General features: G+C 43.8%; 21 protein-coding genes and 1 non-coding gene across 33 annotated transcripts in view; 7 read left to right on the forward strand and 15 right to left on the reverse strand.

The window, feature by feature from the left end:
• Nucleotides 1–9,074: 9,074 nt before the first annotated feature.
• si:dkeyp-72e1.9 (syntaxin-binding protein 4) lies at nucleotides 9,075–59,501 on the forward strand. 2 transcript variants are annotated; one of them, XM_041061830.1, is made up of 21 exons: nucleotides 9,075–9,470; nucleotides 30,062–30,135; nucleotides 35,247–35,342; nucleotides 37,379–37,448; nucleotides 37,560–37,634; nucleotides 39,658–39,737; nucleotides 41,511–41,634; nucleotides 41,818–41,959; nucleotides 46,760–46,866; nucleotides 46,957–47,098; nucleotides 47,633–47,705; nucleotides 50,972–51,060; nucleotides 54,176–54,272; nucleotides 54,908–55,035; nucleotides 55,169–55,261; nucleotides 55,476–55,541; nucleotides 55,648–55,845; nucleotides 56,489–56,605; nucleotides 57,836–57,882; nucleotides 58,000–58,130; nucleotides 58,229–59,501. In XM_041061830.1, the coding sequence occupies exons 1-21, from the start codon at nucleotides 9,406–9,408 to the stop codon at nucleotides 58,279–58,281; spliced, it is 2,067 nt and encodes a 688-aa protein (XP_040917764.1). In that variant the 5' UTR covers nucleotides 9,075–9,405; the 3' UTR covers nucleotides 58,282–59,501. The 2 variants fall into 2 exon arrangements, with proteins under 2 accessions (XP_040917764.1, XP_040917765.1); XM_041061831.1 differs by lacking the exon at nucleotides 9,075–9,470 and adding an exon at nucleotides 24,613–24,744.
• A 664-nt stretch (nucleotides 59,502–60,165) lies between these two features.
• On the reverse strand, nucleotides 60,166–65,366 carry rrn3 (RRN3 homolog, RNA polymerase I transcription factor). Its single transcript, XM_041061832.1, has 17 exons — nucleotides 65,009–65,366; nucleotides 64,749–64,805; nucleotides 64,575–64,664; nucleotides 63,906–64,035; nucleotides 63,699–63,758; nucleotides 63,538–63,601; nucleotides 63,176–63,245; nucleotides 62,885–62,983; nucleotides 62,572–62,667; nucleotides 62,330–62,453; nucleotides 62,046–62,176; nucleotides 61,823–61,953; nucleotides 61,534–61,715; nucleotides 61,315–61,423; nucleotides 60,948–61,100; nucleotides 60,744–60,828; nucleotides 60,166–60,591 (listed from the first exon to the last, which is right to left on the reverse strand). Exons 1-17 carry the CDS (start codon nucleotides 65,102–65,104, stop codon nucleotides 60,442–60,444), a joined length of 1,827 nt encoding a protein of 608 aa, XP_040917766.1. The 5' UTR covers nucleotides 65,105–65,366; the 3' UTR covers nucleotides 60,166–60,441.
• A 9,756-nt stretch (nucleotides 65,367–75,122) lies between these two features.
• Nucleotides 75,123–77,923, reverse strand: si:dkeyp-72e1.6 (transmembrane protein 238-like). 2 transcript variants are annotated; one of them, XM_041061837.1, is made up of 2 exons: nucleotides 77,245–77,923; nucleotides 75,123–75,888 (listed from the first exon to the last, which is right to left on the reverse strand). In XM_041061837.1, exon 1 carries the CDS (start codon nucleotides 77,778–77,780, stop codon nucleotides 77,250–77,252), a length of 531 nt encoding a protein of 176 aa, XP_040917771.1. In that variant the 5' UTR covers nucleotides 77,781–77,923; the 3' UTR covers nucleotides 75,123–75,888; nucleotides 77,245–77,249. The 2 variants fall into 2 exon arrangements, with proteins under 2 accessions (XP_040917771.1, XP_040917770.1); XM_041061836.1 differs by having other exon boundaries at nucleotides 75,123–75,923.
• Nucleotides 77,924–79,763: 1,840 nt separating this feature from the next.
• On the reverse strand, nucleotides 79,764–90,595 carry gspt1l (G1 to S phase transition 1, like). 2 transcript variants are annotated; one of them, XM_041061833.1, is made up of 14 exons: nucleotides 90,175–90,595; nucleotides 88,986–89,030; nucleotides 84,544–84,798; nucleotides 83,650–83,683; nucleotides 83,441–83,518; nucleotides 83,140–83,320; nucleotides 82,480–82,634; nucleotides 82,235–82,375; nucleotides 82,021–82,114; nucleotides 81,585–81,665; nucleotides 80,898–81,071; nucleotides 80,512–80,601; nucleotides 80,212–80,380; nucleotides 79,764–80,036 (listed from the first exon to the last, which is right to left on the reverse strand). In XM_041061833.1, exons 1-14 carry the CDS (start codon nucleotides 90,365–90,367, stop codon nucleotides 79,984–79,986), a joined length of 1,743 nt encoding a protein of 580 aa, XP_040917767.1. In that variant the 5' UTR covers nucleotides 90,368–90,595; the 3' UTR covers nucleotides 79,764–79,983. The 2 variants fall into 2 exon arrangements, with proteins under 2 accessions (XP_040917767.1, XP_040917768.1); XM_041061834.1 differs by lacking the exon at nucleotides 88,986–89,030.
• Nucleotides 90,596–92,449: 1,854 nt separating this feature from the next.
• pdxdc1 (pyridoxal-dependent decarboxylase domain containing 1) lies at nucleotides 92,450–112,460 on the reverse strand. Of its 4 annotated transcripts, none has more exons than XM_041061927.1 (24): nucleotides 112,302–112,460; nucleotides 109,303–109,411; nucleotides 109,041–109,109; nucleotides 108,506–108,589; nucleotides 107,935–108,081; nucleotides 107,375–107,564; nucleotides 107,112–107,180; nucleotides 106,954–107,032; nucleotides 106,752–106,836; nucleotides 106,386–106,434; nucleotides 105,471–105,572; nucleotides 105,021–105,146; nucleotides 104,312–104,362; nucleotides 103,028–103,072; nucleotides 99,557–99,617; nucleotides 99,192–99,262; nucleotides 98,774–98,879; nucleotides 98,484–98,658; nucleotides 98,157–98,275; nucleotides 97,921–98,042; nucleotides 97,727–97,819; nucleotides 97,240–97,336; nucleotides 96,168–96,266; nucleotides 92,450–95,819 (listed from the first exon to the last, which is right to left on the reverse strand). In XM_041061927.1, exons 2-24 carry the CDS (start codon nucleotides 109,374–109,376, stop codon nucleotides 95,533–95,535), a joined length of 2,400 nt encoding a protein of 799 aa, XP_040917861.1. In that variant the 5' UTR covers nucleotides 109,377–109,411; nucleotides 112,302–112,460; the 3' UTR covers nucleotides 92,450–95,532. The 4 variants fall into 4 exon arrangements, with proteins under 4 accessions (XP_040917861.1, XP_040917860.1, XP_040917864.1 ...); XM_041061926.1 differs by having other exon boundaries at nucleotides 107,935–108,084; XM_041061930.1 differs by lacking the exon at nucleotides 103,028–103,072.
• A 6,402-nt stretch (nucleotides 112,461–118,862) lies between these two features.
• Nucleotides 118,863–128,525, reverse strand: slc25a23b (solute carrier family 25 member 23b). 2 transcript variants are annotated; one of them, XM_041061931.1, is made up of 11 exons: nucleotides 128,338–128,525; nucleotides 127,989–128,237; nucleotides 123,312–123,435; nucleotides 123,109–123,196; nucleotides 122,017–122,128; nucleotides 121,515–121,673; nucleotides 120,817–120,969; nucleotides 120,489–120,602; nucleotides 119,825–119,992; nucleotides 119,242–119,392; nucleotides 118,863–119,138 (listed from the first exon to the last, which is right to left on the reverse strand). In XM_041061931.1, exons 2-11 carry the CDS (start codon nucleotides 128,199–128,201, stop codon nucleotides 118,957–118,959), a joined length of 1,464 nt encoding a protein of 487 aa, XP_040917865.1. In that variant the 5' UTR covers nucleotides 128,202–128,237; nucleotides 128,338–128,525; the 3' UTR covers nucleotides 118,863–118,956. The 2 variants fall into 2 exon arrangements, with proteins under 2 accessions (XP_040917865.1, XP_040917866.1); XM_041061932.1 differs by lacking the exon at nucleotides 128,338–128,525 and having other exon boundaries at nucleotides 127,989–128,279.
• A 4,133-nt stretch (nucleotides 128,526–132,658) lies between these two features.
• gps1 (G protein pathway suppressor 1) lies at nucleotides 132,659–137,824 on the forward strand. Its single transcript, XM_041061977.1, has 14 exons — nucleotides 132,659–132,801; nucleotides 134,121–134,213; nucleotides 134,311–134,492; nucleotides 134,605–134,769; nucleotides 135,098–135,233; nucleotides 135,425–135,502; nucleotides 135,637–135,697; nucleotides 135,986–136,071; nucleotides 136,210–136,304; nucleotides 136,412–136,517; nucleotides 136,653–136,733; nucleotides 136,850–136,987; nucleotides 137,083–137,217; nucleotides 137,353–137,824. Exons 1-14 carry the CDS (start codon nucleotides 132,769–132,771, stop codon nucleotides 137,425–137,427), a joined length of 1,464 nt encoding a protein of 487 aa, XP_040917911.1. The 5' UTR covers nucleotides 132,659–132,768; the 3' UTR covers nucleotides 137,428–137,824.
• A 220-nt stretch (nucleotides 137,825–138,044) lies between these two features.
• LOC121198108 (fructose-bisphosphate aldolase A-like) lies at nucleotides 138,045–144,113 on the reverse strand. The gene is made up of 8 exons (XM_041061978.1): nucleotides 143,960–144,113; nucleotides 142,706–142,823; nucleotides 141,618–141,884; nucleotides 140,755–140,915; nucleotides 140,359–140,442; nucleotides 139,965–140,139; nucleotides 139,656–139,855; nucleotides 138,045–138,648 (listed from the first exon to the last, which is right to left on the reverse strand). The coding sequence occupies exons 2-8, from the start codon at nucleotides 142,815–142,817 to the stop codon at nucleotides 138,553–138,555; spliced, it is 1,095 nt and encodes a 364-aa protein (XP_040917912.1). The 5' UTR covers nucleotides 142,818–142,823; nucleotides 143,960–144,113; the 3' UTR covers nucleotides 138,045–138,552.
• A 1,464-nt stretch (nucleotides 144,114–145,577) lies between these two features.
• Nucleotides 145,578–145,776, reverse strand: LOC121199151. The gene has a single exon (XR_005896407.1). It is a non-coding gene; the product is annotated as a U2 spliceosomal RNA (small nuclear RNA).
• Nucleotides 145,777–146,761: 985 nt separating this feature from the next.
• ppp1r35 (protein phosphatase 1, regulatory subunit 35) lies at nucleotides 146,762–150,380 on the reverse strand. Its single transcript, XM_041063026.1, has 6 exons — nucleotides 150,253–150,380; nucleotides 149,376–149,581; nucleotides 149,015–149,135; nucleotides 148,656–148,771; nucleotides 148,484–148,574; nucleotides 146,762–147,248 (listed from the first exon to the last, which is right to left on the reverse strand). The coding sequence occupies exons 1-6, from the start codon at nucleotides 150,368–150,370 to the stop codon at nucleotides 146,944–146,946; spliced, it is 957 nt and encodes a 318-aa protein (XP_040918960.1). The 5' UTR covers nucleotides 150,371–150,380; the 3' UTR covers nucleotides 146,762–146,943.
• A 377-nt stretch (nucleotides 150,381–150,757) lies between these two features.
• Nucleotides 150,758–155,755, reverse strand: lin7b (lin-7 homolog B (C. elegans)). Of its 2 annotated transcripts, none has more exons than XM_041061656.1 (6): nucleotides 155,439–155,755; nucleotides 154,325–154,443; nucleotides 153,814–153,885; nucleotides 152,894–153,103; nucleotides 152,024–152,199; nucleotides 150,758–151,416 (listed from the first exon to the last, which is right to left on the reverse strand). In XM_041061656.1, exons 1-5 carry the CDS (start codon nucleotides 155,512–155,514, stop codon nucleotides 152,032–152,034), a joined length of 645 nt encoding a protein of 214 aa, XP_040917590.1. In that variant the 5' UTR covers nucleotides 155,515–155,755; the 3' UTR covers nucleotides 150,758–151,416; nucleotides 152,024–152,031. The 2 variants fall into 2 exon arrangements, with proteins under 2 accessions (XP_040917590.1, XP_040917589.1); XM_041061655.1 differs by having other exon boundaries at nucleotides 152,036–152,199; nucleotides 155,439–155,750.
• A 389-nt stretch (nucleotides 155,756–156,144) lies between these two features.
• On the reverse strand, nucleotides 156,145–164,687 carry snrnp70 (small nuclear ribonucleoprotein 70 (U1)). Its single transcript, XM_041062013.1, has 10 exons — nucleotides 164,489–164,687; nucleotides 164,006–164,159; nucleotides 163,842–163,904; nucleotides 162,444–162,498; nucleotides 162,287–162,351; nucleotides 162,124–162,186; nucleotides 161,812–161,893; nucleotides 157,974–158,075; nucleotides 157,589–157,688; nucleotides 156,145–157,495 (listed from the first exon to the last, which is right to left on the reverse strand). The coding sequence occupies exons 2-10, from the start codon at nucleotides 164,150–164,152 to the stop codon at nucleotides 156,718–156,720; spliced, it is 1,455 nt and encodes a 484-aa protein (XP_040917947.1). The 5' UTR covers nucleotides 164,153–164,159; nucleotides 164,489–164,687; the 3' UTR covers nucleotides 156,145–156,717.
• A 1,272-nt stretch (nucleotides 164,688–165,959) lies between these two features.
• scaf1 (SR-related CTD-associated factor 1) lies at nucleotides 165,960–174,409 on the reverse strand. Its single transcript, XM_041063448.1, has 6 exons — nucleotides 174,224–174,409; nucleotides 169,712–173,316; nucleotides 168,641–168,723; nucleotides 168,135–168,446; nucleotides 167,037–167,165; nucleotides 165,960–166,932 (listed from the first exon to the last, which is right to left on the reverse strand). Exons 2-6 carry the CDS (start codon nucleotides 173,214–173,216, stop codon nucleotides 166,774–166,776), a joined length of 4,188 nt encoding a protein of 1,395 aa, XP_040919382.1. The 5' UTR covers nucleotides 173,217–173,316; nucleotides 174,224–174,409; the 3' UTR covers nucleotides 165,960–166,773.
• A 986-nt stretch (nucleotides 174,410–175,395) lies between these two features.
• Nucleotides 175,396–191,563, reverse strand: abcc1 (ATP-binding cassette, sub-family C (CFTR/MRP), member 1). Its single transcript, XM_041063447.1, has 31 exons — nucleotides 191,427–191,563; nucleotides 190,410–190,586; nucleotides 189,668–189,796; nucleotides 188,866–189,003; nucleotides 188,628–188,753; nucleotides 188,120–188,181; nucleotides 186,562–186,693; nucleotides 186,106–186,333; nucleotides 185,777–185,954; nucleotides 185,504–185,665; nucleotides 185,317–185,409; nucleotides 184,941–185,144; nucleotides 184,672–184,818; nucleotides 183,835–183,922; nucleotides 183,636–183,705; nucleotides 183,121–183,247; nucleotides 182,858–183,034; nucleotides 182,607–182,774; nucleotides 181,785–181,959; nucleotides 181,513–181,573; nucleotides 181,195–181,321; nucleotides 180,886–181,093; nucleotides 180,448–180,758; nucleotides 180,087–180,286; nucleotides 179,827–179,953; nucleotides 179,467–179,568; nucleotides 178,644–178,790; nucleotides 178,321–178,479; nucleotides 178,050–178,216; nucleotides 177,734–177,928; nucleotides 175,396–177,551 (listed from the first exon to the last, which is right to left on the reverse strand). The coding sequence occupies exons 1-31, from the start codon at nucleotides 191,472–191,474 to the stop codon at nucleotides 177,443–177,445; spliced, it is 4,542 nt and encodes a 1,513-aa protein (XP_040919381.1). The 5' UTR covers nucleotides 191,475–191,563; the 3' UTR covers nucleotides 175,396–177,442.
• A 1,145-nt stretch (nucleotides 191,564–192,708) lies between these two features.
• Nucleotides 192,709–198,553, reverse strand: LOC121199017 (acidic repeat-containing protein). The gene is made up of 6 exons (XM_041063456.1): nucleotides 197,575–198,553; nucleotides 194,937–195,022; nucleotides 194,639–194,707; nucleotides 193,413–193,464; nucleotides 193,094–193,130; nucleotides 192,709–193,008 (listed from the first exon to the last, which is right to left on the reverse strand). The coding sequence occupies exons 1-6, from the start codon at nucleotides 198,101–198,103 to the stop codon at nucleotides 192,966–192,968; spliced, it is 816 nt and encodes a 271-aa protein (XP_040919390.1). The 5' UTR covers nucleotides 198,104–198,553; the 3' UTR covers nucleotides 192,709–192,965.
• A 5,445-nt stretch (nucleotides 198,554–203,998) lies between these two features.
• trpm4a (transient receptor potential cation channel, subfamily M, member 4a) lies at nucleotides 203,999–226,639 on the reverse strand. Its single transcript, XM_041063449.1, has 28 exons — nucleotides 226,519–226,639; nucleotides 218,608–218,669; nucleotides 216,267–216,444; nucleotides 215,659–215,839; nucleotides 215,396–215,565; nucleotides 214,966–215,143; nucleotides 214,407–214,471; nucleotides 213,783–214,010; nucleotides 213,208–213,310; nucleotides 212,285–212,403; nucleotides 211,770–212,072; nucleotides 211,335–211,436; nucleotides 211,048–211,176; nucleotides 210,785–210,914; nucleotides 210,472–210,617; nucleotides 210,160–210,272; nucleotides 209,791–209,898; nucleotides 209,646–209,692; nucleotides 209,219–209,451; nucleotides 208,769–208,884; nucleotides 208,539–208,671; nucleotides 207,441–207,615; nucleotides 207,150–207,315; nucleotides 206,850–207,031; nucleotides 206,613–206,745; nucleotides 205,705–205,777; nucleotides 205,166–205,259; nucleotides 203,999–205,038 (listed from the first exon to the last, which is right to left on the reverse strand). Exons 1-28 carry the CDS (start codon nucleotides 226,585–226,587, stop codon nucleotides 205,013–205,015), a joined length of 3,762 nt encoding a protein of 1,253 aa, XP_040919383.1. The 5' UTR covers nucleotides 226,588–226,639; the 3' UTR covers nucleotides 203,999–205,012.
• A 4,428-nt stretch (nucleotides 226,640–231,067) lies between these two features.
• Nucleotides 231,068–236,640, reverse strand: prmt1 (protein arginine methyltransferase 1). 2 transcript variants are annotated; one of them, XM_041063454.1, is made up of 10 exons: nucleotides 236,553–236,640; nucleotides 234,755–234,850; nucleotides 234,494–234,649; nucleotides 234,311–234,374; nucleotides 234,058–234,200; nucleotides 233,801–233,888; nucleotides 233,494–233,609; nucleotides 233,219–233,369; nucleotides 232,343–232,464; nucleotides 231,068–232,174 (listed from the first exon to the last, which is right to left on the reverse strand). In XM_041063454.1, exons 1-10 carry the CDS (start codon nucleotides 236,577–236,579, stop codon nucleotides 232,091–232,093), a joined length of 1,047 nt encoding a protein of 348 aa, XP_040919388.1. In that variant the 5' UTR covers nucleotides 236,580–236,640; the 3' UTR covers nucleotides 231,068–232,090. The 2 variants fall into 2 exon arrangements, with proteins under 2 accessions (XP_040919388.1, XP_040919389.1); XM_041063455.1 differs by having other exon boundaries at nucleotides 234,755–234,841; nucleotides 236,553–236,609.
• Nucleotides 236,641–238,307: 1,667 nt separating this feature from the next.
• ap2a1 (adaptor related protein complex 2 subunit alpha 1) lies at nucleotides 238,308–261,471 on the forward strand. Of its 2 annotated transcripts, XM_041063450.1 has the most exons (21): nucleotides 238,308–239,095; nucleotides 244,181–244,392; nucleotides 247,302–247,495; nucleotides 247,640–247,769; nucleotides 249,837–249,938; nucleotides 250,150–250,409; nucleotides 250,578–250,746; nucleotides 250,895–251,032; nucleotides 251,213–251,395; nucleotides 251,496–251,593; nucleotides 251,675–251,906; nucleotides 252,007–252,195; nucleotides 252,278–252,432; nucleotides 255,990–256,052; nucleotides 257,200–257,282; nucleotides 257,965–258,054; nucleotides 258,198–258,321; nucleotides 258,585–258,701; nucleotides 258,908–258,977; nucleotides 259,124–259,258; nucleotides 259,429–261,471. In XM_041063450.1, exons 1-21 carry the CDS (start codon nucleotides 239,029–239,031, stop codon nucleotides 259,504–259,506), a joined length of 2,889 nt encoding a protein of 962 aa, XP_040919384.1. In that variant the 5' UTR covers nucleotides 238,308–239,028; the 3' UTR covers nucleotides 259,507–261,471. The 2 variants fall into 2 exon arrangements, with proteins under 2 accessions (XP_040919384.1, XP_040919385.1); XM_041063451.1 differs by lacking the exon at nucleotides 255,990–256,052.
• rras (RAS related) lies at nucleotides 258,555–272,850 on the forward strand. The gene is made up of 7 exons (XM_041063458.1): nucleotides 258,555–258,571; nucleotides 267,475–268,004; nucleotides 269,437–269,524; nucleotides 271,540–271,642; nucleotides 271,956–272,064; nucleotides 272,282–272,400; nucleotides 272,651–272,850. The coding sequence occupies exons 2-7, from the start codon at nucleotides 267,918–267,920 to the stop codon at nucleotides 272,736–272,738; spliced, it is 594 nt and encodes a 197-aa protein (XP_040919392.1). The 5' UTR covers nucleotides 258,555–258,571; nucleotides 267,475–267,917; the 3' UTR covers nucleotides 272,739–272,850.
• On the forward strand, nucleotides 263,494–265,952 carry si:ch211-195b15.8 (dual specificity protein phosphatase 8). The gene is made up of 5 exons (XM_041063453.1): nucleotides 263,494–263,652; nucleotides 263,851–263,945; nucleotides 264,056–264,215; nucleotides 264,326–264,449; nucleotides 264,795–265,952. The coding sequence occupies exons 2-5, from the start codon at nucleotides 263,853–263,855 to the stop codon at nucleotides 265,600–265,602; spliced, it is 1,185 nt and encodes a 394-aa protein (XP_040919387.1). The 5' UTR covers nucleotides 263,494–263,652; nucleotides 263,851–263,852; the 3' UTR covers nucleotides 265,603–265,952.
• Nucleotides 272,851–275,126: 2,276 nt separating the features above from the next.
• On the forward strand, nucleotides 275,127–279,226 carry prrg2 (proline rich Gla (G-carboxyglutamic acid) 2). 2 transcript variants are annotated; one of them, XR_005896397.1, is made up of 8 exons: nucleotides 275,127–275,335; nucleotides 275,435–275,534; nucleotides 276,093–276,265; nucleotides 276,652–276,685; nucleotides 277,198–277,330; nucleotides 277,985–278,128; nucleotides 278,755–278,888; nucleotides 278,927–279,226. XR_005896397.1 is itself a non-coding variant. In XM_041063457.1 (7 exons), the coding sequence occupies exons 2-7, from the start codon at nucleotides 275,447–275,449 to the stop codon at nucleotides 278,795–278,797; spliced, it is 615 nt and encodes a 204-aa protein (XP_040919391.1). In that variant the 5' UTR covers nucleotides 275,127–275,335; nucleotides 275,435–275,446; the 3' UTR covers nucleotides 278,798–279,226. The 2 variants fall into 2 exon arrangements, 1 of the variants encoding a protein (XP_040919391.1); XM_041063457.1 differs by having other exon boundaries at nucleotides 278,755–279,226.
• Nucleotides 279,227–279,932: 706 nt separating this feature from the next.
• The window catches only part of prr12b (proline rich 12b), a 23,086-nt gene continuing 22,967 nt past the window's right edge, over nucleotides 279,933–280,051 (forward strand). Inside the window, exon 1 of the mRNA XM_041063532.1 lies at nucleotides 279,933–280,051. This exon is cut by the window's right edge and continues 31 nt beyond it. Coding sequence (XP_040919466.1) covers nucleotides 280,000–280,051 — 52 coding nt within the window. The 5' untranslated portion in view covers nucleotides 279,933–279,999.

Raw genomic sequence — 280,051 nt, forward strand, 5'->3', positions numbered from 1 at the left:
TAACCAACAGTGGTGGGCCACTGTGGGTCACTGGCCAATCACGACCAAGTTTCAGCCCTCACACTCACGCTGAGCTATAACATTAGCTTCAGTAAATCTGACCTCAGCACGATGTACCTTGGTGGGTTGTTTTCTTCGGTTTTTGTTAGACTGAAGATGTTTTGGCAGAAAGAGGTTTGCTGCAGCACAGTTTTATTTTGAAGAGAAAACAGCATAATGACTCTTGGGAATCAAACCAGCCACCTCCTCTCTGAGGTCAGATCACAAGCACTGCATAAAGTGAGAGAAGTCAAGTCACATTCCTTCACTTCCCATCCCTGTGTCTGTACACCTGAAACCTGACAGTGAGATCAAACCACACCTCATACCAGTATGTCTTATGAGCAGTGTGTGTGTGAACACTTATATCTGCTTGTGTGAACCTGTTTGGCCCGATTTAGACTCTTTTCCAGAGAGGGGCGGACACTTTCTCTGTCAGCCCCTGCCAAATGAGTCTTGTGTTGCTCTTTCCTGAACTTGCAATGTCACCTACAGAGCAGCGCACCATGAAACAGGTTACACCCGAGGGTTAAAAGGCCATTCTTAAAATGAAAAGCAGAGCAGAAGGACGGCAAGAGAAAGATGACGAGAGCTTGTTTTCCTGATGCCAAAATGAACCATATAGATATATACAGAATACAGAAACAGTAATGCAGGCTCAAACCACAATCCGTTGTTCTCCTCACCTTTCCTGCAGCTCCACCATCAGGCAAAACATTTTACCTGCACACAAGACAAATCAAAATCACATGTACAGAACCATAGACTAATGCAGGCCACATAGCCAACCAACTACAGAGGACAGTCATTTAAGAATAATTAAATGTGACAACATTTATTGCATGTATTTTTCCCAAAGGTCAAGAACAAACTTCTGTACTTGAACCCTAATGTTCTTTTCTTTTTCCCTTCTTTCACTCTTCCCTCTCCCTTCAGTTTCTTGATTTCTTGATCCCTGCATGCCGTTAGCATGGCTCAGTTTATTTGAAAATGCAACTTTTCCTTCACAGATCTTCAACAACAACTAAAATGTTGGCTTTCACTAAACACAGATTTCATGCAGGATCCCATTTTCCTACACACCATGAGGCATCTCTCCATTAGACGTGTGCGTTTCGATCTGTTTCTCATTTTATTGACATATAAATGTTGTGTAGAAGTTCCGTTGGTGTGCTGTGTGTTGTGACAGCTGCTGTGGAAGAGCATCAGAGCAATCATGAGACTTCCTGCATAGTTGTGAGATTGTCCAGCGGAGGGCGCTACATTACCAGCTGCCTGTGCTGATTCCAGTCAGACTCAATATCATGCCAATTCACTTGTAAGCCTATTAAGGGTATTTTGCCACTGAGCTACAGTCTTATCTGTAGCTTGGCTTGATAAACTCATACATGATCTCTGATGCGTTGACATTTAGTGAGCATGAAGCTGATAAATGTCCAGGCAGCATTAAAATGTTTTGAATCACAGGATGCCTCAACAGAGACTCCGGAGAGACTCAGGAAGTCAGCGCTCGGATGCTACAGAGTGGACCAACTTCCGATTTTCAAAATAAAAATGTGGGTTATTGAAAGGCAATGAAGAGACGTGTCAGTGTGATCCTGTACTGGTTTTTAATCATTATGTCACATGACCTAGAGGCTACTGAAAAAAATTGATTGTATATATCAAAAATTGATGATCAGGAGTGTTAAAAAGTAATAAACAGAGGTGTATCTCAACCAGCCAGTGTAGTACTATGATCATACACTGATTCCGAGTCATTAGGTCACATGACCTGGAAGCAATTGAACTTGAGAAGTATGCACTGAATGTTCAATAAATGAATGAAGCTGGAATGTATTAAGTGTCAAAATTATTTAAAACAGTTTATAATACTATGAGGCGGAACCCACAGAGAGCAAGAAAGAAACCAACCAACTCAAAGCAATGCTAACTGAAAAGTTCAAAATGGAAGATCTGGGAAGACTGAAGCACTTTCTGGGAATTGACTGAGCAAACAGAAGGTCAAGTTGTTATGTCACAGAAAAGATATGTGAACAAAATACTGGAAAGATTTGAAATGGAAGACTGCAGGTCCAGGGAGACCCCATGTGAGCTGAAACTGGACTATGCAGAACATGCTGGAAAAATGACAAACCCAAGAAAGTATAGCGAGGCAGTGGGAAGTCTAATATATTTATCCACATGCTCTAGGCCAGACATAAGTTTTGTGGTCAGTAAACTCTCTCAGCACTTTGAATACCAACTGAAGAACCCTGGAACACTGTAAAACATGTGTTCAGGTACCTTAAAAGTACAGCAGAACAGGGTTTATGCTTCAATCAATCAATTGATTGATTGATTGATCATAGACATAGAAGGATCCGTGACATCATCATCATCCATGATGTTACTATAGGGACATCATGTTAGGGGACATCAAAGCTCAACACTATATAGTGACAACACTATATGTGATGACATCATATACAATGATGACATCACATATAAATAAGGCTGCAGCTCTTCAGGCAGCTATCTTTTCTTGTGACACAAAACTGTGAAGAAGTGAGCAATTGTGAGCGGATAACACAGGGACACCAGACAAGATCAAGACAGCCTGTTACTTCAAGCAAGAAGACAAGCAAAAAAAAACAACCTGCTACTTCAAGCAAGAAGATAAGCAAAAGGACAACCTGCTACTTCAAGCAAGAAGACAAGCAAAAGGACAACTTGCTACTTCAAGCAAGAAGACGGGCAAAAAGACAATCTGCTACTTAAAGCAAAACGATCTTACCACCTACAAAGATGTCAAGTCCTACCTTCACGTCCAACAACAGGAGGACCCCAAGACAGGGCAGAGTCAGGAATAAAATTTTTGCGCTTCAAGATGAAATTAAGAAGCTTAATGACATGTTGGAAAGGGAAAGGGCCCACCTTCACAGAGAACAAACCTGGAGAATCCAACTCTGGCAAGAGTTGGATGAAACCAGGAAAGAACTGGATAACCAGAAAGCCCTGAAAGAACTCCATATGAACAGGGCAAAAGAAGCAAGAAAAGAACTAAACAAGCAGCAAAAGCGCAGATGGACAAGACCAGCTCAAGCTATGAGCAAGGACAATTTTGCGGCTGAGCTTGCGGCAGAGAAGGAAAAAAACAAGGCTCTCCAAAACGAACTGGAGAGTCTGAGACATTCTTACCAAGAGCTCAGCCAAAGTTATAAAAGTGATATGCTTAGAGCCAGGCAGCAGGCTGACAATCTGCAGCACGAGCTTAAGAAACAAACTGAGTTTCGTGCAAAGAAGGAGTCACAGAGCCTGCACTTGAGACTGAAAGCTGAGAATAACCGCCTTCGCCAAAACATGGACAAAGAGATCAAGAAGGCCAAAAAAGCTGCTGTGGAGCAGGAGAGGATTTTTCAGAGAGAGCTGGAGGACATGACAGCTCAGTTTGCAACCAAGCTCTCCCTCAACGAGATCCGTAAAGACATAAAAACTGAGACAGAGAACAATAGGCTTTCCTGCCAAAGGAATACCAGGCGTGAGGAGAAGCCACAAAAAAAGCCCACAGCCAAGCTCAAGACCTGCCCTAAGACTGTCCCTGATGCCCAACCCATGGCAGTTGACATGCCTGATGAGATCCTCGCCCAGACAGCAAAGAAGACAGTCTGGATGAGAGCCCCAACCTTTGTGTGGGGTTCATCAGCATGGAACTGAAAACTGCCCCCCACAACACCGCACCCTACACCCCCACCCAACCCCACACCCCCCACCCTACCCTACCCCACCCTACCCTACCCTACCCTACCCCACCCTACCCCACCCTACCCTACCCTACCCTACCCTACCCTACCCCACCCCATCCCCCCCACCCCCTAGGTGGTAGTTGACAACAGACAACTTACAACTACCACCCAGCACCCCCCCCCCTACCCCCCCCCAAAAAAAAAAAAAACAAAAAAACAAAAAAAACCTGCCTACGGTGCTTTATTTCATATTAGTTCTCAATGGTGCAATCAGGATGCTGAAAGTTTTGGTAATTAGATAGGAACCTAACTGATGATCAAACCTGTTGTGGAGTACTTGTCTTTTCTTTTTGCGTGTTTTTTTTTTTTTTAACTGAGAGAAACTACACCTCTTTGGGCCCAGGTTCGCGATATGAGGGGATTAGTCATTAATTTACGACCTCTATGCTGTGTCTCATACCAGGGTTCATCAGCTCATTTAGTAAGGGGCTCTCCAGGGCTGGACTGGGACAAAAAAACGGCCCTGGCATTTTTGGCTTAGACCGACCCCTCATAATTAGCGGTGCACAATGGACTGTACTGTAATGAGGCTGTACTGTAAGTATGTAAAAATGGAATAAAAAGAGGTGTATCTCAACCAGCCAGTGTAGTGCTATGATCCTGCACTGATTTTGAGTCATTAGGTCACATGACCTGGAAGCTATTGAGCTAAAGTGCTAATATTTACATTTAAAACTTATTAAAAATATTAGGAATGTTAGGAACCAATCATGGCGAAGTACGAGCAGTGCTCATATTTTTATTTTTTTTATTTTTTTTTACTAGCCTCACTGTTTTAGTCGAGGTGTAGCGGGTAGCCATGGCCGACAACGAAAGTGAAAGGTTGGAGTCTGGAGCTGGTTTGGGTTTTCTCCAAACAACAAAGCGCAAACAACTGTTTACAAACAAACTTGCAAAGTTTGCACAGAGAAGGTTCGTGCAACAATTTGAAACAATTTGCTGAGAGCCAAGCAGCGAGGCCAACCACACATCAGCCAGTGGTAACGGCTAAAGACATTACACAGAAACAACCAACTATAACGCAAGCCTTTGATAAAAGCACGCCATATGAGAGAAGTAGCAAACGGTGGAAAGAGGTGACTGACGCAGTTACTTTTTACCTAGCAAAAGATATGATTCCTATCAAAACAGTGGAAAACTACGGTTTCAAAAGACTGCTCAAAGTAATTGAGCAGCAATTAACTTCACTGTAAAAATGAACTGTGATAAAATCGTGATCGTGATTTTACCATTAAAAAATCATGATATGATAGTTTTGCCATATCGCCCACCCCTAGGTGGAAGTCTACAAACATAAGGGGTAGTTAAATCTGAGGCTGGCAAATGGTCCTAGATTTTATTGACAGACTTGTCCACTTAGGGCTGATTTAAAGCTTTACCTACCAAAGACAAAGCTCTAATTCCTGATCTCAAAAATATATGAGCTGCTACACTAAACTGATTTCTTATTTTATACTTTTCTATCATTTTTAGTAAAAAAAAAAAAAAAAAAATCAGTGCTAGCTCAATGGTCTCAACTTGTTTAGTGCTGCATTTTAAAAAATTAATGGATGGATGAGGGCGGCATGGTGACGCAGTGGTTAGCACTTGCTGTCGCCTCACAGCAAGAAGGTTACAAGTTTGGACCCCGGTCTGGGCTCCTCTGTGCGGAGTTTGCATGTTCTCCCTGTGCCTACGTGGGTTCTCTCTGGGTACTCCAGCTTCCTCCCACAATCACAAAAAACATGCACATCAGGTTAATTGGTTACTATAAATTACCCATAGGTGTGAGTGTGTGCGTGTGTGGGTGTCTGTCTTTGAGTGTCAGCCCTGCGACCAGTCCAGGGTGTACCCTGCCTCTCGCCCAGAGCCAGATGGGATAGGCTCCAGCTCCCCCCGCGACCCTGATGGATTAAGCGGTATAGAAAATGGATTGATGGATGGATGGATGATGACCAGCTGGTCAAGTGTCCCTTGCTTCTATAATAATATTCAATTCACCAGAAGTTCATCACACAGTCTGACATACCTCAGAATGAAATGCATGGTACAGGCTGACACAGACAGCTGTTATTGTACAGTAAGAGAAACTGGGCTGAACAAAAATGAGGTAGAGTTTATTTTCCCTCCTCTCTGGATTCAACCTGATGGAAAAACAATGATCCTCTAACACTGTGCCTCTAACACTGCCGAACACCAGAGAGGTAACTGAAGTCTAAACTAAGGTCGGGATCAGTTCATCACTTCAGCCAAATCAGTGAGTAGAGTTTTTGAAAAGCCCAGAAATAGAAATAGCTGTCTCAAACCTTACTAAATCAGCTGCAAGTCTTACACCCTTCATGCTCAATCTGATTCCATGTAAGCCTGCTGAATATTTATGAGCTCTACATGACACTCATAGATGTGCATATACAGCTCCTGTCACAGGCACAGCAAATGTTTCTTCTCACAGTGAATTTACTGACACTGAGTGAAATGAATATAGCTTGCACCACAGATAAATGTGGAGCAAGCTACAGTCCACAGATAAGTGTCCTAAACACTGACACTGATATATACACAGATAATATTAATTTTGTCATCAATTTATTTTAAATATGCAACATTTAATAGTAAATACAGTTTATAAAAATCTAAAATAAAAGGCAGTTACAACATTCTTTCTGCTACTATACAAAATATATGCAAATCACTTTACTTTAAATACTTTTTTTTGGAAAACACACAACCAGGAGTAGACAAAAAGCTGTACCAATCTAAATCTAAATCTAAACCTAATCAAAATCTGTATCTATATCTATATCTATCGATCTATACATAGATACATACACACATGTATATGTATTTATGCACATGTGTGTGTGTGTTTGGGGGGGCATTACATTATTAATATAACTATTTTGGCCATATATAAAATTAATCACAGCCCATTTAGTTGAAAAATAGTCATAACTTAGACTTAGTGTATAGTGTAATATATGATCACTTTGATATCATGAGTGTTTATATATTTTTTCTTGTCCTTTTGGAAATATGATTATATGAAAGGTTTCCGTGAGGTTAAAGATCACAGCCTCACCTGTGACCACCTGTAGTCCATGCTGTGACTGAGGCTGTGTGTACGGTTTTAGCTTTTATATGGTTGCAGTCATGGTCAGTGGCTGAGGAGTTTGAGGGAGTGACATCTAGGACTTGGCTGGATTAGCTGGTCTCGGGTTCCTTTAATAGCAGGTGTACGATCGCAGCTCCCTGTCCCCAATCCTATCTGCTGCCAGCGCGAGTCAGAGAGTCAGAGCACTGATGCTCGGCCTGCAGGCTCGTTAACCTCAGAGCTCCACTGTGGGATTAAGCTAACAGGAGGATTGGAGTACAGACTCCCTGATGAGAAACATATGGGAGAAGGGTTTTACTAACTCCACCTCAGGCTTTGATCGATGGATGTCACCACACAAAGTTTACAGGATGTGAACATGATGGAAATAGCTGTGGACGAATTATAAAATCTACTGCATTAATCTAACATCAATGAGTCATTCATTCATGTTACTTTTTTTGTAGTCATATACATTCAAATATGACAAGACTTAAGTCTTAAGTGGCAGCAGGGGGCAGAGACAAAATGCTGCAGCCAAGACGAACGGTCTCCACCAGCCTTCACTGTGCAACAGGTTCTCCAACTTCACTGACCATAAAGTTCACCCAGTTATAGAAACAATCCAAATCCTGATTTAAAGCAGCAAACATTTGCTGCATAGCTACATTCACCATATGACACTAAAAGACCAAACTAAAGCTAACAGGTCTCTCAAAGCTGATGGGATGTGTAGAACACATGAAAGCAATTAAGCTAATTAATGGCTCCAATACGCATTGAGGCTTCATGATACAGCTTTGGGTGCTTTCAGTCCCACTGAAGAGATCAGACTTTTTGTGTTTCTATTGGTTCTTTCAGTTCAAAACACACATCTCACTCCTGAGCTTAGTCCGGTACACAAACTGATAGAAACATAACATTAACCACTGAATGACCAGGAACACTCTGCAGTTAAATGAAAGCTCTGGTGGTTGTTCACAGAGATCAGAGACAAAGTGTTTGTTCATAACTTGAAGTAAGGAATCGTAGAATTATCCCCAATGCTGATTTAAATTCCAATAATCACATCGATAACATTAAGCAGACAGCTTTTTATCATTTAGAGAATTTATCCAAAGTTAGACTATTTCCAACCATGGCTGATTCTGAGAATTCATGCATTCATCACCGGGAGATTGGATTACAGTAACTCCCTGTTTGTTGGACTGCCAAAACACTCAATAAACCTGTTACAACTTCTACAGAACAGAAAATCTTAACATGGTACTTCAATGGTAAACTCACTCCACTGGCTTCCAGTACAGTACAGAGTACGGGACAAAGTCCTCCTCCCAGTCCACAAAGCATTAAATAGCCTGGACCCAGAATATTTAACTCTGACCTTCTTCTCCCAGAGTCCCCCAGAGTTCTGTTTAAATTCACTGAAGGTGCTTTTAGTTCCTCAGCCCTCCTTTCTGTGGAACAAACTTCCTGAGGGCTGGAGAACAGAGACTATCTAAACCACTTCAGACATTCCGCTAGTTCGGAGTGCTTTGGCGGGTGTTTGTCTGTCTGTGGACAGATTTTGTCACCGCCATTGCATCACACCCCTGCAAGGTGCAGGCACCAAACTTTAAAGGTGTGCACGATGGGCGTGGTCTGAGCGAGGGCCCCGGGAGTAGAGGGAGGCTGGAGGTAGGGAAGGTTCCACTGCCCATCCCCAGTTTATGCCCTTGGAAGCCAGATGTGTCCCAGCACTTAACTTACGTTAAGTGTGATGTACTGTTACTAGTAGTTTATTTTCTCAGATTTCACCAAGTCCTTGGTGAAGTCCACCAACAAATGAAGGAAGAACTATGTGCAAAGGCATATCAGACATAAATTATTATTCCAAGCGGAGTATTTGACTTTGTCTTAGAACATGTCTGGGGGGAAAGAGCAGCTTTTAATGTGTTTGTCGTTTTAATTGGCATTTATCTATCTAATTATCTAACAGCATTATCAACCGACTTTATAAGATTAAAGTCAGCGGCGTCTGTCGTTTGCCGTGACCTCTTCCGCGGAGCTTTGCCTGTAGATAATGTCCTGACCGTTTTTCCTAATTGGACCTTGAATGCAGCGTCACTGATCCAGGAGTCAGCTGCGCGGTGTGGCTCCTCCGGCCGTACGGACAGATAGGAGACCGTGTGAAGCGCGGAGCCGCCGGAGAGACGTTGAGGTTTTGTCAGATGGTCAGTCAGCAGTAAAAGCCCTCCCACCCCCCCAACGTGTCGGTCAGATCCGTATCGGGGGCCGACAGAGCGTCCCGTTACCGGCGAGCAATTGATTTGAAGGGGAATGAGTGCTGACACATCCACGCAGTCAGCGAGGGCACGCGGCTCAGCCTCTCCGCGCAACGCCAGCTGAAGAGCGCGCGGGGGTGATGCGCGTTTGGGACTCTGGGAGGGGGGGACTTTGTTTCACTCGGAAACAGAAGCAGGGACTGCAGCGGTGAAGGGGGGCTGAACACCTGGACCACATTTGGATAATATGTCTCTGCTTAAACAGCGGGGGAGAGAGCTCGAGCGTTTCGACGGACTGTCGCTCATTTACTGGTACGTGAACAACGAACGAAGTTGCGCGTGGCGTTAGCTCTGGGGAAGAGAGAATGCTACACGAAACTTTGTTAGCATACACATCTGGAACAGTTATTAAATATACATTACATATTAAACACGACTGAAGAGCCGCTGTTTTTTATTTTTAATTTTTGTTCTTTATTGTTTTTAACTCATATTAGGCGCCCCCCCCGCCTACAATGTAGGATAAACACACACCTGCAGCGTCCTAATTAATTGGTGAAGTAATTACCTTCTAAGTTGACATTATTTAAAAGGGTCATGTTTTAAAATATATTTCCTGTCCACCTGATGAAGAATTCGGCTCCAGTTGAACTGAGCTGTGGATATTTGAGAGATCACTCGCAGAAAGTTTGCTGTTTTAGTGCTGTGTCTCTGCCCTAATGTAAAATATCTCTCTTATCTCTCTCTACAAAATAACACGGCACAAGACAATCAGCTAAAAATAGTTTAATAGAATAGGTTAAATTTTAGTTTTAGCCCCCCCCCACCTCTTTTCTTTTTGTTCTTACCTATTTCAATAACCAATCAATGTAAAACCCTGCAGATCAAGCAAATTCACAGTTAACGCTAACAATTCATCATATGTGCAGTTCATTTAAAGTATTGAAAGAGTTGGATGTGATCTTTTTAATGACTGACAAAATAAGGTAACATAATGCAGTGACAATGACTGATTTATTATTATTGTTATTATTGTTATTATTATCCTTTTTGTGGCATGATTGAAATATCAAATGGGATTCCCTATTTGGGACACAATGCCAAATAGGGAATGCATTTAGCATCTGTAAAGCAACAGTTAAGGCAGGTCACTCAAGGAAAACAATACAAGAGTTTTCCAGATAAAAATGGATTAAAAAAAAAAAGGCTGAAATGTGAATGATCCCATGGGAAAGTAGGGCAGTTTGGAGAGGGTAAGTTCATTTTGTGCTTGTGTTATGTCCCGAGGGGAGGAGTCAGTCAGCTAAATGTAGGTGCTGAGTGGACTGTTGAGGCTGGGTCAGCCGGGAATGCTTAAAGGCAGGCTGAAGGGAGGTGATATAACACTGCTGGGTGCCCCCCTCTCTGGATGACACCCGTCTTTTTCCAGCCATCTCTCCCCACAAGCAGAACCACCCTTAAAGTTTCCCTCATGATTCTCTCCTCCCAGAAATTACCCGAGCTCTGGGACTACTTTCTGATTTACGTCTCAGGAGCGCTAGAGTTTAATCCTGACAGCAAAGACATAGACCTGGGACTGTTTCCTCTCAGGATGAATCCCACCATTAAAACCAGGTAGGTGTGGCACAGTGAACACGGGGGACAGACTGGAGCAGTGGTTTTGGAGAGGTGCTGAATAATCTTCTGAGAAACTGCTGCTTTTAAATGCACCCAGGAGAGAGCTCAGTTTGCCGGGGTTGCTTGAAATTCGGCGGTGTGGTCAAAATAATCTCAAATCTAACTTTTAGGTGATTTTGATGAAGTTCAGCTCATAGACAGTTGTGAAAAAAAGAACAAGGAGTCACTTGTGTTGAACGCACATGGATGCTTTTCAGACTGGCAGATAGGATATTCTAAATTCTGTGGTTGTTGTACATGTTTGTACAAAAATAGTCTGTTTTCAAGAATATTAAAGACTAGTTTGATAAATTTATACTTTTGACAGTTTATATTTTAAATCTGCACTCAGTAATATGTCATTAGATGAAAAGATAATAGACTGCATCATTTATCTATATTGAAAGTCTTAAAAAAACAGGACTTGTAAAATTCCTTGATTTAAGTCATGGTGCATTAGTTTCTTCATACTGAAAATGGTGCATGTAGTGAAATGCCTGTGTAAAAGGGTGGTCCGCCCTTTGTCACATATGTAAATGGAACTTAGATAAGTCAGAAGAAAGGACGTGACTGGGTGGATAGAAAATTATTCAGGGTCATCTCAGCTTATTTTAGAATGCCTACTGATGCACAGTGTATAAAATAGCTTAATAAAAGGCATACTGAATAGCTGTTTTGCTGTGATAGTGATTATTGATGGAATGAAACCACAATGACTCAAAGTAAAGCCTCAGATTTGCTAGAAACAACAAAAGAAATGATAATGAAGGTGCTGCACATGAAAAAGGGGAGGTTATAAAAAGAAAGTCATTTATAATGGTGCTTGTCTTAAGAAATGTAAGAGATGAGATATCAGAGTCTGCCCTCTTTGTTTCGTCTGTGTCTCTGGACAGCTTTGTACAAGGGGACGTGCTTGCAGACATTCAGAACATCATACATTTCTTGTTGTTTCCGTTAAGGGAGATGTTTTCATTTAATTCCACTTATCCTCATTTATGGTTCTTATGTTTCATCATGCATTCCTGAAACATTTAAACAGTCATACATGGAACAAGAATCACACACTGCGGCTGCCAGCACGGATCAAACAGGACGTTAAGACAGTGGGACAGATGGTGCACCGCACAGTGCAAATACTGTTCTTTTTCTGTATCTGTCTCTTCCACTTGTATTTCACATTTTGCTGTTGGCACTTGATGCTTGGCTAAACAGAACCATCAGGCCAATATTGGCCTTTTTGTTAAAGTTCAAATATCGAGCTTTCAGTCTTGGTTAGCTCTGGTATGATGGAAGGAGTCACTACAGCATGTTTGTATCAGGTGACTTGTGTGTTGTAGCTCGTGTAATGTGTGTGTTTTATGAGAGATTTTACTCAGCAATAAGCGTTGAGCGTGCACTGAGCCCTGAATGCAGCCATCATTACCAGCCATGACAGCGGGGCTGGTATTGGTTTCTCTCTGTGAGTGTGTGACACTTGTAGTACGAACTACCACACAGACGGCTTTGACTAACTAGTCAGGAGTGTGTGTTGGTTGTCCTGTGTGCTTGTTGGTCATTGTTTGCTTTTTTCTTGTCCTTCTCAGTGATAAAAAACTTGTGTCACAGTGCTCCTCCACCACTCTGTGGTATTCTTCCACTGAAACACATTGTTTGTCCTGAGCAGTAATCTCTGAAAAAAAAAAAAATAATAATAATAATTTTTTTTTAACTTGTTTGAATAAAGTGATGCATCACAGTCCCAGTGTCATGTGACGTAGTTATGGGATGTGTTGTCAGATAGGGTTGGATAGTATGATCACATGTGCTGTGTGATGATCTACATTTATCCATACTGCTCATACTGTGGTGTCTTCCCATTTCCCCGGGTGTATTAGACCATTATGGGCAATTTTACAGACTGATCAGCAGGACTTGGACTTTAAATGATTATTGCATCACTGTGATGAAAGCTGTGGAATTTGTTCACAATTTACTTTTTCTTTTATAGTCCAAACTATTTATTGAATTAGTTTTAAAAAAAATAAATAAATAAAATAAAATAAAAAAAATATATATATATATATACACACACACATATACACATATATATACATATACATATATACACATGTATACATATATACATATACATATATACATATATACATATATATAATAAACATAATTGTCTGTTGCAACTGATTCATTTAAGCTCATTTAAACTCATTTGAGCTGGCAATAAGAGTGACAGAGGACACCTTCACAGTGTGTTGTAATATAGATCAAAATGAATTGGTTACTATTTAGATTATTTGTTGTGTGATCTAAATTGTGGCAGAGAGGTTTTCTATACTTTGCTGGGGTTAATTCTACAGGAACACTGATTACCATTAAAATGTCTCACTGTGATTATGGCGAATATTGTCTCTAAAACGGCGTGGAGCCCTTACAGACAGCATACAGTTACTTGGTGTCCTTGACTTGATGCGTATTGTGAAACTGACCACAGGCTGTGACAGCTGTGGCAGGTGTGACTGGATGCACTTTGACAGGTTATTTACTCAACTCCTGTCCTGTGGAATTCAGGCCTCTGGTGGCAACAAACATCACTTCAGTTCTGCTGTGACGGAGGAAAACAACATGCTCTCATTAAGTCACCTAGCCTTAGCGTCTCTCACCTCTTTATCTGGGACACACTGTTATGATGTACATATAAACAGGCGACAAATTAAAGGGAAAAACCTGAATAAATGAGTGGAGGAACATAAAGGTGCACTGCATGGGACAGTTCAGCAGTTAGCATCCAGTCATGCTCTGTGACATGGGTAAAACTGCTGAATGAGCCCAGTTAATTCTGATTTTGTATCAAGATGGCAAGAGGAAAAGATCTAAGCGACTTTGAAAGAAGGTTCATTGTTGGGTCACAGGTGGCAGGATGCTTCAGTCACTAAGACGGATCAACTGGATAGTGTTTCCTCCATTTGGATCTATGGGAAAGACCCATAGGTGACTGAGAATGTCAATGCAGGACGTGATCGGACTGTGTCAGTAACAAGAGGGGCGGGGGGGCATTTTGCTGGTATGGTTTGGATCCACTTGGCCCCTCAGAGGGAGGAGGTCCTGCAAACCAATACAAAGTTGTTCTGATTGATCACCTTTATCCTACGATGGAACATTTAGTTTTCTGGTCTCTTCCAGGATGATAATGCCCCACACTCTCCCACAATGTCAGTGAGACAGTCCGAAACAGGGCCTGTGAAGAGGCAAAACAAAGGAAATCACTAATGGAGCAGATCAGACAATGCTGAGGGAAATGGTCAGTTACAGGACTTCAGAACAGAAGAAGTGGGGAAAACTATCTGAGAAATCTCTCATGTCAAACCCAATCCAAAACAGACCTGTGGAAATGCTACCCAACCCTGATGTGCACAATTCTTTTTTTATTAAAGACACCTGGTTTGAAATGAACATGGAGATAATTAGACATAAGTAATTAGACAGTACCAGCACTGATAGCAGCATGATACAGTTTGACAAGAATAATTTTTGTGCAAGATACCGAAAAATGGCCCGAAATATTAATGGCCCTTCCAATATAAACCCATACTGACAGAACTGTAGTTAGTAGCAAGTCATTTTTTAACATCTTCACCAGAGCTGTCAAAAAATGGATGATTAACCTACAGTGACAAAGAGAAAATATGTTTGCAACTGATGTTTCAGGAATCTAAAAGAGATATTGGATCATTGAATATGTAAACGATTGCAGCTTCCAGTCCTGGGTATGCCTCTACCAGTTGTATACCAGGAAAAACGCAGTCTCTCCAATTCCGATCCTCTTATCCTCCGTCAGGCTGCATTAGGATCACTGGTGAACTGTTATCTTCAGGTCTCTCCAGATTCTCTGCGGGGTTCAGGTCTGGGCTTTGGCTGGGGCCACTCTGGGACATTCAGAAGCCTGTCCTAAAGCCGCTTGGCTGCTCTGGGTCACCACGCTGAAAGGTGAAACTTTGTTCTACTTTTCAGTGGTGTGCTTAGGAGCACTTTTTTTCTTTAGGGGTGTCTCTGTATTTGGCTTAATTCATTGTTTGGTCAATAAGCCATAATGACAAAGTGAAAACATGTTTTTTAGAATATTTTGCAAGTCTATTAAAAATCAAAATCTGCAATCTCATTTTCAAAAATATTCTGACCCCATATTCTGATATTCAGTACTTTGTAGAAGCTCCTTGACCACCTCGACAAGCTTTGAACATCTGGATTGAGCTGGTTGATCGCACTCTTCCGGGCAGATCCCCTGAAGCTCCGTGAGATTAGATGGGAAACCTCTGGACTCTCTGGTCTTCAGGTCTGGGCTTTGGCTGGTCTCAAGGACCTTTGACTCAAGTCAAGACAGTCAGAGACTTGTCCTGAAGCCACTCCAGTCTTGACCTCGATGTGTGCTTTGGATCGTTGTCAGGCTGGAAGGGTAAACCATTCTCCCAGTCTCAGGTCGTGTGAACTGTGGAGCAGGTTTTCTTTAGGGACCTCTCTGTATTTGGCTGCATTCATCCTCAATTCTGACCAGTCTCCCTTCCTACAAAGCTTGCTTTGTAGGAAGCAACAAAGCTTGCTTTGTAGGAAGCAACAAAGCTATGATGGTTCAGTTTTTTCTCCAAACAGAGGAACAGTCATTGCTGAGCACACCTCACCAGGCCGATATGTCAGTGTCTCCACGACATACTGGAAAAAGTATGCACTTGCGAGGCCACAATTATCCTGTATCCCTGTAAACTCTTGCAATATTATCTCCTCCTGTAGTTCTCTCTTAGATTTAACAGACACTGGGAGAATCAGCTCCATTCCTCCTTGTCAGGTAAAATCAATACTTAGTAATGGGATTTCAATTCACCCGTTATTGACTGCTCTTGTCCCCGTTCCCTCCGGTGATGATCGATTTGCTGGAAATGGCTTCATTGGGTTTGATTTTCTCTCTACAGAAGATGCGGCTCCTGAAGCAGAACGCTGACTGATTTTTTTAGTTTGCTTGTTGCTGTTTTTTTTTTTTGTTTTTTTGTTTTTTTTTCTTAGCTGACTGGTCTGTTGTGTCTGTTTAGGGGTGTCAGAGGTGTCAGAGGTGTTCTGTTTCTTCATTACAAGTGAGAAGATAGAAGTGGGCTGCCGGTGTGTGCCCTAACAGTTGTAATTAGCTGAGACAAGCTCAATGCCTTTCATGCAATTGAAGGCTAATTAAGTGATTAGGGAAGTCCTCGCTCATGCATTTTAGTCCTCATTTTGTGTCTGGGACATGTCTAGAATTCACTTCTTTTATTTATTTCGATGCTACGTCTCGTCAAAAACTTTTTCTTAGAATTACTCAAAATAAAAATCCTGAACCAACACCTCAGTACTCCTAAAAGATGATGAGATGTTTTGAGAGGAAGCCACAAACATTTCAGTGCTCCAGAAAAGTAGACTTGGAGTACAGATACAGACTCTTGGATTCATGAATTACTCTCAAACCAAAATACAGGAGTCCTAAAGTTAGGGTTAGTGGTTTGTGTCCGCCTTGTGCAAACACACCTAAAGCAACTATAAAGTGTGTTTATCTGTGTGTGCTGACCTGAAAAAGTTATCTGGCATTAAATCTCAGTGCACCTCTTCAGAGTGTGGCCTCCCTGTTTATCACGTTGCTTCTCCCTCTGATCGGCTTATGTGACTGTTTAAAAAAAAAAATATTCAGGTACTCACAGGAAATTAAATAGCACAGACCCAATCTCTAATGCATGTTACCTCTCCTCAGTCTGTATCTGTCCAGCTTGCTGTTTTTTGGAGGGGGTTTATTAAACTTCTTTGTTCTTCTAAAGCTTCTTTGGAGTAAAAATACATTTTTACAGTTCTCAGAGCTTAAATATTCGGATACGTCTTAATTCCTTCCATTACTGGATTCAAAACTTTCAGCTTCCAAAGAAGCAGTGTGGGGTTGGTTTATCTTTTTCTTCAGTCAGTCTCTGTTGTCTTCTGAATCAGTGCTGACTGATAGCAAACAGATATATATATGTGATAATCCTTTTAGTATGATACTTGAATAGAAATGGGTCAGTACTTAATAAATGCTAGAAAGGCCTAGAGTACATGAGATTCATGTTAATATAATGTTCTCATCCTTCCTGATTCTCCTACTTTAATCCAGCACGTTCACAACTTAAAATAAATCGACTCAGAAATTGAACACAGGCAGGGAAAACACTGGTAAAGGACTTAATCAGCTGTGCAGCCATTTTAATCCTTGGAATATGCAAAAGATAAAAGAGACTTGTTAGTACTTTTTAAATTAATATTACATAGGAGGGTGAAGCCTTTGATTTTTTTTTTTTTACCTTGTTTTCCCACTTTAATACTTAAGAGTCCACAGGTCCACAGTAAAAGTAATTACACTACTGAAATAATAAATTATAAATAATAAATAACCCTAACCCAATAAGCAAAGAGCTTCAGGAAGAGAGCACAACTGAAGAAAAGGTTGACAGTTTTTGTCTTTAACAGTAGCCACACAGTGAAATGGATGTTATGACCGGTTTCTTCCTGAATGCACCTTCAACATAAGACACAGGGGGACAAAAGCCAATGTCCTCGTTTTGTGCAAAAATATATTTCATGGTTTTTCTGAAGTGAACGTGACGCTTCAGCAGTGTGAAATGGATCTTTTAAAGTTCTGCAGCTAAACAAGGACACGCTGCTCAGAGAAACACAAAGTGGGAGTTTCAAAATAAAAAGACTTTAACTTTGAAAGGTATCTGCTTTACTGGACTAATGCAGGCTGAATACATTTTTGCACAAAATGAGGACTGTGGATTTTGTCCCCACATTACATACATTGACAGTGCAGTATCAGATAAGCCCGTCCAGTGCCTCAGGCTGTTTTAAAGACTGCCATGTCAGTAGTGTCGAAGGCTGCACTTAGGTCAAGCAGAGGAACTGAGCACATGCCTGCATCAGCATTCATTAAAACGTTGTGCTTGACTTTGAGAAGGCCTGTCACAGTAGTGCAATCTTGCTGAAAGCCAGATTGGAACCTTTCAATAGATATCGTTGTTTTCCATGGCTGCAAGAAGCTGCTTTGAATCAATAATTTATTTTTTCCAGAATTTCAGAGATTAAGTGGAGTTTAGACATGGGACAACAATGATCGTGGATGGAGCGATCCATGGCCTGTCTGAACAGTTTGGATTACTCCAAACAAAACCTGTTTCACTGTTCATGTGGGCATCTGACCATTGTTTTTAGAAAGACTTGACAAATTGCAAACCCATTCTTTAATTATTCATTATTATAACCTGAAAGGCAAGACAGTATCGATTTTCTCCAAATGTGATAATCACCTTTTGCTCCAGTCAAGTTGACCTCAGGGCGAGAGCTGGTACCCAGGCACATGAATGTCTTTTCTTTCCCTCCTCCAGGCACCAGCTGCTGCCTATTTTGATCCTTTAAATGATTCAAGAAACACTGTGTGTGTGTGTGTGTGTGTGTGTGTGTGTGTGTGTGTGTGTGTGTGTGTGTGTGTGTGTGTGTGTCTGTGTGTCTGTGTGTCTGTGTGTTGTATGTACATTAGGCAGCTCTGATCTAGAAAGTGTAAATTAAGATTACAATTCAGAAGAGAAATACAGAAGAGACTCATTTGTGTGATTAACGTGATACTTCATCTTAAACGTAAAAACATTTCTTTTGCTCATGGCTGCTGCGGCGCTGCATGCCCTCCATCTGTTGACCAGCCACCACTGATCAGAGCTGTGTTAAGTTTAAACTTATGCAAAATAGTCTCAGTCTGAGTCAGATCTATGCAGCCAAAACATCACACATTGGCCAAACGTAAATACAAATGCGTTACAATGAGAAACACTGAATTCTGACACAGCTGTGTTTGGTAGCCTTATACTGCTGAGGTCTCCCAGGAACCAACTCAGAGTCCTGAACCTCCCTCAGAGATCAGTGCAGCATCCAGGACCTGTTAGTCTGAACCTGTAGCTTATCTTCCTCATCTATAGAGGGCAGCCTCGTAACTGAAAACACTTGCCTGTGCCACCCATCTCTTTAGTTTCTGTCTTGTCTTTGTGTTACAAACACACACACACACACTTATCATATTAGTGTGTGTGTGTGTGAGCATGCGTGCCAACGTCTCTGTGATTGAGTCCGGGCCTGTTTGATTTCTCAGTGAGGATTGGATAATCTCATAATCTGATAACGACCCACTGTGCAGATTTAGTGATTAAAGTTCTGAGGCAAATGGTTGTTGCCATGGCTGCCAAATAGAAAAAGAGAATAAATCTGTGTATGATGAAAAAGTGTGTGTGGTTCGGGGGGAGTGAGTGAATGCATACTGGAAAGCATTTAGCTTAAAGAGGCAACTCTATGTAGAACTACAGAGCTGGCAGTTCATTCTCAGCGTGGTTGGCAGCATTTAGAAGAAGTTTCACACTGATTTTACATTGGGTTTTTTCTGGTGGCAGACCAGTGTGTAAAAATCATTTTAACCCTTTTCAGTGAAGCTGAGGCATAGGAGGTTAATGGATGGATAAATACACAAATATCTAGCTAAACACCTCAGATATGGTCATAAAGTCTTATCAATATATGATTGAGCACTGTTTGACTGTAGGCAGCTGAAATCTTTATGATAACAGATGAAATTTGACAGAGTGGTCTAATTAAATTTGCGACAGCTAAATCTGTTTTAAACCAACAGTGATGCAGCTCGCTAGAGGACGAGTCATCATTGTTTTCTCTCTGCTCACAAGTATCCAACAAGCATAAGGCTCCATAAATGTAATAATAATAAAAGGCGGCAGGCTCAGGTTTAACATTACTGTACATTTTTATACTGTATATTTTTACAGTGCCTAGTTCTGTTTTTACAAGTTTTAGAGGATTTTGCCATTGTTCATGATGCATCTGAGATTGCTGTGGGTATGAAACTAGCATTTTTACATTCCACTCAGCTCTACAGTCCTTTTTTTAGTTTCCTTTAGCTTATTTTCATTTGCAGACACCGTGCTCATCAACCTTATTTCCAGCCGGAAATAAGGGATCATTTAGCAGCTAAATAGCCAGAATTGTTTCTCAGGAATAGGTGGAGACTAAAACAGAGCGAAAAGGAGAGTGACATTCATCAAGTGGAAACAAACACCACCTTAATTGAATAATAATTTAGCTGCGTTTGCTGAATTTGTTAATAGGTAACTTTTCACTTACACATTCCATATCAGCACAACATTCAAGTATGAATGTTGTGTTTTAATCTTGCTCTGCTGTGCCCAAAAATCCAAAGTGGCCAAAAAATCCAATTATGCAGCTTTAAATCTTTACTTGTCTTTGAATTTCATTTGAATCAGTTACTGTGTACATCAACCTCAAAATAGAAAGGGAAGTAAAAAACATTTACAGACCCTGGCAGCCCAAAGCACACAACCAAAAACAGAATGCTCGATCTCCAAAGTGAAGTATATATGGTAACACCCTGCAGCCCTCTGCCTTTTTGGTTCAGGTTTAATGCACCCTTCAGTTCTTCAAAGCATCTTGCAAAGACGCTTTGAAAACGGCTAAGCCTCTCTAGGTATTAGAGTTTTAAAAAAAAAATGCAGGATTTCATATATTATGTAATCCAGTGGCTGATCAAAGTAAACACAAGTCAACCAAATCAAATGCCCACTGAATGAATCTAGGTGGCTTACCCCAAATGTTGGATTGCCATTTGAAAACCACACAAAACACACCAAACTAATGAAACATGGATAGCAGAGGAAGATGAATGCCTTAAGGTCCCCAGAGAGCAAATCGTGCCCCTCTGAATGGCTGTCAGTATGGTGAAAGGAACAACAAACTGCCCTGCAACTGGAGTTCTTTCTTGAATTTCTCGCAAATGATCTTGACATCGAACATGAATGTGTTTGTCTTCCATTGACAGAGAAGCAAGTTCAGGTTTAGACCATGTGTGGCGGAAGCGTGGAGTGGATCACTCCCCTGCCAAAATTACAGGAACTACAGCAGCAACAGATGTAGTGTTGAGCCTTAGACCTGTGTTTAACTGGTTCAACACGTTAGCTAAACTCCTCTGAACCTGGGTTTCAGTCTGAGGTGTACACTAAGTGATGCTGTGAAAACATGGTGACTATCCAACCATAAAAACATGATTCCATAGGTTTTGTTATGACTCATACTTACATTTTATTGTTAAGCGGCCTCTAATGATTGCGTGAGGCCACATCAGTTGTTTTAGCAAATGCCCTAGGATAGCATTGACGTTGACAAAACATTTAACACAGGAGACCACTGTTTGTGTCCCGTTTTCCAGTCAGTAGTTCCATATCCTTGACCGCATGTTTATTATCGTAACCACAGTGACCAAGGTCCTCTAACCTTAGTTAGTACACATTTTAACCTGAACCGCTATCTTTCCCTAAACCTAACCAAGTTGTTTCTGTTCCTAAACCTTAGCCTTGTTACACTGTAAAAGAGTTACTTAGAGTTTATCTCCTGTCAGCTAATTCAGGAAATGTTCCTATCAGGTTTGTATCAGAGGGTATGAGACATATGATGTTTTCTGTAGTTTTTGTTAGGGGACTTGTTGTCGCTACAGATAACAACAACAACACTGGTATCAGCATCAGCTTTCAAAACCCCAGTCAAACTGTAGTGGGAGTGAAGTCGTTCCTCTGGCTGTGCAGTGATTTACAGTAAGACGTCAGGATTCGTGTGTGTGTTGGTGAGCTGCTGTGACAGTTTACTGTCATCAGTCATTCATCCTGTCCTGGTGTTATCGTATCACAGAAGGATTGGCATGTTGGTGTGCAACTGTTACATCACCAAGATGATGAAATTTGGTCGTAAAATCTGATACCGGATACAGACACATGCACGGCTAGGCGATCGTGTTAAATGACTTTGCGTCTTGTGTGCGGGTAGTAATCTGGACGTGTCGGGGTCCTCATAATACGCACTTAAACTGAATGGAAATGATTTTCATTCACCATTCTCTGATTTTAATTCCATATTTCAGGGTTCCGCCAACAGCAGTGACAACAAGTTGGGTACCATAACGGCCGAGCTTACATCTGTGCTCTCAAAGCCTGTCTCTGGAGTCAATACAAGACCTTGGGGTTGGGTAAGAGGCTGGACAGCCTCCAGCTTCTTCTAATCTCCACAGCTGAGTAAACATCAGAAACCTTGGCCTGGCTTTAGATGAATCGCTGCACTGCTGTCACTTTAAATAATGGTTTATTTAATTCCAGTTCTTTCGAGAGTGTAGGGATCCAACAGGATTCTCTTAGTTTCATAAAGTTGAAATCTGAGCCAAGATTCAGCCACGGTTCTTCTGTTAGAGAACCACAACAATGAGCTAAAGGAGGCTAAAAAGTTTCCTGTGGTAGCTACATCCAACACCTTTCACATTACACATGGTCGCCAGTGCAGTTTTAAAATAGTCAGTTCATTTAAAATGGACAATACAAGATCTAGAAACATTTTTTTTCTTTTCAGAGGAGCCTTATTGAGAGGCTTCTGATGTCTCACCCTCTGAAGAGTTGATTCAGTTACAGCATGTACTTTTTCCTCAGCAGGAGCTGCCTCTGCTCTCTCCACATCTCTTAAGTAAAATCCAGTGGGTTGTTCTATCCTAGCCTGGCTGCACTAAGAAATGTTTTGTATTAACAATGGTTCGAATGTAAAAGCTGTCTGCCATAGTGATTCATTTACAGAAAAGCATCACAAAGTCTCCCGTTCCCCTCATTGTTTTGGTTTCCAACCCACAAATGTGTTGTTTCATTGCCAGAAACGTGATGGATGTTAATGTAGCCAAATAGAGCTTTACACATGGGCGGTGAGCTAACAGCTGCTAGTTGTAGAAGCCAAAGCAAATCACCATATCTGCTTCTAAAAATACATAAGTCAAAAATATAGTGTAAAATATTAAATATTATCCCAATAATAGACTATAATGTGTGTGTGTGTAGAGTTTGAAGAAATGTAGCATAATCTGTGCTTAGTGTTCAGAGTAACCGAGTAGCCCTCTTATAAAGGTCTATATTTAGCACGTTGTTGTGCCATATGGATTTGTGTGTATTATCCTTTTACCATAAGCTTATCATCTCTTCATCAATTGGCACCCTTCATATCTGCTTGGCAGCTGCACCGCATCATGAGGGGGAATACGCAGAGCCGGTGTTGACAGCGAGAATCAGACGTCCGAGAAAAACAAAAACAAAAAAACAAAGACATGTTCCAAAGGTTGAAAGTGCCTCTAGGTTTTGCCAGGTACGTTTTCAGCTGTTGCACAGTCGGTTGGGCCAAATTTACTCGAGGATGTCTCCTGTGCCTGTGTGCCAGGGATTATGACGCTACGCTGAGCTGATATAGACTGTATTCTAGGAAATTTTCACATGTATTAAGCTTGGTAGTGAAGCTATTGGTTCCTTGTGTTTGTGCCAAATTAATATTTTCCTGCACGGTGGTGCTGTATTTTGCATTGAAGCTACCAGTTGCGGATTTTTTATGTGTTTTTCAGTGTTTACTCAGATTTACAGCAAACAGTTTGCAGAATCATATTACACTGATGGATACGAGTATGCGTTTGTTTCTCTGAAGCAGCATTTAGACCATCACATGATTCCGAACTCCACTGCAACCTGGGAAAAGGGAAAGAAACACACCTTTCACTGACATACAGTGAATCGGGACCTTACCATTTTTGCTAGGTCTATAATTCAGGTGTGTTTGTCTGTGTTAGTCTGTGATGGGTTGGATATGTGTGTGCTTCCCTGCCTTGGCTTGGAAAAAGCGTGTTCCACCCTGTACAACTAAGTGAAAATAGAAACTGTATGGATGCGATGTTTTATTGTCTCATCATGTCTGATATATGACTTTCAAAGAAAGAACGTTTCTTTCTGTTGTTATACTTCACGAAATAACATTTGTTTATTTATCAAAAACAGAAATAGATGTTGTTCGGCAGTGGAAAATAATTTGCTGGCTGCAGCCTGAACCGGCAGCAACAAAACAGATGCTGACAGGCCTGAACGACAAATGACAATTCTAAGTAATGGACGACAACTGAGGATTAAATTGCTGTCTCTAAATGGGAGAGTGGGGCACTTATGCATTAATGTGTTTAAAGGCATCTAAGCCCCTCTCCTGCTCTGCTGCAGTTCTCTTTGGCGGAACAAGCAGCTGTTAGTGCAGTGTGGTGGCAGAGGAAATATTTCATCCCAAATCTTTTCTGTTGTGTAGAAAAGTCATTTACCACTAAGATTCTGTTATTTTTAAACTAACTTTTAGATGATAATATTTAAAAATAAAGTGAGGTTAGATTTTTTTTTATAATGACTGTATTAGAATCCAATATAACCTGGTTGATATAATATTTGAACAAACTTGAAAAATGTTCCACACACTGGAGCTGTAACTGGAACTGAGAACACCCCGAATAACTATCAGTAAAAAAAAAAAAAAAAAAAAAAAAAAAAAAAAAAAAAGGGACAGAATCAACAACTTCACTTGCTCTGGTTTCAAGCAACAAACGTAGCCCAGCAGGCACAGACATGGTGTCAGGTGCTCTCTGAGGAAACGTGTGATGAGAAACCTCCACAAAAAAAAAAAACAAAAAAACATTTGCTCAGTCTCAGTGCCCTGTTTTTTTTTTTTTGTCATTTTTCGACTTTAGTTATGTAAGAGATTAAATGTGAGTGGGTGAAGGTGGAGATGTTTGGAGCGGGCAGTCTGGTTAACTGGAATTAGAGGCTGCCTGTGTAGACAGACCCATCATGTGGCTGAAAGCTGAAGGCTGAAGGCTCGTGCGGGAGCTCCGACCGACCGACCCGAGCGACCGTCCGTCCGTCCGTCCGTTTCACCGGAGAAGCGGGCTCCATGTCAAAATGCCAACCTTTTCAGTCATGTATAAAGGAGCTGTCATCATTAGCAGGTAAAAAAAAAAAAAATGTTGAGGGTCTTTGAGGATGGAACGCGGGGGTGGACGCCGCGGAGTGCCTATATACTCTTAGTCAGGTGTTGAGTGTATGTTGTAGTGGCGGTGCTGGAGTCACATTTACTGCTTCTGTTTGTGGAAGAACAGGTGAAAAATGGAGATGTTATTGTATGTGTGGGGGGTAAAAACGGTGTTTTCATTGAACTGGGGGCTCGTGCGGCGTTCGCGCGCTAAGCCGTTAACTGTCACTCGATCAACGGTGCTGCGTTTACGGTGTGTGAAAATGCTTTAACGGAGTGTATTTCCTAATGTTTATCAACAGGCAACACAAAGGGTGTGTGTGTGTTATTTCAGTGACCATTAGGCTGAATAGGATAGACCCCTCTCCGTCTGTCGTCTATGGGGCTCGTGCGCCGCGCGCGAGCAGAGCTGATTGCTTTTTAATTTAATTCTGTCCATCCTGTGGCTTATAATGTAACCTGTAATAGTCTTTCCGAAAAAAAAGTTAGTCTCACGATTTTAGCTGACTTCTTCAGATGAAGGGTTATGTAGGAAGTTCAGAGTAAATTCATTCATATCTGAAATCAAGGTAACACCAGGATTTAATCAGTTAATCAGTAGTGATGTCCTGTTGAGCACATGCAGATCATCAACCATTAATACCTACTTCTCACCTCTCCCCTTACTGTTGTCAGTTCAGTTTACTTAAAAGAAACTGTCTTTTTGTCCTTTAAGTAAAGACAGTATGAGCCACTTCCGAGGATTATTTCTGTAAAGACCCTCTTAACAGGAGTATAGCAGGCTCATGAATTTTAATGATGAAGCTTCCCTTTTATTGATTGTAGATCACCGATTGTGTTTTTAAATGTGTTATTTGCATCCCTTCTACCAGCCTAGTCTAACTCTGTAGTCCAGATCAACACTAAATAATTTCATGCTGGATGCTGAAGTGGTTACTAAGAACACCACAACAAGGAAACGTGATTTTAGCCTTTTCCTTTGAATAATATACAAAAGCCTGTTGTGATACTTTCATGTTTAATCAGTGTTTCCTGCAGGTTTTCATCTTAATCTTGGTTTAAATACAGTGTGATGGAGGCATTTGGAGCCCCACGACAATGTAGCAAACATAGTGGTGGGCAAACATTGTGTAATGATACAAGTACAACTTGTGACTCAGACAGAAAGGAACCCAAACATTTAAAAAAAAGAATTAAGGAGGAAAAGCTGGCTCTTCTTGTGTTTACAACTCTGGTGCCAAATCATCCTGATTAAAGTGAGTGAAGTGAATGTAGTGGATCATCTCCTCGGGAAGAACCGGAACAACTGTGTGAGGGGTATAGAGTCTCTTCTTTTGGCAAAAAAAAAATAACGTTTTCTTTCTCACAATAATGCAGTGCTTAGCTTTCGACAAGTTATGAGAATCAAACAGTGAGACTCGTGCTATATTTAATCAGTTTTACTTGTTTACTGGCTCAGTGCGGCTTGCTTTTTGTCACAGGTGCCTACCTGGTTTTTTTTTTAATATAGAAAAGACTGAACGAAAGGAAAATTCGACTGCTGGCACTGTAGAGCAGTGTTTGGATGAGGATTACTATATTGCTTGTACCTCGTGCTGTACCACGCGATGCAGGCGCCAGCACAGGAGTGATGTGTCTAATTTCTGATGAGCGGCAGTTGATGGGCAACATGGTTATGTAAATAATGCGGTTTTTAAAAAGATTTTAAAGCTGTGTTTTATGTAAATAAAATAATCATTTCATTCTTGACCTTGAATACAGTAGTTTGAACAAAAAAAATAAAATATTCACACAGGTACATTCGAATTTTCATTATAATTATCATGATTTTTGATGAAGATAAGAAAATTCAATTTTAATTTTAATTCTTTTTTTCTAGCGCTTTTCAGCCACATCTCAAAGTCTTCACATGTGATTGAAGGATCATATCACTTTATAACAACTGTGCTGCGCTGTCAAGGTTCAATATACACATGAATCGATGACTAGCATGAGAGCATCATCTTAAATCGTGTGTTTCCACGTCATTGCTTCGCACTTCTGTCTGTCTTCCCGTTTTATGAATAGTACATTCTGCTGCTGACTGTGCTTTTATTCATAAGGACATTTTTTTTTTCACTTGAAGTTCAGCATGTCCTCAATTAGCCTCATTGTTTCAGTGACAGGAGGGAAGTGTCAGGTGGCTGCTGGTGAAACCCTCTGCCGCTGAAATATTGAAAACCCTTCTTGTCATTCTGGTGACGAGTGAACAGGGGACTGTGAGTGTCATCGCTGAGAAGACACTGCTCCAGATTCCCAAAATGAACACAATTATCCTCTTCAATTTACTAACAAAGTGTTGCTAATATTATTATGTGCTAGTTGATCTTGTTAATCTCAGGTGTTTTACATTATCTTTTGTAGTGAACAGTCAGAACAAATGGATGTTCTTTAATTGCTACTTGGAGCCAATGTTAGATGGATTAGGAAAACTGGGCTCGGTTCATGTGCAGCGCTGTTACATAAGTCAACGATCATTTCTGCCAACCTCATCTACTGGAGATTACTGTACAGTGTGTGAGCTCTGACCAAGATGCTTTTTATTTTGTCCTGTTGACTGTGGCTCAGCTTTATATGGTCTCCTTTTGCACCTGCATTCGTAAAGCTGAAGCAGAACTCAAATCTAAATAACTTAAAATATCGTTTCTCATTGAAGTTTTTTGGTTACATCTGTGAAAACGTCCTTTTGCACTTTATTACTTAACTATGCAAAAGAAATTTGACAATTTGATTTGATTTGTAGGACGTAAAGAATAATGAATACAAGTACGAGACAGAAAGTGAGGTGTTTGTTCTAATTATTTTAAGCATGTTGATGGTTATACAAAGGCAGCCTGCAGTGTTTTAATCCTTTTGCATGCACTGTGTAACACCCTAAAGGCTAAAGCCCAGACTCTGGATGCAGAGTAGGTCAGGACTTGAAGCCAGGTCTTCACAAGTCCTCTTACCTAAATGAGAAGACTGGTTAATTGCCGTTGTGTTCCAAAACAACCCTATTTTCTGATGGGATTCTCAGAACAGTAGGTTTATCAGCCTCTTTAGCCTCTGTCTGGCTTAAAAGACAGATCTTCCGTTGTACTGTATTTCCTCAAATAAAAACCAGAGTCAATTAAAAGTCAGGTCTCTGATAATGAGACAGACAGTTAAGCAGGCCACACGTGGCAGACCTGCAGCAGGTTCCTTAAACACCGATGCTTGACTGCAAATCTCCAAATTTGAAACATCAAATTTTGCGTCCACACTGACCACACAGGGCTCTTTTTTGATGATTGGCTCAATCCCACAGGACCACACACTCAACCATAATAGTAACATCATACTACGTCCACATTTGCTTCTTAGAGTCAGCAGTCATTATTCACATGAGTACGAGCAGTCACTAACCAGAAAAACAGAAACATAGGTCATTTTCGGCCTTTGATTAAATTTCCGATGATGTAGTTTTTCAGGTGAGTCTGATAAATGTTCTGCTCCTCAACTCTGCTGCAGGCTACAGGCTCTAGGCCATGGTGCTGTCAGGTGCCGCATTGAATGGAGATGGATGCATGGAATGAAAAAGACAACATCTCTGGTTCTGGTTCATCAATTTTGATCCTTTCGAACTGCACTACATCAAAAAAATCTGCTGTGTAGGATAGGAGCGTTGTTCTAAATTTCTGGAGTACTTTGTCTTTGATGAGAGGACAGTGGATAGTTATACAGAATTAGAATATAGCTCTCTTGCTCACTGTTATCAGCTGAATAGCAGCGAGGTGGTTGTTTTGCGTTCTTCTTTACATCTTGAATATTGTGATTTGGTTTTGTGATATTGTTGTGTTATGGTTTTACCTAATTACCTGGAAAGTTAGCTGCTAGTTTTTTCCTATTTTTCTGTTTGGTGTTGCCAAATTTGGGTTTTAACACTAATTGTGATGTTTTTTTAATATATATATGTGTATGATTTATTGTACATTTGTTACAGTATATGTCCATACAAGCTTTGCTTCCATATACAGAATATTAGTCAGTAAGTCTACAGATAAGATGTAGTCAGTCTCAGTTGTTGTATTCTACCATAATCACAGCTAACTCCATATATGCTCTGGTGGCAGTTTATTAGGAACATCTAGCTAGAATTTTAGCCTTTAGCTTGTGGTGCTGTTGAACTATACTTATACTATACTCTTATTTAGCCTCCCCTCACTGGGCTGGGAAAAATAATTGAAACACCTGTTAGTATCATACAATACAATTCAGCAGCCTCAGAGGCTACGTCCTCCAAAACACTCAACACTGAGGAATCAACACAAGTAGTTCACAAAAATAGTTCACACACATTCTGTGTTGATATGAGCTAAAGAAAACCAAGAATAAAAGATTTTTGGTTTTTAAATCCAGCCAAGACGCTGTGTCTCCAGACCTTGTTCAGATCATAAAAGACTTGATGTTGCCCGTGCTGAATGAACAATATGTAGTGATGGGACTGCCGTTACCTTTGCTGTTAACACTGTTTTAAAGATAGATGGTGTATTCTCAGGTGGATTGTTGTCTGAGGCGGCAGCTGCAGACGTGCAGACCAGCACCAAGATTCCCTTTCTACACGGCTGAAAACTGAATATATTTTCCCAAGTCTGAGCTCAGTGCTGGTTTGCTCTTATGTTAAAAATGTACATGGAAAAGCCAAATGCTTTGAATCTTCCTTCTTCAGTCTTGCATCTAGAGGTGTATGAATATGTGTAACTCTCAGCGAGTGATGGCAGACAGTGTCAACACAACAGTTCTCTCCCCAGAGGGACTTAATGTGTTTGTCCAGGGATTACAGGGGCTATTCACCGTCGAGACCAAAAACTGTCAAGAGGATTGGAACCTGTGTCACTCAGCTACAGTTTTTTTTTTTGGTTTCATGTGTTAGACTGGTCTGTTTTGAACCAATCTTAGACAGTTGCACAAAAATAAATGTATGAAGACCAAATATATTCAAGACTGAAATGCCACACACCCAAACTCCAGTGTTTTGACACGCCAGTGAAATTTCAGTGTCAACTGTTTACACAAAAAGAGAGAAACTGTGAGACAGACACGAGACTCGGTGTTCGTCATCAGGTCAGTGGTCATATGAATGTGGAGCTTTACAACCAAAGGGGCCTGCTCTGTGACAGAAAAACAGGAAAAGCACTTTTAGCTCATCGTTAAAATTGTTGCACTTCATTTTTTTGTCTCTTTTGTCTCTCCCTCCCTCTCTTCTCCATCTTCTCCATCCCTCCATCTCTAAACAGGACACTAATGGGTCCATACGGAGTAGACCGAGCTGTTCATTCCATGGAGTTTACAGATTGTGAGAATGGCCTGGGTAAGTCCGGAAATACCTCTCCTGTGGTCTATAACTACCAATACAGTTTACTATAACTACTAATACGGTTGTCAGGGGCTGGGACACATCCCAGCACCCATTAGCTGAGAGACAGGATGCTCCAAAAAACGCTTAACTCGCGTGACAAGCGTGTGTAAATAAAAATAACAAATTTGGCCTGCATCTCATCTAAAGTATTCTGTCGTGGCTTCAGACACTAGGACAAGCTAGTTAGACATCTCTGTGTATCAGAAAATATAACACGACTTTAAAAAATAGAGATTCATTTCTAATGTTCGATCAACTTCTAAGCTGCGCAAGTCAAGACAAGACAGTGTGACAGGATCTGAAGGGACAAGGTCTCAAACACAAGGTAAAAGTTTTTAATAGGGGGCAGCCACCAATGCTAATTTCAATAAAAAGCATGTCTTCATGTCTTCAGAGGAGTAGAAGAAGACATGAAGACACGCTTTTTGTTAAAATGATAATAGAATGGAAGTCCAATCCTCACTCTCCTTTTATCTCCGTGTTTGGTCTCTATCAACTCCTGAGAACGATAGCTGGCATCATGCTCATCAGCCTGGTCTTTATCAGCCAGCAGACTAAATCAGAAAGATCAAGTTTTTGGGGCCTTAAAACCAAAACAGTGAGCTGAAAGACGCTAAACAGCTGAACTTCAGAGCTGGCAATAATTATTTGTGGGTTCATCACTACAAGTGACTCTTTTGACATTACACAGTCACGTGAACCGTTGTTACTGAAGTAACCAGACCACATCAAGTATAGAACCTCAGAAATTCTAAAGTTCTCTACTTTTATTCTGAAGGACAGAGGCACATAACAGAGGTCTGTAGTTGAATCTGTACCAATTCCTAGCAGCTAAATTTGTCATTTTGAAAGTTTGTTATACCACTTGTTGGAGATAAGGGGTGAGGCATCATAAAAATTATTATGGATGAAAGTCTACTGTGTTAAGTCAATCAGCAAAAGAGTTAATTTATGTTATTCAAGTAACATGATGCACAGCCTAATGCCACCATCCTCCACTATCTGGTTTTCATCAGCTGAAATATTGTAAGTCCTACATTTAAAGGGATTTTCTCTGCAGAGTAGGTATCCTTGCTATATATCAGTGGTTTTTTTTGCCTGGGAGGGGAAGTAGGTCATGTGGCAAAGCCCTAACCCACTTAACTCAGCTGGGTTAAGGATGCAGGAGCTGCTGTTGTTTTTATCCTTACTTCACAGCTTGTGTCTACGCGAGGACAAACAGTTCACATGCATGAATGCGTTTACAGTCAAACTGTAATCCATCCTGCTGAGGTAGAGGAGCTGTATGTGAGAGGGGGGACTATTCATAAAAAATCTACCCAGAACATAACTCTAGTTTGTTGTTGAATGTGATGTTTAAAACAGCTATTACACATGAACTGAATTATTTCATGGATGTGCCGTTTTATACCCCAGATTAAACTGGGTATTCTGTCAATGCACAGTATATTTTAACATTAAAGATGGGACTTTTTCCCATCTTTTCCATCCATCCTTTATGACACAAACATGGCATTTAAAAACAACTTTTAAAAAAACTCTCTGCTTTCAGAGACGGACTGATCGTCATGTATGCAAGTGGTAATGATTTGTGATTGATATTTATTTATAGATATATATATTTATGAGTTATAGATACAAGTGATGTAAAATGTCTTCATAGTGAACTTGATTACTGTGCAGTCCTGAGCACACTGAAATTTGAATGGAGCTTATTCTAATTGCAGTGACAGAAATATATTGTATAATATAATGTAGGTCAACTAGGCTCTATAAGATATTAATACATTATGTAACTTATAAACTGTCCTCATAATGAGATTACGGTCAGTTAAATAATGTATAGTATATAGAGTGTTTCGAAGTGAATAGATTGTTTTGTGTGCAGGTCCAGTCACAGGCATTGATTACAAAGGGCCTGAGTGGGTCTGCAAAGACTTTAATGTATTATGAAATTAACAGTAAGTCATAAGTGTCCTCATAATGAGCTTATGTCCAGGTGATCACTGTGCAACACTGAGCGTAATGAAATGGAGTTTGTACCAGTGGCTGTGACATAAATACAGTAGATGTCAGTGGGATTGTTTAACAGTTAAATAATACGTAAAACCCTATAACTCATCTGTCAAGAACTATACATTACACACAGTATCAATTTCCTCTGTAGCATTAAAGCCGGAGGAGGACAGGCATGGCAAATGTGTCTTTAAAAACAAGAATTTGTCAGGAACAGCTTATTAAATATGCATTTAAAAAAAAAAAATAAAAACACGAACTCTACACGAACGCCTGGTGTGTGACAAGAAAGACTCAATATAATGTAAGAGAGACAGTGAGAGGTGCAGCATGTGAGGAGGGAGCTGGAGGAAAGGCTGAAGGTGTGTGTGTGTGTGGACCCACAGTACTAAAAGCAGCACACAGGTGAGAAGCAAATCAGCTTATTGTCATCCAACTTGAGCACGTTTAGGTGTACACACTGCTCTGATACATAAAGCCCAAAGATCCCCCCCACCTCCACCCCCAGCCCACGCCTTCTGTACATCCGAAGCCTCCATAGCATCAGGGTTAGTGTCTGCTGTGTACACTGTAGTGAACACGCCTGCTGCCCCACGCTGAGGACAGCACACGCTAATCTCTTTGTTAATGCAGCTGAAAGCTGCAACCAACTCAGCGTGTGGGCGGTTGAAAATTTTCATAGTGAAAATCATCTGTCACGGTTAAAGGATCAGTGTGTAGGATTTAGTAGCATCTAGCGGCGAGGTTGCAGATTGCAGCCAACTGAGTACCTCTTCCCTCACTGCTCCCTTTACAAGCATGTAGAAGAAACTACGGTGGCCTTCAGATTACATAAGAAAACGTGAAATTGTCTTTGTTGTTTTCGCTCTGGCCTACTGCAGAAACATGGTGGTGCGACGTGGTAGGCTATGAGGAAGAGGACTTGCTTCTTATGTAGATAAGACAGGGCTTCCAAGCTAACGAAAATGCTACAATTGTTAGATTCAGGTGATTATACAGGAGTGAAAACGTTATTATGAACATTGGATTCCGTTTCTGCCAGTAGACCCTCCTAAATGCCACGCACTGCTCCTTTAATTCTGTCAACATGTTGGTAGAATCTGCAGAGTGAACTCTAAAGAAACAGATTTTCAGCCCTCTGATGTCCACAAATGGCTCTGTGCCATTCAGTAAACATCTTGTTCATTATGTTCTTCTGTCATCTGGGGTATTCTAAAACATTTTTAGAAGAAACTGTGCCTTTCTCATCACTTTGAATATTCCGATCTTTACAAGGTCTGTTGGACCCTTTAATCTCTGCGTAGCAAACATGCCCTTGACGCATTAGGAGCGTGAAAATAATTTGGAAAACAAAATGTGAGGCTGAATAAGAGGGAGAGAGGCATGTCTTTTTATACTTGCTCCAGCTTTCTATGCGTTAGAATGATGTTTTTCCTTATCTGATGAGAGGCGGGGGAGGTGGAACGCTTTGAGGCTGAACAAAAGAACAAGAAACCCTTTTCCTCGGAGAGGAGTAAGGGAGGGCGGGGGGGTGGGGTGGGGTGGGGGGGGGGGGGGGGGGGGGTACTGAGATGAGGAACTTTACAACCCCATTCTTCCAACAGGCGATAATTAACATGAGCCCCTTTCGCTCCAGACCCAATTAGTGTTACCATCTCGTCTCTGTGGTTACAGGCCAACTTCAGCCTTAAGCTAAAGAACCACAGATCTCATAGTTAAATAAGGTAGACTAACCAGCTCAAGCTTGCTGCCTGCATCCTCAGACAGCTTCAACAAAACACTGAACATTAGAGCCTTCATAATTGAGAGTGTTGTATTAATACACATATGTACATGCTTTCCCAATTATAAAATGGATCTATTGTTAAATAAGTGAACTGATACCACTTATACCTGCAGTTCAGTAGGTACAGAATGACAGAGGCTATTTGGGGATGTTGAGGATTGAAGGTGAACAGCAACGTGGACAAGTTGAACTAAACCAAAAATATTTAAATTGTATTTCTCTATGTATAAATCAGAGTCTTTGAACTCTTCAACCTGATGCTAATGACCTAAGAGCAGCCATTTAAACCATCTGGATATCAGGTGTGACGAGAACTGATGGAGGAGCACCTACACCCTGTGACCGTGATGGCTACAGGGACTGTTGCATGGTCTATGGTCTGGACCCACAAAGACCTTTGGCCAACAATACAGATTATAGTAAATGTAATCCAGGAGGTCAGGCTGAGAAATGAGTGACTCATCAACACAAAATCCTACAACTTGTTTCATTTGAACCAGTAGTTGTTGCTGACTTTGAACAAAATTCAAAGCCTGGTACTAATAATGTACCACACAGTAAATAAACATTTTGACCATGTTAGTATATTTCCCACAATCCCACAACAGTCTTGTAAATGTCCCCAACAATCCCAGAGGCCCAGAACCTGTTCTAGTGAATGAACATGTTCCTGCCCCTTGGAGTCAAAGAGTGACTGCAGAGCTGACTCATGTGACCCTCCCATTCCTCTTCTGTCAGCAGTACGCCAAGAAGATGGCAGCTGCCGACAAGTGACCTTCCCTCCTCCTCCCTGAGCTCACAATATTCAAAATCCCATCTGCACCAAATTATTATTATTCATTTATGTGAGCTAATTAGCATTTGTTCCACTTGGACTTCAGCAGCTTTTTACTGTGGAAATACTTGTCTGATACAGTGACTTAGAGTTGAAGTAAATGTTACTCAGCTCTTAGTTAATGTTATGATATGTTTAGCCGAACTTGAAGAAAACTTGGCGGTTTCAATGACACATTCCATGCTGTCAGAGACAGGAAAAATTTGTAGTGTGATGTTAGTGAAAAGGTACCTGGGTAATAAGCCGATCATTGTGCATGGGGTTTTGTTGCTGTGTGGTCAAAGAGCAGGGGGAAATAGTTATTAAATGAAATCAGGAAACTTTCCAATGGCATATACAATGGCAAATGTTCTGCCAAGTGAACATTAAGCAAGAAGAAAGTCTTAATTCCTAAAAGTCACAGTTTTTCTTTTCTTCTCCCAACAGGAATTAAAGTGATCGGCGGAGTGAAGGAGCTAACTGGGGAGGAGTTTGGAGTCTACGTCAAACGGATTTTACCAGGTGGCCTTGCTTCAAGTGACGGTAAATACTCTGCTCTCATAGGATACATTCCCCTGTCGCAGTGTCTCGGTGTTACTTACTTTACTTACTTACTATATTGAATTCTAGAACACAAAGTAAAACAATGGAGAAAATCCAGATAAGGTATAGATACTGGATAAAGACAGTTGGACATCATCATCTCAGACATCTCTGTGTCCTGGGAGTCGTCCGCTCCTGACCGCTAATGTCGCCTCAACTTACCGTCATCCTTTAATTAAAATCCCCCCTCCGAGACTTATTTTAACATCAGCCTAAAATTCGATTACATATGTTTACATACTATATGTACTACAAATATTTGTTAAATAACCCGATCTCATCAGCTCAGCTTCACTGACATATAAAAAAATCACTGTGGGAAAATCTTGGTAAAAGTGATGATGATTATTTTCCTGCAAGCAGATAAAAATTGGCAAATTATAACAGCCTGCTTAGTGAGCATCACTCTCGGCGTCAGTCATATCAGGCTGGACCTGCTGCTGCATTTCTGCTCTGTCAGCAGTAATAAATCAGCTATTTGTATCAATTTCCTTTCCCTCCTTCCATATTTTACAGGAATGGTCTTAAACATATCGCATTAAACCAAGGACAAATGCTTGTCTGACTGTTTAGTGCCTGAAGAATGGCCACAGGTCTTTTGTAAATATGCCCCTGCATGCATTTTGTAGTAGAACATCTTGAGAATGACGGAAATGAAATATTATGGAGTAGAAAGTGCAGTGGCCGTGGTTTCAGACTGATGACCTCTGGAACGACAGAACAAGTATTTCTGGAGCTTCTCTCATGTGAGTAGGAAAACATGAATAAAACACAGCACAGTGTTGTCACGGCCTACTTTCTCTGTGCCATCAATGATGGATATAGGGCACCGATTTTTAGGATGAAACAGAGAACTGTTTGTGCTTCAGAAATCATTGTGGCTTGTTGCTGCTGAGGTTCTTTTGACACACTTAGAGGAGAGTTGAAGTGATGCGTTCGGTGTTCGCAGGAGAATGAATTAAAGCCACAGATGCTTGACTTTCATTTCCCCTGATTCCTCCTTTATATTGCTTTCTCCTTTAGCTGCTTGTGTGAAGATCAAATGGCTTCACCCTGACTTTGGTGTGCTGACCTGCTCCTGACTCACCACGGTGACAGAGCAGCTCCAACATATATCTGCTGCAGACTGAAAACTCCCATCACTGCTCCTCACTGACTGGCTCATACTTTCTATTGACTACACATAAAATACCTGTAATATTCAGCTATTAAACTTTCTGGGGCTCAGGCAGCAGAGAGGGTCATCCACTGATCAGAAGGTCAAAGGTTAGATCCAGGCTCCCAGCTGTCACTGACTCTATGGGAAAAGCGCACGGGGGACTTTCATGTCTGGAACTAGGTTATGTCCAGAAGATTAGCTCCTCCTACTTCACATCTCCGTAGACTACACAGTTTGATAATAGTTTGAGCAGAGTTGGAGTTGTGTGCGTTGTCTGACTTGGTTGATTTATGCTACTATTACTGACACTACTGCAAATTGTAGTGGTAGACTCGGTGTGGCCATGGGTTCCAGACACACGGGAGCCCTGACAGCTCTCATATCTGACATATTTATTTTTATTTAAGGGGACGATTAAATAGCAAAGAACCAGTGTCACATACAACAACAGCTAAAGCCGGAGCTAATTAGCAATGCCTTTAAAACACATAGAACCCCACAATAAAATACACACAGGACAGCACTAAACACAAAGCCCAACAACATATACGTACATGAGCTCAAAAAAGCTACAAGAAAATCCACTCGAAATAGCACAAGAAAAACAATTTACTAACCGTAATACAATAACATACCATAAAATTATAAGCAGCAGATCACTCATGGACATGATTCAGCCCCTTTAAAATCTTTTTCAAAGTCTGAGATGATATCTTTTTTCCAAATATAGATTTTAAATATACTGTATATGTGTGTATATAGATAAATATATATATACAGGACTGTGATCTGACCTGACCTCTTTGACCTCTAATAGGAAACCTGATGCCAGGGGACCAGATCTTGGAGGTGAACGGGGACAGTCTAGTCGGAGTCACAAGTGAAAGGTAAATCTGATCAAATCTCGCTGCTCTCGTCTTTGTTTGAACCCCCACGGGCTGACCGAGGCTGTAACAGCATTGTGCGTGTGTTTGTGTGTGTCTCTGATTGTTTCACAGAGCTGTGGATATCCTGAGAGCGGCCTCTGCTACCAATCACATGCGCCTTCTCATAGCCAGAGATGAGGAAGCAAAGTAAGCAGCATGTCTATGGTTCGGCAACACTGGCATTACTAGTGTTTAACCTGCTTTCTAATCGTAGCACAGCTAGTTTGGGTGAAAACGAGGTCAGTGCCACCTATCAGCATCGCAGGGCCTCGTCTTCCCTTCAGATCCACTTCAGACGACGCGATCCTCAGCTGTGAGTTGACAAAGTGGTGCATTTGCATATTTAAACGAGCGGCCTTCCTGTAAATCCTCAGTGACGAGACTGTGACACAGGCAGGATTTACACCTCAGCCGTCGGAGAGAGGATACATGTCAGAAATGAGAAGCCAGCAGTGGTAACTGCGACAAAGACTGGACTGGATTTACTGGGACAATCTCAGTCCGAATATATAGAACTGACATCTTTACATTAATGAAGGTTTAAAACATGAGCATCATGTGTAGTGTCATTTAAAGGTGGTGTCAGTGGTGGGGTAGCCTGAGCAGCCCCCCACCACCACCACCACCCCCTCCTCACCCCTCGATCCCCCGCCCTCCTTGTGTTTGTGTTGCATGCAGTGGAGTAACAGCAGACTCAGGGAGGGCTAGAGAGCTTAACCCAGGGCAGAGCTTCTGACCAGATGAGCCCTGTGTGTGTGTTAATCTGTGCTCTGTGCTTTAACTACCCTGCTGGAGGGGAGAGGAGAGTGGATGGCATAAAGGAAGGAGGGGTGGTGGTGCTGGTGGGGTGGGGGAGGGGGGCGGATTATGCCTGTCTGTCTGTAAAAAACAAGTCAAAACTAGCTTAGCACTCATTACATGCTTACCAGCTGTAAGAGCCTTGGAAAAAAATATATATATAATAAAACACGGCTTCACAGATATCATAACTTCGGCAAGGCTTACTATTTATCAAAGGAGTACACCCACTTACTGTAAAGCACAAAACAAAAAGTGTCAGTAAGGTCTGACAGGAAACTGATCCTCAGTCCTGGAAACTGATCCACCCTAAATGACACAATCACATCTCAGCTGAAAGCTGATAAGATAACTTGCGTTACACTTTTTGAACATAACAAAGTCTGGCAACGAGTTATGACTAAAGACTACAGAGATGTAGAAAACATGAAATGAGGAAAAAAAAATAATGCCGGTGGTGGAGGGAGCACACATCAGGACCAGCAGCGTCAACGTGATCAAAAGAATGAGTGCGACACTTCATCAGATTATAAAGGCCGCCTTCACTGTGATGATGATGATGCACGTCGGTGTGAAATGAATGGACACCTTCAGCGCAGTCATCATCTGTTGCTGCCGGTTATGAAAGAGGCGCAGCCCGAGGTCGTCTTTTTTTTTTTTTTTTTTTTTTTGTGCCGTCCAAGAACAATTCGCGTGTCCTTATTTACCGTGGAGCCAATGCCACACCGCTTATCGTAATCTGCTTAGAAAACGGCAAATTCAAAATCAGCATCCACAGGGGATATCATATTGTTGTGTTGTAGATGATAATGTTCTGGCAAAAACAAGGAGGCAGAGACATCGTTTTCCAGTCCGTTTTATACCGCTGCTCTATGAAAGCGTTTGCTTCTGAGATGAGCAAAGTTATTTGGAATTTTGTTCAATTGAAACCTCAGGGCTTCAGTGTGTTATTGGTGTATGTCAGTAGGATTGTTAACTTATTTAATCTGACTGACACAGGGTAGTGGTGAGTGACCTGGTTTAAACAGTGAACTTACAGAAATATTAGCACTTAGCTGACAGCAGTCACATTAAAGCAGTTATAAAGTTATAAAGACATTATGCTTGACTTTTTTTTTTTAAAGAACAGTTTTATTTAAAAACCTGTTCTATGTAAACACAAGATAATAACAGTACAACCATAAGCAGTTCTGGTCTGTCCATATTGTCTGATGTTTAGTCATTTAAACCAAGTACCGACAGCTAATCAACAGATTCTATCGATTCAAGGTTCAGACTCCTGTCCTGTTCAGAGAAGCTGCTTATGAGTACCCCAACTAAATAATCATAGCATAACTCTTTCATTTCTTTTTTTTTTTTTTCTTTTGAAAAGGAGAGAATTTGCTGAGCTGCTGGAGAAATATGGATCCAACGGCAGCACAGGATCAACGCGCAACTCTCCCATCCAGCAAGGTAGGCAAATCCCTGCTTAGTCCTCTGTGTGGTACATTTCACATTCACAAGCTCTAACTGCACTTTCAGGGCAGGGCACATCTCCCACTCATGTAAACGGATATGTGGAAGTGGAATTTCTCTGTTCACGCTACTCTATAAAACAGTGCATTTCAAATGATCCAAATCATCACAGAACAGCATTTGGCTGCTTTGCATCAATTATGTGACCCCTTGAGTCGGTTTGGGGAAAAAACTCCCTCCAAAAAACCCTTTAACAGGGAAGATGGATGGAAGAAACCTCAGGAAGTGCCAACAGAGGAGGGACTCTTCTGCATGTATGAAGAACATGATCTGGGAGGACATGAAGCAGCAGTGCTGCAAAAAAAAAAAAGACCTTTATATATTTGATAGAGTACTAAGCCTACAGGGTAGATGGAGTAAGTCGGCCTTTAAAAATGGCTTATGACAGTGCACTTGTCCATTACACAATTGCCGACATCTGTTTCAGTGGGGAAGGAAGCAGCCAGCTGGTCCAGATGTGTTAAAGCAGGGATTCAGCACGTGAGCAGTATTCTGTTCTCTGCTCTCTGGACAGTGTTGATGAGACATGGAGGCCGTCCTGCTAATATAAAGAGAAATATGTTATGTTTGCAGCACCATGTGGTTTACCATCTTTGCCTTGTTTCAAAGGTGACAACATGTGGGAAAATAAAGACTGAACCATTACGTTCCTGGAGATGAACTGTTTAATAAATGTACCAGAGGTGTTTCCTCACACAATGACCATTTCGTCCCGATGCACTGCCCCAACTCCAGCGTGAATAACCTCCCCGCTGTGAGACTTACCTTTTGATTCTGAGGACAGAAAAGCAGCAGATGTCTACCCAAGGCAGTGGATAAAAAAAAAAAGAAAAAAAAAAGAAAAAGAAGTCTGGGGGATATATTTGGGCTGCTCGGCAGTTGGTTTGGTCAGCATATTAGGTATTATTCAGTGCTTAGAGTCACTCAGGCTTAAGAAACGTTTGACAGGACGATACGCGGTTGGAGAGACTCAGTGCTGCTGGAGCCCTCTGAAGCAGTTTCTATTTTAGTATATGAAAACACATGTCAGACACCACTGTGTTATCTCACTACCTCCACATTTAAATACCTGCCTTACCTGAGAATATCCAAGGTGATAACAAAGCACATGGCACTGATGACCATGTTCCACTGCCATACACCTATTTCCATTGGCATATGCCAGTTCATAGTGACATATGCCACTGATTATGATATGCCAGTGCTGTGTGCGACGTCTAAACAGCTTGTCACTCCAGTTCACTGGCAGATCCTACTGTGTGCCACTCTTGTCCATCATATGGCATCTGTTACTTTGACCAGTTGTATGTTGCTGATCTTCTGGTTTTCATGGCTCTAGAAAACAGTATGTCACTGCCATTTCACTGCCATATGCCACTCCCTAGTGGCTTATGTCAATCATTTACTGGCAGATACTGTGTAAAACTTGTAGCTGATGCGGTAACATTATAGATAAGCAAAGCACTGATGTGATGGACATTATATTTTATTTGTGGCGTGCCAATCAAGAATTGACCTGAGGCGCTGGGGAGTGGTATATGACAGTGGAACATGAGTGACATGCCATTAAGAACTGACAAATGACACTTCAGGAAGGTCAGACATACACCAAGAGTGGCGTACCATCAGGTTAAATATCTCTGCTTACTGTGTGTGTTTTGTGTTTTCATTTTCTTTTTCTTTTTTTTTTTTTTGTTTGCCAATCCAAAGGCGGTCGCTACCTGGACAGCACATCGTCTGGTTCCTCGTCACGCTCTCAGAGTCCATTGCTGTTGAGTCCAGCAGGCTCTCAGAACATGTATAACAACAGTGGGCCCATGCTGCGCTCCCTCAGGTAAGAGATCACACAGGATTAACATGAGCCGTCACACACACACACACACACACACTTAACAACATGTGCTTACTGTTCCACAGGTGCACATGCATATAATATACTGTAAATATATAATTAATGTATATAACGTTAATGTGCACCAGCGAGTGTGAATGTGGCTGTGTGTCTTTGTGTTTTCAGTCACCCAGGTGAAGGAGTGATTCAGCTTCTTACAGTGGCGCGGTCCAGCAGTTTAGGCATCACCATCGGAGGAGGCTCCAACAGGCCCGATGGCCCTGCGGTCTTCATCCAGGAGGTGCTGTCTGGAGGAGACTGTCACCGGGTAAGAAATAAGAACAGCAGCTTAAAATACACAGGAACCCCAAACCTACAGACAGTGAATGGGAAGGGAAGATTAAGGGTGTAGTGAAGGGAGTGATGATTGTTATGTGGAAGTAAATAATAAGTAAATGCAGGCAAGTCTGAAAATATCAACAGCGATCAGGGATGAAATACTTTTCGGGGCTTGAACAAAATCAGGAGTGGATTTTTAAAGCTGCAGTAACTGACAAAACAATCTCAACTCAAGGTCGACTTACCGAGTTTTTCTGTTGCTTTTGACTTCATAAGGTAGTCTTCATCAGCAGAGTTTGCTCAGTTGGTAGCAAAATCCTGGTCAGGTCTGAATGCAAGACACTGACTTCATCGCACACTGTAGCTGTGCATCAGCTGATGCCAGTAGCACACACACACACACACACACATACACACACACACATACACACACACGTACAAATGAATACAGGAAGTAACCTGGAATTGTAACCGTTACTCAAAAATCTGAAAGTAACAAACAAGAAGTAGGATAGTTTTGTTCCAAGGCATGCGTCTGCATTCAGGTTAAACAGCACGAGGCGGATACAGTCTGCAGCGATGCCTGCAGCTGTTGGACTAAAACTGCACTATCATCATCTAAAACTGTATGCATTCATAATGAATCCTTTCAACAGTAAGCCAGCTCATTAGTGCACTGATCTCACATATATACATACTGCATGTTATTATGCTAATACTGGAATAAGCACCTGGATCTTGAGGAGCTGTGTAGCGATCACCGTCGCCCAAAACGACTCAGCTCAGTGCTGATTTTCTGAAGCTGTGGTTGCAACTCGTGATCTTTGTCGTGTTATTTTGCAGTAAACTGCAAAGTCAGGGAGGAAAATGATGGTCTGATTATTCTGAGCAAAGATGATAATAACCTTCAGAAGATTCGGTGAAGTTTGAGTTGTTGGCTTTTCCTGTAATGAGGGAAACTGTGAGCCAGTTCAGGGAACCTCCAAAGTATCCCAACAAAAGCCTTCCTGGGTTTCCTGTTCCGAATTTCTCTGTTATCTGCAGCGTCACCTTGACTGCCTGAAGGAAATTATCATAAAGTGACAAATACAGTCCTGTCAGTTCATTAAATCCTGTTGAATACGTTGGAATTCACGGAAGATTAAAGAATATTAAACACCGCTCGAATATTTCTTGGCATTTGTATCGCTTTGGTGTCAGCGCTGCTGTAATGGAGAAAGTCCCAGAGCAGACAACACTACACCAAGTGTTGTATTTTCAGCGGTGGATTAATCCACATGTGGTGTTCTAGTGAGTGTTTCTGGCAGCAGGCTGGTGTGTATAGGATTGAGTCAAAATAAACCACAGTGTGTGTGTGTGTATTAAGATATATCGTCAGCAAGATCAGTTTGTTGTTGGTTTGGTTCTTGTTGTGGGATTTACTCACACACACACAAAAAAAAATAGAATAGCCCCATACTTTAATCATTAAGCATCCAGTTCATCCAGCTCAGAGTCTGACACTGAAGAATCCAGCACAGAGGTGCACTGGTGGAAGCATGTGAGGGCTGAGGAGAGAGAGAGAGAAAAACAGTAAAATGTTGCATGTGTCCTGACAGGACGCTGCTGGTAAAGATGATGGATGAGCTCTGCGCTCTGGCCTGAGTGTCAGAGGGAACATTCAGCCATTTGTGCTTGACAGAAACCAGGCAGAAACCAAGCGCTGGATGCTGCAGCCTTATAAACCCCACCAGAGGCCTTAAAGACTGCAAATGGATGCTACTTGCTAAACGTGAACGCTGCATCAGGACATTAAGCTCCCAGTTTGGCGAAGTGAGGGTGGAATGCTGACTGTGCTGTGCATCTCCCGTCAGATCAAACGAGGCTGAAACACAGTTTACTGTCATTCTATTAAAGCATAATTCTAGTTTACTGTAGCTTGGAGTGATGTCTTTCATTTAGGAGCAAAGCTCTCCTAAATGTTTAATATCTATGTTTAACATCTGTTCCAAATAAATTTGGCCACTAGGTGCAGTATTTCCCTGACGCTTTCATTTCAGCAGCAGTGCTGTTGTGTGTAAATAGAAATAGATAAAATAAACTTGAGCCAGTCTTTCAGACTCATCTGGAATTATATAGTTTGACTAACAAGATAGGTTTTGGACAAAATATATAATATATACACCCCTTCTGTTTGCACACATCACTGCCTTTCTTCTTGTCCTCCTGCTTCCCTCTCCACCAATCCCATCCTCCTCGCCTCTCTGTCTGCCCACTCACTGTCAGCTGTGGGCAACATGACAAGGAAGCATAGGAGGGGAATGAAGAGGGCATACGGAGAATAGAGGAATCAGCTTGAAGGAAGCTGTTCCCAATTAGATGTGTGTTGTTGCATATATCCTGCAAGGTTTTACATCATTTGCATTTGAGATACCAGTGAGTGCCAGTGTATCACAGGCACAACTTGAGTCTAGCTCCTTGGGGTTAAGAACATATCCCATGATCCCTGATTTTTTTTTTTTGTGTTGTAGTTGTGGTACATGTTTAGATTTCCTCTCTCTTCACCATGTCCAATGAAATCAGACAGAATCTCATCAGTCACATGAACAGCCATCTCTTCAACAGTCTTATTTCTATAACAAGCTATTTGTAAATTCAAATTTCTTGTCCTTGTCCTGACAGTTCTCAGCTATATTTGCTCGGGGTGATAATCTCCATACCAAAGGTGACATATTCTTTACAGGCAGGGCCCCTAACAGTACAGGAAAAAAACAGGACATGATCCTATGAAAGATGAAGAATCAGGTTAATATGCATGTTGATGTGTTATGGGTTATGTACTCAGATTGATGGGTGGTCTATGCTGATTACACCCATTTCAGTACATTTCAGTTTAGCATGTCAGCCCTCAGGCTTTGACCTCACTATCACGGACGTCTGTTACTCTGTCAACTCTGATCAGATCTCAGGTTAAGGTAGCGAAGGTCATTTTTGATTCAGATTCAAGTCGCAAACATCAAATCAGCACTGTCACCAAAACAGATTGACAGACCCTCTGAAAGAATCAGCAGCTGATTCAGAAACTCTGTGAACTAGAATGTGAACAACAACAAAAATATTTCCTACCAGTATCTTTTAGAATTTAATTTAAAGTTCTCCAAATTATAAATAAAACAGTTAACAGCCAGGAACCATACTACAATATCACCAAATTACAATTATTCTTTACCTGTAGACTTGCTGGTGAATAGCCAGATATGTTTCACAGGAGTTGGTGGAGACCAAAAACAGAGCTAAAAGGAGAATGAATATATGGGACTTATGTGGACACAAGCACAAATGAATGAGGTGGTAATATGTCATAGTTGTGTTTTCAGGTTGTTGCACTCCTGCACTCCTGTGGCAAAAAAGGAAAAAATGTTAAGACAGCTTGTACTGAAATTGTATTGCTACCTTCAGTTACTCATGCTCCTGCCTAAAGAAATTAATTAGTGTAGCTTTCATTCAATAAACAAGGAATAATAATGATGATAAATAACTAAATACACACGAACTCTCATTCAACACAGTGCATGTATAAGGTCTAAAAATAAATCATTATAAATCTCATATCCATGTCTCCACGCACACTGCAGCATTAATCCAGCATCAGTAGTGGAAGATCTGCTCAGGGATGAAGCTGCAGACATGTACATTTCATTTGGCCCATTTGTTTTTCCACTGACTTACAGACTCAACATCCCCTATAACAGATGGTTAATGGTACAGAGCATGTGAGACAACATGCAACTGTGTTACAGACTGGGCATGTTAAAGCAAAGCTGGATCTCCATACTGTCATTAAGTCTCTTTAACTCACTCGACACTGTACACTAATGCCTGACTCTACTACAACAGCTACTGACACTGACCCCCTGTTTCTCAGTCCTCTGCTTATAGAAGCAGTTTGTCCATTCCCCCCCCCAAATCCCAGCTCTTAATCCCTTGTGTCATGTAGGAAGCAAGCTAGCATTTCATGCACTGTGATTTGCTGTATGGGATGAGTCAGCAGGAGGATTAATGCAGCCGTGCATTTATCAGAAGTGTAGTGGCTTTAAGGTGGCAAAACCTCACGTAAAACATGAAAGAGGTATTTGTGTATAAGTTAGCGGGGAGGATGATCTCCAGTGGCTACGTTTGCCAGTTGAGATCATCATTTCACTACAGTCTGGGTCACTTTATGATCCTTTCACACCTCTTCTGGTGAAGAGTAATCAGCCTGTTCTGAACTTCACAAAGCCTGCACTCAGTTTGACCTCTGCACGGCTCTGTGAGTTCATTCCACTGTATCTCTGCTGGGTTCAGGTCTGGACTCTGACTGAACCACTCAAGGTGGAAGTCATTCTGTGGTAGATTTACTTTGATGTCTAAGGTCACTGTCCTGCTGCATCAGCCATCAGCTTCTACTGAGCCTCAGCTGGTGAACAGCTACCCTGACATGATCCTGTAAGAGACCTCGATAATCTTGGGATTTCATTTTCCCCTCGATGATGGTGAGCTGTCCAGGCCCAGAGGCAGCAAAGCACTAAACCACGATGCTTCCTCCACCCTATCTCGCTCAGCCTGATAAAAAAAAAAAAAAGAAAGACATGGGGCCCTGTGATCTTGTGGGCCCATCACCTGCAGGGTCGGGTGCTGATCATATTTTAAGACAGACTTTATACAAAAATGGAGAAAATTCCAAAGGATGCACAAATGTTTTTCTCCTCTGTACTCTGAAAGCTAAAATCAGCCCCTTTGAGACTGAAGGCTCTGTCTCCATGTTGTGCAGGATGGACGACTGAGGCCTGGAGATCAGCTCATTGCCATTAACAAAGAGTCCTTGATAGGTGTGACCCACGAGGAGGCCAAAAGCATGCTGAACAAAGTCAAATTCAGGTGGGTGGTGCTTGTATGTGTACCACAGTCTTCTTTCTCTCTGCGGAGTATGTGCTTATGTTTTTGTATTTGTATGTATTGTGCCTCCAGCCAAGACAGTACGGTGGAGATAGCCTTCATCCCAGGAAAAGGACTTTTTCCAAGCAGCACGTCTCTCCACAATGGAGTCCAGCGAGCTGCGGGAAACAGCTACAACTCTGGACGTTTAAAAGTCCACATCAGATCGCCTGAGGTCAGCTCGCCAACATGTCGCCAGTCCTGGATTTTCTGTCAATGGATTGAACAGAATGAAAAGCAGATTATTAGTATTTCTAAGTGAATGAAAAACAATTAGGCTTGAGTTTCCAAAACATATCGTAGGCTCGGGTGTCAGCTTTCTGACAGAGGGATGGAAGATAAAAGCGGATGAGAGATTACAGAGAAACAGAGCTGAAGCTAAAGACATCTTTTATCTCAGCTCTCCTTAGTTTTATTCATTTTGCCTGTACATGTACATATATGTACATGCACAAATAAAATAATGCCCATTGATCATTCTGTTTCCTTCATCACTGAATTTCAAAAATAAATTGCAAAATATACATAGGGATCAGTCCAAAGTTTGTGATCAGTTCAGATTTTCTTATTCACTTTTCTTGTACCTGTTTGTGGAATCAAATAGTGGCTTTCATCTCCTGATTGTCATCAGTATTAGATGTTTTTGTTTTTTTTATTTTAATTTCTTTTTTCCCTCTACAATAAAATCTATTTGTGTATTTCTGTGCAGATTTGTGCAGAGGAGCCAGCCCCAGTGTCCTCACCTTCTCCTGACATCTGCCCACCAGATATTCATGTTTCAGGTAGAACCCCCTCACTACACACACACACTTTCTCTGTGTTTCTCCTTTTTTTTCTTCTATTTTTTTAATCAATGTCATCCCTCTGCCGCTCAGAGCAAACTGTTGATTCACTGTGGGATTGGTAGTACTAACATCCATGTCACACCACAGGGGCTCATTTGATTAATATGGCTTAATGTAGCTTCAGTGGCTAAGTATATTCAGCTTTTCTTTTCTCACTGTCATTGAATCCTACACCAACACTGAATGCCCAGACCCTACATCATTGGTGGAGGTAAACCACTCCACCTCCGGTCTGCCCAGTCCCCAGAAAGATGCCTAAATTATGTGCTGGTGCACCTAAATGAGAGCTGTGGAGCTCCTGCTACCTGTTCTACCTATGTGAAAATACATAATGATGCATTTATATTATTATATTATCATTATATCATTATGTTATCATCATAATAATATAATGACACATCATCATCTCCATCATCCTGTTTAACAAAGCATCTGTGCCATTAAATAACCTTTAAAGACTATTAAACACCTGACCAGTGACACGGTTGAGATTTTCAGGTGATTTGTCCTAGAAGTCCCTCAAATCAGACTTATATTAGATAAACCCAGCTGATCCCAGAATAAAAAATTTTTTTTTTAAAAAAACAGGGGAACATTTTCTCCCTTGCAGAGATTGGGGATTAGGTGAAGAGGAGTGGATGGGATTTAAAGGAAAACAAAACCACGACGCAGTAGGGGACCTCTGAGCACACAGGAGTGAGAGGGATCATGAAAAAAAAGTCCCATCTTAATAATAGTGGGTATAGTTGACTAATAAGGCAGAAAAGAAGAGAGCCAGTTGAGTTCAGCGTTGTGGTGGTGGTGGATCCTGTGATTCCATCCTTCCATCTTTCCCCTCAGCGTAACTGCACAGCGGGATTTAAATGATTAATGATTCCGTGGTTTGAAAACATGATGGAATTGGTACAAAGATCATTGATCATTAAAAGCAAATTAGAGCAGCTTTTCGGTGTTGAAGCCGGCGATCCCTAAAAATGATGTGTATCACTGGCTTCATCGTTAGCTGGAGGCTGATTTAACAGCAGCATATAAAATAATGAGTGACAGACAGCTGCTCTGCTGCCTCATTGCTCTTCGGTACACACTGCCTCATGTACAGTACAGTATTTATTATTATTTTTTGCTTGTCTCAGGGTAAAATGTTGAAAAAGACTGTAAAGAAGAAGACTGGGGTAAGGCAGAAACCTGAAAGATCTGAGAGAAAGCAGCAGCTCGAATGTAGGCCTCAGCTCAGAGCCACTCGACAGCCTGTCCCAATCCTATTGGCCTGGATTACCCCAGCTAAGGTTATTTCCTAGGTGCTGCGACCACTTAGCTTTCCTCCGGGCTCCTATTGGTTAAGCCAGTTGGTAGCTGTGGCAGATGTCAGCAGTTTGTGGTGAGATGAGCTGGATGTCCTTTTTTTTTTTTTTTTTTTCTCACTGCAACCTTTTTATCAATTTAATATTCAATTTTCAGAGACCAGGAACAGCTGTTTATACTGAAAGATACTTCTCAGAAAAGGTGTTGTTATTTCGGCCGACACGTCCTCACCCCACTGATGACACACACACGTGCATGCTGTCACAACCTTGGCTCAAGAGGAACACGGGTCCCACGTGTTCTCAGTCAGCAGCTGGAACCGGTGATCCCCCGCCCCACCAACCAGGCATCTGAAAGACAGGCTGGAAGGAGGAAGAAACAGAATGGCAGGAAAGGGTTAGGGGTCATCACAATGCTCTTCAACTTTAGTCGGTTGACCTCACTGAAGGGATGGGTGACAGGCCATCAAAGGTGTTCAATCCTGTTAGGCAGATAAACTCACATGTGACGATGCATGTAAATCCCTGTTTGTATGCAACTGTTATCACCTGGGGTCCTTACAGGAATTTCCCCGTGTAGGATCAATAAAGTACATCTATCCATCTATCCATCTATCTATCCATCTATCCATCTATCTATCCATCTATCCATCTATCTATCAAAAGTAGCTCAGTTCAGCAGAGTTTCAAACTTCAGTCTTGAGCTTAGAAACAACAGCTTTATAATAAAAAAAAACAAAAAAAAAAACTCACATCAAGGTTAATTTCCCAGCTGTTCTGGAGCTTTTGAGCACATCACACCCACAACAGCTGCTAAATGAACCATGAGCTGAGCTTGTTTTTGGTCAACTGCTGCTTCCAGTCAAGAATGAACAGCAGTCCTGAAAGGGTCAAAAAGATTTGGACTTTTACAGCTGAAAATAGGACAGGACGTGTAAGTTCTGAGAGGTAACTTCATCACAGCACAGTGATGGCAAATTCATGAAGAGTCTTCCATCAAATTCTGTGTCTGACACTTATTTTTTTTTCTTTACTTCCTACCTAAATATAGAAAAACACCTACTTTATACACTGTTTACACTATAATAACGACAGAGTGTGTGATGTGCAGTGGTATCTGGGTGGAACCAGGGTTTAAAGCACGGCTGTCGTCTCAACAGCAGGTCTGTCATTCATCCCCACCAGTTGCGGGTTGGGGTGGGGGGGGGGGGGGGGGGGGGGGGGGGGGGGCTATGTAAATCCTTTGGGTAGGATGAGGAGGAGGTGGAGGGAAGCAACTCCAATCAGCTCATAGCCCTAGCAACAGGGGGTGTGCAGACACACACACACACTCCGAGGTCGCCTTCGCCACAGCAAGCAGACACACAAATCTGGGACAGACAAACTCATCAAATTAATATTAGGCATTGGCTGTCTGCCCTCCCCTTTCGCACTGATTTCCCTCTCTCTCTCTCTCTCTCTCTCTCTCTCATCTATATAATCATCCACCTTTCCTCTCTTTTTAATCATCTGCTTTTCATCTTCCCCACCCACTCCCTGCCTATCCCACACTCACACATACACACACACACCTCCCCTATCACCACAACCACCCACTTCCACCAAATCCACAGAGAGTATCTGTCCATCCACTCTGATATTACAGATTATCCAATGATATTTCTCCCTCTGTTGTTTACTAGGTGTACTGTGGCCTCATAGAGACTCTCCCCACTCTGTTGAAAGGTCAATAGCTCCTGGTGTGATATCTCATACACATACTGTATCCTCTAGCGTTATGTTTTCTACATGGGAATGTTTTTCATACAACTCCTAACTCCTGTTCAGGCCACTTTGGAAAAAATTAAACTTTGTCTTCATCTTCTTCCTCTTTTCTTGTTTCTTTTTGTCTTTCTCAAAAAGGTTCAACCAGCCAGAGGTCGCCAACAGGGACCAAACCCAAGATAACCCTGGACCCCTACATACGCCTCAAATCAGACAAGTTAGATTTGGTGAGTCCTGTCCTCTGCTCAGACAAGTTGTTTTAGAGCCATGCTCCTGGTGTGCGATGCCATGCATGTTTGTGGGGTGGTTATTCCTTGCTTTAGTTATTTATTTATTTAACCTAGATAAGCATGAATCCTCCTCTGCTCATCCAACTTTCTCTATTTCCTCTTTGCTGCTCCCTCTGTTTCTCTCTGCCTCATCTTTAACCAAGTGATGCACATGCACGAACATTTAGCTTTAGGTCATTTAGCTTTGACCGATGAAGCTTTGACTGCCAAATGACAAACCCGAGTGTCCGTAAAAACTAATATATTACATATTGTTACAAACATTTATTAATAAATGTCACCATTTTCATGTCGCATAAGGTGAAAGCAATAACCATCAAGTTTATGCTTTCACATATTACTGAAAAAATTTTTAACCTCTCTTTGTTGAATTCTTTAAATTCATAATACAAAATCACCACATGATGATGTACAAAATACATCACAGAGGAAGATTTAAAAGAAAAAAGAAAACAAATAGACAGGATGGAATCATATATACAGTACATGTTCTTGGATTCTTACTGTAGAGAGAGCACTGTGAGTCATTCCAATCTGTCATCCCGGTCACAGTAGTGAAATAAGATAGAAATGGAATCCACGTTTTATCCAACTCAGCTTTCTTCCCCCTTAGGGTAAATTTAATCTTCTCTCGTTTTAGATGGAACATGGCACCTGTCATGGGAAAAGGAGGTTTAGAATCTTTTCAGTCCAACAGAATGAGACGAGCTAACAAGCAAGTAAAGGTGACAGTAAAAAAAAAAAAATTCCTGACCAGGTAGCATGTTGTGGTTTTTAGGCTGGGAATGACAAGTCAGAGGATCTGGCTCAATATGGATGTAAGCCCAAAATGTCTGCAGAGCAGGATCAAAAACATGTGAACTAACATGCTTAACATGAGTCCAGATTTTGGATCATTTTTAGCAATGTTGGCTTTTGTGAAGTGGATACGATGCATGACCTTAAACTGTGTGAGCCCACGTCTGCTATAAGGAGAGGATGGCGTGCATTTGTTTGAGAATTGCATCTCAAGTTTCATTTCGAAGCAGAGGGCCAGAGTCCTGTTCCCATTGTGTTCTAAGTATATCTACAGCCTGGGGGCGGGGAGGTGGGGGGGGGGGGGAGGTGGGGGGGGGGGGTTCATCTCACAAATGGTTCCATAAATCCAGAAGATTATACTCTTTTTATCTGCGTCGAGAGACAGCAAATTATCAGCTGGGGGTGGTTGGAGGCTTGTTGGGAAAGGAGTTCGATTCTTTCTGAACAAAAATCCCTCCACTGTAAATATAAAAAAAGAAGTGGGCACATGGTAGATTATACTTCATTACTAGCTGTTCAAAGGATGAACATTTTTCCATCCATACAGAGGTCCATTATAAACTGTATTCCATGTTTTGGAGTGTTTTGGAAGAGATATAGAAAACTAGGGACTCTGTTCACCGATCATCATATTACTTCTCTTTGACCTGGAGACAGGATGCAAAGGACATATGTCATTTGTACTAGTAATAATCAGATATCCCCTGAGAAAACTATTGTAACCATACAGTTGAGCTGCCATAACAGAGCATAAATTATATGTTAAGAAAACAAAATATTTAAAAGAAGATTTCTACAAAGGCGTTACATTTATGGCACACATCACTGTGTTCTATTGAAATGAAATGAAATGTGAAAAAAAAAAAATAGATTCACACTAAGGATTTTTCCCATTTTGATGAACAACTTTTTCACCCCGAGCTCTCTCCATCTAATTATTGATCTCTCTTTCACTCTCTCTTTTTTCCCTATCACACTTGCCATATCCATTTCTACATTATTTTTACCCCGTCAGCACATTCCCTCTCTGCTCCTCCTCCCTCACCCCTGCTGCCCCAACTCCCCTTCTCTCTGCTGTCTCTCTTTCCCTCTGCCTCGTTCTCTGGTTGTCTGTCTCTGTCCTCTGTACAGTTTTGTTACCATTATTCTGATTTTCATTTGGTCCGGATCCTGCTCAGCCGTAGGTTGACCCTAATCTACCAGTTCATTAATAGGATTAGAGAAACAGAGAGAGTTTAAATGTTAAACACAGTTCTCTCTTAATCTGTCGGTTCCTTTGCAAATACAAAACAGAGAGAGGGAGAGGTGGATTATGGGTATTTTCTTTTTTTAGCTGTGAGAGGTACTGTAAAAGGTGAGGAAATGTCACAAAGTAGAAAAAGAAAAAGTTAGCTTGTTTGTTTACATTGGGAAATAAGACATTTATGCCTATTACTGTATATGAGCCTTGTTTAAGGTTCACACATCAGATGGCTATGACAGGGTTGGACTGTGTATAAAGGTCATCCTTTCTACAAGGTTTAAAGACCTGCTCCAACAATTCTTCATCTTGGAGTCTGGATTCAATTCAAAATGTTTGAGTCCCCATACCTCCAGTCTGTTTCATGAACTGGACTCCAGGTTTGCTAAATCCTGACTTCAGTTAGCTTCAGTTGATGTCATTAGCTGAGGGGTTCACATACTTTAACTTAATATACATGATACATAACTTAGATGAAGATCTGAATGTGTTTTAAGACAAATTTATCCATGAATGCAGGTAATTCTAAAGGGTTTGTTTACTGTTTCTGTCTCTGTAGATAGAGCCAGATGTCAGCTGCTGTCAATCAAATGTAGACACACACCAAAAATATTTCCCCCCAAATCTCTTTTCTTCTTTTTAATAAAAAACTCTTTACAGTTAAGTATGAAAAAAGATTTATGTGTAGAGGTTAAAAGTTCATTCTTCAGTTTAGAAATTAGTCTCAGCATGAAGTCTATTTAATATCAGTACTGGATCTTTAGATCTTATCACATGATCTTCCTCAGCAGAGGATTCGGTGCATGGTTCTTATGCAAATACGTTGTAATGTGAAACCACTCTTTGGCCAAGAGTTAAAGATTATTACTGGTAATTTTCACAGTAACAGATTGCAGGAGGTGCAGAGTGCTGCAGTCCTGATGACAGTACGTACTGTAGCCCTTCTTCTCAGGTGATGTTACACCGGCTCTGTGTCTTTATCTCCTTTACCTTTCTCCCCTCCGTCTCCCACAGGCCTTGTCCTTCCTCGGGTTGGATGTCACAGAAGAGAAGAAGAAGAAGTTGAGACAGAATCTGACCACAGACCCACAAGGCACTGTGGCGTATGGAGGTGAAGCACACTTCTACACACACACACACACACACACACACACACACACACAAAAAACAAGTCACACACCGATCCGGTTGTGTCGACAGCAAGGTGACAGATCTGTGTTGAAATCCTGTCAAATCACAGGCTCAGTGTGACGGCTGCATGTCACTTACTGGTTGTGTCACTTGTGTGCGGTGTCACGTTGTGTAACCGTGAGGCAGCTCTGTGTCTGGTTTGTATCCAGGCTGCGGTTCATGGTGCAGCATTTCTCTGACTCCACTCTGAATGTACCTGTAAATATTCATTTACAACAGGTGAATAAAAAAAAAAAAAAAAGAAATGTCAAAATAGAAATCTTCAGTGTTTAATAAACAGTTTATATATTCAGAAACACTGAGGTACAAATCATTTAAATGAATGTATTTTCCATATCTGATGATAGATCTGATCAAGCCAGGGATCGAACCAGTCTGTGGTTCAACCCCCCGGGTTGTGGAAGGCCCTCTGTACCGCCTGGGCCTCCTGGGTGTTGAAACAGATGTCTGACCTTTCCAGCAGTCTCAACAGTGTTTCTCATGGTTGCCATGGTCTCCCCTGTGTAGCAAACATGTTCTGTGTGTGTGTGTATGTGCTTGTCTGTTGACTCTCAGACTTCGTGGAGGCCACCCGGAACATCTTCCAGGAGAACCTGGAGGAGCTGGGTATCGGGACGGGTCCCTTCATGTTCTCCTATCATGAAGCAGCCAGTCTGATGGACACGTCGGCCTTCCACTCCCCTGTAAGCTGCTCTCACTGCACCTCTCATGGACCAGCAACATCCCAGGGCAAATACGTAAAGGGCTCACATTACAACACATAAACACCAGTTCTCTTATGTTTGTGTGTGTGTGTGTGTGTGTGTGCGCACGCAGACATATGAATCGGAATGCAGCTACAGCAGCGAGGAGATGGAGCAGTTTCAGACAGAGGTGAAGCAGCTGCAGACCCAGATGAAGCAGCTCAAGGTGAAAACACACACACACACAAGCACATAACATAAAGTAATGGAGGCTAAATCCTCTCAGCCCACAGGGAGACTCTGGTGAGGTGGCTGGAAGAGAGCTGGAGGAAGTGCTCTCTCTGTTAGGTGGTCTGGTTTCTCCCAGACCCTTTGTGATGCCTGATGTTAGGGCTGCTGTAAAATCCTCCTGGGCTTCATTTGCTGCCTTCTGTTGGCAGGTGATGCTGAAGGACATGGAGCACAGCAAGAAAAACCTGGAGGAGGAGCTGCAGAAGACATCAGAGGTGAGAGGCGAGCCAGGACAACGTGTCCAAAGTGACTTTTACAGAACCTTAGATGGTGAAACCAGTAATTATTATTTACCATGGAGCGTTGTGTCGTCCTTCCCAGAAAGCCTGTTTGACTGTGGAGGAAAACACCCGTCTGAAGAGTCGCCTGCACGCCGCCGAGGCCGAGGCGGTGCAGCGGCAGGCCAGCGGCGCTGAGCAGGACTACGAGGACGTCATCCAGCTTCTGGAGGCCGAGATCAGAGACCTGAAGAACCAGCTGGCCAGCAAAAGGCAAGCTCGCAGCCTGGAGGCCACTAAGGTGAGTTTTACCTTCAGAGTTACCCTGTAGATTGTAATTTTCCATACAAAACAAGTGATCCGCAAATAAAATAGCAGTTTCAATGAACTTTGCTATGACCAGCTGCAACATTAAAATACTGATTTCATGTTAGTGCATCAATAATCATAATACCATCATATAATACTGTATATAACACTGAATAAATGCATTATATGACTGAAGTATATTTAGCTAAAAATGTGTTTTTACTTTTACTTTGGTGACATTAAGCAGGACTTTTACTTTGTAGTATCCCTGCTTTTACCATCTTAGTACTTCTCCCTACCTTTTTCCATCTCAGGTGGTAAAAGCTTTGCCCCCACCCCCCTCCCCCCCCGCTTCCCTCTTCTTTCTTCTTTCTTTTCTCCTTCCTTCATCAGTTGGAAACTATTGCAGGAAAAAATACATTCATTCACATTTTCTTTTGCTAATTATCTAGAAATTCTTTTTGTTTTGGATATCGTGTTTACAGAAACTAAAGCTGGTAAAGCATCTGGTGGCTGTCCCGGGAAAACCACATGTTCCTTTATGGTTTGAGAACCATGTAAACACTGTAAAAAAAAAAAAGTTACAGGATCATTGTGTGTGTGTGTGTGTGTGTGTGTGTGTGTGTGTGTGTCAGGAGGACGTGCTGGAGCTGAACAGGAGGCTGACGAACATCGACTGCCAGCTGAGGAAGTCAGAGCTGAGCAGGAAACACCTGGAGATCTCCAACAAGAAACTGCTGGGCTTTGCTCAGGTGCAACTCTTTAACTGAACATACATCTTTATTTATTTCTTGATTTATTTAGTGAAAAGACCCAAACCAGCAGTGGCACACACACACACACACACACACACACACACACACACACACACACACACACACACACACACACACACACACACACACACACACACACAGCCTGTAGTTTTAGTTTGACTCAGTCCCTTCACACACACACCATCCTGCTGCTGGAAACACTCCAGAGTACCAGAATGTGGATTCATCCGCCACTGAAAACAGTCCCCAACAAATGTGCTGCTTCCTTTTGTTTGTTTGATAAAAACTGTATAATAACACCAGATGCATACTTCTGCAAAAATGACTTTAGTGTCCCATTCTATTAGTATAAAATAACATATCTCAGGTCTCTGTGGTGATTTCTGTGACTCAGCAGCAGCTCAGTGCAAACAGATTGAAGATGGACAGTTTTTCCTGGCCCGTAGAAAAAACATCTGTGTCAGAGGTTTGTTTGGGAGATAAGTGCTGCATTTGTAGTGTTTACTGGTGGAGTTAGATAAAAATGAATTCATTACTAAATAGGCCGGTAAGACTGTCAATAAATGGGAAATAAGTCCCTGACAATCAGCATGAGCTCCCTGCGTCCAGTCTCATAGGGTGGACTCAGCCAGCTGCACTCTGAGCCAATCAGTGATCACATGACAGATCGAAACCATTTCCAATGTGTTATCAGCCTCCTCCCAAACAGTTATGGAGCCAGTCTGCCCCCCAGTGGCTGAAGGGCGCACTGCAGCTCTCTACCCACTTTGATAAACCGTCCCCTACACTGTACATGTCTCTCCTTACTGACCCCGTCTGTGAAAGTCCACTTCTTTCAGTCGTTCAGAGATGTGAGGTTTTTTTAGAGTGAATGGTTTTACCTTCTCCTGCCTGTGAAGGACCCATGGAGGACACTGAGGAAGGTGGCTCGACAGGTCATCAGTGCTTTTGATGGATCAGTGGAACAGTAGACCTGAATGCAAAGAGCAAAAGTTAATTTTTTAATACTTGGAGCCCCCCCCCCGTCCAAAAAGGACCTGAGGTTGTATGGACCCAGTCTGAGAGGACGCACAGATACTGAGACCTGATCCAAACTGTGGTCAAACAGAAGGCCTGACTTAGATGTTACATGAAGACCTGATGTCCTCAGATAGAACAGCTTTGTTATAGAACCTCACTTAACTGTTACGCTCTCTCTGTCTTTAGAACGTCCACAAAGTGCTGACAGCACCCAATCTGTTTGGAGAAGGCGGGTAAGAGACCCTGATCATCCATCATATTATTATTACCCCCCCACCCCAGCTCTGCATTAAGAGTCCTGTGGTAATCCTTCCTCCTGTGTGTGTGTGTGTGTGCTTCATACATATCAGGAGCAACAGGTCGTCTCCAGCCACTGACAGTCCCGACACCCCGTCACCACTTCCTGATCCCGCCTTCCAACTGGCGGTGGAGGCCAAAGAGCTGGTGGAGGGAGTGTGCAGCAGCACCGCTGACGGCAAAGGTACAGACAGAGCACCACACCACAGCCGAACCCAACTGTGGATGAACCTGTTTTTAGTAGCTGTTACGTCCTTAAAGTATTTTTCTGTTGACCTGCAGAAAGTCGGTCGGAGGCGGCGTCAGTCCCGGACCTCAGCCCTCATCACATGTGAGCCACAAAGAGCCAGAGGGGGACAGTTATAGGGGGCACGGGACGGGCCAAAGAGGCCGAACGAGCAGCTGAACCCACGACTGACTACGCCCACGCTCAACAGCCAGACGCGCCGCCGTCCGCTGCAACATCTGGAAATAACGACACATCACTTCAAGAAATCCAAACCCTCCGTTCACACCGACAAGAGTCAACACGCAACGCGGCCAACGTTTTAAAATGCCAAAGCTTGCTCGCACGCATCGAATTAGTGTCTTCCTCTGAGATATATTCCACAGTCTCTCAGGAGGGTTCAGCAGCAGGAAGTGACGAATTCAGCCGTGACCCGACGACGACGACGGCGATTCTCGTCATTCGTGCGATAAATCGTCTGTACAGACGTCTCTGTGAGAAGTGCTCTGCCAAATCCAAAAAAAAAACCAAAACAGAACAGCAGGAGCTGCATGACCGAGTCCACAACACACACACACACACACACACACACTGCTGTAAACCTTGTTGATACTCCTCCCTGACCTCTTTTCTAACCTCAGACGTGGACTGACTCGGGGGACTGCATGTGAAGGACTCATTTGCTTGGAAGAGGACGATCCAGATCTGGTCTGTGTGCAAAAGTCCTTCCTCTGTCATAGTAACTCTCTGCCGTCTGTCTCCCTCACACCGCCTCACCTGTTCGCTCTGCCGCAGACACAATCAACTGTCGAGCAAAAACTATTCATAAACAAACAAAAACAAAAAACAAGTTTCCATCATGCTAACTCTCCCTGCGCCCTCGCTCGTTACTGTAAGGCAGAGAATGAGGTTTTGTGAAGACGGTGGCCTCGAGCAGCGTTTGTGTCCTCTGCAGCTTCATCGTCACTGCATGGTTCATGTTGATGTGTCTCCTGCGTCCAGGAGCAGCTTTACTGTCGCTGTGTAAACCTGTGTATAGTAGTCAAGAGTCTGAGCAGACGTCAGCCATAGGTGGAACGTTGATTTTTATTTATACAAACAGCTGCAGATGCTTTAAAAAAAAAAAACAAACAAAACTGATGTGGACACGTCCCGTAGTTTTCAGCCAGACTCCATCTTTGGTGTGGCCTCATATTCTTTCTGTTACTGTTTTATATTAAAGGAACAACTGATGACCAGACCTGACGGCGTGTTTATTCAGACATGAGTTTCCTAACGAGGTGCGTGTATGTGTGTCACAGCCTCCAGCTGCTGTTCTTGTCCATGCTACAGGATGTATGTTTGTGTATGAGGGTGTGTACGGATGATAGTACCTGTCCGGCGGTGGAGGACAGCTGTGGAGACCGATCATGATGTTTAGACAGACAAGTCACTACATTAAAAGTAACACAGGAGGTATTTACTCAAGGGGAGGACGGTGCTGCAGAAGACGGAGAGGATACACAAAGACAGAAAGTCCAAACACACTCACTGAAAACCAGTTCTTACAAAGACCTGGTTTTTTAGTAACAATAACCCCCAAGTCCTTAAAGGGTGTGTGTTCACATTTATTCAAGTCTGCCTTAAATCAATACTCACCTTGCTCACATCCAGTGAAATCACAGGCTGCAACGTCAAGTCAAACACTGATTCTACAGTCCCCATAGTCTGAAAGCTCCAGCAGGGACACGGGAAAAAAACGTCTCCAGTCTCACTGAACCTATGAGCATGTGAGTCGCTGTTGTAGTTTTAAGGCAGACTTGAACAAAAAAAAAAAAAAAAAAAAAAAAAAAAAAGTATCTTAAGATTCAGTGAGTGTGTTTACCTCCACCCTCCACTGTCACTGTGCTGTGGCGCTGGTACCTGCTGTCCTCCTTCCTCATCCATCCTGTGATGTCATGCTGTCTCCTGATGAGAACATCATCACTGGCTGTACAGTGCGCTGTACAGCCAGGGGGGGGGGGGGGTTCCTGTCTCGGATCACAGACGTGTTTCTTGGGAAAGCTGCGTAGGCTGCGTCAGGCTACAGTAAAATGAGCTTCATAAATAAACAAAAGCAGCTGTTCTGTTTGAGTGCCCCGGTCTTTCTGTGGCAGCTCTGAGTAAAGATAAAGTCTTAAACCTTTCGGAGGGATCCTCCGGAACTTCTGGATCCACAGAGCAGGGAGGTCTAGAGAAAAGCGGAAGTGGTCCTTGACGGTGGAACATGACCGTCCGTCTGACCAGGGAACTAGAATGGTTTCTGGAAGGCGAAGGGGGGCGAACCCACGCTGCTCGGGCTGCGGAGGTTCGACTCGTAGGAGCTGGGCGTCATTCCCACGATGCCCTCGGTCTGGGGTGTCTCCCCACGCAGGAAGTCGTCCTCGTCCTCCTTCGAGCCCTGACACACACACACACACAATGAACAAACCAACACTGAACATGAAGTCCCAATCCACATCAGAGAGTGGTACGCTGAGGGTACACTGAGACCAGATGAGCCAGTCTTTGTATCTCCTCAGGTCTGAGGTCAGATCACGTTGAAGAGCTCACCTGTCGGCCTCGTTTGACAGGAAGCAGCTCCGTGTCTGCCAGTTCCTCCCAGACCTGGTAGAGCGGCTCGATCAGGTGACCAGACCTGCGTGTGTGTGTGTACACGCCGACACAAACAACACAAACAACACACAAATACAAAGTGAGAAGCCTGTTGGTCTGTTAGCCTCTCTCCTCCTCTCTGTGCTCACATAGTCGGCGTACCTCTTCAGCAGGTAGGGGTCGAAGGGGAAGAAGCTGTCCAGGGGGTTGGTGTTGGTGGTGACGCAGTCTCCGCCCGTCGAGCTGCGGACCACTGGCAGCACGTGGCGGTTGTTCCTCTCTATGATGGTGTAGCAGAACACCACCTGATACTTCCTGCAAGGGGAAAAGGGGTTTTACTCCTTCACACTGTGAAATGGTGCAGCGCTGCACTCTGCTGGTCACTGTGAGCACTGATGCCAGAGTGTTCAGAGACATATAGCTGCAGTAAACACCTGGCGGCTGATCAGGACAGGAAGTAAACCTGTAATTACAGACGTGGGCACTGAGGACTGGAGCCAATGACAGAGCAGGGACCGGGTTCACGTACCTGGTGATGGCAGCAAACATGTTGGTGACTGAGGGCAAGCAGACTTTGAGAGGGTTCAGCTGACACATCACCACCCGCTCCAGGTTCAGACTCTGCAGGTACTCCAGACCTGCACACACACACACACACATTAAGACAAGCGTGAAGCTGGGCTCATCCAGCTGTTATGATCTGATGTGGATCTGCTGACAGGACACAGTAACATGCTGTTTCTCATACCTTTCTTCATGTTGCCCTCCAGCATGGCTCTGTGCCTGAAGACCAGAGTGTAGAACACAGCCTGGCAGGCAGAGTAGAAGGGCCCATGCAGGTTGATATCACAGCAGGCCTGTTTGCTGTCCTGGCTGTCAATGTAGCGATGGATCAAGGAGATCAGCAGGTCCAGACAGGCCCGCACAGTACTGCAGGATTTGGGGGGGGGGGGGGGGCAGTGGATTAGAACAACAGCTGGATAATTACAGACAATGTTCTTTGTGCTTTGTCAAGAAGTGGCTACGTGTGAACTCACGGCACAGGGACGAACTTGGCTCGGGCCAGAAAGCTCCCCAGGAACCCAGAGGCAGCCTGACGGAGGACTGCAGGCTGAGAGGGGTTCTGCAGGATCTTCCACAGGTGATCCAGGAAGGCCTCCGCCAGGGCCTGGGGGGAGACGAGAGGAAATACGATACACACAGGACTCTAACCCAGACCGACGGCTTCACGCTACGTAATGCTGTTTCCTGAGTACTGACCAGTCTGAAGCTGCAGAGGTAAAACAGCGTGTACTGGACGTGACAGGAGGCGTGTGTGGGCAGAATGAGCTTGTCAAACACGCTCAACAAATCTTTGTACAGGTCCTTCGTCCTGTCCACATGAAGAGAGCCTAGGAGACAAAACGAAGCACTGAAGACCAGTGATGACTCACTTCACAGCCCAAAAAACTTTATTGTGCAAAGATTCAAATACATCTAACTAAACAAAACAATAAAGCCTAGTCCCTGAGACGGGATAGAGAAAAGCTGTGTTACTCATGTACCGCTGACGTGGCAGATGTCCTTGATGTAAGCCATCATCACAACCATGAGAGTGTCCAGCCTCTCGGCCACTGGATGGGCCATCGCTGTGGTCCTGGAGGGCTGATCTGCTGCCACGTCCTCATCCTGAGAGACACACAGATGGAGAGAGGCTGAGCCTAAATATCATCTGCTGCCGTTTCAAAGACCGCCGCATTAACACTGAACAGAGGGACCCGGTAAAAACCAGTGCCGTTTGTCACACCATGTCAAAGAGTCCCTCCTCGGTCTGCTCCTCGGCCCTCTGGCTCGGCACCGCGTTCTCCTCAGCCTCCTCGATGTCCGACCGGGATGCGCTGACCTGAAATACACCAACGCTGTTACAGACAGCACGGAGGAGACACTCCTCACTGTTTTCCAGAGGGAGACATCGTGTATGTGAGCCCATGTTCCTTCGTGTCCCCGTCACTTTCAAAGTTAAATATTATAAAACTGTGACTCTTTCCTCTTCCTCCCAAATAAAACTCTTTGTATCAGCTGCTTTAAGTGGTGAGATCATTCCGAGGTGAACCACTCACGTCCAGTACGAGCATCTTTCCGACGATCACCTCCAGCACGTCTCGTCGGATGGACGGTATGTACACTGTCACCCTCAGGAGGTTGTGGACATAACACTCCTGGAAAAACACGCTGTCAATCACCAAAGCACCACCATGCTTTTAGCACAAACCCCTAAATATAATGTGTCTGAGTTATTGTTTTAATACGTCTAATCACGGCTGAACGTCTTTGCTGCCTCTCCACATGTGTCACGTTCACGTGTCATGTGGGTCAGCTTTGACGGCCCTGTGTGATCTGAAGCATCTTACCAGGGTCCTGGAGGATTTCTGTACGAAGGGGAAGTTCTCCTGCAGGATGGGCATCAGGAAGCGACTCGTGCTGGAATAAGAAGGGAAACGGTTACAGCACAGTGCATATACAAGAAGGACTTTATATCAGTGTTTGTGAGGATGTGGCAGACATCATGTCTTTACACAGTGATACATGCTTGTGCTGTATTTACACTGTTTTATATATACAACACCTGCAGTTACACACAGCAAAGCACAAGAAAACACATACATTTCTCTCGCTCTGGGTTCTCCCTCAGAAAAGATAAACTCATTGGTTTTATAGAAGAAAAACCTTTTTTGCAGAGTCAGATATTCAGAGTGTCCACATTTGGACTTACGATGGGACGTATCTGGAGATAAGCTGCAACGCCTGGTGAGACCGATCAAAGTTTCTGGGGAGGTCTGAACAAACAAGAGGAACGGAGCAGAGTTCATCCGTTTGTACCACAGTAAAATGTTCCTGACGTACGAAACAACCACGAAGAAAGACGAGACTTACTGTCATCTTCATCATCTGAATCGGAGATATCCACGCCTCCTTCACAGATGGTCACTCTCTCTGAAAACACACACACACACACACACACACATGTTCTTTCTCTGTGAGTCACTGCTGCTGACCCTCTGACTATCAGGGTACATGTCCACAAAACTGAAAACGCGCAGTGATGTACAGTGAGATGAGCCGACAGTCAGAGGAACCTACTGGGAGTGAAATGGGAGACCACCATCTTGAGGCAGGCACACAGGTAGACGGTCTGCGCTGAGACCAGGTTACTGAGGAAGGCCATGTACTCCTCCACGACAGCCTGGCTCCGGCCCACCCATGGAAGCCTCTAGAAAAACACACACACACAGAAGAGTTTCAGCATGTAAACACAATCACACAGTGAACCCTGATTGTGAGTCGCATCAGACCAACTGTTCATACATGGGTTTAGAGGAACTGATGTTTGACTCCCGGTGACCTTCATGGAGATGTGTACCATACACATCAGCTGCACGGCTTTTGGTTTAAGCTGGACAGAGAGATTCCAACTCTCTGTTTCTGATCACACCCTCTGAGTCTGATGAATCATGTTAGTTATTTATTCAGTTTACTGTGATGTGTGGCAAAGGATCAGATCCTCTCACCTGAGACGTTAGAACCAGTAACCATTTGGCATTTTTACTTTAAGAATAACTATGACAAATTAATTTTCAGCTGATCAGTTAATCAACTAATTTCCCCGAGGGCATGAATAAAGTATCTATCTATGTATCTCGTAAAATCTTATTTCAGAGTGTGAGCAACAATTCAAAATAGCTGCTGATTAACCTACTAATTGTTTCAGCTCTAAACACAGCACGTTAGGTATCATGGAGCTTTACTCACCAGGATGGTGTAGATGAGCTGTTCGTGGTCCTTGGTCAGCTGGGTCACACAGCTCCGGAATTCCTGCAGCCAGCTGATGATCTGAGCATCCTGTGAGAGGAGAGAGGTCACTGTCATAACGCTGATCCCAGATCACCTCAGCACACACACACACACACAGACGCTCTGCCCTACCTTTATCTCAGAATCAGCCAGCTGATGCTTCAGCAGCTCGTAGTCACTGGAATCTCCCTGGAAACACGAAGAGCAGATGAGACACGAAAGAAAGAAAGCTGCCCAGCACTTCACCTCTCCCTCTACAGCACCAAAGAGCTGGCTTTCATTCCTGAAATGTCAAGTGTTCAGACGCTCAAAGCTAACGAAGCAAGCGCCTCAAATTCAACTTCATGTCAATCGGTAACAGGTGAAAAAAAAAAACAGACCTTAGCACTCACTTGTTTGTGTTTAGCTAACGTTTCGGCAACAGTGCCCCCGAACCTGACAGTCTTCAAAGGAGGGGTGTTCAGAAAGTCCAGACCGTCTATCTCCATGTTGACTGAGCTCACGCTCACCAAGTGCGGCTTGTTTTATTTTTGTTTTTTTTTGCTAAGCTAACGTTAGCTATGCCTGCGCTAAAAGGCCCAGCTGAACAGGAGAAGACGAGTCGGTTTCATTGTTATGTATCTTCACTCACTGCTGAATGTTTAAGGAGAAGAAAACAAGAGTATTAAAACTGAATTCACGACTATGTTGTAAATAGCCAGGCCCATGTGACAACTCTCTTCACAACAGGAAGAGAACCGTGTATTTACGGAAGCGATTATGGAACACCGGTGTCGCATTCAAAGTGTTCCCGTAGACATGATTCACACGGTTATGGGTTCCGGTTGGTCTTTTAGATAGATGTTAATATGAAAGGGAATTTTATCCAGCAGCTTTTACAGAACTAAAACAAGAACTGAATAGAATACAGAGCAGCACAGCTCAACCAAAAGTAAATAATAACAACTAACATAAAAATAAAGGGGAAATAACAGCTGTGAGATGCACTGATAGAAAAAAGGAAGATGAAACATGATAATCCAGCCACCATAACACTGATAACAAAACAAAATCCATTCGCAGTTGCAGGGCTAACAAAGCTACTAATATAAGACTGCAAAAAATATAAATAAAATAAAATACAGTATAAAATAACCCGTATGACAGTGCAGCAACAGTTGCCTGAGTAGTTAAGACTCATCTACCTTGGTCTCCTTTGGGAGGTGTTCAAGCATGTCCCCAATCTGTCTGTCGAGCAGCTCTGTGATAGTGGGTAGTTGGCATTGACCTAAATATACAGCAGTTTGTTCAATGTCCTTCTCTCTGCAACTGATATCAGAGTGTCCATCTTCATTCCAACCACCAAGCCTGCTTTCCTGGCCCGTTGTTTATTTTCTCCATCGCACTGTCCCACCAACACTCCAACACTGGACTGGACCTAAGACTGGTAAAACATCTGCCACAGTCTCCTCAGGAAGTAGCCCCGGTTCTCCCTTTTTCTGTAGAGAGTGTCTGAGCTCTCTGTCCAGTGCAGTCTGTCTCTTACAATGGCAGTGTGACACGACTCTGAGTTGTACTTGAAGTCAGAGGTGAATAGATGAATGGAGTAAACGTGACAGGAGAGAGTTCAGTCCCCCTGTGATACTCCTGTCTTCTGATCACAGTCTCAGATATACAGCCCCTCAGCCTGGATGGTAATGAAGGTGCTGGCAAAGTCCAGGTGAGCTTAAGGCCAGTGAAGCCTGTAGAGGATGGTGCTTATAGCGGCATCATATTTTCCAAAAAAATAAAAACTAAAAGAAGCCACTTAGGCTGTGTGAGTCAGGCTTGTTTGACGTGTGTCCATATACATATCTGATTGAAAGAATCCCATAGTAAGCGTCGACTTCATTCATTCAGTTTAATCTTTGTTCCTTCTTATACAATGTCCATTTCAAAACTCATTATAATAACAAAAATTTATCAAACTGCACGGTCTGATTCCATTTCTGGCGCTCTTGCAAACTAGGCAGGTACTCCCGCACCCACATTTTCCAGAACAAATCTGAGAGATACTGAGTCTGTTTCCATCTCCTAAGTCCATAACAGTCTTCTTTGTTGAACAACCCAGGCGGCAGTAATGGCTGCTTCTTTAGTAGCAGTAGATGATTTGGGGTTAGCGCTTCAAGGTCGCTTGTGTCATCTGAAGATGTAGTGATTGGCCTATCATTGATTATTGCTTCCACTTCACAAAGCAGAGTTTGCAGACATTCATCATCCATTGTCTGTTCCTGGAGCACTGACCTTAAGACCTTTTTAACCAGCCTTACTTGCCTCTCCCACACACCACCAAAGTGTGATCCGGCAGGTGGATTAAACTCCCACTGAATTCCTCTTTCTGCAAGAGTGTCATGTACCTTTGTTTGATTCATCTTGAGTATGGAAGCACGCAGCTCTCTTTCAGCTCCGACTAGATTTGTACCATTATCAGACCTTATCAAAGACACTTGACCTCTTCTGCACATGAAACGTCGAAGAGCATTTATACATGAATCTGTGTCCAGTGTGTGGGAAACTTCTGTGTGCAGGGCATGAGTTGTCAGACATGTAAACAACACACCATATCTTTTAACAATGCTACGACCTCGCTTGACCTCTATAGGTCAAAAGTAGTCCATGCCTACACTTGTGAGGGGAGGCTTATCAGGCAACAGTCTATCTACAGGGAGGTCAGCCATTTTTTGGCTTTGGGCTCTTGCCTGATCTTTCCTGCATTTCACACACTTGGAGAGGATTTTTCTTACTGCTGAATTTGCTGCAGGTACCCAGTATCTTTGACGGAGGCGGGCCAGCATGTAATTCCTGCCAGAGTGGCCTGTTTTTTCATGTACATCCAACAACAGCAATGTTGTTGCATGGTGATTTTTTGGCAGAGCAGATCTACTTAATCGGCCACCGACTCTCAGTATGCCATCTTGAAGTACTGGGTCCAATTTGCGGATCGTGCTTTGTTTTCGAATCTGTAGTTTACCCTTTTTCAAAGCAACAACCTCATCCTTGAAGCTCTGGTGTTGACAGTGCTGAACAATCTCTGCTTCTGCTGCAGCAAGCTCTTTTACTGTCAGAGGACCTTGGCACAAAGGTTTGACCTTTTGACCCTGATTTTTGATGTTGGTGTCATAATGAGCCATTGTAGAATCAGAACCTCTTCTTCTTTTAGTTATGAACATCAGCTGACCTTTGACCCTGAGGACCCATGCTATGGCTCTTTTTAGGCGCCACCAACTTGAGTAGTGATTTATTAATTTGTTCATTACACATGGACCTTCAGTTATCTTTGCATGATATACAGCAACTGCTTTTCTCACTTCATCATCATCTTCAGATAGTTTGAAATCTTTGCAGCCATTTATTTCCATTCTGCTTGGGTCTTTTAGGAATGATGGTCCTTCTATCCAAGTCTTGTAGGCCAGAAACTTCTTTGCTGAGAGTCCACGTGAGGCACAATCTGCTGGGTTTTCACGGCTTTCAACATGATTCCACTGGTTGACACTCGTAGCTTCTCTGATAACCGCAACTCTGTTAGCAACAAATGTCTTCAGCCTCAGTGCATCATTTGCAATATATTTTAGCACCGCTGTACTATCCGTCCAGAAAGCTGAGGGCTGAAGATCCAGCTGAAGTTCCTTTCTCAGCACTTTATCCATGCTTACAGCTACCACTGCTGCTGCTAGCTCCATTCTGGGAGTAGTAGTTTGCTTTAAGGGGGCTACTCGTGCCTTTCCCATCATCATCATATCATAATGGCGCAGTGCACCTGGTTCTTACTGTTTGTCAGCTTCAGATAGGAAACTGTCCCATACTCGAGTTCACTTGCATCAGAAAAACTGAGCTACTACGGCTTGTCCAAATCCTTCTGGCTTGATGCACCTGTTCATCTTAAAAGAGGACAGCAGAGGGAGCTGATTCTCTCAGGTAGTCCAAGCCTTTACATAACTTTGAGGGATTTCTTCATCCCAAGACAACTTTGCTTTTGAAAGTCTTTGCAGCAAGATTTTGGCAGGAAGAACAACAGGAGCTAGGAAACCAAGTGGATCATAGATGGAGCTTACAATAGACAAGGCACCTCTTTGTGTCAAAGGTTTCTCTTTGTTAATGATTCTGAATTTGAAGGTGTCAGTGTTTTCACACCAAAGCACACCTAAGGCTCGTTCAACTGGAAGGGCATCTTTTGTCAAGTCCAGATCTCTCACTTCTGTAGCCCTGTCATTTTCAGGCACAGCTTTTAACAGTGCACGGCTATTGCTAGTCCACTTTGTGAGATGGAATCCACCTGAAGCACACAGCGCTGTGAGATCTTTCCTCAGAGCAATAGCATCCTCTTCACTGCTGACTGCTTTGAAGCAGTCATCCACACAGAAAACAAAGTTCTTTAGAACAGTATCCACAGCTTCATTCTCTGAGTTGGATCGGTTATCTACAGCTGTAGTCCGCAAAGCAAAATTTGCACAACTTGCAGAAGAAGTGGCACCAAATAAGTGAACCGCCATCTTGTATTCAGCTATCTGCTGCGTCAGATCCCCTTCTGGCCACCAAAGGAAGCGTAGAAGGTCTGTGTCCTCCTCTGGTACTCTGACTTGATGATACATGGCTTCAATGTCAGCCATCATTGCCACTTACTCTTGTCTAAAGCGAGTCAGCACACCTACAAGTGTGTTAGTCAAATCTGGGCCTTGAAGCAGCTCTTTATTCAGAGAAGTTCCTTGAAAACTAGCAGCACAGTCAAACACTACCCGCAGCTTCTTCTTCTGCGGGTGGTACACTCCATGGTGTGGGATGTACCACACTTTGCCGTCCTGTCGACTGAGCTGTGATTCAGGCGCCTTGACTGCATAACCCTTTTTTAGCATGTCTTCAATGCATTCTGTGTACTCTCCATGAAAATCAGAATTTCTGCTCAGCTTCACATAGTGCACATAGGACTGCTGCATCACGATTGTTTGGCATTCTGAGTTCAGCATTTTTTACCGGGAGCTTGATATGATAATGACTATCCTTATAGCTCACAGATTTAGACACAGAGTTCATGAACCTCTGGTCTTCCACTGACATTTCTGTCTCCTCTTTAAAGTGATGTTCAGGAAAGTCAACAATATATTGCTGCTTAAGCAATTTTTCCACAGTACTCACTGAAATACGATTCACAGAGACAAGGTGCTGCTTACCATCCTTCTTTTCTCTCATGGGTCCATTGACAGTCCATCCTAGAATTGTTCTTAAAGCATATGGGCCATTGTTTCTGCTGTGTATCACCTCCCATGGTTCAAAGGCTTCTGGCACATCATTACCAATGAGCAATCCCGCGTTTGCATTTATGTGGGGCAGTTTCACCTGTTTGAGGTATGACCATCTATGTCCTTTTGTTGGGGAATATTTTCCTTTCCCACAGGAATTTTTGCTTGCGTGAAAACCTTTGAAAGACTGATGTATGTTTTCTCTTCCAACCCACAGACTTCTAAATCTTTCATTATGCATCCTTTTATCTGTCTGACCGACCCCATCGTGCTTAAGATGAGCTCTGTCTCCTTGCCTTGCAGGTTTAACTGCCTTGCCAGCGTGTCAGTGCAAAATGTGCCTGTACTTCCAGGGTCCAAAAAGGCACATGTTTCCACAATTTTTGTTCCTTTTTTTGACTTGACACAAACTGGGAGTATGGACAAAATGGAGCCATCACAGGCCCCATTAGAGGCAGTGGCAACTTGATTTAGGCTCACTAGCGCACTTGAGATTGCTTGGTCACTGATACTGTTTTCTGTTTGACAACCTGCATTTGCACGTTTTGAGCTGCTTTCGTTTTTGTGAATATGTAGCAAATCAGGATGCTTCTGCAAACATGTTTCACATGTAGCTCTCCTTTTACACTGCTGGCTTACATGCCTTTTAGCCAAGCAACCAAAACAAAGCCCAGCCTCTCTTAGTATGTCCAGCTTCTCTCTGTGAGTTTTTTCTAAGATGTCATGGCATTCTACCATGGCATGATTTCTTTTGCAGAAAAGGCATGGCTTGCTGAAGGCAGAACTACTAGGCGCACTGGTGGTCTTAGACTTATCATTTACATATTCTTTAGAGAGAGACACATTAGTGGCAAAGCTGCTCCTTTTTGATTGATCTTTCTTTGCCACCTTTTCCAACATGCTTAGTTTTCTCTCTTTCATTTCTCCAGAAGCAGGACAATTCAGGTCTCCAAAGAGTGGATCATTAATCATCTTTGCTTCTCTGTCAACAAATGCAACAAGGTCCACAAACTTTACTCTTGCTCCTTTTCTTTCCTTTAATTCAAAAGCCATAGTTCTCCACTTTTCCCTGATTTTATACGGCAACTTTGAAACAATGACTCTCATGTTAGTTGGGTTATCCAGCTCATCCATATAATCCAAATCCTGTAAGGCATTAGAACAACTCACAAGGAAAAGAGAAAAGCTACTGAGGGCTTTAGCATCTTCTGATTTCATTTGTGGCCATTGAAAAAGCTTCTCTTTCAGGGCTGTTGCAATCTTTAAGGGGTTTCCATAACAGTCTTCCAGCAGCCGCATAGCTTCTCTATAGCCACAACTTGACGGCATGTGCTGACAGCTTTTTACAAGGTCATGAGGCTCGCCTCTTGTAAACTGTTCCAAAAAATAAAGCTTGTCAACATCGTCATCTGTCTTAGAACCCACTGCATGTTCAAAGGCCTTCAGGAAAGATCTGAAATCAAGTGGGTCGCCACAGAAGACAGGAACATCACGTTGGGGCAGGTAAGCTAATCGCTGATGTTTAGCAGTCATTTCTGTGATGTCAGTCTGTTGCCTGAGGATGGCAAAAAGCTCATTTGCATTAGCTGGATTCTGCTGCTGCTCACTCTGTGCTGCCAGATTTGCCTCTTTGCAATTGAGGTTTGCTGTGTGTAGACCTACGAACCTTGGGTTTAGCTCCAAGAGCTGTGCTTGAGGGCTTGCCAAGCATTTGAGCATGCTCTTAGATAAACATGAATGGCCTCTGCTTGAGAACTTAACCCACCTTCATCACCATTTTCATTGTCAGCATATTCATTCATTGCATCACCTATTTGAGGGTCTTCATATCCTTCATAAATCTTAATTTTGGCATTTGACACAGCTAAAGCTGTTTGAATCTCAAGTTGCTCCTTCTCTAGAGAGAGCTGGGCCTCTTTAAGAAGAAGAGCCTGTCTTTGCTTCAGTGCAGCTGCCTCTGCCTCTAGGGCTGCCCGCCTAGCCTCCTCTCTGCAGCGAGCAGAAGAGGCTGATGACCGACTGCAGCATTCACTACCAGACCTTGATCCACTATTCACTGATGCCATTGACACACTGTCCATATGTGTCGGCTCTTGAGCCGTTTCAGTGTTTTCAGCATGGATTTGTTTATCCTGGAGCCACTTTTCAACACCTTGAAAAAATGTTATGAATTTGGCCAACTTAGGTTTAAACCATTCTTCCTGGTCAGAATTGAGATCATCCTTAGACAGATACTGCAGGACATCTTTACTGAATTTTTTGAATACTACCAAGGTTGCATTAAGGTCTTTTAATTTTAACTTAACGTTCTCAAAGTTGCATTCATCCATCATAAGCACTTCAATATCATTAGTCTTACCAGTGAGCTGTCTCAGCTTTACTCTCCGGGCATTGGTGTAGTGATTAAATCTTTCTTCCATACCTTTCTCCGTGAGCTTGGCCGCCCTCTTTTGGACACCGTTCGCAGGTGCAGCTCCATCTGGAACTTCCTCCATCGTTACCAAGCGCTCCACGTTACAGTCCAGGTAGCCCACAGGAACCTCCAAGGTGTACTTTAAGCCGATCGGCCATGCAGACTGCTCCTATGCCTCGGTAAAGAGTCCAATGGCATCCAAATTGTTTGACGATCAGTCTCAGCGGCGAGGTGCATTCATAGCAGGGCGCTCACCTGGCCGACATCCGACACCTCTTTCAATCAGACACCGCTAAAGTTTTTGCCTTAGATTATAGCGGCATCATATTTTCCAAAAAAATAAAAAATAAAAGAAGCCACTTAGGCTGTGTGAGTCAGGCTTGTTTGACGCGTGTCCATATACATATCTGATTGAAAGAATCCCATAGTCAGCGTCGACTTCATTCATTCAGTTTAATCTTTGTTCCTTCTTATACAATGTCCATTTCAAAACTCATTATAATAACAAAAATTTGTCAAACTCCACGGTCAAAACTGCACGGTCAAAAACTTTTTTGGCGAGGCACCACACCGGCCTTCGAGCTAACTACCTGAGCGCACCTGTGCACCTCACCTGACCTAAATAACCTCGGCTCCACCCACCCGCCGACCACCTTGAGACTCCTAATAACATAAATCCACAATTTGCATTTAAGTACATGAAATATAGCCTAACAAAAACAAGAAGAAATACATTAAATAAATCACTCTCATTTTGGCATTTTACAGTGCTGCTTACTCAAACCTTCTCCTGGCCATGGGCAAGCTTAGGTCAAAGCAGATGGAGAAGCAGCTGTAACTGACCTGAAGTCATTCATCTCATCAGGTACTACTCCTTAGGAACTGGGATGAGGCATGATGTCTTCCACAGTATAGGGACAATGGACAGGTCAAACCGGTTGTAGAGAAGGTTGAAGTCATTCATACTCTCCACATCTGCCTGTTGTGCTTCTGTTCTTCTGCTCACAGCCTTTGATGGTCTTCATTGAGAAGGATGAAAATGTTCTCCTGCATCTTCTGCTCCACCTTCCTCCTCTATACCTCCTTCAGCACACTCTAGTCTGCCTTCTCATGTCCCTGAGAGCCTTCTCAGTCTCTGGGCACAGTGTCCTGAAGGAGCGTATGGTTGTGGGTTGTGTTTTGCTTATACTACAGCTGAAGGTAGACCAAGTGGTTGTCAGAGTTAACCAGTGGGAGCAGGTGATGGTCTGTGTGGGAAGTTTTCTTTCTTTAGTGTTTATATACTTTTTAAGTAGGTTTGGAGAAGGGGATATTAATGCAGAGTTTATGCTAAAACATAGTAGCAGAGAGGAAAACTAACAATACACCAGGGTTTCATGGAAACAGAATATTTAATTCATACATATGAAGATGGGTTTTAAACCTTCAAAAAGCACTTGCTCTTTTGTGAATGAGCCTTAAAAAGAAGTAGCTGTAACAAAAAGATTACTGTTACTCTACAGTCCTGACCCTGGTCTCTTCTCAAAGGCTCTGTAGAGTTCACTATCAAAAAGACAATTAGTCTAAGTGATACTGAATTAAATATACAGTTGCATAAATATTGTAGAAATGTAAAAAATTATGGATATTTTTGGGAGTAGCTTTCTATGCATTCATTCCTGTTACACAATAAGAATTTTTTGGCATTGATGTAATCAAAAAATAATTTAAATGGCATAGATTTGGGTATGGACAAAGGGGACATGTGCTCGCCAATGTCAAGGTGTTGCTGAATTGTCCCTACCAATATATTTACCCATCTCAAACTATCTTACCATTTCAACTCCCCGTTGCGTTACTGATCATTGCAGCTACTATGAGCTGCCAGGTTTGTGTGTTTTCTGCAAAACGTTGGTTATAATAATAGAGTGAAAGACAGAGTGAAAAAGGTGAGGAGTGAAGGTTGAGACACATTCAACAGCTGTCCCATTGATACAGGTGTGTGTGTTGCCTCTGGTCTTTCTGAAGATCACAATTGTCTCTTTGGTCTTCTTAGTGCTGAGGGGCTGTTAGTGTTATTGTTATTGTTATTGTTAGTGTTAGTGTTATTTTTATTTTTATTGGCACACTATGCTGCCAGTTTGATGGACTTCTTCCCTGGAGGCTGACTCACTGTTGTCACCACTGCTGCGTCGTCTGAAGTCTTGGTAACAGTACAGGAACCGTGTACAGGTGTGCAGTTATAAGTGAAGAGGGAGCAGAGGAGAGGGCTGTGAAGACAAGAGATAACACAGGCAGAAAGTATGGAAGTAGAGCACAGTTACAGTATCATAAATCCAACTGGTTCCAAAGGTTACACACTAAGACTTGTTATCACCATGGGTGGGAATGAGGAGGCCTGTCGTCAGCTGCACCTGTTTTTCCACAGCAGTATTTTGTTCATCGAAACCAACAGTCACCAGCTTACATTTACTGATTATGGAGTCATATAAACAGAAAACAGTAGTGGACTAAGGATGGATCCTTGGGGCACCCCACAGGACACTGGGTGGACAGAAGAGGAGTAGTTGACAGTTTGACTCAAACTTGACTTTTCTGCACTGTTTCAGGTGTATGCAGATGGGTGGAGCTTGTAAAGGGACATTACTTTAACAAGGTGAATATGAGACATGGCTTCTCACAGCAAACCCATGCCTTATCATTCAACTTGAAGAATGAAACTTAGTCGATGTGTGATACTCCTGGACACTAAAGCAACATAATGTAATAACGGATAGCTTGTGTCATCACATGATCTGGGATTGATCATTAGATTTAAAAAAAAAGGATGTTTTTAACTCATGATGCAGTCGTGCGTCGTTAGTTTACATTTAATCGGGAAATGTCATGGAGATCAAGACCTCTTTTACAAAACACACCTGAGAACAAATTCGATATCCTGTACACAACATCACAAAAAAATAAAAACAAAAACAAAACAACAATTCAGTCACACTACAAAAAAATCATCACACACAAGCATATACACTAATTAAACAGCCACAATTATTATTTTTATTATTAAAAAATATCAGTGACTAAAACTTTACAGTCCCTCTAAATTCAGTTTGTTCTGCAGTTCGTTCCTGTAGGGAGGTGCATAGAAGTGGGAAATCTGTCTCCCCCACGTCAGAGCTGGTATGAGGAGGCGTTGTGATGTCCACACTGTCCATACTGTCTCGCTCCGCCCAGCCCTTCACCTACATCCTCAGCGATCGGTAGCTCTCTGGCCTGTGAGTCAGCCATGGTTACATCTTCCAGCAGCTAATAGAAGCTTGAAACCTCAGTGTGAGAGGCCCAGTAGACCAGAGGCGTGTTCACATATTGATTGACAGCTGTGAGCTTCTATGATGTCTCTAACAATCATATAAAGATGATATTCATATGCATAACTATGAATTTTTGTGAAACCTTATCAGTCCTCTTCAACTCAGCGGCTGCTGGCAACTCTTCCACATATCTTCATCAGATAAATCTTTTCATCATTTTCTCAACAAACACACAAACGGGGAAAAAAAAACATAGCATCAACTGAAGTGAACTGAAGACAGCTAAGGAAGCTGTAGGGCTGGCTCTCCTCTGGTCAGTGCTGCAAGGAAGTAATGAAGAATAAAAAAAAAATCTCTGTGGGGAAGAAAATGAATGAAACACTGTTATTAGAGCTCGTTCTTAAAGCAGATCAAGCTGTGTGTGTGAACAACGAGGCTTTCACGGAAGTTTCAGGTGAGCAGCTATTGTTTAAACTGAGGGCTGGTCTTTTTACTGAGCGCTGAACTGTGGTTAATGATTTTCCAGCGATAAGAGTTTTACTGCTGCGGGCACAGGTAGCCCTTTGAGTTCCACATTTGAACTACATCAGACTGAAGGAAAATAAAGTTAAACTCAGGAAGGAGGAAGCCTTCAGTACACCCAGGTTGTTTTTTAGTTCTAGTATTCAGGAATAAAGTTTTAAATAAAGAGAGATTTGAACACCTTAATGTGAACAGATTTTAAACAGGACTATGATTCCTTGTTGTTTTAACATTCACTTTCACTGGTGTATAAAACAATAATAATAAAAAACTTTCAAATATCAATTTAGCATTATTCCTCTAATATTGTGCTGCCAATGGGAACATATGAGGACCGTACCACTGAGGACATCTCATTGTTCCTGGGACTTGACGCCTGGTTTTATAGGCTGATTATCATATTTTGTCATGTCATCATCTGCTGCTTATCTGGGTCCGGGCCCAGGTCGCCCAGTCCACAATGCACCGAAGTCCTACGGATGGTGGGCCCATGGGAGGAGGTGCCGCCCGGAGTGGGCGGCCTATCATATTTTTAATATAGAATAATTTTTTTTTTGTTTCTCTGTTTGTGAGCAGGATTTCAGGACAAGTACTGAACTGATTTGAGCCAAGCTCGGTGGAGGGACGAGGCCTGGGTCAGGGAAGAACCCAGGATCCAGTTAAAGGGGTATTTATATTATGGTGTTGTTATGTGTTGTTGTTGTGGATCCGGTGGAACAAAACACTGAAGCCTGCATTACACACACACACACACACACACACACACACACACACACACACACAAATCATTTAAATTATCAGACCACTTCCGTATTCCTTTCATTTAAAAAAGCCAGACACAGGTATAGGATTCTTTAGGCCTGTTCTAGTTGCTAAATTCAAGGTTCAAAAACAAAATAAAAATGCATTATGAAATTATGAAATTAGAAAGGATTCACATTTCTCTGCTACTAGAATTAGAATTGCCTGTGACAGTGAGGAAGTCTCTGAAACAGCCTCAGTATCACTTATTTATCCAACAATAACCAAGAGAAAAAATAACATGTTAAAAAGGTGATGATGAAATGTTTGTGGTGTGATTGTGTTGTATTTTAAATGTAGTTTGTTGTGGGTCTGTACAAAGTAAAGCCAGTGTTCTGAGGGTCGGGCCTCACCTGCGTTACACAGGCCTGGGTGAAGTCTCCGCGTGCAGCGTCTCAATGTCACAGCCCGCCACTGAGGACACAGCCGCGTGCGGGGTATTCTCCTGCGGGGCCATCGTTGCCATAGCAACGACCACCTGCCCCTCCTGCGGAGCTCCCGGCGGCCCGGCCGCTGACCTCTGCGCGCGCCCACGGTGACCGGACGGTGCTCCGTTCCTGCGGAACGAGTTCCTGATGCCGCTGGACACGCGGCTGGAGAGGCGCCTCACCGCGCCGCCGATGGCGCTCAGGCCGCCCTTGTCCTTCTTTAGTAACCCGACATCATCCTCCAGCTCCGCCGGGGGCACCTCGATGTTCCCCGAGTACCAGAAGACCCACCAGATGAGGCTGAGGAAGATGACGATGGCGCCCGCGTAGATGAGCAGGTCATAGAAAAACACGTTGACGAAGACGCCGATGAGGAGCACGACCAGTCCCACGATGTCAAAGGCTACGGCGAGCCAGAAGCAGCACACACAGCGACCCAGGCCCCGATAGACCGGCTCCATGTCAACATCCAGACGGTTCCGTGACTCCAAAGAGAGACGCTCGAGTCTCTAACAATAACTCCGCTTATTTCCCGGCACCTTTGTCCCGCGGCATTGAGTTTCAGAGCGGATGTAAGGTGAGACAGGTGAGGAGCTCAGCCCCGCTCAGGTCGCCCGACTGAGGCTCACAGAGGAGGGGCGTGGTGCCCACTGGAGGAGGGGCTGAAGGCACCTGGCCGGCAGGTTGATGTGTGACACAGGCATAAATACGCTCACACACTCAAGTGAAAGTACAAAGAAGTTTTTTTTAGCTGAAAATCCTCTTGTTTAAAATATAAATGATTGTTTTAAACTGAAGATGCAGCCAAGAGGTTTAGCAGCCACACAATCAGGCGTCACACACACGCACGCACGCACGCACACACACACACACACACACACACACACACACACACACAGTGATACTTACATACACTTCTTTTGAATTTCTGAATATGATGCACATTTTAAAACCAGCCAGTAGAAATATTATACTCATATATTGTAAATAAATAGTAATAATAATAATAGTAGACAGAAATAATACGGTATCTTTACTTTTACATTTACATATTTAACATTTTTACTGCCTTTTACAAGTTAAATATTATTAGCTAAATATTATTTGTGCACTGCTACAATTAACCAGATTGAATCACATCAGATTAATCAGATTAATCATTTAAATTTAGTTGTATTGTTTGTTAGTGTGTTCATAGGAAATGTTGGATTTTAGATTTCCAAACATTCCTTTTTTTCAAATAGTGAAATATCCAAGTCAGACATGGTGTTAAAGAGCGTAAAACCACTTTCTAGAAAACAAAAACAAAAACGAACAAACAAAAAACTACAGGCAGAAATTTGGCAGCAGACAGGTGTTTCCAGATGTGCATTCAGCTGCATTCACTTTTATTTTTATGTTTAAACTTTTTTTTTATTTGCTTTTTTTAATCTTTAATCTTCATTCACACAGTGAAGTTGATCTTCTGTAGGTGGAAGGTGTCTCAGCTGATTTCACGGCTGTGAACTTGTGAGTTTCAAAACACGGACGATGAGTCAGCCGTGAATCAGAAAGAGAACCTGATCATAATGATCACAGCCCATCAGGATCAAACCTGTCTCATTACTCACTGTAGAGCCGTGAGCAGGGATTTAGACGCCACCTGCTGGTGGACTGATCCCAAACTTAATTTTGACATTCCTGTAATGATAAGTTGTTGCTTATCAGGTGCCAAATATGCTGACTGAGGTGCCTGTGATAGGTTGCTAGCTGCTCGTAATATAGACCAGGAGAATTTGAATTTTATTTGAAAAGGAAAATCATTTTTATTTTTGTTTTTACAAGCAACTATATGTCAGACGTTTCCTGTAACCTGCTGCTTCATGAACTCCCTTCACCACCAAAGATGTTAGGCAAGTAACGCACTTTAAAGCGAACTGTGAAACACTCTGAGAATGAACAACACTTTGTTTTTCCCCAATTTTAAGTATTTTATTGTCGTAGTTGTTTGCTTTAATAACATTTGATCACGCTCAAGCACACTGCCAGAACGCCACGAGAAACCAAAAAAAAAAAAAACAAAAAAAAAAAAACTGGGTAAAAGCAGAGGGAGACATGTACACCCGAGATAAACATTTTGGTTTCCACTGGTTTAAGTTCTCTCAAACAATTTCTTTTGCAATTTAATTTCTGAAAATCATTTTTTTTATACTCCAAGCAAAAAAAAAATCGTGGTCCACATCTGTTTACAGATATAACTTCTGCCATTTGTCATTGTCATTTATGAAAGCAAAAACAAAAAAATGAAAAAGAACTAGAAGAAAAATATCATGTAATAATGAGTAGACCAGAGCAGGGAGGTGGGGAGAGGTGGAGGGAGGGGCTAACCCAGAAATGGCATAGCTGAGCTCTCAATATGAGAAAGCTGACTCGTGTGGACATCTTCATCTTGGTTTGTCGTTTGCTTAAAAACAGGTTTTCATTTTCACATGAGTTTTTTTTTTTTCTTTCTTTCTTTTATTTTGATTTTATTTGTCTGAAGCTGATCTTCGGCACGCAGAAGGGGGGGCGTGACAGGGAAGTTCCGTCGCCGCTGACAACAGTGTGGGGGGGGGGCCGGGTTGTGACCGAGCTCTGCCCGTTCCTTCTCACCAGGACTCTCGAGACGGCTCCGTCCCCCCTGCTTCAGTCCCGCTCGGCGACCAGCTTCAGCACCTTACCGATGGCGATGGTCTTACCTGAGACGCACAAACAAAAAGCATCATGTTCCTGTCTTGAATTTATTAAATCCAAATCCTTTTGAATCCATTTCAATATTTAGAAGTAAATCAAGAATCTGAACTTCAATTCAGAAATCACATCAACCCCTCCACCCTCATCCCACACACACAGAGACTGTAGGAGCTATGGTACCTTCGTCCCGTAAGGTAAACCGTCCCATCTGAGGAAACTCTTTAAAGGTCTCGAGGCAAATGGTTCCTGCTGTGCGCAGACGGGCGATGCAGACCTGGTCCTGTTTGACAAATCGTGGTCGTGTCTTACTCTTCTCTCCTGTCTTCTTGTCTACCAGACAAATTAAGGCCTGGGGGGGGGGGGGGGGGGGGGGGGGTAAGAGAGATGTATTATTAAACCAACCCCATAAACAATGAACCTCACTGACTAACGAGTGTCACGTGCGGCAGAGTGAGAGTTTTCGCGAGCCTCGGGTCTCACCGTGATTTGAACTTCTTCGATGCAGGTGTGAATGTGAAGGACTGCGTTGTAACCTGGACAGATGATGGATTTGTGTTCGATGATGACGATCTGAGGGGAGGGAAAAAAAAAAAAAAAAAAAAAGAATAAGACACTTCACTCACTGGAGCTCCGCTACTGTCAGGCACACTATTGTTGGGAAGTGAACCGAGGTCTCTACACCGGTGGGACGCCTTAAAGATTCTAGGTGACGACTGACCTGTATTTTTTGGAAATCTTAAAACATGTCTAGACAGCAAAGGTTGCAACTAACAACTATTTTAATTATTCATTGTCGATTATTGAATGGCTGCTGCATCCTAAGCGCAGCGCCGAGTGTCGTCCAGGCTGTGGGCGGGCGGGCTGACCTGGGCGTCGAAGGTGCGCCCTGAGTGGCACAGGTTCTCTGCATTACACAGGATGAAGCCCGGCAGGATCTCCTCCTCCTCGATGCCCTTCAGCCGCAGCTTGAGGTTCTCGCCCGGCCCGGCGTCGTCCGTCTCCACGTCGTCTGACAGCAGACTCAACACCTCCACCACGTGCTGCGTGGTGGAGAGAGACGGCAGGTACAGAAACACGGGGATAAGACAAAGACAGAGGAGACGATTAACGCACGTGTAGCTGAAAAGAGTTTGACTGTGCACAATAGTGTCTTATGTCGGCTGCTGTGTTGTCCAGCCGAAAGCCTGACCTCCTGCTTGATACTGGAGACTCTCTGCTAGTATTTCTTAGCCCACCTCAAGTATCTGGCCTCGTTTCCACTCCTGAGACGTGGTTTAGAAACTGTTCCTCGTCTCTGAGACCACTACAACACAGCCTTCTTTTGATCGTACTTTTGCTGATCGGAGTCTTGCGTTCTTTATTTAGCAAATTCTGTATCTGTGATGAAGTTTCTGTCTCACAAATCTAAGCTGCGCCCTTGGAAACCTTTAGTCCAGCCATGACATGATGCTGAGAGACCCCTGAGACGCCTGGTATTTTGACTCCGTTTCAGTCAAGTCTCTCATCCGCTTTGGTGTCAGCTGATAGAAGGAAAGGCTCGTGTGATATCTTACCCTGTTTGGCATCATGACCAGCTGCTGTGCTTTACTGATGGAGCCCGACTCCAGTTTGCCCAGAATCACCGTGCCCATGTCCTGATGAGGAGACAGATTGACAGTGTGTGACAGTGTGTGTGTGTTAGAGAGTAGGTGTATTTAGAATCAGTCATGTTTCCACTGCAAATAAAATGATTCAGCTTCAAGAAATGACAAAAGGTAAACAAACGAAGCTGTTCGCATCATCCACACCCTCAACTCTGGAGTACAGTTCACTGGTAATCAAAACAGAAACGGTGAACCCAAAGCTCACAGAGTCAATCTTTAACAAACAGGGTAACAGTAAATGGGCTAATTTTAGAAGCTAAACCTGTGTACTGATAACAACCCTCTATCATACACACACATTTAAACACTGAACATAAAGAGGGATTTAAAAAAAACAGAATCCTACCTTGTATTTGTCTACAATGGGCAACCTGACAGGGCCATCACTTGATCTGTTGAAATTTGGCAAACTGTCCAAATGTGGAATGAATGGTAAACCTCTGCAATGACAGTCAAACGTGGACAAGCAGTTAGTGTGGAGATCCCTCCTGTCTCTTCAACAGTTCACCATACTGTCCACAGGGGACACAGCTGCTGAGAGGGAGCGGAGGGGAACTCACGTATACCAGGAGCACATCTCGGTGGGCTCCTTCAGGTTGGCCCCCGTCAGCCCGGAGCACGGCATGAAGTGAATGTCTTTCTTCGGGTTGAAGCCCACCTTCTTCAAAAATGGCACCAGTTTCTCCTTGCACTCTTCATACCTGAGGGTTCAAGACAAAACAGGAGGGACTGTCAGCATCCCGAGAGGAGGAGCTCAACTCACCGCTAACACTGGACTGACACCAGATAACCCTCCCCTACCCACCTCTCGAGGCTCCAGTTGACCGTAGGATCGTCCATTTTATTCACCAGAACGATCAGATGCTTCACGCCGGCCGTTTTGGCCAACATGGCGTGCTCCCGCGTCTGCCCACCCTTCTCAAAGCCCGTTTCAAACTCGCCTTTCCTGGCAGAGATCACCTGAGGAACGGGGACATTCGTTCAGTCAGTTGGTTGAGTCTTTAAGACCGAATGAAACCTAAGCGGTTTACAGAGGTGAGGTCAGAAAACGGCTTGTATCTGAATGAAAGGAAACAATGTTCCTTAACCTGCTGTGACAAAAGTCCTGGAGGAGATGGCAGTGCTGATCACGGCTGATGAATGGTCAGTTATCAGTACACATTAACACGCTGGGTTAGCGTTCCTATGGAAGCCACTGAATATCACACAGTGGCTGCAAGCTCCTGCTGTTGATAGTATCAATATCAGGATATGAAGGAGAATTACTTTCATGCAGTTGATGTTTAAACAGCCGTTATGGAGCTGACTTCCTGCCGATGAAAGTCAAACATCACTGTATTGTTCAAACAATACAATAACAGATTTTAGAGGCTGATACTAATACTGATATTTAGGGGGGGGACTCCTGTAATGATCTATTAATTAATTTAAAAAAAAAACATGCTGGTTATTTTCCTGGACTCACCAGAACAGCCAAGTCTGCTTGTGATGCACCTCCGATCATGTTGGGCACGAAGCTTTTGTGGCCTGGAGCGTCTAGGATGGTAAAGTGCTTTTTATCTGTCTCAAAGTATGCTCGGCCCACCTCCACCGTCTTGCCTTTGTCCCTCTCCTCTTGGTTGGTGTCCAAAGCCCAAGACAGATACCTGAGACGAATCAATCGTTTATTTCAATCGACCATTTATTTCAATCCGCGTAGGGCTTTTTTTTTTTTTTTTTTTTTTTTTTTTTTTTCCATGTTCAGGCAGAGCAGTGTGTCCACTCACCAGGTTTCTCGGTTCTTTTCCTTGGCTTCTCTCTCATACTTTTCTAAGGTTCTCTTGTCTACCATGCCTGTTAGATACCTGTCAGAGAGGAGGAGAACACAGAAAACATGTGTCAACACTTCAAAGGCCTGATATGATGAATATAATCTGACTCATTATGTGGAAAAACAACAGAACTTTAAAAAAAAAAAAAAAAAAAAAAGACTCACATGATTTGTCCGCCAATGGTGGACTTGCCAGCATCTGGAGAAGCACACACACACACACACACACACACACACACACACACACAGCGGCTTAAGATTCAGTCAAAACTGAGACCAAGTTAAAGTTTGGTCTGTGTCACCAGATCAGCAATGCACATTGAGGCTTTATCATAGTCTCTATCCGTCACATCTCAGCTGTCGTACAGAAACAAAGTGACTGTGCAGACTGACTCATTTGTCGTGTTACAGTAGGTGCCATGCAGACACCTGAGCGCAGTCTATGTTAAGCGAGCACAAAGTTAATGAGTGCACTTTGAACTTGTTGGCGCCGATGACGCAGTGTGAAGGTGAAGTGTAATCTGGGAAGTTGGTAACAGACACATGAGTGTCGGCACAATGACACAGCTGAGTAAACAAACAATAACGGACATGGAACATAAACACGGCAGCTGGAGGAGCTGAGTCCACCGCTTTACCCCCCGTCTTTGAGACAACTTTCACGTGTGAGCATTCAGAGGATTTTGGTTAAAGGGACATAAGCGTAACAGTTTCAAAGCAACACTCTCTTTCCGTGTTAATCCAGTTGTTGTCTGATCCCCTGTCAGGAATGTTTGGATCCCAAACACACGTTTTAACACACAGTGAGCAGCATGCTTAGGTTTTCACACGTTACGAGATACATCTGGTGATATTCTATGCTTTCTTTAAAAAAAAAAAAATACAGCACCAATGTGGATTCACCCACCACTGGAAACAGTGCCCAACTTTCTCTTGTCTCAGTTGTCCAGATGTTTTAGAAAATCAGTGAGCCATCTTTAAAAATGAAACTATATGTTTGTGGTTGTTTTTTTCTTTTCCGTTCTAACAGCAGCAGACGGGGTGTGTGTGTGCACTGACCTACGTGTCCGATGAATACAACATTGATATGTTCCTTCTTGGGGGCGTCTGGCTGTGTAAGTGGAACCTTGGGCACTGTCATTTCCTCCTCCTCCTCCATCACCTCTGGAGCCGTCTCCTCCGTCGTCGTCGTCGTCGTCGCCGCCACGGCTGGGCCCCGGTCCCCGCCTCCTGGCTCCTCCTCGTTTGGCTCAGCCTCTTTCTGGTCCCACGGCTCCTCTGTGGTCATCTCTGTGTCGCCGTTCTCCACGGGAGCTGCACATTTCGCAAAAAAAAAACGCGGCGACACATAATTATTCTTTATCCAATCAGGAACAGGGTAGTAAACAGTGACACCCGCCATAGAAGACAATGCATTTAATAAAATCAGTATCAGAGGTATATTACGCTTCAGTAGTGACGGTGTTTGATGAGTTAGGGACCCTACATTCTCTCTATGAAGTGCAGTGCTGCAACAGCACAATGATGAACATTTAGCTCCAAAGCAGCAGATAAAATTGGAAACAATGACAGTGCTCTGACATACAGCCTCCTACACAGTTCAGCAGTACTGCAAGAGAACAGATCCTGGTTCAGAGCGGAACCGGTTTGGGTTCCTTACAAATCTGATCTAATCTGATTTGAGGACGTAAAGTGTTTCCATGCGCAGACACACAACACCAGTAAATCTAGCCGTACACGAAGGGCACCCGTTCGATCAGCACACTCCTGCATTGTGTTTATCTCAGAGAGTTCCCAGAAAAGGTCACCTGTTCAAGTCCTGGGAGACACACACACCACATGGGAAAATGGTACACGTCTACATTCATCCTGTCATTTCTGTCAGAAATGAAATCATCCATAAAACGCCAGCGTGTCGGTTTCATTAGCAGTACAATACGAGCTATAACAGAACCACCACCGTGTTTGACAGATGAGGTGGTAGCTTTGGGTCATGAGCTGTCCCTTTACTTCCTCCTCACTTTCCTCTTTCCATCATTCGGAACGGAAGTTGATCTTTGTTGAAGCATTTGTTCCAGAACTCGACTGGTTTCTTTTAGATGTTTTTACAAACTGCAGTCTGGCCTTCCTGTGTTTGAGTCTTACCAGGGGGTTTTGCACCTTGTGGTGAATCCTCTGAGGTGATGGTCACAGAGTCTTCTTTTGACTGTTGAATGGAAACGTGTCTGCCTTACATCCTGCAGAGCATTGGTAAACTTGCTGCGCAGTCACCATGAAAATGGCCATGCACAAGACTTGTGCTCCCTGGTTTCCCAGGTAGTTTGCCATTTTCTAGTTTTTACATAAACGTTGCTTTTGGCAAACCAACTACTTTTGCTATCTCTCCGAGTTTTGCTTCTTATTTTAGCCTCATTATTGTCTTCTCTACTTGCATGTTCGACACAAATCCACATCAATCTAACCACCTCAGCTCTCGATCGACCCTAAGCCATGTGTGAGCTCTTTGTGCATGAACGACACACAGCCGCCCAAGAAACTTTTCGTGACCAATTACTTTTGAACCATAGAAATTTGGGCTCCATGTGTTAGAAGCTCTGTAATATCACACAGCTCTATCTATACTGAAGTAAACCTACCCCAGGTTAAAGCTGAGACCTGGCACTTTGATGTAGTATCCATTATTTGATTTCAAATTGAATGTGCTGAAGCACAGAGCCCGAAGAACAAAACATGTGTCACTGTCCAAATACTTACGGCCTGAATATACTGTTCAGATTGCAACACACACACAGTGTTCATCAACATCACTTTTGGGGACATTACACAAACTTGCATTCATTTCCTGAAGACTTTCCCTAACCACCGCTTGCCTTCCTAACCCTAACCACTGAGTCCAAAATCAGTCTTTGTCCCCAGTTAACTGGTCTTTAGTTTGAAATGTGTCCCCCAAAAGTAGCCTATGACAGAGACGAACACACAATGGGTTCCAGACGTTTTAGGCTGGCGACCTTTTAAGGATGGATGCAATTCCGACTTGTGATTCCTCACAACAGCTTGCATTCAAGTGTGTCTGTGAAAAGTTAAGTGATGTGCAGATTCCTTCACTCTGTAACCGTACAATGTTTCTTAGAAAAAGGCAGGAAGAAATGAAACAGCAGAAACATTTCTTTTCCTGATTTCCTATTGTGTTAATCATCTCCCATTACAACTCCCTCAGATTTATCTTGTGACCCCCTGGTGGGTCCTAACCCCCAGGTTGGAAACCGCTCCCTTAAAATTACACTATATTAATACAGTGATATAACTTTATTGTCACACCACAATACACAAGCTTTAGAGCATCAACCAGAGGTTTTCTTACCCTACTCAACCAAAAACTTTGAAGTTAAGAGGAATCTAAAAACCTCCATTATCCACTATGGTGGTGGATGGAGTTTAGCACTTTAAACATTTTCTGGACTGAGTACATTTGACAATGAGCACTATGATGTGGTGGGGTGGGGTGGGGTGGGGGGGGTGTGACACTGTACAGGCCGCCACATGAGGCTCAGTGTAAAATCTTTGCCTTATATACAGATTGTGCAGATTTCAACAAGGAAAGAAATCTGTTACTACTCCTAAACAGTAACATGAATATATTTTCTTTTTTCTTCTTCTCTCAATTTACAACGCGTGCTACAGGAAGCAGCCTGATGTGTGCACAGTCAACATGGTTTATGACCCAGTCAAGGTGGCCACGCCTCGGCTGCTGCCGTCGTTTCTCTGTGATGTTATAGTGTTTCCACACAACAAGTGGAAAACAAATACTACAGCTATTTGTCCTGGTGCATTTATTTGAATGACCAAATAACACCACCAGCACAGCTGCTGTATGTACTGTTGGGCTCGATAGTTAAGTTTTTCATGTAATGTTATCTGTTCAATATTTTCCTATTTCTAATTATATATATATAACGCAGCAACACACTACTACAGACAGACATCATACTGTAAGAAGAACAACCATAGTTCATAATAATCACATGTCACCAGTTTACAACTCAACTGATTCTGAATGGTGGGGGTTCATTGCAGGCTCCTGTACGTTTTGTTGTGTTATCTCCCACTGAAGTGAGGCCATGTCTGCTGAAAGTGATAATCAAACAGTCCCAGACTCTGTTCAGACCAGGCATTAACATGCGCCTGCAGTGGTCCAGTCATAAGTGGACAGCTTATGTCGATTCACACCTGCCATTAAAGTGCGTCTCCACATACGTCTCCACTGAGCACTTGACTTGACGTGATCAGATTTCACTTCCCCACTCTATCTGCAAATAAATACAGTACATACATCGGGTCTGTTTACAAAGACCCAACGTGCTGCTGTTTTTAAAGCAGTGGGAGAGACGGCAGTGAACACAAGTAGTGTTTGAATGGTTTCATTAACTTACAGCACAAGCTGTCCGGCAAGCTCTTGCACGTAACTCAAAGCATGAGTTGATGTTATGAATCAATCCATTCAACTTATATATTAATATGACAACTCTGAACATTCTATTTGTTTTTATTGGCTCTATTACTGACGTACGCTTTAGTGATGATTGGATCATCACCTTAAAAAAAAAAAAAAAAAAAAAAAAAAATATATATATATATATATATATATATATATATATATATATATATATATATATATCAATGAGATTATATGAACTGATGAATATTGTATTTCTACACTTGGACAAAAAAAAGTGGTTAAGCACCTGGCAGCACTACAGCTATAACAGACTGAGTCTATTGCTTGGTATATTGCAGAAAACCCAAATGCAAATGTTATTTGACACATTCGTAACACATATGTATATGTATTATGACTTGTACTTCTTTAGGGTTGAGAATGTTCATCAGCTTCCACAGAGGACGTCAGCTGAGTAGATGGTCCTTCAGTGTGGCCCAGGACACATTTGTGTTCACACTCCTAAAAGAATGTGGCCATGTGTGGCTAAGACCAGGCCCTCTGAGTGTGGCCTGAGTGATGGGATCTCAAATGCATCCTCAATGCATTTTGGGTGCCCTCACACTTAGAGCTGTCCACCTGTGATCAGATCACCAGAGATACGTTAATCCCAGGCCTGAACAGGGCTTCAGTGAATGTAACAGACCCACACAACCCTGAGACACAACAGAAGACCAAACTGATGCTAATCTGTAATGAAACTCACTGTTCAGTTAGTTTCTGGTCATACACTGTGGACTCGGGTTTTAATTTGCATAAAGGCTCCCTGTGGCAGATGTAGATGCATTAAGCTAACACTGCTAAAAGTCCACAGAGAGGGGGGGGGGGGGTGCAGCTTTCAGGCAAACTGAACTTCTGTAATTAGGCCTCTGTCCCTTCAGGCTTTGTTAATCCTATGTGGTCAGTGTGGGCCCACACGGGTCAGGACAATAAGGTGAGCAGTAACAGCATGTATGTTACACACAGCACGGAGGGAGCCCAGCTCAAACACACACTCCATACATACCGGTGCTTTCTGACACCTCCATGGTGGATATTTTTTCAACAGCAACTGAAAAAAACAAAAACAAAACAATAATTCAATAAAGGAGTTCATGTTTAAATCCAACTGCATGAACTACGACCCGTAGGCTGATTTCTGTTAAACAAAAAGTACAGGAATTTAAGGAATTCCTAAACTGACTGAGGGGGGGGGGGGGGGGAAGAAAACAAGAGTATCTTCTATATAAACAGATTCGCCTTCAAAGGCCACCTTAAGTCAAGGCCAGAGGAAGACATTAGAGCCTGTTACATATACAGCAGTTTCTCATGTCAAGCATGTCTACACTTCCATTTGGTATCACTGTCCACGGATGGTGTTTGTGGGGACAATAGTGGAAGGTTTTGAAGCCACTGACATGCTCAATGTAAGCAGCACAGTCTGTCAAACAGTTTTATTAAAGTTCAGCAGACACACGACATGCTAATGTAAAATAATAATAATAATGGCTTCCTGAGGTGACTGTTATGACTGCATTCAGCCTCGTCCAGGTCTCTAGTCCGCCTTCACGCGGTTTTCAATGACACATTTCAGCAGTGTGTCAGTACATCCACGTCACACCAGACACTCACGTTCCCACTAATTTCTTGCCAAATAAAAGCTTAACTATAATAATCAGGTGAAGCTGGGGGTGTTAGAAAACAATAGAAATGTTTGAAAAACCCTCGTGATTGGCTCCATTTACTGGTTAAAGAATAGGCAGGTCACCGTTCTTGGTTAGAGCTCATCACCTAAGCGCTGAGCGAAACAGGAGTTCATTTCGGTGCTTAGTTGTGAAACCGCACCACTAACGAACATGCTAGCTGGCTACCGCTGGGTTGGTGTTAACAAGCTAATGCCGGTTGGGTTGATGACTTTTTAGACACTTATGACAGTGCCCAACGAGCAATATAACACTAGTGAACAACCGAATCCCTGATTCTCATTAGCAGGAGGTGTGTGTTTTAGTTAAAGTTACAAAGCGTAGGGCGCAGCGTGTAAATTACTGCTACACTAACCGTCACAGCAGCTAGCTAGTTCGTGGCGCTTCAAGAAACGCGTGCCTGTAGAGTGGCTAGTGAGCTAGCAACTACCCAGCCCAGGCGCCTGTTAACGGTTAGCTAACTGCTAGCTAACTGCTAGCTAACGCAGCTCCCCAACGTGACTGTGAACTTACCAGCGGAATCGAGATTTTCCGAGTGTGCTTTCATGGCAAAAGTCGGAACAAATTCAGCGGCGTTTACATTGGGCACAAACGGTTTAGCGTTCACATTTAGGGTTGTGAATGCTGGTTCAAGTTGCCCGTCGATTGTGGCCTCCACATCGTCCTCTTGTTCCCAGGAATCAGGGGCAGTGTCTCTCGGGTCCATCGTGGGTCTTGGATTTTCACTTCTGTGAGATTTGAGCTACGCAGTTCTTGGTCCACGTAGGTGTCCGCCCAGAACCCGACGTTAAGGTAATCGGGAGTAATCGAGAGCGTCCCAACTCGAAGTGTAATGTTTTGTCTCCGACTCAGGTGAAATGAAACCACCGGCTTCTATCGGCACGGACGACAGAGAGGATATTCGACTCAGCACTCCCAGAGACAGTCCGCGTGAGCTAATGCGCCCCGTCAGTCGACGTGCTACTCGCGGTAACCTCTGGGAGATGAAGTCTTATTCAAAAGCGGAAGGAATTGCTTTGAGAGAGTTTTGAGGGAAAGGAAACTACATTTCCCAAAGAGTAATGGCATTCCGTTTTACGTCAGTAGTTTCTGACCTTTCCAGGAACCGCAGATTCGAGATTTTTGTTGTAGCAAATGGAGAACGACTTTTACTCTTTTAGTAATACAACTTAATACACCCACTGACATACTCGTGGGTTGTTCTCTTTTTTTTTTTCTGGCGAGTTCATTATATTTACTTTAAGTATTATATTGAATCTCCTTCATACTCTGGGATTTGCAGAATTCATTGTTATTTGTGATAAAGTTTGTGATAAAGTTTTTTTCACTAGTTGTAGCAACAATAATAACGTTATTAACATTTGACCTGTTACTCAGACTAATAAGGAAAATGATGATAATACAGCAGCAACTTACTGAGTTCATGATTTAATATAAAATATGTTTGGTTTTGCAACACACCAGTCTCAATCACTGCTAATTCTCTGAAGTCATTCCCTTTTTCATTTTATCCATTGATGAATTTTAGTCTTGCAGCTTTGAGTTAAGACTACACCAAGAGACTGTAAAGGAATCAACAAATCAATCAAATAAAAAGCTCCTCTGTATCTGTTGAATATGCCCTCAGGTATTAAAGTAGACCAACCATTAAATTAACAGTTCAACCAGAGGAAGTGGCCTGTTCATAAAAAGAAGAGCCTGAAGGCATATACTTGACATTCAAAGAACTCAACACAACAAGCCGACAGCGTTTAGATTAACAGGATATGAAGTGTGATATGATTGTTTTTTATTAATTGTTTTTACTGAATCATCGTTAGTTGCTAATCTATTTTAGATAAAAGCAACTCAATAAAAAAAAAATCACTCATTATTTTAGACTCAGTGTAAATGCTGTAAAAACACAGTTAATTATTTCTATTAAAAAAATTAACCATAAAATAAAGTATGTAATCTGCAAATTAATTAAACAGGAAATGATAGTTGTATAAGGGGATTATTTAATTACTTAATTGTCTTGAATGTTAAACTACAGTGAATTCAATGAAAATTTTCAAAATGACAGTAAAAAAAAATAAGTTACTCTGCAGAGATTTTTTAAATACAGATATTTACTGTAGATGTTCTTAAAATGATGTTCCCATAAGCTATTATCACATGAGCTTTTTTTTAGAGTATAAAATATAGAGTGTGAGTGGTTGCTGTCAGGCTGATTCAGGGTATATCTGCTCGCAGGAAAATGAACAGCTAGTTTCTGTAACGCATCATTTTTAATGTTTGTCCAGTGGCCAAGGGTGAAGTCAATTTTCGAGTCAAAGTCATGTCTGTTTTGATTCTGTCAAGTCTTAAGACATGATATGAGATTCAAGACTCTGCTTTGAGTCATGTGACTCAAGTCCACACCTGTGGTAATCATTATTATTATTTTGTCTTTTTTTTTTTTTTACATTGCTTTGACTGCTGCTTTATTTTCTTTTGCTGTAGATGTTAAGGCCTCAGACCGGACATAAATAAATTCTGGGGGCAGGTTGTGAACACACTTTGGTTTGAGTTCAGAATGTCTCATTCATTCCTCAAACCGGCTGCCTTTGAATTTTATGGCAGTTTCAGTTTCTGTTGCTAAAACTCATCTTCATTTATTGCTGTTTGTCAGACATCTGGGGCTCGGGTACAATTACAATCAGATGTATTTAGGATGTATGTATGCTGACTGTATAGGTGAGGAATGAAAATCAGATAGAGAGATACTTTTAGATTTCTAACAACTACAGAAAGCCATGGCCATAGATTAAGACTAGAAAACTTAGAATTTAATCTGTTGAGAGACAGAATTTACACCACACATGTCAACGTCCATCTGTACCATAAACTAACTGTAGAAAACATTCAAGAGGAAGGATTCTGCTAATTCAATACAATCCATCATTCAGACAGAGACAGAGGCAGAGGCAGGACGGTCCAGGACATTTCACATCAAAACCAAAAGTTCTTCATCAAACATGTTCCTGTAAGGTTAGAAAGTTATTGATTCAGCTTTGCATTATAATCACATAACAAAAATAATCGTTAAGAAGATTCTGCTTCATTTACACCATATAAGAATTTAAATAAAGAACAGTAGTAAAGTAATTATCTACAGAACAAGTGCAATAAAGCTGAAATCCACTCTTTTGTAATCTTCATTCCCACTGTGTTCATTCCTTATTAAACCGCTGTATTTAATCCACATTTTATTACTTCTATTGTTATATTGTTATAAATGTTCCACAAGCACCAAAATTTGTGTTTCTGCTTTCATCCGAAGAATTTTTTTCCCCTGTATGATTTTACATTCAGGCCCTTTCAATTCCACATGGCATATACAACAACTATAATCCCAGGCCGATGAGAAGCTATTGATCATGTTGTTAACAAAAGTTTCCAATCAGAGTTTCAAAAATAAGTGCGCACACTTCTACTCCCTGTTTTCCCCATGTTTTCTTTGCCAGAACCTTGGGGGCAGCCGTTAAGAGTGCGGCTTTGGACTTTGGACTGGCCTGAGTTCAGAGGGTCGTGGGTTCGATCCCTCGACCAAGCGCAAAAAAAAAATGGATACGGCGGTGGCCTCCCCTGCCTCTGCGACCATGGGCTGTAGTGCCCCTAAGGAAGGCAGCGATCCACCCCAGCTCCCCGGGCGCCTCACTAGGCAGCTGCCTGCCCCAGCGTCTCTAGAGCATGTGCATGCAGAGACATTAACAGAGACAGTAACAGCAGTAACAGTGATCTTACCGGTCTGATACATGTCTGACTCTGTGAGATGGTCTGCAACAACCTTGGTCCCGTGTGTCAGACTGTACGGTGTAATATGTGTTCTGTGTCATTTCATCCTGTATTCTGATTGGTTGGTTTGTAGACATGGGTCATGGCGAGAGTTTGCTCCTGTATTTCTGATACTGTCAGAAGGAAGCAGGCTGTCTTTGGTGTCGTCTTTGACGTGTCTCACAGTTAAATCTAGGACAACCATTTACTTTGAACACTACGTTTCTCTTGTGACCCACTGACTTTCATATGGTGACAGGACAAAACCACACAGTGTATTTAGGGGTCTTTAACATCTCCCTTTAAAAAAAATGGCTGTGAAATTGTCCTGGTGTGACAGACCTGTGCTGCCGGTGATTATATAGACCAAAGGATTTCAAATGGACGAGAGCGACAGATGGGATGTTAGTGGCAGGTCGTGAATTTCCAAACCTCACAGAATCAAATGAGTCGTTCAAAAAAGTGCAAAAAAGGACAAACAAACAAACAAAAAAAACCCAAAAAAAAACAACTGTTTGGCCCTCTAATATGGCACTTGCAAAATATTTAAAGGCTAATGCAGGACAGGCAGTAGTTTGACCCAGTTCTGGCAGGATGTTTTTGGCAAAGAAATGAAATATTCCACATACAGTAAATAAACGCCAAGCAACGCTCCTCTGCTCAGGTCGCATCACTGACAGAGATCAAAAATACATTTACATACAAATTAAAAAAAACATAATATGACTCTGTCGCCAGCTGTACGTGGAGCGAATACTGTGTGCGACAGAGTATTAGGGCCACTGTCGTAAAAGAGCTCTGAGATTTTGAGAACGGACTTAATATTTTGAAGTCATGACATCAGGAGCCGTAATTTCAGGAGAAAGGGTCGTATTTCAGAATTCAACAAGAAAGACTGATCATGAAAAGTCTAATTCTATTTCTCAAAATATGACTTAAAATACAACTTGCTCTTGTAATGTCTTTACTATCCTCATAAAGTCACAGCTCGATCTCAAATGATCACAATTACAACTTTATCTTATAATCACTTTTTTTTATGGTAAAATAACAGCTTAACTTTTATATGACCAATTACTGTAAAATTACAATTTTATCTTGTAAAACTGTTGTATTAACAGTCTGTTTTTTTTAACGACTCTTTCAATTTCATGTTTTTCCTCATAAAATGACTATTTTATCTCAAATCATCACAACTTTTTCTTGTAAAGTTACCGCTTTCTCTTGTAATACTGTGACTTTTTCTTGAAGAATTGTACCTTTATTTTGTAATATCATGACTTTTCTGTTGAAACACTGTGGCTTTATTCTTGTAATTTTGTGACACTTTTTGTGATCATTGCATTTCATCCACCTTAATTTTTTTTATTTGAGATTTCTTTTTTTGCCATAGCAGTGACTCTAATACCCAGTCATAGCATTGCGGGGCAGTGCACACACGAAGGGAGTGTTGTTATTAGTAGCCATTATTAATGAAATAGAAGATGATATTCTACTCCTCCTATACAGATTTATTTTATTATAAATTATTATAGTGAGTAATTGGACGAGTTAAATATATATCCTGTGTAGACTATTTACATGGGGGAATCTAAACAGTTTAATAGCAGCGACGCTCGTTGCTTTAATGTTGAGCTGCTTCATGTCCAGTTGCGTGTGAATGGAGTGTTAAACAATCATATTTCTCCTTAAATCTAAAAACATTCTGTGTGCAACATGGCTGCTCCGCCCGACGTCATCACCTGACAGAGAAATCAGAGTAACAATCAACACAGTGCCGGGCTGAATCTCACTCTGAACTCTGTTTAAATCCTAAATTTAAAGGAAGAATCCACCCAACCTGCTCTGGGTACAGTGTAAGTGTAACCCAGTGGTGGATTCTTCCATCAACTTTGACATCCTTGCTATCCTGAAATATGAAATGCAGACAAACAGCCAAATCAAGCTCCTTCGGTTTTCTACTCAAAACTGGAATTTGGATTCGTAATGTAATGACGCCTTTTCTTTTAAAACATCTGTTAGGCTGGTACCATTCAGAGGACGGCTGGAGGACACCTAAGCGGGGGAGTTGTCCTATCTCCCGCTCTGCTCCACCTCTGGGCCGTCAGGTTGCCTCTCCTCTGAGGCCTCCACAGTCTCCACCTGTGTGTGCACCTGCTCAGAGGACTCCTGGATTCTCTCCGGTGAGACGTCGCCTGCAGTGTGCAAGTCCTCCTCTGGTGCAGGTGGAGAGGAGGGCGGGTGGACGGGGCTGCTCACAGTGGTGCTCTCTTCTCTGGCTATCTCATCCGCCTGTCCGACGGAGCTGGTCTCACTAAAGGAGTCGGAGCTTGCCCCTGAGCGCCGGAACAACCTCTGACCTGTGAGGGAACATAAAGACAGGAAGTGAATGAGGTGAGTGTGATATCATTTCCCATAAATACCCCAAATTCTGTGTTATCAGATATCACTGAGAATACTCCCTCATGTCTCCAAGCCTATAGAATAAAATATTTTTCATAGGGGTGCAGATGAATTCCATCACTTCCAACAGATGTTTCACATGAAAAGCAATTCTTCAATTAGCTTAAAGAGTTTAATCTCTTCCTTTACTGTTAGGCTTTTAATTTGAAATGTCTGTAGGCGTTCAGTTTCACTGACAATACCAATGGTCAAAAAAAAACAAAAAAAAAAACTTCTGCAACAGCAACAGACATGGTCCATCCTACCTGGAAATCTCTTTAATGAGGAGGTGGAGGTGTCTTGCATGGATGGCCTGCCTGCCTGGGCCTTAGTGGTGTATGTCACCTCTGAGGAGTCCAGGGAACCTATGGACACACACGTGTGTTACATACATACACTAACAAACATTTACATACTTTTCACAAGAGTATATTAGCATAATGCACACAGTGCTATGGTTACAGCCATGTATATAACACTAAAAATGTAAATGACAATGAACATTCATGTACAGTCAGTATGTTTTAAAAGGTGCTATCTTTCACATTATATCTGCTCTGTTTTCACAATTTTCAAAAACATGGCATAGGTGGATATATGGCATGTCACATATGTATCATATATATTTTTAGTATAAGTTTCAACTGAGGGAATCTGAATTTGGGCTAGTCCTAAATGTTGACCTTTGGAGCATCTTCGCTAATTACTGGAGAAATATTAAATTACAGCCATTCAACTGCAGGGCTCTTCTTCTGTTGAGTCCTTCTTTTTTCCAGAAGTGCTGAGCAGATAAAAAATGCCTACATCTATCCAGAAGAATGGTCGTATCATATGTAAACTGATACATGACTACCTCGGGCCAAAAAAAAGTTGCACAGTGTTGTTAAAAAAAAAAAAAGATGAAATGCCTTCCTCCCTCACTCAGCCTACAAGCCCTCCTGTGGCTGTTCAGAGCCAATGCAATTTCAGCAAATGTTACTAAAACAGACCGACACTGATCCAGGATCAGTCACTGGCCTCCTCTCTTCCGTACTTGCTGGATTCTGGAGATCTGTTATTTCAAGGATTTGTGTACTTGAGATATAACAATGTCTATATCTGATACATTTCAGCAGACAAGTCACATGATATTTTTTAAGGAAGTACCGGAGTCTCATCTCTTATCATTTTGGAAACACCTCCAGATAAGACAACGTCTGGGTGGCTTCAGGTTCATCACTGGCTTGAAAAGTTGCACCTGATTTGACATTAAAGTGACTTCAGAGTGTCATGTGTCCGTGTCCCCACAGAATGCAGTGTCATCATGCAGCGACACACACACACACACACACACAGTACCTGCAGCGAGGTTAAAGGTCCTTCCCTTTATGGAGCTTTGAACTGGAGAGAACCAGTTTAAAACGGAGCCAACCAGAGGAAGCTGTCTCAACATCCCCTATAACACAAAGACAAGAGGACAAACATGGCAATGGATTGGATTTGTATATTCACAGCTGTCGGTTGTACTTTACTACAAGTCAAGTTAGCACTAGAGTTAGCTGCCTTCACCAGTTAGTGCAAACATTAGCACAGCTGGCTTTCCAATAGTGGTTATTTTGGTCATGGTTAAATGTATGTGGGATCTTTGGAAGTAAGCCCCTCCTCCTTTTCTAGAAGGAGGACTCCCATTGGCTGTTAGGGCCAAATATTTGCGGATTGCGAAATGCTCCAAAAACAGTCCAGCAGATGTTTTCACAAATAACGCAAAAAAATTTGCTGGTTGTTTGGTCTGAACGCACCTTTACACACATCCCCAAAACTCACAATCAATGAAGCACACACACACCTCCTCCATGAGTTTCTCCTCATTGGCCTTTTGCAGCTGCAGCTCTGCCTCCTGGATGCCTTTCCTCACCACCTCCGTCATGTTCTCCAATAGCTACGCAGGAAAAATAATCTCATTCGATTTTTTTTTTCTCTGCACCTGTACATGATGTCTTGCAGGAAGAGAAGAGACATGTGTTGCCAGATCTCACTTACCCTTCCGCTTTCCTCTATGTCCCTCCCCAGAGCAGCTATGGTATCCACTAGCTCTGGAACATCGACATCCTCAGTCACCATGCCCACAAAGATACAGTCCTCCTCTGTCCCAAACTCAGGACCTGAGGATAAAGGTGGAGACGGAAAAAAGGAGAGAGATAATAGAAAAGTTTAGTGAGATACGTTCAGTGCGTCACACTGTTCAAAGGTTCTCTCAGAGGTGAAGCGGTACTAACCAGTGGAGAAGACGATGTCAGTGTCGAGGTCCTGCAGTTTCTTCAGCAGCTCAGTGTTAATTTTTCCCAGCTCCTGCTTCCTCCTGCTCTCATCCAGCCCTTCATCCTGAGGCTCATACCTGAACAACAACAACAACAACACACCCGTCACAATCCCACGTTTGAATTCTACTGGACACATCGGGGATGGATTTACTTAGGAAATATTCTGCCGCTGAACGCTGAATTGAATGACCACTCGGCTGACTTAATAGATAAGAAGAATGATAAGAATTTTCTGGCCTGAACTACAAAACCCTTCACATCCTTAAGCCTATGCAGCCTTACCGGACAGCGCCCAGGCCAGGCCAGCTGAGCTCCTCTATGTATATGAGTGAGGCAGAGTGTTGGTGGGTCTCCTCTTTGAAGTCCTGTCTGAGGCACATCGTGGAGCTCATCACAGGCACGAGCTCCGTCAGCTTCTCCGCCAGTTCCTCAACATCCTCCTGCTGGGTCCCTAGGACTGGGTGGGAGGGAAGAAGTCACAGACGCAGTGAGGGTTTAACTCTTGCTGACAATATTTAACTATATTAAAAAATACTTCGAGGCAAAAGGTTGTGTTTGTGAGTTCATGTTACCTGCAGCAGTCTGGAGGGGGCTGAAGCGAACACAGGTACCCTCGTCTTCAAGTTCCACCACATCTACTCCACTGGTGGGAACCAACTGGGCTAGCTGTTCACCCAGCTACATACACCCAGGGACATTTACAATGAATACATGAATCGACAACAGCTGCCTGTCTATCTATCAGATGATGGAAATGAGGTTATAAAGTCAAAATAGCTAAAAGAGAAAAAAAAAATTTGCTGGTGCTGAGAGGAACTGCACAGTTGGTTATAATCCTCTGTGGATTTGACATTATGAGCTATTCCCTTTACATTACACATAATCATTTGATCCATTGTTAATATCTAAAATAATGATTAGTGCAGAATTAACTACCATGGGCACAAAAATACTAGTTACATACATGCTTAAGAAGAAAAAAACACTCACCCATCTGTTGAAGGCATCAATGACCTCTTTCTCCCCAGTACAGTAACCCTCCACTGAACCCCCACTGGATCCTAAAAACATAGCACAAAGGAAAATAAAGCAAAAACACAATATACTGTGTTTAGGATTATGCTGTGTATAATGTCGTTATTATCCTGGTATTATCTCAATAATAACTCATCATCATTCAAAACATTTTTTTGAGTATGGAAGCTTTCAAGTGCTTCTTATGGTCTCCTTCATCAAAAGATTCAGCACCTTAAGATCTCAGCTCATCCACCCTTAAGGACAGGACCGACCTCCAACTTTGAATAGAACACAGCAGAAGACTGCAGTGGAGGATGGTATCAAGTGAGAGAGCTTACCAGCACTCATTTCCTGGGAAAACTTGAACAGCACCACAGGAGAGCTGAGTTCATCCTCCACCTGTTGGACACACAAAGACAATCAATCAGGCATCTGAGACGTTCATTAGAATCACACTTACTCAAGTGGTATTCTTTATGACATGCAAAACAGCTGCTGTAAGTTGAAAGGTTGCGATGTAAACATGTATTTAAGAGTCTGCTCTGTGTCCATGCCCACTGAAGCCACTATATGTTATATCCATGGTAGCTGTAACTGTATGTCGCATACAGGTTTAGTTTGAATTGTCAAACCGCTCTGTATGGAAGTGGTGGTGCCCGGTCCTTGCCTCTCAGCGGTATGGAGCAGCCCAAACCAAAGCTACGGCTCCAGATTTGAAGATTTACACAGTGCCTGAGCCGACACTTCGTTCAAATCAAAACTAAATTATGGAAACAGATCAATACGTGGCATTGGGCACTGCAATTTACTCCATTATCACTGTAAAATATTCCAACTTATAATCTTTGAACCATGCAACCAGGCTACTGATGCAGGCAGTACCTGGATATACTTGTGTTTTGGAGTATATCACCCAGGGTTGTTGTCTCCTGTTAAGCATTATCTTAATATCTGAGTCAAATTGAGCTATGCCAATTAACCAGAATCAGATTCAGTTAGAAAAAAAAAACTGATCTCATTGAAGTTACATGCGGTACAGCACAAAAACAGGAAATACAACCCATAGTGAAGCCTATCACTGATGGCATCCAGGTGAGAAGTTAAGGCAAGCATCATGCCTGGGTGGGGCTGAAATGAAGGCTAGGTGTTTCTGGGGGTGTTGATGCGAGGGTCATGAATAATTCACGTGCATCTGTGGTGTTGTCAAGTTAGAGAACCGAAAAAAAGAACTGTAATATGTTTTACACATTATAAGAGACAAATGGTTATTTCATCCAGGCCATGTCGCAAGGCCTCAGTATGCCTCAAACGGTCGCACCCACTTTACGCAGTGACTGGCCAGGTGTGTACAGGTGTGAAAGTACACAGGTCAGAACTTCTCTCTCATCCTGGCCCTCTGTTTTGGCCTCACCTTTGAGTGTGGCCATTTGGAACACACATAAAATACTTTTACCTCTGAACATGATCGCAGTTTGTTTGAAGCATACCAAGACCTTAAGGGTTTCAGTTTATCGACTGTAGTTAGTCTGTTGGTGGGCTGAGGCACAAGGCACCAGGTGAGATGGCCTCTTCTCCAGGGTTTTTGAGGTGGACCCCCACAGACCAGAATCAGAGGCCAGTAAAGAGGGATAATCAAAAGTATTCAACCACAGGATAAACTAGATGAAGCAACGGACAAGACAAGATCCAGGAGTTAACAATAGGCACAGCTAAAACAGACACCTCAAGGTTCAAGAAGAAGCCCATACATCCAACCACTAAGATGTTTTCAACCAAGCAGGAAGACCAAACAATGATGTAAACAAAGAAGAACAAACAACAACAAAAAAAAAATGGAGAAAACAAAATACCACCAGGTAAGATACCTCAAACACAATACCAAACATTTGTTGTTAAAAGTTTACCACACAAGATTCAAGACAGTCCCACACAACTGAGGTTGGTCTAAGACTAGATCCTGGTAAACTTTAAATAATTATCTTAATTAAGAGACAGAGGATGTATGCTATGGGCCTGGTCTCCTGGATACCAAAGATATACACACAACATTCACTGCTAAGGAACAAACACTACAGGCAACCCACAGTGCTACCTAGACAACAGAGAATGAGTGATGGTCATTATAGCTGCATTTAATTTCATTAGAAATCAAGAGGATCCCAGTATGAGTTGCTCTGGACTTAAAAACTTAAAGGGATCCGTTTTAATTAGGAGCATTTGCCCTTCATGCTGAAAGGGGCCACTTGATGTCTTTGGGGGCATCTGATTAGGATGCTTGCCAGTCACCTCCCTGTGGAAGCCTTCCAGGCTCCTCCGAGTGGGAGGAAACCGTAGGCTAGAGACAAAACATGCTGGAGGGACTATGAAGTAAATCCCAACACACATAGGAATGTCTTTTGAGTTGTTGTGTAGGTGGCTAGAAAGATAATGTCCCCATTCTTGACCATGCCTACAAAGATCTGATTGGCTCTGTTGACTTCCCAACCACAGGCACAATAGACCTGCTTGAATCACAGAAAAATATCTGACATACAGTGGTTCAGAATGGCTCCTAAGCTCATGGGCCGGGGACTTAACACCTCCTTCAAGTGCCTGGATACTGCACTTTCTGACTGCCAATACTCAGGGGGTCAGGGCGGGTCATGTTTGCAGTGACAGGCTGGATCACCAACAGTGATGAGAGAACCTGCTTGGTCAGAGGTGAGGGACCTGTCACTGTAGTGCACAACAGCCAACTCTTACTGAACCTCAGCGAAACTGAGGAACCGGTTGAGGACTTTGGGAGGACGCAGCAGAGGGACAACACACCCCTGAGAATCAATGGGACACCATTGTGAAGAGAGTGAGCATACGTTCATGTTGCAGATGCGTCTTGCCAGATGATGCACACTGCAACAAAAGCTGAAACAAGTTAAAGTTTCTGCAGGTCAACCCTGTGTTGTTTTGCTGTGGCATTTTTCAAATGAATCTTTGAGTGGACATTGACTCATATTTGGATTTTAAACTAAAGGACTAAATCAGATGCAAAAGCATGTGACACATTCATTAATTATTCATGACCCTTGTATTTCTTCCAAAGGCAACAAAACATAATGAGTGTGGAGAGGCATTCCCTGAAGTACCTCAAAGAACATGCCTGAGTGGTCCACATCCTAAACAATTAGGAAGAAGTGAACAGTCCATCAGCCAATGGAGACCCACACACCGCTGAGCTGATGTGGGTGAAGGAAAATGGTCAGGAGTGACAGGGAGAAAGAAAAGGAAGAGAAGGGAGGACAAAGGGGAAGGGGGGGGGGGGGGGGGGGGGGGGGGTGAGGGAGACGGGCAAAGGCATAGGCCCACCTACAATAGAGAGCATGAGAGAGCCCAGAACGTCCCGCAGTGAAGCCCCGGAGATGGGCGGGATCGGCGACACCACGCCCTGGAACCAAGGTAACCCACACTGACTATAACTACAGCTACACACACACACACACATACAGAGAAGAACTCACACAGACACCTGCAGACTCAGTGGTACTAAACACTCAAACTTCTGTGAAGGTGACCAGAACAAAACTGAAGCCCATCCTTCTTTCACCTACAGCTACAGTGAGGTTGAGTACCACCGTGTCATGACTCTGATCCCCCAACACTCTGATTGTTCACTGCGTCTTGTTTCCAGTAGTGTTAATGTATCATGCCGTTAGCCTGGTATTACATCTGAGTGACCGTATGGATACAGTGTTTGCCTTTGGTGGATGGCAGTGAACAAGCTTTAAGCTGTGCCCCTGAGACTGTTAAAGAGTATCACGCAGCTCTGATGTTACCATGGTCAAGGCCTCGACGAGAGAGATCTCTGTCTCAAGCACATCCTATAAACACAAATGGTTTTGTTTTTTTTTTCTTTGAACATCTGGAGGTCATTTCTTCATGTAACACGTTCCACATTATTTATTTATATATGAAGAGGTTCTGATGCCTGGTGCTCCTGTAAACCTTCTCACCAAACACAACAACAAACAACACCTAAGCTGCCCATTATGCAGTTAATTAAGCAATGTTTCTGTGTCAACATGTGTGTTTGAACTTCATGAGTGAGTGGAAATTAATAATTATCTATGAGCCAAATGCACCAAAATCATGTTCCTCTACTATATAATGGCTGTAAATATCAGATTTTCACATAAGCTGCTCTTCAGTTTGTGTGTTTAGAAAAAGGTCTAAACATATACACAAAGGCTTCTAGTTTCATGGTGGTGTGGTGGGTCTGATGAGAGAAAAGAAGCCATCTCAGCTACTGATATCATAACCTTCACCGCAGCTTCACAGCAGTTCATCTGCCCAATTCCAGTTCACCACTGAGATCTATCAGCAACTAACTCTCTCTGAAAAGTTCTGTTTTTAGCTAACTGTTCCTAATAAAGTGTATGTTCAGTATCCGTATTGTATTTTGTGACTGTGACCAACTTTACATGAGTTTTCATTTATCACATATATTAATGTTACGTTGTAGCCACTAAACAGTGAGTTGTTTCTTTTATGATATCAGTATAATATTAGAGTGAGTGTCATTGTGCACAGATGCTTCTGAATTAGAAACCATTGCCACCAGTTTACCACCATGAGGCTAGAGGCCAAATTCAGATCTGAGCATACATCTGAGGAGTATTTACATAGATAGAAGGTATTTCATTTATATTTTTCATTAATTTTTTTTTTTTTTTTTTTGCAAATTTATACTTTGATCATGACGTCTACAATGTTCTCCTTTAGGATGAAATATTTCCTAAAGTTTGTCTTTCAGGCATTCATACAGGCTGGGCAGCATGACGTGGGCAGCGATGTGAATAGGTGACTGTAGCACTATGACACTAATACACAGGGCTTTGTTCTTACTGAGGTATAATGTATGGGCACAGTATGAATGTACACAGCATGCTGACAGATTAGAAATATTTTGTGGTGACTTATAAAATAGTAATGATTACTAATCCGTGTGGAGTATCCCTGACCTATTTCCCATTAAAATATCTCAAGACTGAGCATATAGCCTTTTTATCATGGCAGATGTTATGTTATTATTGATGCAGGAACATAAAGAGATCACCTACCGATGTTTTGATGGAGGCCAGAGACTTTAGTTTCTGCAGGAGCTGCTGGCTCTAGAGTGGAAACATTAAAGAAAGTGAAATGCACAAAATGTTATTGCAATACGATGTAACGACATTTCATTTCTGAAAACATTTTTTTTTTTGTTGAAACTGTTTAGACTCGTTCAGCTTGTTCGGCAATGTGCTTGTTTGCTTTCTTTCTGACAGTGGGATGAATACATTGATAACATTTCCTGTGTGTGTGTGTATACTGAAGTCAGGATGCAGTTAGTCTAGCATAAAGACAGGAGGCAGGGCAAGCCTGGCTCTGTTAAAAGTTCAAAAGTGCATCTACCAACACCTCACGTACAGTAACTGGCACACAGTAGCTCTTTTGTTTAAAGACGAGCATTAAAATGATGGTTTATGGTTAGCTGGAACTATTTCCTGATAAACACAGTTTATCCATTCAGTGTTCCTGTGCAGTGTTTCTAAGTACAGCACAGGTTCTGGTTTTGGTCTATGAACAGGCACAATGGTACCAAACCTGGCTGTCCACAGTGACTGTGCCTGTCTGTTGTTTGCCAAGAAACAGTTCCGGCACATAATTCCTTTCAACAAGCATGTTGTGTCTGGTTTGTTTAATCTGTAGGCAAACAGAAATGTAAAAAAAAAAAAAAAAAAATGAAAATGGTGTCATGGTGTTAACGAGAAGTTAGGTGAGGCTCACCAGAGCGGTGGCGTGTTTGATCTTCTGGACGATTCCGTTGTGACCGAGGTACTGCAGGGACAGCCAGAGAGGCAACGCTCGCAGCTTCTCCACGGGCTGGCTGGAAGTCAAACCTGCTGCCAGAGACTGAGAGACAAAACACAGAGACACGGAGCCGTGAGCCAGGTGGAGGAAGACAAAGATGAGATGAAACAGATTGAAAACGAATCTAAATGAAAGAACAAATCTGATGTTCGGCAGATCAAGTAGCGGGTGCTGAGAGCGTCCTCTGTGAGCATTAGGTGTAACTTTTATACTCTTAAAAACTTTAAGACTTAGAGAAAGGTCACAACAGTGATGGTGATACATCTCTTTAACAGGTGACCAAGACGATAACCCCCCCCCCCCCCCCCAAAAAAATGCCATAAAGCTACCAAAACATGCAACTGGTATGAAATGATATGAGCCTACTAGTGCTGGGTCTTCATGTCTGTAGAGGGTGACAGCGGATACAGCAGGCAGTCCCAGCCACTGACCTGGTGTCAGTGTCATACTATCACTCCTGGTGGCTGCCTGGAGGAGGGAGGAACATAAGAAGTCAACATAAGATGGTATTTCCTGAGTGTCCAGTCTGTAGCTGTGCAGAGTGGAGACTCCGATGTCTGGATTATTCTTCTGTTCCAACTCTTCCCTCTTTCTCCTTCAAGTTTTCACACTGTGCACATTGGATTACTGCTGTTTTTCAAGCCCAGAATATCACCTTCTTGGCTTTATCTATCTGTTAAAAAATAATGGGTTTGGGTCCTTTTCTACATAAGTGTCCCATTATGGCTTTGTTAAGAAATGACAGGAGAGTTAAAGGAAGATCCACAATGACTGTGGGATTGTTGGCATCTGATCCACAGAAGGAGCAGAGTCACAGTGATTGGAAAATAATGATACGGAGGAAGAAGGATGTTCTCAGTTCTCTCACGTGCTGCAATAACATTTTTTATTGCAAATAAAAATTTGCAATAAAAACGATAATGTAAATAATGTCATGACAGGACAGGGCAGATGTATTTAATTTCTCTTTATTAAAAGTATTTAAACTTGTGCTGCAGCCTTTTGTTAATCTGATAAAATTTTATTTTGGGTGTGTGAATCAAATCCATCTACACCCTTGTTCTGTTAATCTACCCACAGCCCATTGTATTTATCTAACAACACCCCTTTGTGTGTGTGTGTGTGTGTGTGTGTGTGTGTGTGTGTGTGTGTGTGTGTGTGTGTGTGTGTGTGTGTGTGTGTGTGTGTGTGTGTGTGTGAGAACCTCTGATGCCTTGGGTAATCTAAGCCCTTTCACTAAAAAAAAAATGTGGATGAGGCCATTTTTTACTATCAGCTTACCATGATAGCAGAGGTGACCTGAGCCAATGCCAGGGTTGCCAGGTTGACCCTGCAGAAAGAAAAAAAAAAAACCAACAACAACATTCAGGTAATAATTATCACAGCGCTCATTTGCATTTATAGAATTATAGAATCTGATTGTCTATCATTTACAAAAACGATCCAAAATTGCTGAGTTCATGTCATCACATTGGTATTATTTTCATTAACAGGACTGACTGCATCCTGTTTGTGTACTTGCGTGTAAGCGGTGTATTTTTAAACTGTGTGCTGAACGCACAGAGACGAGGCTGATACTCATCTGAACCCAAAATGAGGAACTATTTCTTTAAGACAGTTTCTTGTAGATGGAGATAACTGACCCACCCCTCCACATGAAGCCACATGTTGTACTGATCACACAGGTCCCTCAGACGACCCAACTTGTCTGTATGGCCTGCTGCGGGGGTGCCTGGGAAAAAAAAAGTTACTGCACTGAGGTCTAAAATTAACATATTTAACTGCAGGAAAAAAAATTCTCATACATGTTGATCTACTGTGCAAAGAGTGGACTCTGATTATCATTCACCTGCATTGGCAATCAACAGCAGAGGAAGCTTCCCAGCTTCTATGTCCTCTCTGATGAGTTTGTCCAACAAGGCGACGTCCTGACAATGACAAAAAGGATGTGAGCCAAAATCATGCTCATCCTTATATGTCTTTATCATCTGTATCTGTATCTCCTACCATTTGGTGTTGGGATCCAAAGATGGTGTTGCATGGGACTGTACACAAACTAGAGAGAGGCAGGCCCAGCTACAGACACAGAGACTGGCATTAAAATCCCTTTCTAATATGTATGGAACAGGATAAAATACATTCAAATGTGTATGACTATGACTACTATGCACACACACACACAAATTCACATTAAAACGTTCACACGTTGGGGCTTTAATCTTCATGGTTTATGTGCTTAAGTGCTGTTTTATGTGTTTAACCCGTCTTACCTGGCTGCACAGGTGCTGTCCCAGACCAGGCCTGCAGGACGCGCTCTGGTAGATGACCGGCTGTTTGGAGATTAGAACGGAATATCCCTCTGAGGCATATTCCTCGTAGCGGGCGTTGATGACCAGCCGACACACTTTGACTAGGCCATCCCTGTTATCCTCATGGAAGTAGGCTGAACCGTTCTCATACCTGAGAGACAGATTAGATTATGTGTGATGTTTGTCCTGCATTTTTTCGTATTATCTTCAGCACTGTTCTATAAACTTTCAGTCCTATTATGGGAACATACTTTTTCTGTCTTGACCCTCATATTTTTAAAACCTAAAATGCTACTTGCTCTCTCTCTTTGCCAAGATGTTTTCAATATCTGATGTGCTTGTGTATATCCTTTGTGCAATGCTGTAATTAACAACATCCCAACCCCGTCCCACCCATTAGCACTGGTGTCAAAGAGATGCAGGCTTCGCTTGCACAGCCAATCACTGTGCAAACAAGCTACAAGGAAGTCAAAGAAGCCGTTAAGTTTCCAGTTGTGTTTGTGCTGCAGTGACAGGCGTACCTGAACAGTCTGCAGAGCCACAGTGTGGTGTCAGACAGGATCCGGGTGGTCAGCTTCCGCAGTCGCTCTTTGTCCGACACTGAGATGTAGGCTGCCAGGCTGTGACCCAGCAGCGCCATGTGGCCCTGTTCACCCACATTCTGCATCCTGCTGGAGACACCGCGGCAGCTCTTCATGCAACTATTCACAACAACAGTCCACTCTCTGTTCCCTGATAAGTTAATGTCATACTAGCAATCTGGTCTTTTAGGACAGTCCACAACCAGACACACACACACACACACCAGGCAAGTACTGAAATGTGTTTTTATAACCAGGAACTCAGGGTAAAAGACATGCCTGACATGACAGCTAACACACCACATCTTAAAGTAGACCACAAACATTAGAGATTGCATTAACTTAACTTACAGAATAGTTACAGGAAGAATTCTTTACTCATTTTAAAGAGTTTTTTCCCTAATGAATTTGGCTTAAACAAGATTTAGAAAAGAAAAAAGTGCCTGAATACGAAATGGTAGACTTGTAACTAAGTACTCTGCCATTTTATTCACTGCTTTGTTCTACTTACTGTTGCCTGGACTTGTCCTCTTTCTCTTCCTCTTCATGAATGAGGTTATGAACTAAATGCAGTATAGTCGTTACATCCTGGCCACTGCACAGGAGACACAAAGAAAACCAGTGATTAGCTTCAGCTCCTCAACCTTTAACCCAAAATAAAAGAAAAAACACAACACACTCGGTGTGTGAATGTGAGTTAGTAGGTAAGTTAGTAAAAAAGGACTGTAAAAATATGTGTGTGAATGTGACTTATACTAATAAGACCAGAAGAACGCTACATAAATACAGTCCCAAATACACTTTCTAAGATCACAAATGCATATTGTCAGGTTAGTTTGAAAATGTAAGCTCCCTGTTGAACGGCTCACTCAGGTCAGGCTTTCCAGCTAAAAAACTGCTTCCTTTGTTAAAAAAGTGTTTTCTCATATTACCACATGGATTAGAATCACTCCATAGATCTACAGAGCTGCTGTGAGTCACCTTATCTGGAAAACAAGAAACTTTACACTCTAACCCGGGACTGACTGTGTGTGTGTGTGTCTTACTCTCCCTGCAGGGGTCCAGGGATGCTGGTTCTGCTGAAACGTCGCCTCTCTGTTCCTGTCTCCAGCTCTCTAAACAAATGGACATCACAAACACACACAAAGATCTGAAGATGCTCCAGTCTGGAATATTATATAACGTCACATTCAAGTGCTCCTTCACTGAACACACACAACCTTTAGGTCAGTTTCCCGCTGTGGGATTTAATGACGTCGACAATGTTTTTTTTTTAATTACAACAATAAGAACAGTCTCTACTCTTACCCTTGTCCATCCTCCAGGATCTTCATGGCTTCGCTCAGATTCTTGCCCACTTGAACCAGCGTGGAGTCCACCATTATCTACGATGTGTGTGTGTGTGTGTGTGTGTGTGCTGGGAGAGAGTTAAAAGAAAACATTATGAGAATCATTTTTAAAATGAATCATAGGCTGCAGCACTTTTCAGTTGTGGGTATAATACAGAATTGACACAGTGAGTATGCACAGACACATTTAAACACTGCGCTCACAGTGCACGCTCACGTGTACAAACGTGTGCGTGTATAATGGGAAAATACACTCCTGATTATTTCCCACAATTGCTGGTAAAGTTTGTATGCAGGTCAATAAACAGGAGATAGAGAGAGAGAACAAAGCAATGAAAAGACCAATGTGTAGCTGTGGTTATGTGATTAGTGCATCAACCCCCCAGGTCTGCTCTGTCTGAGCAGGCAGCAAATATTGACTTAACTTCACTTTATTCTTCTTACTCCGTATTAACGGATGAATAAAAAAAACGACGCCATTATTTTTGAAAGCGTCCTCATTTCACCGTCAGCGTCTAAAAGCCTGCACGGTGCTGTGTATGCAACCCAAAAAAAAAAAAAAAAGTTCTGTTTACATTCAGAGCTGGTCACTGTAACGCACTGTGTGTATACACAACGTAAAATATGTGGATGGCTTGCATATGAGCAGGCACCTCCAGTATATAAAGAAATTACAGGGGAAGTTACACAAACAAAATATTCCCCAGAACTTAAAAAGGAGGCCTCCACCGGTTTTACCCTTCAAAGAGTGCCTTGCAGTGTGCTGGTCTCCAGAGGGAGCTCACCAGAACGGCGTCTCTGCTGCAGACCACAGGCTACATTAGCTGCTCCTAGAATAACACACGTCGGCCCCCTGAGTTACATGGCGGGTAATGTACGCATCAGATTTTGACAAGGAAGAAGAAAGTGTGGAACCAACACTGGTTAAGACTGAAACTGTAATAACTGCTGAGGAAAAGACTTTTCCTAAACAGCTTTCATCCTGAAAAACCCACACAGCAGGAAGAAAACTATAAAAGCTAACTTGGCAACAAGAGTCTTCTTGCAGTAAAATAAATAAATAAATATACAAAATATAGAAAATACAGAAAATACAGGAGCAGCAACAACAATCATACTAGTATATATAATAATAAGGTTTCATTATGTGGTCCAGAGTGGTACTTTAGCCACAGAAAGCAAAGGGGGCAACAACAACATGCATATCCGTCTCTAGAAGTGTTCTTGTTCTCATGCAGTCCTTGCTCTGTGGAACCTACACATCTTAGCTGCTGCTAACTGTTGGACTTAACTGTTCCCTTAGGGAGGGCCAATCACAGCTACGTGCTTCACCTGCCACTCAAGTACTCTGCTGGGAGCTTCACACTATCCTCCCAGGATCCTGCACGCTCCCCACCCCCTCCGCTAACCAGTCACATGGCAAAAACCAGAAGCACCACTGTCTTTTAAATTTGGTGACATTCATGTCACTGTCAGGATGAAATGTAATAACTTTAGTGATCCACACACTCTTTACCTAGCGACATCAAATCAATCAATCAGTCGACATTTCCTCTCCATTACAAACCTCATCTCCTCAATTCCAGTGCCAAATAAAAAGCTGAACTAGTCTCTATGCTATGACGGGCTGTAATTTCAGGCCTTGAGGGTAGAACACAGTGGAGCATTTAAATGGGTGTGAAGATTTAACTAGCAAAAACAGTCACAGTGTGTTTACTTTGGGCAGCCGAGGAACAAAAATCACAGACACATCGATTTCTAAAGTTCTGCCTGCTGTTTCAAACTAGAGCGGTTGAGCTGCTTAGTGATTGTCTTTAAAGGCCTGATATACAGTTTAACTTAAAACCTCAGCACTTATTAAACTACCAACTGTTGTTTTCAGCATTTAGCTCTGAGTTCAGAAAATGTTTGCATTCATATGTAATGAAGGCTCTAAAACGAAGAAAATACTTTGTTTGATATGCAGTATCATAATATTGCAATTCCTTTTTAAAATACAGAACCAACATTTAGGACCTTATCGCATCACACACTGCCTCGCAAAAGTTACTTTCACCGTAAAAAACATCTAGCTGAAAACTTTTTGTTGGACACTTGTCATTAATTTGGACATTGTGCATTTATCCTATCTACCAGCCTATCAACCTGTTTGATTTTGAATGTGTTTTATTTATTTTATTACAGTTTCATATACCTGTATTATTGCAGTTTAATTCATATCTGTTTAAGTCTTTAAAATATAATCATTAAGATATTTAATACAAAAATAGAATCAATTAAAAGCATGAGGGGAACCATGCTTTTAATTGGGGGGAAGAGGTTCTTTATGACTCTGGCTCCCTGTCATACTGCAGAATGAATTCAGGACCAATCAGACTCCTCCCTGATGGGACTGGGTGATGGATGAGAATCTAAACATCTAATGTGCACTTGTATATAAGTATGTATGTTTAATTAGTCACTGTTTTATCTTCAATTTGTATTTTTGCAAACCTGACTTACAAATTAATATTTATTATAATTTTATTATCACTGTTAATGGTACTGCAGGGTCTCTACTCCTTTGTTAAAGCAACTAAAAAGCATCACGTTTTTAGTAAGCCATCAGGAATCCTTTGTACCATTAACACAGACTGAGTTTCATGTTTCCATCTGCTATAGGCTGCATATCTCCACGGACGTGGCTGTGACAGGTGCACTGCTGCTGTCCTGCTAATGTAGGAGGATCTCTGACTGTAAAATGAGCAGCAGGCAATCAGGCTAACATCTCCCCCCACCCGGCCAGACAGAACCGCAGTGTCAGCGGCTGTCTTTCTTTCAGCGGACACATTAGCGATAAAGCGAGAGCAGCTCCAGAGAAATTCACGGAGCCGCAGAGAGGAGCAGGACACGGACGGCTAGCTAGCAACAGACACACAGCTTCATACAGCTGACTGAGCTCGCCCTCGCAGCTCTTACCTTCACTGCACACAGCTGTCAGCCGGGCCGGGGACGCTGAAAGTCTGTGGCGAACCAACGTCCGAGATATTCCTTCGGAAGGTTTCAGGGGAAACGTGTTTAAACGTTGACTTTGACTCGTACTCACTGCACTCTCACTTCTGACTGTCTCCCGAAGAACCGGACAGTTTACTTCCTGGACGGGCGCGCGACGTGCGTTCCACGCTGGCAGCGCCGACGTCACGCTCTGCCACAGAACTGGCCGGTCAGGTGGTAACTGATGACGACAGCGTTTTGGGTTTTTTTTTTTTCTTTAATTAATTATTAATTTATTTTGTTGAACGCGGAACCATAACGTCAAAAATATTTGACTGAAATTATTTTTGCCTATTTATGTTGTGTTTCTGTATTAAGAGATTCAAATAAATAAGAAAAAATTCGGCTTCAAAGTAGTTACATAGTTTTCCATAGAAAAACTGAAGATGTGGCTTAAATGTATTATTTAAAATAACAACATACGTAATGTTAATCAGTAATATTTGAACATTACATCCAAAGGTGGTGTTATATTATGATGATGATGATAAGATAAGATAAGATAAGATAAACCTTTAATAGTCCCACAATGGGGAAATTGCACTGTTACAGCAGCAAAGAAGACACTCAGAATTTACAGATAGTACAATACAAATAGGAATATAAGACTCCAAGAAAGAGGACATAGTAATAGTATAGTATACACAATAATAATAATAATTATAATAAATACTGTAAACAGTAAACAGTATGACCAAAGTGACCATGTGCACTGTTGAGCAGTAAGGAAAATGTGTGCATGTGATTTGCTCAGCACAGCTGGTTGTACAGTCTAACAGCCGCAGGAAGGAAGGACCTGCGATAACGCTCCTTCACTGTCTTGGGGTGAAGCAGTGAAGGAGCGTTATCGCAGGTCCTTCCTTCCTGCGGCTGTTAGACTGTACAACCAGCTGTGCTGAGCATGATGATGATGATGATGATGATGATTATTATTATTATTATTATTAAGAGGTTTTTTTTAGTGTTGAGTCATCAACTCACAGAATTAAGGGTAATAAAGTTATCATTGTAGCCACTGAGATCAACAGTAGCCAACTTTAATTTGCAACATTCATTATGTAAGTTATAATTAAAAATATGATTTATGCAACTTGACAATAATACTCTGTAAAGTCTAAGTCAGGGATGTCCAAGCTAGCACAGGTTCTTTTTCAACCTGGATATAATGTCAAACACAGCCTGTGTCTCTTGCATCCACCTGGCTGGATTCAGTGTCACTCTGGTCCTCCGTCTTTCAGTCTTTAGGCTGTTGATGACACCTATAGAACAACACAGAAACAACCAGTCTCCTGTGTACCATGCCTTCAGACAGGCCCAGCCTCTCCCCTCACACAGCACGCTTCATTCAGCTCAGAGGGTCGTTGACCCTGTGTCACCTTCCGCTCCATTCGTCCCTCTGCATAGACAATTCATGTTTCTTACATGACATGAAATAAAGGGAGATGACAGAGTGATCACACTTCATGTTGTACAGAGGATTAATATCATTATAATACTGACATTATAACAATGATGTCCACTTGGCTGAAGCATCTCCTTCCTGTACCTCTCAGTGCTGACGGTCTGGTTGCTGAAGCTGTTCCTCTGCTCCTTTCAGATCAGCCTCAGCAGCTCTGTTCCCTTTAACACCTCCATCGGACTGTATAGTTTCTACCCCCCAGGACAGAGCCAGTTGTTAGGCCTGATAGGCGTGTTGATCCTGTTGGTGTCAGTGTGATGCGGGAAATTTGAAGCCTCCTCAGATCACTGGTCCCACAACTGACCTTTGCCCTCTTGAGAGTTAATGTGGGTGTGGGTGTCAGTGATAAAGGTACAATGGCAGGTCAGGGTGTGGGCACCTGTTTTGACAGAGCTGGAATTTAACTACATTTACTAAAGTACTGCACAGAAGTACAGCTTTAAGGTACTTGACACACGCACACACACTCACTGTGGCAGTAGTAGCTTGGCAGTGTGTAACTTGGTTTCAAAAAAAAAAGTTTCAAAGGTTTTTGTATCAGCAGAAAGCATTTGAATGCATCACCAGTTTATATTTAAACCTTCCAAACTTCTAAATACAGAAACAGCAGCAGCAGCAGCACAAGTCTCCCTGTAAAAGTATGATGGCTTAGTTCTGGATGACTTGGTCTTTTTAAAACGAGTTTTCACCAGCGCGACTAAACCATATAATTCTGAAGAAAGGCCACTACGCACACATTAGTCTTCCCGTGTGAGAGCTGCTTCTAACCCAAACACACACTCGCAAATGTGTTCATTGTTGAACACGCCAAGAATCCCAGCCCAGCAGGTGACTCTGAATAAACAAGTCAGTCCATGATCCACTGGATTCCTGCTGCTCCCTTTGATAATATGCTGTCAGATGAACAAACACTGTGAGGTTACAGTGCATTAGGTTGTATAATCCTGCAACAACCTCAACTTTAAACATTGTAAACCTGCCAAAAAAAAAAAAAAAAAAGTTAAAGGCTAGAATATGTGTTAATGAATTACATGTGTAACACCTGAAACTGTACAAATAAAACTGGCCGCAGCTGTGTCACAATCATATTACAAAAACCAAACAGTTGCAGGAGGCCGCGTGGTTGGATGCAGTGCACTCGTTCACAGCCAGTTCTCTGCAGAGCTTTTCTTCTTTCCCATTAATGAGTGTCAGCTCAGAAAGAAAAAAAGAAGAAAGGAAAAAAGAAAAGAAAAGAAGTGGCTGCATATTTGTGCTGAATACCCTTCTCCTCATTAGTATTGGAGATGGAGGAGTTGGCAAAAAGCCCCATCTTGCTGCTCCCATGGGTGGTCATGGGTCCATTTCAACAAATGAAACTCTCTGGGAAGACTTTTATTTTTATGGGCCCAATAGTTTCCTGGAAAGAAACTGATGTTGTGGGGCATTTCCTGGAAAACACTGGTATTCAAATACTGTACTCAAATATCATTCTGAGATCTACTTCACTTGAGTATTTTCATTGTATATTACCTTAGATGTTTTCTCCACTAGAGGGAAACATTGTACTTTTTTACTTAATTACATTTACTTAACAGCTCTAATTTCTAGTAAACTAGGAATATAAACATATATATATTCTAGTCAAGGAAGTTGTCAAGCTAATGGTTCAGCATATGAGCACACACTGGTTCAGGACTTCACACCATAGTTTATTATAGTTCACTCCTGAATGGAACTTATTTGGGAATAAACATTAATACAGTTTTATTTTCGTCCATTATTTAAAGAGCCTTGAACTCCTTCTTGACAGACACAGTTCACTTCAGTCCTCAGTCTGTCACAGATCACGTGTGTTGCGGTTTGGATGTGACAGTGTAATAACATAACACAAATATAGATTCCTCTGCACTTCCAATTTCAAGGAAATGAACGATAATACAAATTTCATTTTGCTCGCATCACTTTGCTGTACATGATTTCTGAGTAATCACTTTTTGGACATGGCATCATTTCATTCTTGAACAATTCGAGCCCTCCTCTTTGTACAGTGTCACAGATTTGATTCCATCACAGAGGATGTGTAAAGTGCACATACACATTCAGCAAACACAGATGGTTTATCAAAAACTATAAAGCTCTTTTTGTGGCGTCTGTTGTCAAACTCACATTATAATAGCTCTGTTTTATTTTTATTTTTTTTTGTTTTTTTTTTTTGGTTGGGAGGGGGAGTTTGAAAATAGCTCATACATAAAAGGTAATACAGTCCTGAAGCACACTGAAGCTAGCCAGCTACACTTTCGCAAAAGGCTTGGAAACATGCGCTCATGCTTTAAAAAATATTGTACGTCATGCTTGCAAGGCCCCAGTAGCATCAAGCATTCATCATTTCAAGTACGCTTGCAAGGCAAGAACATTTAAAAAAAAAAAAACTGTCAAGGGAATTAAGCATTCATAAGCATAATAATATAGATGATATATGTGTTTGCCTACTTTACAGATATTGACATTCAGAGTCTATAGGTGTGTGACCACTCCCTTTACATGCAGCTGCTTCAGAACTGCACCAATAAAATACTAAATTTTTTTATGCAGTTCAGATTCAAGTGGTATCTAAATATGATTTTTTTTTAAAAATCATGCGCAGATTCACACTCAATCGCTTGTTTCTCTCTTTCTGCAGCTGATTCTGACACATGCGGCTAAGGTGGAGGTTTTTGGCTCAAGCTCCAGCGCAGGGAACAAAGTATAGAAAATAGTTCAATCTGCTTTAAGTGTAGAAAATATATTCAGTCTGAAGATCAGATGGTTTGGAATATCTGGGATGACTAATCCATCGGCCTCCACCACACATGCATTAATGCACACAGAACACACGGGCCTCTAGTTTCATGATGGACATAGCCAGTAACAGAGAAGCAGCATGTGCTCAATCTGGCTTTCATCTCCCATTTCCACTGGTCCACACTGTCTCTGAGTGTGTTGATCCTGGACCCGAACACACAGACTGACAGCCTCTGTATCTTGACTTTAGAAATACTAGTTTGAACAAACAATCCTAACTCATGGTTTACTCAGTGACTGTAGGAAAATGACTTTGGTAGGCAGGAGGCTGAGTCTTTTGTTTTTATATTTTATCAAAAATCACGTAAGTGGACTTTGAGTTGGGAGTCGTGTTCAAGCTACGATTTCCATGGTCAAGAAGGAACTTTCACTCCTAACTTCGGAGCTCATTTGGACGAAAAGTCCTCCAAAGTACTTAGGATCATTCCAGCTGCAGACCTCGCATGTAAACACAACCATCTCCATGACAACTGAGCAAACTAAATCTGCTAAGACTGTGTGATACAATTGAAAGCTCCAAAGATATTATTGTGCTGAGAGGCTGATGGGAAGCTTCGATTCAACTGTGATCGGCTACGTGATCTCAGTAGCTGCGATGGCTGTTACAGAGACAACCCACGCACATCATTTTTCATTAGCTCCACCTTTCCAGTCTTGTTACCGCCCGCTTTGCACACACCTCCGCACCACGCAACCATGAAACTAGAGGCCGCTCACTTCCACCTCATATCATGAGTAACTATTATCATCCTACACCCCTGAGCCTTTTAAGTATTTGGACAGCAAACATGTCATAAATGGAAGCAATGCCACTTCAGCCTCAAACATTTCTCATCATTTCACAGCCAAATGACTAAAAGCCCAGAGACAAAACACCAGCGTATTGCTGCTCAAATACCTATAACTCTTCCCAGACCACGGATTTTATTTCACAATCCTTGGTTTGATGGAGGTTTTGCACTGAGATGCTGAGGGATAGACACCGGTAGCCATGAGCAGCACTGTCAGACCAAACAAACACTGTAAAATGTCTTCAGCATATCAAAGGTTTGTCTAGAAAAGACAGCTGAGTAGATACAGTAGATACACTTGTATTTAGGAATACCAGCAGGCACCTGTGCCACATTCCACGTCTTTCTATGACTGTGTCAAAGCACTTCCCTGGATTTGAATGTCCTGTCCTCTCTGATTTGGTAGTACTGTGTTTTTACACAGGGTTTCACGCTAGTTGATCTGGAAAACTACTGGAACTGCAGGGAGCACGTGAAACAAACAGGAGATTGTATTTTGCAAGCTGTCTCAGACTTTCCTTGAACCGTCCCCTTGTTATGCTTCTATAGGCCTAGGCTGCTGCTGGGAGACTTCCCATGATGCACCAAGATTCCTCTCCCTCTCCATCTGTTCTCATTCAAATCCCATTAATACATGTTACTAACTCAGCTTCTCCTCTTTCCTGTAGTTTTGCTCTTTCTCTCCTCTCTTCTCCTGTCGTTCTCTGCAGGTTCATCTGCCCCCATTATTAGTCTCATTTATTATTAATTATTAGTCATCTTATTCGTCTTATAATCAGTAGTTTTTCCATTGTTATTGTTAGCCTTATTATTAGTCCTATTATTATTATTATAATAAAGTGGAACCTGCCCTCTCCTATGTTCTCCTTCCTCCTGCTCTCTCCTTGCAGTGTGAAACAATGTCCTCCAGAGACTCACAGAGACAATCAGGTGAACGCACACATTTCTACACATTTCACTACTGTCACAAAAGAATGATGAACCACTGTGCAGCATTGTGGCCTCTGATAAGCCTCTGAACGCACGGTAAACTGGCCTTCTCATATTTCTTTGGAAGCTCTGTGAGATGTTTGGTGGATTTGAACCCTGTGTTTCTCCAGACATCCAAGGTTGTATGTCAGAACGTTATGTCTGAACTGTCTGTGTGATGTGGACCAATTCGAGATGTTAGTTAAAACCCAAATACACTGGGAGTTAATATGTTGCACGTGTGTATGTGTTCTAATAGTCAGAGAGGACGAACATCAACCCCTACTGGCAAACTACCCGCAAGTTGCACAAGCTCAAACCTGAATGTTTCAACAGGAAGTGCAGCATACAGCAGAACCATCCCCATGTGAAACGCTTCCTTCGTCCTCTTTCCTCTTCCTAGTCTTCCTTCCATTTCCTTCAGATGTCTGAGATAATGCGTCACCACGCCTCCTCTGCTTCTTCTCATTGTGAGTCTTTGCTTTCCCGGTCCTTTTTTTTTTTTTTTTTTTTTTTGGTCCCTCTTCTTTGTCTGGGTCTAGTAACCCACCCCGAGGACTTTCTTCATGTGCTCGTACACCACGTAGGATATGCTGACAGCAGGAACGACTTTGAGGAAGTTGGGGGTGATGCCGCGATACAGGCCCGGTACACCTTCATGAGATATGATGTATTTGAACTGGCCCACCATCGTCAGCTTGGGCTTACCCTCAGTGATGGCTGAGCAAAGAGGATTATATAAGAACCAAATCCATCATTGCTGGATCACTGTTTGTGCTTAGTAAGTATGTTGTAATGGGTCAGAATCTACAGTATATCTCACCTTGTGCCTGCATGCGTGTCCGGATGAGAGCGAGGGGATAGGACGCGAGCTGGCCACAGGTGCTGGAGATGGTGCCACAGCCCAGGAGGACCAAAACACCTGGGTCTGCTGAATCGACACAGTACCTCTGGAGCCAGGCGTTCTTCAGAGTCTTATAGCATCCGCAGTGAGAAAGAGTTTGGAAAAGAAAGACGTTGAAAAAAGAAACGAGCAAATAAATAATAATTCTAGTCTTTTACTGTAAGTGTCCACTCCCATTCAAATACTAGTGTAATTACCTAAATTGCTGAACTGCATGTTCAATTGCACGTGTGATCATTTTATAAAGTGGCTGCGATGAACATGTCAGCAAATGCTTGCCTGTTTCCAGCAGACACACAACAACATTATCATTCATTTGGAGTCGTGCTTGTGTCCAACCTATGAATGTAAGTAAGGTCAATATTCACTTTCTTTTTTAGTTCTGGTTTTGGTCTCTACCAACTCCAGAGAAACATAACATAACATTGGCTCCTCACTAAACTACTAAATGAACACACCGAACCCACTGACACACACATTGTAGACACAATCACACACACACCTCATACACAGCCAAGTCGATGCCCGCATAGGGGATGATGCCCAGTGTATTTGGGAGGTAGCCCCTGTAGAAAGCTCGGACTCCCTCTGTCTTCAGGATCTGCCTGGCACAATCAGCCATCCCTGAGTATTGTCCCGTCTTCCTTAATGTAAGACGAGTCTTCAGCACCTACCCAGCAGAAGGGGACGGGAGGAGATGGAAGAAGAATGAATAATGCAATAAGAACATGGTTAAAAGGTAGCCCAGGTGGGCCCCTTTTATTCTGTGTTCTCATTATTTTGGTCACTACCCAGAGTTGATGACTATGAGTGAGGTTTGGTGCATGAATCAACCTCCATTTATATTTGACCCCAATTACTTAAATGTAATAATTTAACTACATTTCCCATGCTGTCTAAGGCTTCCTCTGGTGGAATCTCAGATTGGCTGATATTCACAGAACTCTGCCCCTCTACACCTCCTCAATTGACAACAGGGTCAACAGTAAAGTCTTTATTTATATTCATTTGTGTGTTTCCCGATTAAGACCAGAGCTCGATTGGCATTCATTTAAATATGAAATCTGTGACATTATCGTAGAGAAAAGAACTAGATAAAGGAAACATGACAGAGACTAATCATCAAGAAGGAATGCCTGAGGAATCAACACAACTTTCAAACTGACCTCCATGGGGTAGATGATAGTCTGGGCAGTAGCTCCTGCCAGAGAGCCAGCAATGAACCTCTCTTGTACCCTTAAGCTGCCTCCCTCTTTATTGCCTCGGATCACCCACTTGATCTGGAGCAAGAGAAGAGAAAAGTTACTGATACTGTACAATGGATCATAAGAGGAAGGAAGTGCAAAGGCATACGCAGTATTTCATTATCCTGACGTATAAAAATGGTACAGAGACAGGATTTTTTTTTCTAAATTAACAATTATTTAAGCAAACACTCAGTGGTCTAGTAGTCAGACTTCTGACTTTGTAACTGACTGATTCGAGCGTGCTGACCTGTTCATAGGCCATAAACTTAATGGCAGATTCGGGGGCGATCTTCAGGACATTGATGCCATTTCCCCTCCAGAGTGAGAAAACGCCTCCCTCCTGGATCATCCCCCTCAGCCCGGACCACAGATTCATCCCACGAGACGAAGAGCCGTGTACCTGGACACACAAACAAGGACGGGTCGGTCATCTCAGTACAAACCTGCATGCGAAGTGCTCATGTGAAGACATTTATCTACGTTTAAACCTTTAATTATTAATCACTCAGTTACTTATTTCACTGCCTCATTTCAGAAAAAGGATCATAATAAATGAATGGAGGTTCGCAGGTGCTGATCAATGTCAGTCATTCCTCTGTTACATAAATGCTTTGTGATATTTCAGGCTTTTAACATGGGCAGAGCAAACCTTCCTCTGTGTTTTTTGCAGGGAATGCTCCAACCACCCACCCAAACGACCCACCATGTGCTTTTATTTCATTTCTGTAAGTGAGTGTGAGTGGATATCGGTGCAGAATTTGAAGGACGGAGTGAAAAAAAGATGAGGGTAATCAATTCAGTTCAATTTTTTTGATTTGCTATATAATAAATAGACTGACACACTCCTATATGATGTGTAATATACCATATGGTTTACATTACAATACTTAAAAGCCCCTCCATCCCTGATCTTTAATGGTGGAGTAGCAGTAAAAAATGACCCACCTGCAGGAAGACTTTGAGACGGTCCAGAGGAGCCGTTCCTGTCCGGGACACTGCCCCCGCCATGGCTCCAGCAACCAGCTGCCTCCACACCAGACCTGACCGCCGCTCCTGCTCTGAGAATTCGTCTGGCACCGTCAGATGTTCCCCAATGTCAAACATCTATTACGAAATTAGAAATTAAAGGCCCAATCTGTGTTTTTTTTGGTTCACCTTAGACGGTTTTGCTTTGCTTTACCATCACTTACCAATATATCAAATGACTAAGCAGCACTAAGAGCAACTAGTTGTCACCATACGTTGTTTAACCACTCTTTTGTGTACAGTCTCATCTGTCTTGTCCTTTCCTCCCTCGTTTTACTTTGTTGTGCTTTGTAAAGTAGTGCTACCTCCTGCTTCTGTTCTCAGAAGTGTGAAAAATATAAACAGCATCAGGATGCTACTACTGTCATTATCGTTTTATTATTAACTGGAACAACGCTATCAGTATAACCCGGTGACTCACATGGGAGTGTTTCCAGTGGTGGACGATCTCCTCCATGTTGTGGAAAGGGTTGAACAGGAAGTGATCGCGCCATTCGTTCCAGTCAATGGTCATAGTGCCATCCCTGTCCATGCTGGGAGGAGGAGAGAGGTACACACACACACATACAGTACAGTTGTCCATGACGCTGATGATCCCTGATGAACTCCAGCAGCAGCTCCAGACCAGAGGCCTTAGTCTTATGTTATGTTTTGTATGTCATGTTTTGTTGTGCAATAAAAATCATGGCACCGTGGCTTTCAGAGTAAGGGTATATTTAGCGGAAGACAGCTATATTAAAAACAGCTCCTCAGTAAACCTGCATCAGGGTACTGAGCCTGCAACGCAGACTTAGGTCCGTCCTTGCTACCTTCATGTTCGAGCTCTGTTTATGGTCCGACGTCTGTTGTATGTCTAACACCATGACTAGCCGAGTTTAGTTTTTTCATGCTTCTGTTAAAGACCCAGAACTCCCTCATAGTTATGTATTCTGGTCAATTAGACTCCTGCTCAGGCTGAAGTTAAACCAGGCTATATTCGAGAAGTCACTAAAAACCATAAACCTATAAGACACACCCTAAAAGGTGCAACAAAGCTTATCAGATGATCAGAACAATGGACACACAAACTCAAATCTGACTTCTCTTTTTTATATGATTATAAGGCCTGTTCAAGAATAACAGAATAACTTTTTTCTTTTGTTTGCTAAAAAGTCACTCGGAGACAAAAAAAAATGTGCAGTATGCTATCTCAGATACAGAGACTCTGTTTGGAATGAGTATGACTAAAGCTTCCTGTTCGATCTCTTATGAACACACTGTTAAAAACCAAAATCAGAAATTCTAACAGACTAATTAGGGATCTGTTTGAAAGGAGCACTGCTGTGTAAAAAGTCCTGTCAACCTCAGTCACCGATACAGAGCAGATGGAAAGCTGTTGTATTTCCATAGGATAAGTATGTTTCTGAGCTGTTCTGAGTCAAGTTTTGCCATCAGGAGGGAACTGTAAGACACCTGAAGTAATATTACTCTAATCAATAATAAAGACAGCACACACACACACGCACGCACGCACCTCTGCAGTATTCTGGAGGCCTGCTCCATGGTGACCTCCACTCCAAGCTTATGCAGCGAGTGTTGGATCTCCCCCACATCAATTTGTCCTACAAAACAGAAAGTGTTACAACCTTTGTAAACACAGGTCTGATACTGAAATGGAGTGTGTGTGTGTGTGTGTGTGTGTGTGTGTGTATTTGTGGGAGTTAAGTGTGCCCACACCATCATTGTTGCGGTCAAGGCTGTGAAACATGAGCCGCAGCCTCTTCTCGTGAGCCTGCAGGTACTGAGAGAACTCCTGGAAGTCCAGCAAACCATCATGGTTGACGTCGCTCTCGAGGACTATCTGGGAGTGCAGAGAGAGAGAGAGAGTCATTCAGCAGGGAGTACAAAGGGGTAAAGGGAGCAGGTACAGATGGTGGATGTAGAAATGTGCAGGTGATGGTGTGTTGACGATGAAGATGGCACGGAGGTGTCAGCAGGGTGGTGGGGGTGGGAGGGGGGGTGGGGGCGGTATATAAAGAGTGAGGACAGGACTGAATGAAAGGCACTGTGCTCCCTGTGAAAATCAAGAAGTAAACCACATCCTACCTGGCTGAAAACATAATCTCTCCTTTCTTGATTAGGACAGAGAGAGAAAGAGAGACAGAGAATACAAGACTAGTTCTTGTGCACAGAGAGGTGGAGAAACACACTGATATATTTTTTACTTTTCTGTGTACTTAAGTTGCTTTATCTTAACTTAGGTACAAGAACAGTTACTATTGTGTAAACATTCAAATTACTAAAGACCAAAGAAAAAACTGCATGAGTCACTTTGGCCGTAAAGACAGGTTTTCATCAGCCACAACACATGTAACATGACATCAGTGTAATCTTTTTTCTCTCATTCTAACAGTGTGTTGTACTGTGTTGCACTGAGATACATTGAAATGCAGTAAATGAAAATTGTCACTAGCTTCTCTACGCGATTCTTTTGAGTAAATGTCTTAGAAATTATTAGGAATTTATCTGGAAATGATGGACCTGTAAAATTAGCCAAAATGTTCCACTGGATTATATGAAGATAAGAAAAATGTGATCTCTCTACTTTTAACTGAACTCATACATTTCCAACTAAATATATTAATGTCTGTCATTTCAATCAGAGGTTTTCAGGCTATAGACCTGGGACTAGATTCGGAGACTCAGTAATGTAGCTTGTTAGAGACTTTGCAGAAATCCCATTAAAAGCTGTTGTTTGAGGAACAATTCACTCAGAGGAAAATTGCAGAGCAGCATGAAAGACACAAAACTCCACAAACATAAGGTGTTACATAGGCGTTTTATAATTTTGGAGAGATGTGTGTGTGCAGGTGCTTCTATCATAAACATTCTGATGCTGATGCATGCCATGTTTCACCTTCCTCTTCATTTCCTGTCTGTAGCTCTGGTATAACCAGTAAAGGTGATACTCTCAAACAGGGGAATTACATTTCTGATTTATTCAACTTTTCATTCACATTCACATTCACATCTTCTGCTCTGTGCTGATGCCTAGAGACCGACAACAACTAATTTCAAACTCGCTCACATTTGTTTGTCTCTGTGTTACCAGGATACAAAAAAAAAAAAAAAAAAAGAAAAACTTGGAAGGATGGGCCACGGAGGACGAAACAATGGATCAGGTTTTGGTGCATTTGCTTAATTTTTTTTCAAGAGATTTCTTGGTTACCCCTGATATGACTGCTCAGTAATTTGCAAAATGTAGCACACTGTCTCAAATACCTCAGATTTTTTTTTTATATTCTAGTTGGAACTCAGACGAACCTCTCCAGACAAAGCTGCTTTGATTGGTTTGCCGGGAGCACCGCTTAACCACTGAGTACCTTTGAACATAAGAGTCCCTCAAAACTCAAAGAAGTGCTTTTTGGGCTAATTAGGCCATGCTTCTGTGTATGTAATGTTTCTGTACTTCTCAGTGAGATTTTTTAAACCCTCACAGTGGCATTTCTGTGAAGTGAATTCAGTTTGGCTGCCCCTCATTTGTTCAGGGGTGCGGTGTGTAATTAGCCCTTTATGACTGCAGCATTCATCATTAAGACAGTATTAAATTTTCTGCAAAAACCTTGTTAGTGTCTCCCCGAAGACTAACATGTTGCCCCTGAGGAGCAAAGTAAAACCTGCTTTCTGGAGGCAAATCAGAAAACGCTCATTTTGTTTTGGTTTAGCTCGGAGGACTTGTGAAGACGGCCTGGCTAGACCTCTAATTCACCTCCTACACAGCTCAGGACCTGCAATTATCAAACCTTTAAGGGTGCCCATTAAGATCCATGTTAACCAGCAGTCACTTCAAGACATTTCCAAGCTGCTGCTGCTGCTGCTACAATCCGGATTTTCTAACCATGACATCGTCTGACAGAATCACCACACACACACAAGTTAAAGACAATGGCTGTGCTGTTACTTCAGATATATTTACCTGTAAAATGATCAGTCAGAGAGAAAATTGTGGTCATTTGAATGGGATTCGTAGGGAGGTGAAGCCCAAGGTGCGGCAGGGAAGCCCGACTTTAAGCTCACGGGGGAGCAATGCTGGTGACTCTCTTCTACAGAAAGTAGCAAAGGTTTGACCAAAAAGTTGTTTTTTAAAGTCACTAAATGGGTCTGAAAGAGGCCGACTGACCAGTGATGTAACTTAACTAAACTGTTGCTCAGTCAGCAACAGTTATTCCAGTTTGTAGGTCTGTCGCAGTCCAGCCAAGGAGTTGTTTGCTGAGTGTGAACAACAACACTTATATCAAGCAACATACTCCCACTGATGTGTAGGAGGAACCTTTAAGAGCAGCGCTCAAGTGATCCTAATTGATCCCAAATGATCACACAAGATGAAAACAATACCAGCCACATCTCACAGTTTGTAACACGGGTATATGCTCTATTATGTTCTGTATTACTGTAACAATATACTCCATGTCTGTCCAACAAGAATTAACTTTTCTAGCTTGCCAAACAGCAAATAGTTGCTTTGACTGTCACCTTTGGTGGTTTATATGAAATATCCTGGTCCTGGTAAAAAAAAAAAAAAAAAATCAGTGGAAACACAGGAAGAACCTAATACTGATGGTTAACTCATTTAGGCGGTGGGACCCAGGTTACAGGTTGCGGAGTTTCTGCTCTTTGTGCGTAATAGTTTGTGCTGAAAAGAGTCATCTTCATAACCGTTCAAGCCACTGTCTGCCTTTGGAGTCAAATGCAAAAATAAGTAGACTACAGTGAAGTTATGTAAGATCCAGACTGACAAATCAGTTGTCAGCCACGGTCAGCAGTGTAGCAGGTTTGTGTTACAGATAGACTGTTAAAATATTCATCCACAAAGTGTTAGATTCCTCTGGAAAGTGGGATACGTTGTCTTTATATGGTGTTTTATCCAGGCCACACAAATTAGAAACTGGCCTGTAAGAGGTTGATTAATGACATGAAATGGCAGACTCACCCAAGGGACTTGACTGTACTATGGTTTTTTTTTTTGGTACTACTATTAAAAGGCTGACAAATGGCTCATATCACTGGTAGAAGTCTGTACTAGGAATCGCAGCATTTCAGATACCATAATATACTGATTAATGTCAGTCAAAAATAAAATGAATGATGGCAAAAACTTTCTTAACTTTCCAAAACTATGTCAGAGAGCTGACCTAAAAATGTGATTTCATCAAAATTGAGTTTTACCAGGTCAGAGTTATGAGACAGAAAGTCTAAAATATGAGCTGCTGAGTCAAGTTTTTGCAACTTTTCCTGTAACTTTTTCCATTTTTTTTTTCTTTTTCCATACAGAAGGTCATTGGGCTGAGAACCTGTAGCCCTGTGATGGATGATGGATGGATTTTGATTGACTGAGACAGGAACTGAAAGCCTGGAATGGAACAATTTTGTTTTACTTTGTCTCTGAACAAAAATCCCGTGGCACTGACACCGCAGTGGCTGCCTTGGTTGTAATGGAGAAAAAAAGGAATGTAACTCCACACACTGCCCTCCACCCTCTCATACTTTATTCATACAGCAGTTCATCTCAGGGGGTGTACTGGAATAGTCTTCTTATATAATTAGGAAGGATCCTGAGTGAGTGAAGAGACTTAGAAATGTCTAGTTGGTAACCAAGAGCTGGCTGAATTGTCAAAATGGTAAATGAGCATCTGTGCTTCATCACCCCTGTCATTCAGCACAGAAACACACAGGAGCGTTCTATATGAAGACCGAGCAGAAGCTGCCGCTCCAACACTCCTTCCTCTGGCTTATGCAACTCTCAGTTCCCACAGTCCTGACTGTTCTGTTCAACCAGAGACACTAGTCAAAAAGTTTGGGCTTTGATAATAACGTGCTTTGTAATAATGATACGGAACCAGCTCTTCATTCACAGGTTTGAATTCAAGCATTTCCTCCAAATTCAAAATTATGTACTTCTACAAAGATTCATTAACAATTTTGTTGTTAATGAATGAACTAATGTTTTTTTTTTTTTTCAAATGGGAGGTGGAGTTCACTATATGCTTTGGCATTCAGGTGGTTTAGCTTATGAGAATATTGTTGCCAGGCACCTGACAACAAAGTGGATTTTTAAAAAATGTTTTATTATGTATATTAATCAAGTATATTTGGTTTTATATACCAAATGGTAGAGTGGTTGTTGGACACTTGTTGGCAGAAACAGTAAATAAATAGCATGTTTTGCTAAAGGCTAGCCAAATGTTAAAAATACCATTCAGTTCGTTGCAGGTCAAGAAAGCCGCTTAAGTGTGTGTGTGTGTGTGTGTGTGTGTGTGTGTGTGTGTGTGTGTGTGTGTGTGTGTGTGCACCTATCCTAGCATCAGCCTTGTGTCACTGTGTCCCGGACTAAAAAAATACCGGTCGTTCCCTCACCTCCTCTGCCTCTCCCCGGTGTAAACCACGAGCTGCCAATCCGGTCCTCAGTTCACTGATGTCTACCCTGCCATCTTTATTCAAGTCCAGCTGCGCGAACAGCTCCGCATATCTCCTCTGTCGGTCCGGGTCCAGAGACGTTCCGCTCTCTCCGTTCTCTTCGTTCCCTCCGCAGCGTGTCCGGGCGCAGAACCGCTCCTCGTCTTCGCCCATGTGAAAGAAAGAGAGCCGGTGTTCGGTGCTGGTCGACTGTTAATCACACAGCCGAGCATAACAGTGTCAGAGCCGAAACGATTTATTTATTTATTTTTTTTTTTTTGCCTTGTTTCAACAGAGAACGGACCGCTACCTCACACCATAACCGTGTCAGAGCCAGGCTTAAATGGAGGAGAGCTGAGCGTGGCTGCTAGGGAACGTCCCTCGCGGATGGATGGATGGATGGATGTAGCGCAGACGAGTCGCGTGAGATTAATCCCCGTGTCACTTACATACTCATGTCAGATGAATTAAAGTTTCCGTCACAGGAGCAGCGCGCGAATGAGCAGGCGGTTTTACCGCAGTCTCTCAAACCAGTGCTGACACATCTGTGCGCGCGCTAATACTGTCTAATTATTAATACAGTCCGGTTTCATCTGTTACCCGCATTTTACAATCGGCAATGTCAAGAATCCCTACCCAATAATAAAGGAAAGTGACTAAAATGTTTTTACCTCCACACATGAATCCACCCACTCTCTCTCTCTCTCTGACGCCGCGCGGCTCTACTGCATCACACGATGCGCGCGGCATCTTCTGCGCGCGCGCTCACGGCCTTTTGCCACACTCCAGCACAGGGACGGTGAGAGAAGGAGCACCGACTCCAAACGATTTTCTGCAACTGTGTTGGACTTATTTATTTGTTTTGTTTGTTTATTTGTTTATTCGTTTATTTATTTCCCTCAACTTAATGAATTCAGCGGTTAAAAAAACTGGTCTTTTCAGGAGTGTATAATAAGCAAGAAGCCTGACAACCACAGGTTAATGAGTCGCAAAGATTAATCAAAACATTCAGTTGTTGTAACCCCTCTTTTTGTGAATTTGCTGGTTGTTAAAGTTCCACACGTTTACCTTTGGTATTTGGTGTTAGCAGACTCCTGCATGATTCATTATTATTTTATTAGCTTTACCACTCACATACAATTATTATAGATTCTGTTATAGGAAAATCATACTAGACCCAAAAGCTTCATTAAGCCATTAGACCTTAATTAACTCGTTAGTTCTTGTAAGGTAGTTAGGAACTGACAGCTGGTGGTTGTTACAGAGCTGATAAATTCTCTGACTCTTCAAACCTTGTGGTAACACAACAACCGTGGGTAGTGGTGCACTGTGCCACTGGGCAGAGCTGATACACAAACATGGTCTTAATGGAAGAGTAATCAGAAGGAATCTATAACTGTGACTAAATAATAAAAGTTAACATGTGAAGTCTCTGGGGTTGTGTGGCAACCAGTGGTACAAGAAACGCTGAGCATATAGAGAGGAGACTGGATTCCACCAAATATCAGCACACACAGGTGGCAGGAGCTTCAGTTACTAAGACGACTCAACTGGATAGTGTTTCAATAGGAACAGTGACTTAAGTGGCATCTGCATTTGGATCTATGGGAAAGACCCACAGGTGACTGAGAATGTCAATGCAGGACATGATCAGACTGTGTCAGCAACAACAGTCCATCCACAATTACACAGAGAGGGGTGTTATAGTAGGGTTGCAGTGTGTAAAGCCCTCATTACAAAGACAAATGCACATTTGAGAATTCAGTGATGCAGAAACCATCACTGCAAAGCAGACCAGTGCTCGACCAGTGTGGAAAAAGTGATCTGGTCAGAAGAGTAATCTTTCACCATATTCTCAACAAGTGAGCAGGGCATGTGCAGCATACACTAAGAGACCAGTACACCCTACTGTGAGGAGATCTGGTGACTCTGTTATGCTGTAGGGGGCATTTTGCTTGTACAGTTTGGATCCACTTGGCCCCTCAGAGGGAGGAGGTTACTGCAAACCAATACCTATACAATACAATAGGACTGAATTGTCTGGGAGGAACACTACGCGCTACCTATAGTATAAATAGGGCACTGCATACAACATGAAAACATTATGGCAAAGTGGTGAAGTACAGTGGAGGGTGGATGCCTTATGATTTAGGCCTTTGTTGCCTCTGGGCCTGAACAGCTCAACATCATTAAGGGGAAAATGAATTTCCATATTTGTGAATTCAGAGAGGTGTTTGCAGCCTCCAGAATTTCAACTCAATTTATTTATTTACAAAGCACCAAAATCATAACAGAAGTTATCTAAGGTCACTAATGATCACACCTCTCTTAAACAGTTTGAACAAACACTGAACATTAAAACCTTCATTGTCTGTTTATGTTCAAAATAATAAAAATTACAAGAAAACAATTACCAAAAAAAAACTTCATGAAGGAGGATCTATTGCTGGAATAACAATTATTATTATTATTATTATTATTATTATTATTAATAATAATAATAATAATAATAATAATAATAATAATAATAATAATAATTTCCTTCAAAGATCTGAGTCAAAGATCTGACTACTTCATTCATCTCAGATAGTTGCATCAGTCATTGGCAGTCCTGTAAGTCACTGTGTGATTAAAATGAACCACTGATAGCTTATTGGCTATTAATAGCCTTAATAATGGGGATTGTGTGCTGTGACGTGCAGCAGAGGATAGTGAAGTGCCTGGTCAGCATCCACAGGATAGGAGGGAGGGAGGGAGGGAGGGAGATTAAACCGGTCAGTGTTTCACAGAGATCTCGACTGATTTGATGGATTTTACCCAGATATTTGTTCTCACAACGCAGCCATAAAAAGCAGGGATCAGAGCCACGGTTCTCTTAACTTCTTGGTCCAGTCTGACAAACTCAAACACAAATCTGGACGTGATGAAAGAGCAACTACGCGTCTATCATGTCCACAGTCATCTCTGTTCACGTCTACAAGGGTATATAATTGAGGCAATAAACAAATCTAGTTCTATGAGTGATAACTCACAGTATTCAACAGGTCTCCTGCAGTTCAGTCATTTACTGTCATTCATTTCATTTCCTACCTATAATGTGTGGGCAAAAACATTACAACCAGGCCTCTCAGAACATCCACAATATTTTATCATCAGAAGACAAGATGTGAAATCCTCTTTACATGTGACCTTTTCATGAAGCAGTCTCTGACAATTTGTTGCTAGTCCGATTCATGAACGGGGCGAAGGGGAGCCATGGACAGACACCAACTACAGACACAGCATGGAGTTTTTTTTCCATTATGGTGGCGAAAAGGCTTAGAATACAAAATAGAGGAAAGAATTAGAGAGAAGAGTAATTAATGTCAGGCTGAAAAGTTCTGTTCCACTGATCTCTTGCAGCTGAAAGCCTTAGTATAAAAGATGTCCACTTCAACCACTGGAGGTCAGCAAATATCTGATTTTCAGCTGATGTTCAGTTACTTTTTACACTAGGCTGTGGGCTTCAGTTCCCTTCCAAGTGACTGACATGCAGCTCATTTGGAGTGAGTGTGTTCCTAATTCTGTGTGTATTATATAGAGGTCTAAACGTCCTCCTTAATGTGGCCATCTCTGGTTTAATGGCTGCATGTTTAATGGCTCCTATGTGGATTTACAGCATATGTAGCTGTGAATCTCATGAAGTCAAAGAAGACAAGTCTCGCTGCCCATGATTCAACTCTTCTTGGATGACTGAGAGTGGTCCCAGAGATCTCTGGAACTCTTTGATCACCACCACCAGGAAAAAGGAATAAATGTGGGTGAGAGGTTAGGAATGAAAAAAAAAAAAAAAAAAATCATGGACCCATCTTGTGAAAATGTTTCAGCAACAGAAAAACTGCCTGCAGCTCTGAAAGGCTCATATGTCAGTGCCTTTGTTGCTCCTGCCAAATGCCGTTCATTTGTGTTTGTACAGTCCTCCCCAACTTGTTTCAACAGGTACATACTGATTAGTCACAAACGTACAGAGAAATTTCAAAGACAATAATACAATATTTACGCACAGTACATGTAATAGCTACATAGCCTACTCCAAATATTTTACAATTACTCACCACCAATATCACTCCAAGAGCATTAAGGTGACATCCATGGCTTCTCTCACTCCATTGCCTTATACTGATGAAACATGGAGAGGTTGTTTGAGGTGTGGAGAAATGTAGCCGTGGCCGTGATGCTCCAACCAGGTGCCCCTTATTGCACTAGAACTTAGAGTGCAGTGAATTACACGTCTGGCCAGATCACTTGCCCCAAACTTCAGTTCCACCTGGCTGCATTTTATTTGGAAGTATCCACCACTAAGGCTCAGCTGACATAGCACCTTAAGGTGTTAGAGCCCGTCTTAATGAGCGTACCAGTGCCAAAATGTTTCAAGTATTTTGTTTTGTACTTTAAATATCCCTAAGTTTAGTTTTAGCAAGTTTAAGCAGGTGATAAATACAGTGAATCTAGAAAATTATTCCTTATTCCACAGCAAAGAAAATGGGAAGTTAGGGTGTTTAACAGGCGCCCAGAAACCACGTCACAGTGGGTTTACACCACTGTGTCGCGAGGTGAAACTGCGCCCTCCCGCGAGCCGTAGAGAGGTGCCTTTCCTCAGACCTGGAGTCAGTTCGGCTGCTGGAGTGACCGCTGCACATCAACACCTTCATGCTATACTGTCCCTGTAACGATAACGACACTGACGTCCGAAAAAAATAAAATGCCTTTACCTGTGCAAGTGTTTAACTTTCAGGTAAGTCACTGCTGTTTGTTGTTTCCATCCAGCGAAGACTGCGCAAACTGTACATGTATCTTCAGTAACAGTGCACCAACCTTAAGCTAGCAGTTGGGTAACTAGCTTAAGCTACAGAAACTACGGCTGTCATGACCATAGATCGCAATTAAACAACACAGCGTCATTAGTGCCTTTTGTTGAACTAGGCATACGAATCGTTTACGAAGAATCAACTTAAAATTCAGTTTCAAAACTGGTTGTCATTTTTTGCTAAAGGTTATTCCCCACCCCAGTTATAGTGCATCTTAGGGAGAAAACGAAGCTAGAACAGCTAATGAATGAGATATATTTTGAGTTAATTACTGATCGGAGCATGGGATTATGTCGAATCGAGGAATGCCCTCAACATTTCATTAAACGTTTTGTCTGCTAGTGAGGTAAACCATTTGAGACTGACAGATTTATTGGAGTTTACAACTGAAGGCTAACAACCGGTTGAAGGCCTCCTTTGGCTAACAACATCAACAGTGACGGTAGCGGTGTTGTTATAATGGTTAGGCACACTGGCAAAACAACAAATGACGCTTGTAGTTAACTATAACAGAGGTAGAGACACCGCAAGTTCTCCAGCCAATGCGAAACAAACCATAGGCTGAAGAACAATTTGTGTTTATTATTGTAGCCTGTCGCTAACGGAAGCTAGCATTGCCTAGCTAACTTCCTGCTAGCAGTCATATCAGTTCTAAATAATAGCTAATGTTGCTGTATGTGTAGCCACTGATAGTACTTCTGCAAGACGTTTTTTCTTACCAACGTAGCCTAATATCAACGACAGCGACCAGCGTCTGAGTGTACCACCTTCCACTTCATCAGCCATGTTTAAAAGCTAAAACATGGCTAACTCACGTTAACGTTCCTTCAGGAATCAAGCATGGACATTTTACCTTTCTCGTTACCAACCGTATATCCTGTTTAGAACAAGGCTTGAGGCTGACTGTGACTAATTGTTTGCATTTGCATACATTCTGTAAATCCAGGGGCAGGACGACGTTTCCAGTACAATGAATATTCACATCACTATTCACTAATACATTGACAACTATTATTAGCAATGTGAACGAGCTCGAGAAACTGTTTCCAAAGCTCGTTTACATTTGCATCAGAGCAAAATAAAAAGGATTTGCTTATTGGAAAAGAGACATTAGTCATCCCCTCAATGAATTCATGAAACCTTTTATTACAGCATAATTTGTTGTAATTTTATTTTCATGTTATGTTAACATCAGATCTCGCAGTGTGATGTCTGCTAAACCCTGTGTCTGGTGTGTTTATCCCAGGGCTCTGTGGAGCCCATGCAGATTGATGCAGACCCCCAGGAAGACCAGCAGAACGCTCCTGACACCAACTACATCGTGGAGAACCCAACACTGGTATTGACCTGTCAGACGTGATACTGTCACCTGAACATTTCAGTGCCGCAGCTCTTGACATTGTTGTAATCTCTCACCTGTGCCTGATTTCTTACAGGACCTGGAGCAGTATGCGACCAGCTACAGCGGATTAATGCGCATTGAAAGGCTTCAGTTCATTGCCGAGCATTGCCCTCAGCTCCGAGTGGAAGCCTTGAAGATGGCTCTCACCTTCGTCCAGAGGACCTTCAATGTGGATACTTACGAAGAGATCCACCGCAAACTCACTGAGGCTACACGGTATTACATTTAATGACCTTCTAGGAATTACTCTTGCTAGTAAATTACTCAGCATCTCATATGAGTTGTTGTATCTCTCTCTCTCTCTCTCTCTCTCTCTCTCTCTCTCTAGGGAAGTACAGGGTGTACCAGACACAGTGCCTGAAGGTGGTGTTGCTCCCCCTCCCTTGGACTCAGCGTGGGCAGAGTCCACCAGGAAAAAGGCTCTGCTCAAACTGGAGAAACTGGACACTGATCTGAAGAACTACAAGGGAAACTCCATCAAAGAGAGCATCAGGTATGAATGCAGAAGTCACGGTGCGTTTATTAGCAGCAGTGTTCTCACAGAAAACCTTAAGAACTTTGTTTTCAGAGTCTCCACTTTTCAGGAATTTTCTATTTAGCAAGTTTAAAGAAAAACTCACAAAGTTGAATTTAGTAAATACTAATAGATACAATGCATCTTGGGTGCATTCACACCTGCACTTAGAGCTGTCCATCTGTGATCAGATCACCCAGAGACACATGTTAATACCGGGTCTGAGCAGAGCCTCGCCCCCTTCCCTTACACTTAGCCCCTCTTTATCTCCCTCTCACCTTCCCTCCTTTCTGTCCTTCCACCCCAGGAGAGGCCACGATGACTTAGGAGACCATTACCTGGACTGTGGTGACCTCAGTAACGCCCTCAAGTGCTACTCCCGAGCCAGAGACTACTGCACCAGTGCAAAGCATGTCATCAACATGTGTCTGAATGTCATCAAGGTAAAGCAGGATGGAACCACAGCTAATATTCATTGCAAATACATCAACAATTTTGTTATACTACACCTTCATGATTTAATAATTGTTTGAACTTTTAACTGTGGGTGTGATTCCACCGGGAAAGGTTTCAAGAGTTCACCTTCAGCAAACTGATCGTGCAAACGTATAAATCCTCTCCTCTGTGCCCTCAGGTTAGTGTTTACCTCCAGAACTGGTCCCATGTACTGAGCTACGTCAACAAGGCAGAATCCACGCCAGAGATAGCAGAGGTCAGTTCTCACGCTCATCTTACACTGCAGTGTCCGGACTGTGTTTAACACACTGTGTGTTTCCAGCTTTAGCTTTTGTTTCTTGAAGCTTGTTACTGTGATGACAAATGTCGTTTCTCTTTCTTTTTGTTTAGCAAAGAGGAGAGCGAGATAGCCAAAACCAAGCAGTCCTCACCAAATTAAAGTGTGCTGCAGGTAAGGCAGCAGCCAGGCTCTGTGACGCTAAGGTCGCCCACTACAACCGGAAGTTTAGGTTTAGTCCATGGTTACTGTGTTTGGAAGATCAGCTGAGCGGTTGCTGCCTGGTAACCACGACTGCTCTCATCTTCTCAAAGTACAGATAAATATGAACAGATTTCTCATACTGTCATATTTCAGAAACAGCCAGTAGCAGCTGCTCTCTCTAGAGCAATTATTTCTCATGTTTTGGAGGATATAGTGGTTGGTATATTTTAAGTCTTATCCCGTTTGTTGGTGTTCCAGGCCTGGCAGAGTTGGCCTCCCGGAAATACAAACCAGCTGCCAAGTGCTTCCTGCAGGCGTCCTTTGACCACTGTGACTGTCCAGAGGTGAGTACTGCAACTTCATCTAACAAAGGCATTAAAAGAAGTAAAACTCTTGTTTTCAAAACCAGGATAATGTTCAGTTCAAAAAGTTGTCCCGATTAAAAAAAAATGTGTGTTTGTGGGGCGTGTTGTTCCCTGCAGCTTCTGTCACCCAGTAACGTAGCCGTGTACGGGGGCTTGTGTGCTTTGGCCACGTTCGACAGGCAGGAGCTCCAACGTAACGTCATCTCCAGCAGGTAGGAGGTCGTAGTTCATGGTGACTGAAGACTGTCTCGGTACGTTTATTGAATATAGATCCGTATCGTAATCTTTTCTTTCTTTTTTTTTTGTCTTTCATTCTCAGCTCCTTTAAGTTATTTCTAGAGTTGGAGCCTCAGATCCGTGACATCATCTTCAAGTTCTACGAGTCCAAGTACGCGTCCTGTCTCAAGCTGCTGGATGAAATGAAGGTCAGAGCGGAAACCTTTGCGTTAAGACTCACACACAGTTATGGTTATGATGGAATAATTACATGACATGGCTAATAAATGATGTTAGACTTTTAGATTGTGTATGGAGATGAGCGACTGTGGTGTTTCCTCCAGGATAACCTGCTGTTGGACATGTATCTGGCCCCGCATGTCAAGACACTGTACAGCCAGATCAGGAACAGAGCCCTCATTCAGGTGAGATGGAACCTTATGGTGATCACTTATGAGAAAAGGCATCAGTTGGGAATGCATTATGTCAAGCAGTGTCCTCACAAAGATATAAGTACAAGTGTGTGTGTGTGTGTTTTCAGTATTTCAGCCCTTACGTGTCAGCGGACATGACTAAGATGGCTCAGGCCTTCAACACCACAGTAGCGGCTCTGGAAGACGAGCTGACCCAGCTCATACTAGAGGGGCTCATCAACGCCCGGATCGACTCCCATAGCAAGGTGGAAAAACCCACACGCAATGAAAACAGTTAAAGCAAGTCATTTCTCATTTGAATCCGTTCTCATTTGAACCGCTCACTCTGATGTGCCGCTAGATCCTCTACGCGAGGGACGTGGACCAGAGGAGCACCACGTTTGAGAAGTCGCTCCACATGGGCAAAGAGTTCCAGAGACGAGCCAAAGCCATGATCCTCCGAGCTGCTGTGCTGCGCAACCAGATCCATGTCAAGGTAACTAAAAAAAAAAAAACAGACTTGATGAATATAATTGTAAGAATTTTTTAACTAAGTGAAAACCGTATCAGTGTAAACAGCAAACACACGTGAGAGAGAAAACCTCACCCGTATTTTGCCTCCCCTCCCCAGTCTCCACCCAGAGAAGGCAGCCAGGGTGAGCTGACACCAGCCAACAGCCAGACCAGGATGAGCACCAACATGTGAGGAGGAAGTCCTCTTCTCAGTCTGCACCTTGACCCTGCTCCTGCTGACAACCAACCGACCAGAGGGGGACGAATCACCTGTGCATCAACACCAACCACAACCACCTACTGTTTCTCACTGAAGACAGAAAACAACACAATGTAAAGACTCTTATGTTCTCAAAGGATCTCTGTTATCCCTGATGATACAGGGAATACAACCTTTTGTTAGTCTGAAGATGTTGGAGATTTGGACAAGATGGAAATGTTTTTGTTTGTTTTGGTTTTTTTTTGGATGACAATTCAGCACTTCAGCTGTAAGTTACTGGTAGGAGATGCACTTTGTTCTGCTCACATGATGGAAGCCTCATTAACAGAAACAAGGTTTTAAAAAAATAAAAACGCCTACCCGAAACATACACTGGGTGGTCCTCTTTCTCCGTTAGCCGTTTCCAGCGCCACGCTGTCGGTGGAATATTCAACCAGTAGCTGGAGCTTCCTGAGGCTGAGAGTCACAGTGAACATAACCACCGATGTGAAGCTGAGAATGTATCATAATACATTGGACTCATCATTAATATGAAATTATTGGAATCAATAAAAAAAAATACACAAACCAATCAAAACAACAGGACATAATCAGTCGTGGGATCTTTTAATTTTGTACTTCTTTCCAGTGTTTACACTCTAATACTGTAGATACATCACAACATCCTCTACAATGTCTCCCCTCAGCTGTTGGTTCAGTGGACAATTGAAGGCACATGTACTTTTTAAAGACAATGTCAGGAACAACAAATGAAGACAAGGGGAAGACAACACTGTAGAGGAACTCTCTGCTCTCTCTGTATGCAGGGTTTAAGTGCACAAACGCAAAATAAAGTGACAACACACTGGGGCAACATTTTACAAGTCCGAAGTCAAACTCAATGGGAGGACAGACCTGGAGTATAGTAGTCATCTTTTCCCAAATCACAATGTTTTTCTATCATTTGGTTCTCATTGCTAATGAAATAAGGTTTGAATGGTTGGCTGGTGAGTGTGACTGGGGAGATTACTGGCTCTGGGGGGGGTTGTGATAGGAAAGAGTGGAGTGACAGGGTGGAATGGGGGTGACGTGCGTTGAGGGGATGCGGCTCGGCAGACTTCAGTAGGCGTGGTTAGCCACAAACAGGGACTCCTGAGCCGCTGCTCCCTTGTCTCCAGAGGACACGTACTTCCCCAGAGCGGCCTGGCTGTTATTCTGTGGAGAAACATGCGTATTTGTTTAAAAAAAAAAAAAAAACAACATTGACTGGAAAACATTAGTGTGAGTATGAACTGCTGTTATCCAGTGTGACCAAACAAACCAGACCCACTACATTTACATCTGCCTGTGCTTATGTATTTCAGTTTTCTACTTTATACATCTGACTACTACAAATAAACTAAAATAATGTGGTTGCATAAATATGCACACACTTAAACAAATACTTTGTTGAAGCACCTTTTGATTTGATTACAGCACTCCATCTTTTTGGGTAGGAGTCTATCAGCATGGCACATTTTGACTTGGCAATATTTGCCCACTCTTCTTTGCAAAAACCCTTCAAATCTGTCACAGTGCTTCTCCTGTGCAGGAGATTGTTGTCACACGTACTACACAGCCAGTACTGGCCAGAAATTCCTGCAGCTCCTTTAATGTTGCTGTAGGCCTCTTGGCAGCCTCCCTGACCTGTTTTCTTCTCGTCTTTTCATCAATTTTGGATGGACGTCCAGTTCTTTGTAATGCCACTGTTGCGCCATATTTTCTCCACTTAATGATGACTGTCTTCACTGTGTTCCATGGTATATCTAATGCCTTGGAAATTCTTGTGTACCCTTCTCCTGACCGATACCTTTTAACAATGAGATCCACTCCTCTGATGCTTTGGAAGCTCTCTGCAGACCATGGCTTTTGCTGTGAGATGTGACTAAGAGAACATCAGGAAACGCCTACTAGAATAGCTGAGCTTCATTTGGGGTTAATCAGAGGCACTAAATAATGTCAGGTGTGTACCGACTCCTATTTAACATGAGATTTCAGTTTGTTTTTCCAATTGAGTTGTACATGCTAAAGGTCACGTTGACCTCACTATGTCAAATAATGTCAAAATAATAAAGTAGTTCCGACAGCAGCCACCTTAAGGCCTTATCATTTCAGTCAGTGCTTTAGTGGTTCACTAATTTTTTTCTTTCTTTCTCCTCCTCCTCCTGCTCCTCCCTCCTTACCAGGGCTCTCTTGATGTACTCCTCCTGACAGGCCTTGCCGTTCTCCTTCTTGCCCCCCCAGGCCTTCAGTGCTGAGGCCTGCAGCGCCCGGCCATAGGAGAAGGTGAGGGCCCAGGGCCTGTGAAGGGGACACTGGTTGATCGCGTTCAGGTTGATGCTGGCCTCCTCCTCACTCTGGCCGCCGGACAGAAAGGTCACGCCTGGGGGGGAGAAGAATGCACAGAAGGACGGTCAGGTGGACATGAGGTGTACATACATACACGTGTATCTATATATATTCAATTGCATATCCTTCTATATCCATCTCACCTGGCACAGCTGGGGGTACGGTGCGACGCAGGGCGGTGACGGTGGCCATGGCAATCTCTTGAGGGCTGTACTTTTTGGAGCAGGAGTGTCCGGCGGTCACCATGTTGGGTTTGAGCAGAGTGCCCTCCAGGTAGACATGGTGGTCAGACAGGGCCTTGTAGACAGCTGCCAACACCTGAGACAGAGAGGAACACATCTCCATTCCCTCAGTTTCACTGATAGTGATGAAGGATGATGCTGCTGCTGCTCTGTCGCTGTGTGTAAGAACTGAAATGCATTTCAGCATGACACTATTGTGTCTGTTATATGTCTGTTATATGTTATATGTGGACTGTTATGTCAGCTGTCCTCCTCCTCCTCCTCCTCTGCTGGACCTGTCCCCGCCATCACTCACCTTCTCAGTCACATACTGGCACCGCTGCAGGTCATGGTCACCGTCTGGGAGAATCTCAGGCTCCACGATGGGCACGATGCCATGCTGAGAGGGAGACAGCCGGGGGAGAAAGTTGGATGGTGGATGGAAGAGCACACGGCAACCGGTGTCACAACAACAGACAACAGAACTTCCTCTCTTGGGGTTGTGACTTGTGTACTAACGGTTACACAGTTAGTTAGAAGAGAACCAGATGGGGCCAACAGCGTGCTGAGTTGTGTAACAGCTGTTTGTGTTACATCACTGCATTGAGAAAGTGGGTTCTTTGACTGAGCTCTGACAGAGCTTGGAATGTAAATGTGCATAGTGTGAGTGTGTGTATGTGTGTGAGTATGTGTGTGTGAGAGTGTGTCTAACCATCTGGCAGATGCTGGCGTAGCGGGCCAACACGTTGGCGTTCTCCATGATGGCCAGCTGGGACGGGGTGGTGGGGGTGATCTTTAACACACAGCGCCACTTGGCAAAGTCAGCACCGTCCTTCTTGTACTGAGCACAGCGCTCATAGAGCCCATCCAGACCTGTCAGAGACAGAGGACAGACGGGGAGGTGTCATTCACAAGTGTAGTTTTCTATGTATTTTCTGATAGGCTGGCTGTAGGTGCATGTAAACCAGAGGAGAGGTTTGATGTCTAATTTCTTAGTTATATTATAAAGAGTTATATTATAAATATAATATGATCTGTGGTCCAGATCAGCTGACGGGCAGACGTGGACAAAGAACAGGTCTGAAGTAATGTCAGCCAGGGTGGGAGTGAAAGACAGACAGCAACAGAGAGCTAACACGTCTGCTAACACATCTGCAAATGAAAACACAGGCAGACAGTAATTGCACTAAGCTAGGCTAATATTCCCTTTCAGAAATTTCTTAGCCATCCTCACCCTTCTGACCAATCAGAGAAGGCTGAAGTCATGGGTGTTAGCTCACAGCTGTCAATCAATACACGAACACACACTTCTGTGGCCTGTACTACGAAGCAGGATCTAACCCTGACCCCCCCCCCCCAACAGCTGAGCTGGTACATTCAAACTAAACCCTCTGATGTCTTTTTCATGTTTATAATAAATTGTTTTTAATTTTGATTTTTAAATTTTGGTCAGGTTTTTGTTTTTGTAGAAAGACATGAACTTGTTCAGATTCATATAACCTTTGCTCGTTTCGATCTGTCTTTTGATACCAGTGTTTCTGCCTGCGTTCACTGTGGTAAAGAGCACTTCTATACCTTGAGTGGTGGTCTCTCCATTGGTGCCGGCGAGGGGAACCACACCCTTGTCCACCTTGATGCCCACCACCATGCCCTTCTCTTTGACCAGCTGGGAGAAGAGTTTGCCGTCGTCTGTCTTTTGGTAGAGCGTCTCGTGGAAGAAGATGACGCCGCCGATGCAGGGATTGACCCGGTCGTCAGCGGTGAAGAGGAGCTGGCGGTAAAGCCGCCTGTTCTCCTCTGTGTTCTCTGTGTTGATGCTCTGGAAGCGCTTGGCCATGCTTCCTGGAGAGGACGGGAAAGAGGGAGAAGACTGTCACTGGAGAAGCTACTTTACAAACTGGCAAGCTGTCAAAGGCCAGGTTGGACATAACAACACCAATAACAATAACAATAATAATAATAAACTTTTAAAATCACCACTAAGACAAGTTAGTAATTAGTTAAGACTAAAACTTTTTATAGCACTACCATCTAGTGGTCATTCGAAGAAATGCAGGTTAAGCCACTCGTGACTTAAAACTCATCTTTGCAAGGGTGAAACTGTAAAAACGAGTGCACAAATTCTCATTAACACACACATATTAAAGTGGTGGTGTCTTTTTAAAAGCTCGCTGTCATCGTTTGTGTTGCGCAGCCGGAAAGTATATGTCAATCAAATATGACACAACTGCATTCCAACACTGAAGGAGACAGAAAATGTTGTAATGATCACATAGATGTTTTCACACATGTTGTGAAACATGTTTCCTCTGTCTCATCTTTAAACCGAATGCAGTGAGATACTCACTTTTTGACTCCAATGATAATATAGATATTTGAGAGTTTAAAAAAAAGTACACCAATACTGATGCCTACAGTGACACTGATTCATCTTTGTATGTGCTTTTATATTTCTATATTGTAAAAAGTCAATATAGTTCCAAACATGCTGCCAATAGATCATTTCCACTGTGATTACGGGGGTTACTGAATTGGACTGTGATCATCAGGGTTATAACAGAATGAGTGTGATCCTGTTCCAGGCCATTCATTCCTGCCTCTTCCTCCTGTACAGGGCACACACACACACACACACAGTCTGCCTGTGCCTGCTGCAGTCATACCTGTGGATTCATCAGCTGCCAGGATGCCCTTCCCAGCGGCTACGATCCTCTGAGCGATATCGCTGAGCTCCTTCTTTTGCTCAGTACTCAGGAAGGGATACGCGTGAGTCATGTTTGACTGTGATAGAGACAAGAAAAGAAGGAGAAAAATCAATACTGACTTATTTTGAAGTAACTCCAAACATTAGTTTAATAGACACAGATAGAGAAAATTAAAGCACAAGGAAGAAAATCAAATCAAATCAGGAGAGACCCCCACAGCTGTGTTTTCCCTGCATGGTCTTAAAGCTAACCACTGAGAGCTTTCCACACTCTAATGAGGAAAATAGTCCACATGGTATACATTCCTACCCCCTCACCTCTACATACATACATCCATATACAAATAAAACAGAATTCAATAAAGAAAAACGAAGTAAATATCACTTTAGAGGCACTTTGCCTTGAAGTATATGGACATATTCATACCTGTGTGTATTTACAGTCACAAAACTACTACTATGATACTTTATGTAACACTTGTATACTTTTACTTGAGTGTGATTTTGTGATTTTACACACATTTAACCTTTTTAAATCCCCTCAACATAATTTAACCCCTCCTTAAAGAAGTCCTAAAATGTCTTCAGTGACCTAAAACCTTCACCATCGCCCCCTTGAAGGACTCCAGGCGCCCCTTTAATTACAAGCAGGTACCGGTCACAGCGACCATTTCTACCCGTGAAAACTGCGTCATGTTTGGTGAGAACCAACTGTCACAGTCTCACCGAAACTTTACCTCTGACTACTTTACGGTCCAAAACACTTGTCCCAACAGTTTCAACCGACGGACTCTTCAGAAAAAAAAAGCTAATCATTTTAAAAACGACATTGCCTCGCATGTACTTCAAATACAGTAAACTGCTGTACATTAGTAACAGAACGTAGCAGTCTCTCGTGGCGGTACTTCCGCGTCCTTGTCAAGCCATCTGAATGACTTTGAATCATACTGGGAGTTCCCAATGATCAGTGGGCCTTAAGAAAAAAACTCAGGAAAGACGAGTTGACTTTTAAGCTACACTAATTCGCATTATAATAGCATCAGTCAAAACAGCAAAGCTACAAAGCTCCTTGAAAATTCAACAATAAAGGCACGACAAGCTAACTCTTATAAACTCCATAAGAAATGGAAATGACTAACACTGTTATCTTCTTAGCTAATATTTTAAATTCTTGGATATATTAGTATTGGATGGAGAATAATAGAAAACTCACCTGGTTGTTACTCCGGGCCAGAGACAAGAGAGAAGCGGACAGATGCAGGAAGCTGCAGTTTCAACAGGAGGGCGATGGTTACCGAGAGAAGGACGAAGAGGGCAACATCACAAGGGGGGGGGGCGAGGACACGGCGGGCGTCCTCCAATCAGAGCTCAGCATTCGTCAAGATTGACGCGCTGCTTCATCCAGTAGGAGGATGCTGTGGATGTGTCGTCGAGCTCTGACGGAGCTGTACGGAGATGCTGAAATACGATAAAACACCTAAACCCTTTTCCTTGTCTTACAGGTAACAGTTTATGAACTGAGCAAAAATCCTGCCAGACAGGTCGGAAGATGTTTCCTAGTTGCTTCACATGTATTCAAGAGATCTCAAATTTAACTCTAATTTCAGATTTTTACGTGTGAATCTTCTTCTCCTGAAGAAAGATGACTGTGAGCAAAGTGTAAACCAAGTCCAGGTCTGGGGCAGGTTACAGAGACTATGACTGAAGACAATTGAAGGCTTTTTCTGAGTAAGACGACTGAGCCCTCTCTACAGCTAACAGCCTATATGTAGCTACAGGGCCCAGCATGAGTCAATTGACCAGCACATGCACCATTAAGCTTGTATTTTGAACCAGATTGCTCTCAGCACCTTTCTGGAGATATACTTATCCAAACGTGACGGTGCATTAAATGCATTTATTTTACCAGCTAAGGTGAAAAGACTGATTGCTGTTGGTCTGCTCATCATCTGTTACCAGTAACACCTGCAGTGTGAGAAGTGCTTGTTGCCTGTGAGGCAAATGTGAGGGCAACACGGTCCCAGGCCACGCAGCTCTGGGCCTACGTGAGGATCCTCACATGCAGGATGCATGGGTGATACGTGACTAAAGCATCATCACATTAAGGAAACCCCACAGCTGCAGAGCCAGACAACCAGAGTAGTAACATGTGGACATTGACGTACATTTCAGATACGTTTAGTGTAGCACAGGTAGAGCGATCACATGCCTCAAAGTCATGATTACAAAATAAATAGGTGAACGTGACTGTCACGTGTTCAACTGCCTCAGAATAATCTGACAAAATCACGTTCATCACATGATGAAGAATCATTGGCTGAATAAGAAATCCGTTACAGTCTGTTCAGGCCACTCAGACAGTGTTATGCAACATAACCTCAGTGCTACTCTGAATCACTGATGCTTTTACCGTTGGGGTTGTAGAGACCAGGTTTAGAGCTCACTATGCAGCACACTTGACACACTGTGCTCTAACTCTTTCATTAAAACAGGCAAAGGTTTTACACATTACACACACATTTTTCAAACTCCACTCTTCCACATTTCCTTCTCACTCAGCGACTCACTGACTGACTCACTGACTCACCTTTTCCTCCCCTGCAGGAGTCAATTTGAGTTATCTGGCCTCACATTTGTTTGGGCGGCCTCACAGTGTGGCATCTAGGACATGTACCTAAAAGTAGGTAGACCCCATCTGCAGTACTGCAGTTCATACCATTCACCAGGCTGCACTAACTGTATTCATTTGAGTTTTTATACAACCATAGTACTAAGTCCTTCCAAATTACTCCATAAAAGTTGTGAAAGTTCCACAAATTAGTAAGTAAGTAAGAGTAGTGTCCTAAAGGACAGGTGATGAGAAAAGGAGGAAAACTGCTGAAGACAGAGGGAACGCCAGGTTCGAGAACAGCTTGAGATCCTCTAAAAAAAACGATATAACATGTTATCCTCTTATAGGGGACATATCAGATATTAAACTGATAAGAACAGATACTACACTTGATCTTGGCCAAAAGGCTGTGAAGCGATGAGGCCCAAGTGTTTGATGTCCAAATCAAGCTCTTGGTACAACTGCCACTTGTCGTGGTGTCAAGCCAGCCAAAAACAGCTTCAACTCATTGGTGTTGCTTGAGCGAGAGGATGAGGCGATGGCGAAAGAAGGAAGAGGAGAGGAATTGGAAGCGAGAGGAGGAGAGCTCTATGCAGTGGCGAGAGCATTTAAGAGTACAGAAATGTTTCTCAAAAAGGTAAACAAGTGTTTGTACCCTTTTAGGTACAAATTGGTACTTCTATTTCTGAGTGTGCAACATATCTTGTTATGCACACACTGTGTCCGTGTCTGTTATGCTGAGACTAGGAATCAGGCCAGGACTCAAAAGCAAAACCCCAAAGACAAGCAAAAGGAGTGAACGAAAATAAACCAAAATCACTGGAAGTGTCCAGGGCCAGGGAACAAAACAACCAAAAATCATCCACGCAGGAGAAAAATACTCAGAAACCAAACCAAACGAAAATACAAAACATCCTTACATGCAAACAGAGGAAATCAAGGTAAGTCCATGAGATGGGGGAAAAAATGCAAGGCACAGGTACAGGAACGAACATGGACACAGATGAACTGACAAGAACACAGGGCAACGACGAGACTTAAATACACAAGGCAATGGGCAACAGGTGAAACCAATTAGGGCGGGGCAGACAATCACAAATGGAGTGAAACAAGACAAAGACAGGAAGTAGAAAAAGACAAGATACACAAGGTTTCCTGAAGTTGATTTATCTGTCATTCTGTCTCTGTCAGTGATGTTTCTCTGATGGCACCCCCCCACACTTCCCACAATTCTAACATAAACTACATATATTTGAATATTCATACTCATTGCTTTGTCCTTCTTCTTTGTGTGTTTTAGCTCCTGTACATTTACTTGTACTCATGTTTTGCTCGGTATCTAGAATAAATCCCTCTGATTGGACGGCCTGGAGCACAGCATTCAGTCATGACATCATCAGAGAGTGAAGGTTTTTGAAAAGACTTTATTAGACAAAATAAAACTTTACTCTCTCTTTACAGGAATAAAAACAGATCTCTATCATTTAAAAACTGATCAGATAATTATTATTCTTCAGTCACATCTCACAGTCTGTTTGATAAGAACCTCAGGACCTCCAACCAATCAGAGGTCTCCCTAGTTTCCGTCAGTGCATGGCCTCCCACCGTCTCTGTCGTCTGTGGAGGTCAAAGGCACAGTGGGCGGGACGTGGTGAGGGGCGGGGCTTGTAGCTGAAAGGCTCCTCCTCTGGTGCGAGAGGGTTCTGTCTCAGCAGATCAGACGACTTGAAGGGGAGCACGGAGGGTCCATCTGCGGCCTTGTTGTCGAGGCAGCGGGGGCGCGTGGGCGGCACCAGCCTATCCTGCACCATCTGGTTGATCAGCTGATCCTTCTGGACGTTGACACTGACCAGCGAGGTGAAGAGAAGCTGAGAGCGAGAGACATTCACAACTACAGAGAGAGAGTGAGAAAATTCTGATCAATATATTAGAAAAGAAAGTGAATTCTTCACAGCGCTGCATTTTATTTATAAATGAACCTGCTGTTCATTTGGATCAGTGTGTGGCCCCTGGCCTCTTTCTCTGAGACACAGAGGTGTTTCTGTTTTATGCTGACGACATTTTTCTGTTCTCTCCTGCTGAACAAGGAAGACAGCGACAGGTGGACACGGTAGAAACATCCGGTCAGAACTGGGCTCAGTTCACCATCAATAATAAAATCACTGAACACAGTATGAGCTCTACCTAAATTACCTTAATTGCACTAAATGCAATTCAGAGAAATTCTGTATAACTTCCAATAATATGTGGTAGTGTTCTCTCCCATTGAGCTATAAGTCATCTCAGCTATACCCCGTTGGGATAAACATCCTACAGAACCTCTATATGCAGAGTTCTGCAGATACATTTTACACATGCACAGAAAAACACCAACAAATGCCTGTGGAGCAGAATGAGGCAGATACACTCTGATAATTAACATTGAAAGGAGAGCACTCACATTTTTGAAGCACCTTAAACTTAGGCTGTCGACACATGAAGCAACAAAACAAGATTAATCAGAGTTTATGCACAGTTCGAAAAGTTAAACTTAAGATGTTTTAATACCACCTACATACCAGCTAAAATATGAAACCAGTAAAGACGATATGGCCTTGAATTATTTATTGTTTCATGTTTTCAGTGCTTGTCAGCTGTTTATAACAATAACTTCTTGCAAGTTAAGAGGTTTTCTCTTAGAGTCTGGCTCCACTGTGATCTGATGATCCTGTAGCAGCGGTACATGTAGTGGCAGTGTTCACTGCAGGTCTGATGGTGCTGACTGAAACTCCACAAAAGAAACCTACTGAACAGCCTCCTGCAGCAATTTTTATGACTTTTCTTAACACTGTGAGATTCCTCAGGAAATAATGTTGGAATCCTGATGTAAAAAAAAAAAAAAAATCTGCCATATTCATGGTGTTGCGAGTCACCAGTCCTCTGTGACAAACATCATCCGATTTAGGTGAAACAGCAACATGATATGGACACAGGAAGTGACAGTGAACTCTTTCATGCAGTTTCCTGAACACATGAAAACATGAACCACATCCCTGACACCCAAGGTGGAATGAAGAGGAAGTGAGAGACATGAAATAAGGCAAATGAGAAGCTGCGTGTGTGTGTGTGTGTGTGTGTGTTAATTACCTTCAGTAGCTCTGGTGTTGATCAGGTTCTTGGTCCTCTCTGACCTCCGCAGAGTCTCCTGAATGGCCTTCTGGGAGTTAAACTCTGCACCCTGCAGGATGACAGACAGGTTACCATGGTAACCAACTGTCAATGATGACTTACTGATAGCCTAATGATAAACCGTGTGAACCTGCAGTGACTGAAGCTCCGCCTTCACAGCCAGAGTGGTGTTTAGCTCCGCCCTCTCCAGACATCCTGCAATGTGATTGGACGCTGCAGCAGGAGGCTCCACCGACTGTCTGGGGGCTCCACAGAGCAGAGGACAGGAAGAAGAATTTACTTCCCCCTCTTTAAAATTTTCAATAGTTCATTTCCAAGTTCTGCTCTTTCAGACACTTTATATCAATATATACATTTTTAATATAGATACAATTTTTTGAAGCAATTTATCAAATAAAGGGCTGCTACATTCTGAAGTTGAGGTCATTTTACCAAGTATGACACGTGATTCATTCAGACACTAAGCGTAAAATGTCAGACTCTGGTTACCATGGTGACATTCTCTGCTCCTCGTCTGACCTCTGATTGGCTGCTGAGGAGGGGAATCTCGGCTAAGCGTGACGTAAGGCTCCGGTGTTACTGTGACGACTGCCGGCTTTTCAAAACACACCTTCAGGAGACAAAGAATGGCGTCATCATATACGCACATCAGAAGCCTGTACTACGAAGCAAGTTGAACATATCCAGGATATCTTTTGGTTATCTTACTTCACTGAGCCTAACTTATTAAGTTTGTTAGTGAGTTTTAAGTTTAAAGTTAAGTAAGTTTGTGCAAATTAAAATGAAGCTATAATATTTATCATAAGTTATTATATTGTTTTTATTCATCATTTATTTAGTCATTCATCACCTGTTTGTCCCTCTTTTTTCTTGTCTGTCCTTGAGGGTTGGGTTTCAGCTGTGAGTGACCAGTCTTGGGGGCAGGGCTGAGTGTGATGGACAGGTCGAGTTCAGGACAACCAGTCAGAGAGGAGGAGGAGGAGGATGCAAGGGGGAGGGGGGCAGGGTGAGGAGAGGGCGGGGGAGAGAGGAGGGACGAAGAACTCCTCATTCTGACTGGAAACAACAGAGAGGTTCATGGAAAAGAGGGCTGAGTGTTAACTACAAGCAACATCAACAGAACCATGAATAAAGAACTTAATATGGTAAATTACAACAAGGTGAGATGTAAACAACATGATCACATGACTAACATAGAAAAGAAACACCAGATAAAGTCAGGTGAGGGATATAATCTAAATAAGCTTTTAAATAAGTTAAGATTTTACTCATTTATTAAAATATCTGTTGCTCTTTTTTCTTTGTCGCTTTATTGTAAACTCCTTTTGTCCCTGCCAGGATCATGTAGGAATGATGACTCAGTTTTCCAGCCGATCTGATTGGCCAGTAAGTCAGGGTGTTGACAGGTTTTGACCTGACCCTCTGAAGCTAGGTGTGCAGCACGAGTTACCATGGTGAACCAGCGGCGTAACCCTGAGAACCCAGAGTTAAACCGAGTGTTCTTTCCCCCTTCCTATTACCCACAATGCCTGTACTTTCAACATCCATATATGTAACCTCACAAAATCCACCACGACAATTGGTCAACCTGATCCAATCACAATCCAGATTCAGTCAGTCGTGTCTCACCAGCTGAGAGCGGTTACGGCTCTTAGCTCTGTTCTTTGTCTCTGTTCCACACTAAAACCGCAGTTAGCGCCTCATAATCGTCGTTGTCTGTGTGTCACCTGAAGCAGTCCGGTGAGAAACGCTCCTCTGCAGCGGCAGGTCCTCTCTGTGTGTCTCTGAGGGTGACAGAAACGTTTCTCTTATCCCAGTGTTTCTCTTTTGAATTCGCCTCCTCATCCAGACTCACTTCCTCCTCATTCTTCTTCTTTTGTTTAGTGGGCGGGTGGTTGCTGGCCCCTTACCGCCCCCTGCTGTGCTGGAGTGTAGACCGCCTCTTCGCGCTGCTGGTTAATAATAATAATGTTGCTTCTTCAGATTAAATGAAATAATTGAATGCTCCGCAATAACTTGTGAGGCTGAAGTTGGGTTGACGTTTTGTTTCCACAAATAGATAAAAGTATTTCATACATCTGAAACATGGTTTTGTCATGAAGTCTTTAACAGAGTCAGCCAAAAAGTGCTTTCCCCACAAATGTCCCCTCATTTCTGAGACAGCAGACTTCAGCTGTGTGTTCAGGAGTGGGGGAGGGTTTAGGAGGTGACGCAGCAGGAAACAAGACAATATGCAGTTTACACAGTTGGACTTTATTTCATGAATAATTCTGCAACTAAATGAATCGAATGCAACAAATGAATGAATACAAAACAATTCCTGACACTTGATACTTGCCAGCCATTGATTTCAGCGTAGTTCTTCGTAATGCTAATGGTTAGCCCTCTAAGCTGGGACATCTGAAGGAGAAATGGCGGTGAAAGCTGGAGGTGTCCGTTTCCATGTTTCCTCTGCTACTTGAGGTCTAACTGCAGACAGTGGACACTGCTGAGGAGTGCAGTGCACTACATGAGAACGCAAAAGTTAAAAACCATTTAAGAACAGAAACACCGGTCTGTAGCTAAGCCACACACTAAAGGGATCAATGTGTTGCCCTTATGTGATCGGATGCTGAGGATGGTTTCACACTGGGGACATGAAATTACAGGCATGGGCTCACAACAAGCTTACTCAGCGTTTTTTTCTAAGAAACAGGGAAAGAGGGAGGGACAGAATCCTAAACTGCAGCGCCGGCTTCATGAAGAAGTTCAGGTAACAGGTGTTGGTAGGCTACTTTGGTTTTTTGCTTCTCATCTACAGTCTTGCCTCCCAAAGGAACAGAGGAGTCAGGAGTATTGGACAATGAGGTGGATGGAGGCATTGGATTAGCTAGCCCCTGGACTCCAGAGATCTGCAGGAAGAGAGACAGAGGTTTATGAGACATTTGGCCACAACAACATACACTGTTCATCACACTAACATTCTTTTTTCTTTGCTATGTTTACGTCAAGTGACAAATGTAATGAAGGATGTTGTATTTCCTGCTTTAGAATGTGTCTCTTGGTGACCCTTGTTCACTCACTAAACACGAGCTAAAGTGGTCATATCAGGTGTGTGACCAAAACACACCTACCTCATGTAACTGCAATCACATGATCAACACTCAGCCAGTCATATCCTTGCAGATCAAGGTTTCAACTCTCTAATTAATCTGCCTTAAGCACAAACGCAGGCTAACTTCATCCAGGATTAACTAATCAATCCTAAAAATGCTTTCAAAGAACCACATTATGTGGATGAGAATTAGGTTATATTAACCTGATAACAGCGCGTTAGCCTGAATTAATTAAGCCATAGTTGACAAACACGCCCAGGCATGTCACTGGATGGTAAGGGGAAAGAGACGCAGTCTGCTTCAGTTTCATTGGCAGTGACATTAGCACACAGTATGGATTTGGGACCTGCTGACACTGTGCACCCGTACATGTATTAACAGAGGTGACTGGGTGCAAACTAACAAGCAGTCTCACGAGTAGCTGGTGTGCTGCTGTCGTCTCCGGGCGCTCCTCATCTTCTCAAAGCGAGCCTCCATTTCCTCCAGGACCTTTGGGGTGTAACGGACCACCAGTTTGACTGAACCCTGGGCGGCCTTCAGCAGCTCCACGGCCTTCTCATGGTGCTCCCCCTCGACACTCTGCACGGACAACAACGCACATTAATTAACACACAGAAATGAATGAAGGAAACCTGAACACACCCTTCTTTGGTGCGACAAGCTGCGTTTTAATATGAAGGAGTGTGACGACTAATGTCAGAGTCACTTCAATTTAACTGTAGCCGCTGCTGTGATAGACCACAGACTGGGTGGAGGCTGTTTCCATCTTGGAAAGATGGGTGCATTCACACATTTCAACATCTGGACAGATGTCATGAGTCTCAAACCTCCCTCCCGAGGTGGTTTGGACAATCTGATGTCCTTCCATTTTGAATGGTTACGCTCAGGACTAGAGTCAGTCAGTTTCACAGAGGTAAATGCACCGATACGGCACCAACCCTGTGATTAGTGGGTAACCAGCTCTGAGCCACAGCCGCCGCTGAGGTCCACGTCTCACACTCCTGATCCAGTTTTCCCTTATTTCTGTCAGTAATTCAACCAAACGTAGACCACAAGACATCACGCTAAAATATTTCAACCACAGCCACTGCAGATGAGTTGCAGCAAAAATCTGCAATTGCTTTGTCACAGTAAGACAATAGACAATACTGAATAATAATTATTAACAGGCCGTAATGTTAATCACCTGAAGCCTTGAGTGTTGAGCTGACAGGATGTGTATTTTCCTATCTTGTGCTTTTGTGCCATAAGTATTGTGCCCTGAGCTTCTTACCACGCCGTTGACAGACAGCAGCTGGTCTCCTCTCTTCAGCCCCCCTTGGCGGTCAGCCACCCCTCCAGGGATGACTCTGGAGATGTAGATGGGGGAGTTCTGCTCTTTGCCCCCCATGATGTTAAAGCCCAGACCCTCGTCCGTCTTGGGCAGCTCCACCACCCTTGGGTGGGCGTGGCCCTCGCTGGCTGCAAAGGCTGCCACTGTAGCCTGGTCAGAAAAGAAACCAAAGATCAGCAGATATCTAACAACACGTTTCTAACACACACACACACACAGATGGCTATGAAATTCACATGTTTTTTGTCTGTGTTGTGTTTTGGTGTCCAGCTGGGAGGAAGGAAACAACACTGAGAATAGACTTGTCAGGTGAATGCTTTTAGTCCCGTTTAGACTGGGGTAGTGGTGATATTCAGCCTCTAGTGGCTGAAATGAATATTACAACAACAAACACCTGACTGACAAAAATAAAGAAATAAATTCACGTGCCTCTCAGAGAAGGCAGGAGAGAAAAATTATCCTAGGGAACAAATTAACATTTTTTTTTTTTACAATTTTTTACAAATTTACAATTTTAGTTTTTTTCTATTATTTATTTCTGTGTAATGGACAGTAAAGAACACCTCACCGTCTGATTTGTTTAGCTGTGTGTTTACAATGTACAGCTCTGGCTCAGCTGTTTCAGAGACCAGTGATGTGAATGGCTGAGAGGGGATTTATTAATCACCATGCTGTCAGATCTACATACCACTGCAGTCAGACCTTTATCACTTCAGGACACCCCCACAGTCCATGCACCCACGACCTACCACTTTGCACTGGTGCTGTGCAGTTACTGTAAAACCGGGACCAGTGTCTCTTAAAGAATTCCTCCTGTGCAGTACTGAAGTACCCTTTAGATATTAGCCTGTATGTAATACCTTGGCTGTTGCCTGCGCTCGCACTTCTGGTCCTCCAACAATGTCCAGAGTGTCATAGAGCTGCTCATAGACCTGAGGGACAACAGCACAGAGCACAGATGAGTTTTTAGACAACAACATGTCTGTGGAGGACAGCGATCTGTAATGGACACACAAGGGATGGACAACATGACAAACATCCAAGACAAAGAAGTTCAACCTTTAGGTAACTGAATCATGATTCCAAACACGTCTGTGATGATGAAGAAGCCAAAGAGACTCAAAGCTTCAGGTCTTCAAACAAAGGAAAGTACAGCGACATCTGCTGGTTTGTAAAACTCACAGCAGCCCTTCAAGACTGGAGCCAAAGAAACCACAACACCTCACTGATTTTAACAGTTCTGGTCTCATGTGTGGCAGGAAAAGTCCAGAAAGTCTGTGTGTTATTACTAAATCTGTGACTGACTGAGAAGAGGTCAAAGGTCATGTGGCCCCTAGACTCCCACCATCCCTCTTGCTGTGCTGTCCCTACCTCTCTGATGGCAGCGCAGAATTTACTCTGCAGGACTCTCTGCAGGGCCTGCAGTTTGGGTGGAGGCAGCTCACCGCTCCGCTGTAGACGGTCCAGCAGCTCGATCACCCTGCAAACATCTAAGAGACACAAAACACACACACAGCTGGATTACCCCCACCCACCCACCAGAGGTCACACATCCTTAGAGGGGGGGGGGGGGGGGGGGGGGGGGTGATTTCAATGTTAGAGAAATTACTTTGAATTCATTTGATTAACTGCACATATATTTAGTTATAGCCATCAAATGCCATGTTACATTTCGCAGATCTTGTATGTTCAGCACATGATCTGCTGTGACTGGCTTTATGGAACAGACTGACCCAGAGCCAGTTTGTTAATGGGAGGCAGGTCCTTCACAGAAAGCTTTATGAGCTACCTTATAAAAGCAGCATGGACCACACCTTGTATAGTGTTACAGGATTTACATCTATGGGCAAAGCATGAGCCGTATAAACAGGTCCATGTCTCATAGCACGGTATGAATGCACTTCGCTTTTTCTTCGCTCAAATGAACGTGGAACTGGATCTTCTTTTTCCGCCACGGCCTTACCGCGCCTTTATCACACGCGCCTACCGCGTCCCCCGTCACGGCTTCAAATGACATTTGCTCGCGCTGCGCGGTGATGGCAGTTAAATGATGGATGCGTACATTGTGGACGGCATATATGATCACACCTAGCCCACAGTTGGCACATGCAACCAGAAAGCAGCAGCAGCGTTGCGCGTGTGTTTGTTTCTGACCGGCCTTCAATTCTGCCGCTTACTACGAGACGACGGAGGCGTGCTGGGGCACGAGCAACGGTCGCGCGAGCGACAGGCCGAACCCTTTCAAGCATCTGTGGCAGAGATAACTGCGACACACACTAAAGAGACTTTATCATACAATGACACATTAATGTGACTTTATCACGCAATGACACGCTACCGTGAATTTATCAAAGCGACAGTGTCAGTTACAGCCAAACAGCGTCACCTTCACCATCACCCGGTGATTTAAGACGAAGCTAACTCTTTCAGTACCAGCCTCCGTCAGTCAGCAGATGATGGAGAGGCGCTCAGGCTGGTTCCTTACCTCTTTCCAGGCAGAGCGGCTCTGTCATGGCCGCCATGTCTGCTTCCTTGGCGGGGTGGTAGTAAGAGGACATCATCGTGAGTTCCTCCGCTAATGAACGCCGCGTATCTGAGAACAACGTCTGGTTCACAGCGATGCTCGGTCCATCTTTTTTTTTTTAGGACGACATGTCAGCGGGCTGAAGGCGGCCGGAGAGTCTGGGATGAGCGGGGATCGATGTGCCGGACCGAGAACCAGGAGGGCACAACCTGACGCAGCAGCTTTCACTACGGCTCCGACTCCAGTGCGTAACTTTGCAATGAGCTGTTACAGCATCTTCTGCGTGTGCACACTGACGGCGCAGGTTCACGTTTACTACAACAGCGGTACTTTAATACACATTCCCTTATCAGGGAAGTCTTTAGAGGGGAATCATTTTCACATTACTTCGACATTTCATTCATGATGTTGCATTTTTAAAGGGCCATACCACTGTTTTCACGTTTTGAATCCCGTCACTACACATCATGGACTTCACGTTACTGATCCTTTCCCTTATGAACTGCTGTATTTTAGTCAGACTTTGGACTTCATATATTAGGTTTTTCAGCACGGTGTGCATCATATGTCAAAGCTACAGTCCTCAGGATTAAATCAATTTGTACTTTCAACTGAATGATCATGTAAAAAATATTTAAAACAAAAAACAAAACCGTTATGGCTGAGCTCAGACCTTTTGTCACAACTTTATTAAAATGACCCTGCAAATCTAACATACAAACAGCAGACATAAAAAAAAAAAAAAAAAAATTCCAGAATGAATAAAGAGAACAGCCCTCAACTGTCACACAATACTACATTTCCTTCAACTTCACATACATTGAGCAGGAGTCGGTAACTGGGCTCAAATAAGTTTACAATTTAACTACTTTATGAAAATGGAAAAGAACACAATCCACCCATCTTGAAATGAACAGAGCTTGTGTCATCCCAAACCAAAGTGGGGGGGGGGGGCGCCATACCTAGCTTAAATCACTAATGTGATCTGGTAACATTGAGTGGCACAGATTAGTTGGGCAACGCAGGAAAGCTGCAACTTTTAGTGAGATCAAATCAATTAGATGCATAAACGGTGTGTGTGCAACAATATCAAGTGGAATATTTCAACAGATCATAGATAGATAGAGAGAAAGAAAGCTAGCTAGATGCTGGACACAGAGGGAGCCCTGATGGGGCCAAGTTAAAGTACAGTATGAAACAACTGATTGGTGAGTGAAGTCTGCTGGGGAGAGGGGCCATTTCAGTACTCATCTCCTGGTGGCTCCATCTTGAAGCCATTCTCACTGGAGCCATAGCCATCAGCCGATGGCACTGACTGCTGGTCCATCATCATCCCGTCCTGACTGTACTCCTCCATGTGTGACGGCACTCCTCCTTCGTCCTCATTGCCCATGTCATCCTGGGGGCCCATGTCGTCTCGTAGGGATCCGTGGCGCTCTTCTCTGCGGTCCCCTCTGTCTCTCTCCCCCCGCTCCCTTTTGTGTTCCCTGTCTCTTTCTCGGTCTCCTCTGCGCCTGTCTCTGTCCCTGTGGCTGCGCCTTCGGTCTCTGTCCCTTTCTCTGTCCCTGTCTCTGCGCTCCTCCATGCCCTCACCCACTTCTCCTTCATGTTCCTCCAGCACCCGCTCCCCACCTTCAGGGGCCCCATCTCCCTGGCCGACATCCTCCCCATCCAGACCCTTGCCTCTCTCCCTGTCCCTTTTGCGATCCCGGCTTCTGCTCCTTCTCTTTCGGTCGCGACTCCTCTCCCTACTCCTGCTGTCTCCTCCCGCTGCCCCCCCACGCTCCCTCTCTCGCTCTCGACGCCGGCTACTACCGCTGCCATCCTCTCCTCCTCCTCCTCCTCCTCCTGCTGCTGCTGCTCCTCCTCCTCCTCCACCCTGTCTGTCTCTCTCCCTCTCTCGCTCCCGGGAACGGGTACGTCGACGGCGTTCGCGGGATCGGGACCTCCGCCGTTCTCTGTCCTTGTCCCGGTCGCGCTCCCGGCTGCGTTCTCTTCGGTCCCCGCGGTCCCGATCACTATGAGCAGTCAAGACAAAGTGAAGACTGTTATACACAGCAGTACTGACTACATCCCAAACAACAGTGCTAACAAAGTAACAAAGCACTCACCCCCCGAGGGGGCGATCATCGTAACGTGATGCATCATCTCGGCCAGAGTGCTTGATGTTGACATCGGCTCCACCTCTCCTAGTGCCACCCAATCCACCACCTAGTTAAGGAAACAATCAAAACAGAAAAGTTACGTGTGTTGAGGACCCTGAGACCAAAACTGAGGACTTATCAGAGACAAAGAACACAATCTACTGCTTTAAGAAAGTTTACAACTATGGAAAACAATCATGAGCTCAGATCATTTTTCTTTTCATCCCCTTTAAATGAAATCTACATCATAAAATGTACAAAAAGTGAAGGGCTGTGAAAAGGTTCTTTGTATTTAAACAAAGAAAATGAATAGATGAGACAAGGCAGGAATAATCTAAACACGGCAGCTCACCTAGCCTGCGAGGATGCCATCCTTTGACAGTGCGCCCTCGTTCCACGTCCACCAGCACCCTCCTGCCGTCAATCTTCTTCCCATCTGCGTGTTTGTAGGCGGCTGGAGAAGAGGAATGGGGAGAGGGAAGACAGAGGTGAGATCGGTGTACGAATGCATCAACGTGGCCAAGGAAACAAACAGTGCATTATTATACTGACCAGGAGCAGGCGGGGCCGAGATGGCTGCTCTCTGGGTAAAAGCCGAAGGATAATGGGAGTAGACTTCCTTCCACCCGATGAGTGATTGATATGTTTACAACTTACAACCGCATCGTTTAAAGACCCAGCTTTTCACTTCTTTCACTGTCTACATCATTATACTGCTGCTAAGTCTAATGGATAACTGTGTGGACTTGGCTCCACTCAATTAAAAGGTACTTACTACAACTGAGCAGGCAGAGTGACAGGTTATCTGTTCAAGTCTTTCACACAGGTGACTGTGACAAATAAGGACAAACTGCTGATGGTGTGACGCACTGTCTTAAATCACCTCTTTGCTGTGTATTTGTAATGCCGGGACAGTTGACCCTGCAGTTATCATACCTGTATGTTGTGTATTCATTACCTATGACAAATAGCTGATCACCCAGTTTGCTTACTGCCAAAATATCACATCGCAGAAAATGACAATCACACTGTGCCCAAAGTGCTGACTCTTGATTTTAACCATCAATATCCAATTTTTGGAATGAATCAGTGATTGTTCACACACACACAGCAGCTTGTCAATGGTCAGGATAGTTACATTTATCTTGCATGATCAACAATATATAATTATCAATCTAATTCTATGATATGGTGGTAGACGACGTGATGGAAGCCAGCAGTAAGGAGTACTTATCAACAGGGAATCTTTGGCACGTTTCAGACTTTGTTCCACACCTCACCCCCATTATATACCACACAACAGTCTCTTTCAATCCATCTTGCATGATCGAAGGATCAAAGGTGAAATCCAGGTGGCTCATCCTGGCAGCTACACTGGTCTGATGTGATGTGATGGTCCCTGACGGGGCGGGGGGGGGGGGGGACTTTTCCATCCAAGAAGAGGGCCTTACCAAAACCCGTCAGTTAAAGCATAAAAATCTGAGGGCCTTACCGAACTCCCTCGCTCATCCTATACAGTTAATGGTCTTACCATGATCCCTCATTGATGATCTCTGCCCCGTTTTAGGGCCTTACCAAAAATCCCTCAGCACCAGAATACACATACTGTCACAACACCTCTATCAGGGGCCTTACCAGAACCCCCTCCACTTCCTGTGTTCACTAAAGGATGACAACATCCCATCCAATGATAGGGCCTTACCAAACCCCCACCAGTCCTACCAAAACGGACCAACGGAAACAAACTTACAAAGAAACAAACAGAAACAAACAAAAAAAACGGGGCTACCTTCCTTACAGGAGTTATCACAACCCCAACCAGGTAATGAGAAAGAAACGTTTGTGTTGTTTGTTTTTAAGCTAAGAATTCAATGAAGTCATGTAACTAACGCTGACATGTCTTGAGCTTAAATTGGCCTGAAGTGTCAAAACTGATTTAGGGTGTCCAGTGTGTCTGAACTTATCTAAAAGGACATGTCTTTCCGTGAAACTGTTACTCTGACTGTGAATTTGTCTGTAAGGCTACATTTACCTAACATCTACCTTTTAGTTAAATAGTGAATAAATAATGTATGAAGAGCCCATTTAGCAGAATTACCAAGAAAATTCCCCTCATCTGCCTTTTCTATTAAAGCCAGCACAGACTGATTCGTTTGGACAGTTCTATGTATCGACCTTTCAGGAGAGTCTGAACAGCTTCCACATTAAATGCGGTTGTGAAGTGTATTAAGCTAATTAGGCTCTGCAACCTGCCCACCGCCTGTAATTCTGCTGAGAAAATCATCAGCTTGGGGAAAAATTACAGAAAAATGAGTATGAATGGTATTAACAAAACAGGCTGACAGGTTTAACAGTTGACTTAATGCTCAGCTTCCATCATTTTTTATTTTTGATCGGCACTGATATTTAGCAGAAGACTGGAGCCAAACAGATATAACAAAGTGACGCAATCATTTTTTTTTCTTCAACTTTACAAGTTCACGGTGACAGAGTGAATGCATGTTAACTAGCAGCACAGACAGAGAATAATAACGAACCTACCAGATTTGTTTCTGATTTTCTGACAGAGATTAAACTCTGCACTAAAATTCATGATCATCATTTTTTATTCCTATTCAAAGGAAATATTTATTATAATTGTGGAATTCTTTCCACAAATACCATCCCTTCAGATCTAGGTTACCGCAATAAACTGTTGCAGAACAAGAGAGCACTGCATTGTTGTGTTTCTGAAAAGCTGCTATACGTCAAGTTAATCTGCTCAACATTAAACACAAACTCCACATGAAGCTGATGGGCCTGGCAGCTGTGTAACAACACATTTTGGATTTTTCTTCATGGCTCACTGACCTGATGTCCCTCCAAACAGCTATGCCATTGCTATTGCAAAGAATAAGCCCTCGGTAACCCATGGTGGCTTCAACATAAAGGGCAGAATCATTGGGCAACATTTAATACACTAGTGGTCAGGGGTGCGTTCAATGGTCAAAGCCTAAGATCCAACTAGCAATGATTGCTCTGAAAGCTCTTTAGGGCTTGCCAAGAAAGACGCTTTACCCATTGAACGTAGCTCCTCTTCCCTATGTAGGAGATGGAGGGTGGAAAGAAATCTTACCCATCATACAAACCCATTATACCAACCATATACTGAGCTGTGGTAGTAGGGTGTAGATGTATCATAACCATCATCATCTGCCAGCCAGCTCTGGCCAATAGCCATCACAGATTGGCGGCTGCAGTGGCAATGAGAACAACACACAGTTAATATACTGTTTAGCCCCACATTCCCCCGCAGTTCACCCCCCCTGCTGTGACTACATAGCTGTGATTCAGCAACTCTGGTCTTGAAGAGCTGATGGCACTAATAACCCAGAATGGTGTCACTGTGTTAGATGCACCATTCAACGTGTCTAATGAGACAGTACTGTGGCAGTATTCACTGTGGCATCACCACCAGCTTAAAATATCCCCACTAGTGTGGTGAAGCGGAACTAATCTCACCATGACCAGGGTTGAAGACCACCTATAAAAAAAAAAAGCTTTGACAAACACGCCCAATATCTAGTCATACAAAAGATGGGTTTCCTACAGTCCTTAACACATTTCAGGTTAAAAAAAAACAAAAAAAACAAAAAACCCATTCAATGCTTGGTGACCAGTCTGACCTTGTGCTTACCATTACAGTCCAACCAGGAGAGCTGCTCTTCCACAGAGCTACCACGCCTGACAGTTAAAAGACAATGTGCCCTTTGACAGGCAAAGATGGTCAGGGTCACAGAGGAAACACACACTTCTACCACTTGGTTCTCCCACTTTTCCCATGCTGTCCCCCACTGACAGAAGCGATCCCCTCCTCGGCCAAACTTTTTTTTTGTCAACTGACGACACGCATCAAACACAGACACACACATCACACGACCACCAAACGTTGATTTCAACATTCACATTGTTGCACATGAGTCTGTAAGAAGTACTCGGATTCCTTTTGCTGCCATAACCATCAAATGCGCTCATTAGGTTGTAGCTGCCTTCCCAAGGTGTTAGAGAGAGCTGCCACCCCCGTATTATTACTATAAAAGGAAACGGGGTTCACCTGAAGAACCACCCTGCACATCACAGAGATCAGTCCTCATCAACATGTGCTCATATACACAATGGTTTTTGGCTCAGAGCTCTGCATTGGTACTCACAGTGCATGTCTCGTTCATGCTCATACTCAATGAACGCATAGCCACGAGGCTTCCCCGTCCTCTTGTTGTAGACTATGTAAATCTGTAACAAACAGGCAAGGAGACATTGGTTAGCCCTATACATTTCCATACCACATCAGCAGAGGCACTTACTGCAGGTTACTTGTGTTGCACTTTACCAACAGTTCTATTTTTTCAAGCGACTGAGAATATTTCTTTCATTATTGCGATTTCAAAAGAAACCAATTACAATTTATATTACACTGACCAAGCACAACAAAATTCTATTTAAGGTGGTAAAATTGAACGTACCCGTTTGATGGGGCCATAAACCTCAAACTCGCGCCGAAGCTTGGACTCTGTGGTATCATAGTTCTACAGAAAAGACAGAACACAGTTAGACGATTATTATAAAAAAAAAAAATCCTATTTGATGAGATTTAAAAAAATTAATGTGTTATTTTAACACACTCACCACTCGTGCAACAAACAAAGTTTTGAAGGCATCCCCTTGCGCATTAGGGTCATTATGGGGGTCCCCTGAAAATAACGCAAACAGGAAAGCAGGATTCGTTTAAACCAAGAGACCATACACAAAGCAAGGGGTACCTTATGTCACTGTGAAAACTTACAGAGCTTGAGTTCTGTTTCCACCACTGTTTGTCTCCTCTCAATCTTCTCGCGTCTCTGCAAAAGCAAAAGGTTTTCAGGAAACTGTTAATCCTCAACTGTTCCTCAGGGAGCGCTCTCTGTGAATGATAATGCTTAGAAAGATGCTAGAGCTATCTGGAGATGCTTGTACTCGTCTGTGTGCAGCCCTTTGTGCTATGAGCAAAGTAGAGACTCTGCAGCAAATTCATCTCACACTTTACTCTTTTTTCCCCCCCTTTCATTGCTAGTAAAGGTGGAAGGGTTTGAAGTTCTGCAGACCCGTAGGTATATTTGAAAGCATTAAATTAACTGATCATGAAAGTGGAAACACACATTGGCCAGTCTCACTGTCACAGGGCGCACAGTGACCTGTGGCAGTTGGGTCCATGGGCAGAGTTGGGTTCAGTTTAAATCACACAATGAATGAATTCATCTGTGGGGCCTCAGGAAGCCCTACAACTGTGAATGGGCCTGCTGATTTGAGCCTCTGGGGAAGTTGTGCAACCTCTTGTTTCTAAATCAGCTTTGGCAAAATTTGTCATGTGACCACACATTTTTGAAGAGTCATCAATTTTACTGAGCCTGTGATGGGATAAGTGATAAGCACATTTATGTTTAAAAAAAAAAAAGTTTTTCTGCAGTTCAAGTATAGCAAGTGGCTCAACTTGCCCCCACTTGGTATTATTTTTATTGTAATTCTACTGCATTCTTACATTTTGTGACACTTCGTACCTCAGACCAAAAACTTTCATGCCACGTTTCTTTTAACAAATAATTATAGTAATGATAACTGCTCCAAGCAATGAGAAAACTGCACAGTTTTCAGTCAAATAACGTCAAATTTGCTGGGAGACAGAGCCCCTAACCCTCTGTCAAAGGACAAGAGCAGCATGACTTTGTGTCATGGAGCATTATCCTGCTGGAAGTAGCCACTGGAAGATGGTGAACTGTGGCCATAAAGGGATGAACATGGTCAGCAACAATACTCAAGACAGACTGTGACATTCAGACCATGATTGAAACCATGAATTTTCAGGGTGTAGCCCTACAAATTATATGTGAAGACTAAACCTAACTGTGTTTAAGTTACACACGCAGCACCTCAACATCTGTCTTGTGAATGTTGGTTGTATCTATTTAAAAAGTGATGGCATATCCCATTTAGACCAGTGCTGTACAGCTGGGTGCATGCCACTGCTGTGATCATGCTGCCTGCGGTAACAGCTGCATTAGTATGGAGCACAACACAAAGCAAAAAAAACCTGTCTGAATCATTCTAGACAGCCCATCTATAGGGTCTTATAAACAAAGACACACCTGTAATACCCAAAGCCAGAACCAGTATCTTCACATGCTATAATGAGGAACTAATATCTCACCTTTCTCTCCAGCCGCTCCTCACGGGTCTCTGCCCTTGTTGGTGGAGGGGCGTCTCTAGGATCCTAATCACACGGGGAAGATAAACAGAAGAGAGATGTGGCATTGAGGATGAGGGTTACATAAACAGGAGCATTCGGAACATTACAGGGGGTTAAATGTTCACCTCGAAGTGCCTGATGAACGGAGCGATGCCACTGTACGGCTGGTTATGATGTTTCTCATGGGGCAGCTTCTCCAGCTGAGGCAGGAAAGGTATGGGGTCCCGCGGGGCAAAGAGGGCCAGCAGGTTCGGGGGGAGAAACTGCGTCATCTTTCACCTGAATAAGCAGCAATGTGTGTGAATAATATGCGACAGGCTTCAGGACGCTGCCTGTACACGGTGGGCCGACACTAGCAGCGGAAGGACAGTTAGCTTCGTGTGCTAATGTTTGTCCTCCCAAACGGGGCTGCCATGTGGCCGCTTTGGACACCTTTTGTACGGCAGAGCAATTTTGTTTGTGCACACACGGCGTCAGCGTTAGAAACGGGTATTGGTCTATAATCGTTTACACTCCGGATATCGTCTCTTAAACGTAACTTAGTTAAGTTCTCTGCATTAGCCACCAAGCTAACTACGCTAACAAGGAGCCTCCAGTCTGACTCTTACCTTCTCTCCTCCAACGCTTGAGAAATGTCACACCATGGACCGAAGGAAAAGCGTACGATGTATGCAGGTCTCCCACACCAATTCACGGTTAATAAGACGATATAAAACAAACGAAACCTGTCCACTGTGTGTACACACTCCGTGTTACCGTACGTTAGCTTGCCGTGTGCCAGCTTCCTCTGTTCTCTTGTATTAAAATGGCGGGCTGCCGTAAACCTGCACCACACACGCTTGGGCCATAGGCTCGGCCCGGCGCTATTGAATAAAAGAGTTGCGACACTGCCGTCGACTTTTGTTGAAGTCGGAGAATGCGGAAGTGACGCGTTCGTGGTGCACAGTGTGTGTTCATACTCGCCAGTGAGTTTTTAATGACCTGCTTGCTTGCTTGCTTGCTTTTTATTTCGCTGCCTTTTCTCTGTTTCCAATCTTACTTATCATCTTAAATAAATTACTTAGGAGCACATTATCCTCTCGACACTCTCTTTTCTACTTTTTCAGGTTACATCCTGTACAACAGACTATTAGTGGTGATTCTTCTTCTTCGTTATAACGTGGTGGATAATACACCATGTTGGATCTAAACCCACATGTCCAAGAAATGAACTGTGTCAGAGGCATAATCAGATGAATGTTGTCTCCTTCACTCCCCAGGAACAAACATAACCATAAAACAACATTGTGGAAAGCAGTCACAAATAACAAAATCTATGAATATCCCTTATGTATTTAAGGAGGAAGAGGACAACTGAGCTTCAGTGATGATAATGGTGAAAAAAAAAAAAAAGTCCAGGCCTATGTATAAAAACCAGCCATGTCTGCGCAAACATGCATCTGGGATGAAAAATTATATCATTCATCAATATAAATATAAATGAAAAATCTCAACCTCAGACTTGGGGGTGTGTTGCTGAGGACCAATGGAAGTTCTGTGTGCACTGTGAAGGTTTTTAGATGAGTAGGTCTCAAGAAAATCAGCACATATTCCTCCATTGCTTTTCAACTGAACTTGCTGTTACCATGGTAACCATTGTTTTCTTTGCAATTCTGTCTCTACACTGACACTGGCATCCTCCAAGCAGTCATGTGATTTTTGTTGTCCCGCCCTTCACCTGTTAGATCATCAGCATTATAGAATTACACATTCACTGGATTTCCACTGTGACCACATACAACACACATGGCCTTCACGCTCTCCTTTAATGGCTTTCCATACAATCTTTAGTTCCTGACCAGAGTAATCCTTTGTCAAGGTAACAGGCCTGTATGGAAGTGGAAGTGGAGTGTGCCTCTTTACATTACACCCATCATCCAGATGCTGGGAGTACAGTCTAAATATCCAGGTGTTTTTTTTATTAGCTTTATGCCTGTAAACACATTCCTCTGAGCTTATGTTCTGTTTCTGTATATAATGAATCCTGTTCAGACATAACTACAGATCATTAGTCTGTACCAGAACTGGTTATTTATCATCACTGGATGCACTGAAGAACGCGTGATGCAAACACAGAAGACAATAGAAACAAACAGGGCCACTCCATTTTTGCACTATTTTTCAAGCAACATTTATATTTTGTTGATCAAGTCATTTTTATAAAGAGATTTAGCAACTTTCTCAACCTCAGTAACACATGCACACAAACACACGGACAGCAGAATCAAAGAACTGAGAGGTCAAGTGTCCAAGTGTGTTCCAACCATCATCGTGCTGTCCCACTCACTAACAGGTCCAGCTTGCATACTGTCCGCAATGACTCAGAGATGGGGGGGGGGGGGGGGGGGTTGTTAGTGTCCTTCAGCATTGTACAATATACTTTAATGTGTGCAACTGGGTATTACATCTCCCCTCAGCTTGAATTCTGATATACATGGGGATGGGGAGGACAAACTAACATGAACACCTAATCCAATGCTGCTGAAGAAACTCAGTACCACCACTGTGAAGCTCCTAATGGACACAGTCAGAAAAAAAAACAACAAAAAAACTAAAATCTATGCGCTTCACAAAGGTGGTATTTATTGCAGGGTTGGTGTATTAGATCACACAGGTGAGCATGATAGCATCCACTTCCTCAACATTGTATACGTGATACATTTTCTACGTGAGACATATTTACAGTGAGATCACAGAGATAAGGGGAGAGACTTCCATAAGATCACATAAAAGCATAGACAAGGTGGGCTATGAAAGCGATAAAAATATCAGACAAAAAAACAATCAGTGGATGGCCCAGGTGCTGAGCAGAAGGCGGCGGGCGTGGAGGAACAATGTTTTAAAAAGTCTCCTATCAGGCAGAGGAATGCAGCGCTCCAGGCTCCCGGTCATCCCTCTCTTCCTCGTCCATTTTGCGTCCATGTTTCCGGAAGTATTTGTAGCGCTGGACGTACAGTTTCACCAGGTTGCTGACTTTGACAGGGTTGATTTCTCCAGTGCGGCTGTGGCAGATCTGAGACAGTGACACAGTGCGATTAAACAGCTGAACTACCGCAGATTTAACGAATCAGTTAAACATGGTTTTGTGTGTCACCGGTTGTGTGAGCTGACGCTGACCTTATGCACAGCTTTCCTGAGGATGTCTTTGTACTCGTCCTTGTTGATGTCTTTGCGCTGATAGTAAGGTTTGATGGCGAGCTTCACCTCCTCCACTGCCCGCTCCTGGGTGTGCAGCTTCTTTAGGTACTGAGCAATTTAGGTAACGGACAAAGAAACACATCCATCAGTACTGTGAACAAATTTATCTTACTGCAGAGACAGTCAGGCCTTTATTTTAAAGGTGTATACAGAAACAGGCCTTTATTTCCTATTTCACCTTTAATGCAAACTCACAGTCCATTTCAATAAACAGACATTTGAAATAAAATAAGACACTACATTAAAGTGCCCAGCCTCAGCTTTAATCTGAGTACGATTATGTCAATACAGAAAGAGCTGTGTGGAAGATACTGTCCTCAGATAATAATCAGGCTAAAAAAAAAAAAAGCAAGGATCTTGTGGATGAGCCGAAACTCATTTGCATGGTGAAGGAAACAACCTTTATGACTGCAGAATAAAGACTGAGACCCCCGCAACAAGCAAGAGCTGAAGGAGGCTGCAGGGAAACTCTGGGAGAGCATCTCCAGGAAGGATACACAGCATCTGCTGATGTCTGTGGGTCCAAGACTTCAGGCAGTCATTGACTGCAAAGGACTTTACACAAAATATTAAATATACAGATTCATGTGTATCTGTCCAATTACTTCTAAACCCCAAACCTTTGGGCACCATGTGTTCAAAGGGTTATATCTCCATAGAAGACAAAGCTCTTTCTATGTTGATGTGAATTCTCAAATAAAAGCTATGACTTGGCTCTTTAATATAGTATCTATTATTTTATTTCAAATTAAATGTACTGAAGCACAGAGCCTGAGGAACAAGAAAAAAAAAAGTGTAACTGTCCAAATACTTGTGGCCTGGAATCTATGCATAATGTAATAATATACTCTAATACTAATACTCTCATCTCATTCAAGTAATTAAATGATTTTGAGGTTAGAGTTAGACAACAGTAACACTACTGTCCCCTCAGGAAGATGCTGATAAGCAGCCATGCAGCAGCAGTGGGACATACCACACAACTGACCCTGGTCTGTTCGTGAGGATCAACTTTACCTTATCAGGGTCTTTGCTCTCATTGTCCCATCCAGTCTCACCAGAGCTCCCAGTAACCCCCGACAGCCCCACAGGCATGATGGAGGGTGGGGTCTGTGCACATCCGCCACCTATGGAGGTGTGCAGGTGAGAGGGTGGGGTTTTGGAGCAGCCAACCAACGGGAGGGAGCTGTGGAGGATGAACTGGGCTGGGCTCAGGCCAGGAGGCGGGGGGAGAGAGGGAGGGGGTGGGATCTGTGAGGAGGACGAAGAGGAGGCCGAAGAAGGAGGCGCATGTTGCTGGGCCTGGCTCTGATTGGCCTGTGAGAGGATCTACATGAGAGACAAGAGAAAAAGTCACAGTGAGATCAGGTTTGACTCCCCATTCATTTCTTTATGACACATGGAATCTCCAGCTGGTTTAACAGACGGCAGGGGTTTTTATTCCATGTAGTTCCTCCTAATAACATATAAAAAACCCATTCATCTGACAGTAAGGACAGAGGGACAGTCATTTCCACTCTCACCTGACTGGTCGCCTGGATGAACTCTTGTGCTTTGGCTCTGCTGGCGATATTGGCCTCCTCCATTTTGAAGAGCAGAGCAGTCACTGAGTGGAAGAACAGCAGAGACCATTACTCCAGGGAAAGTATGTGAACATATAACACGAATGACAATGACACACGTATTAAAGCTGTAAGCAGGTTTGAGTGGCGCAGTCACACTTCGAGCCCATGGGGACTGTGGCAGCCACAGTGCTAATGCAGGTGGTATCACATGGTTGGGAGACACATACACAAACTGCAAAGGGAGCCTGAGTCCCTGTCCTGTTAGACCTAATGTGAAATGGACCTGCCAGGAGGAGTACATCAAGGTATAACACGCGATTTCACCTGTTGCCAGTAGATGGTGCTATGACTATCACTGAATATTGGCCTAGATGTCAGGTTTATCAAATATGTAAAGTCTGGGGCAGACTGGATGATGTATGTTTGAGTTCCAACAACTTCCTGTTTCATGGGGACACTTCAAAATTGACCATGCCACCATGAGTTAATTCCAGTGTTTGATGCCAGTGACCCCATCCGGCCCAGGCACCCTCAGTACTCAGACCCTAAATATTTGACAAAGACTGCTTTAAAATGAGTTCACGACAAGCATATTTAGTGTTTCATGAGTTAACAGAGTTATGTATCTAACTACAGCTCCATGAATTATGAGAGACCACCAGAGATACTTGGGTTTCCACCATCTGTGGTGGTCAGGAAGGATTCTCTTTGCTCCCCTGAAGATTTCTGTTTTTATGTGTTTTAATCGAGGGGCGTGGCCAAAACTGAACAAAACAGAAAGTGACTGTATGAATGATTTACTAACTCAGAAAAATAGATTTAGTGTTGAATCACTTTTTAACCTGCCAGAAGCTTGAAAAACCCAGCATTACAAAATAACAAGGATGAACTGCAGCCTGGCCTGACGGAGCTACGTTCTGCTGTGTACATGCAGGTACAGGTATAGCTCAGTCCCTGTGTATGACCCTGAAAGGTGTCAATGTTTCATAATAACTTGCAAATGTGCAAACACCTATTGAGCAAACTCACATGCTAGGACTCCTCCTGTTGTGCAGTCCACCCCAGTCTGCAGACTCCACGGGAGGGAAGGCGCTGCTGGAGGGGGAGGAGGAGGGGGCTTACCAGCAGATGAGGAGGAAACAGAGGAGGAGGAGGAGGGGTCTGATGAAGACAGAGGCAGAGGAAGGGACGTGAGACCACAGGCTGCAGAAGAGGACGAGCAAGGAGGTGAGGCCAGAGATTTGGGTGCATCGTCCGGTGGAGGAGGTTTGGCTGTGGGTGTAGACAAAGAAGTGTTGAGGCCACCTCCCTGGGGGGTGGACAGGCTGGATGGACTGGACGTCGGTAGTGTGGGGCTGGTCTGCGTTGGACAGTCCTCGGCTAGAAAAGAAGGGTCGGGAGTCTTACAGCTGCTGTCCACAGTCTGAGAGTCTGGCGAAGAATCCCTGGTGTCCCGCAAAGGAGCCATAGAGGGTGGAGGCGTGTGTGGTGGTGAGGAGGAGGGGGGGAGCACACTGGTGGAGGAGGAGGAGGAAGAGGAGGAGGAAGAGGAGGAAGAACAGGGTGCAGGGCCAGCTTGGCCAGTATGTGGACTGACTGACTTGCTCCCATCTCCAACGGCTGACTGAACATCTAGTGTGGCTCCACCCCAGCCCTCTGACGTGGTTTTTGCTTGGCTGCTGTCTCCAGCTGTTAACCCTGCAGCTCCACCTTTTTCTCTCGTCTTCTTGGCCAGGCGACGGCGGCGCTTTGTTGCCAGAGACGATGACGGGGAGGAGGCAGAGGAGGAGGTGGACGTGATGGAGCTGGGTTTTGTTTTTTTGGAGTTCAGTCCTGCAGGACTGGTTAAGGAGGATGGTGGTGCAGCCAGGTTGCTTCGCTTTCCCATACTGGCCAGATCTTTACTACGGCTGCCCAGTGACAGTGGCTCCGAGCAAGGCTTGAGAAATGGAGACCTGCTCTCATTGTCCCTGCAAAAGACTACTGCAATGGAGCCGCCCACCACAGAGCCGCCAGAACCCCCACCTGTACCTCCTGGCCCCAGGAGGTCCATGCCCAGCTTTCCAGAGCCAACTGAAGCCCCCGTGGTGCTGCTCACACCCTCACGCACCAGCACAGACACTTTGGACTGAAGTTTGCCTTTGCGACTGCCACCGCTCTCTTTCTTGGACTTCCCAGAGCGACCCAAATCCTTTCTACTACTTTTGTCCCGCTCCTTGTCCTTTCCCACTTTCTTGGCTCGCTTCGCTGAGGGAAGGCCAGATGAGACAGGGGCAGAGCCTGAGGTGACCGTCAAAGAGGAAAGGCATTTGCTTTTGGTTCTGATGGAAGACGAGGAGGAGGATTCAGATTGGCCAACTTTCTTTAATGTGCGGGATTTCTTTTTAGGGTGATGTCGTCCAGCCTTGGGAGCTGTCTTAGTTTTGGGGCTGGGGACAGGCGGTTCTGGAGGCAGGGCAGGAGGAGGAGTATCCTCCAAAGAAGGGTAGTCTGAGTCCAGAGCCTCGCCATCCAAAGACAACACGTCAATCTCCAATTTGTCTGAATAGCGGTCTGACTCGTAGCTGTGATACCTAGGAGGTGAGAGCGACTGTGATCGGCTGCGACAGCTTCCCTGGTCCTCCACCTCTCCAGCTGAGTGCCATTTTCTCTTCTTCTTTCTCTTGTGGGGCTTCTCAGAGTCCTGCGTGGGCCGACAAGGGGAGGTCGGGGCGCGTCTTGGGGAGCCCGGTACGGTTGTGGTGGTTGTGGTGGTGGTGACTGTGATGGTTCTCTTGATGGCAAAGAGGTCAGACCCATTGAGGTCTTGGATAGATGGCGGGACAACAGGACGACCGTCCCGTCGCCGATCCCTCTCGCACTGCCTGTCTCTGTCACCCTCCCTCTTTTCCCTGCTTCTTTTGGACCTCTTTGAAACGCAACGTTCTCTGCTGCTTGAGTGCTGTCCCTTCCTTTCCCCTTCCTTCTTTCTAGAACTAGAGCCTCTATCTCTTTCATCTCCTCTATGGCTACTGGTGCGATTTTGTTCTCTCTCTCTATCCCTGTCTCTCTCTCTTCCTCTCTCTCTATCCCTCTCTCTATCTCTATCTCTATCTCTGTCTCTGACTCTGTCCCTGTCTTTGTCTTTATCTCTTTCCCTCTCTCTGTGTCTTTCTTCAGATAGGCTTGAAAAGGAGCGTCTTGTGTGGCCCCCTCTTCCTGAAGAATTGCAGGATCGTGAGGCCTCTGGGCTGCTGTGCCGTCTTTTCTTCCTCTTTCGGCTGCTGCTCCTGCTGCTCCGCCTTCCTTTAACCTCCTTCCTGGTCTTGTGCCCTCGCTCCTTTTCTTTGCTCCTCTCCTGACCTTCCTCTTTGTCCTTTCTCCTCTTCTTTCTTCTCTCCTCCTTCTCCCCACCCTTCCTATCCTTGCTTTTCTGTCCATCTCGGTCCTTGGAACTTTTAGAGGACTTGTGGTTCTTGCTGCCTTGCTCTATAAGAGGTGTAAGTGGGGAAGAGGGCGCAGAAGCTGGAGGATGGGAGGCAGGAGGTGGCGGCTGAGGTGAGAGGGGTGAGGAAGCAGGAAAGGAGAGGTATCTTTCCTTCCGCCTGCTGACCAGCTTCCTTCTCAGATCCTCCACTCCCACCACAGGCTCATCCTCGGGCTCCCTGTCCACCTCCCAGCTGCCCTCAGCACGCACAGACACAAAGCCGTCCCCATCCAGCACCCGGAGGATGCGCTCTGGCTTTGAACCATAGAAGGAGACGTTGGGGGAATTCCGCGGGAGGATTTCTCCAGCTGCTCTCTTACTGATGCCATCTCTGTCAGTAGCCCCAACTATCTCCCCCTCCTCTATCTCAGAGTGATCAGAGTCAGCACTCTCCCTCTTCTCTCCAGCCTTGATGGTGCTACAGTCCACTCTCCTCCTCAGAGGGAACTGGGTGACCAGACAGGGGCTTGGCAGATTAGTCAAAGTTTCAGTGGAATCTGGAGGTTCTTCCTCTTTCTCCTCCTCCTCCCCTCTCTCAGCCTTTCTCTTTACCCCCCTCGCTTTGCTGCTTCCATCATCAGTGTCTGATGCTGGGGAGCCAGTGGGGTCAAAGGGGTCATATTTCTCCCCTTCCCCATCCTCCTCCTCCTCCTTCATTCTTCCCTCCTTGTCTCCCTCAGTTGGATGGAAAGGATCGTACATCTCCTTTTTCCTGCCCTCTTCCTCACAAACCTGACTTGTCCGCACCAAACGGTGAGGGCAGAAATCCGAGGAGGTGGCGTTGGTTGTAGATGTGGAGAGAGACTGCGTTGCTGGCGAGGCAGAAGTGGAGGACACCCGGGCCACCTCTGTCCCCTGGGTCTGACCTTTTACATGGTTCTGATAAACTGACGAGTTGACACAGACAGAGGAGGATGTAGACAAGGGTGACGACGGATCGGACGAGGGCGACGACAGAGACAAGGAGGGCGAGCGAGGAGGAGGGCTCCTGACAATCTCGCTAACTCCACTAGGAGAAGAGGAGGCAGCAGGCCTCCTTTTGAAGCCCGGTGCTGGAGTCAAGTCCATGAGCCAGGAAAACTGGTGGTGCAGAAATCAGACAGTGGGCACCGGAGGTTGGAAGCAACGAGCAAGGCCCCCACCAGAAAAACAGAATCCAGGAATAAACCTAATAAGAAAAAAAGGACACATTTATCTCACAATGAAAATCTACCTGTTACAGACTCTACATATATTCCTCTGCTCTTTGTGAACCCAGCTACCTATGAAATAAGCTGATCACATTCAGCACAGTCGGTCTTAAGGATGTCCACCAGCCTGTTGGTCTGCCATCGTGAGTGTAGCCAATTTCACTGCTATCTGACCTCTACAACCTACTCACTGAGGTTTCTATGAGTCTGAAGGGGAAATAATGTGCAGGACAGAGCCTGGTGGAGGATCTGCTCTTCTTTTTTTAGATGATGAGTGACATCCTGTTTGTCCATATTACAGCATATTCACTTAACTAAACTGAGTAATGAATTGTATATAATGAGAGAAAACAGGTTATAGTTTTTTTCTTTGTTAATGACTTTCTCTTCCACTTGCCCTACAAGAAATCCACTCGTCTCGTACAAGCCTTAATGATGAGCTCTGTGTTGTCCCGGGGCTAGTCCATGACTGGCTGCTGTGCAAAGCATTAACCCATTGTTCTGCCGTCCTTCTGCCACTGACCGACTGACTGTGTGTGTTTTTGTGCTGATTCCTGACCCGGAGCCTGTGCATCCTTTTACTTTTGTTGATAAAAGGAATGGATAAAAGTTTGTAGCTGTAGCTGTTACGTGAGCTCACTCTCAGCCGGTGTTCACCGCTGGCTCTCTGGCTGAGCATCGTCTTATAACCAGCGCTGTGTGCCATATCCTACTGTGGTGCAGTTTGTCTTTAAAATATAACTGACACTCCACTTCTGAAGAAAAACAATAGCGTGTGTTAGGATGTGTCGACAGCAGGCATTCAGCTAGCTAGCTAGTTGAGATTTAGCTCACAAAAGCTAGGTTGCTAAAGGCAGCAGGAGGAGCCGTGTGCTAACGAGTTACCTTCAGTGCTGTCCAGCAGTCCGCAGTCTCAGGTCAAAGCCTCCGACTTGTATTCGCTGCCGTCTCTTTGTGAGACATCAAACCGACAGGAAAAACACAGCAGCAACTGCTTTTTGTGCCATTTTAAAAGCGCAACAGCGGCCCCAGTCCACCAACCGCCGCCATATTCCTTCCCCTCAGACCGGACTACAAAGAATGATGGGAAACGTAGTCCTCGCCGTTCCTTTGGTTCATGAAAGACCTTTAACATTAGTGGTCCTACATTGAAATAATCAATAAACAACTCAAACTCAAAGTGGAAACATAAATGATAATAATTTAATCTGCCAGTTTTCTGTCTTCCATCTTTTGACGATGGTGTATTTTAATTTTTAAAATGGAATTGCAAATCCATTTTAAGCTTTCAAATGTAACCTCGTTCTGCCATTTGCTTCAGGACTGATTTATTTTCTGTTTCAGCCTCAAGTTTCCATTTTGTGGCAGTGCTGCTTTAAAGAAGAATCTCCTTCACATTTAGAATTAGAATTAAATACTATTTAGTTATATTTAGTTCAGCAAACTGAAGATCCACTTGAAGTCATCTGTCCAGGTGTGAAAACATTTTCAGGTTTTTAAATGGAATCTGTTGTAGTAGAAAAGTTAAAAAGCGGAGCAGCAAATGAACAAAACACAGCCCACCATCAGTCTTTAGACATAAATTGATTTTTATTTCAAAACTGATTACACAAATCAAGTAGCGCATATATATAAAACATAAAATATTCACTTTGTAATCATAAATATGTAACACAAATATGCCTTAATCAGTCTCTAGATGCATCACATCTTGTGCTGAGACACAACCAAAGCTTTTGCCACTAATGTCTACCTAAATCTTTTACAGCAAAGACGTTAGATGTCCAACAGCTGCATATACACGGCTATACAGATGTTAACATGTGGAGCCACAAAGATGACATGGTTATAGAGGTCCTACCATCCAGTACCCCTCATACTAATCAACCAGTCTGACTGTTCTGTACCCAGAGGGGAAAAAAAAGACTATTTATGGCAATGAGCTCACAGACAACATGCCACTATCTGTGCACGCTACATCCAACATTCTACAGGAGGATAAGGGCCACGTCCAAAGAAACACTTTGATGTTGTCCTCCACAGTCAACTGCATGTTGAAACTTCAACTGGAAAATTTGGACTTTTTTTTTTTTCTAACCTTAATCTCAAAATTCTGTTTTTTTTTTTCCTACAAATTAACAATTCTCTTTTTCCATTTGGCCCTAATCTTCAGTAAAACATCTCCTCCAGTTCCACAACAACAAAACAAAACAAAACAAAAAAAAAAAACACACACACACACCCCATGCAACCTCAGCATGTTAATGTCCTGAACTTTAAAACTACTAACACCTTGCATGGCAGGTGTTACCAATAGGTACTGCTTGGAAAACTAATTTCTGTATCGTTTTTCACTATAAATAAACCTTAAGAGCCCCTGAAGTTACATGCACAAAAAATACCCACAGAGTTTCTCGTACTAAGGCTTTTCTTTCATGTACATGTTCTCTATCCCACAGGGGAGCATTACTTAGAAACATAATGACACTTATGTATTCACACAAGCGTCATTATCAGCTACTCAAGTGTCAGTAATTAAGTGTCAGTGTGATGACGCCAAAGCAGTCAGTGTCTTTATACCGAGGTTCATGACACTCGATGCACTTCTATCTTGTCTCCTCTGTGCAGAACAAACACAGACAGAAAATCACTTGCCACTTGTAAGCGAGACAACTCAGCTGTATGTGGGATGGGCTTTTGCCTAGACAGTCACTGGAAACTACAACTGTAACCAGGTTAGAATATATCCGGCACATTTCATTTCTTCTGTGTCTGTGAAGACATCTGACCCCCCCCCCCCTGCACACTGCAGACTTCCTGCATGTCATTCCAGGAGCATCAGCTGAACAGATCTTTATTCAATACCGACAAAACAAGCAACTTGCTAACGCAAAGAAAAGCACGGAGTGTCGAAATCTACTCAAATCAAATGCAAACTGCTGTCAGAGCTAAAGTGAGACTTCGAACATCGGCACCATGCAACCTTATTAGACGTGTTCTTCTGCATCCATTCATCCAAGGCTACACACAGACATGAAAAGAAAGTCTAATAGTTTCATTGTAACACACTAAATGATTTGGTTAAAACTGGAAACATGTTGTTTGGGTTTGTATGAACACAACAATTTAAAGCTGATGCTGAAAAAACACAATAAATAAACAATCAGTGCTGCATGTAAAATAACAGTCAAGCAGAATCTATCTGACAGATTCCTACAGTTTGTGCGTTTGTATTATTATTTTTTTTTTTGTGATTTATATGTGACATCACCAGCATGGCTGATGTTTCTGACCAGTCAGCGGGTCCAACACCTCCACCCCCCCCTCCCTCCCTCCCTCCCTCCCTCCCTCCTCCTGGTGGCGATGCTCTGAGAGTAAAACTGAAAGTGCGAGACAACAAAACACTCGTGTCTCAGAAGAATCTCTCCTGGTGATCTTACATTCAGCTTAACAAACCGACTGCACTGCCCTGCAACAGCTAACTTAGCTTAGCTACAGGGTCAAAAATGAGCCGTGTCCCAGTTCCAGGCTGCTTTCTGATTCAAAGCAGACTCTGAGTCAGCCATTTTGGCTTAACAGATGAGTCTGGGGAGACTTTAGAATAAGCAGTAACACCAGTCCTGTCAGGCCAAAGGCTGAATTATTCCCTGTAAAGAATACAGATGTCTTTACACACTAATGCTAACAAACAGCACATTATTAACTGTCTGTGGAGCACTGTCCCACATTCTCTTTGAGAACAGCTGCTATATCTCAGGGAAGTTTTTGGCACTAATGATTTCACACTTACAGGACAACAGTTTTCTTGTCCTTGTGCACTGTCAAAATAAAAGCCAAGTTCTCAGGCCCCTTCCATTGCAGAAACTGGCGTACACAGAAATGATGTGGTCTAAGAAAGAAATCTGTAGTTCAGGGAAGATGGACGTATAAAGGTGGAGCAGCTCAAACCAAACTCCTCGTTCTCATCAGCACTATCGCTTAAATAGTAAACAAGCTCCTACTTTCTCTCCCTCTCACTCTTTAGCTGAGAACCTCCGCTTCAGGAGCCAGAAAAGCTGGGAGGGACTCAGAGGAACAGCTGGACAAAGTCAGGTGTCTCCGGCCTCAGACCAGCCCGGCATCCTTGGCCATCTTGTAAAAGGCTCCTCTCTGAGCGATGAGGTTAGAGGGGGAATCAAACTCTGCCATCTCTCCCTTGTCCAACACCAGGACCCTGGAGGAGACAAAAAAAATGGATTCAAATCTTTCTGTTCAAGATAATGACATGCTAATGTTTGATATCTGCAAATCACTTCAGAATCCATTTGTTATGAGTGACCACTGTTAGCTGTGTGAACTGGAACACACACTCAGAAATCTATTTTATTAATGTGTGTGTGTGTGTATGTACAGAACCTGGTGTAGTCCATGATGGTGTTAAGGCGATGAGCTATTGTCAGGACGGTGCAGTCCTCAAACTGAGAGCGGATGGTGGACTGGATCAGGTTGTCTGTCTCCATGTCCACAGCTGCCGTGGCCTCATCCAGCACCAGGATCTTGGTCTTCCTCAGCAGAGCTCTGGCCAGGCACAGCAGCTGCCGCTGACCCACACTGGACGGTAAAAGAGAAAAGGACAAAGAAGTCTTTAAACAAAACTAGAAGAACGACAATAGATAACAACTCTTATCTCCTAAGGTCTCTAGTCTTGGTAGTTATAGGAAAGCTGTGATACCTGAGGTTCTCTCCTCCTTCACTACACTCGTGGTTGAGTTTGTCAGGCAGGCCGGACACAAAGTTCTTGAGATGGGAGAACTCCAGAGCCCGCCATATTTCCTCATCAGAGTAGCTGTCAAAGGGATCCAGGTTCATCCTCAGGGAGCCTGAAAACAACACTGGGTCCTGAGCAAAGGGGGAGAGAGAGTGTCACATGTCAGCGAATGTCATGGGCACAGGCTTGAAGGAGTAGCAAGGACATTTTCCTAAATGTTCCTTTCTGCACTGACCTGTGGGATGATGGTGATCCTGGAGCGGAGTTCATGGAGGCCCAGCTGAGCGATGTCTACCCCATCAATGAGGATGTGGCCCTCAGCTGCCTCGATGATCCGGAACAGCCCCAGCGTCAGGGACGACTTCCCCGCTCCCGTGCGACCCACAATTCCCACCTTACGGAAAGGAGATGTAAGCAGCAAATGTTACATGGCCATAGACACGAGGTACACGCGCATACGCCAATACAGGTGTAACACACAGAGAACAAACAATCCCACATCAAGTTCAGCCACAAGCAAATAGCCGACCACCGCCTCCAAGTGATGTAAAGCCAGACCTTCTCTCCTCCGTTAATTTTGATGGTGATGCTGCGGACGGCCAGGTCCAGATCATCACGGTAGCGCAGGCCAAAGCCTCTGATGTCTACGCAGCCGTGAGTGGGCCAACCCGGGGGGAGGCTGGAGGGTTCATGTTTCCACTCCGCCTGGTGGAACACAAACAACAACACAACATAAGAAGCCTTCGCATGTTTCATCATCCTACAGGGCTGGAAGAAATGAAGAAAATGAAAAATTTACTTAAGATTCCACCAGCAGTTCAACCAAGTACTCAGCCCACAGTCCAGTCCAGAACCTCTATGCGGTCAAACATAAATGAACCATGAATTCACTTTACACTTGGTTTATTTGTCAGGCTGAAGATGCCCCAATGTCCACTGATTGTGATGAACTCAGATATTTAAAAGATCGCCGCTGTTGTCGCTGATAATGGACCAGCAGCTAGATTTTCGTGTGCATTCACCAGACAACTCCTCCTACCTCCTACTGTGTGTGTGTGTGTGCCATGTTTGTGTGTTGCCATAGTAACCCACAGCACACGGATGCGTGCGTTGGTTGGTGTGAGTCTTTGAAATCATTTTAATTAAAATAAAAAGGCTAAACTTTCCAGCTGATATTTGATGTTTTGTGTAACTCAGCACATCATGTGTGTGCCTACATATAAATATGGAAAATCTACATCAGGTTTTTTTCGCCTGTAATCCTAAACCCCGGTCCCAATCCAGAACCCACGAAGAAGTAAAGTAAATCCTCCGTCCAAAAACAGAAAAGTGATAGTGGTTGTTAAAGGGGTGTGATGGCTGAGGGTTTGTTTCTGTGTACCTCTTTCTGTGTGTCACTGTACTCTTTCACTCTCTCCACAGCCACGATGTTGGTCTCCAGATCAGAGGACATCCTCACCAGCCAGGTGAGAGAGGCAGTCAGCTGCACATGGGACAGAGGACAGCAAACCTTGAACTGAATTGGATTAAGATGGAGGCAGATTTCTGCCTCCTGACTAATAGAGCGACGTTGTGATGTAATCATTTACGGTCCATTCTTACAAGACATGGACAAAGCATCCTATAGGACAGAGAGGTTTCTAATCCATAACTTTCCCCCCTGCCCCTGAAGAAGACATGAATAGGAAGAAGACAGAAGACGTGAAGAGGTAACACAGGTGTTTTAGTATGAGTGTTTTACCTGGAGGGCGTAGGAGATAGAGAGGCCCATGATGCCTGGACTGAGGCTCTCTCGAGCTATGACGGCAAACAAAGCAGCAAATGACACGATGCAGTTTCCTACAAACTCCAGGCGGATTGCCAGCCACCTACACAAACACAGAGATCAGAGATCAGATGGACTCACAAAAAAAAAAAAAGTGCTTATTTTTGTCTTTTCTTCACTGAAGACAAAAGCCATATTCTGTTGCGACAGGTACTAGATGTAACACGGTCCCACACCTGTTTGCTACTATGCTGGGGTAATAAGCTTTCTGGTTGTGGTCCACCCGCTGGTCACTCTCGCAGATGAAGCGCTCCTGTTCGCCGAAGGCTCGGATGACGGAGGTGCCCAGCAGCGTCTCGTTGAAATGGGTGTAGATGGGTGACCGGCTGACGGACTCCAGACGCTTCAGCTGTCGAGATGTCGCCACGTAAAACCTCTGGACAGAAGGAGGACAGACACATGTCAGGTTTACATGCATACATCAGATGAACGGTGTGGGAACTGTAGAGCTGTTTCCAGTGCCCCCCCCCGCCGTGTTTGGAGGGGGAAAAATAGTGGTGTGGCCTTCAGAAAAAAAAAAAAAAAAATCATCTTTACCTGCACGAAAAAGTAGAGTAGGCCGAGAACAGGAATGATGATGGCTACCAGCGGGGTGGCGATAAGGATGACAACACAAGAGCCCAACACGTTGAACATGGAGCCCATGAACATCTTAATAATGCTGGGGATCATTGAGTCAATGGTGTCCATCTCCTTGGCGAAGCGGTTGACCAGGTTGCCGCTGGGGGTTCGCTCAAAGAAAGACATGGGTGAGCGCAGGATGTCATACAGCATGGACTGGTGGAGGTAGCGGGACGCCAGGATGCCCCCAATGGACATGGAGAGAGAGTAAAGAAAGACAGCCACCCCTGCAAAGCAGCAGCGGGGGTTCAGAGGGATAAAGATGATGGATCTGAAGCTGCTGTATGTGTCAGAATGGATTCTTTTAAAAAAAAAAAAACTCTTTGCTTCTCCCTCCCCCTCACCCCTCCTCACCCTGGGACAGGCCAAGACCACCATACACCCCCAGTCTCATCAGTCTGTTAGGCTGAGTGCCGTTAACCACGGGGTCGTCGGTCCACAGGCTCAGCCAGTAGTTGGAGAAGACGGAGAGCAGGTGATGGGTGAAGAAGAGCAGCAGACTGATGAAGGACAGAAGCACCCCGATGGCTTTCATGTAGGCCCAGAACACAGACAGCTTGACCTGGGGAGGGACAGGAGGCCAGCTGGGATCAGGTGACGACCCGGGACTGTTACATACTGCACATGGATCATGAACTCATTGCTCTGAGAGTCTCTACCTACCTGACCCGTGCTGGCCTTGTCAGCCTCTGTCAGCTTGCCCACCTCAGGGTTCTTGGCCTTCTTGCTCAGCTCCTTGTCCTCTTTGCCCGCCGGGGACAGCTTGGACACATTGCTGACACCTTGAGTGCTGTTTACACATGGAACAATAAAAAAAAAAGATGAAAACTGTTCTTGCATGAGGCCCATTGTGTATTATTCTTATTATCAGCACATGCGATGTGCAGACTCAAACAATGACAATGAAGTGCTTCTTCTAACAGACACTGATGCGTCCTGTTCCTCAGTGTTAGAGCTTCATCGTTGTCCAGTTTCACTCACCCAACAAGAGCGGTCGCACTGCCGTTCTCCACTGCTTTGGTTCCGCTCTTTGGCACAGGTTCTAAATGCAAGAAAAGACGGATCAGGAAACCTGTGTTCTGTGCGACCACTGCAGCATACAACTACAGTTCAAAGCACAGTTGATGTTCATGGAGAGGATTAAGGAACACTTAATGCTGTTTAATTCAACTTTCAACCTGACAGCGAGCATGTAAAAATCAGTGTGGCTGTGTGTGTGTGTGTGTGTGTGTGTGTGTGTGTGTGTGTCTCACCGTTGTTGTCAGCGTGTTCGACGGCGGCGTACGTTCGCAGGAACTCGGCGAAGGCTCCCTCGGTGGCCATGAGCTGCTGGTAGGAGCCCATCTCTGTGACCTCTCCCTCCACCATCACCAGGATCAGGTTGACCTGGGGCAGGTAGCTCAGCCCGTGGGTCACCAGCACACGAGTCTGCACATGGCAGACACACACACACACACAGTGAACACACTTTGGAGTAAAAGGTGATTCCTGTACCAGTTATTCAAAAAACCATTTGGTGTTGGGCAACCAGTTGAACGCTTAGGCTGCATCCCATATGGGTGTGTAACAGGCATGCATTAAAGAGGTAAGTCAAAGCAGTCAAAAACGTAGGGACTAAAAAAAACTCTTGCAGAATTTTTCCTGACTTCCCACAATTAAATCATCACATGAGCAGGAAACAGGACACAGAAGGATCTTTCTCCGAAAAACAGATCAGCCTTTAAACACGGCAGAGGAATGTACGAGGAGTTGGTGAGTCAAATGGACAGAGCAAATGGGAAGAAACAGGCAAAGAACCTCAGCAGAGTGAAAGTGAGGGTTACTCCCATTAAAAACAGACTCTCCAGCACCCCATCTCACACTGGATTCCAGTCTGCACTGAAAACATTTTCTCCTTTTCAGCTCATGCATGAAATTATGTGAAATAACTGTAGTATTCTCTTCCAATTGTTGATGCAGCTCTCAGATTTCATGGGGAAGCTGAGATGTGTATTTCAAGGTCTGAGCCAAATATTTCTATATTTTGTTGTCATTTTGTTAAGCTGGAGATCACACACACACACACACACACACACCTTGTCCTTCAGCAGTCCCTGTGGACCAATGACTTGGTCAAAGATGTGTTTTCCTACGTGAGCGTCGACGGCAGACAGCGGGTCGTCCAGCAGGTAGACGGCTCGGTCACAGTAGACAGCCCTGGCCAGGCTGACCCTCTGCTTCTGACCTCCAGACAGATTCACTCCCTGTAACAGAGAAGAGACATATATGGGTGAAGACAGAGACAGAGGTTGCTTTAAAGACTCCTGAGCCTTTGCCTCTTCGCTACCTTCTCTCCGATCTCGGTCTCGTCTCCAGCAGGAAGGATCTCTAGATCAGGCTGAAGGGCGCAGGCCTCCACCACACGCTGATACCAGGCCTCTCTCCTCTCCTGACCGAACACTATGTTGTCTCTCAGGGTGGAATTCTGGATCCAGGCCTGCTGGGGAACGTAGGCCACCGAACCCTGCGGGGGTTGGGGAGGGACACGGTAAATTTCATGGCGTTCTGTAGTTGACGATCAGACAGAGCACAGTCCTGCTAGCCATTTACCTTGACAAGCACAGAGCCCTCTAGCTTGTCCATCTCCCCGAGCAGGGCCGACAGCAGAGAGGACTTTCCCGAACCCACGTGTCCCACCACGGCTACCAGAGAGCCTTCTGGGATACACACATTCAGCCTGCACACACACACACAGAGAGAGACTCAGCTCACTTCACTTCCATTAAAGGAACGATCCTGTTCCTTTCTTAATAACAAACCCATGACACACTTCTGAATGAGTATGCGTTTTGACACAGTTACGTAAGAAGATCTGTGTGATTTTGCGGGAGAAAATACGAGCAGAAAAAAACACAAGTGACATGTTTGTGTGCTCTTATAGTCAGCGGAGGAGGATTGTAAACAGGACGAGGACAGTGCATTCTGTCCCCCGATCACATGCACTGACAGTTGTTTGGGTAGGGATCTCAGTGTGGACACAAGGAACAATGAACACATTGGGCATATGACTATTGCTTTAAAACAGACTTAAAAAATCAATTTAAACATTTGAAACAACCACACACCTCTTGAGTGTCGGCGATTCGGCTCTGGACCAACTGAAAACTCCATCCACTATGGAGATACTGTGTGGGGCTGGGAGGAAGAAAGAGGAGATGTATTAATACACTGCATGTGAAATACCCCCAGCAGCTGACAGAAGACAGAGGCTCAACAAGCAGAGACAAAAAGAAAGAAAAGCAGAAGAGAAAAATAAAGACTCACAGCCTGCTACCACTTTGTGATCCACACTGTCTTCCTGCAGCTCCTCGTGGGATAGAAAGACTCTCAGCCGCTTCAGGGACACACTGGCCTGAAGACAGACACAGAGACACAGAGGGAGGATAAACCCACCAAGACCATGATCAGTAATTAGTTTTGTGGACTACTTGAAGACAAATGTAAGCTTCTATAGCTGGCAATAAAAGACTGCAGTTCAGACAGTTCATTCTGTGGAGCACCCTGTCACGTCCTCTGTAGTGGACACTGACTGAGTGTCCTCTGTAGTGGAACGTGACTGAGTGGAAACAGATGTTGCTGCTGCTTTTTAATGCTGTGAGCGCCACAAACTTTCCTTCCACTCGCCTCATTTGTATTGTAAACCACTATACAGCTGTATGCAAGTGAGTGATGCTTCAGAGCCAGAGTAATCTGATTACTGTCGTGCTACATGTGCATGTTAACACACTGTCAATTCATGTGTCAGTGTTTTGAAGAGCACAAACTTACTTCCATTCACCTCTGCTGTACTGGGCTCGAGGCAGAAAATTTGGACAAGTCAAACCAAAACTATCTTCAGAGTGAGACACAACTGGAGGAGAATAATCTGCTTTTTGTGAACTGGTCCTTTAAGACATTCTGACGTTCCTCTGTGTGTTATTTCACCTGAAGAGCCAGGAACTGTTTGTTTTTTTTTATCATGCTGGGAATGTGACTTGTAGAGATCCAGATAATATTATCTCTCTCTCCTGTTACTATTTGAAAATCAAACATGGAAGACAGTGGAACAACGGAGACAACTGTGTGACTGAGGGCTGATCACGAGGACGGAGACACACCGACCTGCACCATACTACTGATGACCATTGGCAGCATGTTGAGAGGGAAACGCAGGATGTTGAAGAGCGCCAACGACACAAAGGCCTTCTGGGCATCCAGCACGTTGTGGTCGTTGATCAGCACGTACACGCTGAAAGTGGACAGGGCGACCTGCACAGGGAGGCAGCGGGAGGGAGGGAGGGAGGGGGAGAGAGAGACCACGTCTGAATGTGATCAGAGCCCAGGGTGACGAGGTCTTGCGGAATTTGTGGTACATGCTTCACCAGACTCACCAGGAAAGGTGCGCAGACCCAGGTGAAGGTGGACACCGCACCCAGGTAGGCGGCCTTCTTCAACACCTGCAGCTCGCTCTCGCGGATTTCTGACACCTTGTCCTTGAAGGCCAGTTCCCAGGCGTACAGCTTCAGCACCTTGATACCATTCAGCATCTCGTTCATCAGCTTTATGCGATTGTCCTTACTCTTCATCTGAGCCACCTGCTCAACACACACACGTGAACACAACAATTAACGCAACAGGTATACGCCACACAGTGCTGTGTTGTGCATACGAATGGAAAATCTAGTGATTAAAGGGCTGGAAAATACTAGTAAGAGGACCTGAAGGAAGGCTGGTGTGTGACAATGTGTGTCTGTGGAGAAATCCCACCTGGTAGGTTTTGGTTTTCATGGCGATGACAGCATTGACAGGAACCATCAGAACCATCACAGCCACTCCAGCCAGCACAGACGCACCCAGGTTCTGATGAAAACGGCATTAAACACATTAAAGGACGACCTCGGTCCAGAGCTGCTGTCGACCTGTGTGACAGTCTGCAGATGCGCTGTACTCCTACCTGCCACAGAAAGTAGAGGGCCAGCACCACCTGCAGGGGGGCAGACCAGATCATGTTGATGTAGGTGATGAGGTCCATGAAGCGCTGAGCGTCCACTGACATAAGGTTGACGATCTCTCCCACTGTGGAGGTACGGCGTGCCGCGCTGCTTATAACCAAGGCCTGGAAGAGCAGATCCAGAGAGGGACAAGGTCTTGCAAAGGTTAGAGACCAACTCCGTCTTTAGCATAAGCAGGGAAATTCTAAAAATCAGCGTTTAAATGTGCCTGGTACCTTCCTGTAGACAGCTCCGATGATGGCGGTGCGCAGACGCATGCCTGAGACGAAGCAGACGTGAAAGTACCTCTGAAGGATGAGCGACTGCACACAGGTACATATGAAGAGCAGAGCGGTGTAGAAGTAGCCCTGCCAGGAGGGGGCGCTGGAGTTGTTCACGAAGTCGATCAGCAACCTGGATTGAGATCAAGCGAAAGAAGTTGTGGACAGGTTTAAAATAAACCATAACTCAATCACCAGCAGACCGTTATTATTCTGCTCTTCAGAGGAAAAAGAATGAACCGATGAAAGGGCCTATATGTTTGTGAAAAGCTGAGGTTTCCCACCGGAGGATCTCAGGCCCGACGAACATGAGGATGTCCTGGATTAATTTGTAGAGGCAGGAGATGAGGAAGTAGGGCCCGAAGGTCAGGCACAGTGCCCAGAACAGGGAGGGCTCCTTTGTTTTCTGGGGGGGTTTAACAATCAAGATTTCAGACTCTTCCACAATTCTCCCATCTTTGTGTTCACTGTGCGGAACCTGTCTGGGGGAATACAGCGTTTTCGGCTCCGTCCTGGGAGGACATAAAAAAAAAGGAAAAGCAGATTGTTTCAGTGAAACATTCTAAATGAAAGAGAGACAACTATACTCTGTCCTGAACCTGCTGCATATGGCTTCTTCTTCTCTTCTTTATACCAAAGGAAAGCTGAATCTTCCTCTTCCTGTGTTCATCTAATTGGTACGTATCTAGCTGCAGTTGCAGTTTTAAGCAGGGTAACAATGTTGAACAATGTTTCTTGACCTTTTGACCTTCTGGCACTCTGCATTCCAGCGACGCACCAGCTGGGGAACCACTCTCTGGGAGCGGTCCTCAGTGTTCAGAGACCACAGGTCCCTCTCCTCCAGGGGGCGCTTGTAACCCGTCACCATCATCCTGTTAGAGACGAGATTGGGGGGGACAGAAGGATTTAAGGCTAATGAAACAACACAAAGGAGTGAGAAGTGAAATCTGAGACACAACTGAAACAGGCAGTGAAAGGAAAAGAATATCAAAAGGCCAGAGGTCAGAGATGCTGGTGGAGGCTGGGCATTGAAAGAAACAGACAGTACAACAGTGTCCTGAATTCCTGACGTCTGTAGGGAACATTACTGAGCCTTGTGCAAACACTGCACCTCGGTCAAGCTGGCACCTCATGAGATCAAGATTTGAATAAAACGATTTCATTGTGTTTGTGCACACTAAATCACAGTTAGCGTTCCAACCATCTTTGTGAAATTAGAGAGAGTCCAAACATTTAAACTCATCCGTATCCCACCCAGTGGGTGGTACCCCTGGGAGCAATTTAAACCACTTGGTGGAACCATTCGCACCTTGGGTGGCACCTGCCGGGCTGCCTCAAGTGGACTCGGTGGCACCTGAGGGTACCTGGGCTGATCGTAGAAACTAAGCATCACGTTACAGTCACACCATCCACGAGTGGATGGGTTAGTTGTTTGGGGAGGGATCTCCAAACTGCGTTATAGGTGGGTGACACCTGGTGTCTTAGAACAACCTCCTCTGTTCACTGATGGATGTTCTCTTTTGACATAAATGTCCTCCTGAACTCCTCTTTCAAACCAATCTATGTTCTCGGTCCAAAACGTGGACATCACTGTCTTCAAAGGACTGTCCCTTCTCCTTGAGATGCAGGTGAAAGGCTGAGTTTTGACAGGAGGAGTTAGCTCGTCTATGCTGGGCCATGCGTTTGTGGAGCAGCTGTTTAGTTTCCCCTATGCATAGGTCGGAACACTCCTCGCTGCATTTGACTGCATAGACGACATCACTTAGCTTGTTGACACTCCAGCCACATACGGTCCCACTATGATTCTGCGTTGGTTTGTGGTGTCCTCCCTGTGGGCGGTTGTGGTTTTTCCTCTAGGGTCTTTTGTGGATTTGGTGAAGGCCCATCTGGGGAAACCACAGTTATGTAGTACTTTCTTTATATGTGTGTTTTCTCCGTGGTGGGGATGTTTTCTGCCCGGTGGTGTAGGGAACACTTCATTGTGTACTCATTATCCTTTCTCCATCTCACAGACACACAACATTTTCTCCATGCAGGTGCATGTGTGTGTGTGTGTGTGTCACCTGACCTTTTCTATTCTTCCTCACTGAAGAGTAAGACATGGGACGGCTTCAGTTTCACTCTAATCTCTCTTTGTAAAAACATGAATAAAACCAAAACAAAGCCATATTCAGGGGATTAGGTGGAAGTAAAGGACCTGCTCAACAACATCCCAGAGTCTTCTAACAACATCAGACTGCACTGTCTGTCAGAACACACAAAAATATCCATACTACTGAGGCATTACTGTCTGCTCACCTGGTGATCCACCAGAAGGTTATTCTGGAGAGGAAGGACGCTCCGGGCTCAGGGCAGGGGTTCTGAAGACAGAAACCTTACAGTTAGATCCAACGGGTTTCTCTGCTGCTGAGATACTGATCAAGAGAATAACAAGTAAAACAAACTATTCAAACGCTGAGTGCCAGAGAGCAGGGAATTCCGGCAGTGCAAACCACAGGTTATGAAGGTGTGAATAACATTTTGCAGACGTTTTGAGGAGAGAAATGGTCCAAAGCTTGAAATGTCACGAGATGATCAAAACAGGACTGAACCATTGAGTTTACAGGTTTATCTAAGGTGACGTTATAGTCAAAGATAGCACCAAGATTTCTGCAAAGGTGAGTTACGGAGTGAGACGTTGGACCAAGACTGTTTGAAAGTTGGTTACTTGCACTTATCTTGACCTATAATGTTTATAACAATATACTGGAGGGAGCAGTTGTCTCGATTTTTTTTCTGGGGGTTGTACAGTGTGAGGTGGTCTCACCGAGTCTTTAACAGCCTGGGAGAAGAGGGGTGGCTGGTCCGTCAGGGAGGACAGGAACAGAGCAACCAGCAGCAGAGCATAGTAGCTATAAAAGGTGGTGTACCGCCACACACACACTGACGATAGCTTAAAAAAACAAAAAAAAACAGATAATATTATAAAATATTGCCTCTTCTGAAGATTTCTCATTAACTTTATTGAACCACATTTAGTTCGGCCCTGCTCGTTCAAGACTCACCTGGTCCAGGGCCTGGAGGACTTTGGACCTAAAGGTGACCGTGGCACAAAGCAGCGCCAGCAGCCAGTAGATCAGCATTACTCCAGACGACTGAACCCCTTTCATCCGTTCGTACTGGATTACTAGCGTGGCCAGCAACTGCAGCGCACACACACACACACACACACACACATTTTAACACATGTATACATCACATGTGACAAAACTTTCAAATATTACACACAATACAGCACAAAAACACCTATGTTACACTAAGCTTTCTTCTTCACGTGGTCTCATCAAGAGAAAGGCAGTACATATTGCTATGGCTATGGTCCAGTGGGTCCTGGTTCAGGCTGCAGCTCTTCCACCTTCTTCACAAAGCTTAAATGTTTAATGTTTGTCTTTATTTTGTTGACTGCAGCACACTGGATGGATTATATATCCCATCAGGCCTAGGGACTCTAGTTGGAGGAAGCAGAGTAAACAGCTAGGAAGGAGGATGTCCAGAGTACTTTGTTTAAGCTGCTGCTTTCACAGCCTGGATTTAAATAAGTATCCAAAAAGAACAGAGGAAGGGACTGAAACCTCTTTAATAGTCCCACTGATCATTATTGTGTGTCCTTTCACCTTCATGACAGTGCAAATAAAACTTAACTGAAACTGAAACTAAATAAAGTCTAAACTGGTCATTTCCAGAAGATAAAAACTATAACCATCACAAATCAGTTTACTATTTTTAATACTAGCTTAAAGTGAGGGAATAGGTTTTTCCATTGAGAAATAGGTCTAAACAAATGACAAAAAAAAAAAAAACTCTCACCATGGTGAGGCCCAGTAAGGTTGGACTGACTAGGAGGACAGGTGCGGGGACACTGCTACCATGACTTCTTTCCCAGAAAGAATAGAAAACATCTGACCAGCAGATAATCCACAGCAGAAGGCCAACAGCCTGTGGGGAGAAGACAGCTCACAGCCTTCAGACATGTGGTAGAGCCGGTTTGATGTAAACCTGATGTAAACCTGGAACTATGTACTTTCTGTATCACTGTCAGAGGGAGTGCTTTTCCCACTTTGCAAAGACAAGAAAAAGACATGGTATGACTGTTGAGTTCATTCATCAGAGCTGCAAACCCCCCCCCTCCCCCCATCCATCCATCCATCCATCCATCCATCCATTCCTTTCCAACCTCAGACTTGGGGGAGAATGTGTTCACACCCAGGTGACTCAGTGATTGGTCAGCTGTGTGGAGGTGAGAAAGGAGCCCGGGACTGAACTCAACTGTTTCTGCCTTTTTTCATGCATATAACCAAGGTTAACACTATGAACGTCTTCCTGTCTGAAAATGTTAATTAGTTATCTCCATATTTAAATATCACACACACACACACACACACACACACACACACACACACACGTCTCCTAGCGTCTGAGTTTTTGCTCTGCTCCAGCAACATAAGATCTGTCTGAGATGGCAGATTAACATGAAGAGAATACAAATAATAAAATAAATCATGTATTACAAAAACCTTACTTAAAATGATCAAGGGGTCACATGACTCACAGTTTTAGCTTTGTTGAGGTGACTCATACATATGTAGCCACGGCCATGGCTGCGGAGGTAGATGAGGTAGATGGGGGCACATATCCAGAGGTAGAGACATGGCAGCCACACCAGGACAGTGTTCTGGAAACACTGGGTGAGGTCTGGGTTTGTGGCGTACCATGTGCGGTTCCAGTCCTGACAGATGCAAAGAAAAAGGAAGAAAACAATAAAGAAAAAAAAAAAAGAGATGTCATTCAAAGAAAAGTCCAGATTTAGTCTTATTTTCCTCACCTACGTGCTATGGCTAGTTCCCTGAACCAGTCTCTGTCCCTGATAGCTCTACTGCTGACCTGAGGAAAGTGTCAGAAGCTGCCTATTTCACCTGCCAGAAAAACAAATCACTTGCTACAGTCCATCAACTCCAAACCACGAACTTGACCGAGCGCTCTTATTTAATCCCACACCTAACTGGAACACACCTGAGCCTTGATACCAGCTGGATCATGTTTAAGCCTTAATACCAGGTAAGAACGGTGTGTGGAACTGCAGAGGTTCGGCTCATCTGAATGGAGAAAAAACCAGATCTGAAACCTGGTCTTTAGACCCATCAACATCCTGACAAAGAATAAGTCTAATCTTTATTTTGTACGTTTTTTAATGAAACTACCTGATGCCACCCTCGGCAGCCAGCGGTATACTGTAGTGTGGATAGGTTTGTTATGATACAGCCATAACAGTGTTATGTATGTATGTTACGTAGCCTACCGTAAACCGGGGAACGGAGATGACAGAACATGACAAGGTCTGAACTACTCTAGGTTTTTCTGAAACACTCGGTCAAACAGTGCAGTCCGAGCCATGGACGCGGTGGTGAAGCCGGTTCTTCAGTGAAGCCAGGCTAACGTTACGCAGAGTTGACCGGAAGTCTAACTTACCGGTCTGTTAGTCAGGTCTATTAGCATGTGCCGGTAAGCTAAAACAACAACAGGACAGACTTTAAGGGAAAATACACGAAGGTCGTGAAAGGAAACGTACCCAGAATGGATCGGAACTGTCCAAACTGCAGAACTTGTCAAACCCCATTCGCCGCGACGCAATGGAAGTTAAAGTCCTCAGCTCAGCTTTGGTTTTGTAACCTGTTTACGGAGGAAGAGCGGAAGGTTGCTTCTTCTTGCTCTTCGGTACTTTCGAAGGGACTGTGAACGGTGTGTATGCTGCCACCTGCTGTACATGTATGTACACTGCACCTCGTTCCTTCTCGTCAACTCCCCCAGAACGAGACACTCGCACCCTCCTTTAAGTTACAGTAAACTGGTGAATGTCCAAGTCTGAGTCTTAAAAACAACATGAAGGTCCTACCTCCAACATACTGTACTAGTATTTTATAATATTCTGTGCATTTACTCTCTTGATCCTTTAAATCTTATGCCAAACTTCTTTTATGTCATGATAAATAAACTATTTGGTTTCATTTCTTCCAAAAACCGTTGAAAGAAGTCAAGCCTACTCCATTTGCCAGTTTATCTGCAAGGAATGTTGACCTGGCAAAGTGTCAGCAACCCCCACAGGGATAGTTCACTGCACAAGGTTTTGGTATGCAGAAATTTATAGCATTAAAGAACAGTATCCCTGAGGTGTGATCTGCAGAATTACATTGTTTTCAGTCTGTAACTATACATTGCAGTAGCAGAATCTGAACAAACCACAGTTCAGTCCTGTTGATATTATTTCGGCTGTGCAGATTGACTGTGGAATCTACTGGAAATTCTTAAATGATAGCTTTATTGAATTCTGGCATACACAGCACAGCACACACCTGCTTCTGATGGTTCATCAACTGGGCTTTAATATCAATATAGATATGTAAATATTTGAACCCTTTCCATCAATGTGCGGTATAGCATGAGCCTCATTCTGTCCCCTGTTTGCTTATAGTGCTCAACATGTGACAGGATTTTTGTCCTTGTCCTTGACATTTTAAATCCTCAGGTCTTACAATGGTCTGTTGCTTTCTAAATATTTCATTGCATGTGAAGCATATGATCAGAATATTTGAAGTATTTCTGTTGTCTGGAAAATGAAGATTGACTCCAAGTGAAGTCACAAGTCTTTTAACTGTTGTTAATGTCAACATCTGTTTGAAAGTCTGCTTTAAGTCCACAGTCATCAGAGTCCTCACCTGTGTTAGGCTCAAAACGGCCTGTTTTCTGACTTGAGGCAACAGGTTGGTTCAAAGAATCCATTCGGCAGGAAATGTTTCTTTTATTTCTCTTTCATTTCTCTCAGTACTTCATACACTCAAGAAATCAATCAATAAAAATGTACCCTCCTTTTTTATTTAACACATCCCAAATATGACTTCGAATATATCATTTTCCTCCAAAGTACGACTTAGCCTTGTCAGTTAACAACAGTACACAAATATATTAAGTTATTTCTTTAACACCTTTTCTTCAGTCATTGCTGAGCTAACATGAAATGTGCTCAAGGAAAAAGACAAAAATAACATCATAAAATTAGAGGTGAAAGCGAAACATATTAGTTTGGCCACATGGTGGCGACATATGGTTGGGTTCAGTTGTCATCATCATCGTCGTCGAACACGTCAGCCACAGTCCTGTGGATGGAAAGACGAACAGAAGTTACAGACTCTAGGTTCTAAATGTTTGAACAGGTTTCAGTCCAGTGTAAATGTGACTTACTTGTAGATCGATCCAGTCACTTCATCCAGGAAACCTCCTGAAGAAAGAAGACAAAGAAAGTGTGAACTGGAACTCAGACTGCAAGGCCATCTACATTTAACTGCTGCCTCACACTGACGTTGTGTAACACTCTACTGTCCAATCAAGGCTCCCTGTGTCTTGTTAGCTGTTAGTGTAGTTCAGGAAGGTCCTAAGCCCCAAGCTTCTTCTTACGTAACAAGACTGACCAGCTCAATGAGCAACTAAAAAACTTCCCTTTTCTAAAGTGATACTGTAGAGATGTGTTTCTTCTCATTGTGGCAACTCTGCATCTACTCACCAGGCTGGCAAAGAGTATTGCAAGCAGGACAGACGTGGCAGAAATTGCACATCTGTGAACAAGAATGCAACAAAGTCATGAATGCAGAGATGTAAACAGCTTGGTCATCTCACAAGAAGAACAAGTCCTCCAACTAAAAGGACTACAGATCGTTTGACCCTACAGGACTCTAACATGGTGATGGTGAAAAGATGGTGGTTTGGGTTAAAATAAGTACTTCTTTAAGGTTAGAGGACCTTCGTCGTCATGGTAACAATAATAAACACATGGTTAAATTTGTGGACATGACACGAACGATTTCACCCCAGCCTCCTCCTCCATATTTTGCTGCTTTTTATATGTCACCTGACTTCCTTCCTTGGTCTTGTCATAGTTACTACAACCAGTAGAGGTCACCAAACAGCTGCTGTAAGGACAACCTATGGGCTAAATTTGTCTGTCCCCCAGCCTCCTTCCTGCACAAGGTCCAACTACACTACCATAGGTTCATACCAATGCCTGTACATAAAGATGGACGACATGACAGCTCCCCAAATGTGAAGGCAAAACCCCTTGGTCGCCGCCCTGGTGGCTGGCTCCAGTATAGGTCACAAACTCCGCCCCTTCCAAATTAGCAGATAGAACACAGGCCAAACTAAAAAAATCCTGTCAAATAAATTTTCACCAAAGATGGTTTCTGATGTTGTAGTTAGCAGTTATCACCCTAACATGTGAGAACAGGTGATATGTTTTGTTCCAGGTGATTTTGAATTTCTCCACGCACCCTAAAACAAAGGTGTATAAGCTGTGTCAGCAAGTTACACAACATTACTGCCAGGTCTTTCTTTTGGCTAGAAATGAATGTATTTTAATGGGCAGTCTCTCTTCCGGAGAGGCTGTAGGAAGTCAGGTGAGACAGAATAAAGAACAACAGAGCTTAGATAATGAACAGGATGAGATGAGCCTTTTACCCAGGAGGCCGGGGCTCAAATCCTGTTCATCCACCACCTGCTTGAGGTGGTTTGGGTCCGAATCTTTGGGCTTTAGAAACCAAAGAGCCTCAAGCTATTTGGTTTACAACAAGACTGAGAGTATACAGAGTGCAGTTTTGTGTGTTAGCATGTTTTCTAATCAGCAGTTAACACAGAATTCAGCGGAGTCTGTTGGGAATGTCATCAGTTTTGCAGGAGTTTGGTTTATAAAGTATTGGACAAAGTGTAATTTTGGAATACTGTGTGTTTTCTCACCTTGCAGTCATCGCAGTGTTCAGACTTGTCTCCTTCTTTACAAGGACATTTGTCACAGCTGTCACAGTGCTGCAAGAAGGCCAGAACAGATCACCAGAGAGGGGGCAGCGTTAGGCAGGATTACACAAAACAGAGTGGGTACACATAGAGTGCAGGATTGTATCTATGTACTGTTTCCACTTCAACACACAATGAAACAAATCCCACATATTGAATCACATTGTGATGTTTGATCTCTGGGTTTCTGACTGAGTTTTGATGGCTACGTTTAATTTCACTACTTTCACTTCAGACATACCTCACAGAATTCACAGTATGAGCACAGAGAGCCTTTGTGATAATCACCATCTTCGTCATCGTCGTCGTCGTCATCATCGTCGTCATCTGAATATGATAATGATAATAAATATATGACTTTTAGACCAAAACACATGAACAGCTCTAACAGTCAACAATACCACATCAAAATACATGTTAGACCATTGACACAGTGGGCATAAAATGATGGTGGTTTGCCTGCCAATTATAGTTCAAACCTCAGAGACAGAAATGTAAAATATATAGACGAGTCTCTTCTGAGGGGCCCCACAGTACCAGGATCATGGAGACTGATCAATTCAGTCAACTTTTTGTGTTGTTTATGATTTTTCTTTTAGCAGATTGCATGTTTGTCGCCATTAAATTGTAGTGAGTCAACACACAAAGACACAGTCCATATTACTACACCTGTCCGTTTATTCATTAGCCTTTAATCAGGACTTTAATGTTGTGGGATGTGAGATAACTTTACAGAAGCTGATGATGTGGTTTGGATGTAAAATATGAATTTGTAAACTAACTTTTAAATACAGCTGTTAGATGAATGTAGTGGAGCATTAAGCTGCAAAAGAGGTAAATACTCATACAAGTACTTCATATTCATCAAGTAAGTGTTTGAATGAATCCTTTTAATTAAGACTGTTGCAGGCTTATTACATTTGTGCCCCCCCCCCACACACACACAGACTATTGTAACCTCCCGGCCAAGCATTCATTAGAACACAATTCACATAGAACATGCCAGGTCAGGACTGATACTCACAGGTTTGAAATGTCTGCAGCTCTGGTCCTCATACAGGTAACATGACCAAACACATTTGTACAGATCTCTGATAAAAGTAACGACGCTCTTCCATGTACTTTCAGAGCTCTAACACAAATCCTCTGCTTTTGGTAACAGATTTGCATTCGGGCAGTTTATGATCCATTGATTTATTTAATGAATGAAAGTAGGGTTAAAGACACATGGACAGTGGTGATTGTCATGTTTTTCCACAACATGAATGTTTATAGTCATCACAAAATCACAGTTTAGCGAAACAATAAGAGAAAAAAGCCAATACCCATTTCATCTCTTGGCAATATGATAGTTACTTCCTCTATACAAAGAGACGTTTCTCTCTTTTCCCAAACACTCTCTCCCTGAAGGTCTGAAAATCTTCAGCAAATACAGTGTTGTATCATTTCTGTGAGGTATACAGTGGGGGTCCAAAAGTCTGAGACCACTTCATTTTCTAAGTGGTCTCAGACTTTCGGACCCACCTTATGTTCAGCTTGGTTTCACAAATGATTCAGATATTCAATTTTATATCAGTGCCAAATGAGCATTGAATAGTAAGGGGATAACTGCATTAAATTCTAAACAAATGTTCATTGTTAATGTAAGCTACTGAAATGTGCATCAAAAATTCTAATTTTATCTAATGGTTCAAAACATCAGCGTTTTAGAAAATAAAAAGAGGTATGGTTCTTACACTGTTCACAGGTACATTGAAAGTTACTCTAATATCTTATTTGTATTTAGCAATTTTACAAGTGCACACACCAGACTTTAAAACTAAATTCTCTTATTACACACCTCTTCAACAGACAGCGGCATTGATGCTCCACAGAGAAAGAAAGAGATTGAGAGATATGGAGAAAGAGAGAAACTGTACACCTTGTTGGTGCTCTAAGCTTTGAAATGAATGAATTTAGGTAGTGGCCCTCCTGCACCTCCCCTCGCGCTTTATTCTCCCTCTGTCTGCTTCCCCAGCACCCCGACCCACCCCCAATATCACTGTCTCTCTTTCTTTCTCTGTAGATTCACATAAAGACACAAATGCAGGTCAATCTGATCCAAAAAAAATGAGAAAGGAAGATCCTAGTGGAGGAACCATTCTGGAGGAACCATTCTTTCAAACGAAACACAAATCAAAAGATCTCAAACCCCAATAGTGACCCCAATGACTGATTCCCAAGTCAGGCTTGGTTTGTGTGAAATTGGTTTTTCGTTCTTTCTCTCTCTCAAATCAATGCTTCTGTAGTCCCCAAGTTCATATCTAGCGTACTGTACGAAGGACTTCGGACAGTTGGACTTCAGATGGGCCAGTTCAATTTCCCCAGAGTGCTCATAACTCTAGTTAAGCAGGGAAAAGAACACAGTGTCAGAGACAGCAAGGGAAATGGACAGCTGGAAAGGGGTGGAGGAGGGACTTTGATTACCTATGAGCTCTGAAACATTAAAATAAGAACTGACAAAGAGATGATGAGGCTGTAAGAATGTTAACGAGAGGGGAGTGGCTAACATTTGGCTTAGCTCCTCCCCTTCGCACACTGTCCTATAATGTACATGCATATGTGCTTACCTGAAACTCATCTCCAACTACATGTCAAAGCATCAGCCATCACCCACACCGGAAGTTTAAATATCACATGGGTGGGTGTAACCTCAAGACTGTTGCAGGTGTTTGTACGCCTGCAACAGTCATGCAACATGCATGTTGTCGTTTAAATTTTAAATTCTGTGATAGTTGATGCTTTAACAGTTTGCAGTTAAAAATGTGCTTCAGGTGTAGATGTTTGCATATTCTAACACAGAAAGACATACACACTGCTGCATATTTAAAGTGACTGACCTTCATGATCGTCATCGTCATCATCATCATCGTCATCGTCATCATCGTCGTCATCATCATCATCATCGTCATCATCGTCATCATCGTCATCATCATCGTCGTCATCATCATCATCGTCGTCATCGTCATCGTCGTCATCATCATCATCGTCGTCATCGTCGTCATCGTCATCATCATCGTCGTCATCATCATCGTCATCATCATCGTCGTCGTCATCATCGTCATCATCATCGTCGTCATCATCATCATCATCGTCGTCGTCATCATCATCATCATCATCATCATCGTCGTCGTCATCGTCGTCGTCGTCATCATCGTCATCATCATCATCATCGTCATCATCATCATCGTCATCATCGTCATCATCATCATCATCATCGTCATCGTCGTCGTCGTCGTCATCAGCCATCAGACCCTCCTCAAAGCGGAATGGCAGATCTTGTGCCTTGGCAGTGGGAGCCAGTGGGGTGTGGAAGGAACAGAGCAGCGCCAGAAGCACCGCAAGAATCAAACTTCTCAATGATGCCATGTTCACAGCCGAGACCGGGCCAACTAATGAGGAATTAACCTGGAATCACTGCAGGAGTCCAGCACCGCAGCTCTTTGCCTATTTGTCCCACACACACAACCTCACAAATTCAAACTCACTCAGAGGTGCACACACTCAAACAGACTGCTACAGTAGGGAATGGACACCAATTAAAATGACATCCAACAGACAAGTTCCAGTGCAGAGAAGATACTCCAAGCTGAGATCCAGACGCTTGTTCCCAAGTCCTGGCAAAAATGATCCTAAGAAAAGGGGGTCCTTCCGTTCAATCTGGGACAGCAGCAAGACAGGGTGTCTTTTAGTCCAGTGCAGCACTTGTGTGATCAGTTAAGACTGCAATAAGAAGCTGAGAGGAGAGCAGGAACACAGACAGGACTAATGTGAGAGTGACAGAAAAAGAGTGAGAGCAACCTATGGGTAAGCTGAGAAGAAGGGGGGTAGTCAGACTGACTGACAGGGGCAAATGCTGGTGGGCAGGCCTGCACGATCCATAAGTTAAGTTACTTGGAGAAGAGGGGAGTGATTGGAGGGGGGTACAAGTGGTGCATAGTTGCTTTTCCATCATCATCAAATGTTCAAGTTTAACTTTAGAACAAATGTTCAAGCTTAACACTAGAGAGGACCACAGCAACGAGCAACGATGACCATATGCTGTGCAAGAAAGGGGAAGGATGAGTTGATCTAGAGCTGGGACGACATTTGACATGTAGTTCTTCACAGCACAAACTAATGATTTAGATACTTAGAACTAGGTATCTAAATAAATACTGGCTAGACCTCCATGACATTTATGGTCTCAGAGGATGATTAGTAATGAATTTAGTGACTCCCTGACTTTTCCTCTTGAGTGCTATGAGTCCATCATTTCCCTTAGACCAAACATCCAATCCCAGGATGATGTACCTTGAAAACGAACATTCTTGGATGTTCATGGTGATGTTCAGGAAGAATCCTATTAACTTGGTAACCCCATGAATTCTTGCACCAACACATTGACGATTCCCGGGGGATGAACTCTTTTTTTTTTCTATCCAGGCATGTCAAATACAATAATGGCCAATAGGCCAATATGTTACACTCATCTGTTATGCGATGCTAACTCTTCAGCATGAAAGCTGGGGATGCAATGTGCCCATCAAGCACCCTGATCTTAATGCTGGGATATGCTTGAAACAAATTACTTTGTGTCATGCCTTACCAAAGGCAAGGTGAGAAGCTTGCTGTCAGAGTGAAGGGCAAAGCATCTGGATCATTCAAAGGAGAACAACATTTCAATTTCAGATGGTCTCCTCAAAGACATACATGGTGTTACACTAGTGTATACACATGTAAAGTGACAGAGGACATTAGAGAGCTTTAAAGAAATCATCTATTCCTCACCCCTCCTCTGTCATGGTCCTCTCCAATGTCCTTTGCACATTCTCGAACCATATGAAAAGGACGTTGCTTACAGAGAACTGACCCCATTACTGTCCACCTTGCTTCCTGCTTCCTGCACTGGCACTCAACATTGGCATTGAACATTAATGGTGCCCTGCACAATTGTCCAAATGGGACTTAATTCCTAGAGACACTGGCCTGAGATAACCCCTCTAATATCCCATCTAGTGGGCAGATTGCCATTAAATTTGCTGAGCACATTCATGCTCCTAAGGGGATAAATCCTTTAGATTTTAATGACTCTAGGACCTTTCGCTGCCCTCAGGATAAACATTCTTAGTTCTAAGAATAGCTAACTCGTCACTTAGTTGAGTGTTCTGTCCAACAGTATCATACTGTGAGGTGTAATGAACATTGCAGAATGTAGGGATAGCCAGTGAGGCCTCAGATCATCGGTCAGAACTTCTGGATAATTTTCTAAACAAATTTTCAATACAAATCCTCTCATACCTCCAGTACCATCATGCTGATGCAGCCACAGAATATGCACTACCGAGCATATAGGCCAAGCCCAGACACTGATCTCTAGCCCATCTACTTCTCTGTCCCTCCCCCTACACACTGCCCCCCAAAATAGATAGACTTGTGCAGGGAGGAGTTGACAACCACTCTATTTAAAACCACACACTGTCAGAGTCAGTGTAATGTGATCCTCCCTGGCTCTATCTGTGTGGGACGAACACAGTATCCCACCACCCTTCCCCGTCAATTCTCACCTGCACACACATGAAGAAAGAGGTCAGTGACGGAACCTATGAAGTTACGAAGCACCTCCTAAACCAAACTTAACTAAAGTCAATAAAAATACGTACTTGTTCTTGCGCATCGCCATGACGCGGTGTACACGTTCTGAGGAAAATATACAATTCTGCTTCAAACTTTTTCCTTTTTTGTGGCAGAATTAAAACGAAAATGCTGCCATACCTGTTCATTTAAACTTTGGCTCTGTTCTTGGTTTCTATGGGTTTAAGTTTACATTAGATTTATTTTTGGTCAGTTAGGTTCCAGCTTTGGTGAGGGTCTCACTGAAACTATTGTAAAACCAGACTTGGTTGAATAATTGAATAATCTGCATTGTAATGAAAAAACTTTGAAGTAGAAGACTCTCTTACTGTAGCTCTCCTCTGTAACCTGTGGAGAAACGTAGAGCTGCAGCAGGCCAGTGTTGAAGTTTAATAGCACAATGTATTGTGTAACACTGTTAGAGATAAATGTGAACACCTGAGCAAAGAGAACAGTTTTAAAGCAAGTAGTCAAGTCACATCATTAGTGCTGGACCTTTCATTTCACGCAGACCGGGGAGAACGTGAAGGTTTGGGACGTGTTCTAGATTCTCATGTAGTCCCCAAGTTAAATAAAAGAGGTGCACTGGATGACTGCACAGCCAACAAATCCCATTGCAGTGCATTTAACCTATAGGAAGCTTTGCCTTGTATTGACCAATTAGATTTTTACATCTTTGCTCGTATCAGTCACTGTTTAAAGCTTTAGGTGGGTAAATAATCCAGGACAGAACAGCATAGGCTGGAGAACACGTTTGTAATGGAGTTTCTAATGGTGATAGACTAGTGGCAGCGAGAAACAGCTGAGTTGGAAAGAGCAAAGGACAGAATGAGAGAGGAGATCAGATCGAGATGAAGACTGCAAAGTGGCTGAAAGTGGAGATGAGCTCAGACATGCCAAAGACATTTCTTCCCTCTTAGTTTGGACCACTGACTCTGCCTGCATTGACCCACTTGACCTATTTAGTTAACTGCCACTACTGTTTAATTCTTCCTGCTCATACAATCTTAAAGAAGAACATGTCGGTTATCATCAGTTTGGAAAAATAGCTGACTCATATTTGACAGTTTGTGTGTTTTAGCTTGCAGCAGATGTTGACACTTGAGCAAAGTCCCTTACACAAGAACCTCATTTAACTCCAACATGTCCGGGTAAAAAGAAAAATCTTGAAGAATGGGCGTTATTTAAGGTGTCAGATGGGTGTTGTGAGGTGAAGAGATGACAGCTAGTGCACTGCATCTGTCCATTCATCAACCAGATCTGGCATTCCCCAGCAAGATTCATTTGCCTCCCTGAATCTGATCCAGTTCCACATCCAGCCCAAGCTCTTTCCATGTAAGGACTGTCTAAAGTGGGAAATCACTTTCCACGATACAGTTACCGAAGGGGACTGTGTGTGTGTGTGTGTGTGTGTGTGTGTGTGTGTGTGTGTGGTGGGTGGGGTGGAGTGGGGTTGGGGAGTTAGAGGATTAATTTAAAGCTCTAATGAAGTCCTGGCTGGAAATGAACAAATAAATCTTTTTTTTATGGTACTTCTGGAGTTGGATCAGTACTGGATCTGCAGTGCTGTGTGCTGCCTGCAACAGCCCTCACCTTCTCCCTCCTACTCATCTTTTATATGCCACCAAACTAACCACCAGCTGTATCACTGAAGGCATTACAGCTCTAACCAGTGTTACAAACTGAGTCCTGTGTGACACAGTGTAGCTCTGAGCAGTGCAGCTGGTGATTGACTGAATCATGACTTCTCCTCTAGGCTGTAGCTGTTTGAGCTCACTGCTCTGTAGTCTGTAGTCAGTACTACAGACCTGTACAAACGTGTATACTCCACTGCACTCTACTGGACTCTACTGGACTGTATTCGACTCGACTTGACTCGCCTACTGAGACTGGTCAGTGCCACTGACCTGTACAAACATGTATACTCTCTGCACTCTGCTGGACTCTACTTGATTCAACTCCATTGTACTCGACTCTACTGGACTTGACTCAACTTGACTAGACTCATCTCAAATTGACTCAACTCTTCTGGACATGACTCAACTCCACTCGACTCTACTGGACTAGACTCCATTCGACTCTACTGGACTAGACTCAACTCGATTTGACTCCACTCGTCTCTGCTGGACTAGACTCAACTCCACTCTACTTGACTCGAAAGCATTTCAGATGTTTTTTTTTTTTAACTTTTGCAAAAAACAGAAAAGGTCATCTTTGTACAATTACATTATATTTTGACAAGTATGTAGAGAAACTATTAACTCAGAAAGACTGAGGTGTCAGGTGGGTCCCCTCAGTGTTGTGATATAGTCAAAACAAGGGAACATGTCTTTGATCCAGACTTTACGAATATTCCTCTTTGCAATGACCACTCCATACTGAATTGATAAAGTTTTCCTATGACTAGTTTGAGTTTCTACTTGTTGTTACCGACCTAGACTGAGGTCATGTCCATAGACATCAAAATTTGAAAGGTGTGGTGCAGAACCAAAAACATACAAACCAGCTTTCTGTCAGACTTTTTTGCATTTAATATAAAGTGGTGATAGAGATGGGCAAAATGAATATAATTTAACACATGAATAATGGAGTCTATGTATGACCTTATATTGAATTAATGGATGTCTTGGATTAACTGAGCAGGAGTGTTTATGCTGTGAAGACATTTAGCCCATGGGTCTTCTGAAATTTCTACTCTTGTTTCACTCTCAGCCGTCTGACCCATATATACATTTACAAACTGAGACACCACCTTCTTGGTATCAGGTTCAGCTGTCCATAGGGACTGAATTTCATTCTAAGTAGTTCATTCTCTAAGGAGAACTTTAAGTTTCAAAATCTGCAATGTTTCCTGACATAGTTCCTGATGTGTAAGTACCGGAAGAAATGGAATGACTGCAGTGTAAATTTGATGATGAGAGAACATTATGAGTGCGCAGGTCATTAACAGAGTTGAGGCCTTTCCTTTTCCAGGTTAAAAACCTGACCTAGTTGTGAAGGAAGGAAATACATGATTATACCAAATGGGGCTAAAATCAAAGTGTCTGCTAACTTGAACATTTTTTAATTTGATACCACACTTTTAATGAGTTTTTCCACAATAAAGGCTTCTAAGTAACCCAGTTTTTTAAATTTGCGTATTTATTTATTTTGCACCACTCATGATGAGGTTGTCCAAAGTGTATTTTTACACGCTTCCATTCTTCTTCCCACACACACACTCTGTGTGTGGGGCTCTGAGTAATGACAAAGCACGTATGACCTACACTCACTACGGTACCTGAACACATCCTGTGTGTTAGCTACAATTGTATAGCCTATCGCTTTTTCCTCTCATTCACACACACACTCAGTGCCAGCGAGCTACCAGGCACAGTGCTTGCCTTACCACGGGGAGTAATTTGGGGGTTCTGTGTCTGGCCCAAGAACACTTGTACATGCGGACAGAGGAGCTGTGGACTGAACCTCTAACTCTGCGATTAGTGGATAACCTGCTGTACCTGTACAGAGATGTTGGCCTCGCTGGACACTCTAGTGAGGCTACTGCCAGTCTTGCTTTCTCTTCCTATCCAGACCACCACATAGCATTTGTCCACTAAAGCAGGTGGTTCTGGAAGTATGTTGTTGCAAAACAGAATGATCTCCTCACTGTCACAATGTAGACAAACTCTGTTTATTAAAGACTTTGGTGCAGAATGAATCAAACCTGATTTACATACATACAGCGTACATACAGTATTTGTCTGAAGTAACTGTTTAACAAAAACAAAGGCACTTACTGGTTTACAATGCACACACACACAAACACACACACACACACACACACACACACACACACACACACACACACACACACACACACACACACACCAATACCGCCCTACCACCACCACTAAGAGGTTTTATCCCATGTGAAAGCATAGATAGCAGATGCTGAGTGTTTTGTCTGGATACCTCAGTGACTGCTGCAGATTTTGTGTAAAGTGACACGTTGTGCGTTCCTCCTGAGCTGTTGAAGCCCTGTGCAGTCTTTGATGGGTCCCTTGCACCCCAGCTACCATTGTACTACATAAGCTACAACTAATGTCAGATTTTCTGCTGGTGCTTGACATTATGACAAACCACTTTTTATCGGGAATTGCATCTAAAATAATATCACCCTATAAAGCTGTTATGGTGAATGTCTCATTTCCACATCCAGCAGTTACAGATCAACATGATCCTTCATCTGGAGTGGTGTTTAAGTCCACCTTATGAATCCAAATCCAGTATCCCCTCTTTTTTGCTCTGTTTTTGGTCTCCACCAGCTCCCGAGGGGAGATATCTGGCTCATTGGTTGCTAAGTGCTCCACTATGTTCACCAGCTGCTCTCTGACTGTGTGTGTCTGCTGTTTGCTGCTCAGCAGGTAGAAGGCAAATGGATTTTAAAGGCTTTTTCTCTGAGAACAGCTGCTGCTTCTGGAAATGAGATTAATGACAAAGCAGGTTGTGGAGCAGAAACCAAGGAGAATGGAAAAGGCACTGCAGCAGACAGCAGTAAATGCACAACTGGCACAACTGTAATAAACTCTTAACACAACGAATTAATACACCTCATACAAAATAAAACAAAATGAAATGACACAATGGCCCTGAGCAAAGTGTGTGACCCTGGAGTTCACAAAGTCAGTGCGGAGACAGCGGAGACAGATCTACAACAAAAAGGGAAAAAAATTTAAATAATAATAAATCCAAAACAGATGAAAGATCAATTCTTTATGACAGCAGAGAACACAAAACAATTCAGACACTACACAGAATTTTGTGTGGTGACTTTACCTCTGAGGAGCGGAGGGGGGCGGTCGGCCTTTATCACATTACTCTGAGACAGAGCATCTGTCATCCAGGTGAGGGCGCTGCAGCAGTACTCCAGCTGGGCGAGGGACAAACAGACATGACACACAGACAAACAGAGATGGATGAGTGCTGAGCAGTGGGTGCAGGGAAACCAGACCCACCATGCACACACAGACATATACCCACACCAACACTAAGCAACACCTGTGGTATTTTGTCAAAGTAGGCCAAGATAAACTGCAATGACGTGGATGGACTGATGGACTACCTGCTCAGTATTCAGTTGTGCTGAATCTTGAGAAGCCTCTTAGTGGGACTGATGTTTCCCACTAAGAAGCCTCTGGTTCTTGAGATATCTCTCAATTAAATTCAGAGGCTATGAATAATTCATTCATTGGTAAAATAATACCAGATTTTAAAGCCTTGAAAAGAGCCTGGATTGTGGCTCTGGGCTGCAAATTAAGTGATGGTGACCGGTACAAATCAGGCTCACTAGGTTGTGTATGCAAGGTATTACTGACCTCTGTCTCCAACAGCCGCAACCTTCGGTCATGGTCACGGATCTCTGCCATCTGCTTCAGCACAGTGTCCACCCTGCAGAAACACACACACGTATAAACCAGTTTCTGTTTTTTAGCCTACCATCATTAATATGAATGGGGTAGACAAAATAATAGAAACACCTGAACGTCATGGCAGGTGAATATAGACTTTGTTTAGCAATAGAAAGCTATATAATTCAAACAGCCTGATGCTTCTTAAATAATTAACAGCAGGACAAATGCAGACAGAGGTGAACTTAGAAGCCACAGCTGGGGGATCCACTGTCAGTATTTTAGCATTTAGCATTTAGCCAGACCCAGTGTGCACCTGTTGGTCAAGCAACATGGCAGAGGAGTTTGATGTGGGACCTCTGCCATGGTCGCCGGGTGGTGCATTAAGTCAGTGATTAATTAAGGTAGATGGTAAACACCATCCTTAACGTTATTGCATAGTTAGACCAGGTGCAGACGCATACCCTGCACCCCCTGCACCCCCTGCACCCCATGCACTCTGCGCACCCCCTGACCCTCAGTCTGTGGATATAAACATGTAAACATGTATGTAGACCATACAGCTCTGCCCTCCAGTGGCCACAGTCCATGAAGCTACAGACTCGCCAGCAGCTTCCTCTGCTGCTGCTGCAGCTGCTGATTGGCCCTTTCATTTCTTAATCACAAATTCATCAGATGACTTTTGTTTTTACACTGTAAATAATTTTTAATACAAACAAAAAGAAAAAGTACACAAAGAACAACAACTTAGTAACAGTAATTTAATGCTGATGTATTGGCTGGGTTCAGATAGATAGTTTAGATTGTGTATTAAATGAATGTCAGATGTCAGTCTTGGAACTTTATACCTTGGAACTATACCAGAGGCAACTTACTTGACAGATGTGCGTTTAAGTCGCGCTGAGTCAGTCTCCCTCTGCCGCTTATTCTGAGCTGAGAGGTGGTTTTCTTTCTGGATGGCCTCCCATGTGTTGAGGCGGCTGGCCTTTCTGCCCCGCAACTCCAGAACTGAGGGGCAGAGAAGATACGTAAAGGGAACAGGAACGAGGGCAAGAGCAACAGGGCGAGCTGTGGAGGTACCACAGGCTCATGCTCTACTTGCTACTTCTCACCAAAGTGTTTGCTCTTGACTGAGGAGATGTGGCGGATGTGTCTCTTGATGAACAGGTGGAGGTGTGACATGATGATGAAGGGCGGTGCCAGGCAGGGCCTCGAGTGGTACTCCACGATCAGGTTGTAACGCTGAAACTTCCAGTAGGTATCACTGTGCTCCTGAACTTTGGAGAAGGTGTAGCTGTGGACGGTAAAATGAAATCTCACTATGCGTCTACAGAGAGCTAAAATCACTCCACTGGGTCTCCATGCTTTATAACTCATAGTACAGTTTCTCCTGGCACTAGATGCCAGCGCACCTGAACATAGCAATGAGAAGGTTGACCAGCACTATGTTGGTAAACAGCAGGTAGATGACGAGGAGGATGACGACCAGCCAGTTGGCGTAGGTGCTCACGCAGGGCTCCTCTCCTGCTTCGATTCGTGTGGCGTTGTTTGTACAGTCTACTTCCCCAAGTTTGTCAGCTGGATGGAAGACCAACGAAGAGGCCCGAAAACAACATGTGAGGATCATCTCATTCAAACATGGTGGACACTGAGGGAACCAATGCTTCTTGTGTGCGGCAGAGACAGAGATGGGTAAAACTCACCGTCCATTTCATTGATGGGTATCTGTCCAAAAATGTGCAGGTACGGCCTGTAGAACACTCGGCGGAATATCCAGTTAGGCCGGGGATCGTATGAGTAGAGGAGCGCCTGATTTGCCACTCCATAGGCCACGAGCCACACGGCCAGGAAAAAAAGGAAGAAGAAAACATCCTTCATCTGAAGGACAGAGATGCAAAGAGAGATCAGAGGTGGTTGATTTTGTAGCATCAACATTGGTGTGAGGTCATTTCAATTACATCTGCTGTTTCTAGTCCAGATGCTCGGTTTTCTTTTGTCCCTGATCCTGATCCAAGTCTTTTAACACTGGGTATTTGCCGAATCTAAACTTCTTCCACCTAAATGTTGATCTAACATGTATCTGATAATAACAGCTGTAGATATTAAATCTGACACACCTTTTTTATAAGATAAGGTAAGATACATCATAAATTACATCCGTTAGCAGCAAAGAGGAAGATATAGTAAGATATAGGCACTCAGAATATACAAAAGATCAAAAATATAAAGACTCCAGATTTATAAACTACTTAATCCAAATACTCAAAGTCCCGATTCAAACATATTAATCTGATCAGTTTAAATCATAGATACAATATGAATGAAAGTCTGACTACGGAGGATTCCTAAAACTGATGCTCTTTATTTTGGCCTGTTATCAACATGACAGTGAACGTGGCAGTGAGTGGCAGATAAAATGAGAAGCTGCTACCTCAGTCAACTCCTTGTCTTACATTGGCATGTTTTGCGCACTGCCCTTTGGCATTTATTATTAGTATAGTAGCTTAGCAAATCCATGCATTTGCATCATAGAGGCTGGGCTGTGCTAAAGGAGTGCAGAGCTGCAACACTGACACGCTATGGTGGACAAAACAGTAAAGACAGAAAAATATCAAATACTAAAATAGTTCCTCAAATGTTCATGCAATGTACTATAACTACTGGACACTGGGTGAGCCCTTTTTATTTCTACAAATTATATTTATCTTAAAGGCACCCTAACCTTCTGTTAAAGACTGAAGTGTCTGCTTCACATTGCATTTTCGTTCATTTGTGTGTTGCCCATGGGGATGTGCACTCACCATTTTGCCAACAATGATGATCTTGGGCCCGAGCTGTTTGTGGATGGCAAAGATATGGATCAGACGTAGCGTGAAGACCATAAAATCTATGGCCATCACAGCTCGGCCGAACTCATACGACCAGGGAAACATTCTGGGAACCAAAACAGTGCAGACAATCAGTGGCTGCATGTCACAAGGGGGTGCTCATAGTCACCTACATTATGAATTTCATAATCTGATATGTTCACCTGCAGCACAGAGCCAGAGTGAAGAGAGTGATGGCTGTGAGATCACACTTGTTCCACACATCCTGGATGTAGTTCCTCATTCTCTGGAGCAAGAAGGTACTGCCCACAAAGAAGGTCTGTAAACCAGAAAGAGAGGAGTCAAGCTACTGGATGTGGACGCATGTTGTTATCTGTGCAGTAAAAACTGTGTGAGTCTGTGGCAGAGATAGAGACGTGTAGTTTAGTTGCACGTTGCACTTGCACGTATTTGATTGACCAGCGATGACAGATGACATCACACCGCGTTGTGACAAAAGTTGAACCCTGGTTCAACTTACTTGCTGGATGACCCTGCACTTTTTGCTAGAGCCTAATGTTGAGATGCCCCTGTACCAACACCACGGCCTGCTAACGTCAGTCAGAACATGACAACATTACGGTACGGTAACATGAACCTTCCATTCAACCAACCTGCCGAATCTCTTCACATACTAAGGTGAAAACCCAAAAGTAAAGCACAAACTCCAGAGTTGAGGGGCCGTCAGGGGGCGGGGGCTTGAAGTCCACCAACAGGACATAGGCAAACAGGCAGAGGAAGAGGAAGTACATCAGCACATTGCCGAGGAATGAGGTGACGGGGGCGAACCAGAACTGTCTCCACCGTGACACAATAAATGGCCTCTTGGAGCTGGATGGCAAGGAGCCTGAAAGTATGAAAACAGGAATGATTCTAAGTTGATAAGAACCAGTGAGACCTGCAGGTAATTTCACTTACAGTTACATACCAAAGCTAAAATGGCTGAACAGTTCATTAAAAATCATATGAAATATTTAACAGTGTGTGAGAGTAAGAGTGCAGCCACTGAGCGTAAGCACCCACAGCAGAACAGTGACTCACCTTTCAGGTTTTCTTTTAGAGCTTTGAGCTCTTCAGCCTCCTCCTCACTGCAACACCAACCAAAAGAATCCGGTTTTACTCAAACTGAGAAGGAAAACCAACCACCCAACCCTAATCTGACTGATGTTTGTATATTTGTATTTACCTTTGTATAATGTCAGCAAGGGAGAAGACAGTGGCATCGTTCCCATCCAGGCTGTCAGTGTCCCTGCCGTGGTAGACCTCCAACGACTTAACCTCCTCCTCTTGTTCCCTGTAACACAAACACAAACAAAAAGGCATGTTTCCCTTTTCTACCGCTAGGAAAAATATGAGTTCTTAACTTTATTAACATGGTTGCTTTGTGTTACTGTGTTACTGTGGTAGCTCCTGTCAAATCTATTGATCCAGTTCCAACACAGAACAGGTTCAAACAATGGCTCCAAAATCCTTCTATAGTTTCCTAACACACCATCCACAAGCAACAACGCACGATAAGCACACAATAATCCCACAGCAATAACACGACACTAACCTGAAGCTGATAAGGTCGGTGTAGATGAGGGGGGGCAGGAAGAAGGTGAGAACCAGTTTCCAAACCTCAGTGTTCCTCTCCATGTCACCCCACCAGATCTGAGAGAGCAGAGACTGTACGGCAGAGAGCGGCACTGTCACCACATCAGCTCCCAGAGAGCGTTACACTCACTGCTGAGTAAACTATGGTCAACAGTAAACTATGAGTTGATACATGCATATGTATGCAGTGTGCATGCATGATTACTTCTCAGCCAGGAATGGCATGTGCCTAATAAACATGCAAACCGTAAACATAATTGACGTGTTGCACCTGAACTCCATCATGGCTGAAGAAAAGGCGGGCGTCGGCCGCCGTGGCCATCTGTAGGCACGTCGCCCCACCCCACACCGGAGACTGCCTAATGAGGAGAGTGAAGGCGCGATTCTCGCTGTTCTGGTAACACTCGCCGAATACGTCTGAACACACAAAGCAACGCTCAGTTAAAGGCGGCTTGCCTGGGTTGCTAGGAAACAGGGTTTCAAGTAATTTCACATAGAGACATGACGGGAAGTGAGGGGGGACATGATGAGGGGTCCAGATCTGATTTGACCTGGTCTACCGAGCGGCCTGTGGAATGACTCACCAAGTGCCAGTTTCTCAAACTTCTGAGCCAGTTCCTTCATGGACAGCTTGTTCTCAGTCTCACTCTCGAGCTTGGAAAGCTCCCTCAGCATCTTACAGCCTCCTAGAGCACTCAGCACGGACTCCCCGGCCTGACAAGTAAACACGGAGAGACTCAGGCTGCCAGTTCAAATGAAACCAAATCTAACAAATCAGCCTGTTTCTCACAGCGCCTTAAAAAGGTCAATATGAGTAGAGTTGTAGAGTGTAACAGCTGAGTCTCACCATTTCCCAGAAGTAAAGAGCCATTTCCCTGCGGTTCTGCAGGACAGCCCAGATGAAGAGGGCTGCCCAGGGTGAGAGGCAGCGCTGGTCCTGGTAGAAACGGTCCCCCACCAGGATCTTATTGACTTGCTGAAGAAACAAGGGTCACCCAGTGAGGGAGTCAGATCATATCTCTCACTGCTCCACGGTCACATCATCTACTAAACAGTGATTTTGTACAGGAAAAAAAAACAAACACATGACTTCATCTGAGGGGGTAAAATTGGTGGAGCTGCCTACTCACTGACCTTGTGAGTCCTCCTGGTGCTGGCGCTGGGGTCCAGACCCAGAGGTCCGTAGTAGAAAGGCTGACAGACATCACCCAACAAGTCCCACAGCAGGCGGGATACCTGCAGCATCACCACACCACACCACACACTTCACTATAACAACAAGTGGAAAATCACCCAGCTGCAGTTTCACAGCTGCAGATACAGTTTGATGATTAAACACAAAGCGGAATAAATTAGCGCAGAATAATGTTTCCGTGCAGATCAGTTGTCATTCTGCATATTTGCCATGAAGTGGGTGCTTGTTGCGTGCACTCATGCAAAAACCACTTTCGCTATATTGTAATATTATTATTGTAATAATGTAATAATTACAGTAATGTAAATATTGTAATAATATTCATAGGCTCCTTCTTGCTACCTCTCATTCCATCCTCCCCTCCTCTTCCTCACCTCATACAGGCTCAGCTCCATGGCTGAGGCAGGTCCAGTTAGTGCACTCTCTGGACTCTTCAGAGGGATGGTCACCGATCTGTCCAGGCTGGGCAGGGATCCAGCCAGGGCCTGCCTCTCGCTCAGACGCCTCTGCAGCAGCGTGTAGGCCAGCGAGCTGTCCGACAGCGAGCGGTACAAGCTTTCCAGGCGCCGGTACGTCAGGTAGTCCAGGATGTTCAGACCGTTCTCGCAAAAGAGACGCACAAACTGGGGCTTGTCGTTGACCAGCGCATCTGTCATGGAGTCTTCCAGGTCCTCATACTGAAAATATAACCACCATCATCATCAGAAAAGCAGGACTACCTTTCTAACCACTTTCTGTTGTATGTAAACTGAATACTTTAGCAATTCCTCATCACGGTCGGTCACGAGAACTTGAGAAGCTGGAGAGCTGTACTCCGACTCTTTACTGATCCCAGGTGTATAGATGCTACTTTGACAGTAGACTGCGTCTCTCTCTCTTTGACTCTGACCTTCCACTGTATGTCTCCATTGAAGAGCTCAGCTTTGGCGATGTCCACTCTGTTCCAGGCCACAGCCAGTTTCAGCTCTTCAGTGCACTCACTGGCTTCACTACTGACACGTTTACTAGCTTAACGCACACACACACACACACACACACACACACACACACACACACACACACACACACACACACACACACACACACACACACAGTGAGAGAGAGAGAGAGAGAGAGAGAGAGAGAGAGAGAGAGAGAGAGAGAGAGAGAGAGAAAGCGACATTTATTAAGTACTGTTCTTGGATATATAAAACTGGACAGTGATGTGACTTCTGGGATCTGTCACTGTCTTACTGTGGGGGGGGATATGTGGGTTAGGAGGGCAGGGTCACACACTGGGGAGGGCAAAGGTCATGCCATGACATGGCTGATGGGGGAATAAGCGGAGGATATGAAATAAAAAGGGAACACAAACAGATAACATTCATGTCAGGGCTGCAGAACTTTGTGTTGCCAGTGACCGTGTCAATGAGCCCAGACACAGTTCAAGTGATTTTGAATGAACTGCTGCTTGAATTAAAGTCCTGATGTTGGTCTGTTCTTAAAACAAGAGCACTGCTGTTAACAGATGATCCAAAGTGTCTAACAGATGAAGCAGGTCCCCCGCTTCCCCCTCCAGTGATCTTATGATGAGGCCTGTATGAGCAGCAGGTCTCCACACTTCCGTGGTCAGGTTTGGTAGTTGTTCCTCACTCCAGGCTCTAATCTAAAAGACACTGTGCTTTTGAAGTCATGGATCCTAAATGTGGGAACATCTATTTAGATTTTCCATTGTGTAACGATTTGTATTTATTTATTTATTTATTTATTTTTCTCTTTACTTTGTAACATCCTGTTCGTTAAAGGTGCTTTAAATAAACTTTATTGACTCACCTCGGACAAGTGCTTTGAGGAGAACTGTGTCGAAATCATCAGAACCCTCCTGTTCCCCTTGGAAAACAGTGATGAGCTCTCTGTTCTGATAGATACTCAGAACCTGGACACACAGAGGTGGAGACAGGAAAAATCAGTGTTTCATATCATTCACCACAAACATTCACACGGCCACACAGAGGGTCTGAGCAGATCACACAGAATGTGTCAATAGCACTAAGAGTTATTAGGGGGTTTCAGACATGAAACTCTTCTGGTAGGGGGTTCTCGCCCACCCTGCAGAGACCCTGGTATCACTACCTCCTGCTCATCACAGTAACGTTAGCTGTGGTGTGAAAGAAACTCAGGATTTCAATGTGGTGTCAAAAAGACCCAAAATAAGAAGAATTTTCAAAAATAGGTGGGTCAATTCATACCCTAAAACCCTAAAACCAAGACTTAGACCTGAGACAGTCCTTTTGATGGTGTGATAGTCAGACAAAATGGCCCCATAGTGATGGTTTTGAAAAAGTATTTAACCACACAACCACAGAAAGACACACACACACACACACACAAGCCCACGTTTGACTCACGCTGTCCACCAGTTTCTCCAGCTCAGCCTCAGCTGGGAAGTGTTTCCGGATCTTGTCGCGGATCCTGTCGCGGTGCTCTGTGCTGAGACCCTGAGCAGCCTCCCCCTCTGCTGAAGGAGAAACAGGGGGGGAGAGATTGCCCAGCAGCTCACTGATAAGGTCTGCAGCTGGACCAGAACCAGCAAGAACCAGCCAGGGCGTAGCTTTCCTCAGAGAGGCGTCTAATCTCTGAGCACACACACACACAGAGTTAATGACAGGACATTTTCATTCAGCTGGCGTTTAATCAGGGCGTCTCAGTGAGAAGAAGGACGTCTCTCTTTTAAAAGAGCCGTGGAGTGTAGTATTAAGCATTAATGTAACTGTAACTTCACTTTAAAACAATTACAAATATCATATGCAATGAAGTGGGTCAGGGGCAGTAAGGCAGAAACAAAGTAACACAACTGCCTTCATAAATGCAAAGGAGAGCGTCAGACAGGGCCGGACCAGCCGGTTCTCACCTGATCCCCCGGTTCACCGGGGGTTCAGGTGAGGATCCAGCACACTTTGTGGGTTCTGTTAGTAGTTGATGCATCTGTGAGAGTGTGTGTAGAGTGAGAATGTATTTAACAGTTTCCTCACCTCCAGCATGTTGGCGTCTCCTGAGATGAGCATGCAAAGCACTGGGATTTCAATGCTGCCACTACCTGTTGTTGGTCCAAGATAAGAAGTTAGAAGAAAAAAAAGAGAAGAAGAAAAAAAAGAAGTATATCCCCCAGTAAATACCCCACACCCTCTCCAAAAAGGGTGAACCATATTTCTGATCACCAGCTGAACTGAGCGGTAGGCGTATGAAACCTCTGAGCTTCCATCCAGATCGTCTCCAACCTCCCAGCCTTCCTTTTGTTTTGGCTGACTCCACTCTCACACAGCTACACTCATCTGTTATACACACCATTTAAACCTTGGTTTGCCAGACGATAACTGTGACTTTCACCACTAGAGGGCAGGCCAGTACTTGAACACACTCAGCACACACACACGCACTCACAGTGAAGCAAAAATATGACTAACATTTTCACATCTTGGGCAACCCTGCAACTGAGAAATATACTGAGCATCCTACTGTCTGATAAATGATTCATTTCTTAGACCTACATACAAAAAGAAAAAAGACATCACTCTGTCTTTTTTGTCTCACCCCAAATGCCGGTACGCTGATGGGAAATGTAGTCCTCCAGATTTGCGCGAAAGGCTGTCTCTCCACCTCTGCGACCAACGCTCCCATCATCCACCAGGAGGAAAGCCTGGCAGTTGTTGTCCAGGCAGCAGGAGTCACGTGATGTGTTCTGAACGTAGTATCGAGCAGGGAAACTCCCCTTCAAACAGACAACACACAGGGTGAATGTGAGTGAGTTCACTCCCAGGAAGGGATGGAAGCTACGCTGCCTCCCCCCTCTGGCTGATCTGATGTCAGGGAGGAGCATCAGGGGCCTCTGGGAGTTGAGCTTAATCTGGTCGGCCTAGTCTCCTCCTGTTATTCTGAACTGCAGTGATGGAGTAAGTGTCAGGAAAGATGGAGGCTCATGTATTTACCAAAGCTCATGGCAGACATACTGTATGATGAGTACCTGAGCGTTGACCAGCTGCTGCCTGTTGTGCACCAGGCCCCAGGGTGCCAGTCCCACAGCAATCACTTTCTTCTGGGAGAGAACCGGAGCTGCGGCCCCGTGGTCCCTTACTGCTTCACCCACACAGCGGGACACGCCCTCCCTCAGACCCCCCGTCAAGATCCAGGCCCCTGGGCAAGAACAGAGAGAATAACATGGAAATGTGTGATACTGATAGTGGCTGAGCTTTTATTAAACTCTCAGTAGTAACTACAGGTTCTTACCTGTGCTCTGTGCAGCCCTGACCAGCCCATTCCTCAGGATGTCCCTCACCCATGTTTTGATCTTTTCATGGCCCTCGCCCCCAACCACCGACACCACCAAGTTGGGGGAGGGCAGGCCCCAGTGAGCCGTCATCAGGGTGTAGACGATCTGAGGTGATGTGTCACATGATAGTCGCAGAAACTAGATGGGACAAAAAGAGGACTGAGGAGTCAGCACACAACGAGAAGAGGGAACACGTTCATCCCATCATTTTCCAGACAGTCAGAGGAAGACGCAAAGCATGAAGAAATTTTAAGAATAAGAATAAGAATAAGAATAAGAAATCCTTTATTAGTCCCTCAGTGGGGAAATTGCATTTAGCAACAGCAAGATTACAGTCCAGTAAGTGAAAGTAAAATATAAGTAAGACCAATATGGCCAAAACAAGATACTAAACTAAGAGAACAGCTGCTGTAAAAAGTAAATATACATACATAGATAAATAAGTAAAATAAATTAACATCATTCATACTGTTTCTCTGATCTCTGTGAAATACTGTACACGCAAGTGGTATGCTGGTACATCTATGACTCTGTGTGTGTATGTGTGTTCAGCGCGGCCACTCACGTGACTGTGTCTTCGTCCAGCTCCAGCAAACTCCAGCTCTCCATAGGCGTCAGTGGGACACTCTGAAGAGTGCTGTCTGCTGTCCCACTGCGTGACAATAGCCGCTCCAAAGTAGTCCCCTGTCGCCACGGAGTCATGCACCTCCCGCACACCACCGCACTGACACAACCGTCCATTACTGACGAACAACACACAAATCAACAATCAAAGTTGTTATCCTGCGGTTGGGACCTCAGTGGTATCATGCCATAATGATACACAGTTTTTACAGTAACGATACAGTTCAGAGTTGGTTCAGTCCAATCGCTCAGCAATTATATTTATCTACTACTAAACATCAAATACACATGGACCCATCGCAGTTATTCCAACTCAGTAGGAATGTCAAAGGTATTTACAGGTCTGCCAGTTTTTTTTTTCCCCTGACGGAGATCAGAGGCCACAGCCCTGAAAATTTCCTCAAAGATGATACAGAGCTTCACAGATGTTTATGAGGGTGAAAGTAACAAGGAGGTTATGGGCAAACTATGTAATACTATCACCTACATGAGCCAGAACTCAAGAGACTATGTAAGACAGCATTGGGAAAGAGGCGTACGGGTGGAAATATGTGAGGGGGTGTGGTTACATGCCTGAGAAACTCAGTGTTCCATTACTAACTGACTGACCTGGAGGGATTTTTGTTGGAGGAGCTTGATTCGGTTCTTTATGAGAAGTTATGTGTGAGCCAGCAGGCCTGCTGGAGGAAGTGTGGGTCAGTGCAAAAGGGGCTATGCCCACATATTTTGATTGTGTCCATGCATTCAGTCATTTGGTCTTTTCTGTATCTTGAAGTTTGCTCCTTTTACCAGGAATTGTCCATTATATACACTCCATGGAAAAGATTATTACACCTTCCATCTACAGGCAGATAAGGGGGAAAAACACTGAAGAACATGGGAGAGTTACTCACAGGAAATTGATAGTGATCAGGTTTTTTTTTTCTCTCTCTCTCTCTCTTACATTAGGCATCAGTACTGAAAGCCCTGTGTCATGAACTTTATCTGTCAGCCTGTGTCTGAAGTTTGTTGATAGTGTCCAATCTTTGGACTGCGTTACCCACAAAAAAGATATGACCACTGAGAAAACATTGCGCAGTACAATGGCTCACTGACTTCTTGCACACTGTATTGCGTTTCAGTGTACGCACAATAAACCAGTAATAAAGTCCTGCTGACACCAAGCTTTGCAGAGACCTTTGTAGAGACCAGAGACTCCTTTACAAGCTTTGCAGAGACCTGGATTTGGGCAGTGTATGTCATTCTTCCCAGCAGATCCACTCAGGCTCCGTCACATTGGATGTGAACTGTCGTCGTCAGGTCTCTCCACAGATGTTCTGTGGGGTTTAAGTCTGGGCTTTGGCTCAGCCACTCATATCCTTTGTTATGAGCAGTTCCTGGTGTTCACCAGACACAGTGTTTGGAGTTCTGCCACTCAGAGCTTTAGAAATGGTTTAAACCCCACTCTGAACTGTGCCTCACCAGAATCTTATCATGGAGGTCTACGGAGACCTCCTTGGACTTCATGGTTTCTGTCCACAGTTGAATGCCTTGTGAACCATGTCATATCAATTCAATTAGCAACAGGTGGACTCAAGGATAATTAAAGCAAACAGGAAGCAGCTGAGCACAGTTTGGATCCACAGCAAGGAGTCTGAATACTTCTGTAAATCAGAGACTTCAGTTTTTCATTTAATACATTTGAAAAACACTTTGTCATTATGGGTTATTGAGTGTAGACTGAAAGGGAAAAAATGGTAATTTCATATTCAATCTACACGATAAAGCGTGTGAAAAGTGAAGGGATCTGGATCCTGACAAGTCAAATTTCAAGAGGAAGACAGTTCTGGAGTTTGGGGGGCCCTGACAGCAATCAACAACAGCAAGCCAGACTATGGAGTAAAGAGTAAAATCTTCAAATCAAACTGTAGAATCAACTGGAGGCCAATGTAAAGAGACTGAGCCAGGTAAAGAGAGAGTTACACATTGATCTGATGCCAGTGGACCCTGTTTTTACTTTCACTTGCATCTAAGTGGAAGCATAAGTCGGTATAAAAAAGAGGGGCCCTCTGACAGAGACCTGAGGTACTCCATAGTTGAGAGTAATGGCAAATTGTCTGTGTGAGAGGAAAGAGACAAAGCACTTTTTTCTCCTACAACATCTCTGAGATGACAAACTAAGATAACTGCAGAGCTTAAGCTCAGTGAAAAGAGTTAGGATCAGAAAAACAGATTCACATCATTAAAACACTGAGTCCTGATGAATCCAGTATTTTTTTAAAAGCCAGAGAAGGAGAGATTACCTGAAAGAGTCTTCCACAAAAGTGGTACAAACTCGCTTCTTGATGATCTTGGGAATCCAACTCTGTGAACAGGACAACAGCTTGTTAGCACCATGAGCAGCTTTGGGTGGTCATCCTGTCCTATTCATTACACTACACAGCCATTTCTCTAACCTGGAGACAGTTTCTGTGTCACAACAATAATGAATCTGAGCTGGAAAATAACAAAAGCACGGTATTGTTACGGAAGTGACACCCTGTGTTTGCCTCTGGCGCTGAGGTCTTTTCCCTAGATACCTACTGTCTACACTGTGTTTCGTTGGTGTCATGTAAAGGTGAGGGGAAGCACATTTACATTCACACCAGAAACCAGGTTACTGGGAAAATCAGGTTAGGTTACTGAGCTTGGACAACACATTTAGATTCACTGCACTAAGCTGGTTATTATAAAATCCATTGCTTATTCATGCAGAGGTTCAGTGAACTGCAGCTGCTCCAGTCTTTTCTTTTGACTCTCTTTCTTTTACCCCGTGTCTCCATACAGGTCAAACTCAAGTAACTTACTACAGAGAATAGTTCATTGTTTGTTCTTGGCATCGCTGTGAAGATGCATCTGCCTAATTTTACCATCAGAGGTTGTCATAGCAACCAAGGTTGAGACAGCCTCCGGGGAACACCTCATGGTCAATTAGTCACACAAGCCTTGATGAGATGATGAGGAGGACAGAGCTCGTGGGATTTACAGTGTGCGTATGGTTAAACATGTTCATGTTTAGGTGTTTGTACTCAATAGGATCTTCATATATGTATATGGGTAATGTGATTGGATTACAGTGGGTGCAATCTATGTCAATCTATGGACATGTGCGGGGTATCATGGTATAAATATTTCCCTTCAGATGTGGGATGTTATTACACTTGTACTGCTCATCTCTTTTCTCCTTGATGCATCGAGCGTCATCCTCCTTCTTCAGAGAGTTCAGTAATGGACAAGTGTTGAAGGAATGGAAGGTACCAACATTCGTCTTAAGTAGTCCAAAATAATATTTTATTCTAACAAAGTAACAAACAGAAAATCGCTCACGAAGGAGGAAGGCAAACTAACTGGACAAAGTAACAAACAAAAGATCACCCATAAAGGGGAAAAAGGCACTAAAACAAAAGTTACAAAACGTGAACACAAAATCACTCTTACAAGGAAAAAGACTAAGCGATGAACAAAACCTAACAAGAAACAAAGTAACGAATTAATACAAAATCTGACCTGGGAAACGATGGCTTGGGAAAACAAGATCTCTGGACAAGAAACGAGACTAGAGACCGAGGCATAAGACAGAACATGGGACACGGCATGGAACACGGCAGGAGACAAAACATGAGACTAAACGTATGACGACGGCATGAGACCAAAGCATGAGACCAAAGCACGAGACCAAAGCATGAGACGAAAACGAACTGACACTGGACAAGGGGAAGCGCAGACTATATATACACAACAGGTAAGGGGAAACAGGTGGAAACAATTAGGGCGGGGAAAACAATTACAAAAGCGGGAAACAAGACAAAGACAGGAAGTAAAACAAGACCAGATACACAAGGGCAGTGAATTCAAAATAAAACAGGAACTACTAACAAACTAAACAACCTAGACAAGAGTCCCAGAGTCCAAAAAGGGGTTCAAAACATAAAGGTTTTCAGAAAACAGCCCCCTAAGGGGCTAGTCATGACAGTACGTACTGCCGGTTTAAGGACAGGTTCACATTTATTTCAAGTCTATCTGAAAAGAACAGGTGAGGTGAAAAACATGTTTCAGTATGAACACTGTGAAACAGGTTTTTCTTGCTGTAATCACCCCTCCTTCGGGTTGCCATTAAAGCTTCCCCTCCTAACACGTTTCCAGTGGCGGTGATGGAGCACAAAATCCACAGTCCTCACTCTGTGTGAAAGAGAGTGAGGACTCTTTTGCACGTGGCTTTTTAATCCTTCCACCGCTGAAGACAGTCAAATGTACAGGAAGTTTGTTGCTGGGACACAACACTGCTGGTTAACTGGCACAACAGCCCAAAGACCCAAACGTGTTTGGTTGAAGTCTCATGTTGCCTTCAGCTGAACTTGAGACTCGGTCATTGTTACACAGAATGAGTGTAGTGGTGTAGTTTTTTGTTCTCATCACAGCCCAGTGCAGTCACAACTAAATGGGACTCCTACACACCCTGTATGTAGAAGAGGAACAACTACACCAACCAATAACCCTGTTCATCTACATGCATGTGAGCATGTGAAGATGTGTCCTATAATGTCAGGCCTGAGAACGTCACAACCCATTGTTAGGTTTTTATCATTAGATGACCTCTAACGGTTGTAATAATTATGATGGGACCATAGGAGGAAGTCAGATGACATAGTAAAAAGAGTATGCAAGGGCATGTGGTGCTGTGCAGACTTCCATGTAACCACCAGTTTTGTCAGGGAGGAGGCTCAGAAAAAGAACTCAAATGCACGACTCCAGAAGACTGGGATAAAAGGCAAAGGCTAGTCTTTTATACAAACTGTTGGTATACGGGAATGGAATCCAAAATCAGGCAGAGGTATCCAAATTGATAGGCAAAAGGCAAAAACCGTAAGGAGAAGAAACCAGGTCAAAAACACACAAGGAGTAACACAAGGAAAGACAATCTGGCACAGATAAAGGGGCGGACAAGACTTAAATACACTAGGGGACGGGAAGAACAATAAACATAGGTGAAACGCATAAAGACAGGGCAGGTAATCAAAATTTATGCTTTTACACTACAAGTTGCATTCACCCATTCACACACACATTCATGCAGTGCTTTTAACTAAGACACATTCACATTTACACACCAATGGGCACATTGGGGGCAATTTGGGGTTCAGTATCCTGCCCAAGGACACTTCGACACATGGACTGGAGGAGCTGAAGATTGAACCACCGACTTTCTGATTAGTGGACGACCAAAATCAACAACAACAATTCAAAATCAACACCCAGATTGGGGCAGCTGTGCCACAGGGAATTCTCATTATAGTGGATTTATTTTCCATTAATACAGTTAATATCTTTACAGAGGAGCAACAAATCAGCCTGAACTGCGTGTTTATTATTGTTACCATAACGATGAAGGTCTTCAGGTCTTATTTTAACCCAAACCACCATTTTTCCCTAAACCTAACCAAACGGTGACTGGTCCACAACCTTAACTGTGCGTTGAGAGTGATGATGAATGGTCTGGTATGTCCCTGTCAGTACACTCAGTGTGTTTCCTTTTTTTATTTTACAATGGTGACAAAGGGTGGGTGCACTCCTTATTGTAATATTGTTACCACTACAAAAAAAACATCCAGGAAGCTTGGCGGTCCTATGATTTGTATCCAAGGTTGGAGGGTGGGAACAAATGACCTATACTTCCTGGGTCTGGTTCCCTGGAATTTCATCACAGGCTGTGTAGGGGAACGTGCCGGTTTCATGTGTAACCACTCAGGGAGGAATGTACTCTGCAATCATGAGATCACACACAAAGGATTAAAGCAGCGGGGGGCAAACAGAGAGCAGCAGACATGAGAGGGAAGCAGATCAGGGATCAGTTGTCCTGGAGCAGCAGAGCCAAGATGAAAGCCAATCAGAGAATGAGAGAAATGTCAGGAATGAGCGAAGACAGATTCAAGTTGAGGCATGATTGAGGGGTTCAGTGGCTGCAGAGGGAAACTGCCAGTCACGCTCTCTGAGACTGGTTTGTAAATAATATGTGTGTGTATTTGTGTGTGTGAACTCCCTCAAATCTATAAACTGTTGTTGGTACAAGACGAGGCAGATTAAACTGAGAGACAGTTTTTGAGTGAGGACTGGTTCAACGTGTCCGCCTATTGACAACTGTGGGGCTATTTGCTTTTTACAGTCTCTGCTTCCACATTCACATACTGCATGTCCTCCGCTGACTGTGTATTGGATTACAGGACTTAAATACGTAAATGCACATCTTGCTCTGCTACTTAACTGTCATCTTCTTCATACAAGGAAAATACAAGTAGTTTAAGAATCTAAGGAGCACTGTGAATGAGCTGAGCTTTTAAATGTTTGCTTGTCCCCTTATGTGTTTCCTCTATTTAGTGTTTCCTGTTTGTCCCCTGTCTGTGTCCATCTGTGTATGTATGTATGTGTGTGTGTGTTTGTGCGCTGGGTGTGGTCTCCTGGTTCCTTCCTGCTGTTCTACCTACTCACCTGCAACTTCCCAGTTCATCAAACTCAACAAGCCCCTGCAGTATTAACCCTGGCTCATCCTCCCATTCAGTCACCCTGTCTCACCTACGCTTCGGGTTTATCATCCTCAGCCAACCTGTCTCAAATACTTACTGTTTAAGGCTTTGCTCTTAACTAAGCTTAACTATGACGACCAATGTTAGGCTCAGTGAAGCCAGATAACCGAAAGATATCCTGGATATGTTGAACTCGCTTCTTAGAACGAAGGCCTCTGGAATCCCTCATTGGTCAGTGTGTTGAAACATGGTGTGTGCATGTGTGTGAGAGAGAGCAGCAGACATACAGTATGTGTACAGACGTTGAGGTCACAACAACAGCTCTGATTCATTTGGTTTAACGCTCCTGACCCGAGGGCGAGAGTCACATGGTTAGCTCCAACAGTTCTCTGCGCATCTATTGGTCAGCGTCACCAAACGCACCACAAACACAACTCGTTATAGTGGACCAGAGACGGCAAAACATTGTGATGCACGTCTTGTGACCTGGGTGTGATGAGGAGTGCCACATACTGCGTCAGTTGTCTTCTATTATGACACACAACCTGGGATAAACACGTCTGGTCACTATCAGGCTGATATCATGAACTCATCGAATCATGTAGGACAGTTTCACCAGCAACAACCAACAACTGAATGAACCCAGAACTGCAAGGTACATGTCAGTAAGTGCTGTCAACACAAAGAATAGTCTGGAAAACAGGAGGTTAGAGGTTCGGTAAGATGTGTAGTGAAACCAACCTACACACAAACGGTACACTTCCCCTGGCTCCGGGCCGAGCTTTGTGTGTGTGTGTGTGTGCCCTGCTCTTCAGTGTGTGTGAAGGTATAACAGATGCCTATTCACAACTAATAATTCAGAGCAGGTGGGGCGTGTGTGTGTGTGTGTGTGTGTGTGTGTGTGGAGTTGCGGTGACTCACTGAATTGACTGAACAATTGCATCATCTCAATCCAATTCACAGAACAGGTGTATGAGCTCCAGGAATTCATTCGGTTGCATTAATCCCTGCAATTTTTTTTTTTTTTCAAAAGCCAGGACTTTTTCCTCTTATGTTTGTTCAGTTTATCAGTAATCCCAGAAACATAATGCAATTCAGATGAACCTGTACAAGTCAAAGTTAAATAAAAAAAAAAAAAACATCAAGTCTGGGTGTCACAACGCAGCAAATCACGCATGTCTATTGTTAACGGGCTGCAACAACGTGACTGGTATTGTTTTTCACTTTATAACTACAGTCCTGGACACACCTACTGTAGCAGGAACTACCACAGAGGTGGTTTTAAGCACTCTGGCTGGTGTTTATCTGTCTGTCTGTCTGTGGACAGATGTTGTCACCATAATAGTGCCACAACTATACAAGATGAAGTCACGAAAAATTACACAAATCATATCACGTTCTATTACAGAGACTTGGAACATGGAAGTGGCACCGCACGAAGCCGGTTTAAGTCGAAGATCGATTTCAGTTTGTACACATTAACAGTGAATCTTCAGTGCTTGGACTGGTTCTGGATTATTAGGAAGCACTCCATAAACTTCCACTGTTACGCAGATAAAACTCATATAAATTTATTAGTAAAGCCAGAAGAAACTAAGCAGTAAAGACCTGGATGATTTAATATTCTATATATATATATATAAACACACACTGTAGTTACTCTAGATGACATTACTCTAGCCTCCAGAAACACGGAAAGGAAGCTCAGAGTTATCTTTGATCGGGATATGTCCTTTCATACCCACATGTAACAAATATCAATGACCTTTCAATTTCTTTTTTCACATACATAACTTTACAAAAAGCCAGTACGGACAGGAACCAGGAAAAGAGATCATATTTCTCCTGTGTTAGCTCCTCTGCACTGGCTCCCTGTAAAACCCAGAACAGAATTTAAAATCCTGCTCCTCACCCACAAAGCCCTCAATGGTCAGACACAATCATAGTTTCATAGTTCTACTAGAACACTGTTCTCCCAGAACACAGGCTTACTTGTGGTTCTTAGAGTCTAAGTATAATGGGAGGTAGATCCTTCAGCTTTCAGACTCCTCTACTGTGGAACCATCTACCACCTTGGGTCTGGGAGGCAGACACCCTCTCCATGTCACCTGCTACAGGCTTAGACTGCTGGGAGACTTCCAATAATGCACCGAGCTCCTCTCTTCTCCTGTCCCTCTCCATCTGCTCTCCTTCATATCCCATTAATACATGTTACTAACTCAGCTTTTCCTCTTTTTGTAGTTTTGTTCTTTCTCGTCTCTCTCTTCTTTTCTGCAGCTGTGAACCCCCCACTGTCCCCATGATTCTATGATCCTGCTCAACAACCAACGGTTAGTTACTATTGTAAGGCAAATGGCCGCCCACCCAAACCCAGTTCTTCCTGTTAAAAGGAAGTTTTACTTTGCCCACTGTCTCCAAGTGCTGCTGCTCATGTTGGGTCTCTGTAAATAATATTAGAAAGAGTACAGTCTAAACCTGCTCTATATGAAAATAAAACCTGACTTGACTGACCTGCAATTCAGGCTGTGGCTACATTAAAGTAGGTTTGTAGGAAATAGTGAAACACTGCACACACACACACACACACAGCACAAGCAAGGTCTCTGGGGGCTGCTGAGGCCTGAGGGTTCAGTCCTTCAATCCATCAATCGTGAGGCTGAACTGCTCCATCAAATGGTATGCTGGTACATCTATGAATGTGTGTGTGTGTGTGTGTGTGTGTGTGTGACTGAGAAAGGGAACAGAGTGGGGTGGGTCCGTGACATTTACCAAAACATGCTGCTCGTCCCGCTGCCTTACTCTTTCTCTTCTTGACAGTGAAACTTGTCATTTGAATGGCTGAGGAGAGCCAGTTTCAAGCTGATGAAGACTCTGTTCTCGCTGTGTCTACATCTGACACACGAATCCCAAGCGCTGTGTTGGTGTGTTACTCATGCAGTGCAGCTCATGAATGTGTTTTCTGAGCTTGAGAAAAGTGATGTTGAAGTTGCCCACCTTGTGGGGCTGAGCAGTCTTTCTGTGCAGGAGTCTGCTCCTGCCCAGGCCGCTCCTCCCGTCTTCTGTTTCCACAATAACATGTTGTCCCCAAACATACAGTCCAAGTCCATAACAAGGCCTCAGTGTCCACAATCAATAACACAAATTCAGTCCTTTAGACTTGAGACTCACTTTAAGAGTGATGACGTTGGATCTGTAGTTTTGCTTGTTTTTTGGAATCAGTTTGAATGACAGACAGTCAGAGACAATCAGACAAACTCCTCAGACTTCATACCTCGCTGGCAGCCTGAGGCATTTCACACTTACAAGTCCTAACTGGCAGAACAGCATTACTCCCCCCCCCCACCCCCCTCCCACAGACATGTCCAGGTCCCAATCCAGGTCTCTCACTTCCCTCTGATTCATAAACTCATAACAGTTCTTTAAAATGAAGCTTCACAACACACCTGAGAAATGTTTGTCAGTGAGTCCAATCTCCCTCCAATCATTTCACACATCTCTAGAAAACTCTCTCTCTCTCTCTCTCTCTCTCTCTCTCTGTGTGTGTGTGTGTCCGGGTCTGGCGACACACTCTCACCTGCACCTTCCTCTTATACGTGAAAAATGTGCGCGTGGCATGGTGTAAACATCTGTCCCCGTGTTCTCCACGCACACTCATACCTGATCCTTCTCTTTAGTGCTCGCAGCCTTTCCGCCTCTTCCGTCCTTCTCCTTCTCCAGCGGCTCCATCCTGCGCTGCCTCCGCGAAGTCTGATGGCACAGCTCGGACTCAGCTGAGCGACCCTGCCGCTCCGCCCGCTGGAGTCAGAACCACTGCGCATGCTCAGAGGGACATTCCGCGAGTCCTCACAAACTTTTTTTTTTTTTTTTTTTGAGTTATGTTGTAATACCCCTCACCTGCTCCTGGAACATGGCCTCTGCAGCAGGTAGAAAGTAATAAATGATTTTTACAGCTAAATGTCATGAGGTGACATTCAGTGATATATTGTCATGTGAATTAAAAGCATTCATTGTTCTGGTGGCAGGAAATGATCAGCCTCATGTTATCCATGAGTTTACAGCAGCTAGAGAGCTGAGAAGATGGAGAAGATTACAGTGGACAGTCTGGGCTTGTAGCAGAATGGTTGTCCCCCCCCCCCCCCCCCCCCCCCCCCGGCCCCCCAGGGAGACGCTGCAGTCATTTCCTGATCACAAGGAAGTCTCAAATAAAACACATCCTTCCTCCTGTGCAGCCCTGGATCTCACAGGTTTACATCAGTGAATTCATGAATCAAGGAAACAAACACACTCACTCACTCTCTCACGATCAACGGTATTCAAGCAAATGGAACCTGCTCAGGTGCCATCACATGACCAAGCTGTGGAACATGGGTTGTTCACGGCTACATTTACTACATTTTGTACAGACGGTAGGCTATAAGTTTTTTTTTTCTGCATTAAAAAAAAAGGAATTTTATGTAGACTGCAATGGACAACAGCCTTAGTCCTCAAATGGGTTGTGATGATGATGATGATGCCAGAAAACCAAACCTAACCACAGTTATTGCCATTAAAAATGTGTTTAATGTGCTTTGTTCGTTTGTGATCAGTTTTCTGTTACTACAGAACACAAGTTACCATAAACCTCGTAATAAACCTCCATCGGTGTGTTCCTGTATGTTTTTGTAATACTGTGTATGTGGATGTTGTTAAAAAATCATATCAGATGTGCACCATTAAAGCCATGAACAAATTTAGGGCAAAACCAGAAAGGTGAATAAATGAATGTTATAAACGAATGAATTAAAAAATAGAAAAATACAGTTGTGGATCTTTCGGTTTTATGGGGTCACTAAGAAAGAGAGTCAAACCTGATGTGAGGCTGATGAACACTGTATGAGGACAATAACACTGTTAACAGAACTGGCAATCTTGTGGATCTTCCTCAGATTGGAAAACGTATTTTAAAAAATCTATAATCTCTAATAATAATCTACAAAAACAGCAGGTTCTCTGTGGAACCATTGGTGTCGGGGCCCTGATTACTGCTGTGTTATTGGCGTTAAACGTGTAAATGTGGTAGAAAAACACTGTGGTCTCATTTAACGTTTACTATGAGGCAGCAATGGGAGATTAAGGAGACAGTACAGGAAACAGTAGCTGGGTAACTCAGGAAACCTGCTTCCTGCTGTTTCTGCTCGCAGCACTCATGGACACGGCCGCAGGTCATGTGACCGGCCTGGTGGTGCGGGGCTACACGGACCATAAAAAACCAGTTCCACTTTATGTCATGTCAACATCACCAATGAAAAGGAAGTGGGAAGCTGCTGGGGCTGGGACCCTTCGGGGGCACAAAGATCACTGTGTGATCAGTCCATCAGTTCGTGGCGAATGCAAATAGCAGCAGCTCTGTTTGGAACATGCACCACTGAAGCACAGCAGAGACTAAAGTGATAAGCATTTTAAAGCTAGGTGATGCATTGTTACATTATATTAATGCCCCTTGTTGTTTTTATATGATGCACATTCCTGCATACTCCAAGTCAGCGCTGTTAAATTTAACAGCTTTAGGCCACACAAACCTACGAACATAAAGGAATTCAGAACATACACCTGTCCAACTGCTCGTGAACACAAATATCTAATCACCCAATCACATGGCAGCAACTTAATGCATATGGGGGCAGAGATATGGTCAAGACAAGCTGCTGAAGTTCAAACTGAGCATCAGAATGGAGAAGAAAGGTGGTTTAAGTGACTTTGAACGTGGCGCAGTTGTTGGTGGTCTGAGTTGAGTTGTCTCTGCAGCCACTTGGGCCCCACTCCAGTCCTCGGAATCTACTGGGATGGACAAGAAGAGAAAACCTAAACCAGATGAGCTACATTCCAGTCCACCAGCCTGGACACATACAGGTGCTGCTCATTTCATTTCAGCCCAGGGACCTCCACAGCCGACTGAGAGCCAGTTTTTTCCCCAATATCTGCCCCTTCAAAGAACATAGTTTACTTCACGACTGTCAGAGTTAAAGTCAAAGCCACGTGGGTGTGGGTGCAGTGCACAGAGACTTCCTCCCCCCAGGGGGGGGGGGGGGGGGGGGGGGGGGGGCAGGAAACATGTGACAGAAACATTTTAATTAAAAAAAATGTTTTACTAGTTCTGAACAAACAAAAGTAAACAACATGTTGACTTCCTGACCCATACTCTGTACTACTTCCAGTTTACCTTCAGCCAGAAATGAACTGCGTAGAAGGACTGAACTCATTCCTCTGACTTTGATTTGGACAGTTTCTCTGCAGGAGACATGCACTGCCATGAGCTGCAGGACACATGTAACAGTAACCTAGGCAGTGACACCCTTAACAATGCTTTGACGTGCTGTGCTCACTGCGTACGGCGACATCCAGTGGCCACAGCCGTCAGTGCAGCTTCATCAGTGATTTCATGACCTGTAAGATCATTATCATCATGACTTCAGGTCAAACGTCTTTCCAAAGCTCGAAGGGAGTAGATTCTGTGTTTGTGACACCCAGAGTCCCTCAGCACAACACCAGAACCAGGACTGCTCATCCTGACCTTCATCAGCACTGGAGAGGGGGCACATGGTCACAAACACATCCACACAAAAGTCACTGCCTCTAAGTGATACTGATCTCATATGGATGTGGATAAGACAGGAAACTCATGTATATGTTACCAAAATGTCTGACTTCAGCCTGCAATTCCTTGGTCTTTGGTCCTTTAAACCTGACTTCCATCCCTCTTTCCTGGACAGTGTGTAAGGTCTGAGTCACAGCTGGCGTCCATGCTGCAAGCGAGTCCAGATTCTGTGGGACAGCTAATGAGCTGTTTACACTCCTCAAGACCACAGAGCTGGAAGAGTTTTACTTCATTCTGGACCCTGTGGTCAAGGTGTGCCAAAAAATCTTTTCAATACATCATCATTAGAATAAGGGAAAAAAGGGACATTGTACATAAATAAACCAAGCAAACTCAAGCTACACTTACTATTGGAACTTTCAGCCGCACCTCAGTCTTCACCTGATGGCGAGGACATCAGCAGTGTCCTTCACTGAAGACGCAGTTGTCATTAAATGTTTATTTTCTAATGCTTTCTAAAACAAGTCTCATTTTTATTTAAAATGTCCTTTCCCTTGTTTCTCTTTATTCTAATGATTTTTTTAATCAAACTCTGACTTTTCCTCCTGAGCAGCGCCACCACCCCCCCCCCCCCCCGCCCCGCCACAAACTCAGAATATGTAACTAATCAGCCATTGAACCTTAAGTTTACTTTCAACCAAATACTGACTGAAAGGGGAAGATACTTAGTTCATTTATTTAAGTATTGCGTTCACATCAGTGTCAGAGATCGCCTGCGGTGTCAGTGTGGAGTTTAAAAACCCTCTGAGGAGAGAGCTGTTTCTATAAGCGAGCCAACTCCTCCCAATGAAAATAAAGCAAATGTACAAGTGACAATGTTTCTAGAAAGATTCCACACTGATCACAACACTGTGCAGCAGATGCAAAAAAAAAAAAACACTTACAGTTTATTAGTTTTATTTAAAAAAACAAAAAAAAAAAAACAGCAGACAACAAAACAAAAATAACATAAAGAGAAAAATCAAAGTGTGGTGAGTCCAAACTGCCTCTGCAGAGCCAGTGCACGGTTACCACTGTTCACACTGTATCCAGACAAAACATATGGGCTCCAGGATACATGGCAGAGCTGTGTGGAGTCAGCTGGAACCAGGCCTTTTTCTTTCTGCGGGTCCAGCACTAAAAGTTACACATGGAAATGCTCGGGTGTGTGGCCTGATCAGAGCGTAATGAGGACAGACGGTTTGGTGCATTAAAGATTGCTGCAGCTCAGCCGTCACACACAGACACAGGGCCCCCAACAACAAGGAGCTGCGGGGTCTGCAGCAGCCCACGTCGGGGGTTTCTGGTTCGGATCGGCTCACTGGGCCTCTCGTGCTGCGTCCCAAACGCATGTGACGCACCGACTGTAAGCAGGCTGTTCAATTTGTAGTGTGTTCACACGGGAAAGTGACAAAACTAAGTATACAGAAACCAGGCGGTACGCATACTCAATGAACCATTCTCCCACAATGCAATTCACACAGGAAATGGAGGAGATGCTCACATCTGATAAACCTCCAAATGAATACAGGGTGGGGGTGAGATCACTGCCTTAGATTATTATTATTATTTATTTTTTTATTTTTTTGCTTCGCTCTGATGTTTGTGAAGCTGATTTAAGCCCGATTCACGTTCTGAACTCACGAGTGTTGCATGTGGTGTACTCCATCCAACAACAAAGCTCTGCCAATCAGCATGTGGTCCATATCAGTAAGCAGCACGGCTCTGAGCAGCTCCCGCAGCTGTTCTGCAGCGTCACGGTTCGCACTCATCTGTGCTGACGAGCTTTTGTTTGGCCTCCAGTTTTTTTTTTTTTTTTTTTTTTTTTTTTTAAACGGTTAACTTCACAGTCTATTGTTGTTCAGCACCACGGTGCTGGCTTAATTTAAACGCATGCAAGCACACATTCCTGGGGTAAAACCATGGAGTGTGTGATTGTGTACATTCACACTGACACAGAGCCTGTGTATGATCTGATTTTTTTTTTAATATGTGACTATTTTTTTGCTAAATGTGGCCTCGGGTTTTTTTTTTTGTCAGTTATATACGTTGTCTATTAACTGGTACACAGGTGGAGGAGGCAGGGTTTCTTTGAGTATGCACACATCTGAAAGGCCACACACCTACAGCTTCAACAGAACCCAAAACCCAAAGGGCAGACTAGTAGCTGGGTCATGTAATGACCATACAGAGGGTCAAACAGTAACACTATGCACATATATATATAAACACGTCAGCGGGGGCCGATGAGTGTGTTTCTATGTGGAATCTCACACGTGCAAAGGATTAGAGCCCTAAAGTTAAAAACCCAGAAACGATATTGGACACAAACACACCCCAGGCACGTGTCAAACAACGTGTTCTGTTGAGTGACAACTGCACAATGAATGACCACATCAATGTACATCGAATGACCCCAAGAATGTGAAAACCTTTTAAATACTGTTAATGTTTGAACAAGGAAAAGAATAGAAACCAAAAAAAAAAACAAAAAAAAAAAAACAGTCTTTTAAAATGTTGCTGCAGGGGAGCGTCAAACTAAAGTACAGACTCCCAGTCACGTGGTCTCATCTGTCCTCTACTAAAGACAAAACTAACAGGGAGGGAGACGGACTTCTAACGCATCTTGTACTCTGACGTCTTTGACATCTCACACAGCTGACCCTTGAAGTCGATGTCTATGTTGAAGTCCAGGTCCCTCTGTGAAACGACAGAGCAAACGAGTCACAAACAGCGACCACATGCAGTGTTGAAGTCTCACTCACACTCACACAGACACACAAAGACATGAGTTAAAGCACAGCATGGCAGCTGGGAGGGACAGGCCATCCACAGCTGCTCTGAACGGTAGAGCTCTGGTCTGCTTACATTGTTCTTGACGTTTGGTTTCATGCTGATGGTGCCGAAGATCTCCTCGCCCGTCTTCACAGTCAGGTAATCATCCAGGTAAAAGACAGTCTGCTTCCAGTGGGTGTAGGGAGACTCTGGGCCTGAGGGACAGACAGCGTGTGATGAATGAATGCAGTCTGATGCTATAAAACAGCTTCCTCCGAGATCAGGACATGCTTATCTGAACCAATTCAAGGTCGTCGTAGACCATAAGGGGCCAGATTTTATCAAGAAACTTTCTTGCTTGGCCAACATTGTTTTTGAAACGTTCCCGTCAATAAAGCTCCTTTGAATTTGAAAAAAAAAAAAAAAAACAGATTGAGATGGGCTGTTCATGGGCTGCAAAGGTGCTAATCACCTGTCAGTGTAAATCATTTTCTGTACTAGTTTGGCAAGACCTGTTGTCCCAATAAAGTTTATTTGAATTTGAGACACGCATATATTTGTATTTACATCTTTGTGAGGACATGCATTGACATAATGGATTCTCTAGCCCCTTGCCCTAACATTAACCATCAGCACTGAATGCCTAACCCTTACCTAACCTAACTCCTAACACCCAAGTCTGAACCCTCAAACAGCCCATTAGATGTGAGGACCGACCAAAATGTCCTCACTTTTCTAAAATGTCCTCAATCCATAAGGTCCTTACAAAGAAAGATATACAAGTTACACAGACAGACATGCTTGCCTTAGTAAACTAAGCAGTCATCAAAGTTAGTGAGACACTGTGTATTCACATTGTTGAGCTGTCTAACCAGTGTGGACAGCATGAATGAATATCACATGTAGTGTGTGTGTGTGTGTGTGTGTGTGTGTGTGTGTGTGTGAGAGAGAGAGAGACAGCAGACTGACTGGTGGAGAAGCCGGTCCTCTTGTGACAGCGGGTGAACTCGATGTTAAAGTAGGTGACCAGAGCGTGGATGTAGTCGTTCCTCTTCACCTGCAGGCAGAACGGTGAGGTGAAGGTCAGGTCCTCTGCCTTCACTGTGTAGATGTCCACCTCCTACACAAACACAACCGAGACACAACCGGCGTCAACACCTCTGGTAGCAAAGGACACGTTACACTTCTGTGCCAGTGACAGCCCACGAGGACGACCGCATCGAACCAGTTATTCATCCACCCACCTTGATGAGACAGGCGCTGCTGACCAGCTGTTTTGGGTCCACCACGTCAACTAGAGGCTCCTTGATTGCCACGTCCTTGATACATGACATATCGAACCCGTACACGTTCTCCCACCCTGTCACAGAGGCACAGACACACAAAGCGGTCAGCTAACTCTACGTGTGGATTCCACTGGTGTCCAGTCCTGCCATTTCACTTTCAACATTCACCCCTGAGAGCGTGTTTAGAACAAAAAACCTGCTCTTCTGTGGCACAGAATCACAGGTGACCTCCAACCTATGTCCACTCATTGCTGAGACTACTCACAGTGGATTTTGTAGTCCTTGTACTGCCTGTCTTCGATGGCAGTGACATAAAGGGTTGCCCTGTCCGGGAAAATGAGTCCATCTGGCTTCTGTCAGGTGGTGAGAGGGGAAAAAAAAAAAGCAAGCAAGACTCAGAGCAGAACTTGTACTGAAGAGTACTGAACGTTTCTCCATTTTGAATTTGCTACAGCTTTGATTCACAGTGAACTAGCTTCTTCTCCATCATCCACCACACCCAAGTAAATTATTCATACATACCAGCCATTTGTCCCTGGCATAAATGACGGTATTCAGCATGGACTCGTAGAAGAGGCAGTAACCCATCCACTCTGATATGATGATGTCTACTCCTTCCACGGGCAGCTCCACCTCCTCCACCTTCCCCTTGATGATGGTCACAACTGGAAACACAAGAGCAGAGTCAGGAAGCCCAGCACAACTCTCATCCCCTGATCCCTGTGCAACCCAGAAACCCTCCGTGCGTCACCACGTCACTGGATCGTCTACTCACCGTCATCCAGCTTGTTGGCCTTGACGATTTTCACGGCGTAGTCTGAGATGCTGCTGCACTCTATCTGTTAAGACAAAAGGCAGAGAACAACAGCTGAAGGCACGCTTTCTCCATTTATGCTGCTGCTGTAAAGCGGCTGGGAAATAATTACCAGGTCCCACCAAACCAGACCCCTACACGTACCCCTATAACCTTCTTGGCTCCAGCTTTGGCGGCAAACATGCAGAGGATGCCTGTACCACTGCCCACGTCCAGCACCACTTTGTCCTTAAACAGATGCTTGTTGTGGAACATGGAATTGCGGTAGGTCAGGGTGCGAACTTCATCTTTCAGCATCTCCTACAAGTGGCAGGGAAAAAAAAATGAGAGCATTAGAGTCTTGTGACACAAAAAGATAAAACTTGTATAAAAGCACAGCAGTTTCGTTAGCTTTAAAGAAATTACCTCGTGAATGCCAAAGTGGGCGTATGAGTCAAAGTAGTAGTCTTTTGACGTCATATCCTCAGCTGCTGGCTTGGCTGAGCTCTCCCCCTGAGAAACCTCAAGCAAAGACACACGTGGTTACAGCCTGAGGTAGGTTTGGGCTTAGCTCCCGAGCTCAGGGTTTAGAAGTCTTATCAAACATGTCAATCAAGTCACATGGGATGTACCGAGCTGCATTCTCAACTCAGAACAGCAACCAACAACAGCTCTCAATATAACAACATCACTCTGGCTCACACAGCGAAGCTAAAACTAAGCCCCTGAAACGACCTGATCTGTTCTGGGGTTAGTGTGGATGCACAGAAAATCCAGCATCAGAGAACCCACCCTCTCTCCATGGGATAAAAAGATTCCCATGGTACTGCAAGCACTTCTGCTGGTCTGTGGTGCTCAAAGCACCACACAAGACCAAATATAACATAATGACTGCACTCTGATTTTCACTGGAACCATTTTGAAATGAAAGAAATGTTTACAGTGGGACCTCTGGATGCATCCAACAGTTCAGCTTTCTGAAACAGACAATCTGTCTGCTTCACACAGTGACCTGAACTTAATCATTACTTTTACGTTTACTGCCATGTAAGTGAAAGGGTTTCGCGTATACATAAAAGTACTTCTGAAGCTCTCTCGGGGAACTTTTTATAAATTCAAATCTCCTCTATCCTCCATAGTTGTGACCGTTGTGGCTCAAGGGCTCGTGCTAACTCTTCACTCGCTACCTTCGTTGAGGAGACCCGGGGAAACGATTACTGTGGTATAACCACGAATTTTAGCGGCAACAACAAAGCAACTTTACAAAAACTTTACTTTGCTCCTAGGTAATGTGTTACCTAGGAGCAAAGTTCGTGAAATTAACTGAAGGTCACCATGGGCTGTTTGGAACGCGTTGAAAAGGGTCAGCAGTAAACTCAGTGTAAGAGCCTGAGGAGCGTCGGAGCAGCACAAAAGATGGGAGCACATGGTTGTTATCCCGGCCTTCCTTGAGGACCGCCACAGACCACGTCCAAACCTTCACCGTGTCCACCAGCGACTCAACAAAATCCCCCAAGTTACAGATAATGGCCACACTTTACTGGCAGGCCTCTGCTCTCTGTAGAGCCGATTAAACAGATAGTAGTTAGCGAGCTAGACGGGTTCGACGTGATGTGGGGCTAATTCATTCAACGTTAGTCGGCCAACAATGAATCATTACAGCACAAAGTCAGAAAAATGTATGTATATGTTGTTAATAAACCACCAGAATGAGAACCCATCTTGGCCTAGGTGTGGTATGTATTCACGGCTAGCTAACCAAAGTTAGAGAGAAAGAGGCAGCGTCCACGCTTGCTTGCTGGCTAACTAGCTCTGCAGCTAACACGTTAGTCCCCATGCGGTCCGCAGACTAGTCGGACGCTGCCGACCAGCGACGTTTCTTCTGCTCACATCACCCACTGAAGCTAGCAACGTAAGCCATCAGCATAGACTGCCCAGATAAATACAGGCTAGTTCAAATACCAGAACCAGACCACGAATCTGTCTGATATCCGGCGCTAAATGAATGAGCGGCAACGGCAGATGCTTTACCCGAGTCACGTTAGCCAAGTTAAAATGGATGCATCCCTCGTTAACTACTGCGTATGTAATGACAAAAAAGACAGACGATAGGACTGTCCGACTCACAAAAACATGCCTCCTGGAACAGTGAAAACGTGCTATGTAAGACAAAGACAAATAAAAATGAAAGGAGTCTAGTGTATTTTCTATAATAAGCCCTTACCTCCATTCTCTCTGCTGGCGCCGCCATTTCGATCTTCTGCCTGGCTGCGTCACTGCGTGTGCTTTCAGGAGGCTTCCCTAAGCCCACCCACGACCTGCAGCTTTTATTTCTGATTGGACCAAAATGTAGCCACACCTACATTTTATCGATGCGTTCCCTGGAGTGCAGAATATCGGAATTTGTGGCTTCAAACCACGGAAAACAAACTTGACAATGGACCGGAAAATAAGCCGGAGCGGCGGTGAGACTGTAAATAGACTGCTGCTGTTGCATTCAGGTAGCCACGGAATATCTGACAACTACAAACAAATTATCAAAGTTTTATTTCTCTGGAATGCCACTGGCCACTGCTTAGAATCAATGTTTTGTATGCACACTATATGCACACACACTGACAGTTTTATTTAACCAGGTTCTGCAGTCAGGGTTCAAATTATCCTAAAAACTCCCTTTTGACTTTGGGGTGAATTCATGTAATCATGCACACACACACACACACACACACACACACACACACACACACACACACACACACACACACACACACACACACACACACACAAATAAAACAATTTCAACCCTACATTTGAAAATTTATATGTGTCTATATGTGTTTTGTGGACTTGGAGATTGACAGGTGGATTCATGCAGCACCAGCAGTAATGCAGTCATTGTAGTAGACCATTGTGGTGAAGAGGCAGCTGATACAGAAGGCAAAGCTCTCAATTTACCAATCAATGTACATTGCAGTGTGTCATCTCAGGGGCTACCTCCCTTGTAACACTGGGTACAAAGGTATGACCCTCAGAGGACCCAGTTATTCCCATCCTACCTGAACTGCAGAAATGACTGGTGTGCAGTGGGTTTTGAAGACTGCAGAGCCTCTTGGTTCTTTCTCAGACAATCCACTGATCCACTTTGGCCTCTTCCCACTAAGTCCAACATACCTTCTTATAAAATCATTTTGATGAATTAAGTATTTTATTAGTAGGCCTTTCTTTTTTTCTTTTTTATATAGTCTCAATTTGAGACCATAGAGCAAATAAAGATTTTATTTAACTTCATTTGCTTCAGCATTCTGCAGGTCTTTTCTAGACTTTTATAGGCCTGTGTTAAAGTGTCAGTTAAGCATTCACAAACATATTATACAAGAGAGTCTCAGGGTAAGTACAAAACAACAAATATTCAACTTGATGCAATACATCCATCCATCTGTAATTACGCATCACCCCAAAAACACGTTTCTGTACAGTGGTATCACATTATTTTGTTCACCTTTATTATAATGACAAATCTATTAATCACACAGTTAAAGATAAAGTGAGACAACAGTGATTGTACCCTTGTACAGAGCGACAGCACAACAACTGAAACAGAATAAAAAAAGGCAGGGATTGTTATGTCATAACATCATTGATCTTCTATTCTGCCATGAGGTCAAATTTTCTCATCTGTCATTTGTCATGGCTTGGGAGCGTGCTGTGTGTGATCCAGGGCTAACTGGGGAGATACTGGTAGTGACGATGTATGTCAAGAACAGCAATGCTCAAGGCCAGTGATAGCGAAGCCTGTACTCTCTGCCACCTCGCTATTTTTTTCCTTTAAGTACCGTCCATCTCTTGAAGGCCTGTCTCCCTGCTACTTAGGAGCGCTGTTCGCCGGACCAATCAACGACGCGCTGCTCTGGCCCGCAGGAAAATGAGCGTGCGCGTTCACGGCTGCGTGGCGCGTTCACGCCACTGGTTGTGCTGTCACGAGCCTTATCCGAGCCGCGGAGAAGGGGCTGGAGAATTGGAGCGGACATCAATTATACAGGACATCTTATTTACCGCGTTTAGTGCGTGATAAGGCAGTAAGACTAGCTCTTCATACCGCTGCTCCGCCGTTAAGACTCTCTATCGAGCTTTTCCGGTCAACCGGTGATGTATTCCAGCATTTGAATGATATTGCTAGCCAGCTAGCTAGCTAGCTGTTGAGCTAGCTATACGGTGCGTGACTCGGAGTAAGTCAGCGTTAAATTCTCGGACGTTATTTTTACTAACACAACTGACTGCATCCACCCGAGAGACATCCAAACAGTTGGTGGTTTTAACTTCAGTCGGTCAGTGCTGTAGGTGTCGCGCGCGTCGCTACTATTTTAGCTAGATAAGGATTGAATGAAATAACGTTAGCTTGCCACGGTCAGCGGAAACGAGCCAGTTAACAAGGATAACGTTAACTTATCCTGCTCCTGGCTGATCCACCGCCATCCAGCTAATCTAGCACATGCTATCTGAGCTAGCCACCCACAGGCACACAGTCAGCTCGGTAGGTCACCGCCAGCCGTAAAGTTGTAGGGAGCGATCGGACCTGCGGGACAGTTAGCTCCTATCAAACGTCAAGTTGGCCATCTTCCGCTTAAGTCCAGTATAAAAGGCTGACCAGCGTCAGGTCGTTTTTACGGATAAGGCCGGAGTGAGGACAGAAACCTGCAAACATGCCGGCTGTGTCGAAAGGAGATGGAATGCGCGGATTAGCTGTTTTCATTTCGGACATTAGAAACTGTAAGTGACATTTTCTTTCATCCTTCTTACTGTTTGGTGCCTTTTAACGCGAGTAGTACCAGCTGATGTTGTACCCTTTGACATGCTGTAGTGAAATGACTTGGGTGGGGTGGGGGTGGTGGGGGCACCAGAGCAAAGAGCGGTAATCGCCTGGACGTGTCCATTTTTTTTACAAGCCGCTAACTACTCCATAATGTGACAGGTAATACTTGCTAGCAGCATGACCGTTTTAACGTCACTTGACTTGCTGCAACAGAACCAAGTGTCTGATGCTTGGATGCAGAAAACGAAGCCTTTTAGTTTTGAGTGTTGGGTGTCGCTTTGGTCCAACTGTGATCACAAACATCTGTAGGACATTAGAGATCCAGATGTCAAAACTAATCTGGGGAACGGAGGCTCACTTCACAGCACTGATGTCAGCATTTTAAGCTGTACTGTGTGGCATGACTGTAAGGAAGCCACCGCTCTGTCAGGAGGATAAAGGCAAGAGATCCTCGGCCTGATAGCACCCCCATCAGACTGGACCACCTGCCACTATCCACTGACAAACTCAATTCACTTACCAATATTACATTAACAAGATATTGTGAAATAAATAATCACTAACAATTGGAGTATGAGCTTTAAGTGAACTAATACATTGTGAACACAAACCAGGAACACAAACCAGTAACCCATTCAAACATACTGTTATGAAATATTTGATCATTATTTTCATCGAAACAAAGACGTGGAATTCTATTCTTTCATTTTCTTTCCTGTTTATTTTCCCTGTGACACTTTGATTTTGTAATATCACTTTTTGTGACAGCGTTCAAGTTCTCTCTCGCTCTCGGGTTCTCTCTTGGGTAATGGCAGTGACTTTGCAAGAGTGCAGTCTAGTTTTGGCAGTTGTAGTGATTAGCTATTGTAATGTATGATGTGTTTACGGTAGGTAAACAGTTACTGTTAGGTTTGGATTGGATTGGGTAATAGGCGACAGGCAGTGATGGCCACCTCTTGGCCTAATCTTTGATGTTCCAGGTTTCACTGTGACCTGAGCAGCTTAGTGCATTATTGCCAGAAGAGCACTTGCAAGTTGGATCTGTTCACCAGTATTTAATGTTCCCCTTCACTCAAAAATGTGTCTTTGTGAGTGTTGTGATGTTTGACTTTCACTGTACATTTAATGAGCAATGTTTGCATATACATGAATTCTTGATTTTTCAATGAGGGAGGAGCCACGTAGATGTTGTTTTAATCAGGTAATTGAACTTATTTATGGTTAAAAACATACCAGATGCAAATTATTATACAGAGCAGGATTTTTATCTTTATCTTTGAGCATGAGTGGGCAGGTTTCCATATGTTTCCATCAGCTTGTGTTATGCTAAGTTTCAAGGAGATGTGAGATATTTTTACATACATCTACTATATTTAAAATATAGTGAAGATATTTTCAATTGATATTGATTTCAACATTTTATTTTCCAGACCTAATTGCTGTAAATGGAGTTTTAGAGCTATTAAGCTGATAAGCTAAATGATGACTTACATGATTCAATTAGTTGATGTCTTCACAAGAGAATATTCTCCAGTCTTTATAATGTCCTAAAAATCCTCTGCCACTATATGTATAATTTTATATTGTGATGAGGATGTACAATAAATTCACATATAAAGACTGGTATTCAAAAAAGGAGTGTGGTCAGCACTAACAGTTAAAGGCTGGTCACTAATAAAGGCGAAGTAATAAAAACATGCAGGCAGGTGGAGTTATCTCTACCTGTTTCGAGTTTGTATTTACCGGGAAACCAGGTGAATTAGTCACACAAGTCTGTGTCTAATAGAAGCCATAGAAAGGCCTTAGACAATAAAAGCCCCTGTATATTTCATAATAAAAACAATTATGAAATATGATAAACATTTCTAGACAAAGAGTGTTGGACCACTTACCTGTAGTCTAACTGTACGTATATTGTCATACTCACACAACCCTCCACAAAACAGTGAGGAGAAATCAAAAATGTGATCATCAGACTTAGCAAATCTAGATTTTTTTTGGGCCATTCTTGAATTGGATCCAAAATGTAACTGGCTGTTGGAGTCCAGCCCTTCATCTGCTTATTTATCGATAAACAGCTTCAACTGTAATTACCTACTATGTTACCTCCAACAACACTGAAAACAATGCACCTAGTAATTATTTAACATAGCTTTAGACCACTGGTTTGGCTAAGGTTGTTGACTGCAGTGGAGTTTGAATGAAACTAGCTATTACTGGAGATTTGGCCATGATCTGACATTTTACAGTGAACACTCAAAGCTGTCAGGTCTGAGAAACATTAGGCAAGTGTCATAAGTTTGTAGTTTGTGTTTGTCTTTTTAAATGAATAAATAGCTGGCCCTCAATTGTGTGTCTGTCTCTCTGTACTGAAAATAGGATTGAATATCACTGCTTTTCAAAGTATTGCAGGTATAGCGATCATTTCAGTGTTGTGACAACGCTGATACAGAATTATGTTTTCTGACTTATATGTCCTTCAATGGAAGTGCTTTTTAAAAAAAATCATTGTCAACATGGAGGACGTCCTTCATTCCAGATAAGTCACTAGACACATCGCTTTGTGTGTGTGTGCACAGAACAGACTTGATGGCAAATATAACTGCATTTACAGTGTTTAAAACTTGGAAGTAAAGTTGTACTAGAAACAGTATCAAAAAGAGAAACGTATTAAAGTGGGATACCACTTTCCATTCGGTCGGCCATTCCTCTACGTCAGATTTCAGCTGCTCACACAGCACTCCGTCTCGGGTCTCTCTGTCTTGAAATACAAATCTATGCAGGAACCACCTGGAGCCACGCGCTCCAGATGGTTGGCATTTTCTATCAACTCTCTCTCTCTCCACAAGCTGATCTGGTTTTTGTTTGTCTTGTCTCATGTGGGGGTTAGTTTTACTTCAGCCACTAGTATCATCAGGCTGAGAGATGTTTGACAAACAAATCAAGCGACGAGGGATCTGATTTAACACCAACAGCAGATGAGTAATCCTCCAGGTCAGATGTGAAAGCACCTTTCTGTGTGAAAGATTGACATTTGCAGAAGTGGAACCAGGATTTTGCGAACACTGGCCGTGATGTTCTGTTGAAGGCTGCCTGGTTCTTCAGGGTTTCTGTACCTAAACCGATACCACCTTGCTCAGATTTCCATCTGTGATATGTATGTCTGTTGATTTGCTATGTGGCTTTATGAAGCTCAGCTTGGTCCACTGAGCGTTTGGGCTTTTCAAGCCCTGTCCACTCATTATAGTCTCAATTACCTCAATACACTTTACCAATTCTGGTAAAGTGCCCACATGCCAAGGTAGGGTGGTGATTTGTACAGGGACCTTTAATGATCCTCAGGGAACTTCTTTCACGATGGATACCACGCCATCAAAAAACTTCACTCATCAGAGCAGTAATTGTTTCTTCTTTTGCTGAGTCGTGTTTTTCCTCTTCAGCTTTGGCTTCTAAGTAGTCAAAATGCATTTGTCCTTGTAGGTCAATGTAACTTGTGCAGATCAATAACTGTAAGTAATAACACAGTAGTATCAGTGACTTGGTCTCCTTGATCTGATGTAGTATTGTTTCCTTTAGTAGATGACATAGAGGTAAACTCAGTCTCTCTTGAAACTTTGTTCTTACTTGTTTGAATTTCTTTCTTTCTGCTCCACCAGGCCTTTTATCAAACCGGGCCCCTTTAGTTTCTTCTTCTTTGGTGCGCTGCTGTTTGTACAACTTTGAACGCTCTTGAGATGACACTCTTTACACGAACCCTGTGTATGATTGACCTGAGGCCATTGCCATTCATCATTGGCTGTGACAGTGAGAGGCCACATACAAAACCAACTCATTCCAGACAGCTGGTTTATTATATTACTATTATTCTATTATTATACTGGTTTATACTTCTTTAACTGGTGTTTTGTTAATTGCTGTTGTTGGCTTTTTACTTGCAGAGTTTATGTTGTGTGTACAGTAACAATCATAGTTGTAGGGACCTCATAATATCTTTCACTTCACCTGGCCCATTGACCTGATTACCTTACCTGCATTATGTTTTCAGTATTTGAGGTTGTATTTTCTCTAGTCCTCTGTCTTTGATAAGGCAAAAGTGACACCTGCGGAGGCATAGCATGGATGGCTGGTATTTGCTGTTGTACTAGTGAGCTTGTCTGCTCAGATGGAAACACATGAGAAGTAGTCGTTACATTCTGCGGTGGGTGTGAAAAGCCTTCCATCAGCTGCCTGTCTTGGTCTGACTGACTGCCTCACTGGACAGAGGCACCTTGGAAGCAAAATGTAATGTCCGTTGTGAGCCGGACTGTAATGGTCCAGCTCATCTGGTGGCAGTGGAGTTCTTCTTGGCTGTGGCTCCTCACTCTCATAAATTAAACTTAATGATCACTGAAGTTTTATACACAGACATTTAATAACAGTTAAGGGCCCCTTGACACATTAGCTTTTGAGAGCGTTTGAGTGTTTTTAATATGGCTTCCTTATTGGAACAGAAATATAGATTACAGGCCTATTAAGCATATGTTGGTGCTGTAATGATTTGTGGGCTGATACCTGCATGTTGCTGGGTATAGAAACACAGATGAATGTATGCAGTTTAAATACAAAAACAGTGAGATGCTTTAATCCAGATTGTATTGTTAAAGACAGTAAGACCATACTTTAATTCTTATAGGGGCTGCTGTGCCTCAACGTTAAGAAATGAAGGCACAGGTGCTGGGAATGGGGAATGGGAAGCCTGCAGTCTTATTTTGTTTAGTGCATTGCTCTTTGCTCGTGAGGAATAGTGAGGTGAGAGAAGAGATGTGATCGCAGATTCGTTGGCTTTAGAGCTTAGTGAGTCCTGGTGTTTTGCCAGCCTGTGTGTCAGAACTCAAACTGGTGAACAAATTGGTCGAATTTGAAGCTGTGATGAGGTTTTTGGGATTCCAGAAATGATGAGCCTGTTGACTCTTGAACTCAAACGTATGAAGTCTTTTGACAGCCAGGTCCAACATGTCTGTATTTTATATTTTGACACTGAACTACTTTCTTTCCCTTGTCAGGTAAGAGCAAGGAAGCTGAGATCAAACGGATCAATAAAGAGCTGGCCAACATTCGCTCAAAGTTTAAAGGGGACAAGGCTCTGGATGGCTACAGCAAGAAGAAGTATGTCTGCAAGCTGCTCTTCATCTTTCTGCTCGGCCATGACATTGACTTTGGCCACATGGAGGCGGTCAACCTGCTGAGCTCCAACAAGTACACAGAGAAACAGATAGTAAGTCTTCCACTGGTTCTGTTGTGTGTATTTACAGCAGTGATTGATGGAGTTTGTAGGGCTGTACCTGAGACGTATATGAAAGTCACATCCTCTTTTTTCTTATCTATCTATATTTTTCAGTTTTATAAATACTCAACATCAGTTCTGTTTTTTTTCTTCCATTCTGAGAAATGTATTATTCATCTAGTTACAGTGGAGTCCAGTGCACCTGTAGCCCCACGCTAAACTCTTGCGCTGTCTCCTAAAAGTCGATGAGTTGATGCATTGGTGGAGAAGGCTCCTCGCTGTGTTTTTTTTTTTTTTTTCTGCTGCCTCCCGCTGCCTGCTGCAACAGTGTAGCAAGCTGTGAACTTACAAACCAAGTCTTGTCTTAAAATGACCAAACCACAAAACTAACTGCAATGGAAGTAGAGTAAGGTTGTGGGAATGGAGGGCAGCACATCGCCGGACAGCACGAGGCCCAGCGGCATGAATCGCAGCTCTGGTGTCCAACCGGCTGCTGCACTGTCAGCAGCTGGAGAGACACTTTGCAGTGCTGTAAGATTTCATAACTGATCTATGACCAAGATGATGACTTCTACTGATGTTTTCACTTTTCAGATGGTGAACAAAACCTTTATTGTTTTTAAGGTTAAACATGAAAGTCATGCACACGAATATTTCATGGGGTAGCTGAGCTGACGCTACATATGCAGGACTTTATAGATATGTTATAATGTCAAAAAAGACATTAGTAATAATGTAGGATATTTATGAAAATGAAAAATGTAATTAAGATTACAGGCCAGATACCAAATTTGTAGAAAGCTTTATATTTATTAATTAATGGACAATTTCCCAATAGAGACCTGTGCATGAAAGCCATGACTTTAACAAGCAGATTAAGCCAACCATGTTTACACACTTCATGTCTGAAAGGGGTTGAAGAATGTGACCATGCTTTCATTTTAACTGCCTGGTACTCAAAGTATTAAGATTATTGTGCCCTGGTCCTACATCATGTGATCATGTTAAAGTCATTGTTAGAGCAGCATATCAGAATCAGAAAAACTTTATTAATCCCCTTAGGGAAATTCTTTGATTACTCTGCTCCTACCCTGTTGACCCACATCAACCACTGACAGGTTTCTGCCTGTCAGTGTTGACAGAACTAGAAATCAATGACCTGTGTGTCATCGGCCACCAGCCCTCAAAGTATCATGCGAGGTATCAGCTAGTAGGCAGAGTTGTTTTAATACTTCCAAGACTCTTGTCCCTTACCTAACCCTGACTAGGTTTCAGGTCCAAACCATTGGTTTATGATCAGACCCCCCACTTACTTTCCATTTTAAATGCAAGCACAGCATTTTGAAGCATGGCTGGCTGGAATCATGATAACAACCACGGACATAAAATATGACTTAAAAAGTAGAGCCTGTTCCAGTATCCATGATAACCATTCCCTGAATCACAACGCTACCAGCTGTGCAGAGATAACCAGTGTAAGAGGAAACTCTTGGCTTGTGACCGGCAAGCTGTTAGATGTGGGAAGGAGAAGATGAAGATATAGTGCGGAACACAATTATATGAACAGTGACACATATTCTCTCTTTTTGAGTCCAGCACTTTTGATTTGAAATAAAAATGACGACAGTAAGCTTTAAGGATGTTAGAAGGTGGTTATTTATAGGGAAAATGCAGCAGGACATCAGGCCTCATGCAAGAACAATCAGGTTTGCTCTTAAGTGGCATGTACGATTGATTGATTGATTGAAATTCAAATATGATACAGAGCTGACTGTGTTCTAAGGAATGCTATTGACACATAGTTTGATGCTCTAGATGTTAAAGCAGAACAAACCCCTCTGCCACTGTCACTGTTTCCTGATTCTGTACGATGGACCGTTTTTCTCAGGAACAGGAAATGTTGAGTAAGCAGGATTTTGTAGAGTCAGGATTTAAGTGGTTTGAGAGTTGAGTGCTGTACTAACAAAGACAGCAGAGGTAACCCCCCCCCCCCCCCCCAGACCAGTTCCTTCAGTGCCTGTGAATGTGGACATGTACTGATGACAGTGAGAGAGTTTGAACAATTGACCCTGTAAAAACATTTGACACAACAATGGTCTTTAGCTCTTTCATTCTAAGACATGCAGTAGACATGAGACGGCAGAGTTCAGTGACAAGAGACCCCCTGTCTGGGTTTATTTAATTGAGATTTTTTTTTTTTTTTTTTTTTTTACCAATTTTGCTATTACAATTTAATTGCTGACATTTTTTGTATAATTGTTACTAAATAAATAAAATTAATTAAACTTCAGGTCTGTCCTAGAGGTGTAGGTTATAGCTCTGTTGCCTGTCTTATTGCAGTATACTGTTATTTTCAGAACATGCCCATGCCATCAGTTGGGCATGTCAGTGGAACTAAACAGCACATGTTCTTGAAATTTTTTTTTTTAATGAAAAAAATGTTTTATGCAGTTTGATATTATTTGGATTATGTGTTCAACCATGTTGACCGTGAGACTGACCATGGCACTCCGAGTCATGCCGTAGCCCTCGCCCTTCCTGATAGTGACAGTGTTGATTTAAAAAGAAAAAAGCTAATTTTCATGGATTCTGTCACATTTACTGTTTTTCATTCTTTCTTTTTTCTTTATTTATAAAGAAATGAATAACCTCAGAAATAATCTAGAAATAATCTCAGCAATGCATTTAATACTTCTTGAGGCTGCAGTGTGAGAGTGGTAATGTTTTGGTGCCACCTACTGGTTAGTGTGGAATTAACCTTATACCTCACATCACATGCAGTCAGTGTAGGCTCATCATGTGGAGGTGTGGTATATCATGAACATTATGATGTGAAACATCATGTTCTAATGTCCCCTCTGTTTTTAAATCTCATCGGTCTCCTCTCTGTGTTATTCCAGGGCTACCTGTTCATCTCAGTGCTGGTGAACAGCAACAGCGAGCTGATCCGCCTCATCAACAACGCCATCAAGAATGACCTGTCCAGCCGTAACCCCACCTTCATGTGCCTGGCACTTCACTGCATCGCAAACGTAGGAAGCCGTGAGATGGCCGAGGCCTTTGCGAGCGAGATCCCTCGGATCCTGGTTGCTGGGTGAGCGTGAAGACTTTTTACTTTGCAGAATTTTTGTACTTTGGGAGTCAGATAAATAAAAATGAGAAATCGAACACAGATTTCTATCATGACGTCAGTGTGACTTCATTTAACTGCTGCTAATGTGACTGTGATGCACCACAGCGATACGATGGACAGCGTGAAACAGTCAGCTGCCTTGTGTCTGCTGCGGCTCTACAAGACTTCTCCTGACTTGGTGCTGATGGGTGAGTGGACGTCACGCGTGGTGCACCTGCTCAACGACCAACACATGGTGAGAGCACAGTCCAGACCCCCAGACACCTTGAATGTTGTTGCATGATCAGGGCTGTTTTTGGGCATAAGGGAACTAGGTGGTTGCATTGGGGGGGCCATCAGCTGGAGGGGCACTAATTTCAGCCTGTCTTCCTTTAAAACTCAGTCTCTGCCATCCAAATGTGCTCATTAGATCGGGCACTCACGCTGCCTTAAATATCTGATACTGACAGAGAACAGTACAGGCTGATTCTGTAAAGGGACACTCACACTGGGGGCTCATGCTCAGTGACATATCATTAACCTGCTGGCTGCCTCTTGTTTTGTGTCCCTGCAGTTCATTTCTATAAATAACTAGGTTGTTTATGTTCATGTAAACAAAAAAAACATTTTAGAAAATTTGGGGATTTTCTGCAATTCCACTCTGCAGATCCTCTAAGGCTCTGTCAGGTTGGTTGGGGACTAGTGTTGGACAGTCATTTTCAGGTCTCTCCAGAGGTATTTGACTGGGTTCAAGTCAGGGTCCTGGCCGGGCCATGCAAAGGATATTCACAGAGTTGTCCCTAAACCACTGCTGCTGTTGTCTCAGCTGTGTGCTTAGGGTCACTGTCCTGTTGGAAGGGGAACCTTCAGCTCAGTCTGAGGTCCTGAGTGCCTCTCCTGAGGAGAGGCTTCATCTGTCCACTCTGTCATAAAGCCCAGATCAGTGGAGTGCTGCAGTGACGGTTGTCCTTCTAGAAGCTTCTCCCTTCTCCACACAGGATCTCTGGAGCTCAGCCAGAGTGATCATCAGATTCTTGGTCATCTTTCTTACTAAGGCCATTCTCCCCCCGATTGTTCAGTTTGGCCATGTAGCCACCTTTAGGAAGAGTCCTAATTGTTACAGACTTCATCTAAGAATTATGGAGGCCACTGTTCTCTTAGGAACCTTCAATGCTGCAGAATTTTTTTGTACCCTTCCCCACACCTGTGCCTTGGCTTGGTTTTTGCTCTGAATTGCACCGTCTGTGAGACCTTCTGTAGGCAGGTGTGTGCTAGAGGCATATTTTTTTCAGGAATCCTGTAGGTCATGGGATTCATGTGGGATTCCCACAGGATGGGAGTTAGTTTCACTATTCATCACCTGACTGGGACGGGACAGGAAGTCAATGGGAGCGGGTGGGACTGGATTCATTATAACAATAGGTCAGTTTTTTATATATAATTATGCAGGTTTTTAAATGAATAGATGCTATTTTCATTATTTTGACATTTTTCTAGACATTTTTTTGCCTTTTTGTTCTTTGAACATACTTTCTGAATGTAATATACTCTATGACACTATAGGAGACCATATTTTCTTAATGCCAAGCTGTTTGGCTATAGAACATGTAAACTGCTTCACTCATTTTAAGGCAGGTCTAAAGTGACCTCTGAAAGTTGTATAGTGAAGGAAGAAATAGTAAAAAAAAAAAAAAAATTAATACTGTTTCAAAAAATGTGCTCAGGACAGCTATAAGTGAAAGTCTAACATCAGCAGAGAAATCAAAGACAGACTGCGATGTGGAGGAGTCAAAGCCTCTCCTGCACAGATGTTAGAATCACACTGGGATATTAACAACTTAATGTTCATATAAATATGGTTAAAACCAGATTAAGTTATAACAGCGAGTAGTTTTCGTGTAAAGTTTTTAATTTAGAGATGGCATTGATGACATGACACCAATCTGTAGCTGAGTAAAGTTAAATTTAAAATAATGAAATTTTTATAAAAATTAGAATAATTGTTTTAAAATGTTATCATGAAAAGATCAGTTCCCTCAGGGGTGCCAGGGGACGTCATTGCCTCGGGCACCAAAATGTCCAGAAATGGCCCTGTACATCATGCAGCTTGATTGCATTTGTTTGTGTGCTGTGAATCTTTCTTTTTTTTTTTTTAAATAAGAGCTTAAATGTATTCATAGAACTGAGATTAACTAGAATATTTGTTTTCAATGTTAAACATTTCATGTCTCTGAATTGATGTAATCAACTGCAGCACTGGTATCTATTATGGCTATAATAAATCAGTGATATTATTCATTTTCTGTGTGTGTGTGTGGTTTAGGGTGTGGTGACAGCAGCCATCTCTCTCATCACCTGTCTGAGCCAGAAGAATCCAGATGAGTTCAAGACCTGTGTTTCCCTGGCTGTTTCGCGACTCAGCAGGGTGAGTGACAGTGAACTGGAAACAGAACTTCAGAAACACTTGAAACAATTAACTTTTAATCCAGATACAGCCAAACGTCTGCAAAACATTTGAAATGTTTTTGGACTTGGTCTGTATGTAAGCTGCACTTTGCTGAGAATGTTTAGCAGTGTCTCGAAGAGGCTCAGGTTTAACGGACCATAATAAATCGGAAGAAAATTTCCGTCTCTAGATTGTGTCGTCAGCCTCCACTGACCTGCAGGATTACACCTACTACTTCGTACCAGCACCGTGGCTCTCCTGCAAGCTGCTGCGCCTGCTGCAGTGCTACCCTCCACCAGAAGATGGTGCTGTCAAAGGCCGCCTGGTAGAGTGTCTGGAGACCATCCTTAACAAGGCCCAGGAGCCACCAAAGTCCAAGAAGGTCCAGCATTCCAATGCTAAGAATGCCATCTTGTTTGAGGCTATCTCACTTATCATCCATTATGACAGGTGAGCATCGTGTACAACAACATAAACATTGGACACTTTGTTAAATCAAACAGAGTAAGTCTGACTCAGTCCTAACGTGTCCTGCTGATGTAGTTTTTCACAATCTGATGACTCCTGGAGAGTTTTATCGACCAGCAGTGAAGTGAGTTTTGGTTTCTGTTTGGACAGTGAGCCAAACCTGCTGGTGCGAGCCTGTAACCAGCTGGGCCAGTTCCTGCAGCACAGAGAGACTAACCTTCGCTACCTGGCTCTGGAAAGCATGTGCACCCTGGCCAGCTCTGAGTTTTCCCATGAGGCCGTCAAGACACACATCGAGACGGTCATCAACGCCCTCAAGGTACCTGCTTGCCAAAATCCTACCAACCTCCATGAACCAGTGTTCCCCTGTACATAGGACAGTCCACACACACACACACAGTTATTCTGTCGGTCTGTCTCTTTTCTCTTCTGTTGTGTCACGGTTTTGTCTCTCCGTGTCTCCGCAGACTGAGAGGGATGTGAGTGTTCGACAGCGGGCGGCCGATTTGCTGTATGCTATGTGCGATCGCAGCAATGCCAAGCAGATAGTAGCCGAGATGCTCAGCTACCTTGAGACAGCAGACTACTCCATCAGAGAGGAGATGGTGGGTGTGACAGATTTCGTGCCATGCTGTACTCTGTATGTGACTGCCTGCATTCCTTTGTAAATGTCAAGTGCGAGTCTAACACTAAGCAGTGTCCAAAAGACATCAAATCTTGATTTATTTTCCCACATTACCTACCTAGCGACTGAGCCGTGAGTTGCGTGTGTCTTCCTCCGTCAGGTGCTGAAAGTGGCCATACTCGCCGAGAAGTATGCTGTGGATTACTCCTGGTACGTGGACACCATTCTCAACCTCATCCGCATCGCCGGCGACTACGTCAGCGAAGAGGTGTGGTATCGTGTCATTCAGATCGTCATCAACCGAGACGACGTGCAGGGCTACGCCGCCAAGACGGTCTTTGAGGTACTGCTACGTGGCGTCTTAAAACGTAGCTTTTTTTTTTTTTTTTTTTTTAGCACTGTTGTAATCAGAAAACAGTAAGCTGAATCAATGTCTCTTCCAGGCCTTGCAGGCCCCTGCCTGCCATGAGAACATGGTGAAGGTCGGAGGCTATATTTTGGGAGAGTTCGGTAACCTGATTGCTGGGGACCCACGCTCCAGGTATGTTGGTTTTTGCCCCGGCAAGGCAGTTTAGAGGACAGTTGAAATGATAAATAGTAACCGTGCTGTCCTGTCCTCCAGCCCCCTGGTCCAGTTCAACCTTCTCCACTCCAAGTTCCATCTGTGCTCCGTGCCGACTCGCGCCCTGCTGCTGTCAGCCTACATCAAGTTCATCAACCTGTTCCCAGAGACCAAGGCCACCATCCAAGAGGTTCTGCGCTGCGACAGCCAGATCCGCAACTCGGACGTGGAGCTGCAGCAGCGCGCTGTTGAGTACCTCAAGCTCTCTTCCATTGCCAGCACCGATGTCCTGGTTAGTTCCCATAAATCTGATGTGTATTTTTTAGCCAAATGTTGAAAGCTCTTTCCGTCCAAACCCACTGCACGATGGTCCTCTCTGTTTTTGTCCTCAGGCCACTGTCCTGGAGGAGATGCCTCCCTTCCCGGAGAGGGAGTCGTCAATCCTGGCTAAGCTGAAGAAGAAGAAGGGTCCTGGTGCTGTGTCTGTGACAGAGCTGGAAGACAGCAAAAGGGAGGGCGGGGAGTTGAATGGAGGCGCCGACCGGGGGCCAGACACAGCAGCAATGGCTGCCTCCAACGCTGTAAGCACGTTATATTAACCAGCAGCTGTAACAAAAGTACTACACTTTCCCAACTCTAGTGCAAGTCTCCTTTGTTTTTCAGTCCACCCCGTCACCATCAGCAGACCTCCTCGGGATTCGTTCTGCTGCTCCCATTGGTGCTGCTCCAGCCAGCGCTGGCAGCCTATTGGTGGATGTGTTCTCCGAGGCGGGGCCTGCCGCACCTTCTGCTGCTGTGAACGATGATGGCTTCCTAAGGTGAAAGGTCTTTTTTTTTTTTTTTTTTTTTTTGATGAGCAGATGTAGAATCCAGCGTAAGCCAACGTCCAGTATGAGCTGCGACCAAGTTTCTCATTTGCATGACAGTTAAGAAATCAGCTTACTGGAGACTGACGAATGTAACCCAGTTACCTGTGTGCATGTAAACACTGACTGACTGTTCAAACAATGGCTCTCATACTGGGCTGAGCAAAACTGGTCTTGGACCTTAATGAGAATTAGTCATATACTGTTTTTTTTTTTCTGTTTTAAACTTAATGTAAATAGTTATGGTGTTTGTGGTGTGTTTGTGCTGTTAGTCTACTATACAACTAGCTGTAATGTGTCTGTGTTGGTTGTTGTTCTGTTGGCTCTGTCTTTCTTTGCTCTATCTTTGTCTGATATGGACCTGTCAACCTGGAGACACGTAGGCAGATACTGTATGCTGATGTTAAAAATATGACAACAGTTCAGAAAGCTCAGACCTTCAGTCACGTCTTCTGCTTTAATCCATACTGTGCCCTCTCTCCTCTCGGTGCTATTGGCTGGTCTTTGGCAGATAGTACTGTTTGTTTTAGTGTCAGTATGTAGGTCAGTGTTTGGAATGATAAGCTGATGATCAGCGATATGTTGCAGTTCGCACAATGTTAGCTCATATGTTAAAGGATGTTAGCTAAACATCACTGTGCTTTCGGTGAGTCCCGCAATAGATAATGCTAAAGCAAGGCTTAATTATATGATGGTGCCATCCAGGAAGGAGTCCATCATCAGGAACATACAGAAATAAGGTCATTACTTACACTACTTTTTTTTTCATTAACCTCAAAACTGGTGGTTGTGTTACAGTTACTAATTCCTCTATTACGCTAACATGTGTTAGGAGTTGGGCATGTTTGTGGTCTTCCACAGAGCTGGATGAAAGAATCAATATCTGTGTTGCTACAAGTACTGTGTAGGTGTGGGAATGTTGGCTTGACCCACGTAAGCTTTTAGGTGAGCGAAGGCTGCTAGCCTCCCCAAAAGAGGAGGGGAGTCTACCTTTCAGAAACTTCGAAAGTGCTTTATTTACATGTTGCATCTTCCTAGCTAGCGAGACGGACGCTGGTTTTAGTTGGGAGAGAGTGTGAAACTGTTGGCTTCCCTGAGACGAAGTGGTCAGCTTTTGTTGACAGCAACGTGGCCACCATTCATGAATATAAAGAGGAATTAGGATTTACGTGACTGTTTGGGGGCTTTGAATGTCACGGCTGTGGAATCTGAATAATGGTAAATAAGTGTGTTGTAAGCCTAGTTTGTCACAGCGCTGTCAGACATTCTTCTGTCATCAGGTGTCATTCCAAAAAAAAAAACAAAAAAAAACACAGCTGAATAGAGTGTGTGTGTTGGCCCCACACACGCTGTCCAGTTCCACAACAGTATGAAGAGGCGACCATGAAAGCAGCAGGAGGTGCTGTAGACTTCTCTTCACGGTTGGCAGGTCTACTACACTTGTCTGTTCTTTTTTTATTCTGCTGTGTAGGTGACTGTCTTTCGTCTTTTTTTCTCTCCTTCCCTTCTCTTTCTCTGTGTGTGCATGTGTGTGTGTGCGTGTGCGTGTGTGTTTTATTTGAATGTGTGTCTGTCTCCTGTCCTCTACCACGATTGGACATTGACAGAGATCTGGAACAGCCCACCGAGACCTCTGATTCCCTATTGGTGGAGGGTTCTGGTGACTCGGAGTAAGGGCCCAGTAGTAAACTTACAGAATTAGCTAGAAAAATACAAAATACGGAACTGCCACACTGTGTTTGTAGGAAATGCTTTTTTTTTTTTTTTTTTTTTTTAAAGGTTTAATGAAACATGTCATTGCTGATGCACACTACACTCAGTGGGTAGCTTGATGCACAGGAGCCATTTAGGTTTACATTAAAGCACCTGACCTGCTCTACACATATGTTGATGCCTCGTAACGAACTTTAAAACGAAAACTTTAACACAATCAACTGTTCTTCCTTCCATTATCAGAAGAACTGAATAGAACAGGGCGGAACTACCACCAGACTCAGTGGCTCTGTAAAACTTTTTGCCCTGAAAAGGGAGCTGCCAGTTGGGCTTTATATTTGACTTGGCCACACTTTGGTACCGTGTGACAATATCCACAGTAGCTGTGAACAGCTTTCTCTCACATTTATGTTGTGAAGTAGCCTGACCTACTCAAGTTTATCTGAAGATTCTGTTGCTTCCTGTACTGAGCAGGCGAAAGTCACTAGCATGTTTGGCGAGAGCAGTATCAGTGGCAATCTAGACACAAGAGCCACGATTTGGATTGTGCTTCCCAGTTTTCTTTCTTTAAAGAATCGATTTTAATTGTAACATCACATTCAAGGGCCCCCGTGACATGGCACTCAGCCACGAGCAGGCTTAGCGGAGCACGTAAACAGTTGGCGGTAATAATTCTCCAGTCAGTGCCATCAAACGAAGAAGAGGGCACAACAAGATGATGTCATTAAAAGAGAGAGAGAAAAAAAAAAAAAAAAGAGGAAATCTGACATTTCCATTTGTGTCGTGTAATAATGTGAGGAAGCTTAACGGTGTTCTCGTCGCTACACACAGATCTGGCGTTTTTGTCTGCTACCGTTTCTTCATGTCTTCAGTGGATATATATATAAGTCACATCTCATTTATTCACTGTCTCCATCACACGTTTGCTTTTAACAGTCAACAGCCAATTTTTTCCACTTCAGCCAAGTGTAAAAGCTTTTAAGTGATGTTTTGAGTGGGTTATTTTTTTTTTTTCCATGATAGGACATTACACACACTAACTGTGCACCTTACATAAATACATTTTAAATGTTCCCACGAATGTAATATCAACCTGCAGACGTATAACCTAAAACAGCCTCAGCACTGAGAGCAGCTGTTGCGCACATACACAACGTTTCTCACAGAAAAATGTTCTTGGCATCAAAGCTTTATGTGTAGGCTGCCTATGTGCTTTTAAACATGTGAACAGTAGCCGAAGTCGTGTGCAGTCTGTCTGTATTTGGACAGTGAATAGTTTCCTGTTGTTTGGGGCTGAGCTGACTCCAGGCCTTCACGTGTCTGTTTGAGCATAATGAATTCTTTCTTTTTTATTTTTTTTGTATGTTGTTGCCCCGGTGTTGCACTGTAACACTGTAGTGGGACAATGATTCTTAATCAGTGTGCTTGGGTACAGACCCAAAGCCACAGAAACGGTCCAGATACCTTCTGACTGCACTGAATGAATTGTTTTGTTACACTGTTAAACTACCCAGCAGACCTTTTCATGGTGTAATGATATCATTTTTGTACAAGCCGCTTTTACTAACAACCCCTGCATTTTATCCTTTTATCCTTCTCTCCTTTTCTCTCTCGTTTCTTTTAACCAATCTTTATCACTCTCTCACTGTGCTCTGTGGTTGAATGGATGGCCTTTTTCACCTCCCATTTCTGCTCTGTCCATTCATCCCTCGTGTGTCCTGTTTGCCTTTCTGTCTCATCCCTCCTCTGTCCTGTGGCCTGTCTCTTCATCCCTGTGCTGTCCTTTGGTCTCTCAGCTCTGCTCCTCCCTCTGAGGATCCTGCTCCTCCTCTGTCTGAGGCAGACGAACTTCTTAACAAGTAAGGTTTTTCTCCGTGTGTGTGTGTTTTGTCATGTGTTTGCCTAGCTGCAGCTCTGCATGGTCGCTACACGTGCGCTTTGACAACTCGTCAAAGCAAGAAAGATCAGCGCTCACAGTAAACTGTGAATAAGCCATTACATCCCCTGGTTTGAGTTTTGGTGGAGTGCAGTCATGTGACTAACCGTGCTCTAATAACCCGATGAACAATGCTGATTGGTGGTTCAGAGGTGATTCCTTACGTCTGGATGAATTGTCTTTCATTTGATGACTGTGTTCTTCCACCTTCAATCATGTCTTCGCTGTCGACTTGTCTGAATTTCACATGGTACCGCTGCCGACCAGGGCATGACATTGCAGTTGCCATCGTCACTAACCCATAATGCCTTAGTGACGCAGCCACAGACTTAGTGTCGAGTCTTTGATTCACAAAGCCAAATTGCATTGAACTAAAAATGAAATATCATGTAAAAAAAATATAGTGTTAAGTCAGCTTCAGCACCGATCTGGATTCTGTATCGATCTATAGACCTGATAAGTTGGTGATATGAATACCCGCAGGATACAAATATCGACACGATCAGCTGATCGGTGTGTCTGATAGATCGGAGCAGCCATAGTGCCAGAGCGCGTACAGTAGAGAAAACATAACTGGGTCTCTGACTAAACAGATGAGGGCAGCATGGAGGTTTTACTGGTTGTGTCACCAGGATTTCCTGCTGCGTCAGGTGGCTGCAGCTGCCAGCGGCTGAGTGCCAACGTTTTGCTAGACTTTGCTCTTCCTTCTGCCGCCTCGAGTTAAACTCATAACTGGATATCTGACTCATGCTTTTAGGACTGAATGTCTGTGTTGACTCCAAAAGTTTTTTTACCCAAAACATTTTTATTTGTGCTTTTGGACTTCGTATTTACGCTTTTATTATTGATAACACGGTGGAACAAAAATTCGGTTCTGAATATTGTGAAGTCGCTTGATAAAAGTTGCAGACAGTCGGATGCCTTTTACACAAGGAGCACCAAAGAACAAACACTAATTAGCCTCCATTTGTTAATTATGGATATGAAATGAACTGTTTCATTCGGGGGGGGGGGGGGGTTCTGGGGATGAGTCAGTGTTTGCTAACCCTTGAAATGCTTTCATCCTACAGGTTTGTGTGCAAGAACAACGGGGTTCTGTTTGAGAATCAGCTGCTACAGATTGGCATCAAGTCAGAGTACCGTCAGAATCTGGGTGAGTTGTCCTCACAGGAAAAGCAGCACGGGCACCACCTGGGCAAGGTTTGTTGACACACGGGTGTGGTTTGGCACGATTGGACTTTAGCGACGTGGCTGTGGTTCGGGGCGTTTGTTTCTCCACCACCTGTTGCCGTTTTCATTATCAGGTGTTAAGAGATTCTACGTCACACACATGCTATCTCCCCTGTCTCCTCACTCACATGTAGTTGGGGTTCCCTGCCTTTGCTGCTACATGACGAGCAGCACACAGGCTCCACAAAGTGGGATTTAGCACAGAGTGCTGCTAATACAAGACAACAGAGGGTTTCCTTTACATTTCCACTTCGTAGGTCTCCTCCTGTTATTCTGAGTTGCAGTGATGGAGTAAGTGCGTCAAAGCACTGACACTGTCAGGAAGTTAAAATGCAGAAATACTCTTTTTGTCCCTGTCAGGATCCTGTAGGAATGATGACTCTTGAGTTTTTCCAGTGATCTGATTGGTCGGTAGTCGAGCTGCTGACAGGTTTCAATTTGATCCTCTGAAGTTGCTCTGGAGCAGGCCCCTGGTCTGCCATATTTGCTACATCTATCTCTTACTCCATGAAGCACAAGCCATGTTTAATGAAGGAAATAACCTTTTCACTGTTGTGTGTGTGTGTGTGTGTGTGTGTGTGTGTGTGTGTGTCTCTCTCTCTCAGGGAGAATGTACTTATTCTACGGTAACAAGACGTCAGTGCAGTTCGCCAGCTTCACCACCACAGTCAGCTGTCCCGGAGAGCTGCAGTCTCATATCCTTTCTGTCTCACTGTGCTCTGACATTGCCAAAGCTTGAAACTGGGATAACCGTGACACAGTCAAGTGATCAGTCGTTTAAAAAACAATCTCTCTGGGTTCAAAATCATCACCTCTCTGGTCCTTGACAGCCGACCACAGCTCAACGTGCAGACTAAACCAGTGGAGCCACTGGTGGAGGGTGGAGCCCAGATCCAGCAGGTCCTCAACATCGAGTGTCTGACTGACTTCTCTGATGCCCCCCTGCTCAACATCAAGTTCAGGTGAGCTCCTACAACCAAGTTTTTTTTTTAAACAAGGCTTATTTCTTTCATTTAACAAAAGAATGTCAAATCAAATAATACTCTCAAACACTGGTCAAATGATTGATGAAATGATTAAGACCAACTAGTGCGCCGTAAAATAGTAGGTTACTGGGACTGCAGTCATCACTGGAGTCCTATCCAAATGAAGCTACAGACAGATGTGTAGACCTGCAGTGTCTGTGTGTGTGTGTGTGTGTGTGTGTGTGTGGTGTGATGTTCAGATATGGAGGAGCTCTGCAGAACCTGACCCTCAAGCTGCCCGTCACCATCAACAAGTTCTTCCAGCCAACTGAGATGTCCTCACATGACTTCTTCCAGCGCTGGAAACAGCTTAGCCAGTAAGTGTCTATGTGTGTGTGTGTGCGCCCCATCAGCTCGGGTTGGTCTGCTTGAGCTGTGCTTGAGCCATGGCTGTGATGATGATGTATTGGACTGAAAACACTCTGTAGCAGCCTGGCTCTACTGCTCGCCGCCCCTACTGTGGAAAAAACCCTCATTAGGTTCCCCGGTAAATGAAGGTGTCTCCTGTGTGAACTCTCCTTAGGCCTCAGCAAGAAGCACAAAAGATATTCAAGGCCAACCACAGCATGGACACTGAAGTACTTAAGGCTAAGGTACGTCCACATTTCTCAGCTCATTTTTCTGGGTGCTTCTCCCACCTTTTTGACAGTGTCTATTTAGATAGGATGTGTACTTTTTGGTAATGTCTTAAGTCCTGTTAACTGTCTCCTTCACGCTTTTGTGATGTGTTTGCGTGTAGCTACTTGGTCTAGGAACGGCCCTGCTGGACAATGTCGATCCAAACCCAGAGAACTACGTGTGTGCTGGAGTGATCCAGACCAAGGGCCAGCAGGTTGGCTGTCTGCTAAGACTGGAGCCAAACGCCCAGGCACAGGTACAACACACAGGACGGGACCTCACAGGACCTCCCTTGACTTTAACAGCTTTCCAGTTTTTTTTTTTTTTTTTTTTTTTAACATTTACATATGTTTCTCTGAGCTTCCATATTTCTGACTTGGAGTGAATAATAATAATAATTTTCTGTGTGTGTGTGTGTGTCTGCAGATGTACCGTCTGACTCTGCGCTGCAGCAAGGACTCTGTGTCCAAGCGTCTCTGCGAGCTGCTAGCCCAACAGTTCTAGAGTCCAGACCTCTACCATGACCAGTACTCCCCACCATCCCCACCAGCGACCTCTCCCTTGAGCCCTCCTGCCACACCTCTCCTCCTCCTCCCTCCAACAAAGAATCTTTGAGTAAAAAGAAAAAAGAAAAAAAAAGAAAAGGCGTAACCAACATAAGGGAAAAAGCAGCCGCTGCTAGCAGCAGCAATATTATTGTCATTATTCTTGTCCCAGATTCTGATTCCAGTTCATCTTCTACTTGTTTATTAACATGATGCTACGTTCTTTTTTTTTTTTTGTTGGTGTTTACCTGTGTAGCTGGTGTGTGCGTGCGTGTGTGTCACGGTTGTGCTGGGGTCTCATTCTGCTTCCTCTGTAGTACCGATAGTGTGTGTGTGTGTGAGAGGGAGAGGGAGAGAGAGAGAGGAAGAGAGAGAGAGATTTCATTTGAATCAGTAGAACATTCCGTGAAGTTAAATGGGAGAATCTGTTCATTGCACACATGCACTCACACACACACACACACACACACACACACACACTAGTCCAAGGTCTCTATGACTTCTTGTGGTTCTGGTGGGAGCCACTAGTGATCTGAGGGTCCAGCGCTCTTATCTTCTGCTTCTGCCCACTCATTTCCGTCAAGCATTCCCAGTGGAAGATGCACTTAAGGTGTTGGGATCCACTCCAGCATGAGCCCAGAGGCCCTGTAAAGAACAGCCCTTCATTTCTATGAACTAATACACTTTGTTTGTTATTGACGTGTATGTAAATATGTGCCAGTGGATTACTTTACTGCTTTCTGAGACATTCCCATCACGCTTGTTTAGAAGGCCTGTGTTTATATCTAACCCAGGCCCGCCCGAGGAGAAGGATGGCACAGAGTGGACACTGTGTAGATGGTACAGGGAATGAGACCCGCGGTGTTTAAACAGACGCTAGATCCGTTTGAGTCCATCTCATCCTCAGCCTGGGAGATGCTCCAGGTCTTTATCGAAGGAGAGAAAGTTTGCGAGATGTACACTTGACTAGCCAGCCACAGGGTTCTCTTCACTGAAGTCGTTTCTCTTGTAAAACTGGAACATTGTTTCTGAAAACACTCCTTATCAGAGGTGGAGAACATAACCAGACGTACATTTGTCAAATGAGTTTTCTCTTGTAAAACTAAAGCATGTTGCTTGACAGTGTTTTTGCAAGAGAGAAAACTCAGTTGTTGTTTGGGAAATACACGTCTGGTTAAGTCCTCCACCTCTGAGAAGGAGCAGTGCACAGCTGCCTCTCTAAGATTTGAATAGGAAGCGGTTGGGACGGTGGAGGACACAGACCCAAATAGGATTGACTCCATCTTTTGAGCCTTCGTGGCTCCTGGAGGCACAGCTACTGGCTCAGGTTGCTGCACCAGTGTCCACGTGGAGTCCTGTTTGTTTTTTGTTTTTTTGGTTTGTTTTTTTTTTTTCTTTGTGAAGAAGTGCACAGCCTTAGCTGTGATTAGAACAGATGCACCATATTCACCTGGAGGACGTGACAGCTTTGTAGCCAGGCAGTGAAACTCTGTCCAGATGCTGTAGGAGCTGAATCTAGCACCAACACATGTATGACAGAGATGACTCTGACACATAGACAGATCCATACTTTGGCTTCTCCAGCCAAAGCGTCTAGAGAAGAGATCAGTCTGATGTGTGCACGCAACCACTGCAGTAAATGTTTAGACAACACTGAGATTTTCAGCAACTTTCAGAGTCTATAGATTGATGCGCCCAGCTGTCGAAACTCTTCCCGGGGCTTCCTGTCACACACAAGTACTGATGTTGTGGGAGAGGACAAGGATGTAAGACACCCAGATGTCCATGACAACTACTGGGGACTCGGTGTATGTGTGTGAATGTGAGTGTGGCTGTAAGCAGGTAAAACAAAAAAACAAAACAAAAAAAAAAAGCCTAGAGACATTTCTAATACATGGTCACATTACATTCTGTGGCTGCACGGCAATCACAGGACATTGAACTTTGTAGTGGAAAATGTAGTCATTTTGTCATTCAGTGAGTGTGTGTGTATGTGAGTCTGTGTGTGTGTGTGTGTGTGTTTGTCTATGCAGTATCCACTAGCTAATGCAGCCTCATGTATCGGTGTTAAGAACCTGTCCAATACCTGTGTTAGAATTAAGATTTACTCTGTAATGAAAAATGTGAAAGTAAAACTATGCCATATATCCAACACGACGCCTCCTGTCCTCTGTCGCACTGACACGTGACTGCACTGAGGTGAAGGGGGGGGGGGGGGGGGGGGCAGTTGTCAGTGTACTTTCTAACCGATGACTTTAATCACTGTGTAATATTACTAGAACATTCCCACACTGCTGCACAGGTGAGGCTGAGACAGATGAACTTCCTCTCGCTTCCAAATCAGCTCATAGATGATTTAGCGCCCCCTGCTGGGCCGGTGGAACACTGAATAATTCCAGAAAAAACAAACAAACAAAACCTAAATAAATCTCTGTTACTCTTGAGTAATTCATTATTAATTACCTACTTTTCTGGCAAATTCCCCCAATGTGCGGCGTTTCCATCCTTACGTGCTGATATTTATTCCTTCCTTCTTTCTTTCTTAATCATAAATGTGACCTATCGCTCCATGTTTGACAGTTTCCGGTTTCTTACAGCGCGTGCATAGTGCACTAATGTGCTGGTCTGTGGTGCTGTGGGGTGTTTGCTTTAAAGCCGACCTTCCGCCTCGTGCTACGTCAGCGCCTGCATGGTTCCTGCAAGGTCTCGCGCATATGAACTTTGTTATGGCTCGAGCCTCTGCTTTACTTAGCTGTCATTTAGTTGAGTTTGAATGAGTGTTTAACCAACATTCATATTTTCATCACACACACACAGGAGCAGTATCCCTGTAATGTAAACTTCAGTGATACACGGCACATCTCACCCACCACTTCCTGTCTGTGTGACCTTCCAAATTTAAAGCTCACAAGGCGCTGACAAGCAGGGGGCCCATGATAACAACGCGTCTTGGCGCCAAATCATTTTCAAAGAGCAACAGCCAATGGGAAAACTCCAACCCTCGGTCCACCAATGGTGGGACTTGCGTTACTCTGTTACCTGTGTCCAGTCGACGTTTACGTCAACGTCACCGTGTGTTGTGCAACTTAAAAGCCCTTTTTTTTTTTGGACAGTCCGCTCACTTGTCCGCCGGAAGTGACAAGGCTGCTGAGAGGCGACACCTGAAGAGAAGCTGGTTTCTAGTAGCGACATAAAAACATGTGACATGTGAGGCTACACCGTCTGCATCATGCATCATGTGACCACTGTATCAGAGGCGTGATGGAAGTGCTTCCATCTGCACAGGGAAAGATAAGGGGCCACATTAAGGCCCTTCTCATGTCAGTGGACCCTGCGCTTCAGTGCTGCATCTTCCGTATTTTCACAGTTAGAATTCATCACATGACTACAGACCAGTCCTCGGCCATCATCATCTAAAACCCCGATCAGGAGGGACAAGCCATTCCCCGGCTTCTCTCTGACAGCTCAGCCCGTCCCTGTTGTTGTCCCGTTTATGGCCCCATGATAAATGCACCCTGTTCGCCTTTGAGAGGAGGACTGGTGACTGATGCTCCATGGGGACGAGTTGTGTGTCACTGTGTCTTGAGGGAAGGGGACAGAAAACACACCAAGTCCCTAAAGCAGGTGATGCGCACTGCGAGCACACCCCAGTCTCAGTCCTCTGACCCGGGGCTCAACGGAGCAGCGTCACATGAACGCTGAGTGTTGATGCTCGGGGGAGGCGGGGGAGGGGGGGGGGGGCGACATGCTGCTGGGTTCAGCCAGAGCTGGCGTCCCTCCGCCTGCTCCTCCACCGTCATTGCTGCCGAGGGCGCTCTCTCTCACTGAAGATACGTCTGCGCGTGTGTGTACGTCCAGCAAGGCGCTGATTGGCTACAGATGACATCATCCACTCAAGATCTATTGTTGGAAAGAGGATGAGCTCATCGTTTCGCAGCCAGTTTGAGAGAGCAGAGAGAGGACGGAGGACGCAGCACAGGCTTCAGCAGAAAGCAGCAGCAGCAGCGGACGGAAGGCGTCTGCAGACCTGAGACATCGACACCCGCTCCGGGCTCCGGATCCACCAAGAGGACTTGTCCTGCGATCTTCCACAGGGACACCTAGAGTGAGTAATACTAAATCAAGCAACTATCCAGCGTGTCTCCACAGCTGGCTGTTCGTGTCCCAGTTGCATCGCTGCGTCCCTTGCGCTCTGAGAGGACAGGCTAACATGTTGAGCATTGTGGGGACCACTTGAGTCTGATGTCATAGTTGCGGTGACATTGCCTCCGGGTGTGACATGTGGTGCATGTTTGTTCTACAGACATGGTTTGGTCCCCGGAGAGTGAGGCGGAGCGTCCCCCGCTGTCCGTCATCCTGCCGCGGCTCTACCTGGGAGCGGAGAGCGACGTGACGCAGGTAAGAGTGGGACCAGGTGCTGATGGTGGAACGAAGCTGTTGTTGAATTATTATTAATGATGCGAAAGTTGAGGAGTAACAGGTCAGTGTGTGTGTGTGTGTGTGTGTAGGACCGGCTGGCCTCTCTGGGTATCTCCTATGTGCTGAGTGTGAGCCGCTGCAGCCCCCAACCCTCCTTCCTGCCCCGCTCCAGATACCTTCGCATCCCCATTGATGACTCCCTGTGGGACGACCTGCTGCCCTGGATCCCCCAGGCTCTGCACTTCATTGGTCAGGATGCTCACTCACCATCCTACAGGCTCACTATCACACAGACCGCTGACTTAACAAGCTGACTGTACACTTTGACTAACTGTCACTGTGTGTGTGTGTATGCTCAGATGCAGCCATGTCTTCCGGTGCCTCGGTGCTGGTTCACTGCGCAGCAGGAATCTCCCGCTCCCCCGCTCTGGCTGTGGCCTACATCATGTACAGCCTGGGGATGGACCTGGACCACGCGTACAGGTAAGGCCGCCGGCACACATTCATTCATCCTGCAGCCATCACCAGCAGGAAAAAGACTGGATAGAACTGGACGAGCTGTTAACTTCTCCTTCATGTGATTCAACAGACCTGAACAGTTCATGGCTTCCTCAAACTAAAAAAAAAAATCCATTCACCAGATTAGACCATGATGATTAGCAACGCGCTCGCCAACACCAGTTATAATTATAGCACCCCCCACCCCCACCCCTGCCTGCCCTTTGTATAGTGTGGTTTTATCTGTCTCGCTGTATAGTAACAAGCAGAGTCAGAGAGAGAGAGCTGTGGAACCCTAACCCACATCCTGTCTCTGTCTCCCTTTATTAGGTTTGTGAAAGAGCGCCGGCCCTCCATTTCCCCAAACTTCAACTTCCTGGGTCAGCTGCAGCACTTCCAGGGCACTCTGAGCCAGAAGGCCTCCGGCGGTGACCTCTCCCTCCAGCAGCTGGACGCCCGCCTGGCGTCCATCGCTGACAGCACGAGCCACGCGTCCACCCCTCAGAAGGTGAATTGTCAGGCCGACGGCGTCAGCAGCGGCACAGCAGCGGCTGATTATCATCCTGACTATCACACAGACAGAACGCAGCAGAGACACTCGCATTCAGAAGGAGGTGGGGACCAGCAACGGTCCCTGTCTGGGAAACTTCGGACTCTCCATCTGACTCTAGGTCAGAACCAGCAGCAAGTCCAGACGCCGCACGAGGTTCCAGCTCCGAACCCGCGTGAGCCCGTCAAACCAGCTGCAAAGCCCACACAGCTACAACTCCCATCAGGCTCTGCTTCTCTGTTAGAGAAACGCAAAAGCCTCACCTTGTCTTTGACCCCTCTGGGAATCAGCCCTCCCTCCCCGACAGGTAGCACGTCCAAAACTGTGCACAACAGTGAGACAGGAGGAAGGTCTGAGGCAAAGACACGGAGGAGCCCTGGCTTCTGCAGGCAAGCGGGGGACACCCGCAGGGAGCAGAGCCCCCCCCACAGCAAGTGCAGCAGGGCCGAGGTGCAGGAGCAGGGCCTGCTGTCGCCGTTCAGCTTCACCCTCAACAAGCTGCTGGGCTGGGGGGAGAGGCTGCTTCTGGGAGGGGTCTTTGTGCACCCTGTAAAGATGGGACAGCCTGCACTGCCGTACAGGTGCTGAGGATTCTGGGGGTGGAGTTGGGTGGGTGCGGGTGGGTGTTTCTATCTGTGCATGTTCGTTGAAAGGAACCAAACCACACGTGTGATGTACACACACACACACACACAAACAGGGGGTCTGAAGGAACTGAACTTCTATTTATTTATTTATTTATTTATTTATTTATTGCAGAACTGAATATAAGAAGTGGACCCGTAAACAAACCTCCTCCCAGAATGCATCCTGTTTGTTCCACTGACCCTGCTCCGCTGTTCTTGTTCTTTGTAAAGATGCCCTTATTTTAAAAAAAAAAGACTTTTGGCAACACTGGCTTGAAATGTATTTACTGATGAATTAAAGAGGACATTTCACCTGTGTCTTACTGTTCCTTGTCTCTGAAGTGTGAGGCCTCTGGACATTCTGTGTCCAGGTCTCATCATTCTCATGTTGTCCTAAGTCAAACACATGAAATATGATTTTTCTTTTTTATATCTCTGTGTCATCAAGTCTGTGATCGTTTTGATATAAACATGGTGCCTGAGAGTGTTTCCTGCCTACATGTGTAAACGTAAAGGAAGGGGTTAAAGTCTAGTGATGCTAATATGGACACGTGTCTTCGTAAGAGAAGAGTCTGCATGTGGATCCAGTCTGTCCATCAGGATCTGTAATCAGCCTCATAGTCCAGACTGGATCACAGAGCAGGCAACATGAGCATCCCTCTGCAGGAACAGCTTCCTCTGAATGTCAAACCCCAAAAAACATGATTACACAACGCTTTAACTGCTTTAAAAGGTTTTCCAAAACCCTCTGGACTTTATGAGCCTAGTTTTATTCTTTTTTTGGTCTGCTTCATTGTTTCTGTCCGTCATTTATTATTTTCAGAATCATCAGAGAGTTATCTCTGAGAGAAACAGATGCTGAGTCTGATGAGAACACACACACGGACACATTGTGCCTGTAACACACACACTGTACCTGTAACACACACACTGTACCCATAACACACACTGTACCCGTAACACACACTGTGCCTGTAACACACACACTCTATCCCTGTAATGGGATGGCGGTGCACACAGTATGGGTATTTCAGACCATAGTCCAGACTGGGTCACAGAGCAGGCAACATGAGCAGCTGCACCCCCCCCCCCCCCAAGGGGGGGCCCCAGTAACAGCCCCACAGCTTTCTGAGGATCCAGACTGACTTTGCACTTGAAATGAAACTGAAACATTGGATATTAAAATGAAGCGTACACTCCTCATGTCATGTTTATGATCAGTCAGAAGAAAAGATGAGATTCAGGACTTCATCAGTCCGCATGCGACAATAAGCTCTGAAGGTAACCCCACAGGGAGAGCTCCGGGGAGAGCTGGGGTTTCCAAAGCTGTCCCCTGGCATTTGGGTTCCAGATCCAGAGGCTCCTCCCAGCAGAGGGATTGAAGACCATTTGGATCCAGCTCAGTGTGAGGACGCTGTTTACCTCAGCCAGACCTGCTAAGCCCATATGTGATCCTGATCCAGATCAGACACCGGGCCAGAGAGAGCCCGTGTCCCCGTTAGTGACAGTGGTCGCAGTGGTCTCCGCTCCGCTTTTCACATCCTGTGCGCGCCACCAGGTTTGCCTGACGTCACGGATACTCCGAATGACCAAATAAGGAAAGTGGCACATGAAAGCGGAGAGATCCGCTCACTTTTCCGTTTTTAAGGACAAACAAAGCTCAGGTGGACGCACCCTGCTCCGGTCTGAGGGCTTTTCCAAGAGGTGGCCGCTGTGTGTGGGTGTCTGTCACTCTGTGTGTGTGTGTGTATGTGTGTGTGTGTGTATGAGAGTGTCCTCCGGTGTGTGTGTGTGTGTGTGTGAGAGAGAGAGAGAGAGAGAGAGAGAGAGAGAGAGAGAGAGAGAGAGTGGCTTTAGTTTCTTGAGGAAAGAGAAAAGAGGAAGCAGTTCCGCCCTCAGCAGCAGCAGCAGCAGCAGCCTTGGAGGCCGTGGACTGAAGAGAGCAGAGACCGCTTCATACCCCCAAAACTCGAGCCGAAGCTGTATTGTTCGGCGGGCGGGCGGACAATAAGTGGATCTCCGGGCGGGACTTTTGCGTCTCAGGTGTGGCGCTGTGCGACCGCCGCGTTTTGCGCGTTAGAAAAGCGGCGTAAAGAAAATGAGCTCCATGTGAAGAAGTTTCGCTCTGCTCGACTGTTGCGCCGCGGACTTTGTCGTCTTAGTTCGGGTTGAGCTGCTGATCCAGCGGCGGGAGTCTGACTCAGGCCCTGGCAAGATTTTTTTCTTTGTTTTTCTTTCTTTCTTTTTGATCCGGACAAATCCCAGTTCAAAACCAGTATGAGTGGAGAAGAGGAAAGATACAAACTGGTGGTGGTGGGAGGAGGAGGGGTGGGGAAGAGCGCCCTGACCATCCAGTTCATCCAGGTACGGAGTGCCCTCTGTGTGTGTGTGTGTGTGTGTGTGTGTGTGTGTGTGTGTGTGTGTGTGTTTGTGTGTGTGTGTGTGTGTGTGTGTTTCAGACCAGATGTGGCCAATGAACAGGAAATGAAAACATCTGGCTGGTGAATACTAATCAATAGGCTTATTGGTTAGGGTTAGAACAGGAAGTCTTTAATTGTCCACGTGGATAAAGGATTGATTTGCTCCAGATTCTCTGCAGCTCTTCTTCTCCAGAGGGTCAGAGGTCAAACAGGCCTAACCCATGGGAGCCTGTTCCTGATGAGTGTGGGGAGGATTTTTTTTTTTTTCCACAACCTGGCAACCCAGCTAGTTGTTGCATAAACTCACAGTGTCTGAATCCTCCCTGTCTGATCAGGCTTGCGTGAGACCTAACACACCAGAGCGTGTTAGGTGTATAAAAGTCCATCCTGTGTTTAAAAAAAAAAAAAAATTAAACCACAAAAATATGAGTTTTCCTTCTCGTCTGGCTGTGATTGGCTGGTCACACTGCGTCACTAAAGAGCAGGCCACTGGTCTTTTTTTTTTTTTTTTTTTTTTCTCCCAGCTACAAGCAACAACAAGCATCAGTGCTTCAGATGCAGGCTGGAGGCCAATAAAAGACACTCAGATCTCAGGAAGACACACGCGCTGCTGTGTGTGCTGTAGAAGCTGCTAGCAGTAATGTGAAGTATGTGGGTGGTACATTTGTATTTGTGTTACCTGTATAAACAGGTAAGACGTGCGGACTGGTATGGTCCTTGAGTCGAGTCAGCGTTAGGGTTTGTGGGGTGTCAGTGCACTGCTGCAGTAGATGGAGCTTTGACCTGATGAGCAGGAGCCGTCCTCGGTTGTCCTCAGCTGTCCTCAGGTTAAAGGCTGTGCACTGAACAGACAGCTGGGGTCAGTTAAAGGACCATTTCACTGTTTTACTTACTGATTACAAATCTCATATCTCACTTTCTGTAGCTGCAGGCCACATTTCTGAACAGGAGCCGGTATAAGTTAGCATTAAGATAAGTTACTCAGGTGGTGATTTTGTTTACAAAGCCAGAAACAGACTGAGAGGACTCCTGTCAAGCTAGACCTCGGTTCTGGAAACCCCACTTTAGGCTAAAGTCCTGTTCAAGGCAGAACCATCAGAGATATTCAGATCCATTACCTACGTAAAAGGACCTTTAGCACAGAGTGTGCAAAATCTGAAGAATAATACTGTTCTTAGTCGAGTAGGTGAGTAAATGATCCACTTCCAAATCATCTTTGGAAGTGGAGCCAGATATTTGCTGGGTGACCTGTAAGACAGAGCCCTGGATTTCTGAGATGTGTTCTGTTGTTGTCAGTATCCAGCCGCCGCAGTAACCAACTGCATCCACAGCAGCAGCAGCAGCAGCTGTTCATTAACACACATTGTGTCCCACAGTCCTACTTTGTGTCCGACTACGACCCCACCATCGAGGACTCCTACACCAAGATCTGCACCGTGGACGGGAAGGAGACCCGGCTGGACAGTAAGGCTCATCGCACTGCACGATCAAATTCACACTTCACACTGCTGATAGCAGGGTGTGTGGAAAGGGCTTTGTTTGAAAGCGGAGGGTGTGTTACGCTGTGATGTGATATGACACAGGCAGTGTGTTTGCTCTCTGGATGTTTCATTCCCTTGTTAGGACTTGTACTTGGCCCGGTGTGTTTTTTTGTGTGTGGAGCCAGGCTCCAGTGAATTGGGTCACACTGCTGTTTCAGCACACAGCTAATATGTGAATCATCAGATGTACACAGATGAACTCCGCTGTTTGGACAGCCTCAGTCTTTCTGCTCTTTCTATGCGGCCATGTTTGTTTAGAGCTATAGCTTTGAATCAGGCGGTAGAAGCATCACAAACCAAATCACATCTGTAGGAGAGATTATAAAAATAAAAAATAAATGTGGGTTAGATTGGGATTTTGGGAGACACTAGTCACACTAGACGTGTTGCGTGATGTGCACACAGATGTTGCAGTGAGTGGTTGTGGGTGGTTTAAAGGTGGGACCAGCTCGCCATGACGCACAACTGCTCTGTCGAGTCACCGGCTCTCTCAGATCCCTCTGCAGGAGCCGTTTGTGCTTCTCATGCAGCTTCCTCTGAATGTCAAACCCAAAAAACATGATTACACAACGCTTTAACTGCTTTAAAAGGTTTTCCAAAACCCTCAAAGACACTATAGATACCTGGACTTTATGAACCTGTGTCCTAGCTTTTTTCTTTTATGGTCTCCTTTATTGTTTCTGTCCGTTGTTTTATATGTATTATTTACGTACAATCACAAATGGTTTCACAACTGAAACATTAAACTTCACTTCAGAGATGTGTCATTTCTAACAGTCATCTCTGGATCAGTTCCTCATAAAGCAGATCGAGGTGTTTTTTTTTTTATACTGCACTGGACAGAGTGTGTTTTAATCCAGACTGTTAGAGGAGTCTCTGAGTTATCTCTGAGAGAAACAGATGCTGAGTCTGATGAGAACACACACACACAGACACGCTGTACCTGTAACATACACAGTGTACCTGTAACACACTCTGTACCCATAACACACACTGTACCCGTAACACACACACTGTACCCGAAACACACACTGTACCCGTAACACACACTGTACCTGCGCCTGTAACACACACACTGTGCCCGTAACACACACACTGTGCCCGTAACACACACACGGTGCCTGTAACACACACAGTGTACCTGTAACACACACTGTACTCGTGACACACACACTGTACCTGTAACACACACACTGTACCTGTAACACATACACACTGTACCCGTAAACCGCACTGTACCTGTAACACATACTCTGTATCCGTAACACAAACACTGTACCCGTAACACACACTGTACCTGTAACACACACACACTGTACCCGTAAACCGCACTGTACCTGTAACACATACTCTGTACCTGTAAGACACACACTGTACCCGTAACACACACATTGTACCTGTAACACACCCTGTACCTGGGCCTGTAACACACACACTGTACCTGTAACACACACACTGTACCTGTAACACACCCTGTACCTGGGCCTGTAACACACACACTGTACCTGTAACACACACACTGTACCTGTAACACACCCTGTACCTGGGCCTGTAACACACACACTGTACCCGTAACACACACACTGTACCTGTAACACACCCTGTACCTGGGCCTGTAACACACACACTGTGCCTGTAACACACACTGTACCTGGGCCTGTAACACACACACTGTGCCCGTAACACACACACTGTACCTGTAACACACACTGTACCTGTAACACACACACTGTGCCTGTAACACACACTGTACCTGAACATGCCTGTTTCTGCTGTTTTAGTTCATCATTCCTGCACCTCCAGCTTCGACTGTTAAAGGCTGGTTATGGCAGAAGAGGGAACCCATTTGAAAACAGTCTCTCTCTCTCTCTCTCTCTCTCTCTCTCTCTCTCTCTCTCTCTCTCTCTCTCTCTCTCTCTCTCCCTGTGTGTGTGTCAGTCTTGGATACAGCAGGTCAGGAGGAGTTTGGGGCGATGAGGGAGCAGTACATGCGCTCAGGAGAAGGCTTCTTACTGGTGTTTGCACTGAACGACCGGGGCAGGTAATGGAAAGTGTGTGTGTGTGTGTGTTTCAATATCTCACTGAATGGTCTATCAGTGTGACTGTGTGAGGCTATCACTCACAGCAGCAGCAGCCTGTCTTCCTGCTAAAGAGGAAGTGCAGTGAGCTGTTGTGGGTACTGACTGTCCAGCTCTTCTCATACCTGTACCATCTAACGCTCTCCTCTGCAACATTTGATTTGATTGGTCATTATTACGCCCCCTCTCCAGTAACATAGCACGTTCTTTCCTGTGACTCAGAATCCCTACGTATCTCTGCTTGTTGACTAATTATTTCCCTCCATCCTCCCACAGCTACCACGAGGTCCAGAAATTTCACACCCAGATCCTGAGAGTGAAGGACCGAGACGACTTCCCCATGCTGCTGGTTGGAAACAAGGCTGACCTGGAACAGCAAAGAGTGGTGAGTAACATACTCATGCATCCCTGTGCTGCCTGGCTCCTGGATCACAGTCAGATACAGCTCAGAGGGAAAGTCATGGAATCTGATCAGTTCTCATCAGAGGGTGGGAGTTATCAGGGAATGAGGTTAGAGCTGGAGGATCTTACCGGATCTTACCGGATCTTACCGGATCTTACCGGATCTTACCAAAGCTGGATGTTGTTTGCTTTGTCTGCAGATTTCCAGGGAGGACGCTCAGGCCTTCGCCAGAGAGAACAGGATCCACTACATGGAGGCGTCGGCCAAGAATCGCTACAATGTGGACGAAGCTTTCTTGGAGTTGGTGCAAATTATCAGGTAAAAATCCTTATTTATTTTCCAGTGATGTGATTGGTCAGTAGTTGACAGGTTTTGATCTAGTCTTATGAATTTGAGTGTCACCTATAGGAACTTGTAACTAAAATCAGGAACAAATGAAAAGCAGAGCTTGTGACAATGGAAACTGATTTCATTTTCACAAGTGACACTGTGTGATGTGTGTATCACACAGCCAGTGATGAATAATGGGAATGAACCACCCTTCCTCTCTTTCTGTTTCTGTCCACAGACGGTTTCAGGAGATGGAGAGTCCTCCTCCTCCAACTCATCACACAGGGAAACAGAAAAGAGGTGGCTGTCCCTGTGTCCTCCTCTGAGAAACCTTACTATGGACACCAAAGCCCCGTTCCTCTACAGCTTGTCCAAAAAGGAGTGTGTGTGTGTGTGTGAGAGAGAGAGAGAGAGAGAGAGAGAGAGAGAGAGGGAGAGAGTGAGTGAGTGGGGTGGGGTGGGGGGTGGGCGGGGGCAGACAGAGAGGTGCATCACTATATTTTCAAATAGTTTCATTTGCACTTTTGCCAAAAAGCAACATATAAACCAGTGTAATCTTTCATTTCAGTGAGAGGGTGGAAAGGCGTGAGTTTGAGGAGGAGTGAGGAGTGAGTCTGGACAGGAAGTCAGTACTGTGAGCGGCACTGTCCCCATGGCGTGCAGTAATTACGACGTCCCTGTACATAGTCAGTGCCCGCAAACAGAAATATCATCGCACTGTCACGTGTTGTAGAAATGACCAAACTGCTGTTAGACAGGACACCGCGTCCTGCAGGTACAGGTGTCAGCAGTGACATCATCTGCCCACAGCTGACTGCTGGGAAAATCCCACCAACGGTTTCTTTCCAACACTTCGCCTTTAGTGAATAAAAAAAAATGTGTCCGTAAGATTTAAAGTTTCCCCTGAAATGTGGTCCACCCGAAGACCAGGGCTAAACCTCTGTGTGCTGTCATTGTGCTCTGCCTTCCCTGCAGGGGGCAGCACAGCCCCACAGCACAGCTACAGAGACAGGGAGGAGACCAAGCCGTCATCTGTCCACATGCGTTGTCTAAATGAGACAGAATATTGAGACCATCCCTAAAAACCAAATTGGCCGATCACTTAAAGGTTCTGATGAGGTTTTTACATAATCCAGATTCAGACTGTTCCCAGTCTGGGAACTCAGGCACGGCCTACACCAGCTGGATGAGGAAGAGCGGAAGTTTAGAATTTGAAACTGGACTCATTTGAGGACACGTGAGCATCATTCCCGACAGCAGGGCCTGTTCCTGTGTCTCCGAGCAGGGGTCGACACGTTTGACGGTTGACACAAATGCTCTGTGGGTGTTTGCTGCACTGCATCCTGGTCCTGATGTCATGCCTTTAGTTAGACCAGAAAGACTACACAGCTCAGTTCAGCAGGTCAGTGATCATGTTTGGCCTCGAGCACAGCAGTTTAACAAAACAGTCCTAACTCAAGGTTCACTTACTACCTGGCTTTTAACTGCAGGTCATGGTCTTCATCAGCAGATGGAAGGACTCAGTTATAGAGATAGTTTGGTTGTTGTATAGGGGTCAAGCTGGTTGCCCCTGACTCCAATCAAACATGGTCTTAGTTAACACAAGACTAGTTTGTTATAAAGGTCACATGACTGAGCTGCCTCCATGCTTACTGCTGTGAGATTCAGAGCTCTGGTTCCAACACTGTGCGTCTGTGTCTGCATCCACCTGTGATCTTTACAATTGAAAACCAGTTCACATCTTCGAGCAGCTTCTTCTCTGCTTTTTATTTGCAAAAAAAAAAAAAAAAAATGAGCTCAAGATCACTCACACCAAAAAAAACCCCCCAAAACATCTGTAATCAGATTTACCTGAAGAGTCTCTCGGTACTTTCCCAGCTGTAACGCATCGGGCAGTTTCACTTTTTCCTTTTTAATGACAATTTTAATTTATATCAACCTGCAATTCACGTCATGGGTTTTATATTGAAATAAAAAGTCAAATCACGTTTATACATCATTAAAACATTTATCTGAATATTTGACTCTGTTGTCTTTTTTTTTTTTTTTTTTTTTGCCTTTTCAGACTTTTGAAAACTCCAGGATCTTAAATTCTCTTGTTGGTCCATGAACTCCAGTTAAAAAGTTAAAAAGCAATGACAGAAGCGTTAGTGTGGTCACTGTGTTGCAGTGCAGACTCGGTGTGCTAACATGTACGCACTGTTCTGTTTAGCAGTAACAGGGAATGATACGTGCTGTCAGCAGGTGTCCGTCAATGTGGAGTGAATGATAACACATTAGTTAGTGTTTGCCATTTCAGTGATGCAAATTTTTTTTGAAATCATTTAAATAATTAATTTGCAATTCATCTAATGATTAAAGACAACTGTGAGACAGCTAACCTGCAGACTCTGGGGGCCCCTGGAAGCCCGGGGGCAACTTTGCACCTACTAGTAAATGAGTTTTGTGTTTTTATCAGGTTTGTTTTTTTTTTTTTTTTTGCAGCAGGTAAAGCTGTTCTTCTCATTAAAGTTTTCCAATAAAGTAAAACATCACCACCAAATACAGCCTCCAAAATGAGTCACTACACACACACACAAACACACACACACACACACACACACACACACACACACACACACAGCAGACAGGTAAACAGACAGTGAGCAGACAGACAGGTTTGGGGAGGGTCCTCCCTCCAGCCAGTATGTAGTCAAACAGGTTTGTGATGTGACGTTTCTCTGGGAAAACAGCTCAACACTTCCTGATGGTTTCAGCTCAGACCTGATCAGAAAGAAGTTCGGCCTCAGTTATAATGTTTCTTTCCTGTGTTTCCGTGAGGATCTGAGCGGACTCAGTGGACCTCGTCCCCCTCCCCCCGTCCCCCCCGGAAAGCTTGGACAGCGGCACACGAGTGAGGAGGCTACAGCACAGCGTTGGACAGGTGAGTGTCGCGGGGGTGGTGGGGGGGGGGCGTCATCCTTCAGGCCACGGATCTTGGATTCAGTCCCACGGAGGCTCCTCTCTGTCGTTTTCCGTGTAGGTTCTCGCTTCCATGGCAGCCGTGTCAGCGGTGTGGATCCCCGCGCTGTCCCTGCTGCAGCTGGCCCACTGCGCGGTGGTCACCTTCAGGCGCGCACCAGGTAAACCACTGAGGTCACACACACACACACACACCCACACTGTCTCACACTGCAGGTTGAAGGGTGTAGTTTCATATGTATAACAAATATATAATACAAAGAGTAGCTGTGACACTTTCATATATTCATTTGAAGTGTGAGAGTATTTTAGCATTTCCTTTTTTCATTTTCATTTCACTCCTTTCAGACCACAGGTTTTTCCTGTGTGATTTCAATTAGTATGTGTGTTTCAGAAAGAACCAGCACTTCATCTCTCTCTTCTTATGAAAAAAAAAAACTGGTCTCACAGACTTTGACAAACCTTCTCAACACTCATCGTCAGCCTCCGATCTGTGTGTGTGGCACTCAGCTTCAGGTCCACTAGTTCCTACTGCAGCCATACATTTTCAAAACAACAACAAGTTTCAGTTTTAAATAAGTTTCAGACATTTCCTAAAACAGCTAGACCTTGTAGTTTTTCTCAAACGTCACTCACACAGAAGGAAAGAGTCCGTTTGTTGGGAGCATGGCTGCAACTTAGAATGTGCTCTGTGAGTGTTTACGCCCTGTGTCCTGCAGGAGAGCCGGTGTTGTTGGACGAGCAGTCGGCCACCGCCTTCCTGTCCCGCTCGCTGCTCTATAACAGCTGGGACTTTGAGCTGCTGGTGCCTGACAACCTGGAGAGGGAGTGTTACGAGGAGATGTGCAGCCGCGAGGAGGCCAGAGAGGTGTTTGAGGACGACACTAAGACGGTAATGCTGCTGCTCTGCACTCAGAGGATATAGAATCCTACAGCTTCGCTCAGGGAGTCAGGGAATTGGACATGAGGTTTGTGTGACAGCTGTGTGAACAGCGACAAAAATATTTTTGAAGGTAAATCTTTAAGAGTTGCTTGAACGCCTTTTAGTTCTACTTCAAATGCATCGCAGCAGTGTTGCGTTTGCAGCCTCAGAGTGGAGACAAACTGTCGTATCCAGGCAACTGAACTGTAATTCCCACAACTGTCACCTAAACATACTTTTAGAAAACACATTCGTTCTTGACGAGAGGACTCTGAAGACGTTTCCATGTTGGCTTAGATGAACTATCACTGTGTCTTCTCTTACGTCATTACTTTTTTTTTGCTTCCATGTTTTAGGAATTATTTTGGACCAGCTACGTCAACAGTCAAGGTAAGGCTTTACAGGATGAACATAATCCCTGACTGTCAGACCCAGTCTGCAGGCCTGGTACTGGCCTGGTACTTTACAGCTCTTTGCTGTACTTTTGTACTCTACTGTACTTTACTGCATTTTATTGTACTTTACTATACTATACTGTACTGTACTTTAGTGCTTTACTTTACCCTACTATACTTTGCTATGTTAGCACTTTCCGTTACTGAGCTTTACTTTACTGTACTTTATTTTACTCTCTTTACTGCACTTTACTGTACCTTACTATACTCCACTTTACTTCACAGTACTTAATTCTACTTTACTGTACTGTGCTTTAGAATTAAAAACTCTGAGAAAGTGTTATCACAATACATTTCTTAGTACAGAAAAACCTGCAGAGTGTGTGTGTGTGTGTTCAGTAGGAAGTCAGGGCTGAAGTCATGGCTGTAGTAATTAATGACTGAGTGGCTGCTTTGAAAACAGTTTAAGAAACAATGGTTTGATGTTAACGATGTTTGTCTTTGAAGAGTATGCACCCAGAGTGGATGTGTCAGGGCTGGTGGCAGGGATCCTGGCTGTCCTAGTGTCTGCTGTTATTGCCACCGTGCTGGGAATCTACTGCTACAAAGCCAAGAAGAAGGGTGGGCAGAGGTCAGCCCAGTAAGTTCACCCCGATGGGGAGCATCTGCAGAGAAACTTTTTCATCCAGCTAAGGGAGGGATGTGGAATTAAATAAAATGGTGACTTTGGTTCCATTCAGCCCTTTAGCTCAGATCATGTACTTTGGTATGGATATTCATGGTCCTGATATCTAATGTCTTCAGACATTCATCTAGGAGGCCTTTTGAAAATCACCAGTTACGTGAAATGTGCTGCATGAATTCATGGTCCCTAAGGGTGAACCTTAACTGTAGGCTCTGAAGGGACTGCTCAGTGTGCTAGACAATGGTTACTTGTCCTACAGAGGAACCTGAAAGATTTTGTATGTTCATTTTTAGGCTACCTTTACTGTAAGACGATAGTCAGTGGACAAGAAGACAAAGCACCTGTCCTTCAGAGGGAAACTCTGAGGGACAGTTGCACATCTAAATGCTTCACAGCAAAGGGGGATGACCTGGTGTTAGTCCCTGTGAGGACTAGCACCAGTTTGAGCCTCTTACCCTAGATAATAATTTTGGCTGACCCTCTGACCTTTCATCTAGCACCACCATCTGGAAAAAATGTTCACTTGCACACAAACACAAGCATTAGACTCGATGAGCTTCACAGGAAGTCCAGTGTCTTCAGTGCATGTTGTGCTGTGTGTTGGTCCAGAGCTCCAGTGAGGATGGCAGCAGATGGGCGTCCATCCGCGGAGGTGGTCCCCCTGACTTCGATCACCGCCCCAGGTCTACCGAGCTACCACGAGGCTCTGAACCGCAGTGGGCAGCACGATGCCCCCCCGCCTCCTTACTCAGGGTAAGTGGACGCTTCAGTATGAACATGCACCTCACCTGGAACCTGGAACCAGGAGCACCTGGACACTCAACACCTTACCACTCCACTGCTACACCATCATCATCACACCTAACAAACTCAGAAAGCTATATCCCTTCCCCCAAAACACATAATACACATATGAATGAGTAAGCCATTAAACCACTGGAACCCCCAGGTGGGGCCTTGGTCATTCAGGATACCAAAAAATAATCAGAGCACACCTCTCTTGTTTATGAGGTGCACTTCTTCTGCATCTCTCATCCAGTATTTTCTATTATCAGGCGTCTGTTGTATTCTGTGCATCATGAAGGGTGTTGCGTGGTTGAATTATGTGTGTGTTGTGATTAGGCTCTTGTCTTGGCAGCTCGGAGGAGTTCACACTGCCTTCTTATGCATTCATACCCAACACCCCAGCAGCTAATTTCACAGTATGCTGCAGCCCTCTCTCTCTCTCTCTCTCTCTCTCTCTCTCTCTCTCTCTCAAGCCTCTTTCCAGGAATGAAAGCACAGACTGTTGGGTCCTTCACGCACCACACCACTGCGTGTGTGTGTGAGACTGTTAAGAATTCTCACAAAGATTTTTTTTTTCCTGTCTTTGACCACAGGGGTGCGCCATCAGAGCCCGCTGATCCTGGAGACAACCAATGAGGGGGCTAGCAGAGCCTCTTTATATGGCTGATGGGAACGAGTGGTTTGACTCCACTTTTAAGTATTCCATGTTGTCTTTTCACACACACACACACACACACACACACACACACACACACACACACACATAGATGGATAGATAGAAATAGATATAGAAATATAAATACAAGATATAGATATATAATTTTTTTTACTGTCTTTGTGAATGAAGTTAGGACACCTGAGTCCCAGTTCCCAGAATGGACACCTCTGACTGTACTGACACTGGCAGGACAGGCCACTACTCTGTCCACTACAGACGTAGTGGACAGGGAGGGGTTCATGTTTGTGCTTTCGCCCATTCACCCATTTGTAACAAAAGACAGTCACTTCATAGAGATGAATGGTCCTTCATATTTTATATAATAAATCACGTAACAATCACACACACACACGCCTCCAGTCATTTTTTTTTAATTCACCCATTGTAACTTGTCAGGCCAGTAGAGACAAGTACGCGTGCACCCTTGAAGTCTGCACATCATTCTTTACGTGTCGCAACTCGTGTGTTTGTTGTTTACCACGGCAGTTTATTATAGACGCGTAGCTTGCTACACAGAAGGCGAGGTGCGTGACCACACTCCACGCTTCTGCTCGTCTTCCCCAACGCTACACCACACTGCGCTGCCGTGCATGTCAAATGCTGTGTACGTGTGAGCAGCGTGGAGCGAGGGAGGGAAGGAGAGGATGAACGCCAGCCCAGTCATTCCTCTTAAAAATGGCGTCTTGCGAAGCAAATGAGCGAAAATAGCTTTGGTGTGGAGGGAGTGAGCGGCAGCAGCAGCAGCGGCGGCGGCGGCGGCGAAAGCGGCGGCAGCGGCAGAGGCGGAGCAGCTGTGGGCGCTGGATCCGCGCGAACGTGGCTTCGCTTAGGAAAGCTGCTGAAGAACGTGGAGCATCTGTTCTACGGCCCATCAGCTTAACACAGGAGACAATAGACAGTGAAATATATGGAGAGGAGAGGAGGGAGGAGGTGCTCCTGGCTGCTGTGACCCCCCCCCCCCCCCCTCCCCTCCCTCCTCGCTCCTTCTCCTCCCTCCATTCCTCCCAGTCTACAGGCTCGTCAAGCGGAGAAATAAACAGAAGCGAGCGCAGAGAAGAGAAGACATTCCTCCCTCCCCTCCCCCTCACTATCTGTCCATCTTCATCCAGCCCTTTCTTTCATGGAGAGGAATTATACCGCTGCAGGCTTTGGAGATCTAGGGGCTGGGACGG

This window comes from Toxotes jaculatrix, chromosome 18 (genome assembly GCF_017976425.1).
Source record: "Toxotes jaculatrix isolate fToxJac2 chromosome 18, fToxJac2.pri, whole genome shotgun sequence".
Lineage (NCBI taxonomy): Eukaryota > Metazoa > Chordata > Actinopteri > Toxotidae > Toxotes > Toxotes jaculatrix.

Coding starts and splice junctions, on each gene's coding strand:
- scaf1 (XM_041063448.1), bottom strand. CDS start 173,216: ATGGACTTGACTCCAGCACCGGGCTTCAAAAGGAGGCCTGCTGCCTCC. Junction 168,724..169,711: donor AACAGGAGGAGTCCTAGCAT/GTGAGTTTGCTC, acceptor TCTTCCACTCAG/TGACTGCTCTGCTCTTCAAA. Junction 167,166..168,134: donor AGAGCAAAGACCCTGATAAG/GTAAAGTTGATC, acceptor TAAATTGCTCAG/TACCTAAAGAAGCTGCACAC.
- ap2a1 (XM_041063450.1), top strand. CDS start 239,029: ATGCCGGCTGTGTCGAAAGGAGATGGAATGCGCGGATTAGCTGTTTTC. Junction 244,393..247,301: donor AGTACACAGAGAAACAGATA/GTAAGTCTTCCA, acceptor GTGTTATTCCAG/GGCTACCTGTTCATCTCAGT. Junction 249,939..250,149: donor CTGTTTCGCGACTCAGCAGG/GTGAGTGACAGT, acceptor TTCCGTCTCTAG/ATTGTGTCGTCAGCCTCCAC.
- LOC121198108 (XM_041061978.1), bottom strand. CDS start 142,817: ATGACTCACGCGTATCCCTTCCTGAGTACTGAGCAAAAGAAGGAGCTC. Junction 140,443..140,754: donor ACGCCAGCATCTGCCAGATG/GTTAGACACACT, acceptor TCTCCCTCTCAG/CATGGCATCGTGCCCATCGT. Junction 140,140..140,358: donor GCCAGTATGTGACTGAGAAG/GTGAGTGATGGC, acceptor TCTCTGTCTCAG/GTGTTGGCAGCTGTCTACAA.
- pdxdc1 (XM_041061926.1), bottom strand. CDS start 109,376: ATGGTGGACTCCACGCTGGTTCAAGTGGGCAAGAATCTGAGCGAAGCC. Junction 107,181..107,374: donor GACAGCACCTGTGCAGCCAG/GTAAGACGGGTT, acceptor CTGTGTCTGTAG/CTGGGCCTGCCTCTCTCTAG. Junction 98,880..99,191: donor TTGATGCCTTCAACAGATGG/GTGAGTGTTTTT, acceptor GGGTGTATGTAG/CTGGGTGAACAGCTAGCCCA.
- ppp1r35 (XM_041063026.1), bottom strand. CDS start 150,370: ATGAGGAGGCGAATTCAAAAGAGAAACACTGGGATAAGAGAAACGTTT. Junction 149,136..149,375: donor GAAAAAAGAGGGACAAACAG/GTGATGAATGAC, acceptor TGTCTCCTGAAG/GTGTGTTTTGAAAAGCCGGC. Junction 148,575..148,655: donor CGGAGCTTCAGTCACTGCAG/GTTCACACGGTT, acceptor GTCATCCTGCAG/GGTGCAGAGTTTAACTCCCA.
- si:ch211-195b15.8 (XM_041063453.1), top strand. CDS start 263,853: ATGGTTTGGTCCCCGGAGAGTGAGGCGGAGCGTCCCCCGCTGTCCGTC. Junction 263,946..264,055: donor CGGAGAGCGACGTGACGCAG/GTAAGAGTGGGA, acceptor GTGTGTGTGTAG/GACCGGCTGGCCTCTCTGGG. Junction 264,216..264,325: donor CCAGGCTCTGCACTTCATTG/GTCAGGATGCTC, acceptor GTGTATGCTCAG/ATGCAGCCATGTCTTCCGGT.
- trpm4a (XM_041063449.1), bottom strand. CDS start 226,587: ATGGAGCCGCTGGAGAAGGAGAAGGACGGAAGAGGCGGAAAGGCTGCG. Junction 205,778..206,612: donor CTTAAACGCACATCTGTCAA/GTAAGTTGCCTC, acceptor GTGTTTCTGCAG/GGTGGACACTGTGCTGAAGC. Junction 205,260..205,704: donor TGCGGCTGTTGGAGACAGAG/GTCAGTAATACC, acceptor TCCCTCGCCCAG/CTGGAGTACTGCTGCAGCGC.
- rrn3 (XM_041061832.1), bottom strand. CDS start 65,104: ATGGAGATAGACGGTCTGGACTTTCTGAACACCCCTCCTTTGAAGACT. Junction 61,424..61,533: donor GGAGGGCAACATGAAGAAAG/GTATGAGAAACA, acceptor GTGTGTGTGCAG/GTCTGGAGTACCTGCAGAGT. Junction 60,592..60,743: donor CTGTCAAACGAGGCCGACAG/GTGAGCTCTTCA, acceptor TGTGTGTGTCAG/GGCTCGAAGGAGGACGAGGA.
- abcc1 (XM_041063447.1), bottom strand. CDS start 191,474: ATGGGGTTTGACAAGTTCTGCAGTTTGGACAGTTCCGATCCATTCTGG. Junction 181,960..182,606: donor AGGGACTGCTGAAGGACAAG/GTGTGTGTGTGT, acceptor TGCCATGTGCAG/ACTCGTGTGCTGGTGACCCA. Junction 179,954..180,086: donor CCCAGCATAGTAGCAAACAG/GTGTGGGACCGT, acceptor GTGTTTGTGTAG/GTGGCTGGCAATCCGCCTGG.
- si:dkeyp-72e1.9 (XM_041061830.1), top strand. CDS start 9,406: ATGTCTCTGCTTAAACAGCGGGGGAGAGAGCTCGAGCGTTTCGACGGA. Junction 35,343..37,378: donor TGGCCTTGCTTCAAGTGACG/GTAAATACTCTG, acceptor GACCTCTAATAG/GAAACCTGATGCCAGGGGAC. Junction 54,273..54,907: donor AGGCACTGTGGCGTATGGAG/GTGAAGCACACT, acceptor GTTGACTCTCAG/ACTTCGTGGAGGCCACCCGG.
- slc25a23b (XM_041061931.1), bottom strand. CDS start 128,201: ATGGGCGAAGACGAGGAGCGGTTCTGCGCCCGGACACGCTGCGGAGGG. Junction 122,129..123,108: donor GCCTCCAGAATACTGCAGAG/GTGCGTGCGTGC, acceptor TCCTCCTCCCAG/CATGGACAGGGATGGCACTA. Junction 119,393..119,824: donor TCGACTTGGCTGTGTATGAG/GTGTGTGTGTGA, acceptor GGATGCTATAAG/ACTCTGAAGAACGCCTGGCT.
- prrg2 (XM_041063457.1), top strand. CDS start 275,447: ATGGCAGCCGTGTCAGCGGTGTGGATCCCCGCGCTGTCCCTGCTGCAG. Junction 276,686..277,197: donor CAGCTACGTCAACAGTCAAG/GTAAGGCTTTAC, acceptor TTGTCTTTGAAG/AGTATGCACCCAGAGTGGAT. Junction 278,129..278,754: donor CCCCCGCCTCCTTACTCAGG/GTAAGTGGACGC, acceptor CTTTGACCACAG/GGGTGCGCCATCAGAGCCCG.
- si:dkeyp-72e1.6 (XM_041061837.1), bottom strand. CDS start 77,780: ATGGAGCCGGTCTATCGGGGCCTGGGTCGCTGTGTGTGCTGCTTCTGG.
- rras (XM_041063458.1), top strand. CDS start 267,918: ATGAGTGGAGAAGAGGAAAGATACAAACTGGTGGTGGTGGGAGGAGGA. Junction 268,005..269,436: donor TGACCATCCAGTTCATCCAG/GTACGGAGTGCC, acceptor TGTGTCCCACAG/TCCTACTTTGTGTCCGACTA. Junction 269,525..271,539: donor GAAGGAGACCCGGCTGGACA/GTAAGGCTCATC, acceptor TGTGTGTGTCAG/TCTTGGATACAGCAGGTCAG.
- snrnp70 (XM_041062013.1), bottom strand. CDS start 164,152: ATGACGCAGTTTCTCCCCCCGAACCTGCTGGCCCTCTTTGCCCCGCGG. Junction 162,499..163,841: donor AGGAGCGGCTGGAGAGAAAG/GTGAGATATTAG, acceptor TTGCTTTTGCAG/AGACGCGAGAAGATTGAGAG. Junction 157,496..157,588: donor GATGATCGCCCCCTCGGGGG/GTGAGTGCTTTG, acceptor GACTGCTCATAG/TGATCGGGACCGCGGGGACC.
- prmt1 (XM_041063454.1), bottom strand. CDS start 236,579: ATGGCGGCGCCAGCAGAGAGAATGGAG. Junction 234,650..234,754: donor CCCACTTTGGCATTCACGAG/GTAATTTCTTTA, acceptor TGCCACTTGTAG/GAGATGCTGAAAGATGAAGT. Junction 233,370..233,493: donor GCAGCGCCTGTCTCATCAAG/GTGGGTGGATGA, acceptor GTGTTTGTGTAG/GAGGTGGACATCTACACAGT.
- lin7b (XM_041061655.1), bottom strand. CDS start 155,514: ATGATGTCCTCTTACTACCACCCCGCCAAGGAAGCAGACATGGCGGCC. Junction 154,444..155,438: donor GCCGCTCTGCCTGGAAAGAG/GTAAGGAACCAG, acceptor TGTGTCTCTTAG/ATGTTTGCAGGGTGATCGAG. Junction 152,200..152,893: donor TGCTGTCTGTCAACGGCGTG/GTAAGAAGCTCA, acceptor TTGTCCGTGCAG/AGTGTCGAGGGGGAGCACCA.
- gspt1l (XM_041061833.1), bottom strand. CDS start 90,367: ATGGACCCGAGAGACACTGCCCCTGATTCCTGGGAACAAGAGGACGAT. Junction 82,635..83,139: donor AAGCAGACTTGGCTGTTCTG/GTGAGTCCAGGA, acceptor CCCGTTCCTCAG/GTGATCTCTGCCAGGAAAGG. Junction 82,376..82,479: donor GTCAACTGGAGCCTCGAGAG/GTGGGTAGGGGA, acceptor TTGAACCCTCAG/GTATGAAGAGTGCAAGGAGA.
- gps1 (XM_041061977.1), top strand. CDS start 132,769: ATGCCTTTACCTGTGCAAGTGTTTAACTTTCAG. Junction 132,802..134,120: donor TGCAAGTGTTTAACTTTCAG/GTAAGTCACTGC, acceptor TGTTTATCCCAG/GGCTCTGTGGAGCCCATGCA. Junction 135,698..135,985: donor CAAATTAAAGTGTGCTGCAG/GTAAGGCAGCAG, acceptor TTGGTGTTCCAG/GCCTGGCAGAGTTGGCCTCC.
- LOC121199017 (XM_041063456.1), bottom strand. CDS start 198,103: ATGGCATCATTGAGAAGTTTGATTCTTGCGGTGCTTCTGGCGCTGCTC. Junction 193,465..194,638: donor AACACTGCGATGACTGCAAG/GTGAGAAAACAC, acceptor TCTTGTTCACAG/ATGTGCAATTTCTGCCACGT. Junction 193,131..193,412: donor CAATACTCTTTGCCAGCCTG/GTGAGTAGATGC, acceptor TTCTTTCTTCAG/GAGGTTTCCTGGATGAAGTG.